The 288,358-nt window shown below is 41.2% G+C and overlaps 4 protein-coding genes and 1 pseudogene across 11 annotated transcripts in view; 3 read left to right on the top strand and 2 right to left on the bottom strand.

The window, feature by feature from the left end:
- MOB3B (MOB kinase activator 3B) overlaps positions 1-79,100 on the top strand; it is a 198,540-nt gene extending 119,440 nt beyond the window's left edge. Inside the window, exons 6-7 of one of the 3 annotated variants that reach the window (XM_042964047.1) lie at positions 46,386-46,588; positions 77,630-79,100. In XM_042964047.1, the coding sequence (XP_042819981.1) occupies positions 46,386-46,588; positions 77,630-77,659 (233 nt within the window). In that variant the 3' untranslated portion in view covers positions 77,660-79,100. Of the gene's footprint in view, positions 1-46,385; positions 46,589-48,769; positions 48,868-77,629 lie in introns of those variants that run through there. The other 2 variants (XM_042964046.1, XM_042964048.1) reach the window with 2 other exon arrangements.
- Positions 79,101-96,450: 17,350 nt separating this feature from the next.
- On the top strand, positions 96,451-120,881 carry EQTN (equatorin). Of its 4 annotated transcripts, none has more exons than XM_042963554.1 (9): positions 96,451-96,527; positions 99,741-99,890; positions 107,139-107,420; positions 111,858-111,944; positions 113,917-114,003; positions 115,563-115,613; positions 116,942-117,007; positions 119,783-119,936; positions 120,411-120,881. In XM_042963554.1, the coding sequence occupies exons 1-9, from the start codon at positions 96,470-96,472 to the stop codon at positions 120,688-120,690; spliced, it is 1,215 nt and encodes a 404-aa protein (XP_042819488.1). In that variant the 5' UTR covers positions 96,451-96,469; the 3' UTR covers positions 120,691-120,881. The 4 variants fall into 4 exon arrangements, with proteins under 4 accessions (XP_042819488.1, XP_042819492.1, XP_042819491.1 ...); XM_042963558.1 differs by having other exon boundaries at positions 96,451-96,615; XM_042963557.1 differs by lacking the exons at positions 96,451-96,527; positions 99,741-99,890 and adding an exon at positions 106,752-106,914.
- A 962-nt stretch (positions 120,882-121,843) lies between these two features.
- LOC102954162 (putative exonuclease GOR) lies at positions 121,844-163,093 on the top strand. Its single transcript, XM_007098565.3, has 16 exons — positions 121,844-121,893; positions 124,843-126,011; positions 126,447-126,536; positions 128,913-129,120; positions 129,576-129,694; positions 131,159-131,311; positions 141,583-141,679; positions 145,713-145,775; positions 147,168-147,317; positions 148,819-148,932; positions 151,575-151,648; positions 151,821-151,928; positions 153,200-153,315; positions 158,932-159,070; positions 161,221-161,341; positions 162,905-163,093. Exons 2-16 carry the CDS (start codon positions 124,851-124,853, stop codon positions 162,985-162,987), a joined length of 2,796 nt encoding a protein of 931 aa, XP_007098627.1. The 5' UTR covers positions 121,844-121,893; positions 124,843-124,850; the 3' UTR covers positions 162,988-163,093.
- Positions 136,865-140,409, bottom strand: LOC102954646 (annotated as a pseudogene).
- A 620-nt stretch (positions 163,094-163,713) lies between the features above and the next one.
- TEK (TEK receptor tyrosine kinase) lies at positions 163,714-269,226 on the bottom strand. Of its 3 annotated transcripts, none has more exons than XM_007098501.3 (23): positions 268,850-269,225; positions 224,560-224,871; positions 214,569-214,679; positions 213,544-213,696; positions 209,805-209,936; positions 209,344-209,484; positions 208,233-208,361; positions 204,643-204,794; positions 202,884-203,028; positions 197,064-197,225; positions 195,167-195,301; positions 190,485-190,772; positions 184,337-184,636; positions 182,289-182,443; positions 180,573-180,783; positions 178,066-178,176; positions 175,624-175,814; positions 174,966-175,079; positions 170,289-170,359; positions 169,201-169,241; positions 168,174-168,270; positions 166,254-166,353; positions 163,714-165,454 (listed from the first exon to the last, which is right to left on the bottom strand). In XM_007098501.3, exons 1-23 carry the CDS (start codon positions 268,899-268,901, stop codon positions 165,380-165,382), a joined length of 3,378 nt encoding a protein of 1,125 aa, XP_007098563.2. In that variant the 5' UTR covers positions 268,902-269,225; the 3' UTR covers positions 163,714-165,379. The 3 variants fall into 3 exon arrangements, with proteins under 3 accessions (XP_007098563.2, XP_015400387.2, XP_007098564.2); XM_015544901.2 differs by having other exon boundaries at positions 182,292-182,443; XM_007098502.3 differs by lacking the exon at positions 195,167-195,301 and having other exon boundaries at positions 268,850-269,226.
- Positions 269,227-288,358: the final 19,132 nt, after the last annotated feature.

Below are 288,358 nucleotides of genomic sequence, written 5' to 3'. Positions count from 1 at the left end.
GAGTTTATGAACAAAAATCAATTCAAATCAGGCAGCACCAAACTGGAGGTGGTTAGAAGCTCTCCACTGTCTGGTGCAAGGGGAAAGATTTTCATGGAGAAAAGGTGGAAACAAAGCAAGAAAATTTTTTGATTGGTTATAGCTTAAGCATTTGCCTTATTTAGGAAAGCTTAGTTGGCTACACGTGATTGTTTGTCCTTACGTTTGATTTCCTAACCTTCAGGCATTTCAGACTTAGGTTTTGGTTTGCTTGCATAGGCTTCTGAGGAATTAGAGGCACCTCAGTCTAATAGCCTCCTTGTTGAACTGATTTAATAGTACTAAGGCCCAGAGGGAAATTGTTAGAGCCCTTGAGTTGAAAAGTCTTGGGGGCCAGGCTGAGGCTGCCATTTGGGGCTTACACATGTGTCAGATGAAGAAAGAGTAAAGTCTCGGCAGAGATTAAAAAGAAGAGAGTGACTCCAGGTGGTAGTGCCAGCCAAAGAAATGAGGCCACAAGGCCCATGAGAGAGGAGGGGCATCAGTCCCCAGGCTTCTGTTTCCTCATCCAGTTCCCCTGTTGTGCTCCATTGCCTGCTCTTGGGGGCCATGTTTAACACAGCAAATCTCTCACTATTTAAATAGCTTCAGGAGGCTTCTGTTCTTTGCAATGGATAGATAAAAACACAAGTTCTCAAAGCAGATGAAGCAATTTGAAAGGGAACAGCTATTTGAAAAGGAACAGAGGAACCCTCGATGTCCTGCTTCTGGGTCTCAGATACTTCTGCCCTCTCCACAGAAGGCTAAGCTAGATACTTCATATCATTTTCTCCTAAAAGAAACACTAAAAGAAAGAGAGCATATAAGCAAACTGCCCTATTTAAGTAATTATCTTTTTTTTTTAATTAATTTATTTATTTTGAGGAAGAGAGTGAGTGGGGAGGGGCAGAGAGAGAGAAAATCCCAAGCAGGCTCCATGCCATCAGCACAGAGCCCAGTGTGGAGCTCGAGCTCATGAACCGTGAGATCATGACGTGAGCCGAAATCAAGAGTTGGATACTTAAGTGACCGAGCCACCCAGGCACCCCTAAGTAATTATCTTTGTACATTTAATGTAACACCAGAACCATTATTGTACTCCAGCCACTGGCCACCCCTTTCACCCCCCGTTACACAGGCCTTCTCTAATTCAGGCTCTGAGCTAGGTACTGAGTAGATGAAAGTAAGTGACAGAGTACCTGTTCTTGAGGTGTTCACAGGGAAACATGGAGAGAACAGCAAACAAATAAATCACCATAAAATATGGGTGCTACAATAGCAGAGATATAAAAGTGTTCCTTTGAGAAGGGAATGACTATTTTCACCTGAGTATATTGGAGAAGGTTTCACCCAGGAGGCGATTTTTGGCCAAAATCTGCCTGGCAGTTGGGGAATGAAGGTACTCCAGGCAGAGGGAACAGAGTATGCAAAGGCAGGGGATTCTAAAATGTCCTGAGGAGTTCAGGGAGCCAGGAGAAAGCACAGTTGAAAAAAGCGGGTGTTTTGGGTGAGCAGTAGGAATAAGGTTAGGTTGGGGCCACATTTTGAAGAGCTGAATATACAATTAACAATGCAATTAATAATTTCAGTAAGTATTATTCATTATTCTCTGCCAGGGCCAAAGTAATCCATTCATATATATGTTCTCATTTAGTTAAATGCCAAAGAAATGTGTTGTGGGCAATGTTCAACCAACGGAAAGGTTTTAAAGCTAGTTTTTCAGGATGAGGGCTCTGGAGGCAGTTTGGAGGAGAGACTGCTCTGAGGGAAGATGAGGAACAAGGGAAGGCGGGCGGGCGGCAGCTCTAAGTCCAAGTGAGAAGCAAGTACCTGATCCAGGGCAACAGCTGCAGCCTCCCTAGGAGAAGTTGGGCCCGAGACCCACTTCTGAAGCAAAATTATTTAAATACGTGGAAGGAGAATGAAAAAGAACCTTGAACCTTGCATTTGAAGGATTTCCTTTTCAGAGGGGGGGTCAATAGTGATTGCACTAACTGAGAGAGATGACTGAGGAACAGGAACGGGCAGAAGGACATGATTTCATTTAGGGAGCATATGAAGTTTAAGATCTAAGAAGAGATCAAGGTGGAGATCTGTTGGCAGTCAGTGGGGAGTCTGAGCTTGGGAAAGGAATTAAGAATGAATAGACAAATTTGGGAGTTTTGATCCCTCTGTCCTTGTGACCAGTGGAAGGGTTCAGAGGGGTGTGCAAGACCGTTTTCAAGATTTGTGTTAATGGGAGGGTGTCTAGGCCACAGCAGTCACGTCCAGTTGGTGTGTGTAGTACTCTCTAAAACATCCATCCAGGGGCTTGTCTCTCTCAGCCAAGTCCCTGGAGCTCTGCCTCTCTACTGCTTAGTGCTTGCTCCCTAGGGATGAGCCGGGAGTGGGATGCTCCTAGGCCAGAGTGAGCTAGGGGTGGGATGCCCAAATCTATAATAGCCTCAACTGCTTTTCCATCTGCCATTTTGTGCTGTAGGGTCCTTTTTCCTTGTCCTGCCCCCATGTGACATACATATGCCTCTCTCTTAGTTAATAACCTATGAGCAGTTTCAGATAGATAGTTCCCTTTCCCTGCTATTATTAATTCAGAGCTCTGTTGGGATTTAGGATCAAGCACCTGCCTCTTTTGCTAGAGTCTTTTGGGAGCATTGTAAATTTGCTTCTTGAGTTGATGAAAAAAAGATGAGAAAGAATAGAATTTTCACCCACACTGAGTATACCTCACCTGGGCTTAGCTTCCTCAGAATTTTCCACATGTAACCAAGAATAATTTATTTGATCTCTACTTGAGAACCTAACATTTTAGATATTTGAAAGAGTCTGTTTTCCCCCAAAGGTGAAATTGACCCCCAAGAAATTGCCATTTCACAGATGAAAAATAGTCACATATCAGCAGTTTCATGTGGTTCAGCCTACTAGCAGCAGGGGATGTGGATGGTGGGGTGAAAGCAAGGGAAATGTTATGTATTGTGTGCATAATGTGTCACAACAGCTACGGGTGTTTCTTTTCATTAGTTCAGATCACACGTGACTTTAAAAAGTCATCAAGGCATTTAATTATATGTAACCATGTATTTGTAGATAGACTTGGCAGTATTACAGAGTGAATATTTCTGTTTCAAAGGTGTTTTCTGCCTCTCAGATATGTTGACCTTCCTTGTTCATCCAGATCATGGTAGGGGTACATGTGTGCTTGCTTTTCCCCGTGGCTCTTCTGGTCTCCATCGTGACTTGCAAATTAGACTGTGAGGTGGCCCTGGTTTGGGGGTCATTGTAGAGGGACTGAAAGACTCATAATTCTCATTATGTACATCTGCTGTATACTAAACTCTGTGCTAAATGCTTTATATATATACTCTTTTCTTCAGTTCCAACCAACAACTTTTTTTTTTTTTTAATTTACATCCAAGTTAGTTAGCATATAGTGCAACAATGATTTCAGGAGTAGATTCCTTAGTGCCCCTTACCCATTTAGCCCATCTCCCCTCCCACAACCCCTTCAGTAACCCTCTGTCTGTTCTCCATATTTAAGAGTCTCTTACGTTTCGTCCCCCTGCCTGTTTTTATATTATTTTTCCTTCCCTTCCCTTGTGTTCATCTGTTCTGTGTCTTAAAGTCCTCATGTGAGTGAGTGAAGTCATATGATATTTGTCTTTGACTAATTTCGCTTAGCATAATACCCTTTAGTTCCATCCACATAGTTGCAAATGGCAAGATTTCATTCTTTTGATTGCCAAGTAATACTCCATTGCGTGTGTATGTGTATATATATGTATATATATGTATATATACATATATATACACACATACATGTGTGTGTGTATATGTATGTGTGTATATATATACATATATATACACACACACACACCACATCTTTATCCATTCATCCATCAATGGACATTTGCGCTCTTTCCATAGTTTGGCTATTGTTGATAGTGCTGCTATAAACATTGGGGGTCATGTGCCCCTTCAAAACAGCATACCTGTATCCCTTGGATAAATACCTAGTAGTGCAATTTCTGGGTCGTAGACCAACCAACAACTTTAAGAAGTGGGAATTATCTTGGTTTTCATGAAGAGGAAAACTGAGGCTCTAAGAGATGAGATAACTTGCACAGAATTACCTAGGAGATGGTTGCTGTTGGTTAGTTCTTGCTCTGAGCTCTGAAACCCTCTAGTGCTAAGTTGATCTCCCGGAGGGAAGAAAGCAAGAGGTGAAGTGATATCTATATCTCTGCCCAGATTGGGAGGGGGGGATGAGAAGGAGATATCTCTCAGGAGACACACTGTATCTCTGTTTACTCTGTGGTATTGGATTCTGTTTCTCAACAATGAATTGGAGCTCCTTGCAGGGATGCTATGTGATTAAAGGTAAAATTGCTTTAATTTCTACTCAGCTTAGAAGGGTGACCTTCTCAGTAGGGAGGAAGTATGCCACAAACTTTATCTTTGCTTCATTTGTCAGTAGAGGGGAGTGGCTAGTAAGCAGGAAATGAGTGACCTGAAGTAGGAGCTGTCACATGAGAGTGATACTGTACACAGGTGACTCTAGACATGCGGCAGTGTCTACAGACATTTTTTAGTTGTCACATGTGGGAAGGTGCTCCTAGAATCTATCAGGTAGATACTTCCAAATATCCTACAATGCACAGGACAGCCTCTCACTACAAGTACCCAGCCCCAAATGTGAATGGTGTTGAGGCTGAGAAACTCTGGTCTAAAATGCACTTGCTGGGGGGCTCCTGGGGGGCTCAGTCCATTGAGCATCTGACTTCAGCTCATTTCATGATCTCGCAGCTCGTGAGTTCGAGCCCTGTGTCGGGCTCTGTGCTAACAGCTCGGAGCCTGGAGCCTCCTTCGGATTCTGTGTCTCCCTCTCTCTCTGCCCCTAACTCACTCACATTCTGTCTCTGTCCCTCTCAAAAATAAATAAACATTAAAAATAATAATAATAATAAATAAAATGCATTTGCTGGGAAAACAGTCCAACTGCTCTAAATGAGCAAGTTAACTTCATGAAATCCCAAGTATTTTGGAAGTACTTATTCGCACATGAAAAGTTATTGTAATTATAAATTACAAAATGTCTAGCCATAAAAGCAATTCTTAGGAGGGAATTCAATTATTATTGTTAATTATCAATTCCTGAGTATTCTATGAAGTTTTTTGTTTTATTTTTTAAAGAGAGTATGAACAGGAGAGGGGAAAAGAGAGAGGGAGAGAGAGAGGATCCCAAGCAGGCCCACACTGCCGATGCAGAGCCTCGTGTCTCATGAACCATGAGATCATGACGTGAGCCAAAATCTAGAGTCAGATGCTCAATTGACTGAGTCCACTCAGGCACCCCACTATGAACTTTTTAAAAAGAATATTGTAATAAGGAAAGAGACAATAGTCCATTTTCACAGACTTACACTCATCAGAGCAAGGAGAGGAAGTAATCACTCAGAATTAGTGATAACTTCAAAATACTGAGTCACTATTTGGTTTATTCCCTTGTAATGTATTGCTTTTCATGTTAATCAGTGGAGACACTATTGATTTGCATTTATTTGGTCATTACTTTCTAATGTAAGTATTAGCTCTAAAAAGGCTGTGGTTCGATGGAAGAAAAGCCTTGAATTAAATGAGATGCTTAATACAGTTGACTCTTGAACAATGTGGGGGCTAAGTGTGCTGTTCCTGCCCCCTTACCACACACAGTAGAAAATCCTCATGTAACTTTTAACTCCCCCAAAACTTAACTACTAATGGCCTACTGTTGACCAGAAGCCTTACTGAAAACATAAACAGCCAATTAACATGTATTTTATATGTGTATTATATACTGTATTCTTGTAATAAAATAAGCCAGAGAAAAGAAAATGTTATTTAAAAAACCATAAGGAAGGGAAAATACATTTACAGTACTGTATTTATCGAAAAAAATCCACATGTAAGTAGACTTCTAGAGTTCAAATCTGTTATTCAAGGGTTAACTGTATTATCAGTCTTGACCTTTTTTGCAGTGGTGAGGTTGGGAGGCACTTCTGTAAAACCAGGTCTCATCCTAGGCCTGCCTATGTGTTTTATTTCTACTTTGGGGAGGATATGAAATTGAAGAGGCCAGGGCCTGTGTCTTGAATGGAAGAAAAGAAATCCATTTTTGATCTGGAAAATGTGAAAAAAAAATACTCCTCTGTCATAGTTGAGGATATTTTTACTTCAGTTACAGAGGTGGAGTTGAGTGAGATGTTATGGAAAGTGCTACAGTAGATCATTGAAGTGTACAGGGACACTCGGCGCCCATCTATATGTTCTTGAGAGCCAGGGGAAGTGAATGACCCATGCATTCTGCACATTTTTAGACCAATTTGTAACTGATAACTGATTTTTCATTATGGAAGACCACATAATTAATCAACTTGCCAACTCACAGAACTCTGGAAATTCCAGTCATTGAATAAGTAGCATGAGTACCAGGATAGTTTAATAGAGGAATGGTAAGCGGGTTTCTTTATGTTGATCTGTTGGTTATGGCTGTTTGTTGTACTGTGTTGAGAAGATTCTGAGACTCTTCGGCCCAAGTTAAAAAGAGCACTTGTGGTGAATTAGCAACATCTGCTTTGGAAGTATGGTAAGGAGCATGGTGACATGTAACCCGTATATTTGACCACCCTGCTTTATGTGTTTAACAGTTAAGCAGTATCTCTTAAAGCCCTTCATTTAAAAGTTCTCTGAGTTAGAGAATCTGTTAAAAAAAAATCAGAAAGCTGTATCTGCCCACCTTGTGTCAATTACAACTGCCTTACATAGACATTTAATTACGTGGTTAAAGTCAAGTGTGCAGATCTAATTTCATTCATTTTTAAAGCTAATGTAATATGCCAGATGGTATGACAACCAACACCTCTGTCTAGAAAATATCTGCTGTAAAACAGATTTTTAGATCAGAGAATTTTAAAGATACATATCATTGCCATATGCCTTTGGTGTTCATACTTGGAGATACGATTATTTATATAGTGTTATCTAACAAAAAATTTTGGAGAACTATACATGTATTATGCAATGCATTTCCAAAACCTACATATCCCCCTTCCCATTGCCTTCATTCAATCACTCAGGGAGTTTTAAGAGACTATGATGTTTTGTTCCTTGGGGACAAAAGAAAATTAAATATTTTTATATGAATTTAAAATAAAGAACTCTTTTATTGGTTCATTGCTTTGGGTCAGTTATCCAATGCTTATTTTTTGTGGGGAACCCTCAAATTTAAAACAGTTCACTGCACATTTTTATGTGCAGTATGTGTTATGTTCAATATGTGTTATGTTCAGTATGTGTTGGCTAGCAAAGGACTTGGAATGGTTTCATTTTGGAGGATCCCTGCACCTCCCTGTAGAAGAAATATCAGGCATTTTTCCTTAACACCTCTCTCCCTTCTTGGTGCATTTCTTTCTTCCCTGACTTCTTTTTTGATTTTGAACAATTATTAGATCTCTTTATTATGAGACTGTCTTGTAGATGTTAGCATCCTATGACAAAGACTTTTCTACCTCACAAAGAAAATTTACTTGGATTGGGTCCAAAATAGTATTTCCTTGTAAGTTGCCCAATCAGATAGCAAAAGCACTTTACCCAAGTGTAAGGAGACTGCATTTTAATCTGTCCTCTGTCTACCCGTTTGGACTTACACAAGTCATTAAAAGTCTCTCCTCCTTTTTCCACACTGTCAATGAATAGAGTTAAAGCAGATGGTATCTACTTCTCCTCATGCATTACCACTTTAAGACTGTGATAGCCAAGTCTCAGGGCACGTAGGATGCTGACATTAACATTTTGTTCAGCAGAATATCAGGTTGCCTTGAAGGTAACTGAATTTCATGGAGCCACTGTGCTAGTTTAAGAGGAGGGCTGACCTGTGAGTAGAGTGGTGGCTCATCTTTACTCACAGAACAAAATCTGCCGTGTTTGGTGAAGAAGGAGATTGGTGGTGGCTAGTCAAGGAGACATATGGGAAAACCACCCACAAAGTAGGAAGGAAGCATCACTAGAAAGGAAGCAAAAATCAGTAGGTATCAGCTATCGCTCTTTGGTCTCAAACAACAGAAACAGACTCTGACTAACCTGAGTGGTAAAAATGATTTCTTACAGAGTAGGTGATCTGAGAGTCAAATGAGAATTCTGGGTATATGTGAATTGGGGTGGTTAGGGATAAGGTGGCAAGGATAACAGACTGACAAACTCACCAGAACCTCAGTAACTAAAAGGAAAGCAGTTTTCCTAGGGAGGAAAGCTATGAAAGAAGAAGGTAGAAAGAAAAACTGACTATCAAGAATAATACAAGAAAGATAAATATTTCTAGAACAAGTAAAAAAAAAAAAAAAAGAAAAGAAGAAGAAGAAGAGGATTGGATAGCCTTAACCTGCTAACGATGATACATCTGTTTGAAGCAAGAAAAAATGTGGTTCACTATTTTGGAGAAGAAACAAAAAATAGGGAGAATGTACCAAGAAAGGAAAGTGAAATAAATTAAGCCAAATTCCTTTATTCTTGAGCATATTTAGAGATCCCCACCTCCCTGGGTTGTTCCCAGGCTCATCTCGCTCAGTACCTGAAGGAGACACAACCCAGTCCTCAAAGAGCCTCCAGTCTTGCAAGCAACACATTGTTGTGAATTCCTCACGTACCGTATGCCCACTAGGTGCCAAGCTTTCTGCTGAGAGCTTTAGGAGCTCATTTGGTCCTCCTAGTGTTCTTTGAGGCTGGTCCTATTGTTATCTTCAGTGTTGAGCTGCTGTGGGAGCCGGAGAACTAGCCTGAAATTAGAAGCAAGCAGGGCAGAGCAGGGACTCAGAGCCCTGCTCACTTCAGCTCCAAAGTCTAGGGCTCTCGTTGCCACTTTATGTTGACTGTCTTAGCAAATAGAGGAGGAAAAATAAAACAGTAAGACCAAAGGAATTCATCTGACTCAGTTCAACCCTACTGTATCTCCAGTTAGTGACTAGTTCACTGGGCATTACAGCCCTCAGGAATTGAATCACGTTCACCCCCTACGGCAGCCTGTGATAAATTTTAAGGACAGACATGCACAGTCTGTGCACTAGAGCTACCTGGCAGCTGTTCCAGGGCAGGACCAAACTTGCCTCTCTCAGTCTGGAGCGCACCAATTTGTCAATGGTCTTTTCTCACTGAGCTCCTACAACATGACATCCTGACTGACTGACTCTGTGGATGACCTTTTTTCCCTTAAAGTTCAGATTTCAAATCTAAAATTTTTATCCTAAGCCAGGATTGTTGTTACTCTGTCTATCAGTGGTGAATGGAAATCCCAGTGATTATTAATATTTTCAAGCTAGTAGAACCACGCACCCTAGTCACCTGTCATAAGACAGCCCAAATGTTAAAGTATGGCTCCTGAAACACAAAGCGTGAAACTCTGTTTCCTGCTTTTAAGGTGACATGAATACTTCTTTTTCATGTTTTACTACTATTTATTAAAAAGTGTGCTTACTTTTGTAATAGAAAAAAAAGTGCTATATTAAGAAAAATGCCTCATGCAGTAGGTAATCTAAAATTAATCACTTCTCTGCCACCCACACCGTTGTTTATAAAGGAGTCTGTTGTAAATAAGTGTGACCGTTCGATGCCCCACACACCAAATTTAAATAACCAAGAGAAATAAAGTATCCTCATATGAGATCAAACCTCGGATGTCCTGCTTTTCTTCCTCGTCACCATCCCCACCACCCTTTTGTGGCTTTTGGACCTTTTCTTCAAGACATCCTCTAGACAGAGTTTATTCAATGGCTGGTGTAATATGGAGTTGCCGCCCTTTACAACCCATTTGGGGCCACTGCTTTTGGTAGTTCTGTCTTTTGAAACTCTGGGCCTCTGCCTCTGTTTTCTTTTCCTTTAAAAACTCATTGAAGTCCGGAGTGTCGGCAGTGACCTTTGGAAATGTTTTTACAGCTTACAGAGACTTCCTGACATGTTTTATTAGCTCTTGGTGGTAGCTAATAAAGTGAGTCTTAGCAAAGCTGCATAACGTGACAGATTAGAGCCACTTCCAAAATAACCACTCACCAGAGTTGCCTTGGAGGAGGCTTAACGACAGGATATTTGGCTACCGCTTTCTGTCCAGTTCAGCAGGGCATGAGTGATTACTGCTTGAAGAAAGGGAGGTCATCCCTTTAGGAAATACAACCACCAACTTATTCTGCGAGAGCCCCAAATATGAGAGCCTCCTATCCCCAGGAAAACAGAAATATCATTGTTCTAGGGATTGAGGAGTAAGTTATTCCAAAAAGTTTTTGTTTTCTGCCTTCACAGAGGTGAAACATAAGCCAGAGCTGGTCAGCTGCCTTTTTTCAGAGGAAAGAAGAGAAACGAACCCTCCTTAAAAGTTCATGTGTTAAACAAGATCTCTGTTCTCTACTTTCTTCTACGTGGAGGGGTGGTTTAGCCAACAGGTATAGAGTTTAGGCTGTGCATTTCCACAGATCTAGATTCAGATTCTGCCTCTTCCTGTTGACCAGCTGGGCAATCTTGAGCAAGTGACCACTTAATTCTTGGTTTCTTCATATCAAAAGTGGGGATAATTATTGCAGGGTTATTGTGAGAGATAAAATATGACAATGCATATAAAGTGCTTAGCATAATGCTTGACACAGAAGACTGAAAAAATACTAGCTACAAAATTATCTTAAGTTGTTTGGAGGCCCATGCATAGGCTCTGTTTGTGGAACAGTATTCATCTGTGTGCCTCCCTCCACCCAGGTCCATCATTTTGTATGACTCGTTGAGGCACAGTTGGTGATGGGACCCCAATCACATAGACTGCTGTGTGCATGGTGCTCTGGAGCTGTGCCAGCAGCTCTGTTCCCTCCATTCTGCTCTCTCTCTGTCTCTCTCTCTCTGTCTCTCTCTGTCTGTCTCTCTCTCTCTCTCTCTCTCTCTCACACACACACACACACACACACACACACACACACACAAATAATCACCTGGCCCACTCTTACTTTGCGGAAATAAGTTACTCATGAATAGTTATAATAGAAAAAGCAAACAAGACCTAGACAGCATTTTAAACATGTATGGCAGGAATTTACTCATACCAATTCTTTTATGACAAACTAGGCAGGGAAGTGCTATTTCAGATAGTTGGTAACAACCAAGTACCCAGGATCTGCCTCATGTGAAATTCCATCAGAATCTAAAGAAAGAGGAAAGAAGCTTAAAAAAAAAAAAAAAAAAAAAAAGCTGGGAGCAATTAGTTAAGCAGAGTCTTTTCCTCCTCTTGGTTGGAAGCAAGTCTTTATCTCACATCCAACAAGGTTCTTAGTAGATTGTAGAGCCCTAAGAAGAGAAAACCAGGGAAGGAGGACATCTTTTGAGTGTATTCAGTGTGGCAACTGACCAATCCATGGTTACAATGACAATTATCCTTATTTTATAGATGAGGAAGCCAAGGTGCATCAGTCTTGCAGGTGATGCACAAGTCATACAGCCAGCAAGGGGCAAAGCTTAGCATAGACTTTGGACTTTCTAAAAACCCTGGTCTCTCCACTGCATGAAAGGTTCCCAAACATCAGTGCTGGAGTCAGCACTCCCTGGGACAAAATGAAAATGAGGAAAATACAGACATTGTATCAAATGCTTTGTACTTTTCAGTGTATTCTGGATAAGGTCTGTTTTTTTATTCTGAGATTCTTTCCTGCTTATTTTTTTTGGCATTAAAAATATCATTTCTTTAAAAAAAATGCTATTTCTTTTATGAAATGGTAGAGCTGGTGAGGCATTTTTATGTGCCTTAGTTGGCAAAGTAAAGGAGAGAACTTGTGTTGATCCCTTTACCCAGTTTTTAAAATTGTGCTGAATTTTGAAACCCGGAAGTCTAGTATTGTTATATGCCACTATTTTGCTTCCCTCAAAATACCTGCAAATGTCTTAATTGCCCATGTTTGCACTCTATGATACCCCTCATAACCGGTGGGCCTAGTATGTGTTTATGGTCTATATTTTTCATTAAGCTGTAATGATGTTCGAGAATTGCCAGATATAATAAAGGAACATTTCCTTGTTACTTTGTTCACATTCTACAAAAAAAATGGTTTCAATTAAAAATTCTCTGGGAAACACTAAAACTTCAGATTCCAGAGCCCTGCCCTCAGAGACTGATTCAGTAGTTCTGGGCAAGTCCTCAGATTTGAGTTTTTAGGACCCCGTGGAGGGGATGCTGGGCACTGCTCATCTGGGGATGATACTCCCAGAGACTCTCATATAAAGGCATTGGATCTCACATGAAATGATCTTCCTTCCCCGCATTGAGAATTCTTTGTCCTTTCCATGGAGGCATGGCATCACATCAAGCTCAATTTTCTGAATTATATGAGATTTCTAAATCCATTTCTGGTTAAAGTATTGGAAAACGACCCCTTGATTTGCTGTAAGTGCTTCCTTCCAAAATCAATTTAAGTAAAATTAAATATTAAAAAAAATTTCCTAAATTTGGTATCAGTTTTACACTGACTAAACATGTAATTAATACCTCCATGCGAAATCCTGGCCCCATCAGGAAATTCTCCATCCCCTATGTGACATCAGTCCATTGCCATGGAAGTGAAGGCTGTGCTATAATTCCCATCTCTCTGCAGATCTCCATTTATTGCAAATCAAGTGAGAAACACTTTTTTTTTTCTTTTGGATCACACTCAGAGAGGATATTTAGTATAAACACTTATTTTTATTAAAATACTTTAATAGTTTATGGTTTCCAAACATTTTCTGCCATCACATTTTTCACACGACAGTACGCTTCCAACAATAACCTAACTCATCACAGGCAGGGATTACTGGCCCAGGAGACACGAATCAGATTAGCTGGGGCCTGCGTATAACTTGGAAGTCCTTTCTCCGGAGATCTTTTAAGCACTGCCATGACACTCCAGCATTCATTTATACTAATAAACTTCACAGAGATCAGTTATGCTGCCAATATTCAAAAAGAAGATTACCATTGAAGAATTGGCGGAGACAAGAGCAGCCAGCAGTATAACCTCTGAATAGAATAATGCTCGGCCAAAAGTCATTTTACCAAAGCTTTCCTCTTCCCAAATAAGACCTCTCTTGAGAAAGTAGGTGTGAGTAAAGGGTTCATGCCTCTGCTTCCCTGTTTCTTTGGTTTTTGTGCTTTTGATTCACCCATTCCTCAAAACTCCTCCAGGATTCCCTCTGGCACCTCCACCTGGGCTAGAGAATAGTTATTGCTTCTTCCACATGACTGTTAAATAAGATAATTCTTGTGAAATATAAGCACACTGTTGGGCACATAAATAATACTAGCATTTCAGTTATTGAGTGTATTTCTTTCATCTCCACTGCAAGTAACAACTTTGATTCCTTCCTTCCTTCTTTCCTTCCTTCCTTCCTTCCTTGCATCCTTCCTTCTTTCCTTCCTTCCTTCCTTCCTTCCTTCCTTCCTTCCTTCCTTCCCCCCAACTGTGTCTCTCTCTCACTCACCCTCCCTCCCTCTTCCTTCCTTCCTTCTTTCCTTCCTCCCTCTCCTTCCTCCCTCTGCTTCCTCTCCTTCTTCTCCTTCCTTCCTTTGTTCCTCTCCTTCCTTCGCTCCTCTCCTTCCTTCCTCTCCTTCCTTCCTTCCTTCCTTCCTTCCTTCCTTTCCTTCCTCTCCTTCCTTCCTTTCTTCTTTCCTCTCCTTCCTTCCCCCCAACTCTGTCTCTCTCTCTCCCTCCTTCCCTCTTCCTTCCTTTCCTTCCTCTCTTCCTTCCCTCTCTCCCTTCCTTCCTTTTCTTCCTTCATTCCTTCTTTCCTTTCCTTTCCTTTCCTTTCCTTTCCTTTCCTTTCCTTTCCTTTCCTTCCCTTTCCTCCCTTTCCTTCCCTTCCCTTCCCTTCCCTTCCCTTCCCTTCCCTTCCCTTCCCTTCCCTTCTCTTCCCCTTCCCCTTCCCCTTCCTCTTCCCCTTCCCCTTCCCCTTTACCATTCCCTTTTCCCTTTACCCTTCCCTTCCCTTCCCCCTCTTCCCCCTTGCTTCCCCCTTCCCCTTTCTCCCTTCCCCCTTCCCTGGAATGAAGTGTCATGACAAATTCTGAAGCAGAGCTAGGTACAAGGAGGAGGGACTGTGGGTGTCAAATAGCTATGTCTGCCTAATTCAGATGTGGAGTGGCTGCAGATGCCACACATTTTGTCTCCCTGTGCTCTACTAGAAGTACCATAGAGTGATAATACATCCAGGCCCTCTGTATTGATCATCTGCTACATACCAAGCACTGTAATATTCATTGTACATACATTAACAAACAAGACATGGCCGGGCCTAGTGGAGGTTATGGAATAGTGGAGGAGCCAGATAGTAACAAGTAAACCAGAAAAAAAAAAGAAGAAGAAGAAGATAGAAAAGAACTAGTGATAGGAAGTGCTGTGAAGAAAACTAAGAATTTCAGGTGTCGGCAGAAGTCTGCATGAGGAGTGGTCAGAGGAAGTATCTAGGAAGGGAGAGGAGAAGAGAGATGGGAAGTGTGTTACAGGCAGCAAGAGCAGACCATGTAAGGACCTGAAGTAGAAGAGACCTTGGGATGGTCAAGGAATTGCAAGGAAGCCCCTTTGACTTGAGTGTACTGGGAAGAGAGGAGAATCAGATCACATAAAGCAGTGGTTCTCCAAGTGCATGCATCACCATTACCCCAAGAGCTTGTTAACATCCAGATTCCTGGCCCTCACCCCTGATGTTTCTGATCCAGTAGGTCTGGGGCAGGGGTGGTGGGCGATGCTGGGAATTTGCACACAAGTTCCTGGTGACACAGCCATGACACTGATGCTGCAGGTCTGGGACCACTCTTTGAGACCCCCTGATATAAGACTTTTTCAGGCCATAGGAAAGGGTTTGAATTTTAGTTGAAGCATTAGTGAGAAGCCAACAAAGGATGTAAAAAGCCATAGCCTTTAATTATTTTTTTTTAATGATGACTTAGATCACTGTGTGGAGAATTAATTAGAAATTATCAAGAATAACAATGGGGAGGCAATTTAGGATGTTAGTCACAGTGGTCAGGCCAGGGCAGTGGCAGTAGAGAAGGAAGGAAGGAAGCATTCAAGATGTACTCAGGAGGCAGGAGCAAAAAGAATCTGCCTGAGGACTGAATGTGAGCATGAGGGAAAAAGGGAGGGGAGGATGTTGCCTGGCTCTCAGGCTTGAGAAACAGGGAAGATGGTCAAAGCGTTTATTGAGATAGGAAAGGTGGGCATGTTCAGGAAGAAGAGGAAAGGAATTGGCTGGGCATGTTTTAGACACGTTAGATTTGAAGAACCATCTCAAGGCTCAGAACTAGCATGTACAGATGTTCAATGCACGAATTGAAAATATGGAAGGCAGCCTCTTCAGTGCTAAAATGAAAACTATATGGGTGCTGGAGGACCAGCTCCTTGGTTTCCTTTCTCGGGAACCGGGAATGCCCCGGAATAAATGAATACTGCTACTAGTGTAGTAGCACCCCCCCCCCCGCCCCCCGCATGTCACCTTAAAGTAGGCCAGCACCTTTGGAAACTAGATTAACTCTTGGATTGCTGGGAGTTAACACTATAATCCATCCTAGGGGCACCTGAGTGCCTCAGTCAGTTAAGTGTCCGATTCTTGATTTCTGCTCAGGTCACAATCTCATGGTTCATGAGATCAAGCCTCGTGTCAGGCTCTGCAACAACAGTGCAGAGCCTGCTTGGGATTCTCTCTCTCTCTCTCTCTCTCTCTCTCTCTCTCTCTCTCTCTGCCCGTCATCCACTCGAGGGTGCATATACAAGCACGTGCATGCGCACACACGCACAAACACACGCTCTCTCTCTTTCAAAAATAAACATTTAAAAAAAACCTATTGTATCCATTCTAAAGTGGAAGATCCTGTGGGGCCAGCATGCTTTTCTTTCCAAGGTCTATTCTAACAAGGTTTCTAACCTTTGGCACTGTTGACATTTGGTTTGGATGATTCTCTGCTGGGGGCAGGCAGGGACGCTGTCCTGAACCTTATAAAATGTTTAGCAGCATTTCTGGCCTCTACCTATCAGATGCCAGTAGCCCTTCTGCCTCCTAACTGTGACACCCCAAGATACCTTCTGACATTGCCACACGTACCCCGGGAAGCAAAATAGCATAGCATGTGAATCCCCCATGGTACCCCTTGCCACAAGACAAACTATTCCTCATTTAATATTCCTTCTTTCTATCCCAGCCTCTCAGGACTCCCTTTCAAGGAGACTTTCAGGGGCGCCTCAGTGGCTCAGTCAGTTAAGCATCCACCTTTGGCTCAGGTCATGATCTTGCAGTTCATGAGTTCAAGCCCCACATCGGGCTCTGTGCTGACAGCTCAAAGCCTGGAGCCTGCTTCAGATTCTGTGTCTCCCTGTCTCTCTGCCCCTCCCAGCTTGTGCTATCCCTCTCTCTATCAAAACTAAATAAACATTAAAAAAAATCAAGGAGACTTTCAATCAGGCTGAAATGTAAATACAGGTCAGTGGTTAAGGAGATGCTATAATGATTTTGTAGAGAGCATCTCTGGCCTTAAAATGTTTCTGTTAAATTTGCTCAAGTAAGGAACTTTAGGGCAGCCTGTAGGAGGAAAAATGGGAGAATCTGATGAGAATCACTATAATGATAATGGTAGTAATAGTAACAACAATAGCAGCTGCTAATATTTATATAGAAATGTGTGATAACACAGATTTAAATATTTCAAAAATATTAACTCAGTCCTCACAGCAGCACCATGACTTTGATGGTATTATCATCCTCATTTTACGGATGGGGAAATGGAGTTGTAGATTCTTATCCAAGGTCACACCATTTAGTAACAACTGGGTTCAGACCCAGGCAGTCTGCCCCTCGACTTCCATCCTCCTAACTTTACTGGGTTTGCAAAGGAGGGTAGAACGATCTGCCTGCTAAGATGTATCACCTTTAATCCTCAGCCATGGTTCTAAGTCTGCCAAGTCTCTTCAGTAACAAATTCCCAGCATTGAAAGTATTTTATAAATTGTGAATCCCATTGATGACACCTATTTTCAGTAAACAGTCATTCATTTATTCATCCACTTCCTCCCTTTCATTCTGTTTAAAGGAGGCATCTAAGTTTAATTTTCTAAGCAAACACTATTAAGACCACAGGTTTCATTAAGTCATAGGTATTCATTTTCAGAGGTTTGTAACATTATTTTTGGTACCCAGAAGCAACTCTGCCACATTTTGCTGCTATTTCCAGATTGCATGGAGAAGCCAATGCAAACAGAATGTCTATTACTGTGGCAACGGCAGACAGCTGTGGAATTAGAGGTGTGCTGAGTTCACGTGATTTAATAGGGATGAATGCTCACACCTTCCCCAAAATTCCCCCGACAGCAAGGAGATGGCAGAGGGAAGTGTGCTTGCATGAGGGATATAACATGAGTCATGAGCTGATTCCTTGATTGTTGCCTTGGCCCTTGGAAAGATAAGCTCATGACATTTTCCTTCAAACCATGTTCTGAAATGCAATTCCTGTAGCTTAATAAAATATCACTGGATCTCAGGCTGATGGGGCCTTGAGGGCCGTCAAGAATGTGATGACAACTGATACAGGGTTACACCTGACCCTGTTTGTGCTACATTTATAGATTTTGAAATTCCTTCGAAAAGAGCTTCCATCTGGTGTATTTCTCTAAGGAGAGAGGTTTCTTGCACTTAGACGTTCCAGCATCTGAAAAAAAAAAAAAAATTCTTCATGCTGTTCTTGAAAAAATAAAAAATTGCCATCAACATAGCAGTTCCTTCGACCTGCTTTAGTGGTTTTGTTTTTGTTTTGTTATTGTTGTGGGGTTGTTTGTTTTGTGTTTTGTGATTTTTTTTTTTTTTTTGACTAGCCTTACTTCCAGATCTAGACCATCACATGCTGTGACAGGACATGTCCTTGGACTTTCCTTGGTGCTTGTTCCTCTCAGATGTGTCAGTAATAATGTTAATCATACTAAAAATGGCTGAGACATATTGGGTACGTACCTAATGTGCTCATCACTCCATGTGACTGATTTAACCCCTCAAGCCAATGAGATAGGAACAGTACTGCCCCCTGATCCACAGATGAGAAAATGCAGGCTTAAAGACAAGGGTGACTTGCCTGCCCCAGGTCATGAGTGAGGCAGCAGTGGGGTCAAGACTTGAACTTTGCACACATTCCTGGACACCCAGTGAGTGTCTTTTACGTACTGCCTCCCGCCTGTGAAGAATATATCCCCAAGGAGACACAGTCACAGATGTTCCTCTTGCATATCTCTGTGCAGCTGTCTAGGTGTCCGGAACTTACAAGGTTGGAAACCTCCCCAAACATGTCTGTGGGGAAAGTGTCTGAGAACCTTCTTCATTCCTGTGCATGAGGCATGGAGACACCATTCACCATGATGGTTGGCACCAGAAGCATCCAGAGCTCAGGGTGCCCTGGGGCTTAATTCAGCAGCTGCCTCAGCCAACTGTCAAAGGGAGCAAGTCGATGCTTGCGGCCATGCTGCCTGGCCAGTGCTGGAGCACGCTCTAAAGCCCTCAGCAAGCAATTCACTGTGAGGGTGTTTCCTCTGCCAGAACCCATTAGGGCAGTCAATATCAGCACATGTCTTTGCATGCTCAGTAAGAATTCTGTTCCTGGGCCAGGCCTGCAGAAAGTACCTTCAGATATTGTTGAGGGATTTATAAATATCAAGAAATTAAGTCTCTCAACAGCTGTCCCTGCGAAGAGACAGAGCAGGTCATAGTGGAGCTGTGGAGGTTGCTGGAGAGAAGGTGGATGAGGAAGAGTGCAGTGAGCAGGAGAAATCCCGGTGCTTTCAGCCTGTCAAACCCCCCCCCCCCATTGCACCCCCTCAGACACCGACTTAATACCTGCACAATACAATTTCAAAGCCACTGGTCGGTCCTGCCCTACCTTCTTTATCTCCTTGTCACTCTGTCATGGTCTCACGGTGCCTAGCATAGGGTCTGACCCTCTGGGAGTGCTGAATACATTTTTTTTACTGAGTTGACATGAATTGGGAAAAAAATAGTCACTGTTCTTTTTGTATGCCCTGCTTTGTTTTAAAATTTATTGTTAGTAGTGGGGTGCCTGGGTGGCTCAGTCGGTTGAGTGTCTGACTTCGGCCCAGGTCATGATCTCATGGTTCTTGAGTTCAAGCCCCACAATGGACTCTGTGCTGACAGCTCAGAGCCTGGAGCCTGCTTCAGATTCTTTGTCTCCCTCTCTTCTCTCTCTGCCCCTCTCCTGCTTGTGCTCTGTCTCTCTCGCTCTCAAAAATAAATACAAAAAACATTTTAAAAAATAAAAAAATAGAAGTTATTGTTAGTATAAGAATTCAGAGGAGCATGTTAAACCTCACAGAGGAAAGTCAACTAAAAAACATGTTCAGGGAAAACATACTCTACAGACTTTTCTTTTCCTCCCTTCTCCTCTTCTGGTGGTCCTGCTTCCTGCCCTGTAGCAGGCTGTGTGGCAGTAATTACACAGTTGTGGCTTGATGTTGATTTGTAGGGCAAGAAGACTTTCTCCATCCCTTAATGGTCTCTAGATGCTCATCCCACTTCTCTTTGACAGGGACTCACTGAGCAACCTCTGTAATTGGTGAGACACATCTGGGCTCCTGGGACGGGGGCTGTGGGCTGCTGGCTGGGAAGCAGGCACACCTTCCCAGGTACTGGCTGTGCCATGTCGCCTCCCTATCAGATGCTACTTACTGGCAGAACAGCAGGGTGGGCTGCACTGGGAGGCACTTGGCAAGCCTTTGGGGTGCTTCTGTCCACTCACATGTGCCAGAGAAATGCTGGAGGGGACTCCTGATGGAGACAACATTGAAGTGGGTGTGTCCCGATCCTAAAGCACATTCTCCTCCACTGCTGTTTCCTCTGGAAGAACAGGAGTTGCTGCAAAACATATGTTTTTAATTTTTTTCAAGTTTTTTTTTTTTTTCTGAAAGAGATAGCAAATGGTGGGGTGGGGCAGAGAGAGAGAGAGAGAGAGAGAGAGAGAGAGAATCCCAAGCAGGCTCTGCACTGGCAGTGCAGGGCCCAACGCAGGGCTCAAACTCACGAACTGTGAGATCATGACCTGAGCTGAAACCAGGAGTCTGATCATGCTTAACCGACTGAGCCACCCAGGCGCCCCTGAGAACATGTGTTTTAAATAAGAGTGATTATCATCTCCAAGTGGCCAGATTTCTGTTTTCATCAGTTCACTGAGGGGTGTGCCAGCTAGTTGCCAGTGGGAACAGACTGAGGTTGTTTGAGCTATTGAGCTCTAAAATAATAGGAGCTCCCCAGTTGCGTTCCTGCAACTCACCCCCAGTGCCATCAGAAGTCAGCTGTTGGGCAGGCTCTTGGCTCAGGCCGCTGTGCACTCAGACCATTCATGACAAACGATGGTAGTTTATTTCTTCATTTACAGATTTTGAAAGCCTAGTGAACTTCAGCCTAGTCCTCTCTCCAGTCTTAAGGAGCTCTGTGATTTTGTTCAAGCCATTTAATTCTACTAACATTTAGTTTTACCTAAAATTTTACATTGAAAAGCAAACGATGTGATGCCTGTGATGGTGGCTTTTATAGCTCAGTGCTTTGGAAATGTGAGCATTGTTATTTTGGAGGCAGAGCCTGGGCATCTCGCGGTGGCTCCACCACCTACTGGATGAGTTTCTCTTTTCTTACCTCAAAAATGGGGATAATTATACCTTGCTCGCAGGGAAGTCAAAATTTAATCAGGTAATTTCAACATTCCCCTAAGTTTCTATTATATAAAAAAGCACTCTGTGGCTAAGGAGGCTTAGGAAATCCTGCATTAAAAGTAAGCAGGTTTCTTTACTGTAGAATTTCTCTGAATCTTTATGAGGCTTATGTATACCAGGAAATTTCCAGGAAAGAGCTAGTAAAAAGCGTTTTATCTAACTCTGATATTTTTTAATTAAAAAAATTTTTTTAATGTTTATTCATTTTTTGAGAGAGAAAGAGACTGAATGTGAATGGGGGAGGGGTGGAGAGAAAGAGGGAGACAGAGGATCTAAGGTGGGCTCCAGGGTCTGAGCTGTCAGCACAGAGCCCCATGTGGGGCTCAAACTCAAGAACTGCAACATTAGGACCTGAGCCGAAGTCTGACGCTTAACAGACTGATCCACGCAGGCTCCCCTTTTAATTTCTTTTTAAAGGAACATCTAGCCATGAGAACAAACTTTGAGGACTGCTAGATAATGCATGTAAATTTAACTTCATGCCAACATATAATAGTAATTAAGGGTAATCACAACCCTTTACTAGATGCCCACTATGTTTTGGGTAGAGGACAGTATAAATCACAAATTAAGAATGCAGTCTGCCGGCACCTTACCAGGAAATGTATGTACGTACGTAATTCCCAAACACTCTTTAAAGGCACTGGCTTACTGGGTTCACAGAGTTTCTCTGTCCTGATTTAAAACGAAAATAATATGTTTCTACAGATAGGTATCCTTCTACACCCACACCCACATATAAACAGCTTGCCTGCCCTTCTAGACTTGACTCAGGATCCACCCCACAACCTATTCTGTCAGCTCCTTTGACAAGTCTTCTGGCCCTCTCTCATGGGACCTTCATGAATCAGTGTTTATTTATCTAACAGACTTGGAGTCATTTGAGGCGGAGTCTGAATTCCCAAACTTCCACTTATTATCCATGTGACCCTAGATAAATTGTGTCCAGGTTCCTTCAACTGTAAAACTTGGACCCTGCCTGCCTTACCAAGATCAAAATAAGTTGGAGAGATTAAATGAGAAACCTTGTGAGTAAGAGCAAGTTCTGTAGCATTTCCTATGGACCAGGCTGTGTTGTACAAGCACCAACACATAGGAATTTGTGTCATCCTAATGGAGTGCTGTGAGTGAGCACTTCAAGACGCAGAGAGACGATGTAACTTGTCCAAGTGCCCATGTGCCAGGATGTGAATGCTGGAAGGCCGGGTTCCAAATCCACGCTCTTGCTACTTCACCTTTCTATCTTTCTTATAAAGAACTTGAATAGTGCATGGCATGGAGTAGGTCTATATTGATGAACATTTCCTTCTCCCTCCGCATCTGTTCTCTCTTCTTTTCTAAAAATTATTTTTTAAGTTTATTTATTTTGAGAGAGAGAGAGTGTGTGTGTGTGTGAGCAGGGTAAAAGCAGAATGAGAGGAGAGAGAGAATCCCAAACAGGCTCTCCTCTGTCAGCATGGAGCCCGATGCAGGGCTCGAACTCATGAACCGTGAGATCATGACCTAAGCCAAAACCAAGAGTCAGACATTTAACCGACAGAGCCACCCAGGCGCCCGTATTCCGTTCTCAATCAGTTTGTTCTCCCCTTCCCCAGTACCTTCTTGCTTACTGAGATTTTACTTGTTTAATTGTTTACATGTTTAGTACATAAAGGTCACATAGCACCAAGCCCTGGAAGTTCGTGATATTGCTGTGGGGCTTTCAGCAGGACTGGAGAGGGAAACTGCTACTTTCACACCCGTGGGAGAGCTGCCAGAACCTGTTTCTGCCAGTCCCGCTCTGTAGTGAGTAACATTCTGAGTGGCCCCTGAGTGTCCCTTCATCTCTCATGGTGTCCTGGAGTACCATATATCTCTACAAGTTCACACGTACCAGGTTTTTATTAAGTCCTGAGAAGGCACAGTCCCTAGAATTCTTGGTCTTGCCTTTTCTCAGCCCAGGTAGGAGCTGAGGAGCTATTTGCGTGAATCAACATGAAGGAACTCATCATGTACCTTGATTTATGAGGTGGTTTTCTCCACCCCAAGCCATGAGAGTGGGGGTGGTGGGGTGTGGAGGAGCTAGGGGACAGTTGGCCTTGATCTTCTGAACAGTGCTCACACTTGCCAGCTTCTAGGCACAAAGGATGACTCAGAGCTTGGCAATAACTAGGAACACTCGAATATGGGGAGCCTGAGACTTCAGGCAGAGGAGCCCTTGTAGAAAGAGAACTGCTTTGCTATCTAAAGCAATGGGTATCCGTACAGCTGGGTAACTTTGAGCCCCTTCATTTGGGGAGCTCCTTTTATTACTCATCACGTTTTAAGGCAGTCCAGGTGTTCACTGAGTACAAAGTGGCAGCAATAACAGATAATAACATGTACAGTTCCAGACGCTGTGCCAACCTGTCAACACACACATTGTCACTTCCTCACCTGTTTGACCTATGAAAAAGCTGAGGCTCAGAAAGATGAAATAAGCCAGAATGAAGGGAAGTCAGAATTATGAATCCAGGGTTTTTTGGCACCAAGACTTCAGATTGGGAACACCTACTCCTATCAGGTTATGCCTACCCCTCGCCAATTTAATGTTACCTTCTCACAGACTTGGAAATTCTAGGGTGACACCTGAAAGGAAACGGTCTTTAATTCCATCACAAAGCAGGCAGTGCCATGAGCGGCCTGGCCTGGGGTGTCCAAAGTGGCCATTCATCCCAGACCCCTGCTGCCTGCAGCCGGCTTGGTTTGCATAGGCACTTGGCAGATTTCCAGGGACACTGAGGGAATCCTGTCTGATCAGAGGATGTGCAGAAAATGGAGGCAGCTTCCCAGTAGTTTGGCAGAGACAGGTTTGTAGCCCTGAGAATTCCAGGGAAGAGGTATTAACCCTCAAACAATCTCCAATCAGCATGGGTTGAGGTGGTAACACCAAGAGAAGACAGCATTGTTTCTGTGGATAATTGCATCTCAGAACCATAGAATGTTAGGTCTGGAAGGAACCTTAGAAATCACCTAGGCCAGGAATTTTCAAACTTTAATTTTGTCAAGTGAAATCCTACACAGAACACGAATGTCACAATGGATTGGCAGGTGGAAGAAGAGATCCCCTTGTTCCTCCCGCCAGCCTGGAAGTGCCTCAGTGCCCTAGGTAAAGAGTTTGAGACAGGCTGAGCTCAGTCAAACCTCTTGTCATGTGAAGTGTTTTATCTAACTCTAGAGCCGAGAGCCTGAAACCCTACAGAGATTAGTTGAGTTCCTCCAGAGGCCACCCGGATCTTCATCTGGTGAGAGGTGTTGTGAATCAGGATTCCCCGGATGATTTCTAGGTTTAAAACGGTGACATTGGCTTTACCTCCTGCCAGCCACAGCTTCAACTGAACTTCTCTCAGCTGCGGGAAAAAGCTCAGACATCCCATTCAGGCTAATCCAACTCTCTCCTGCGAATTTTAGCCAATCTCACAGGGGGTTAACAACTTTGGGAGAGAGGATTATTAAACAGCAAGAATAGTTTAAGAGCCCTGGGCCAGAACCAAGAACAAGGGTGATTCGCAATGCCAGAGGGAAGAAGGAGTGACAGTAAGAAGATGGACCAACTTCACTCCTCCAACCATCTTGCCCAGAATCCACTTTCCAAGAGGATTAGTTTAATAGGGCATGTACCTGGAAAGTCCCCAGTGAGTTCAGGAATCGGAGTATAAAAATCCCACCTATTTTTGTACTCAGCCCTCCTGAGACCTTGAGATTGGCCCAGAAAGAAGAAATAAGAACATACTTGGTTGAGAAAGGCTCAGAAATAAAGCTTCACTCCTGGTGGTGGTCTCTAGACCTGTAGTGGGTGAGGATTTGTACACACCCTGCAAGCAGAGGTGACCCAACTCTTCCCAGAAAGGCATGGGCAGGTTCTGTTGAATTAGCACATCAGGAATTTCACTGGGATTAATGTTTTAACCATTGTGCCAGTACATTTATACCATTTTGTCTGAACATTCTCTGACAGACTAAAACCACTTTTAAGTAAGCAAGCTTTGTTTTGTGTTTATTTATATATATATATATATATATATATATATATATATATATATATATATAAATTTATATATATATATATAAATTATTTTTTTAACATTTATTTTTGAGAGAGAGAGAGAGAGAGAGAGAACATGAGCAAGGGAGGGGAAGAGAGAGGGGAGACACAGAATCTGAAGCAGACTCCAGGCTCCAAGCTGTCAGCACAGAACCCTATGCGAGGCTCAAACTCACAAACTGCGAGATCATGACCTGAGCCGAAGTCAGACGCTTAACTGACTGAGCCACCCAGGTGCCCCTATGTATTTTTTTTAAATGTTTAATTATTTTTGAGAGAGAGAGAATATGTGCACACAAGTGGGGGAGGGGCAGAGAGAGGGGGACAAAGAATCTGAAGCTGTTAGCACAGAGCCCAATTTGGGGCTCAAACTCACCAACCATGAGTCATGGCTTGAGCCAAAGTCAGAGAGGCTCAACCAATGGAGCCGTCCAAGTAGCTTAAGTATTGTTTTGTTTTTAAGTGAAAGAATGGCAGTATGAATTACTTGGATGCCCTTTGTGCTATGTTTAAAAGTTTAAAATTTTAAGAACCCAGTATGATATATTTAGAATAAAGCAATGTCTAGACTTTACCTTGTGAGCTTTGCAACTCAGTTCTTATACTTATTTCAAGGTCTGAGTCTGTTTCACTCCTGGTGCTTCCTTTACTGTGCAGTTTTTGTTAATTGGGAGGTTAACCACTGGTAGGTTTCATTTAGAACCTTCCCTGGACTGGATGGCTTTGGATCAGGTCCTACAGTTAGGAGTAAAAATCTAGAGCCTGCTTGGACTCACAGTCTGGCTCCTCCAACTCCTTGTGGTGTGACTTTGGGCAGAGAACTCAATCTACCTCTGCCCAGTTCCTCATCTGGGAAGTAGACGACAGTGGTGTCTGTCCAGTGAGATGATTGTGTGGACTTAGTGATGTAATGCACAGAACTGGAGGTCAGCTCAGCTGAACGACCATAGGGATGAGGGCTGGGGACTTTTATGGCAGTCTTTTCATGCCTCTGGCTCACTCTTTGGTTTCTGGTCCACTCACCCAGCCCCTGCCAGCTCTGCATCATTCCCTGACCCAGAACCACACCTGGGGAACTATATGCATCTTTGGGTATAAAATGACTGACTGGGCATGTGATTGAAGTGATAAGAGAAATTGAGGTCTTACTCTGACCCAGGGTAAACACTCAGCAGTTAACTGGTGTTGTTACTGTTAACATCAGCACTGACACCCCATAGCTGGCCTTCTCTTACACCAGAATCTCTATACCCATAAGATCTCAGAGGTAAAAGACACCCTAACAGTTACCAAAGGTTGCTTTAGAATCCCTGAAGGTGCTTTGAAAAATTCCCTGTTCTTGGGGAAGATCAGAAGAGGGGTTGGGAATCTGTCCTGTAAACAAATGTAGGTGATTGTCATGTATAGCCAGTAATGGAAACCACCTTCTCTTACCTGAATTGCCTCCCCAACAACACTAGCACGTAACCTCTGTTTGAACACCTCCTTGCACAGGAGGCTTGTACCATCACCTGAAGCAGTGCATCCCCACTTTTGGGCACTTCTGGTGATACGAAGTTATGTCTTTGCATTGACCTGAAGAAGGGAGGGACTGCCTCTGGCTTTAAGGAGGTGGAATATAATAGTGAAAAGAGAACAGACTTTGAAGTCAGAAAGAAATGGGCTTGAATTCCACTCCAGTGCTTATTAGCTCTGTGGCCCTGGGAAAATTTTCTTTTCCCATTTGTCTTTCCAGTGACAATCTTCCAGTATTTGAATCCTATCTTTCCAGTCTTCTCTTAGCCTCCCTATATGATAAGACCTCAGTTTCTCTTATCACTTCAATCACATGCCCAGGCTCTGCCTTTGCCTAGTCAGTCATTTTATACCCAAAGATGCATATAGTTCCCCAGGTGTGGTTCTGGGTCAGGAAATGATGCAGAGCTGGCAGGGGCTGGGTGAGTGGACCATAAACCAAAGAGTGAGCCAGAGACATGAATAGACAGCCACAGAAATCCCCAGCCCTCATCCCTATGGTCATTCAGCAGAGCTGACCTCCAGGTCAAATGCTTCTGAGTCTACACCTTGACCATGTCCCTTTGGAGCTGGGACTGGGGATAGATGTCATCATACTGGCCACATCCTTGAAGTTGGTTATCAAGGAACTGGATGGGGTGAGGCCAACTCTGCCTCCTGTTCAGTTGGTCCAAATGGTGAGACCAGAGCTTCCTGGAGCGCAGGAAAACAGGAATATGGGCTGTGACCCTACTACTTACACCCAAATGCTGAGTCCCTTCCATTCTCTTAGCCCCATGATGGCTCAGATACAGGGTGTCCATATACCAACAATGCCTGGTTCGTCCTCAGCCATGCACATGGTCTTTTCAGTCTACAAACTAGGACTCCTCTACCCATTGTGTGGGTCAGAAAGAGAAAGGAATATTTTGAGGTCTGATTTCTGAAGATCTTTATTACTAGTCACATGTCTTCAGAAAACTTGTTTAACCTCTTTGAGCTCAGTTCCTTCATCTGTAAAATTGGGATACAAGTACTACCAACCTCATAAGATCACAAGAAGGATTAAATGACATTGTGTATACAGATGCTTAGTACAGGGGCACCTGGGTGGCTCAGTTAGTTGGTTAAGCATCCAACTTCAGCTCAGGTAATGATCTCGAGATTCGTGAGTTCAAGCCCCACGTTGGGCTCTGTGCAGTCAGCTTGGAGCCTGGATCCTGCTTCGGATTGTTTCCCTCTTTCTCTGCCCCTCCCCCCTTGCGTGTGCGCTCTCTCTCTCTCTCTCTCTCTCTCTCTCTCTCTCTCTCAAAAATAAGTAACATTAAACAATTTTTTAAAAAGCAAATGCTTAGGACATACTAAGTGATTGGTGTGGGTTGGCTTCTTGGGAGGAAGAGGTGCAGCTGGGAATGGCTGGTATCCCACCCCACCACCACCACCTGTGAAAGCAGCCTGGGGGCTGCAACCACCCATCGCTCCATCTCTCCCAGCACAGGACCTGGGCTTCAAATGAAAATGTGACTATCAGCACATCTGTCCAGTTGGCCAGTCCTGTTTGAGGCAAATCTAAGTAGCACATCAAAAGGAATTTGAATTTTACAGAGGAAATGTCAATGTCTTGGAGAATATTTCTTCCTTTCTTAAGCTTTTATAGGTCACCATTCATTGTGGCCTTTCAGTTTCATGAAGTTTCAATTTAGCATGGAAAATGTGGTCTGACCAGCTACGTGAGCATCACCTGGGAGCTTGATGGAAGTATAAAGCCTGGACCCCACCCCGAACATGCAGAAACTCTGGGGTGCAGCCTAGCAATCTGTGTTTTAGTGAGCCCTCCAAGTGCTTCTTAAGGCCCCCATTTGAGAACATTGTTCTAGATAATATGGGGTCCTTCCTTCTCCCCCTCCTCCCACCCCTGGCAGTTTTCACATCCAGGTGACCAAGCCTGTGACCAAGCCTGTGTCTTTAGCCATATATTTTCAGTGCTTCCACAATTTTTTAATTTTTTTTTAACATTTATTTATTTTCAAGAGGCAGAGAGAGACAGAGTGTGAGTGGGTGAGTGACAGAGAGAGAGGGAGACACAGAATCCGAAGCAGGCTCCAGGCTCTGAGCTGTCAGCACAGAGTCCGATGAGGGGCTCGAACCCACTAACTGTGATATCATGACCTGAGTTGAAGTCGCATGCTTAACCAACCGAGCCACCCAGGCGCCCCTCAGTGCTTCCACAATTTGAAGATAGCTCCTGAGAGAATGATTGATGTCTTATCCTGGGAGACTCATCTGTTCTTGCCACTGGGAGGTGTAATCTAAATCCAAGCCTGTGCTAGACAACAGTCAGGGAACAAGCATTTGTTTGGGATGTTAAAACCATCAGATCAGTTGGTTTCTTCCACCTTTGAAGCTTCCTTCCAGCCTCCTGACCACTAATAATGGTATCTTGGATGGGTAATGATAATAGCAAATATTTTTCGAGCTCTTCCCATGTTGCAAAATACCTTTCATTATTTTTTTTCCATTTAATTCTCATAATAACCAAATGAGGTAGGTGTATTGTTAATATTATCCCCATATCCTGTATGGTGAAACTGAGCCTTAGAGGAGCTAATTCACTTGCCTGAAGTCATTTGGCTAGTCAGTGGCAGACAAGAGACTTGAACTCAATCTGTCTGGTAGCAGATTCTATGAATCTTCAGTAAACTCCCTTGCTTGGTTAGGTATGCTATATCTCTGGACCAGGAACATGGACAAGGAATACCCTAGGCCAGTGGTCTTAAATTTTAGCATGGATCAGGATTATCTGGAAAGCATCTTAAAATGCACTGATTGCTGTGCCCTGGTCCCAAAGAGTCAGATTCAGTGCCTCTAGCTTGGAGTCTGGGAATTTGCATTTCTAGTGAGTTCCACATATTGCTGGTGCTGCTGTTTGAAGGACCACACTTTAAGATCACGGCTCTAGGCCAGTGTTTCTCAACCAGTGCTACACACTAGAATCATCTGGAGAATTTCAGATTCAATTTTTTTAGTGTGGGACATTGCCATTCTTTTGTGTGTGTGTGTGTGTCTGTGTGTGTGTGCGTGTGTGTGAGTGCGTGTGTGTAATATGCTTCCCAAATGATTCTAATGTGCAGCCAGGGTTGAGAGAACCACTGCTATACTCAAAGGAAGACTATTAACTGCTTTCTACAGCCTTAGTTCTTCAGTCCTACGTCAGGGCTTCTCTTGCAAAGGTGTTCACAATGACAGGGAACCCACTGGTATGCCAGGGAATACCAATACTATCCTGCAGGATAAATAGAGCCCATTCATTTTATTTCAAGGTTTACAGAAAAGTTAATAATTTCTATAAGACAAATGGATCTACTGTGGAGTAAAGTGCAAAATGTGCATGAACTACTAATACAATCTATGAGATTCAACCCATTCCTAAGAATCTAACCAAGGAACATTGTCAGAGACTAATTGCTGAAGATATACTCAAGGAGAGTCACTCAAACATATTATTTTGTCCTCGTCATTGCTGAATCTGTGACAATCCATTGCTCAAAGAATATTTATATGTACTCATGATATAATATTAAGTGTAAAAAAGAGGATACAATGTATTATATGATTTTAATCTTATTTTTAAAAACAATATACCATTTACATACATATATATACATATATATACATGTATATGTATATATATATATTCAAAGATAAAAGATTGGAAGTTAACACACCAAAATACTATCAGTGGTTATTTCATGGTAGGATTATGGGTGATAATAATATTTATACTTGACCAGCATTTTCTGATTTTTTAACAATATTACTTTTGTGATTAGACCAAAAGAATTTAGGCAATGACTTATCTTTATAAGTACATATTCCGAAATACCTGTCTGAAAATATAAACCATGGATTTATAAGTCAGAAGTTTTTTCACCAAACTAGAAAACATTTAAAATTGCTAATTACTATTTCAAAGGGTGCTAATGCATTTCAGCCCAGGAAAGTAAGAACTTCATGAGAACTTAGGAGAGGTAGTACTGGGCAAGGAGACACGTGCCCTGCAAGGTGGTTTCCTTGGGACTCCTAGGAGGCTCTCAAGGTGCACAGTCCTCTCCAGTGAGTAAGCTGGCTGACGGTGCTTCTGTGTGACATCACCAAAGCATCACCGTAGTTAGTTAGTGTAGAACAGACCAAATATGCCAGAAGGGGAGTTTAGCAATGTCTATGTGTATCATGCAAATATGCAGGCAGTAAGAAAATCAAGTCTATGTAAATGTTAACAAAGAAAAGGCATAGGGAGGACACTCCTGTGTTGCAAAACACCAAGCCCATTGCCTTCATTAATCCAGATGCCTGTCTGTTGATGCTCCTCTTGGAGTTGCCTTCAAACAAGCAAATGGTGCCCTCTGCACATTTGTGTCAGAGGACTAGAAAGAGGATGGTGCCAGTCAGTGCTCAGAGAGGCCTGGGAAGAAGGAATCTGAAAATATTACATACTCGGGGGCAGTGTCACTAGGGTAATAATTTTCCAGTATAGCCAGTAGACATTTTCTCTGCAACCAAGCCTCACCTGGCCACACAAAACAAAACCACCTGCTTCTACAACAGCTGGGACTGGTGACCCAAGTTAGAGTAGCAGGTGGCAGGCAGTGGGCACCATTCTGGGGTGGCCCCTTGGTGGAAAGAGCCCCTTCTGCCTGAAGGGCAGAAGACTCATCCCAAGGAAGGGCATCCAGCCAGAAGTGCCTACCGTTTACTGCAGTCACATTTGCAACCATGTGCAGTGTTTTCTTTAAAGGGTCCAAGCTGACAAAGTGAATGAATGAATTGAATGGGGCTGCCCAGGGGAATGGAGCATCTCCCAATTACAGGAAGCAGGTATCACTTAGCTGTTGCCATGAGGGAATTTCAGGCCAGCTGTGACAGGTCTTCTGAGTTTTTCCAAAAGAAGCCAGAATTCTTGATCTTTGTACTATAGTTCCCAATTTCTAAATGTTGGCAGCATTGCAAAATACTGTGTGGTCCAAAGAAAACATGCCTGCTGGCTGGTTTTGGCCTGCAGCATCAGCCTCTTCCCTCTGCTTTAGAATCTCAGATGCTAAAGAGGCAGTTGCTGGAGTCCCCTTGTCTTCTTACCTCTCTTCCCACCTACCCCCACCAAATTCCAAGTGACGAATTCCTGAACTGTCCTCCTCAAATGTCATGCTTTATTAAGGACCTTAAAACTGGCTAATGGCCTCACAGTAATTTATTTCAGTTGAGGATTTTTAAAACGAGCTATACAGAGGTATTTTCTGGAAAATGAAGTTAATTTAAAAAATAATTTTAAAGGAACTGCCCTGGATTTTGAGGGGTAAATCGTGTTTTATTTGAGAAATGTGTGCTTCCGAGTGAGGCCGGTTTGGGTTGAAATTCCAGCTTTACCACCTGTCATTTGTATCTCTCGGGCAAGTGACTCAGCCTCTCAAGCTTCTCATTATCTCATCTGCAAAAGGGGGGGGGGCGGGGTGGGAAACAACTCATGGGTTTATTGGTTTGTTTAGGGTAATCAGTATTAACGAATGTTAATATCTGATGCCATTAGGTGCTCAGGAAGTATAAAGTTTCTCTTAGGAGCCAAAGTAACTGAAACTTTCAATTGCAAATGTTACAAAATAGCCTCATAAAGCATTTACATATTTAATATTAGAATTTTTAAAATCCACTTTCTTCAGGTATCCCATTGTAGGAGTGCCTGGGTGGCTCAGTCATTTAAGCAACTGACTCTTGATTTCGGCTCAGGTCGTGATCTCTCAGTTCATGAGTCTGAGCCCCACATTGGGCTCTGTGCTGACAGGCTGACAGCATGGAGCCTGCTTGGGATTCCATCTCTCTCCCCCTCTCTCTGCCCCTCCCTGTGGGTGCCCTCTCTCTCTCTCTCTCTCTCTCTCTCTCTCTCTCTCTCTCTCTCTCTCAAAATAAGTAAAATAAACTTAAATACATACACATACAAGAAATCCCATTGTAGGAAGTAGTGTTGCAGTTGAGATGGGAGAAAAGGGGAAAATCAAGAGGTTGAGGGGATGAACCTGAGGGGTGTCTGCCTGGGGGAGGTCCTAGGGTCAGTGCCCAAATTCAGTTACATATAAGGTGACCTTATGATTTATCAGTCCATTTTAACTCTTGCTCACTGCTGAATCTCTAGTATCTAGCACACCACCAAATAAATAAATGTTTGTTAGTTATGTAAATTGGTTAGTGAACAAATAAAGAGCGTAGGTGGGAGTTTTATCTGGCAAGAATAACTAGGAGCTCTGTTCAGACCATGCTATGTATCAGAGACTGTCTGCTTCCCAATAACTGGACAGCTCTGTTCAGACCATGCTATGTATCAGAGACTGTCTGCTTCCCAGCCACGGGTCATGTACAGTCACATGCAGCCTGCCCTCAGGAGAGCCCTGTGCTCGGTTGAATACTCTGCTGTCATCATCTTGAAATTCTTAATAATTTGTGAACTAGGGGCTCTGCAAATTATGTAGCCATCCTGATCAGAGTTTCACCAGTAAACATAGAAATGTCAGTGCATGAACCAAAGGGAAAAAATTATGGTTCCAGGGCCTAATCAAATATTTGTGATCCACAGAGTGGTATTTTTTATCTAAATAAAATTTTTAGTTAGAATAGTTTTAGATTTATCCAAAAGTTTAAAGGTAGTACAGAGAGAACCCATATATCCCTCACACAGTTTCTCATGTTGGTAACATCTTACATTACATTTATATCTATAATACATGTGTCATAACTAAGGAACTAACAACAGTACTATAAACTCCACACAGTATTCACATTTTATGAATCTTTCCCTAATGCCCCTTTCCTGTTCCTGGATTCCATCCAGGACACTGCATTACATTTAGCCATCAAATCTGTTTAGGCTCCTCTGGGCTATGATGTTTTTCTCAGACATTTCTTGTTTTTGATGACTTTGACAATTTTGAGCACTACTTGTCAAATATTTTATAGAATGTCCCCTCAGTTTGGGTTTCCCTGATGTTTTTCTCATGGTTAGACAGGGGCTATAAGTTCTTGAGAGGAAGACTACAGATATGAAGTGACATTTTCATCACATCATATCAAAGATCTATGCCATGCACATGACTTGTCATTGATATTAATCTTGATCACCTGGCCAATGTAGTGCTTGCCAGGTTTCTCCATTAACTCTTTCCATACTTACTCTTTGGAAGAAAGTCACCTAGTGTACCCCACAATCAGTGGCGGGGAGGGGGCCTCCACCTCCTTCAGGGGGAAGTATCTACATAAGTTACCTGGAATTCCCCTCCATGGGACATTTGTCAATTTTCCATTCATTTATTCAACCGTCTATCAGTCGGGACTTGTGGATATTTATTTTATACTTTGGGTTACAATCCAGTACTCTTCCATTTATTTTGTTGCTCCCATTCCAGCTTTGGTGGTTCACGAGCTCTTTCAGGTTGCCTCCAGTGTCCCTTGGACATGCCCCTAAGGTTGTGATTTTATTGAAGACATCCTTTCTTTCTGGCACTACAAGGTGCCAGGCTGTCTTTTACATTTCCTTCTGCAGCCCTAGAATCAGCCGTTTCTCCAAGGAGTCCTGATTCCTTTTATTCAAGAATGGTATTAGAAGCTAAGATCTGGAGGGCACCTGGGTGGCTCAGTTGGATGGGCATCCGACTTTGGCTTGGGTTATGATCTCATGGCTCATGAGTTCAAGCCCCACATCAGGCTCTGAGCTGATAGTGCAGAGCCTGCCTTGGATTCTCTCTCTCCCTTTCTCTACCCCTCCCCAACCTGTGTGCACACACTCTCTCTCTCAAAAATAAATAAACTTAAAAAAAAAGAAGCTAAGATATGGGTGTTGTGTGCTCATTGCTGTAGCTCATTACTACCAGAGCATTTTACATTTTTTAGTGTAAATCTTTAAAAATTAAGCTGTCATCTTATAGAAAGTCAGCTTTTCCAAGCTAACTATTTAAGTTAACTATTCCAAGTTAACTATGTTAACTATAAATAACATTAATAAATTAAATGTTAACATTTTTAATGTTTCTGAATTAACCACCAACATTTAACTATAAACAGATTCCACATTGGAATCTAGGTTCCTAGAAGATCTGGCAGTCCTAGACCCATATACCCCCTCAACAGCAGTCAGCTGAGGCAGAAGGGCTCTTGTCCTTTCCTGCCTAAAGCCCTCTCGGGTTGTCACTGTACACACTGCTCACTATCTTATTACACCCAGCCGACTATACTCTTCTTTTTTTTCTTTCTGACCCTTGAAGGCATTCGATTTTGTGATTCCTGGTTCAGACTGTATTCAAGTAGGTAATTTACAGATACACAGCTTAGTCCGTGATTTTAGCTGAACTTGGATCCCAGATATCAAGTATCAGAGCTCTATTTCTGGTTTGACCCCTCTATTACTGGTTCACCCTCATTGGCTCTTACATGCAAATACAGTGACTCACCATTTCTTGCTCAGTCCCTGCCTTCACCCCTCCAGCTCAGGTGTAAAGAGTCGTCTGCGTCCACTTGGCATTTTCCCCTCAGCTTCAGGCTTCAAGGGTCTTTGCAGGCAGGGTCTGCCCTGAATGTCTTTGGCCAAGTGTCCTTTTCTTAGACTCTTTCTGTCTGGAGAAGATCCCCCAACAGTCACACCCCTACCTCAGATTAATTTCTTCCTGGTCACTGTTGCCTTGTGGCTCTGCAAAGCACTCCTTAAATTGGGTTCCAGTCATCATTCTTTCTGGATCTGCCCACCCTTTGCAAAAAGGATCTGTTGCTTTGCTGTCTTCTCCCTGTCCCCTGCTTACCCCCGTCATGTATCAGGAGTATTTGTCAGTCAATCCTGGCTTATTTCTGACTTTGCTAAATTTGGAAAACTACCTGTCTGGCACTTTTCTATTTATATGAAAATACGCACTTCAGTACAAATATACAATACGGTTTGAGGGGTTGCTTCTTTCTCTTTATGAGTGAAAACCTGATAGAAAAATGCATTTCTCTCTGTGATCTGCCAAGTATGAAGAGATACAAGTATCAACTTTCACTGAAGCCTTATAACTTCAGACATGACAAGGTTAAACATGGGCCTGTTTTTCAATTCCCCCGGGGAAACTTTCCACAGAGCAAGAGTTTTCAGGCAGTAACTCAAGGCCACTGCTTGGGGATGGGAAAAGCAAAGGCAACCCAAGCAGAAGTTTTCACCACCCACACTTTACATGGTCATTTGTTCATGTATTCACTCTACAGATACTCACTGAGACCACCATGTTCTGGTATGCATTTGATGCCAGGGATAACTGTGAACAAGAAAGGTAAAAGTACATTCCCTGACAGTACAAAATTTTCAGTCCAGGGGGAGACTTAAAAAATGGACAATTATAATGTAGCAAGTATTGTCATAGGAGAAGTACAGGGCGTCATGATATGCCTGACTTGACTGGGTTAGGTGGACAAGGAGGATATCCTAGAGGAAGTGATGATGGAGTTGAGCTTTGAATAACAAATGGGAGTTAGCCAGATGAGAAGGGGAAGTTGAAGAAGAGGGTTTCCAGCTGCCAACTCTTCAGTATGAGGCAACTCCCAGAGTGAGCAGAATAGGATCTTAGCTCCAGAAGACTGGAGTATTATATACAAATTAGGAGGCTCCGGAAGTGATGATGGAGAGATAAACAAAGTTGAAACCGTAGAGGGTCTTGCTTGCTGTGTTAAATAGCTCTGATGTTACCTTAAAGCAGTAGGAAGCTGCTTTAGAGTTTAATGCAAAAAGGTGGATGGCTTGGTTAGATTTGCATAGTAGGAAGATTATCTGCCTGCCCAGTGGGAGATTAGAAAAAATCCAAGAGTAGAGAGGAGAAGCTCCAGCAAACCAGGCAGGAAATGATGGTGGCTTGAGCTAGAGAAGTGGTGGTAGAGGTGGAGGGAGAACTCTTCAGACAAGATTTGGGATTAATTGCCCTTCATCACATCATGGAAAAATGAGTCTGCTGGTGAATAAAGGAAAGTGTTATTTGTGATGATGCTCATAGTACATCATCCATGACAAGAAGGCAGAGTCATTTTCAGATTCCAACTGGCGCTCATGATCAAAGTGCAGGTACTTCTGTCTGACTTTCTAGTACTAATGAAGTTGATTATCATCTTGTTCTCACTCCACCCCATTTGGCCCCATTTGATTTTCAGCAAATTCAGCACATCTGAACTAGCTACAGTTTGTTTTTTACGGCTTTTATTGCCTTTCTGCAGTGAATGAGCATCTTCCTCAGGATTTCCTGGGTCTTTCTCAGTCTACTTCCACCTCCATGCTGCGATGGCAGAGGGTGAAGGCAGACATCCTGGAGATGAATGGGCAGATAAGGAACAGCCTCTGGCAGTAGGGAAGTGACATGGAGAGAAGAGGGAAGTGTGGGAGGCAGGCACATTGTATTTACAGTCGCTCCTTTGGGTGGCTGAAACAGCACTTCCTCTGCCTGGCAAAATGGCATGTCTGAAAGAATTAACGATCTGTTTAGAACATATAATCACATGCTAGTCTATTTTCCTTTGGTCCAACCACTGTGGTGGTAGGTCAGAGGGCAACACAGGGGGCACTGGGGAAGGGCAAAGGGAGTTGGGGAACAGGGTAGTAGCCAGTTTATTTCTAACCATTTGCAGCTGTCAGCTTGTTTGGGGACTTTATTTTTTTTAAGGCAGAGGAACAAAGTCTTGCTACACGGGATTGTTTTGCTTGGCATGACGAACAGACACTTTCTTGAGGAACGCACAGAGATAACACAAAACATCTGCTTCAAGGAGTCAGTCCTCTGCAGCTGACTTTTCATCAGCCTGAGCCCGAGCACATGGGGCTTCTTTAGATCAATATGTAGATACATTTAGGAGGCGGGAGAACGGTGATGCAATGGGCAGGCAGCGGGGCGGAAGCTAAGAGGAGGAGGATGTGTATTTGTAAGAAACAGATCTGTGTTATGAGGTTTTTTTCGCTGTTTGTTTTCCTCGTGATCCAATTGCATTTTGTTTTGCAAGTGTTTGGGAAATGGTATGTTCTCGGCCACGCTGCCAGAGGAGGTCTGTTTTCTTTTCCCACGTGTGTGGGATGTTGTTTTTCTTCAGGAACTATTGAGAATGAGGGAATTCTATGGCTTGTGCAGGGATTTTCATCCATGCACTCTTCGGTTACTGGACCCCAAAGACAAAAAGGACAGCACAAATGCCCTCAGACGTGAGTGACGGTTTTAAGGGGAGTTGTGGGCATTTCTGGTTGTTGTCATTCGTGTGCTATCAGGGGTCCCAAAAGGATGGGCCAGAACATTAGGTTTCATCTTGTGCCATGTGGAAACTCCTTAGACAACTCACAGGATGTTCCCCAGATCCACTTTCCAGGAGAGTTTGCCCTTTGAAGAAAAGGTAACTTCGTCTGTCCTGTTTCATTTGTCCTTCCCCGGCACCCTGGGCTTTGATGAGGAAGAGCCAAAGTTTCCTAACAGCTGTTAACGCCGGCTGTTAGTTCTGTTAGTTACTGGGTGCTCCTGAGTGCCTGCTGGCACTGTGCTCCCTGTTTAACCCTCACAATCTCACAGACACCTAGGTCTAATTATCCCCGTTTCTCGGATGAGGAAATGAGCCTTTTCATTCGCAAACTTGCTCAAGAGCAAGCAGCCCGGAAGTTTCCCAGCTAGAATGTGAACCCAAGTCTGATGGGCACCAGAACCAGATACCTTAGCCACTGTTCTTAATGCTGGACGACACATGCATTTGGAGAAGTAAGAGCCAAACCTCCGCCTTCCACCTTCGTCTTTTAACAAGCTTTGCCTCTCCAGTTTCTCCAGTTGGATGAAAGAGATGAAAGGAGCTGTGAGAACACCCCATTGAGTGTCCTGGCCGAGTGGAAAGAGCACAGGCTCCAGAATCAGAGGCTGGACTTCAGACCCCTTTTCATCACAGCCTAGTTTGAAATCCCAACCAGTCAGTCCCCTCGCCTTTCTGAGCTTTGATTTCAGGGTCAGCATGTGGCTTGAGAGCTCAGCTCTGGGTCCAGCACTTGGCAATTATTGGTTACATGGTGAGCCCACTCCAGGCTCCCTGCCAGGCACCGAGGATCGGCTGCAAGGACCCTCAGGGAGGGTACGGTCTAGGAGAGAAGGCAGACCTGAGTCAGGGTCCACAGAGAAGTATGAAATTACCATGTGGGATCTGTGCTCAGGAAGGTTCAGCAGATGGCAGACAACCTGAGGCTGGAGATGATGGAAGTCTTTGAGCAGAGCTCTTAGGAAGTAGAGGCATTAACAAAATAAATGACAGGCTGGAATATCTGCCAATTACTTATGGAACCTGGGATGTTTGAGGAAAGTTCTCTGCTGTCCCTGGAGACAACCTCTTAGCCCTTACTTGCTACATCTCCATAGTCCGGGTCCAACCCCGTGTGATCATGGACCAGAGTCTCCTCCCCAAGCATTGGACATTCTCTTAAAAGATAAAAAACAGGGGCGTTTGGGTAGCTCAGTCGGTTAAGCGTCTGACTTCGGCTCAGGTCGTGATCTCGCGGTCCGTGAGTTCAAGCCCCGCGTCAGGCTCTGTGCTGACTGCTCAGAGCCTGGAGCCTGTTTCAGATTCTGTGTCTTCCTCTCTCTCTGACCCTCCCCCATTCATGCTCTGTCTCTCTCTGTCTCAAAAATAAATAAACCTTAAAAAAAAAAAAAAAGATAGAAAACAGAACAGGAATGTGCTATAGCTAGCACAGAAGCTTTCACCTGGGTCTTGAGTTTGGGACCTTTGTCTTCAATCTGTGGCTCTGTTATCCAAAGCATTTCTGCATTCTCTGAGGGACTCTTCTTTTGCAGCTTCCATAACAGAACAAAAGAGAAAACATAGGCCATTTAATTTAGATAGTTTATTTTCTTTCAGGGGTTTTCTAAAAGGAAGGATTGAATGGGGCATCTGCTTAACAGTGCAAGGGAAGGGAGAGGAGGGGGGAGGAAGGAAGAAAATGGATTGAAGCTCAGAAATTACTGGAATTTTTTATTAAATTTTGTTTGGGAGAAAGGAGATTTACTAAGTCCGAGATAAAAGGCAAATCCACATGGGGCCCCAGAGAAATTATTATATTCCATGCTCGATTTAGCTCTCATACTGACTGTGGTTTGGAGATCAGAAAGTTGTGGTTAGGCACATTCATAAACTCTGCAGGACTCTGTCAGATGCTGGTTCCCTGCCGAGCACCACATCTTCCTGAGCAGCAGAGGCAGGGCTGGGGGCTGCCTGTCAGGCCTTCAGGAGAGTCCAGGCCCCCCAGTCTCACCTTACCCTCTGCCTTCATCCCTCCTGTCTGGCTCAGCCTCCTCCTTGGCCTGATCATCCAGCAAACTCCAGTCTTGCTTTGAGTCTAATTGTTGAGCAAATTCCTGAGGGAAGCACATACAAGTGATTGGCTTGGGATTCTGACCTCTGCCCAGGCATTTTGCCTCAGCTCCCTCTGGAATCTGGGCTCAGCCTGGCCCTGTTTTAGGTTCACCAACTTCGTTTCAGTACTGACCCATTTGCAGAGACCCAACTCCATCACATGACCCAAGATCATCCAGGTCCAAGGTTGTGTGTGTGCATGTGTGTGTATCACCTCTGTAGAGAACACTCTTCTGAACACATCTTCTCATTTGGGGATAACTTCTTAGAGTCTGAAATTCCCCAGCTTGAATCTGAGAGTCCTGGGATGTGGCTCAAGGTGGGGTGGTGAAAGAGATTGCCCTGAGACTCAATCACTGATTGCAAATCATTTAGAGACCTTCTGATCAAAGGTTGTTTTCTTTATCAATTAGTACATATCTGTCTGGGATTATGGTCACATGGCTTATCTGGTTTATAATAAGACTAGTCAAAGTTTAACTCCAAACCCTTCAGACATGCAATCTACTTAAGACTACTGGTTAATATTGTCTAGCATTAACTTTCTAATTGAGTACAGTAACTGAAAATTAACTATCAGCACCTGAAAAAATACATTGAAAGGCAAATAAGGGAGGTTTTAATGATAAGAAAAGAGGAGTTTCAGATTTTTTTCTTCCCACCTCCTTGTTGAAATCAAAATGTTCTTATCACAGAGTTCTCCTCCCTTTTCACCAAAGGCAGTGTGAAGCTTCCCATGTCAGGACCTTGTCAAGACCCTGGCAAAACACTGTTGTTCTGCTGTAGGCTTTTTTCCTCCCCCAAATAGGAAATGATAGAGTCACATCTTGACTAAATAAAATCACTGCTCTTTTATGATTCACTTTTGATTGATAAGTATTCCCTACCTAGGTCTGTGCCAGGTACTTTTAAAAGCAGACTCAGAATTTAAAACAATCCCTTTGTTCAGGGAGCTTACAATAATATGAGACATAAATATGAGAAATTTGCAGAAGATAATATAAGGCAGAATGTAACCCAGTGCTTAATTGAGTACTTGCCACTGTGAGTTCTTTGTAAGTTCAGAACTGATGTGTTAATGCCCAAACTGCCCTCATGAAAATAAATATGCAGGAGGAATTTAATGCCAAAGTGTCTTCCAAAGAACTTTGGGTCTATGGGATACTAAAAATAACAGTTCACAAGAGGGTGCTTACTATCTGCAACGCATTAGGCAAAACCTTTTTTATGTGTGTGTGTTTAACCTTCACAACAACCTCATGAGCTACAGACAACATTAACATCCCTGTTTCTTTCTGGATGGGGAAACTGAGGCTTAGAGGGACTAACTTTGCACATGACTACCTTGTGAATAGAAGGTAGAGTGACATAGAAATGAAAGCTGGGGAGTATGATTACAGACTGTGTTTTAAACCAGTAGATATTATGGGGCGGGGGGAGGAGTTTAGAGTAAAATAGGACTTTTTCCTACAGGAATTCTCAGATCCTTTATTTTGCGGAGATACATTGTAAACCTCTATGAAAACAGCATTTAAAATTTCTTTTAATATTTATTTTAAAGAGAGCGTGGGGGAGGGGCAGAGAGAGAGGGAGACACAGAATCCAGAGGGCTCCAAGCTCTGAGCTATCAGCACAGAGCCCAACGTGGCGCTCGAATTCATGAACCATGAGATAAGTCAGACATTTAACCAACTGAGCCACCCAGGCACCCCAAAAGCATCATTTTTGCGAATACATTTGATCTCATGATCCTCTTTTTTTAACCAAGGATCTCCCAAGATGAGTGATTTTCAAAACATGGCTTGGGAAATACTAAAGTGAAGGGTGCATAATATCTCACACACGCAAGAGAAGCAGAGGGACAGAAGGTTGGATGTGGTCCTGAGCTGGATCAGTGGTGCCACATGTCCACATAGCCCTTTGCCCAGACCCAGCCAGTGTACAGCCCCCTCAGCTGCCAGCCATCATTATAACAAGCCCAGCATCCGTTTGTGATGATTCATTAGCCTTTCATTCTTCCTATTGCTGGACTGTATGCATTTAAAGCAAGCAAACACACATTTTCCAAGCTCCTTCCATAAGCCAGGTACTGAGCTAAGTGCAGGTCATAAAATGGTGATCTGTTCCCTGCTACCAAGGAGCCTGCAGTAACAGGATGCAGAAGAAAAGACCTGAGTTTTAGAGCCAAATCATTATCTCCTTTTAGCTATGAGGCTAGGAGCAAATACTTTCACTGAGCTAAGCCTCAGTTAAAAACAAAGCTGCAACAATAATATCACTGCTCAGGATGTCCCTGAGACTAAAGGACTTCACACACATATGTATCAGGCATCACCCAAGGATCCCTTTCCTTTGGCTCCTTGGCCAAGGAGCCCTTTCCTTGGCTCCTTTGGAAATTGGATATGTCTTAGCAGCCCCATGAAGACAAAAACCCTCAGATGGATCACTTTTCATGATCTGGCCCATCTGGGGCCTGTCAAGGAAGGGAGTGGATCAGCAGGGCTGAGTCTTGCCCTATCTTGCTGCCATGAAGCCAGTTACACAGGGTGAGATAGTTGCAGAGTCCACCAAAGGGTTAGACATCCAGTTCTCTACATCAAAGGGAGTGGTCTCTTCTACCTCCCACCTTCTGAAGGCTTATTTAAAACACACAGACATACATGCTACACAGACATATGCATACATGTACGTACACACATATAAACACACAGATTCGTACATGTAACACACATACACTCACACATATACACACATACATACATATACGCATGCACACATATATCCACAAATATACACACATACGTACATATGCACACACACACAAATCTGAACACCTGGAAGGCTGAAGAGAAGAGGGGGAAAGAGCTAAAATATTACACAAACTATAGGAGTGGCCCCTGAACCATAGATATTATGGAATGAATTTCCCAACTGCTGTGTAGCTTTCTTACTCTTAATCCCATGCTCTGTGAACTGAAATTTTATCTCTGGTGCAGCAGAGAACTCACTGGGGTTTCTGGGCTCCCTAGAACTCTCAGTCCAGGACTTGTCAGCTTCCAGAGTTGGCCTGAGGTGACTGGTACATGCTGAGCACGTCCTGACTTGAACCATTTGCAGCGTTCACTTTTGAAGAATGAATTGCGTGTAAGGGAGGGAATGGTGGAAGGGTCAGATCCAACTAAGCCGCTAGAGTCCCGAGGAATTCAGGTGAGAAATTAAAAAATAGAACTTAGTGTAAAAGTTCCCACTACATACCCATTATAGTACAGATACTAGTACAAGGACACTGCAAAGCAAATGTTTTTATTTAATAATCCAGAAAAGTGAAGTAACCTGCCTATACAGCTAGTAAATTGTAGGGCCAGGACTTTAAAAGTAGACCTTGCAGATTCTCAAAGCAACTCAGCTATTCTCAAGATAATTTCCAGCCATATCCCAAAAGGGAGAGATAGAGGCAAACCAACTTTGAGAACAAAAGCAAGGCCAGAGACCAGGTATGGAATGGAAGGTAGCACCAGGAATTCAGAACTAAGCAGAATAGGAATGGGGGGAATATGGCAAACTGGGGACCATCTAGAGACACCTAGCAATTGCCATGAACATCCTCAGTATGCCCAATAGTTGGCTTTACCTCTGAGTCAGTGTGTGGGGCCTGGGGCTAGTCAAGCAGATGCACTGACACAGCTAAGACTCCCCATGTTCTCTAGCAGCTGGTTAGCCTCCACAGAGACTGGAGGCAGGGATGTGAAAGGTAAACCCACTGGAGGGGGTTCAGGCCACCCAGAAAGGAAGGGCCACAGAGCTGCAGGTGTGTGTTGGAGCCCCAGAGCAGGATCTCAGGTTTTCAGGGTGGTCCTGGGCTTTAGGATTGGACAAACCTGGGTCCAGACCCCTCCTCTACTGTTTGCCAGCTGAGTGACCTTGGGCAGCTACTTAATTTTCTGAGTCTGTTTTCTCATCTTTGAGATGGAAACAATAATAATAGTACCTGTCTTCAAGTCTTGTTCTGCAAACTTAATCAACTAATCTGTGTAAATCTCTTGGCTCAGTTCCTACAACACAGTAAGTGCTCAGTTGATGTTGGCTTTTACTGTTAGTCCCAGATCCCCAGTCCCAAGGCATGGGCAGAGAAAACACATTTCTCCTTGAAGGCAGTAGAGTGTATTAATTAGCCTTCCTCTTATCCCCTTCAATCTGTGGCTGCCAGCGATGTGGACTTCTTTCAAACTTCTCTCTCTCTCTCTCTCTCCACTCCTTTTCTTTTTTTAAGTCATATTTCTATACCACCAAAGAGTAACCTTTGGATGCCTTGTTTCACTTAGCAGTCGAGCTATACCTCTATCCTTGGTAGAGAGTTATACTCCAAACTTAACCAGATCTTTTGGTGTTTAGAATCAAGCGGTCTTGGTCCAAATCCCAGCCCTGCCACTTTTTAGCTAAATAGCCTGGGGCAAGTCAATCTGTGCTTCAGAGCTTCAGTGTTAGCCATCCATGACATATAGGTAGTAAAGCCTACTTTGCAGATAGGTTGTAAAGGAAAAATATGTCAGCCGTTGGTATTGTCACTGTGTGGGCTACAGGGCTCCCCTTCTCATGGGAACACACTTGGAGGGGATTCCATCATCTCTGGGACTTGAGCTTCTTTGAAGACTCCAGAACCTTCCACAGCCTGGCAGCAGTGCTTTCTGCTGGCCTCTCCTCAGCCTAGAAAACCACCCATAATTTCTGCGAGGGTCTGCCCACCACCTCCTTCCCAGCTGTACCTCACCTCCATCCCTAAATCCCAGCATCTGTTGCCCAGACAGCTGCCACGCTATGCCTGAGTCTCTCCCTGGGTTCATTTGATAGGTCCCACTTTGTTTTTGAAGAAAAGCAGGTAAGAGTGCCGGGCCCCAGGGAGACAGATCTTGCCTCTGCCAGCTGCCAGTCATGTTCTGTCTCTCCCATCGTGTCCTGGGCGTCCCAGGTGATCCCATTACAGAGTATCTCACCAGACAGCTGCCACTGGGACCCTGTGGAGGAACAGAGAACAAAATTCCAGGCTTCCTAGGGACCAGGGCCACGTCCTGAGCACACTCTCCAATTCTGATGAAAGGCTGGTTGCCATGTCTACCTTTTCTTGAGAAAGGTAATGTATTCCTTATAACAACAGCGAGGTGCTCCAGACCCTCACTGTAGTGCAGAGAGAAGGGGGCCATTCCCATTTGGTGAGCTCTTACTCTGTTCTAGGCACTGTCGAAGGATTTTACTCATGTTAGCACCCTCCAACGCATGCAAGGAAGGCTTTATTATGATCCTTCTTTTATAGATGAGAAACCAAAATTGCATGAGTACCACTTCTCATTCTTGACAGCCACTGGAAATTTTACCTGTATCGAATCCTCACAACTGTTGCAACTTTTACTTACATATGGCCAAACTGAAGCTCAGAGAGGTTATGTATCTTGCCTATGGTGATACAGATAGAAAAGTTGCAGAGCAGGAAATCAAAGTCTTTTGGACTTACAACAGACTTGTCACCATTTTAGGACAGTGTAAATAACAAGAGTTTAAACAGTGTTTAAGAGGGGGAAAGGAAGTGGGTTTGTGGATCCTGCTGTGTGTTGCTCTGACCAGACAGCAGTAGTGGTCATCAAACAGGAAATCTGGGTGTCTCCTCTGGCCACATAACCCACTCTTACCTTCCACAAGGGGATGAAGTGGTAATAAGTAATGCAAAGTGTCTATGGAGTTTGCTGCATTTGCCCACCTCAGAAACAGTGAATCTCAGGAGAAATTTGGATCAGAATTTGCACACTGGTAGCCTGTAGGTGAAATTAAGCTAGAAAGATGTCTTGTGTTGACCGTTGGTATTTCTGTAAAACTTTAACTGCTGATGTTTTAAAAATGCAGCAAATTCACATAGCACTCCAAATTTCTGAATTATCTTGAAAACTCAGGAGTTCTCACATGGCCACCCTTGGCGGGAGTTTTGGCACAGCAGCTCCCTCTGAGGAGAAGGTGTTTTCAATTTACTTCAGTGCTCAAGGCCCCGCCCCCATCACGATGTGTCAGGGAGCGCTTGTCTCCTTGGAGCATTCCCCTCCTCCTGCTGGTTTTCTTTATGTTAATGTAAGAGGAAGATGAACTTTCTTGTGCTCTATCAAGTGGGGGAAAAACACAAGAAGGGAGAGCACACATTTGTATGTAAAAATGAATATTTTTATATAAATATAACCAATGTATATGCACACATTATATATACAGATATATACTGATATATGATAGATATATACAGATAGCTATAGATATAGATATATAGATATATACAGATATATACAGATATAGACACACATACACACCCATACATTTAGGTAAAGAAACCAACCTGGCCCTTTTCGTTCATTTTTTGGTCTCTTCCTGGTCATTGTTGGCATTTAAATACAACAGCATTTCAGCCACTTTTTTTAGGCAGGATCCGACACAGCCACCCGCAGAGAGCAGGCATCTGTAGGCTGGCCAGGGAGCTCAGGGCCAGGATGCTCTCCAGCCTCACACATGTGCTCCTGGGCTATGAGAGCTTTCCCATCATGGCTTTGTTCTCCTTTTTTTTTTTCTTTTTTTTTTAACTTCTCTAGGTGTTCCCTTCCCAAAGAACTTCCTTCAGATCTGCAAGAAGATCCTGTGCCGCCTTTTCCGAGTCTTTGTCCACGTCTACATCCACCACTTTGACCGGGTCATTGTGATGGGCGCGGAGGCCCATGTCAACACCTGCTACAAGCACTTCTATTACTTCGTCACAGAGATGAACCTCATAGACCGCAAGGAGCTAGAGCCTTTGGTAAGTGTCACCATGCTACTTCTAGGAGCTCAGCCTTTTGTCCCAGCACACTGACAAACCCATGCAAAATGCTCATTCATGATGAGCCGTCAGCCAGAGGCCTACAGCATTAGACAGGAGTTAGAGGTCAGCTTCAGGAGCAGGAGATGCCAAGATGTCCACAGCACCCAGTGTAGTAAACCACATAGTGGTTTGTAGTGGGATTATACTGGCAGAATGTAGTAGGATTGTAGTAGTTTGGGCTCGAGGGAGTAGCTTTAATTCTCAGCTCCCAAACCAGCCACCTATCTACTTACTCCCTTAAATGAGCATCTTTGATCTCTCATGTTATCCATTATACCTCCATTCAAAGATAACCAGAAACATTCCTTTAATCAGTGAACACATATTTAGCACCTACTGTTTGCTGCTAGGCATGCCAAGTCAAGCAAAACTACCTGCGAGTGGCTTTGACTCCAGAGAGTGAGACAGAAGTAAGCGCTTTGACTCCAAAGAGTAAGACAGAAAAGTAAGCACTTTGACTCCAGAGTTAGAGACAGAACTAAGCGCTTTGACTCCAGAGACAGAGACAGAAGTCAGCGCTTTGACTGCAGAGTCAGAGACAGAAGTCAGTGCTTGGACACCAGAGACAGAGATAGAACTAAGTGCTTTGACTCCAGAGATAGAGACAGAAGTCAGTGCTTGGACTCCAGAGACAGAGACAGAAGTCAGTGCTTGGATGCCAGAGATAGAGACAGAAGTAAGCACTTTGACTCCAGAGACAGAGACAGAAGTAAGCCCTTGGACTCCAGAAATGGCGACAGAAGTAAGCTCCAGATGAGAATACGGTGTCTGAAGGGCTTTGCTTTTCGTACTGAATCTCCTGTGATGCATTTTAATGGAATATATTAAAATCCAGAACATCTGATTTAAGAAACTTAACAGTTATTGTTTAGGTGAATGAGAATTCCTTGTGTTTTCTTCATAAGGTGTTTTTATAGTTGGACTCAGTCTGTGCTTTAGAAGTCAAGGACCCTTGAAATCCTCAACATCTTTTGTAACACGTAGTATCTTAATGTGGATGCCCTCATCGCAGCTATTTCTAGTTGGCTCTACTGAGTACTTATCCCGTATAATACAGAGCTCTATACTAAAATCACACTTTCTTCTTAAAACATTAAAAATGGCAGTTTTGCAACTAACTTTCTTCCAAGTCCATTTGAATAATGACCAACACAGGGCCCAGACTATGGTCTTTTGCTAGTCCATCTTCCTTTCTCTTTATGTACATGTTTTTTAAGTATAGGTTTTGTTGTTATTTATGTATGGTGAGGCCAACAGATCAGGAAACAACTGCCATTGGAAAGATAGAGTGTTACACTCACAGATCGAAGGCAAGGGGCACACACCATGTCAAGGTGGGGGGCAGGGCAAGGCACGGTGGGGGAGCCACCAGGGTTGGTTAGAGGCAGTGGAAACAGAGAAAATGGGGGCAAAAGCCTTTATTGGGGTTTCTCTGGGAAAGAACAGGTGAGCCAAGCTAAGCAAGATTAGAATTGACTAATCTGAATAATTTCAGGAGGCCCTGGGGATTAGGGGCTGCCTTAGTTGTGTGGTACCTGGATCTGGGGTGATTTATGGAAGGCAGTAGTAGCCCTAAGGGTGAGAGGCATAGGGGAGGTGGTTGGGGCTGTGGGCTCTGGATTGATTGGTTTGTATTGGTTGGGGAGTAAACAGCTGGAAGGTGAGTTGTTTACTACATATAGGAATTGGCTAGCCCTGGGAGGGGCAGTCCCTCCGGGGTCAACAAGGCTCTGTTGTTAAAGAATCAAAAATACAAAAAGAGAGAGAGAGAGAGAGAGATGTTTAATATGGTACTATATCTGTATCTGGAAAAGAAATTGATATATCACATTTAGAGTTTCTCAACTTGAAATCTATTATCATGCTATGAAAGTACATGGGGAAAAAATATTTTTGTTTGCATCACTGGGAGTTCTGGAAAAAAACAGGACTTTCTGGACACAAATAAGATATATCGTTGGCTACAGAAGTGCTCATCTTCTTCATTTTCTTTTACAACAGTTTTCTAGAAAGTTCTTGGGGGCAGGAACTAGGTTGTCTCTGAATTCAGTTGGGCAAGTAGTGTGGAAAGAAGCTGAAATGCTTCACGATTGAACTTCTCCTACTTTGTCCTTTAAGGCAGCTGTGGGTAAACAGTACAAGAAGAAAAGGTGTGCAAACAGCTCAAGGGAGTTAAAAGGCTGGAAAGAGTTGACAAAGCTAATTTAGAAAATGTCAAGGACAAAGGAAAGAGGGACTCCAGGCCACGGAAACCAAGAGGGTGGAGAAACCGTCAGGGGAAATACCTTCCCCCAAAGGTCCACCAGAAGGAAGAGTCTCCCCAAAGCACTCACTGTGTCGGTTTCACTGCCTCAAAGGAGCAGAAACAGCTGGATAGAAGCAACAGTCAGTTTCCTCTTTACGTACAAAAGCATAAAGGCCGTTGTAAGACTAAGCTGAGCTCCAGCCATCCTTTCTTAGCCATCAAAAAACTATCAGTCATTTTCAGTAACTGAGGAAGAGCCCCAGGGATTCTAACACCTGGCAGTACTAGGAGCTGACTGAAGTGAGAGTCACAGAAAGGCTCTGAACAGCTCAGTGTTCCAGACGAGAGCCTCTTTGGAGGCATAGGGAAGACTGACTCAGGGTTAGCCAGGAATTGTTAACAGTGGAACTGAGGAAGAAGGGTTATCAGTTTTTCCCATAGAACCTTTTATTTCTTTAAATCTTGCTTGAAACAGAATCCTTCCTACCTTTATGCTTTCTTAATTATAATTGCAGGGTAATTAACTTTAATGCTTTTACATATTAACAAATGTTTTTCATGCCTAATTGTCTGAAATTATGTGTTCATTTTACACAAACCAAAGCCTATAAAGTTAACAGAAAAAGATACTGAGAACATTTCTAAGGACAGTAATTATAGGGGCACCTGGGTGGGTCAGTGGGTTGAGCGTCTGACTCTTGAATTCTGGGTCATGGAATTGAGCTCTGCATCAGGCTCTGCACTGACAGCACGGAGCCTGCTTAAGATAGTCTCTCTCTCTCTCTCTCTCTCTCTCCCTCTCCCTCTCTCCCTCTCTCCCTCTCTCCCAATCCCTCTCTCTCCTTCCCTCCCTCCTTCTGCCCCCCCCCACTCCCATGATCTCTGTCTCAAAATAAGTAAATAAACTTTAAAAAAATAATTATAATTATATAATATCGGGCTCTGGATACTTAACATAGTCCAGTATCCACTAAGAATACTGTACTTTTGGACTGTTTTTACTGATAGGAACACTTTCAGTAGTTGATAATGCTAGAACACCTAACTTCTAAGTTGACTGTAGCAATGAACATATTAAAATCAGTCATAGTATGTCAGATCAACACATTTTTATTTAATTTGCATATATCAGGTACCCTGTATGTGCAACACAAGTTACTCAGATGTTCATAAGAAGGGTATGCTTTGAAGAACTTATAGCTACAAACTAAAAAATGTAAAATAATGACACACTCATCTTCAGCCCTTGCAAAATGATAAGCAAGTCAGGCATTTTGGCTTCACATTCTAGTGTGCATTCTTTAGGATCTAATGCAGCAAAAGGCCAGAAGGGCAACATTTGAGCAGCCAGCTTCCTTTAGAACACCAGCATTCTGAGTTCCCACATCTCCAGTGGGATATTTCCGATATCATGCCTTGGGATTGCATGAGTGTAGAACTCAGAGACCCCACCTCAGGTTCCTCTCTGCCATGAGTCCACCATGGACAGCTGTACTCGTCTGTTCCCAGAGACTACCCTGTAGCTTTCATCTGATGTTTACGGAGTGTCCAGCACCCCACAGGGGAGGAGATTCAACTTCAGTGCCTAACACCAGACTCAGTCTCTCTGGGTTCAAACTCTTCATTTACTAACTTGCAATCTTCAGCAAGTAGTTGATTTCTCAAAGCCTCATTTTCCTCACTCCTAGAATGGGTATAATAATTGAATTGTTGTAGACATTAAATGGATTAGTCGCATGGTAAGGGCTTAAGGAATGTTGGCTGTTAAATGAGATAATGAATATAAAGTCCCTGGCATATAGTGAGCAAGGATACCCCATTTCTCCCTTCCCAGCTCCCATGGCCTTTTGCCATCTTAGTGATCCCCTAGGTATCCTTGTAACAGATGCAGTTTATCATCTTTGTATTGGTGTCTCCCATAGAATGGTCAACTCTTTGAGAATTGGGGGTCTACAGGATATATGCTCGCATGCCTCTATTGCCAAGTACACACCAAGTACATAATATGTTTTGAATTAGGAAGAGTACTTTGAGGGTGTTGCACCTCCATCCACAGAGATTGTATACCAATCATTCCTCCCTTGGTGCCACCTTTATCTCAGAACATGCCAGCAGACTTCCACTTCTTCATTGTTGGAAATAAAGCTTCATCCTGTTGGATTAGCAATAGAACTTAAAAGCAAAATTAGGCACAGAGCAGTGAAAGGATGTATCATCAGTCTTAGTATCATCTATACCCCAACTTTCAGTTAGTTTTCTGTTTTAGATTCCAGCTAGGTCACCTGGGCAGCGTTGAATGCTCTCATACTACTGCGTCCAGGTGACTAACCCTCCCAGATTTGGCACTAAAAGTCTCATGTCCTGGGAAAACTCTCGATCCCTGGCAAACTGGGACGGTTGGTGACCCTCTCTGGCCTCAGAGTGGGAGTGAAATTTGGAATTCAGAAGCTGGGAAGAGGTCACTCTGGCCAGCCCAGTGAGGAAGGCCAGTGTGTGCATCCCCCCACAGGGCTTGCCTCATGGCTCCCATTGGGACCTGCTGGTCAGCGGCAGCCTGGGAACCCATTGCATCTGGTCTCCAACAGGGAGAGGGAGGCGAACAGAGACACAGACTTGACAGATGAGCCATTTCTCATGTAAATGCAACAGCTGAAGAAGACTTGAACTCAAGCAAGTTCACAGTTGGAGAAAACGAGCCCAAATGATGCTGGTAATTAGAAAATGGGCCAGTCCCTGATTGAATAAGCAGGCTGCTGTGGGCCCCTGGCAGCCGGGGAGTCAGCTGACAGAATTGAGCTGATCAGAATTATCATTAGCAAGCACAAATAACCAGCAGTGTTTTGTGGGCCTTTCACTAAAAACAAAAGCAGACTCCGAAAGCGCTGTTAGCATTGCAGTAGCTGGTGAATAAAAAGCTGATTAGGGAGGAGGAGGAAGGTTGTGGAGGTGGGGAGGAAGGAGGGTGCTTGCTCACCCTTGTGCACCTGCTGACCCCTGGGTGACCTTGGTCCAGGGCCTTCTCCATCTCCCTCTAGGGTTTCATTTCCTTATTTCTAACAATGAAGGTGATTGTTAAGAACCTACCTTGCAGAGGTGCAGCTGTGAGGCCAAATACTGTCGCAAGGCTGTTCTTTTACCTTACGGCAGGGCACTTGGGCCATAGAAGCTCTTAAATTAAATCAGTGTTTCTTAATAGGGGTCCATATGCCAGCGCATCAGAATCTTCTGGAGGTTATGTTTTAAAATGCACATACCTGGGCCTTGCCACAGATACAGCAAATCAGAATTATTGAGCTCAGGGCCTACTACCAAGCTCCCTCGGTCTGCATCTCAGACTTTACTCTGCATGTGAATCACATGGGCAAGCTGCCAAACTGTAGATTCCAATTCAGTACACCTGGAAGGGGACTTGAACGTGCACATTGTGCTCCCAGGTGATGTCCGTGCTGTTGGTTCCCAGACCACATTCTGGCGGCAAGGCTGTGCATGACAATTACTCTCAGATGTGAGATTTACTATTTTTAGCACTTCAGGTCTTCTCTAGGATTGGAGGTTAGCTCAATGAGGTGGGAAAGTAAAGCAAAGAAGAAAAATCTAAGGATCAGTATTGGCCAAGAATATTCCTCAAAATGTCAGTCCTGTAATGAAGAAGTCATGGGAATAAAAGGCATGGCATAGGGAATATACTCAATGACACTGTAATAGCTCTGTATGGTGACGGATGGTGAGTGAGCATAGCATAACAAAGAAGCATGGCAATCCCTGTGTTGTATACCTGAAATAATGTGACATTGTGTGCCAACTATATTTAAAAAAAAAAGTTGATCTTGAGTAATGCTCAGTGAAAACAGACTTCTTTCCTTTGATCAAGTAAGTTTACAAAATGCTATATCATCTCCAGCCCTGAAGACCCACAATGTAGAATTGCAGATTAAAGACCTTGAGACGTCCTGCAGCGAAGAAGCTGGTTCAGTTTTGTGTAACCCACTCAGTTTAACTACATTTGACTCCCGCAAAATTTTTTTCATTTGTTATCACTCGTTAACATAAAGATCATGGTCCATGCAGCAAACTTTGGGTAATACTGTTCCATCTTTGTGGTATGTCTCTAGATTTTGAGGTTTCCCTCCCTGCCTCCACCTGGGCCCCTACCACACCCACCACTGCTGCATGGGGTGAGGAGGGAGAGAAGATGAAAAGAGGAAGATGAGAAGGAAATGAAACTCATCCTAGGGGAGGGCTTCAGAGAAAGAAAATAAGCCCAGCCCTGTTCATTCTCACCCCTCAGTCCTTCTGCATCATTGTATCACACCTGCCATTGAGTTCTTAGTATGTACAAGGCACACAAGCATTTTCAAGAAATAGACAGTAGCTCCATTTCTTGAATTCCAGATATTCCATTAAGCTCTTTACGTATATTATTTTATCTACTTCTCACACTTGTTACCTTTACTTCAGACAAGTGTGGTCATCTGTTTCTCCGTATCTAAACTACATTCCTCTCCGTCTCTCACTGCCATTACTACCATTTTGTCACACCAAGTCTCCCACTCCTCCTCCAGTTGGCTAATTATTGAGGTCCTTGCACCTAGTGATTTTAGGCTTTAGCTCCAAAACCACCCATTTAACAATGGATAATTTAGGACCAGGGCACTTTGGAGACCAAAGATTTGGAAAGCCTTGTTCTATAAGTCCTCGCCACAACCCATGTAGGCCCAAGTATATGCTGACCTTATATTCCCCTAAGGGGTGGCCAGGTCATGCCTAAACTCCCCTTGGAGATGCCTGGGTGAGTGCGGTAGCCAAGGTTGGCCTGTCATGGCAAGATGAGATCAGGTCTGTAAAAAGAAGCAGAACCTCTCACATGAGCCAGAGCTGCTCCCCAAAAGAGCCATTGTGGGCTTTTGAAAGGAACTTTTCTTTGGAAACGTCATCTCTGCAAAGTCCTCTGTGGTGTTTCTTGTCATGCAGTTTCCTTGACTTGAGGCCAAATGGCTTGGACATGGGCACAGGCGTTGAAGAAGAAAGAGAGAGCTTCAGCCTGTGAGTCTGGCAGTTCGGCCTTCCCTACAATGATGCTTCCACTATTAATGCTACGCCAGTAGTTGTCCGCCCCTGAGCAAGGCATGTGATCTCTGTGGGCCTCAGTTTTCCCAGATGTAAAAGACACCGTATCAAGAGTCTCCCCCAGCTTGAGTACGGTGATTATGATCTTTGACATGGCATGTCCCAGCCTTGTCATCTTTGGTCCAGGCTGGCATCTTCTTGCTTAGTGGGGCATTCATGAGTTAAAGCCCATCATGCCAGCAGAGGGGGGTACACCCGGCCCAAAGAACAGCTGGAGTTTGCATTCCTGAGACTTTGTCATTTTAGATGACATGCTGTGTGTATGTGTGTGTGTCCATTGTGGCATCAGCTGGTGGTGGTAGTACAGGGCAACCTTAATGCCCAGAGCTGAGTGGATGTGCCAGGCTGAGAACATTTTAAGAGCCTTGGCAAACATACTGTAAAGTGGCAGTTTGAAAAACAGCAAAGAAATGTGGGACTAATTTCAATGAACTACATTGTACTGAGTTACTGGGAATGTGGCAAAATCAGCTACATGTCTTTGTCAGTTCTATTTATTCATCCTTTGCTGATATCCAGAGAGTTTTGCTTCTGGTCTGTGGGCTGATGACTGGTTTTAGTTTTTTGGGTTTTTTTTTTTTTTTTCTTTTTTTGGTTGGGTCAGGGGAGATGTGCTCTGGTTTATTTCAGGGCCTAAAATGTGATCAATTATAGCTGAAGATGATGCCCATGGGAAAATTGTCAGCATGTAATACTGAGTAATAAAAACAAGATTCAAAATGTATTGGAAAATCACTCTAATCCTGTATCTATTAGTATGTCCTTTAGAAGCATCTAATCATAGATGAGGAAGGAAATATGGCAAAAAGTGTCCAGGGTAGTTCTCTCTTGGTGGAAATATGGGTAATGCTTCATATATATATATGTGTGTGTGGATTTTATATATATATATATATATATATATATATATATATATATAATTATTCATATATATATATATATGGATTATATATAGATAATTATTTGGTCTTTTCAAGTTTTCTATCACAAACATGTATCACTTTTATGAGAAGCAGAAAAATCAAATCTTTTGCTTTCAAAGGCCTTACCAACAAAGACCAAAGCTGCATATGGTGGCCTGTGTGCCCAGGACCAGGGGTTCTGAATGTCCTCTCTGCTCTCTCTGGCCATACCCTCTGCTCCCCCCTCACAGAACTGCCATGGCAGTGATGCTTGAAGGAGCAAGCTGGTGATGGTGCAGGTCACTTTGTGATTATAGTTGAAGGTGGACTACATACAGTCTCCTTGAACTAAACAATTAAGCTTTCCCTGGAGATGGAGTGGTCCCTCCTGGAGTAGGGAGTTAAGCATCTTTGTAAACATTGAGGTAATGTTTATCTTTACACTATGTACACATTTTCCTTTTGAAGCCCCAGTTTGAAGGGGAAAGATCTCGGTGAATCTAAAGCACATGGTGAAGGCTGCAGATATACCCACATATAACACGCCTGCGGTGAAGGCTGCAGATATACTCACATATAACACGCCCAGCCCTGCGGGCACCTCATGGCACAGAGTTCTGTGATCTTGATGAAAGGTTTTGGTTGGAGTTTTCTCCATCCAGATTCCTCTACTCAACTAGATCTGAAAAGACTTTTGAGGTTTTTTTTTTTAATTTCAAGTTTTAAGAGAACAAAAGCGGGGGGCACCTGGGTGGCTCAGTCAGTTGAGTGTCCAACGTCAGCTCAGGTCATGATCTCACAGTTCCTGAGTTTGAGCCCCACAACGGGTTCTCTGCTGTCAGTGCAGGGCCCACTTGAGATCCTCTGTCTCCCTCTCTCTGCCCCTTCCCTGCTTGCTCTCTCTCCAAAATAAAATAAAAATAAACAAAAATAAAAGATAACAAAAGGGATTCATTGAAAAGAGATTAATCTAGACCATGGAATGGTCTATATGCACGTTATTAAACTTAAGCATATGTGTATGTACAATAACTACAAATAATTTTTAGCTGAAATTATCATGTGGACTTAGAGTTAATTCCAAACCCTTCTTACTAAAATATTAGCAAAGCCTAGAATCAGAAGTAACTAGGGAAGTAACTAAATAACTAAGACCACCCTGGTCTCAATCAGACTCTTGTATTATCTTCCCCCGCCCCCCTCAGATAGGACCATTCTCTTCTCCTATCCCCAGGAACCCATGCCCCATCTTGTTTTACACCACCCTGTATCTCTGGTGTGATTCTTTTTTATGGAAGTTGATATTCCAATCACAATGAATTAGTCTTAAAATGCTATTAGTATATTTCCAGGGGTACCTGGCTGGCTTAGTTAGTAGAACATACAACTCTTGATCTCTGATGAGTTTGAACCCCATGTTGGGCATAGAGATTACTAAAAAGTTTTTAAATATATGTATTTCCATAGCTGTTGTTATTCCTGTTCCAGTTTTCCATTACATACTTCTGTGTCATGCTTACATGTCAGATTATCTTCCAGTTCTGTAAGTATGCCCACTACAGCAGCCTAAGAATGCCTAGGTTTACAGAGCACACACTGGCTCATCTCTTTACTTGGCTGAGTAGGCATGGTTACAGACTGCCTCTGAGTTTTAATGGAAGAGAGTCATTTCTAGACCATTCAGTAAACACTTATTACCTGCTGAATATGTGCTGAAAATCAGGGTCCCTGCTTTGAAGGGGTTCACTGGAAGATTCCCTCCTACTCTGTCATTAGTGTAACATATCCCAAAGTATTCTTCCCCAAATCTGCTAGTTCTAAGGGATGTCAGAAGGTGTTATGTGAAAGGGAGTTCCATGGTCACATAACTTGGGAAACAGTGAGTTAATAAAGCTGTTCTGGGGCGGGGGGCACCTGGGTAGCTCAGTCGGTTGAGCGTCCGACTTCGGCTCAGGTCATGGTCTCATGGTTCGTGGGTTCGAGCCCCACGTCAGCTCTGTGCTAACAAACAGTTCAGAGCCTGAAGCCTGCTTCAGATTCTGTGTCTCCCTCTCTCTCTCTCTCTCTCTCTCTCTCTCTCTCTCCACCTCTCCTGCTCATGCTCTCTGTGTCTCTCAAGAATAAATAAATGTGAAAGGAAGGAAGGAAGCTAGCTAGCTAGCTGTTCTGGGGTCCTTAATACCCTAACATGAATCCTAACCTTCCAGCTAAAGCACACAATGTGCAGATTTATTTGATCAGGGAATCCTCTCGCTACAGAGAGTTTTGTGTTTCTAAAGCTTTGAGATACCCTTTGGGAAATACTAACTACTCAGTCTTCTGTAATCTACTTTCTGTATTATGAGCTCAGTTCTCTTCTGGCTGCTGAGTGTCTGTTAATAGACATTTTTTGAAAACCTATATCGCAGACACTGTGCTGAGTACCAGTCATATAAGATGCATCTCCATTTTAAAGAATGATTTTATTTTTCTAAAGTTTATTTTTTTGAGAGAGAGAGTGTCAAGGGGAGGGGGAATGGGGCAGAGAGAGAGAACAAGAGAGGGAATCCCAAGCAGGCTCCACACTGTCAGCATAGAGCCTGACTCAGGGCTTGATCTCACAAATGGTGAGATCATGACCTGAGCTGAAATCAGGAGTCAGATGCTTAACTGACTGAGCCACCCAGGGGCCCCAAGAAACTCATGCTTTTAAAGAATCCTACCCTTTAATCCATTACTTAGAGCCGTACCATCCAATACAGAAGCCACTAACTACTTGTGGCTACTAAAAGTTAAATTAATTAAAATTGAACTAAAATGAAAATTAGTTTCTTAATCTTACTAGCCACGTTTCAAGTGCTCAAAAGCCACATGTGTCTAGTGGCTATTGTATAGTGCAGATAGTAAATCTTTCCATCATCATGGAACATTCTGTTGGACACCGCTGAGGTAGAGGGTTTATCTTCAAGAATTCCTTCCTACAATACACTGTTAATACCCTGTCCCGCCACCAGTGGCTGCCAAATATGTTTAAAATTGTCCCTAGGATGCCTCAGTAAGACATTGGCATTTAGCTCCTTGCATGGTCTGTCTCTTTTTGCTACGCCACTCCTCTCCTACCTAGTTTACAGATGAAAGATAGATAAAACTCGAAATCATATGTTTAGTGTTTCTCCCTCGGTGCAATGTCAGATCCTCCACCTCAGAGAGCAGCTCCATACCTCGGGACTGCTGTTGGTCTCTGGGGCACCAAATCATAATTATACTTCATTGTGTCTGCGGTATTGGAAATTGCTACAGAATGTCAGTCACAGTAGGAATTAATTCATCTCCATGAGCGTTTATATGAAGATGTGAATAGTCAGTATGGCTTGATGCCCATAGATAAGCCTGCCAAATTTTGGCTGCTCTGTGTGGTCTAGACTAGTTCAAATTTCCCAGCCAGATAAGACTAGATTCTTTGGCTCCAAAAGATGTCAAATGAGTATTGGTATTTGAATGCGGGAAGGTTTTATTTATTGAAATATAACAGTATGTCTTCTCTCACCACCCACCTGCTCCATCCACCCCATAAAAGCATGAGGATAAGAGTATGGCAGTCCCTATCCTAGGGGCTTGTGTGGTCTTAGGAACACCTCTTCCCATGAAATAATTTTATGCATAAAGTTCAGATATATATAGGCCACCAACAAAGCCAGTTAGGCCATAGTGTAGTACTATAACATACTATGAATCAATATTAGTTCCATGATGTTAGTGGTAACAGATTCCTATGACATTGTGAATGTGAGTGTACCTGGACCAATAAATAAAAAATAAATGCATACAGGTAGGTCTGGATTGAAAAAAAAAAAGAGAGAAATACAGACTACTCAAAAGGGAACTTCCTAGAGTTCCTTGAACGGGCCTTGGCTTCTCACCACCAGGCCAGAGATCCATGTGAGCCCTTGATCACCATGTCCTTTTGAGTCCTGATCAAGAGTTTGCAGTTTAAAGCTGCAGTTTTATTGTCCCTTCCTCAGAGGGATCTCCCCTCATGCTATACCACATTGGGTCCGTGCTAACTGCTCGCTGAGCCCAAAGAGGGCAAACAAGATGGAAGCCACCATATTGTTAAGGACTAGTATCAGAAGTGATAAACGACCCCCCTTCCACCATTTTCTTTTCCTTAGAAGTGAGTCATTCAGTCCAGCCCACACTTAAGGGGAGGGCAATTAAGCTCTATTTATTGAAGAGAGAAATATCAAAGAATTTTCTAGTATGTTTTTATTTTATTTTAATATTCTTTTGAGAGAAAGAGAACGAGAGACAGAGCGCACACGCATGTGTATGCAAGGGGCAGAGGGAGAGAGAGGATCTTAAGCAGGCTCCACGACCTGAGCCCAAATAGAGAATCAAACGTTCACCCAGATGAGCCACCCAGGCGCCTCCTCTAATATATTTTTAAACCAGAGACCAAATTTACTTCACAGGTGATGTTTGCCTTTGGTCCATGCATTGCCCTTTCTTCTTTCATTCCCCACGTCCTGCAGCTCAGGTCTGCTGCCTCCCCCAGTGCGCTCGTTCCTCCAGAAACCACCTGCTTCAGTGAAAACACTTGTTACCTCAGAGTGGTAGCAAACTCCTCCCCTTCCTAGCCAAGCTCCTTATATAAGACAGTCAAGCCTGTTGTGTCAGTAATCGCCTTCCGTCACTCCAGAAACTTGCCCTTGAAGTAGTGCCCTGCAGCCCTGTGCGCTTGCCTTTGAAACAGAAGAAACAGCAAGTAGTATAATTCATGTTACAGACAGATCTCAAAAACGTTGTGCTGAGCAAAAGAAAACAGACATAAAAAGTACATACTGTTTGATCCCATTTGTATCAAATTCTAAAGCAGTCTAAACTAAGCCACGGTGTTAGAAAGCAGGTTGGTCGTTGTCTGGCACCAAGGGTGTGGGTAGAGGCTTGACTGCAAAGGGGCAAGAGGGAGGTTTCAGAGGTAATAGAAATGTTCCATATCTTAATGTGGTGGTTACCTGGGAGCATATCCATATCAAAATTCATCAAACTGTACGTTTAAATAGAAGCACTTTAGAAGACCACGTCTACCTCGATACACTTTATTTTTAAAGTTTGCTTGGTGAATGCATTCAATTTATTTTTTAAACAACGTCAGGATTCACCAAAACAGTGTTTTGACAGGTCTTTGTTGAAAACTTTTGTCTCCCTGCTGCCTGGGTGGTTAACAAGACAAACTGAAAGGAAAAGTAGCAACTTATCCCTAAGGGCCAATTAGAATATAGTTATAAGAACAGAAGTAATTCCTGTCACAGAGACAGTAGCTCTCCCTTCCCTCTGGCAACCAGTTAAGAATGGTTGTTTCCATAATTTGGCTATTGTTGAAAGCACTGCTATAAACACAGGGGTACATGTGTCCCTGTGCATCAGCACTCCTTTATCCCTTGGGTAAATTCCTAGCAGGCTATTGTTGGGTCGTAGGGTAGTTAATTCTTTGAGGAACCTCCACACTGTTTTCCAGAGCGGCTGCACCAGTCTGCATTCCTGTAAACTGTTGTGCTGTATATCACCTGGGGAGGTTTCAGAAGGCTTTTCGGTTCTCAGTCTCCATCCCAGGCCTATTAAATTAGAATCTCCAAGGGTGGGGCTCGAGCAAAGTAAAGCTCTCTAGATGGCTCTCATGTGCCACCAGGTGAGCCCCAGGGAGATGGAGTATGGTGCTTCTCAGACTTTTGCCACACAAGAACACCTGGGAGCTTGTGGAGGATATATACATGGGTTCTACTACTGGAAATTTTGATTCAGTAGTTCCAGAATAGGACTCATGAAATCTTCATCTTTAATAAAGCTTCCAAGTAATTTTGATGCAGGTGGGCCAGGCATCACACTTTGAAACTAATACCATCAAGGAGCACCTGGGTAGCTCAGTCGGTTAAGCTTCAGACTTGGCTCAGGTCATGATCTAATGGTGTGTGAGTTCAAGCCCCATGTGGGGCTCAAGCTTGACAGCTCAGAGCCTGAAACCTGCTTCAAATTCTGTGTCTCCCTCTCTCTCTGCCCCTGCCCTGCTCATGCTTTGTCTCTCTCACTCTCTCAATCATAAAAAAAGAAAAAAAATTAAATAAATAAAAATAAGAAACTAATACCATCAATTCCCAAATTTCTGGGCAGAAATGGAATCCAACAAGATGCCTAGGCTGAAGAATGGTCCCCTCATCTTGATTTCTTAGATGGCACCCAGACCCACTACTTTTGTTTGCTTAAGTTCAGGCTCACGTTCCTCCACCCCATCCCTTCCCCCAGAATCACTCCATACCTACACTCCATACCCTGTCTAAACCATAATGGTGTTTTTGTCGCCCCCCCCCCCACCAATGGCACTAGTCATCACCACACCCTAGAAGCCCATCCCTTCCAGACCTCACCATTTCAGCATAGCACCTCATGTGTTGAACCCCCATCACACAAACCATAGTACCTCCAGGACCCTGTGCTCCAGGCATATGGCTAGGCTTTGGGGATACGGTGACAGGTCAGTCTTGGTCCTTAACTTGAGTCTTCCTACCTGTGGAGAGGTCTGAAGGGTCTTAGTTTTCCCACGGGTAAAATGAGGGGGCATAGCCCAAATCAGTGATCCTTAGCAACAGGTTCTGTGACCATGCAGGGTGAAGCCAGAGCTGGGATCTGGGACCCTTCCTCCTCTTCAACTAGATTTGCTATATTTTTTCCTTAATGGCTTCTGTGTAAGATTGCATTAGAAGAAATGGTTTCTACAACTAAAATAAGCTGTAAATCCACTGGATTAGGGGAGATTTCTATATACTTCCAGTTCTGGCACAGTGTAGATCCAGAATGAATAAAATGTCCACTGGCTTTTTTTTTTACTTCATTTATTCATAATAGTATAATTATTTTGAAACAGGTTTATAGTAGAGATTTATGTCTATGTCTTATTAAAGTATTTCAGCATATAAGAACTTTAAGTGGCCGGTAATAACTATATATTTTTAAAATTTGATATGCTCAGCATCTGAGGATATAATAATAGGGAAATTTTTTAAATAAAGCTATGGACCAAGTGCTGTGGGATATGTGTTTATGTATTTATGTATTATGTGTTTATGTATTATGTATTATGTATGTATTTATTTGTTTTTTAATGTTTATTTATTTTTGAAAGACAGAGAGCTAGGGGGCTCTCTGTCAGGGAGGGGCAGAGAGAGGGAGACAAAGGATCTGAAGAGGGCTCTGCACTGACAGCAGAGAGACTGATGTGGGGCTCGAATTCACAAGCTGTGAGTGAGATCATGACCTGAGCTGAAGTCAGACGCTTAACTGACTCAGCCACCCAGGTGCCCCTGTATTACCTTATATAATCTGCACACAATTCTGTGAGATAAATACTGTTTTTATCTCCATTTTAAAGAAGAGGAAAATCGGACAAGATGCGAAGTCACTTGTCCCATGTCACATAGCCCTGTGGAGTCAGGAGTTCAACATATGCATTCTGACCCAGAAACCCAGACACGGCCTTCACTGAGGCAGAGTTTTGCTCAGAAGCACACTAACCCAAACGGTTTCTGATAATCTGCAGCAGCCAGGTGATTTCCTAAGGTTCTGACCCTTGGATAGAACATCATCTGGCTGTGAGGCCACGGTCAAGTCACGTCAACTCTCTGGGCACGTGGAATGTGCATTGTTTAATGATTCCAAGGAGATGACAGTGTGTAAAGAGCTGGCGCTGAGTGCTGGAGCAACTAAAAAGAATGGCACCTGCCTCCAGAAGTGTAATGTGTATAGACCAGATGACCCAAACCCAAAGCCTACAGAGTCCAGGCAGGTAGCAAATGCGAATTAACAGGCAGGCCATAAAAAAAAGGAAGCTCTGGGAGCAACCACCATGTACCTCCAGCTCATGGTTTCATTGGAGGGAGTAGGGACCCAGAGTTTGCAAATCAGAAGAAATTGAAGCTCCAACATTTTAGGTGAACTCTTCAGAATTTTAAATGGTGGCAACTTATTAGAGCAGTTCTTGTATTTTATTTTATTTTATTTTATTTTATTTTATTTTATTTTATTTTTTTGTTTCGTTTCATTTCATTTCGTTTCATTGCACTCCATCCCATCCCATTCCATTCCATTCCATTCCATTCCATTCCATTCCATTCCATTCCATTCCATTCTCCATTCCATTCATAACGCTAGAGGCCTAATAAATTCTTTCTAGGAGTGCACTTTACCTAGGAGCCATCATTTTGCCCTCCTGCCTTTTATAGAGCCTCTGGACAGGGCAGAGCAGGGTCTGACCTATTACAGTCTGGCAACACATTCACACTTGCCTGCACTTAAGTGTTACATTTAGAGTTTTCTCATATCTTGGAAGCCCAGAACTTCCAAACCTATGAAGTGAGCATCGGTGTGTGTGCGTGTGTGTGGGGGGGGGGGGGGGGGCGGAGTGTGCACGGTTTGGATGAAGCAGATAAGAGAGTGGCCATTTGATTGAGTTGGTGTTAGTTTCACACCATGCTGCTCTGTGCTCGTCACCGTTGCCGGTCTGCAGTGACTGTATTGCTGGAGGCACTGAGAGACACAGAGCACATCTGTTCCTTTGTCGTTGGCTTCACTTGACACGACCAGTGTCATCGCCAGTTGGCACTGAGATTGTTGACCCCGTCGCTGCCAGGCCCAGGGCCGCAAAGCAGCTGTTGTTATTGTATACATTCGCTCCAAACAGTGGAGCCTTCAGAAGCCCCGCCATGTACCATCTCTGCTCGGGGAAACTGGCAGAAAGTACCAGAGTCCTCACAGCACACACTCAAGGGATTTTATCTTATTAATCTTTGAAAAACATTGGCAAATGGACAGGAGTCAAATAAGATATTTGACCACATCCAACGTATGTTGGTTTTAATTTTATGGCCTGCTGATGGAAGAGGTAGATTTTTCATGAAGTTGGCACTCCTATCCATATCTAAATCCCACTTTTAATAGAAGGTTTCTATTGTGGTTTTCTCTTATTTGGAACTCTCTCCTTCTTTGACAGGGGCAGCAGCCTTTGTGCATACTCTACCACAGAGGAATCTTGATAGGTACTCGCGCGTGTGGTTCTTTCCTCTGTCACTGGCATAAGATGTTAGAGTTGTGAGAGCTTCTCAGACAGTTACCCTTTATTTTGGTTTCTGTTGCTGCTGCAAGGGTGCTTGGCATTTTGTATTAATAGATCATTCTAAATGGAAAAATTCTGGTGAACATTTGTTTCCAATATGAACAGCAATAATAGAAGGCATTTAATTAGCTGGACACAAGTGTGCACTTGGGTACACACACACACAGACACACGCATTTTTTCTGAGAAAGCTTCAGATCTTTCAAAACCCCTTCTCTGTGGATTTTTTTTCCGTTTTGTTACTGAAATTGCACATAAAAATCCTCTTCCTGGAAGCTTTTAAAATCCTTTTTCCAAAATTGATACCTATGGGGGTGTTTGTTATTGGTATTGTTTTGTTTTGTTTTTTTAAATTGTGGTAAAATACACATAGCATAAAATTTACCATCTGAACTGTTTTAAGTGTACAGTTTACTAGCATTCAGTACACTCACATTGTTGTGCAATCCACACCACCATCCATCTTCAGAACTCTTTTCATCTTGATACATGTGGGTTTTGTTTTGTTTTTTGTTTTGTTTTGTTTTGTTTTGTTTTGTTTTGTTTTGTTTTGTTTTGTTTTGTTTTCACATACGAGCCAGAAGTCTAGGCTGTGCAAATGAGGCCAGGAAAGGGAACAAAAAAGTATGCAAAGAAAAAGCATATCTGCTTCTATTTCTCTTTAACTGAGACCGAACAGCTACCCACCTTCAATACATTAGACAGTTTCCCTCCTGAGAGCAACACAGTGTGGCCACGTAGGCACAGAATCGCCCCGATTGCTACAATGTCTAAAATTGCAGCTTCATACTAAAATGTCAGCAGAACAAGTGAGGAAGGAGCCCTAACAAGTAAAACTTGCTTTCGCTCTCTGAAGCACATCCCCTTTAAGTAAAATCCATGTTGTTTTCATGGTTCATTAATTAGGACTCAGAGGCTAAGAAAAGAAAGGGGCTTGCCTCCTCCCAGACTCTGAAAGCTATACAAGTATGGTTCTAAGGGGCTGCAGGCACATGCAGAGTTTATTCTTGTTTTACGTGTGTTTTCTTCCTGATGCACCGTCACTGCCCTCCCATAGCAGGAGCAATATTGAACTGTTTGTGGCCAGGTAAACTTTACAAGCTTGATAGCGTGAGGATCCATTTATAATCCCATGGTCTTTAAAACTGTAGTCACACTGGCCATGGTATCAGGGTACAGCAAACTTTCTCTGAAAAGGTCCAGACACTCCCATGTTTTAGCTTGTGGCCCCTAAATGGTCTGTGTCACTGCTGCTCGACTCCGCCTTTCAGGTGGGAAAGCAGCCAGAGACAATGCATAAACAAATGGGCATGACTGTGTCCCAGGACCACTTTATTGGTGGACATTGAAATTTGAACTTCATAGCATGTGTGTCATGGAATATTCTTCTTGTTTTGTTTCCAATGATTTGAAAGTGTAAAAACTATCTTTAGTTTATGGGCCATACAAAACAGGTGTGGACTGGATCTGGCCTGTGGGCTGTGGTTTCCAGTTCTCTGATATAAAGGAAAGATGTGATTCTGAGGCCCTTTGACCCAAATGACAGATCTCGGGTCAAATTCTCGCTCTGCCAAGTATTAACCGCGTAACCATGGGCAAGCCACCAACCTCTGTAACTTTCAGCTTCTCTGTAGGGGAATCGTAATGGCCACCCCATAGAGATGAGGGTCAGTGACAAAGTGGGCCACCAAGAGGGACACCAAGATCGGCCCCTAACCTAAACCTCTGAGGGCTCCTGAGAACATGTTTCATTTCTGTAGTCTAACCCTGAGCAAGCAATCTTATTTTGTTAAAATGAAGATTCCGTTTGTTTCATGTCTATGTATTTCATTAACCTAACACTCTGTTCCTTCCAAAGGAATGGGACTGCTGAGAAGCTACTATCCTCCTAAATTATAGGCTCTCTGAGGAAGCAAATCTCCATGTGTTTTCATCAGACACACAATAGAGGTCTTATTAAGTGATGGCAGGCTCTGTCCTGTGGTGCAGTCAGCTCGGCTGAACAACTTCTATGAACTCTTTGTTTTCCTGGGGGAGGTAAATTCTTCCTCCGGGGACCCATGCCCTGAAAGTTCAGGGCACACCCAAAATGACAAGTCGTGTTTCTTCAGCGTTTCTTGAATGTCATTAAGAGTTGGGTCCATTAAGCTTCTCTAGGAATAAGAAAGTCTGTGCCTGCAGCTGCCTGGCCTAGACTGAGAACTGCTTCACCAGCCAGTGCCTCCCCTCCCCCACCCCCTCATGGAAAGGCCAAGTGACAGAAGCCAGAGAATTCCTTACCCTGCCCTCCCACATCCAGCCTTCAAAGAGCAGCAACCTGATAAGTGGCCACTGGGCCACTTTGAAACCTGCCACCTCCCTCTAGGGGAGTGAGTGCACTCAGCCACCCTTTGCTCATCCCCAAACGAGGGGTCTGACGAGCATGTGCCAGAAAGCAGTCCGGCTGTGCTGACACATGCAGGGTATGGGAGGGAGGGAGTCAGACACTTTATAGCTGTGTGGAGCTCAAGGCTCCAGGCTGTGGAGGAGGGAGGCAGGCAGAGATGGGAAGGAGGAGGGAGGGGCGGCTGCCAGCCAGAGAGGCCAAGACTGTGCCTCGTTGGGTTATAGGTCGCATCACTTTGAGCAGGAATCCGGTTGGGTGCATGCACTTTAATGGTCAGGAGCTAATAGTGCACCAGCGGAAGGATGGCATGGGGAGGACAGGGTAGCTCCATTGCAGAGTAAGTCGGAACGTTACAATGCCTGGAGTGTCAGAACGGGCCCTGCAGGGCTTCGAGAGAAGATCTTGAGAAATGCGGTGATGGAACGTTGTGAATCACACTCTTGCTTTCATGATGCCTGGTAAGGCAGCCTGTCTCCATCTGGAGGGTGTCCATAACCCATCTCCTGTGGTTAAGTGAGAGAGTTTTCAAAAATGTGCAGCTCTGCCTTTATGAGAACCAGTGTAAATCAAGAGACTGAATATGTTTACATAAAGTGACTTATTTTTAATGCTTGCAGGATTGGGGAAAAGAAGAGCAGTTTGATTCTTGTATCATATGAATAAATATTCTCTGTGGGTGGCAGGTCTGTGTGTTTATCTATCCATACATATGTATACATGTACTTGGGGGCGTACACATATGCACACACATTCACACACACACACACACACACACACACACAGACACACACACACACACACACCCCTCTGTTGGGGAACGCCCTCTGTGTCAGTAATGTGGGCTGCTGTTTAGGAACAGAATTAATCAAATAAATATTGTTCTTTCCTGTTTAGGGAGGTCTGGCCTGCCATGTTTCTATTTTTATTTCTTTTGGCTTATTTGCCACCCACATTCCTAAAAGAAAACAGAAAGAACGTTCTTAATTCCTGTGTGCTGGTTGGATCCCATGTATACTTTGAACCGGGAGAAATCTTAATTCTGTAGTCTGGCTGCCCTGCCTGCCTTACAAGAATTCAGACTTTGGGATGCTGACCGTGGGCTTCCCATGAATGATTCCACTGGCCACGTCCCTGTTCCCAAGGCCAGTGCTGGCTGTGTGTGCCCGCAGACTCAGATCAATGCAGCTGAAGGAAGATCTATTCAGCACAAGGCCTTGGGACATGGTGGACTGGTTGGAAAGACAGGTTTTCAAGTTCCCACATTGTCTACCCTCACTAATAGCTGTGTTACTTTGACCAAGGTTCTTAACCTCAGTTCCCTCATCTGTAAAATGAGGATAACACCACTCCCTATAGAAGACGGCTGTAAGGACTGAATGAAATAACGAATGTCCAGCATTGAGCACAGCATCTGGCATAGAAAAAGTGCAGGAAGTGATAGGTTCTATTCTGTTAGGAACACAATAGACTTTTATTGATTCACAAAGGCTCTTAACACCGTTGCCCCAACTTGTCCACTCCATCTTTTGTGACCTGACACTACTTCATTCATTCATTCACTCATTCATTCATCAAGTTAGTTATAATGTATAAAGCCTTGTTCCAAAAATAATTTTAGGTGTCTGGTGTCAGTCTCCCACTGGAATGCTTTCTCTCAGGTCCCGTTAAAGAGACACAACTATGTAAAAAAGATAGTTTTAAGAAAACATTTAAGCCCAATGCCTGATCCTTGCACAAAGTACCTGCTCTCTATTCCCTGGTCAGTTTGCCCTCCTGAACAGAAGCTCCCTGCCTACAGGACCCTGGAGAGAAACTGCATCCTCCTGGCTTCAAAAGCCCTGAGGATGAAACAAGTCCCTGGAGCAGGAGAGGTCAGGGGGAGGGTGCCACAGAGATTCTGCAAGGTGGGCTCAAGGGCTGTGGTCCTGAGACATAGCAGCTTCTCTGGGGCCTGAGGGCAGGTGGAAGCTGCCCCCCCCCCACCGCCCCTCGCCCCCCCCCTCCCCCCGCTAACCCTGTTGTTTCCACTGTCAACTCTCCAGCTTTCCCACAGGGACTGGGCTGGAAAGTAGATGGGGCATTTTGTATTTGCTTGTTTGTTTTTCTTTCCATCTTTTCTTGTTCTGGGGATTTCCCTGCAGCAGGCAGCCTCCTGGTTTTCCTGGGCTCCCCCTGGAAGAGAGACACTGCCCTCCAGAGCAGAATTGTTCTGCACCCCTGTCTGAGGGAGAGCTAGCTGCCAGGCTACATTCTTAGCAACCAGCTTTAGGGACACTGGGACCCTCCTTCTCTCTTTCCTTTCCCCGAGTCCTGGTCCCTTTCTCTGAATCTCTCTGTGTCCCATGGAGGCAGCTTGTAACCCTCACAGACCTGTAAGCAGAGCACGAAAGGGTGAACAGGAGTGTTCTGGGCAGGAGAAGGGAATGGGCTCTCCAGGTAGAAGAAGAAAGCACACAAAGATACAGAAGCAGACAGAAGCAAGGTGTGTGCAAGGCTGGAGAGAAGAACGGGGCAGATCCTGAGATATCTGGATTTATCAGGTAGGAGATGGAGATGAGTGGAAGCAAGTTTTATGCCCCTGTGGATTTTCAAGGGCACCTTTCCAGCCAGCCCCATTGATGATACCAGCAGGGATTAGAGCGCCTGCTTCTCTGGAATCATAAGGCAGCGTGGGATCGCAGGAAATTCTGAGTCCTTCAAACTGGATGATTAGGAGACAACAGCTGATGTTGATTCTTACCATGTAATGCCTTATCACCATACATACCACTTTCCTCTTCTGAATCCACAGCCCCTAGGGCCACACCTGCCCATTCCTGGAATTCTTACTCTTAGTGTCCTGGTGCCCAAGAAACTTCACTGAGTCCTTGTCCCTTGACCTCAGCCTGACCCACACAGTTTAGCTGACTTTGGTTCTCACTCTCCTCGCCCCTGGGACTTGCTTTTGCTACCAGTGGGTCAGATCTCGAGATAAAGAAATAAATAATCTGCTTGACCTCTAGTGTAGCAACATGACCTGAGAGAAATGGGTGTTGGCAGGAGCCGAGGACCCTGGAGAGGCAGGTGGACTGCAGTGGTTCTGGTGAAATCTTGGCATGGACACCAGCAGTATAGTCGTTTGGAATGGAGGAAGGAAGGGGGCAAGACCCATGACAGAAAGAATTTTCAAGATGGTTAACATTTTCAAAGCACCCACTTTTAGGGGGAAAAACATCCAATAACAAAAGAAACAAATGGATAATGTGGATACAACTTGGAGGTTTTCAAGTGTCTAAAAAATGGAATTTGTAGGATGAAAGGCACCACTGAAAGCTTTCTCTCTAACCTGACCACCACCCCTAAAAGGCCCAACTCGCTGCTGGGAATGAAATTTCTCCCCGTTAGAGGGCTCTGGTGTCAGCCACACCCTCACCCTGGAGCCAGAAATGTTGCCCCTGTACTTCAGGCTGCAGTTCAAACCCACGTTCCCAAGTCTCTCTGAGGGGAGCCTGGGGGCTGATGAGAGGCGGGGCTGGCTCTGCTCTTGGGGGAGCCTGTGAGGGGAGGGTGCGTCACTGCGGGGGCTGAGGCCGTGCTGCAGGTCGGTGGGCAAGGAGACAATTTATAAAAAGATCACCACACCTGATTGCTTTTCCTGGTGGACTCACCGTTTTTCTTTGGTGTTTTTCAGCAACCATTACCTTAACATACTGTCTTTTAAATGTGTCAGATGATGCTCCACTCCTGGAGAAGGTGAGGGCGTGTGTGTGCACACACACTCTGTTGACTGAGAAGCAATTTACTGCCCTCTTAGGGCCAAATCTAACAGTAGGTTGTCTATTCAAACTACCCCATTTTAAGCCACTGGGTTTTTAATGGTGGCTGATGGGGGGAGGGGCCGTTTATTTACATAAAGGTCATTTTCACAGTTTTCAGCCCTGTGTTCTCTCCTTACCGTGCTTCCAGCCTTCTGCACCCACCTTCCTTTCATCTCTCTGTGCTCCCCTTCTTCCTCGGACACGTCTTCATTTCCAATATTTCTTTCTCCTTCTCCTCTTATTTCTCAGAATTAGCAGAGTTGGTGAAGTGAAAACAGTAGACTTCAGAATGCTGTTGTTATGCCCTCGTATCCGAATATACTAGAAAACACTAGAAAAACCAAAGGCCCCACTGCTCTTCTTTTATTTCTCATGGCAGCGCAGTAATGGAGACAGTATGTTTGGTGTTTGTTGGCTTATTTTTGTTCTTGAGTCACACCAAACCCGGATGCAAATCCTTATTCTTCCCCTCGCTTGCTCTGTGAACTTGAGCAAGTTACCTCCATTCTCTGAGCCTCTGTCTCCTCATCTGTATGTTAGAAAACAATGTGTACTCTACAGTTTTGAAAATAAGTCCATAAAATAAATATAAATGTCTCTACCAAAGTAGGTTCTCAACACATATTTCCTACCACCACTCACTTTACGGGCCTGTAGACCTAATCATTGTTTTTCTTCATTGGATTTTAGTCTAATTAACACATATTTTTTCAGCACCTGATATGTGTCAGGCCTTGGGCACCAGGGTCCAAACAGACACAAGATACGGTTCATCTCCTCAGTGGCAACCCCGTGCAGGAACCAGGAAAGTAATAAACTATCACAGAACAATGTGAAGAGTGCTGTGGGCGCTAAGGGAAACCAGAAGAGGAGCACCGAACACTTCTTGGGGACAGGGTGAGGGAGGAGGCAAGAGAAGGTGTCCCTGAAGAGGCCACCCTGATCAAGAGCCTTGAAGGATGTTGGAGTTGGGAGAAGGGTGTTGTGGAAGAAGAGGAACAAGGGAAAGCCTATATTCAGGAAGAGTTGCTGTGAGTTCAAAAGGAGAGAAGGAGAGCTGAGGAGTGGCAGGGTGGCAGAGAGGTTGGGAGTCCAGATGAAAAAGAGCATTGAACACGAGGGTTGGGACTTACTAGTGTGAAAACCAGGGACAGCTGTTACAGCGTAGGTTAGGGGAAGCCAATAACGTGGGAGGGACTTTACCTGAAGTGCACTGAGCTAACTCTAAGACATCCTCGTTTACACAGATTCCTTCTCTCAGATAAACACCAAGCACCCAGAGCCCGCAGCCAGGGGTGCTAACCCTGCTGCTAATTATCTGTGCCACCTCAGGCAAGTCTCCACTCTCCCACCATCTGGGTTTTCAGTCTCTGAAGTGAAGGTCTGAGACAATACCCAAGAGTCCTCCTGGCTTTAACAGTAGGCTATGATTCTGTGATCATGCCACCATTTTGTAGAGCTTGTTGGTGGTGTGTTTTTGTTTGTTTGTTTTGTTTTGTTTTTTAGTGTTTACTTATTTTGAGAGGGAAACAGTGAGAAAGAGAATGCTAGCCGGAGAGGGGCAAAGAGAAAAGGAGAGAGAACCTCAAGCAGACTCTGCAGTGCTATCAGTATAGAACCATATTCCGGGCTCCATATCACAAACCTTGAGACCATGACCTGAGCCAAAATCAAGTTAGATACTTAACCGACTGATTCACTCAGGCATCCCTCAGAGCTTGTTTTAGGTTTTCTAATGCTAACTTAGTAAAATCACTATGTGAACATGACTGACACCCAGTAGATGTGAATATTTTCCCTTTATGTGAAAAATTGCTGAAATGTATGATGGTAAGTACGGTAAGCAAAGAGTCAGTTGGGCTCTGGTAGTCACAGCTGGATCAGCAATTATTTGTGTGGCCTCAATTAACTTATTTCACTTCTCTTTGCAACCATGTACTCTCTGCCCTCCACTGCCCGTTCTAAAAATGGCTACCCTGGGAGATAAGAGTAAGTTTTGACTTTTAGAGTTCATGCAAGTTTGTTCTACAGATATCAAACTCTTGTTCCAATGGCCAGGAAAGATCTCTATTTCAGTTTAAAAGTGTTTAGAACAGAAGAGCTTGAATTTCTTATGCAGAAGATATGCTGATTTCATCCACCACCCCCATTCCACACAAAAACTAGCCAAAAGTCATTTTAACTTTATTTCTAAAAGCAAATATGATTTCAATTTGGAGGTTTGGTCCACTTCTATTTTTGTTGTTGTTTTAAATTATTGGAGCTTATTTTCTTAGAAAAAAATTACATGTGTATTAAAAATATCTAAAAAATCCAGAAGATATGCAAAGGGAAAATATCAGAAATAGAAAACATGCATCATTTCCTTCACCCAGAGATAAGCTTACTCATCATGTTGGACTCCTATTTTGTTTATACTTTTCCCCAAAATAATTATATCAAACCATATATCAAAATATTTCTGATCATACATTAATATATAACAAAGTTTTAAGGGTCTTTTCAGACTCTGGCAAAAAATGAAATGATGAGTTCCAATGCTGGTAGAAAGTGACAGGTGTGTGCAAAGTGATGGGGAACCAAAGAAACCGAAGAAACTAAGGAATGCTTTCTGGGAGCTAACAGTTGAATCCTGAAGGATGTCAGTGTTTGCCAGGCACAGAAGAGCAGAAGGTATTTCTCAGATGGAAGAAAGAGCTAGAAAAACTACTAGAAACCTTGATAGATGGTGCCCTGTTGGAAATGGGAGGAGTTTGGGTTGCCTGGTGGGCGTGGTGTGTGACTGGGTCGGGGGTTCAACAGGAGGTGAACAGAGGGGGTGAGTCTGTTATAAACAGATTTGTTTGCCAAGCCATAGAGTATGGAATTTGTTCTGTTGACAGTGGGGAACCAGGGACTTTACAAAATCAAGTACTGCCTTACATTAAAGCAAATAATACTGAGTGAGCACAACCAAAACCCAGCTTTACTCTTTCCTCAAGGATGGATTTTTAAAAATCCAGGTACTTAAAAACATCTTCCTATACAAGTCAAATACAGTCTTCATGAAAATTTCTCAGGAAATTCTCATCACCTCTGCAGAAGTTTTTAAAGTACCTTTTGGAGTTCTTGAGTGGTCTGCCTTAATACACATTGCATATAGATGACTCCTACAATGGCAAATTCATTCCTAAAGAAGTCTGGGCAAATGTTGTTTAGGCCACTCTCTGTGATAGCAGGGAATGTGTTTGGTTCTGCTAGATGACTTCAGGAGGGCTTTGATGGTGACGAAAGCTATGGAACCCAATATTTGGCTGGTTTTTGGTTGGGGGGTGGTTTCCGGCAAGAACCAGTTGTTTCTTAACCAGCTCATTTGCTCCACCCAGTGGGGAAGTGCTAGAATACAGCTTTGAAGGGTGGATCTAACTGAGATAGATGTTCTTTCTCAGGGATGGATCTGGAACTTCCTGGTCTGTTATTTCAATCATTCTTTCCCTATAAAAATGTTAGGAGACATCCCCATAAACAGTTTTTCGCCTTCATTTTGGGGTCAAGAAAGCATTTGCAGTAAGGAAAGTCCTGGCTTTTCATAGACTAATGGCTTTAGATAAGTCCCATATCCTCTATCAAAGCGTTCCCGTGTGTGTGTGTGTGTGTGTATGTGTGTATGTGTGTAATTCTTCCATATTTCTAGTGTGTATGGCATTTTAGTGGCATCATTGTTTTTTATTATTTAGCCAGTGCACCTGTAATTGGCATCAGTCCAGGTAATGAAAAAAATATCTTTGACCTTTTGAAAATCCAAGAATGACTGCAACCATTTGCAATTAATATCTATCAATTAGTATATGTCAGTATCATCTGAATGCATCTTCATAAGGAATTCTCAGATGCTTTAAACCACAAATCACATGGTGTAGTGCAAAGAGCTGGCCTTTCCACTCAAGTAGACCTGAGTTTAAGTCCTACCCCTGCCACTTTCTGTGTGACTTTGAGAAGTTACTGTCTGTCTCTGAGCCTGTGTCAATGAGCATGGCAAATCTTATTTCACAGGGCTAGTGTAAGAGTTATGGGATGTAATGACTGCAGGGTCAGTGGGACGAGGGGATTGCTGACCTTTGTTTGATGGAAGGCTCTGCGCTTACTTGTTCGGCTTGAGTGAATCACTTCTGCTTAGAGGCCTGGATTCCTCATCTGTCAAATGGGCCAGAGTTCCTTCTCTTAGGGTTTTACAGATGCAATGACATAACACCTCCTCCATCCCCACCAAGCATCTGGCACCTCACAGGTGCTTAACAAATGCTAGTTCCTTTCTTTCCAAAAATATTAACCCACTGAAGATACCTGCAGAATTAGTTATAAGGCCAAATTGTGTTCATCCCATGATCTCTCCCCCGCCACCTGTCTCTCTTGCTAGCTCAGATACTCACACAGGTGCACACTGTGCATTCCCACCTTATTTTTTCCATCTTTGTCATCGGAAGTTAACCAAAAGTCCAAGAACTTTTGGAGGCTTAACAAAGGAGCAGCAAATTCATTTTAAGATTGTTGTCATTTATTACCATTCCTCACACCAAGTACATGAGTCCTTATTTGAGCAGTTGTGCATTTTTCTGTGTCCCCACCCCACTGTCCCATCCTGGCCCGACCCCTCTGCTCCAGCCACGGTACCACCAGACCATAGAGGTCATCACCTCGGCCACTCTTCCCACCCCCCTTCAGATCTCCAGCCCCTTCTCCCTGCCTCACTCATCAGACTCCTTTAAATTGTGGGGTCCACCCACTGCACCTGGGTGGCTCAGTCAGTCAAGTGTCTGACTTCGGCTCAGGTCATGATCTCGCAGTTTGTGGGTTCGAGCCCTGCGTCGGGCTCTGTGCTGACAGCTCGGAGCCTGGAGCCTGCTTCAGATTCTGTGTCTCCCTCTCTCTCTGCCCCTCCACCACTCACGCTCTGTCTCTCAAAAATAAATAAACATTAAAATAAATAAATAAATTTGAGGGCCCACCTAAATGGGTATATTATCAGAGAAGTTTCTTCAAGCCTCTTCTTGCCCTGACAGGAAGTGATTGTTGCTATGTGTGTATTTCTGAAGAGAAGGGAATTAATGTATATTGAGTCTGGTCATATCTTAATACTTTTACCCTTCCCAGTCACCTTGTCAGGTAGGTATCACTGTTCCATTTTATAGCTGAGGAGACTGAGGGCCCATCCATTGCTTCATTAAACAAATACGTATTGAATATCAGTTGCCAACACAGGGAATAGAGCAGCCCCTTCCTTTGTGGATCTTCCAGGATCTGACAGGGGATGAATCCAAGAGGCAGGAGAGAAACAAATGATAGACTATTCCAGTTGTGAAGAGGGTGCCATGAAAAGCAGAGAATGGGGAAATGCCCTATCTCAGAGCTTAGGGAGGGTGTCCCTAAAGAAAAGGTATTTCTGCTAAGACCTAAAGACTCAGGGAGATCACACAGGTAGATAGTAAGGACAGAAGTGAGCTCTAATGTGGGTGGAATTTGGTGCCACCATGCCTCATGGCCTTTCCTCCTCTAAATATTTGCATTCATGTCATTGTATTTTAGCTTGTGATCTATATTTCTTTCTCTCTGAAAGATCATAGCTCCTTGCGAACAACAACCTCATCTCCCAGGCACATGGTGCATAACACAAGTCATGAGCATAAGGAATTGGTCATTTAGTGTTTTAATACATGTATCTGTATGTGATTGCTTGTCTTTAATAATATTACAAGGATGCAAAAGTACCTAGAATATGCCATGTATATCCCGTCATTTCTTTAACCAACACATTGGTGTGGTTTTCTAATAGAATCTCTAAGCCCCTGGGCACTCCTGGTCCCAAACTCCTTTTACTCAGATGTTTTCTGTTTTATAAGCTGGGGTGATCCGGGGTCAGCACGTGAGAGAGGTAGCAGCTGGCATCAGCTGTGCAATAGGTGAAACTTGAAAGCAGCTCATTCATTTACATAAAGTGGTGTAAAATGTGTCCTCCCAAATGCTGCAGGGTGTAAGGTTCATTACCAGCCTGTCCAGGCCATTCTTGGAGATGAAAGTGAAGTGACTGCCCTGTGCCAGGCACTGTGTTAGGGCAGGGGATACAAGATGCATAGACGTTGGTGATGCCATGAATGTTTCTTTTCTTGACACACAGTGGCTCACAGTGGAGTAGGGCCCACAGAATGCCCACAGCACATGCATACACACTGATGTGCAGACCAGCTCATTGCATGCAAGACTCCAGGCTGGCACAGGTGAAGGAGTGGTTAACGCCACAGAGGCTGGGGCAGAAGTCTCAGAAGGTCTCCCAGGCATCTTGAAACTCATCATGCCTGAGTTGGGAAAATGAGTGGCCGTTAGCGAGGTACAGAGGGCAGGCTGTGGTAGGAGCAGGGCACAGGCAAGGGTCTCTCCGATGCAGAGGCGAGATGCAGCAGCCCGGAGACAGAGAGCAGATGGCACATTAGGGATGTGCAAATGCTCACAAGAACCAGCAGGTGATGGAGATGAGTGAAAGGCCAGGTGGTTGCATGTCAGACACATTGGTATATTCTTCATGCCCATTAAAAAAAAATCCTCCCTCCCACTTTTCTTCCTTCACTTATACCCTCTTATGCTATCCTTCATTTTTCCATCTTTGACTGAAACTTAGGTAAAAAGAAATTGTTCTCTCCTATTAGAAAAGTAGCAGCCTAAATCCAATGATCAAATCAATCAGGAATGATACTTGGCTCCTCCTGGGGAGACAACTGGGAGTGGTGGGGACTGGGGCCAACTGGAGACCATATTCTCCATCTGAGGAGGACAGCCCTTCTTCAACCTCAACTGTCCAGTGGCTCCAGATATTGCAGTTAAAAAAAAAAAGTGAGCTACCTAGAGTTTTGGCAAGTTAGCCTATATATATATATATACATATATATATATATATATATATATATATATATATATATATATATATACTTTGATTAAAACAAGGACAGGGGCGCCTGGATGGGTCACTTGGTTGAGCTCAGGTCATTATCTCATAGCTCATGAATTTGGGCCCCGCGTCAGGCTCTGTGCTGACAGCTCAGAGCCTGGAGCCTGCTTCGGATTCTGTGTCTCCCTCTCTCTCTGCCCCTAACCCACTTGCATTCTGTCTTTCTCTCAAAAATAAATAAACATTAAAAAAAATTAAAAAAAAAAAACAAAGACAAAAAACAAAACCCAAACCTGCAGGCCAAATGGAACACATTCATTCACATGCTGAGCCTTGTCCATGGGCCATGTTTGCAATTTCTTGTTTAAAGACTCCGGAGATAGTGAGGGCTTTCTTTTTAGAATCCTTCAACATGTCACTGCTTCTAGTCACTCCTAACCATCCTTCTCTCCCTGCTTTCCAGAAAGAGATGACGAGCAGGATGTGTCACTAACGCCCCATCTCCCCTTTGGAAGACTGAGGAAAGCTCTTCCCTCCTGGAGCCCTGCACCAGCAGGAGGGAGACCTCCCCTGGCCGAACAGGCACCTGCTTCCAGGAGCAGGCAAGGTGGAGACAAGCAGTGATTCCTGAGAGACGTTCCCTACTCACCCCGTGTGCTCTTAACCCTCTGAGTGCTGCTAGCCACGACCTGTGGACCTGTCTGACCACAGTGTGCAGGAAGGACTGCCCCCTCTCCCTTCTGGCTCTCAAGTGCCCCGAGGAAGCCTCTGCACTTACGTGCGCGTCGCAGTCTGCCTGTGACCTGCCGCCTAAGCTTTACTGGAATTCAGGTTTTGAGACTGAGACACTTACTTGTACTTCCCCACTCCTGTCTTGTCAACTGGCCGACTTTTCTGTACCGTGTCTTCTAAATCCCGGGTGAATTTTGGAACTCTGGATGAGCAGCAAGTTTGTCTATAACAAGTCTTCCTTTCAGGTCTTTGAAAGCTTCCACCCTGATCTGATTCTGTGGTTTAACTTCATGCAGGACCACGGAGCCTTGAAGACGTCTGAGACCCCCACCCTTCAGCCTCAGCGAGAATTCCCTACTCGGCAGTTTTATCAGGGACCACCCATGACCCCAGACAAACCTTAACTATGGGGAAGAGTCTGGCTGTTAGGATAAAGCTGACTGGTTACCAGTTAACTCTGAATAGAATGTGTTTTTTTTTTATAGCCACACCATTCCTTGTCTCTTCTATTCAAAATTTTTTTCCTGTTTCCAAGAAGAGAGGAATAAAAGGAAGTTATAAATGACCAAGAATGACCAGCAAAAGCTCTGAGCCAGATTAGTGCAGTGTTTGTTCTTGAGCAAAGGGTAGGGAGTTCTGGCTGTCTCTACATAATACTGAAGTTTCGGTGGAAAAAAACAAAACAAAACAAAATAAAACAAGTGCCATTGGCTATTTGGTACACATAGCTCAAACACCCAGCTCATTGGTTTGTCGCCTTCCCAGCTGGCCCTCTGAGCTCCTACATCCAGCCCGTGTTTTCTTTCTCTTCCTCTGCACTCCCCCTCCTTGGCCATATTATATTATGGCAAGAATTAATTTCTGCCCCTATGATTGTGCCACAGTTGCCAAGGCAACTGTGTAACTGGAGCTAACTTCCTTCTTCCATTCCTTCCCAGTTTTCCTATTCCAGTAAACAGAATAACGCATTCTGTGCTACGTCCTGCCTTTTGAAACCCAAGTGAGTCTTAGCTGAAGAAATGTTGCCTTCTCTGCTTCATTCATGAAACTGGTGGTAGTCCTGAGAGCCTGTGATTGGAGGGTGATAATAATCTGGCGATCCTTGGAATCTGACAAAATAGCAGTTGGTGGAGGGAAGTAGATAAGAATGTATTAGTATATTTTAATGTAACACCAATTAAAGAATAACTAAAAAACTCTGATTTCGTTTCATTGGATGTAATGTGTTAAAGCCGTTTGTGGCTGCCACAGGAGCCTAGAGAGCATGAAATCTTTCTTTGTCCAGAGAAAGGGCTGACTGTCTGGACCCTGTGGCACTCTGCCCTCACCCAGCAAACTGACCTTTGCTTCCGATCTTGTCAGAGTTATCTCATGGAATCCAAATGCTGCTACCTCTTTCCATATTGTTGTGCTCTGGTCAACAACAAACAGACCCCCTCCCCTTTTTTTGGCTTCCTAAGTAATTCTGAGAGGACAAGATCGGCAAAGATTCTTCTGGGCATTTTTGGCTGAAAGAATATGACTGTCCTAAGGATCCAGAAAACAGAGAAATAAGAACCCCCATTCCCAACCTATGCAATACACTGTAAAGTACTTCATGGGAGTGTTCTGGCAGAGAGACAAGAGAAATGACAACGAAGCCCACGCCCTAGGAGGAACCCCGAAGGTCTGCCATCATGGAAAACCACAGGATTTTTGCATTAAGAAGTTGACTATGTTCCTGCATTTCAGCAACGCCTAATCAAGCAGGATACTGGACTCTGAAGACATTTATTATTAATTCTTTTTAAAGCTACTTCCTATTAACTGTGTGTGCATATGAAATTTCCATTCCATTTTTAAAAAGTATTTTTTAAACTTCTTGGCACAATTTCCTCCTGGTTATGTTTCTAATTGCATTAATCAACTCCTCTAGGATAAGTTCTGGCAAACCACTCCTATTTTTTAATTACTGAGTATTCCTTACTCCTGCAGAACTTTGGCCAATTCTAAAGAAAATTATCACAACAGTTTTTATCTCTTTGACCTGACTACATCCTAAGTACATCTTATTGCAACCAGGGGATCTGAGCCTCACATTCTGCTTCTGCCTCCTAACTTGATGGGCTCTCTTTCATTTCACACCATTTTTTTTTAGTTGGATACATGTATCCACTGCCTTTTTTTATTTTGAGAAATTTTAAAGTGGAAATTTCAAAGAGTCAAGATTACAGTGAATATCCACACCCCTTCATGTATGCACATCAGTTGTTAACATTCTTTAATTGTTGACAGTTTCCATACATTTTCTTTCTTTCTCTGTAAATACACATTCTGATTGCCGAACCATTTCAAAATATGTTGCAGACATCATAAAACTTTAAATACGTTATCATTTGTCCCCAAAATGTTTATAGCTTCTTTTGTTTATTTATCCAGGATCCATTTACAAATCACATGTGGCATTTGTTGTTGTTCTCTTTCGTTAGTGGGTTAGAGTTCTTGTCTTGTGTGTGTGTGTGTGTGTGTGTGTGTGTGTGTGTGTGTGGTATGGTGGTGGTGGTTGTGGTGTGTGTGTGTCATGACACTGACATTTTTTTGTAGAATGTTCCACAATCTGGAATTTTTTTTCTGATTATTTCCTCTTATTAGACTCAGTTAAACATTTTTTTATTTTAGCAAGAACATTACACAAGTGATGTTTTGTTCCTGTTGCATTTATCAGGAAACATATGACCAGTTGTCTCTTCATGATATTAAACTTGACCAATGGGTTCAGGCGTTGTCTGCCTGATCCATTCATTATAAAGGTACTTAATCCATTAAGAAGCTCTGAAATTCAACACGCACCCATTTTATAGTTTGAGACTGGGCAAATGTGGCTTCCTTTCTTAATTTTCTCAAAGAGGTCCACGATCTCCAAAAGATTATAACCCTTGCAGTTCAATGATACAGCAATGACAAAGGCTTCATAACTTCCCCCTTAACAGAGGGAAGGGGAAGTAATAACAGCACTAGATTGGTATGCTGGCTAATGAGAATCTGTATGGTCCCTGTAGCCAGAGTTGAAATATATAACTTTTTTTTTTTTTTTTTTGCTCCCATCCTCAATGACTTCCCATTCAGACCCATGGTTTATTTTAGAGAGTGTGTGTTCTCATTAAAGGTGATTTCTCTCAAAATTGTGAGGAGTGTTTTAGGGGTGGGGGAGAAATCTTAGATATTACAGTGCGTTGTGGCCCTTCAAAGGGCCATAGTACATAAACAGATATAAAGCGTATATGTGGTATTAAACTTTCATGGGCATGATTAAGAATAAACTGTCCTAAAAGGCTCCTTAAGAGGATGATAATGAAAAAAAAAAAATACATGAAGAAATACTCATCTAGAGTCATATCCTGCTTCTTAGGTTGTTAACTCTCTCTTAGAGTGTTTTCCCATTTCTGAGGGCTAGGATCAGTGGAAGCAACTTCAAGAGATTTCTTCATCCATCCCTTCTACCCTCCCAAATGCTATCAGTAACCTTCCCGGTGAAAACCCCATTCTCCTCTCGAAGACCTTCAAGCATAGACGTTCTACAACATCCTTTGGTGTGTCCCCACTGAACACTTCACAACACCTGAAATCCTTCCATCTGACCTGAACCAAACTATTATCTTTGGGTTTCAGCACACCTTTCCTAGTGTCTCACATTAAGGAAAACACAAAGATTAGGATAAGAAGAAGCATAAGCAATGAGAGCCTTATTTGCATATCCACGAAGTATTTGAAGACTGTTACCAATGGCCTTCGGCTTCCTTTCCCTTCAGCTCTCTCAGGGGCAGAATTCTCACGGAAACCCTGGTGCCCAGTTGCTAACATTTCTGCACCTCAACTTGAACCCTTCCCCAAGCTTTCCATGTCACTGTGCATTATGGATATAGCCAGCAGTGAACGTGTAAGAAATTACCACATGCTTCCTCCAAACTCTATTGTCTCTTTGCTAAGTCCTGACTTGCTTGTTAATCCATTTGTGAGCATATCTCCATTATAGTCAACCATTTTGGTTTATCTTCCTGAGTTTCCTTCCTTTCTACCTTTGATATTCCTCAGCAGATGACAGTTTTGTTTTAACCGCTTCTTTAATTGGCAAAGCACTGAGACTTGGATGGAGGGCCTCTTGTATTTTTGTGGTGAATTAGGCCAAGTCATCATCTGGTCGTTGATGGAAGCACATCATTCCCTGTGGTCTCTGACCTTCCATCGCTCCTGTATCCCACGGGTATCACACTGTGAGTGAAAGAAATATCATGGGACAAGAACAGCCATATCTTCAAGGAATATGTACAAAGGCAAAATCATGAAAAGGAGTCAGTCGTGACACCTGGATACACCAGGTGTTGTTGTTTGTGCTTGGAGCATTTTGGTCCATGATAAAATCGGTGATTCTCTCCTAGAAGTAGCCAAACAGTGTTTTGGAAATAGAAAGGTCCCCCCACCCCCGCTTTAAAAAATATTTCAACAACAACAAAAACTTAGGTTATTTCCCTCTGGGCAGTTATTCTGGGTGAGAAGTTTCTGATGACTAAATAAGGATTTTTATAACTTTTAGAGGGAAGCGTCCATTTCTAATCTGAAAGTTAAGCTATTTTACTAGCTTTTAGTGTTCTAATGTCAAGGTTTTCCAGTATCTTTTCTAATTGTATCAGAAAAAAAAAATGTTTACTATATTTTAGTTCCATTTGAGATTAAATTAAGGGTTTGACTCTAAGAACAAACTAACACAATTATATCAATTAGGAAAGCAAGAGGAAATGAAAGGGTATTTATGGAATCAGTTCATGTGAGCTTAGGAATTCAAATGTCACAAATAAAAGACATGTAACCATCATCTAGTCTGTCTTTTTTGTGTGTGCTTAATTAATTTCTTTAACCAAAAATGTTTTTCATTTTGCAGCAATCCTGGAACAGGTAAATGAAATGGAACCTTAACTCTACAAAAAGTAATTCAAAGTGTATTTATTTTAGAACACACATACATGTATTTGTATTTTAGCAGAAGTTCCTTTATACTCTTCAGATTTTCCCAGGAGGGTATGTCATGCATATGGTTTAGATTCATGTCGTGCATCTTTTTTCTTGTGGTAGAATTCAATATTAAATTTGATGACAATATGGCATATAAATATAATAAACCTTGACTATAGAAATAGCTCATCAATCAGATTAAATAAACCTGAGTTTTAACCTCAGGTTTGCCACTGCCTTCCTTGTGTGACCTTGAATATTATATTCAACTGTTCTTTGTCTCAGGTTTTAGAACTGCAACTGCTCATGGATTTGTTCCTATTTAACTTACAATTGTTTTGCAAAGTAATATAATATAAAAATATTAACATATTTGGAAAACAAATACATAAATTCTGTGTATTTTTATAGTATTAGTACATTTACAGCCACTTTAGAATAATTGTAAATGCCTCGTGTAATAGCCACCGTAGCTAATAGCAACAATCAAATACTATGTCTGACAAAAGCTATTTGTGATGAGGTAATTTCTAGTGAGGAATGAGACTTCTGGTACCCCAGCACAAATACAAAGGGTTCCTCTACTTCACTTCCACTGTTTGAAATGTACACCGAGATGTGACAGAGAGGCAGACTGTAGACTGAATTTAGTCTGCAGGCATGTTTTGTTAGACTAACACAGTTTTGTTTTTCTTTCTTTTTTTAATGCTTATTTATTTTTGAGAGAGAGAAAGAGAGTGCGTGTGCACATACAAGTGGAGAAGGGGCAGAGAGAGAGGGAGAGACACAGAATCTAAAGCAGGCTTCAGGCTCCGAGCTGTCAGGCCAGAGCCCAATGCAGGGCTCGAACTCATGAACTGCGAGATCATGACCTGAGCCGAAGTCAGATGCTTAACCAACTGAGCCACCCAGGTGCCCCTGTTTTCCTTTTTCTAACTAGCTGCCAACAGTTTAAAGTTGAGAAATTTGACACCTAAAAATCAGAATGCCTGTCTCCTCTTACAAAATCAGATCTGGCAACACCAGACTTTTGTTTTTGTGTGGCAGGACTGGCTGGGAAGTGGCTCACCCATTGTAATGGGGTACGTTCTCTTTGATTCACGCATGTCCTCACCACTCACAGTGGTGTCCCAGACACGTGGCTGGCTGTCAGTTACCATCGTCCTCTTCCTCTGGTAGGCTTCCCTTGCTCATTTTTCCTGCCGTTCCCCTGAAGGCATTTCAGGTCATAGCTCCTGCTCCACCATGTCTGGAGAGGCCACTGAGGAAACCGCGATTCTAATCTTCAAGCTGTCCCTACGCACACTATCTGCTATATCATTATGTTCTTTCTTGTAACCTACATTGTATTGATGATAATGAATGGAAAACTCTTCTAGAACATAATACATTCAGATGAGATGCCTTCAGTCCCTCCACCCAACAACAGCAAAAATTGATACTCCCGTGAACTGTAAGCCAATCACTGAATCTATCCAACCTTTCAATGATTGTACATTCTTAAACTTCAACTGTGCTCCCAAGCAAACGTCATTGCTACTTTGACCATAATGATAAAGAAGTGTCCTTGAAAACAATGGTAGTGTCATTTATCACAACTCTATATTTTATCCCATTTTTCTGTTTCATTGTGAGGTAGATTTCATCAGAACTCCATGTGTTAACAGAAACTTCTCATTGTTTTAATGCAGCTTTCATCATCTGAGTTTTCATGAACACAGAAACCAAGCACAAATTGCCAGTACTTAATAAATTAAAAACTAAATGAGGAAATGCAGTTCAAACTAAATAAACTTTGATTGAGTTTGTAACTATTAGTGCACACTAGATTAAGGGGAATATCTGCTCCAGAGGAAATCATATCATACAATTGAGACATGACCTCATATATTATCAGATCAGCAAAGGGTAAGAGTCTAAGCATTTTCAAGAAATATGTAGAACATAGAGGGGAAAAGGTATCAACAATCCTGCGTTTATTCACTTAGAAAAAGTGTTACAAATAACTGTGCTCCACTACTGTGCATATGTCTCTACAATGATGTGTTTGATGTTGCTACAAACTGCATGCCGACTGATAGCCACAAGAGGCAGCAGCATTTAGAAAATTCATAAACTGTGATTTGAGGAAGTATGCTACCCACCCCTGCCCTGTCTGTGGATGAGAACATAGCCCCTTCTCTGCTCAAAACCCTTCAATGCTCCCCTGTGCCCTCAGCTCAAAATCTTCGGCTCCCCCTTTCTCCCTCCACGCCAGCACCCCGGGCCTCCTTGCTGGCCTCACACATGCTGGGCACACTCACACTCGCGACACGTGTCCTGGCTGTTCCCTGCCTGGATGTTCTTCCCCCACAAAGCCTTATGGTCAAATCCTTCTCCTCCAAGTTTTTGCTGAGCATCACCTTCTCCTTGAGGCCTCTGCTGATCACACCTAATCCCCAGGACTCATGAGGCCCTTTCTCTGCTCAAATTTTCCTTCTCCTATAGCATTTGCATTATATAAATATTACATAATATTTATTTATTAGGTTTATTGTCCATCCCCCACCCCACTGGAATATAAATTTCACAACATCAAGGATCTCTGTTTTGTTTATTGATATTTCCCTAGCACCTAGAAGAGTGTCTGACACACATTAGATGCTGAATAAGCCTTTGGTTCATGAATGAATGAACGATCGAATGAATGAATGAATGAATGAATGAATGGATGGATTTACATGGCAGATAGTGTCTAATTAAAGTATTCTATCAAACATAAATAAAAAATATATATAATAATATTAATTTGATGATACACCAGAAGTAGGCATACTATAGACTAAAAACACGCGAGCATTTTGCATGGATAACCTCATTTAATGCCCGTGACAACCCTGTGAGGTTGGCTACCTACATTTATCTCTATAGTAAAGGTCACCTAAGTAATTTGCCCAAGGTTACAAGCAATGTGATGGAGCTAGGATGAATGCCCCTCAGGTGTGCTTCAGAGCCCGCACCCTTAACCTCAGGAGACACCTTCACCCACTGGACACTGAGCTCTTCTTCAGATTGTCTTCTCTGTGGACACAGGCTCCATGTGGTGGAGCAATTTAGCTTTCACTTTCTTTCCTGGTCATTTGTCAGTGTGATTGCCTTAGTGCTTCTGTGACCAGTCTAACCGAGATCATAAAGTATTTCCATTCACAAGATGTGCAGCATTCACAGATACAGAGTGGATCCTGAGTTAGGGATGAGGCAGGACAATGGATCTAACAGGGGGACACCAAGAAGGTCAGAATGGCTAGTCCACAAAGTGCTGAGTGTTGTGAGGGTAAGACCAGAGGCCAGGATGGGGTCTCTGGGTGGCCGAAGACAGGAAAACAATCCAGAAGTCCAGGAGGAATCACTCACAGTGGGAGCAGAGTGTTCCTGTGACGGATTAAAAAGTACCTAAGAAATTTCTAGGTCTTGCTACTTGCTGTGAAATGAAAAAAAAAAAAAAAAAAAAAAAAAGCATGCATTTCATTCATTCTTAGAGGAAAACAAGCAGACTTTTAAGAATTTAGAAACACCCAGGGACACCTGGGTGGCTCAGTTGGTTAAGCATCTAACTTTGAAGCAGGTCATGATCTCATACAGTTGTGGGTTCCAGCCCTGTGTCAGGCTCTGTGCTGACAGCTCAGAACCTGGAGCCTGCTTTGGATTCTGTGTCTCCCTCTCTCTCTGCCCCTCTTCCACTCACACTCTGTCTCACTCTATCTCTCAAAAATAAAATAAAATAAAATAAAATAAAATAAAATAAAATAAAATAATTTTAAAAAAGAATTTAGAAACACCCAAAGCTGGAGATCTTAGCTTTGACCATAAGAAGTTTACAGAACTTGGGGTGCCTGGGTGGCTCAGTCAGTTAAGCGTCCGACTTTGGCTCAGGTCATGATCTCACAGTTCGTGGTTCAAGCCCTGTGTCGGGCTCTATGCTGACAGCTCAGAGCCTGGAGCCTGCTTCAGATTCTGTGTCTCCCTCTCTCTCTGCCCCTCCCCTGCTCATGCTCTGTCTCTGTCTGTCTCAAAAATAAACAAAGACATTATAAAATTTAAAAAATAAAAATAAGAAGTTTGCAGAATTAAAAAAAATCTTTTATTAAGACATTTGAAATCAAATTAAAAAATAAACAAATTTAAAAAGTTTGCAGAACCATCGCCATTAATTTTTGATGATTTTCCTTCTCTGCTAAAGACATTAACTGGCATTAATTCTGCGCCACAATGTAAAATATGTGGTTATGTCAACAATTAGAAATATGCAACCAAGAGGGGAGAGCACTATGTGGCTGTGAGATTGATTAATGCCTGTATTCTGTGGGCTGATTTAGAAATGAACAGGAATCACATTACATTTGAAAAGCAGCGTTCATTCCATGTGCAGCTTCCTTTGAGGTCACCAGGAGTTATGCAGACCTTAATGTGTTCTCTAGTTCCTGGTTCCACCGAGAGATCTTAAATATGTCAGGACATAATCCCAGCCTATGTTTCAAGGCTGGATGAAATAAAGATGCTGTGATGAAATGAAGCCCATTCCTAGGGCTTCATGGATATTGGCCACGAAATGATTCCACTACAAAACATAGAGGGAGGCAGCATTTGTCAAGAGAGGAGCAGGCAAGGAAGGAGTTTTTTGGGTTTTGTTTTTATTTTTTTAATGTTTTATTTATTTTTGAGAGCAAGAGCGAGAGAAAAAGAGAGGGAGAGAAGGAGCAGGGAAAGGGCAGAGAAGGGGGGGAGACACAGAATCTGAAGCAGGCTCCAGGCTCTGAGCTGTCAGCACAGATGAGGGGCTCGAACTTATGAAATGTGAGATCATGACCCAAGCTGAAGTTGGAGGCTCAGCAGACTGACCCACCCAGGTGCCCCTGGAGTTTTGTTTTTAAATAGTAAATCATTAGATGCAGTAACTGTTGAACTATGGAAGTTAAAGAAAAGTCATTCAAAAGGTGAGCCTTGTTTCACATTCCCAGGAACAATTTTTAGCACATTTCCAGCCTTAGGATGAGATTCCTGAGGTTGTGCAGATAACATAAGGTATAGTTTTGTTATTACAAACTGGCAGAGCATTATCTGGACTGTGAATTTAGCACAAACCTATAAGTTAATGGGTTTGAAGTAAAAGAGGTAAGAAATTGCATGTCCAGAAAGTCCCTAAGAGCCATAAGCCAGTAATCACCATGTCACCTGTTTGCATTCAGAAAAAAGACTGTGATGCTGTGGGCTCATGCCATTTCATTGGAATGTGCATTATCTCTTCTAAGTGACTGCAAGGAGACTTCTGGAGAAACGTGAAAAGGAAAACACTAGGGCAAAGAAGAAGGAGAATAAATGAGACGGTTTTTATGTGAACCTCCTCTGCTGCTCCCAGATTCCCGAGGCGCTGTGTTGGAAAGAACTGGGAGCAGAGCAAGTGCTGAGTGCTTTCAGGGGAATCAGGAAGGCATTTTTGGGGAAAGAAGGATTAGGAATTGATTTACTGAAAATCTACTTTGTGCCACTCACAGTGCTTGGTACTTGATGTATATTCTCCACCCCATTCTCACAACCGTTCATCCAGGGAACTATTGGTGACAACAACTGTTCCAGATGTGAGACGGAGGGCCGGCTGCATGCAGGGGAGCATAATGAGCCCGCACAGGGGCGGTCGTTGCTCTCATTCAGTGCTGGGCACCGTGCCAAGAGTTTTAGTTGAAATATCTGAATTAATCCTGTAAGGTAGGTACCATTGTTATTATTCCCATTTTACAGATGAAGAAACTGAGGTTGAGGAGTAACTCTCTTATTCAAGGTCATGCAGCTGGTTAATGGTGGAGCTGGGATTTGAACTCAGGCAGTCTGTCTCCAGAGCTCCTGCTGATAATCACTATGTTATTTTATTTGGTACACACATTTATTTATTAAAAAGTTATTCCTCCTTTTAAAAGTTTTTATTTTCTTTTAATGTTTATTATTTTAGAGAGAGAGCATGCATGCAAGTGGGGGAGGGGCAGAGAGAGAGAAAGAGAGAGAGAATCTTAAGCAGGCTCCACACTCAGCACAGAGCCCAACATGGGGCTCAATCCCATGACCCTGAGCTGAAATCAAAAGTCGGACACTCAACTGACTGAGCCACCCAAGTATCCAGTTATTCTTCCTTTTAGATTGCTTACTTGCTATCCTGGTGACAAAGCTTCTTTCACCTCAAGGATCACAAAATCAGCGGCCTCTGAAAAGCCCAAAGGAACCTTGGGAAGCCATGACAAGGAAGTTACACAAGGTGAGACGGATGCTTCTTTCACAGTATAGAAAGTACAAGTCTGCTGAAAATGCCACTGAAGGTTAAGATCCTCAACTTGATGGGTCGATGGAGAGAAACATGTGGGTTTGTTGTCCCCATGCTGGTGTTGTTAACCAGGGTCCCACCTGGGGAAGAAGGACTCACTAGGGAAGGTCGGTCTCCACCAGCTTGACAAGACCAGTCGGGGGTACAGGAAAGCCCTTTGATTCAGAGGAGCTCACACCTTCCAATTGGCCCACAAGACAGTTTTGTTCCTCACCAGACGTAGCCTTCCAGGAAAGACTAGTAGATACCAAGGAAAGGAAAGGAAAGGAAATATTTTCTCTTCAAGTTTGGCAACAGGAACACACAAGACTGGAAAACACATAGGGAAGTTCCATCTGATTCAGTAGATGGCTATGTACTATGGCTAAATACTCAGCCATAGTAGGGAAGCAAACTACCTGTACTTGTAGGTACTCACAGATGCTGTCATGATGTGGATTTCGTAGGGGCAGGAGTATGAAAGCCTCAACTCCCTTGCTTTGGCAAGGTGCATCTGTCTTTGTTTTTTCTCATCCCTAAGTTTAGAAGCCCTTTGAGAAGAATACTTTTTCCCACTTACGTACAAATCCTTAGCATTTATTCTTTAAAAAAAATTTTTTAACATGTATTCATTTTTGAGAGTGAGAGAGACAGAGCATGAGCAGGGGAGGGGTAGAGAGAGAGGGAGACACAGAATCTGAAGCTCTCTCCAGGCTCTGAGCTGTCAGCACAGAGCTTGATGCTGGGCTTGAACTCATGGACTGTGAGATCATGACCTGAGCTGAAGTTGGACGCTTAACCAACTGAGCTGCCCAGGCGCCCCTAGCATTTATTCTTATACTAGTCATGTCAACCAGCTACTAAGATGTGGTGTGCATTAGGGCCAGATTTGGGGGAGGGGTTACTACTCTAAGGATACAAACAAGGCACCTGATAATGACTGGAGTTCAAATACAACTGATACATGAATAGAGAATGGAGAAAGCAGCTATTACCAGTGGAAGGCTTGCCAAAACAGACTAGTCTGGCTAACAGCAGAAGAAGAAAGCTTTTGTTTAGGAAAACAAAATAAATTGTACCCTTTTCTCTACCAGTCTTAGAAAGATTGTTCTGAAGGGCAGACTCCTTATTTTAATGACATTATGGGGAAAAACAAAATAGCAAGTATGTTCCCCCAATTTAGAAAAAGATGTGCTCAAGCTCTTCTTAGAAAATGAGCCTCGGGGCACCTAGGTGGCTCAGTTGGTTAAGCGTCCAACTCTTGATTTTGGTTCAGGTCAGGATCTCAACAGTTTCATGAGTTTGAGCCCTACGTCCGTCTCTGCTCCAGTGCAGAGCCTGCTTGAGCGTCTCTGTCTCTCTCTGCCCCTCCCCTGCTTGCACTCTCTCTGCCTTTCTCAAAACTAAATAATAAATTAAAAACTTAAAAAAAAGAAAGAAAGAAAATCAGCCTCAAAGCCAAAGAGGCTCCTCTTCCTGCGTTTCCATTTTCTTTGGCCTTTGTGTTTCTTCAGGCTGTCCTTCCCTGTGCCCATTACTCTGCAAAAGTGAGGGTAGGGCTTTCTCTGTCTCCACGATCTTCTCTCGCCATCCGCTTTTCACAAACTGAAGCCAGACTACTCTTTCTGAATCCCAGACCTGAATCCCTTTCCCCCCACAGTGTCCTTCAGAGATAGCCCACTCCCACCAGAATGGGCTCATCTCCTCTCCTCAGCAGGGCCCAAAGCAGGCCTGTCACAGGTTAGGGGTGATTTATGGATGGTACCATCTATCATCACCCTTATTTCATAGAATAAAGGACATTTTAACACCAAAAGAATAAAAAAAGTAGATCTAAGCATAAGAACCAGTCTGCTAATTTCCGCTAAGTACTTAAAATGTTCCTTCTGTAGAACGCTGGCCGATGCAACCTGGTTGTAATGCAGTTGTTTGAAATCGTTATATGCTGTGTTGTTTGTCTGGTGGTGGTGCCGATCCTTTTGCCTGGGGAGTCCTGAATGCCCAGAGGCACTTGCTGTGCTTGGCCAGTGCAGCCCTTCCATACTGGTCACTCTCAAAATGATCCTGCTTGCCCGACCGCCTGTAAGAGAATTTCACCTGGAGGGCAGGCAGACTCTTTAGGACAGCACAGGGAACAAGCCCACACCACCTCCCCGCTGCTGCCACAGCCTCCACTGTAACTGGAAGACAGAACCGTTGAGACACCCCCCCCCCACCATGAGACCCTTTTCTCTTTTCTTGAGACCCTTAAGACTGTTGAGGCTTGCCCACCCTCCCTTCTCTTCCTTCTCTGTCATTAGCCCAAGCCAGCCTAGAACACCGAGAACTAGAACCATCAGGTCCACTTTTTTGGTGAAGGATCCTTCCCTTCTCCCCCAGTAGGTGGTTTCGGGGGGAAGGCAGACAAGAGTAAAGATAGTTTGTGTGCTAGCCATAGTCTGAGTCTGGGTTTCTGTCTAAACATATTTAAAGGAATGATTATTTGCTCTCATCCTTAATCAGAATACTTTTCACAGAATCTAAGCTGGAATATAGAAGCAGTAAAGAGAGGAGGGGGCTGCTGGATGGGGATGGACTAGAGAGGACAGGAAATGAGAGACTCTCATGAGGTGGAAAACAAGATGGTGGGAGTATCCGAATTAGAGAGCTACCAGGAGAGAAAGTTGTGCCAAAGAGTGGTGTTTGAATTTAAGATTCCAATTTTATTTTATGCTATCCGTTGCTGCATAATTAAACATGCCAAAATGTAGTGGCTTGAAAGAACACCCATTTTATCATATCTCATGATTTTGTTGGTCATGAATTCAGGTGGAGCTCGCCTGGGCAATCTTTCTGCTCCACATGTCAGAGGTCACTTGGCGAGGTTCAGCTGGTGGCTGGGCTTGAGGCTGAAGCCAAGATGGTGTCACTCACACGCCTGGTGCTTTAACAGAGATGCTCAGACTGTGTTCAGCTGGGCCCCTCTCCTTCTCCATGTAGTCAAGGGCCCTCTCCATGGGGTGTCTCCAATAAGGGGCCCTTACACAGCCACTCGGAGCTCCACAGCTAGTATTGTAGAAGACAGGAGTAGAAGTTGTGAGTCCCTAAAGTCTGAGCTACATTTTCATATTAGTTCTGATACTTAGAAGACTCTTGAATTTTCTGTGTAGACCATCATGTCATCTGTAAATGACAGTTTTGATTCTTCTTCTCCAATTCTTCTATTTTCTATTACATTTTGTTGCCTTATTGCACTAAATAGCAAGTACAAGTCTTAATAAAAGCACTGAAATATTTGAAGGGGTGCCTGGATGGCTCAGTCGGTTGAGCCTCCAACTTCGGCTCAGGTCATGATCTCGCATTCCGTGAGTTCGAGCTCCGCATCGGGCTCTGTGCTGACAGCTCAGAGCCTGGAGCCTGCTTCGGATTCTGTGTCTCCCTCTATCTCTGCCCCTCCCCTGCTCATGCTCTGTCTCTCTCTCTGTCAAAAATAAATAAACATTAAAAAAAATTTTTTTAAAAGCACTGAAATATTTATAATTTTGTCCTTACTGAATATTTACCAGTCTGTGCTTTAGATCATAAATTTAAAAGTAAAGAAATATGAAATCATAAAAGAACTCAGACAAAATATTGATTAAAAAAATTTTTAAGTGTATTTATTTACTTTGAGAGAGACAGGAGAGCAGGGGAGGGGCAGAAGCAGAGAGAGAGAGAGAGAGAGAGAGAGCTGGGGGGGGATCCCAAGCAGGCTCCATGCTGTCAGTGCAGAGCCCAATGCGGGGCTCTAACTCAGAAACCATGAGGCCATGACCTGAGCCGAAATCAAGAGTCAAACGCAGGGGTATCTGCATGGCTCAGTCAGTTAAGCCTCTGACTTCGGCTCAGGTCCTGATCTCACAGCTTGTGGATTCGAGCTCCACGCTGGGCTCCGTACTGACAACTCAGAGCCTGGAGCCTGCTTTGGATTCTGTGTGTCCCTCTCTCTCTCTCTGCCCCTCCCCCACTCACACTCTGTCTGTCTGTCTCTCTCTCAAAAAATAAATAAACATTAAAAAAAAAGTCAAATGCTTAAGCAACTGAGCCACCCAGGTGCCCCCAAAAGGTTGATTTTTTAAACTAATCTTCGAGTTGGCGGGGGGAGTAAACTATTTTAAACGAGAAACAACATGGAACTACTGGCAAAACAAATAAATAGATACAAATTGAGGAGAGGAAGCAAAGGTGGAAGGGGAAGAAAACTAAAGAGGAGCTAGTGGAATGACAAAGAAGAGAGTTATTTTAGGAGATAATAAAAGGGGTGTGGGAAAGATTTTGGATGAAGAGGCCTTTAAGGAAATTTTGTAGCATATACTGTATGATGCATCCACTCTTTGTGGCCTGTTCGTTTTTACAAAAGGCACAACCTGGGGCACCTGGCTGGCTCAGTTGGTTAAGCGTCCGACTTCAGCTCAGGTCACGATCTCATGGTTCTTGAGTTCAAGCCCCGCGTCGTGTTCTGTGCTGACAGGTCGGAGCCTGGAGCCTGCTATGTTTGGATTCTGTGTCTCTCTCTCCCTCTCTCTTCCCCTCCCTTGCTTGTGCTACCTCTCTCTGTGTCTCTCTCTGTCTCTCTCTCCAAATTAAGAAAAAATAAACATTTAAAAATAAATAAAGGCACCTCTTGCTTTACAGACTTCTATTAAGACATTATAACTATGGTGTGTTTACTGTGTGCCAGGCGCTGTGCCAACTGATTTACATGTGTTACCTCACTGAATTACCATATCGACTCCACGAGGTAGTTACCATAATTTCCCCCATTTTATAGATGAGAAAACTGGTCTCGAAGAGATTAAGCAACTTGCTCAAGGTCAAACCAATAGTTAGTCAGAGAGTGGAGATGTAAACTCAGATCATCAGACTCAACTCAAAGCCAGGACTCTTAATCACCACACCCCTCTCCTGCGGCGGCCCTTTCGGGCACCTGGGAAGGAGTAGAGCAGCTTGTGAGGAGCTAGATGCCCATTCAGAGCAGCGGGAATGGAACCAGGACAAGGTAAGGACCCACCAGGCTTTCCTGGGTGTCGCTGGCGCAACTACTTTGCAGAATTAATCTGGAGGGGCACTTCTGACGCTGAAGAACAGAATGCGTTCATTTTAGTTAGTAGGCATTTACAAAGTGGATTACGTCAGAGGCAGGAATAGTTGTCATCAGGGCATGGGCGAATAGAACAGAAAGCTACAGAGTATTAATCTACTTGCATCTACACAAGTGAGGTGAGTCAAGAGCCAAGCAGGAGTCTGATGTCTCAGTAGAGGCTGAACTGAGCAAGGGTCTCCCTTAGTTGCCCTGACAAAGGAAACGCTTCTCATTAATATGATATCCTCATATGGAAAAGCACATGCCTTCAAAGTAAATGGTGAGTCAGTGCAGAGCAAGAGTGTCAGGGAGGAGGCTGGGAGGGAGCTGGGTAGCAAATAAAAGATCAGACCATAAGGGAAAGAGTCTCACTTATGTACTGAAGAGGTGATGTCTTCAGGGCTTCTTAGGTTCTGAGACCTGTCGCATAGGGTGATGTCAGTACAAATAATAAACTTTGCACCTGTGGCTTGTGTTGCCTCACCTCACCTGCCTGATGCCCTCGCTGCATGAAAGAACAACCCTAGGGACCAGAGTGGGCAGGTCTGTAAGAGTCACGTGCAAGTGGCCACTGCCAGGCTCTCTTTGTTCCATTAGTGGAACAGGAACAGGACAGCACAATCCTACTAGGCCTGTAGCACATTCCCCACGAGTTTTCATGCAGATGGCCTTTTGCCAACATTCCCAACTTAGTCCCCAAACTACTTAGACCTTCAGCTTGTAAAATGGGTTGTTACAAGACATTGTACCTATAAAATTCATTAAGGAGCCTCTCACAAATATTTTTTGCAACATTTATTTTTGCACCTCCTATGTGCTAGGGTCTGGGGATCCAGCAGTAAACGAGATACACAGAGTCTCACAGAGCTTATACTCTAGCAAAGAAAGACTTTCAGGAAGCAAATACACAGGCAAAGGTTTCTTTAGGATTGTGACAAGTTCTCTAAGGATAGGCTCAAGGCACTGTAAGAACAGACTAGGCTCAAGGTACCGTAAGAACAGGAAAACCTGACCTGGTCTTGGGTCTGAAAAGGCTTCCCTGGGGGAAGTACATTTAGGCTTATACCATCAAGTTTGTCTGGAGTTAGCCACGCAGGTAGAAGGGAAAGAGACCTCCAGGCAAAGAGGGCAGCATGAAGAAAGACCCTTGGGCAAGAACAGGCTTGGCACATTTGAGGGGCTGAAAGAGCATCTCCGTAGCTATGGCCCCATGAAGGAGGCAGCATGGAGCACGCATGCAGCTGAATCGGGAAGTAGATCACACAGAAAATAAGCCTGTCCGATTCCAACACCCAGAATAGATGTCCGTCCTCTGAGAAGTAGTTCCTTGTTTCTCTCAACACCGTGGGTCATGTAACGAAAAGATTGTTTTTTTGTATTGCTTGCTATGAAGAATAGCAATTGTATGCCAACCTTGAACATGATCATGGGACATTACAGTTGCATTTTAAGCTGTTTCCTGCTTAACTGGGTCCCTGTTGTTGCTTTTCTCTTCCCAACCCTCACCCCCATATTTTACTTATGCTCTCCAGTTATATCCTATGCCTCTTATACACTTCCTAAAATCCTTTCTGGGATAAGATGGGCCAAAGATCACATAAAATCAGTGTAAATGTTAAAATGACTTGTTCAGTCAGCCTTGGTCACTGCCCAGGTTCCCAGTTACATTCGGACACACCCACTTCACATTCCCACTTGGAGGGCACAAATCATTTAACTTCAATCTATATCTAGAGGCCTCTAGTTTTCATTAAAAGACTAGTTAGTATCTTTGGTCTTTTGACTGTGTGAATTCCCCTTTAGAAGATGTGAACATGGATAATCACTCCAAGTTGAATGAGAAGATATGAGCTAGGGGCAAAAGGAATTAGAACAGGATTTGGGATGAAGGTGATCACTGAGAAGAAAGTAAGAGAGGATAGTGTTCAGCAATACAGAATATTTCTGAACCCACTAAATCTCAAGGTGACTACATTGTTACTTCCCTCTTCGTCTTCCTGAAAATACCCATCCTTAAAGCCTTAGGTCAAACACAGTAGGCATCTGTGCCAGGGTGGGGTGGAGGGAGTCACAATGGCCCAGAGCTCAAGCAAGGTGAAGAGGGCATTGGATGGAGTAAGAGGAGTGGAAACCAAATCAGAGTCAGGAGGGAATCCATGGTGGGAGAGGATGTCCTGGCATGGGCTGTTGGAGCCTGGAATTCTTGGAGAAATGGTTGGTTCTAGGGCTAGGGCAGAGAAAATCCAAAATGACTATGGAATAATGAGCATCAAGAACCTGGAAAATGTTCATATGCTTTAAGGTAGAAATCCCACTTTTAGGAATTTCTAAAGGAAATAATCATAAATGCTGAAAAAATTTTAGTCATAACTATGCTTATTACTTCATTGTTTATAATAAGGAAAACTGGAAACAACCCAAATTATAAACAATAGGGCAAATGACCCAAAAAAGTTACGAATATTCACTAAGTTGGATGTCTTCTAGATGTTGAGTTTATGGGAATGAGTTTACTATAATTTATAATGTTAAATTATAAATTCAACATCTAGATCTAGTTTGAGCACAAGCTCTGAGGTCTGGCTCTTCACTGCAGCCTTCTAGAAGCCCTTCTGATATATCTTCTGTATGCCAGCATATATCAGTACCTTGAGGTGGGGTTGGCCTTCTAGCTGCTTCAAGACCTTGACTCCTGCTCTCAAATACCATCTGTCCTTCAGGGTTTACACCATTTAGCCCTCCATTTACCACCCATCCACCATCATCACCTTTTGTCATCCTCCAAACCTGCCCTAATTCACCCATTGGCACCCATTTCCCACTTCCTCTTGTTCCTCTTGTAGGGAACTTCCTTGGCCACATGGGCAGTGCATGCAACAGCTTGGTCTCTCAGTTTATGTGACATCCCAATGCCAATGCTCTTCCCCTCTAATCTAATTTAGCAATCTGAAACCATGCCCTTGGACCTCATTACCACACTGCCCTGTTCCAGCTTTGAAATGTTAAACTCCCAGACCCCACTGTAAATCTCTTCTTCCACTCTTTTCTTAGTAACCTCAATGTTCTGGCCCTTCTGTTCTAATACACCCACTCTGTTTCTCTGGATCATTGGATAGCTGTTAATTAGCAATGTCCTTATGACATAGGTTAACTGGAAGTTTTAAAATAGCAACCTAATTAAACAATTTAAGCATGTCCACATTACATGCAATCTTTCCTTGCATCTTCTATTATGCCATGAATGAAAGATCTAATTTTAAATCCAAGTGTTTAACATCAACAAATACTTTCTTTTATGCAGTGGGTGAATTTACTATTCAGATTTAAGTATTCAAATTAATGTTTTAAGGAAGGTTTTGGTGGTTATGTTCATGGATGGCAACAACTGATTTGTGCTTTATGGAACTTACTGGTGTTTAATAGAGTCTGTCAAAGATTAGGGGGCACCTGGGTGGCTCAGCCAGTTAAGCATCAGACTGTTGACGTCAGCTCAGGTCATAATCTCATGGTTGATTGTGAGATTAAGCCCCGCATTGCATCGGGCTCTGCGCTGATAGCGTGGAGCCTGCTTGGGATTCTCTTTCTTCCTCCCTACCCCTCCCCTGCTCATGTTCATTCTCTCACTCAAAATAAATAAACATTTTTTTAAAAGATCAGGATGAGTTGACAGTCTCCAAAAATATATGTTGGGTCATTTCTTAATATTTGTGTATCTTCTACTTTATTACCTAGTCTACTTATATTAAGTTTCTGAGTAGGAAACTGATATGTTTTGCCTCTTAAAAAACTGGATATATGAAAATATTACCACCTCTAATCCTTTTAGGCATGAAGAAAAATGATCTGTATAGAAATTTTTGAAGTAAATATATTCAGGAATAAAATTCAACCCAGTAAATGACTCAAATACCTACTTGGTGCAATATTTAATTTACCCATTTTCCAGATGAGCAAATTCAGGGTCAGAAGGAGCTGACTTGTCCAGGATCACACAGGTAGGAAGGGATGGAGCTAAGACCCAAACATATGTCCTCTTACTCTGGGTTCAGTGCTCTTGTAGGAGAAAACACCAAAATAGGAGAGGAGCTTGTAATCTAGACACAGTCAACAAACATGAAAACATTTAGGAACTAGAACATAATCAGAGGTTATGAATTATATCTAATGACATTCTTGGTATTAGAAATGGTTCCTTTTCAGGGCAACCTTTAAAAGTCAATGTACACTCGCGGGGTTTTGTTTTGTTTTGTTTTGTTTTGTTTTAAGAAAAGGCTGTATTTTGGGTAATAGAGTATTTACATTTGTGGAAAGGTTAACTACAGCCTAAAATGATGATGACATCTAAAGAGGGCATATTCAGTTTTAGTTTTCCTAATATCTTCCCAAGAACCCAAAGGAGTTTATCTAGTATTAATGTGCTAGGGTTGACGTAACAGGGAACACTGAGCAGCTTTAACACCAAAAATGTGTTGACTACAAGTCCTCAAGTCTCGAAGTCCAAGATCAGAGTGCCGGCAGGACTGATTCCTTCTGAGGGCTGGGAGGAAGAATCTGATCTACGCCTCTCTCCTAGCTTTGGGTGGTTTGCTGACAATCTTCAGCATTCCTTGATTTCTACTGCATCACCTAATCTCTGCCTTCTACTTCACATGGCATTCTCCTTGCATGTGTCTGTGTCCAGCTCTCCCTTTATTATGAGCATTCCAGTCGTATCGCATTAGGAGCCCACACTCCTTCAGTATGACTTCCTCTTAATGGATCACATAGATGGTGACCCCATCTCCAAGCATGGTCACATTCCAAGGTACTAGGGGGTTAGGACTTCAACATATGAATGCGGGGGAGGAGGCGTGTTTCAACCTGTAACACCTACCAATATGTTCTAAAAAGAGTACTGGTCATGGGACAAAGGACAATTGGAATTTGTTTTTTAAATTAGTTTCACCAAACACAATGTTTTTTAAAAAAATCTGCCATAGCTGCACTCTGCCAGTTCCACTACCTGTAGAGAGGGTTTGTCACATCAGAAAATAAACATAACCGTCCTGGGAATGCACAAGGATTTAGAAGAGAGAAAGATAGATGACAAAAACACAATTTTGTTTGTGTCATTAGGAAATGCTTTGTTGACTTGTGGCAGGTAAGTGATTCCTGAACTCATTTCCAAGCACTTGATGTGCTATGCAATGTGTCATACTCTGGGCATACCGTAGTCAGCCTGTTTCTCCAGCTGGTTCCTTCTCTCTGCCACACCAGCTACAACTGGTAATTCCACTGGATGCCATCTCTCCCCCACCCCAGGAACCTCTGTCTCCTGCTGAGTTTCATCACGGCTGGGCTCCATCATGCAAAACTGTGATGGTCTACAGCAACCTGGTGCGTGCCCACTTCAGCTGTGTCTCCTTTTCTATGTTTGCACCTTGTTAGATACCAAAGTAAAGAACTGCAGAGGCCTTCGAGCCCTTTATGCACATCTCTTCTCCCCCTCCCATCGCTCAGAAGAATGGGCCAGAGAGCCTAAAGAAAACAGTGCTGTAAACAGGACCAACTTTGATCTTGACCATCTTTTCTTTCAGGGTAAGTCCTCTCTGCTTCCCTTCATCCACTTAGGCAATTACATTCCTGGTCAGGTGCCCCTCTAGTTTGTCAGGTATGCCCAGTAGAGACAACAGGTTGGAATTAATTTGTGAGCCTTCATTTTGCTGAAAAAACTTTCAAGTCTTTTGAAATTTGTTTAGTTTTTTCCTGATGCTTCTGTAATTTTAATTAGGAATATTCTCTAATGCTGAGAGGCTATTTATCAATAATAATTAAAATTGAGAGAGGAGGAGTTAAGTGAGCATTTAATATCACGAAGAACAATATTGTTGATACTGTCCATTTTATTTAGGCTCTACTTCTTATTATATGAGAAAAATATGGATAATATTATTAATTTTATTAATATAAGTATAACATAATTAAGCCCTTTTCTGACTACCTAAATATTAGATTATTTTTTCTTTTTTTTCAATATATGGAATTTATTGTCCAATTGGCTTCCATACAACATCCAGTGCTCATCCCAAAAGGTGCCCTCCTCAATACCCATCACCCACCATCCCCTCCCTCCCACCCCCATCAACCCTCAGTTTGTTCTCAGTTTTTAACAGTCTCTTATGCTTTGGCTCTCTCCCATTCTAACCTCTTTTTTTTCCTTCCCCTCCCCCATGGGTTTCTGTTAAGTTTCTCAGGATCCACATAAGAGTGAAAACATATGGGATCTGTCTTTCTCTGTATGGCTTATTTCACTTAGCATCACACTCTCCAGTTCCATCCACGTTGCTACAAAGGGCCATATTTCGTTCTTTCTCATTGCCACATAGTATTCCATTGTGTATATAAACCACAATTTCTTTATCCATTCATCAGTTGATGGACATTTAGGCTCTTTCCATAATTTGGCTATTGTTGAGAGTGCTGCTATAAACATTGGGGTACAAGTGCCCCTATGCATCAGTACTCCTGTGTCCCTTGGGTAAATTCCTAGCAGTGCTATTGCTGGGTCATAGGGTAGGTCTATTTTTAATTTTCTGAGGAACCTCCACACTGCTTTCCAGAGCGGCTGCACCAATTTGCATTCCCACCAACAGTGCAAGAGTGTTCCCGTTTCTCCACATCCTCTCCAGCATCTATAGTCTCCTGATTTCTTCATTTTGGCCACTCTGACCGGCGTGAGGTGATATCTGAGTGTGGTTTTGATTTGTATTTCCCTGATGAGGAGCGACGTTGAGCATCTTTTCATGTGCCTGTTGGCCATCCAGATGTCTTCTTTAGAGAAGTGTCTATTCATGTTTTCTGCCCATTTCTTCACTGGGTTATTTGTTTTTCGAGTGTGGAGTTTGGTGAACTCTTTATAGATTTTGGATACTAGCCCTTTGTCCGATATGTCATTTGCAAATATCTTTTCCCATTCCTTTGGCTGCCTTTTAGTTTTGTTGGTTGTTTCCTTTGCTGTGCAGAAGCTTTTTATCTTCATAAGGTCCCAGTAGTTCATTTTTGCTTTTAATTCCCTTGCCTTTGGGGATGTGTCAAGTAAGAGATTGTTACGACTGAGGTCAGAGAGGTCTTTTCCTGCTTTCTCCTCTAGGGTTTTGATGGTTTCCTGTCTCACAGTCAGGTCCTTTATCCATTTTGAGTTTATTTTTGTGAACGGTGTGAAAAAGTGGTCTAGTTTAAATCTTCTGCATGTTGCTGTCCAGTTCTCCCAGCACCATTTGTTAAAGAGACTGTCTTTTTTCCATTGGATGTTTTTCCTGCTTTGTCAAAGATGAGTTGGCCATACGTTTGTGGGTCTAGTTCTGGGGTTTCTATTCTATTCCATTGGTGTGTCTGTTTTTGTGCCAATACTATGCTGTCTTGATGATGACAGCTTTGTAGTAGAGGCTAAAGTCTGGGATTGTGATGCCTCCTGCTTTGGTCTTCTTCAAAATTACTTTGGCTATTCTGGGCCTTTTGTGGTTCCATATGAATTTTAGGATTCCTTGTTCTAGTTTCGAGAAGAATGCTGGTGCAATTTTGATTGGGATTGCATTGAACATGTAGATAACTTTGGGTAATATTGACATTTTGACAATATTTATTCTTCCAACCCATGAGCACGGAATGTTTTTCCATTTCTTTATATCTTCTTCAATTTCCTTCATAAGCTTTCTATAGTTTTCAGCATACAGATCTTTTACATCTTTGTTTAGATTTATTCCTAAGTATTTTATGCTTCTTGGTGCAATTGTGAATGGGACCAGTTTCTTTATTTGTCTTTCTGTTGCTTCATTATTAGTGTATGAGAATGCAGCTGATTTCTGTACATTGATTTTGTATCCTGTGACTTTGCTGAATTCATGTATCAGTTCTAGCAGACTTTTGGTGGAATCTATCGGGTTTTCCATGTATAATACCATGTCATCTGCAAAAAGTGAAAGCTTAACTTCATCTTTGCCAATTTTGATGCCTTTGATTTCCTTTTGTCGTCTGATTGCTGTTGCTAGAACTTCCAACACTATGTTAAACAACAGTGGTGAAGAGTGGACATCCCTGTCATGTTCCTGATCTCAGGGAAAAAGCTCTCAGTTTTTCCCCATTGAGGATGATGTTAGCTGTGGGCTTTTTATAAATGGCTTTTATGATGTTTAAGTATGTTCCTTCTATCCTGATTTTCTTGAAAGTTTTTATTAAGAAAGATGCTGAATTTTGTCAAAGGCCTTTTCTGCATCGATTGACAGGATCATATGGTTCTTATCTTTTCTTTTCTTAATGTGATGTATCACGTTGATTGATTTGTGAATGTTGAACCAGCCCTGCATCCCAGGAATGAATCCCACTTGATCATGGTGAATAATTCTTTTTATATGCTGTTGAATTTGATTTGCTAGTATCTTATTGAGAATTTTTGCATCCATATTCATCAGGGATATTGGCCTGTAGTTCTCTTTTTTTACTGGGTCTCTGTCTGGTTTAGGAATCAAAGTAATGCTGGCTTCATAGAATGAGTCTGGAAGTTTTCCTTCCCTTTCTATTTCTTGGAATAGCTTGAGAAGGATAGGTATTATCTCTGCTTTAAACGTCTGGTAGAACTCCCCTGGGAAGCCATCTGGTCCTGGTCTCTTATTTGTTGGGAGATTTTTGATGACTGATTCAATTTCTTCGCTGGTTATGGGTCTGTTCAAGCTTTCTATTTCCTTTTGATTGAATTTTGGAAGCGTGTGGGTGTTTAGGAATTTGTCCATTTCTTCTAGGTTGTCCAGTTTGTTGGCATATAATTTTTCATAGTATTCCCTGATAATTGTTTGTATCTCTGAGGGATTGGTTGTAATCATTCCATTTTCATTCATGATTTTATCTATTTGGGTCATCTCCCTTTTCTTTTTGAGAAGCCTGGCTAGAGGTTTGTCAATTTTGTTTATTTTTTCAAAAAACCAACTCTTGGTTTTGTTGATCTGCTCTACAGTTTTTTTAGATTCTATATTGTTTATTTCTGCTCTGATCTTTATGATTTCTCTTCTTCTGCTGGGTTTAGGCTGCCTTTGCTGTTCTGCTTCTATTTCCTTTAGGTGTGCTGTTAGATTTTGTATTTGGGATTTTTCTTGTTTCTTGAGATAGGCCTGGATTGCAATGTATTTTCCTCTCAGGACTGCCTTCGCTGCATCCCAAAGCGTTTGGATTGTTGTATTTTCATTTTCGTTTGTTTCCATATATTTTTTAATTTCTTCTCTAATTGCCTGGTTGACCCACTCATTCGTTAGTAGGGTGTTCTTTAACCTCCATGCTTTTGGAGGTTTTCCAGACTTTTTCCTGTGGTTGATTTCAAGCTTCATAGCATTGTGGTCTGAAAGTATGCATGGTATAATTTCAATTCTTGTAAACTTATGAAGGGCTGTTTTGTGACCCAGTATATGATCTATCTTGGAGAATGTTCCATGTGCACTCGAGAAGAAAGTATATTCTGTTGGTTTGAGATGCAGAGTTCTAAATATATCTGTCAAGTCCATCTGATCCAATGTATCATTCAGGGCCCTTGTTTCTTTATTGACTGTGTGTCTAGATGATCTATCCATTTCTGTAAGTGGGGTGTTAAAGTCCCCTGCAATTACCACATTCTTATCAATAATGTTGCTTATGTTTATGAGTAATTGTTTTATATATCTGGGGGCTCCGGTATTCGGCGCATAGACATTTATAATTGTTAGCTCTTCCTGATGGATAGACCCTGTAATTATTATATAATGCCCTTCTTCATCTCTTGTTACAGCCTTTAATTTAAAGTCTAGTTTGTCTGGTATAAGTATGGCTACTCCAGCTTTATTTTGACTTCCAGTAGCATGATAAATAGTTCTCCATCCCCTCACTTTCAATCTGAAGGTTTCCTCAGGTCTAAAATGAGTCTCTTGTAGACAGCAAATAGATGTTTGTTTTTTTTTAATCCATTCTGATACCCTATGTCTTTTGGTTCGAGCATTTAGTCCATTTACATTCAGCGTTATTATTGAAAGATATGGGTTTAGAGTCATTGTGATGTCTGTAGGTTTCATGCTTGTAGCAATGTCTCTGGTACGTTGTCTCACAGGATCCCCCTTAGGATCTCTTGTAGGGCTGGTTTAATGGTGATGAATTCCTTCAGTTTTTGTTTGTTTGGGAAGACCTTTATCTCTCCTTCTATTCTAAATGACAGACTTGCTGGATAAAGGATTCTCGGCTGCATATTTTTTTCTGTTCATCACATTGAAGATCTCCTGCCATTCCTTTCTGGCCTGCCGAGTTTCAGTGGAGAGATTGGTCACAAGTCTTATAGGTCTCCCTTTATATGTTAGAGCATGTTTATCTCTAGCTGCTTTCAGAATTTTTTCTTTATCCTTGTATTTTGCCAGTTTCACTATGATATGTCATGCAGAAGATCGATTCAAGTTACGTCTGAAGGGAGTTCTCTGTGCCTCTTGGATTTCAATGCCTTTTTCCTTCCCCAGATCAGGGAAGTTCTCAGCTATGATTTCTTCAAGTACACCTTCAGCACCTTTCCCTCTCTCTTCCTCCTCTGGAATACCAATTATGCGTAGATTATTTCTCTTTAGTGCATCACTTAGTTCTCTAATTTTCCCCCTCATACTCCTGGATTTTTTTATCTCTCTTTTTCTCAGCTTCTTTTTCCATAATTTTATCTTCTAGTTCACCTATTCTCTCCTCTGCCTCTTCAATCCGAGCCGTGGTTGTCTCCATTTTATTTTGCAGGTCATTAATAGCATTTTTTAGCTCCTCCTGGCTATTCCTTAGTCCCTTGATCTCTGTAGCAAGAGATTCTCTGCTGTTCTTTATACTGTTTTCAAGCCCAGCGATTAATTTTATGACTATTATTCTAAATTCACTTTCTGTTATATTGTTTAAATCATTTTTGATCAGTTCATTAGCAGTTGTTATTTCCTGGACGTTTTTTTGAGGGGAATTCTTCCGTTTCGTCATTTTGGATAGTCCCTGGAGTAGTGCGGGACTGTGGGGCACTTCCCCTGTGCTGTCTTGAATAACTTGCGTTGGTGGGTGGGACCGCAGTCAGACCTGATATCTGCCCCCAGCCCATCGCTGGGGCCACAGTCAGACTGGTGTGTGCCTTCTCTTCCCCTCTCCTAGGGGTGGGGTTCACTGTGGGGTGGCGTGGCCCGTCTGGGCTACTTGCACACTGCCAGGCTTGTGGTGCTGGGGATCTGGCGTATTAGCTGGGGTGGATCGGCAAGGTGCACAGGGGCAGAGGGGCAGGCTCAGCTCACTTATCCTTCAGAGGTCTGCTTCAGGAGGTCCCTGCGGCACCAGGAGGGAGTCAGACCCGCCGCGGGAGGGATGGATCCGCAGAAGCACAGCTTTGGGTGTTTGCGCAGTGCAAGCAAGTTCCCTGGCCGGAACTGGTTCCCTTTGGGATTTTGGCTGGGGGATGGGCGAGGGAGATGGTGCTGGTGAGCGCCTTTGTTCCCCGCCAAGCTGAGCTCTGTCCTCCGGGGCTCAACAACTCTCCCTCCTGTTGTCCTCCAGCCCTCCCATTCTCTGAGCAGAGCTGTTAGCTTATAACCTTCCTGATGTCAAGTCCCGCTTGCTGTCGGAACACACTCTGTCCGGCTCCTCCGCTTTTGCAAGCCAAACTCGGGGGCTCTGCTTGGCCGGCGGGCCACCCCTCCACCCCGGCTCCCTCCCGCCAGTCCGTGGAGCACGCACGGCCTCACCGCCCTTCCTGCCCTCTTCCGTGGGCCTCTCGTCTGCGCTTGGCTCCGGAGACTCCATTCTGCTAATCTCATGGCGTTTTTCTGGGTTATTTAGGCAGGTGTAGGTGGAATCTAAGTGATCAGCAGGACGCGGTGAGCCCAGCGTCCTCCTACGCAGCCATCTTCCCCAGGTCCTAGATTATTTTTTCAATCAGTATGTAAGGTAAAGGTGGGTTTCATTGATAAAAATGTTTTAAGCAAAACAAATATTTTATATTTCATGAAGGATACAGGTCTTATTAAAAAAAAAAAAGATGAGTTTCAAAACACTTTTCCTAAAGAGTTATAGTTAAGATAGTCCATGAACCAGAACTGGCAGGGCATAATGCTTGAATCTTGATATCTCTAATTGGTTTTTAACAGATACTTTGCTGCAGCTATCCAAAAGAACACATAATATTGTAATGCTCTGAAAACCAAAGCATGTTCTCATTTTGTTAGCAACAATATTCATGGTTCTTTAAAATCCAGGGACTAACAATTCACATTATTTCATGAAAATATATTTCTTAATTTTCAAAGAAAGTCTGATAATGGTTTCTTTTTAAAAAACTAGAGACTACCGGAGTACCAAAGATAAAATAGATGTCAGATTGAGTCACAAAGCTTTTGGAAACTCCTACCCGACATTCTGACCTCCACTTGGCAGTGACATCATAATGACCTAGCTAGTTGTCGGATCTTCTGGGCAACAGAAGGGAAACCCTGAGGAGACACAGAAGATAACTGGATAAATCATATTTTCCCAATGAATTTTATATTGTTTATTTTTGTATCTGGGGTTTTTTCCTCACAGCTCCCCAATATGACTTCCCATAATGATGGTGAGAGTAAGTATTTAAAGATTTTACAGAAATAGATAAGATGACCCATTACCCTAGAAAATTGGTATGTGACAGTTTTCTAGAGGTCGATATAAAGTTTATCATTGGAAATATGGCATAATGTACATTCTAAGTCTCGGCCTCAAATCCTTTGTGAAAAAATGCAGCTGAAAAGGGGAAAGTAGTAAAAGAACTCAACATATTTCTGATCATGCTTTTTACAGAGTCTGGGGACACGATGTTATCTGAAATGATGCTACCTGAAAAACAAGGTAAACAGGCACTGGAAAATAAGGAACCGCCGGAAAACAAGGAACTGATGGAAAATAAGGAACCGCTGGAAAACAAGGAACCACCAGAAAATAAGGAACCGCCAGAAAATAAGGAACCTCCAGAATATAAACCACCGGAAAATAAGGACCCACCAGAAAATAAGCCACTGGAAAATAAGGTGGATACTCCTGCTAATGAGAAGAGTGGCAATTATTATAAAGATATAAAACAATGTAAGTCTTTAAAGTTAACAGCAATACATATGCAAAATCTAGTTATTCTGGTTTGATTTATTTTAACTTTTTAAAACTCTATCATTTTATTTCCTACATCTTAAATTCCTATTTACCTTCTAAATGTTTCCATGTGTAAAATGAAATTTTTATTTTCTATCACTTTGTTTTCATGAGACGCTATGAAGTTTAACAAGATTCTTTCAATAATGGTCTGTAATTAACAGGGCACGTGGCATTCTGGTGACTTGCAATTGATCTAATTCTATGGTTTTTTGTTAACCAAACTTTCTTTGGAGGTGTGTATCCATTTTCTAGGGCTGCTAAAACAAAGTACCACAGACTGGGTAGCTCAGAGCAACAGAAATTTATTCTCTCACAGTTCTGGAAGCGAGAAATCCAAAACCAAATTTTTGGTCATGCCATACTCTCCCCAAAGCCTCTAGGGAAGGATTGTTCCTTGCCTCTTCCAGCTTCTGGTAGCCCCAGGCATTCCTCAGCTTGTCACGAATTCCCATCTCTGCCTCCACCTTCACATGGCACTCTTGCTCTGTCTCTCTGTCCATTTCCATCTTCTTGTAAGGACACCATATCAGATGAGGATCCCAACCTACTCCAGGGTGACTCCCATCTTTTTTTCCCTGCCCTACCCTACCCTACCCCACCTTACCCTGCCCAGCCCTGTCCAAGGCGGCCAGACTAAGAAGCTGACTTCATCTTGATTAATTTTATCTTCAACAACCCTATTTTGAATTAGGTTTCATTCTGAGGTGCTGGGGGTTCAGACTTTTGGAGGGGGGCAAAATTCAATTCATGTCAAGATGACTTTAAGATGTTTGGAAGGTCCATCAAACTTCAGTTTATTCATCATTACTCATACGGGCTTTCTTTCCATCTCCTTGTAAGGTCCACCATTCTAAAAAGTGAAAAGTTCGTAAGAAACACTTGTTAAGAATAAAAACAGGGGTGCCTGGGTGGCTCAGTCGATTAACCGTCCAACTTTTGCTCTCGGCTCAGATCATGATCTTGAGCTTTGTGGGTTCAAGCCCCATGTGGGGCTCTGTGCTAACAGCATGGAGCCTGCTTGGGATTTTCTCTCTCTCTCTGTCCCTCCCCTGCTCCCTCTCAAAATAAATAAACTTTTTAAAATTGAAAAATAAAAAAATTAAGATTAAATCTAATTATCTTGGGATTCTTATTAACATTAATCAAATTAAAAATAGAAATACAATCAAGATATAGACATATATATACATGTACAAATATATACACTCAAGTACTTTGATAACAATAATGCGTAAGTTGTATTTCTATTTTCTCTTTGATGAATCAATATCTGTCTTTTGTAGGTGCAAAAAACACCTGATGCTCAGAGAGGTCAATTGCCAGGTTTCATAGCTACCAAAAGCAGAGTCAGGAGGAGTGGGATCTAATCTGTCCAGCATCAGACCGCCACTATGGTGTGCACATGGTTCAACCATTCCCCTTTCAGGATGTACCTCTGGAATTAACCAGAGGGTATAAATCAAGAGCTTGATGATAACTTTGATTAAAGAAAAAAATCATTCTTACACACACAAATACATACAAAACATAAATGAAATCTTACCAAAAATGTGTCAAGATTTACTTTTCTCATTTAACACCTCGAGCTCATTTCACATCTATCCACTAGGTGGATACCTAGTACTCCAGAAAATGATGTCCCATAATTGAGCCACTATCTTTTTTAAAGAATTAGATTATGTGCAGTTTTTCCCTTGGACATTCTTCTCATATATGCTTAAGTGTATCTCCCTTTAGATAGATACCAAGTACTGGACATTGCTGAATAAAAAAATGAATCTTTAAAAATATTGATAGATACCACCAAATTGCCCTCCAAAAAGCATCTACCAACTTATTTATTTGTTAATGTTTTATTTTTATTTTTCACAGAGAGAGAGAAAGAGAGAGAGTGAACAGGGGAGGAGCAGATAGATAGGGAGACACAGAATCCAAAGCAGGCTCCAGGCTCTGAGCTGTCAGCAGAGAGCCCGAGGCGGGGCTCGAACTCACAAACCGTGAGATCATGACATGAGCTGAAGTCGGAAGCTTAACCGACTGAGCCACCCAGACACTGCCAAAAAGCATCTACCAATTTATAGCCTCCAAGAATGCTCCACAATCTTACCTACAATGAAAATTGTTAACCATATTTTGTGAATATAAATGAGAATTTTCCATGACTATTTTCATTTGCATTCTGATTACTTATGAAGTTGAGCATTTTTCTCCGTATTTTTGGGATATTTTTATTCCTACTTCTATGATTTGCCTATTCATATCCATGGCCCATTTTTCTATCAGGTTGTATTTTGATGTATTTGTAGGGGCTCTTTTATGTTTAGCAAATTGTTTTTGCTATAGTAATAGTTAACAGGTATTTCCCCCTCAGGCTATTGCTTATCTTTAAAACGTGTTTAGGTATCTTAATCACAGAGAAAAATTTTAATTTTATGAAATCAATGTTGATTATTTTTTTTAAAAATTTGTATTTTGGTTAGATAGGTCTTATTCAATCCAAGATAAATTATTTTCCTATTTTTTCAAATGATTTCATATTTTTGTCTTTAACTTTTAGTTCTTAAATCAGTTATCTTTGTATATGGCATAAAATAGGCATGAAACTTTGTGTTTTTCAAGGAGGATTGCCAAATATTGAACACCAATTCCCTACTTATGTGAAACCCATTTAATATATACTCTCATTTGAACTTGGGTCAGTTGCTACCTTTTTTATTGTTTCTTTGATCTGTCTTTCCCTGTAAAAATACCACTGTGTCTTAGTTTCTATACTTTCATAACTTACAACATACGTGTTGGGCTTTTGCTTCCTTTTGCTACATTTTTCCGTAGATCTAGCTCAGAAATTCCTCAAAAATCATGATACATTAATGGGACTGTGTGTGTGTGTGCATGTGTGTGTATGTGTAAGCATGAGTGTAAGCCTGAGTGGTATGACGAATGAATAGATGTGTATGTACTAAACACACATATGTATTCACGTACATATAAGATTTTCTGTCATTTCATGAGATTTTGGAAAAAAGAGACATGTATATATATTCATATGTCAATGATTCAGTCAAGCCATCTTGATCCAATCTACTCTTACTCTGGGTGGATATATCCATTGGTTTTGAATTATAACCAACCCCACTGACAACTTTTAAGAGCAAGATTCTTTATGTACATATGTAAATGTGAACATGTATGGGAGACTGTGATTGTTATTGTTATTGAAATATATACTGTTTAAGCTGTTCTATAATCTAACAGAAGGTTCAGGGGCAAACTAATGCTTCTTACTTGGCTTTTGATTATATCAATACAGTGATAATAATATACACCTACAAATCTACTTTAGCACTTGTTATAATTTCCTCAATAATTTCTCCTTGGAATGTTATTTAATATCAGGATACCAATTTGGCTTTTTCCCCCATGAATTTTATTTTTAAACCTTGCCCCATTTCCTCACTTTGTAGATGAAGACTATCTCAAATACTTTATCATTCTTTTCTTGGAATTAGTACCTTTGTTTTAAGAAAAAAAAAATCAGATGAGGAAAAATTTTTATTTTATTTTATTTATTTATTTTTTTTTTTACAACACCCAGTGCTCATCCCAAAAGGTGCCCTCCTCAATATCCATCACCCACCCTGCCCTCCCTCCCACCCCCCATCAACCCTCAGTTTGTTCTCAGTTTTTAACAGTCTCTTATGCTTTGGCTCTCTCCCACTCTAACCTCTTTTTTTTTTTTTTCTTCCCCTCCCCCATGGGTTTCTGTTATGTTTCTCAGGATCCACATAAGAGTGAAACCATATGGTATCTGTCTTTCTCTGTATGGCTTATTTCACTTAGCATCACACTCTCCAGTTCCATCCACGTTGCTACAAAAGGCCATATTTCATTTTTTCTCATTGCCACGTAGTATTCCATTGTGTATATAAACCACAATTTCTTTATCCATTCATCAGTTGATGGACATTTAGGCTCTTTCCATAATTTGGCTATTGTTGAGAGTGCTGCTATAAACATTGGGGTACAAGTGCCCCTATGCATCAGTACTCCTGTGTCCCTTGGGTAAATTCCTAGCAGTGCTATTGCTGGGTCATAGGGTAGGTCTATTTTTAATTTTCTGAGGAACCTCCACACTGCTTTCCAGAGCGGCTGCACCAATTTGCATTCCCACCAGCAGTGCAAGAGTGTTCCCGTTTCTCCACATCCTCTCCAGCATCTATAGTCTCCTGATTTGTTCATTTTGGCCACTCTGACTGGCGTGAGGTGATATCTGAGTGTGGTTTTGATTTGTATTTCCCAGATGAGGAAAAATTTAAAGGAACAAGAAGTAACTTAGCTAGTTGCTGAAAATATTTGATCTTGTGTTTTTAGATGTGTTCACAACGCAAAATGTAAATGGCAGCCAGTCTGAAATATCTGTGAGAGCAACAACTGATTTGCAATTTGCTCTAAGAAACTGTAAGTACTGAAAGTAGTGAAAACCACCACTGCAAATAGAAAGAGCCCTTAAAGCAAGATTTCAAAATAGCTCTAGAGAGTATCAAGTAGGAAAAAGGTCTTAGTGGAGCTAGTGTCAGAGAATCCTACCTCCAAAATAAGGAGACTCCACACCCCTTGCACTAATAAAGTTAGAAGTCAAGGAGGTTCTTGCATTTCTTAGCCTCATGTTTTTGGTTTTCATGGAAAGATAAATGACTAAATGTATAGCTCTATAAAACTGTATGTCTTTCTTAAGCCCACATTTTTACTCCTTTCTGCTTATACTGTATGTCTTTCTTAAGCCCACATTTTTACTCCTTTCTGCTTATACCTCCAACTTCAAATGTTCTTATTTCTTTTTTGTGTCTTTCCACCAAGCATAATGAATTTGCTAAATAAAGCTGTTGCCAGCATGTGAGTTTGGAGGCCATTAACAGTCTCCAAAGTACATATACATATCTATATGTATATGTTTAAAGATATACATATCTTTCACCATGAAGTGTTGGCAGCTCAAAACTATAAAACCCCCAAGCATAAAACAGAAGACAAGGAAAAGAGGATAAAATTAAATAGAGAAGAGAGAATGTGTCTGGCTCTGGAAACTTTAATATTGGGAAAAGCCAGACTCAGTAATACCTAATTGTTAATAAAAGCTATTTGATAATAATGGAATATTTTGAACAATTCCAAACCTTGGGAAATAAATTAGGGACATTTCAAGGGCATGTGTTAATTAAACAAATCACTCACGGGAATTTTGTTTGTGTACACCAAACATCACCTTAAGTTGTTTGGGACAAGAGACAGAGAGGCAGGTCTTACACCAAGTAGCTCAAATTCCTTAAGAGATGGATTTTTGAGGACCATAGGACCCATGAAAGAAATTGCAAAACCTAATTGCTATTCCCACAATTCAAGTCTCCAGAGAATTGTCAAAGAAAGTTGGATAGGGATAAGAAATTGTTGCCATTTAAAATGGGGATCTGACAGAAGGAGATATGCTAACATGGTAGGGACATTCTAGAGGAGCAAGCCCCTCAAGGAGTTGGAACTCTGCAGAAAATTTTTGACTAACAATTGGAACTAGAACCGTGAGGGCAAGGGGGCAATCCACACGATTTTTTGACAAAATAGAGTATGAGGGTTCTATAGCAGACCTCGAGGATTACTTACCAATTTTGTTGGAGTCCTGCCTGAATCATGTCAAGTCTGGAAACAGATTCTCTTTTCCATAGCTTTCTTGCCAACAAGGTACCTGTCATGGTGCTGTTGGTAGCCTCAGTCCGAATTAACTCTGCCTCTATGTAGAACTTCTTCTATAGCGAGATTGCCTGTACTTCGTGTGGAACTTCATTAGCGCCTGCATTAAACAAAATTGACTGAAATGGCCACCATGGGGGGTGGAGAGGGGTGGAAAACGTCTCGGGTCACAATTGTTGCCAAATACACTCTTAGTGACATTCCTCCAGAAGAGGGGCACATTATAGACTGAAATATATAGTAAATCAGGCCTGAAAACCCTTGAATTTGTTTTGAATAGTAAAGGAAACGTTTCCCATTTACAAGGATACTGATGTACCTTCCTCTTCCACGTCCTGACACTGACCAGCAATCAAGCTGTTCTGGGCTGATAGTATCACTTCAAGTTCTGCTCAGAATACCATCTGGTATTTCCCTCTTTTACCTCTAAAAGAAGCTTCTGGCCCCACAGTACCAGCTTTTCCTCTTTCCCACAAATTATAGGCATATTAATCCCCTCTCGGGCAACCCATTTTCCCAAAACTTTATTCTTCAATGCCTTCGTCTTTCCCCTCATTTAGGATATCTCAGGAAAATGTCAACATCTTTCTTTTTCTTCTATGTTCCATTTTTTAGCTTAAAAAAAATGCCTAATCACAGACGTTGTCAATATTTGTATGTGCTGATAATTTATTATCCCTTTTCCTAGATAAACTCAATGAAACAACTACGTCATTTCCTGGGAAAGCCACCAGTGAAGAACATGCTACTGAACCCCCTCAAAAACAATATCGAAGTATTAAAGTTTCTACACATTAGTCATACCTGGAGCATATCATTATATGATTTAATTTAAGTCTCATTACTCTGGGTGTCTCATAAAGTAATAGCATGCTATAAAGAATTTACACAGCTGCAATTTAAAGTCACTTGAAAATCTTTGAAACCATAGAAGTCTGAGTCCATTTTTAGATTTACCTGATGAAGGGAGAGGATGTGAGCTCTTTTTAAAATAAAATCTATTTTGGGGCGCCTGGGTGGCGCAGTCGGTTAAGCGTCCGACTTCAGCCAGGTCACGATCTCACGGTCCGTGAGTTCGAGCCCCGCGTCAGGCTCTGGGCTGATGGCTCAGAGCCTGGAGCCTGTTTCCGATTCTGTGTCTCCCTCTCTCTCTGTCCCTCCCCCGTTCATGCTCTATCTCTCTCTGTCCCAAAAATAAATAAACGTTGAAAAAAAAAATTTAAAAAAAATAAAATAAAATAAAATCTATTTTAACAAAATGTATTACACTTATATTTATATTCAACATAAATATATTTAATACATTTTAATATTATTTTAAAAATAATAATGTACAAGTGTGTATCTGCTTGAGGAATAAATTTATTTCTAATTAGAGTCAATTATTAGTGTTTCCCAAAATTATTGGTGGGGGGGGGCGGCTGGTAGTGAGAGGTTTCAAAATCAAAATCATCATTTATCTCTCCTGCTGATAATATTGTTCCTTATGAAATATTTGTGAAAACATAACCCCCAGATGGCTCTCCTCTAAGGTCTTGAACGAGTGGTCTAATTGAAGACAATGGACCTGTCATTACATGAAACCCTATTTTCTCCAGTTCATGCAATCCAAGTATGTTTCTCACGTGACTGTTGTGAATTAGTTTGCATCTCTAACACTACTAAAACAAACAACTTAGTCATCTTTTTTATATATTTAGAACTAGAAAATCATCCTAGTGATATCCTTTCTTAAATATCTTTAGTAATTTACTACTAGGTTTGGGATCATGTTCTAATTACTAAACCAGGCATTTAAATCTGGAACAATCTGACCCCTGGGAAAGGTTCAAGTTTCTTCTGTGGTCCCATTTCCCACCCACATTCTTCACTTCAGACTACCTGAGGCTCTTAGAACTTACCAAATCTGCTCATGACTCTGACTTTGTTCACAGTGAAATAACCTCACTCTTCCCTTGTTTGCCTAGCAAACAATTTCTAGTCCTCTAAGACTACATTGGAGCATCATCTCCCTTTCGAAGAGTTTCCGGCCTTTGCAGCTGGTCTCTATGTGCACACCACTAGTGTGTTTCTATTGAAGCCCCCGTTATCCTGCAACATAATGAATAGTGATTTTTGTCTGTCTCCCAAACAGAGGGTGTGTTCCTTCAGCATAAGGTCCATGTCTTGTCACTTTTGTAACTTTAGTGCTGACCACAGGGTCTGGAACATGGTAGGAGCTCAAAGTATAACTGTTACATGACCAACAGAAAAGTGAATAAATGTTCTATCCTAAATTTACTAAAGCGAACTCACCTTACCTAGTTATCCTGTTCTATTTTGTTTTTTAAACAGGACGAACCAACCGTCCAAATGAGCCTGCATTTTGGACAATGTTAGCTAAAGGTAAACTGACAGTCGTTAGGTAGCTGAGAAAATGTTTTGGTTTTCTAAAGACTTATGCAAGAAAGCCAAGACCAGTGTAATTTTGTTCTAATGAGTCAGTTCTAATATTAAGGATTAATATTAGATTAATTAAGAATTAATAAGTCAACATTTTGCTGCCATTATCATACATAATAGCAAATGCAAATCAAAACCACAAAGTTGACCGTGTCCTGCATTTTCTGATTCCCTCTCCTAAATGTTTATTCTCCTATAAATATTGCAGCCTTGTCATTCAATTTATTTATGATTAAAAATTTTAAGTAAGGCTCTTGCTCAATATAGTCCCTCTCTGTGTTTGAAGCAATTTGCCCATAAGCACATGGAAATGTGTGAATAAATGCAAAATATATATCAAAATATATGCAAACATCTGTCAAAATGCATATGTAATATGTATTGCGTATGTCAAAAGCATATAGGCATACGTGAATAAATGTAATGTGCATTGATATATATGCATGTATAAATGTATATATCATATGTAGATGCACACATGAGTAAATGTAATTCATGTGGCATACACATATATGCACATTGTAGACATGAAATATATACATACCCAGTTGATCCTCATTATTTGCAGATTTTGTATTTGTGAATTTACCTACATCTAAAGAGTATTTGTAACCCCCCAAATTACTTTCGTGGTCGCTTGTGGACATGCCCAGAGCAGCAAAAATTTTAATTGCCTGACACTCAATGTTCCCAACTGAGGTAAAACAAGGAAGGCAACGCTCTGCCTTCCTTTTTTTAGCTTTTACACTGGCAAAAGTGGTTACCACTTTACACTGGTAAAAGTTGGTGGTTTACTTAGTGCTGCGTGTTTTGCTTGTTTGTGCATTTTGTTGGTGGTTTTGCTAATTAAAATGGCCCCTAAGTGTAGTATTAAGATACTGGTTAGTATTCCTAAGCACAAGAAGGCTGTGATATACCTTATGGAGAAAATATGTGTCAGATAACAGGCATATTTATGATGCTGTTAATCATGAATTCACTGTTAATGAATCAACAATATATATTAAATAAAATATCATTAAACAGAAACACAGAGAAAACAAAGTTATGTATTGGTTGGTTGATGAAAATGTGACCAGAGGTTCACAGCAACCTAACCTTGTATTTCCCCTAGGGGCAGCAACTTGGTATTCACTAATTCAGTGTTTACATGACTTTATGGAACATAAGTGTCATGAATAATGAGAATAAATTCTATATATTAAACGCACGCACAGTAATTTTAGGAAGTTAATTTTGTTTACCTTAACACCAATTTATTGTTTTAACAGCTTTAAATGCAACACCAACAGCTGAGGAGCTTGAGGAAAAAGATCAATTATTTCACCCAATTCCACGTAAGCACAAAACACTTCAATTAAATGGATGCATCAATGCCAGCACACATTTTAGTGTGTGACTTCACTGTGTGGCAATAGTGTTTTCCCCAGTAATGTGAAGTGTATGTGAAAGGGTAGCACGGTGGCTAACACTATATCAGAGAGGACAGTTGCTGTTTTAGAGAAGCAACTGTCCCTAAGCATTATTCTCCAGGTACCATGTTGGAGAGGGCTATTTTTATTTTCCCGTTTTATAACTTCTATTCCTAAAACAAACCAAATGGGGGAGTAGGCAAGTGAATCATATATAGAACACAGTTTTTTTTTTTTTTTTAATTGATAGACTCTAATTTCAGAGCAGTTTGGGGCTTACAGAAAAAAAATGAGCAGAAAGTACAGATTTCTCCTATATTTCCTCTACTCAGTTTTTCCTATCATTATCAACTTGCATTGGTTTAGTACGTTTTATAATTTACAAGCCAATGTTGATACATTATTATTAGCTGAAGTCCATAGTTTACATTAGGGTCCACACTCTGTGTTGTACAGTTCTGTGGGTTTTGACAGATGTATGATGTCATGTGTCTACCATTACAATCATACAGAGTAGTTTCACTGCCCTAAAAATCCCCTGTGGTGCACCAATCCATCCCCTCTGTCACTAATCCCCGGCTACCAACTGCTCTTTTCACCATCTCCATATTTTTGCCTTTTCCAGAATGTTCTATAGTTGGAAACTATAGTATATTGACTTTCACAAGGCTTTTTGCACTTGCTAATATGCATTTAAAATTCCTCCATGTATTTTTGTGGCTTGATGGTTCATTTCTTTTTATCACTAGATAACATTTCATTGTCCACACAATTGGACAATGTACAATAAATTGTACCAATATATTTATCCTTTCACCCACTAAAGGACATCTTGATTACTTCCAATTTTTGGCAATAATGAATAAAGCTGCTATAAACATTCATATGTAGGTCTTTGTGTGGACATAAGTTTTCAGCTCATTTGGGTCAATACCAACAACCGTGATTGCTGGATTGTATGGTAAAACTGTTTAGCTTTGTAGGAAATTACCAAACTGAATTCCAAAGTGGCTATACTGTTTTGTATTCCCACCAGCAAGAAATGAGAAAATTCCTGCTGCTGAATGCAGTCTTGTAGTTTTCATTAATGGATTAGTCATATTTATATGAGTAAAAGAACTGATTTCAATAGAAAATGTCACAATAAGGCAATACATTAATTTACCCCCAAAACCTCTGTCCTACAAATAAACTACGGGGAAAAAATTGCACCTGGTAATACATCTAAGTCCTGACAACTCTCTTCTGCATTGGATTATTTGTAATAAATACAGCTGTTCGCCTTGCAGTGTTTAAAGAAAATGAAGAGACTTCTTTGTTTAGAAAAATTGTATATAGAAATGACAAAGGCTGCATTACCTTAGAAATACTTTGTCTTTCCAACTAATTAGATTGGGCATGACTTATTTTCTGTCATGTATTGAGTACATATTACATGCCAGGTGCTTTACATACATTATTATGTCGGTTTTCACAGCAACTCCATGAAGTTGGTATTATCGCCATTTCACAGACGAGAGAACTGAGGCTGAGAGAGAAAACCTGTCCATACTTGTAATTAGCTTTGTCATAATGTCCAGTGGTTGAGAATTCCAAACCCTTCTCTAGTTTTGACCATCACCTCAAAAAACAAAATGTACTACAAGTACACCTCTTTATAAAAAACCTTTTAAGGAGTAGCAAAGCAATTCAGGAGCACAGCCCATTTCAACATCATTTGTTTGATTATTCCCGAAGTAATCTGCCTTGAAGTCAAGATAATCAATGATAGTTGTACATTTCACTCTACTTGGTCTAAGATCATACTCTGACAGTTAACAGAATGAGAGAATACAGACATGGGAGCTTGTCACTGCTTATCCAAAACATCATTACCTAACAAATAATGAAAACCTTTGTAAGTTTTGGGTGGGAGAAAGCTGGGGGAAGAAAGCTGGGAGAAGAGAGAAATAACAACATGGTCATTTAAAGTCGCATTAAATAAATGGCTATTAAGTGAGGCATAAATTCAGGAAAATATAAAATTTGGCAGTAAAGTTATATTTTCATCAATAGATTTGGTATCTTTGATAGCTCTGGGTCTGGACATGATTTTTATCACATAACTTATTTTAGAAAGCAGTAAGTTTTCATTTCTTTTTTTAACATCATATACATTAGGTTTGATCTCAGTAATAAAATGGCAAATTCATTTCTTAAACCTCAGTACACCATCCTTTTGGCATTAGAGAAAAATCAATGCAGTTCCCAACAGTAAAATTCTATCTTTCTCTGCTGAAGGACTAACCCCTGTTGTGTGAGTCCATCATATTTTCAATAGTCATCTTTCCGGTGGTTTTTATTAGGGAGGAAGATTCCTATATACACACTTTAGCACCTGGTAATGTGGGTTTGAAACCAGATTTTGCCACTTAATAGCTAGGTGCCACGGGCAAATTCATAAACTTCTGTGATCCTGTAAAATGGAGCTAAGAACAGCTCTTCCAGGACTGTAGTGAAGGTTTAAAAAAAAGTGAAGGGCACTTAGCCATAGGATGGAGCCTACAGTCTTCTCTGCATGGTATATGAGTAGTGGGCGTGAGTAGTGACTACTCTGGATGGCAAACGCTTTTCTGCAGTTGCTCTGCTATCCTTACTTCTCCAGGAAACATGCTGGACTCGGTTACTCTTTCCCATTGCCTTTTCTTTCTTTCTTCTCAGAATCTGATTTGAATGCCATAAATGAAGATAACATGACACAGCTACAGGAAATCAAGTTGAAATTAATGCTGGGCATCTCGCTGATGACCCTCCTCCTTTTTGTCATCATCTTGGCCATCAGCAGTGCCTTGCTGTACAAGGTGAAGACAATGAGGTAAGTCTGCAGACCTCTGGAGTCTTTGTAACAGGTGTGATATGAAGCTCACACCCTCCTTTCTTTAGTAGGCTGTTAGGAAATGCAGCTCCCAAATTTATCTGTAAGATACAAGGTTAGGCTCCATTTCCTCTATTCAGAAAGGAGCATGGGGCTGTCTCTCAGGGAGAATTTTTCCCCAGAATTTTAGTCATCTAGAGATAAAAATAACACTAGTCAATCGAAAAGGATATAGAGAATTTAGATATGCATTCTTTCTTCTAGCTTGGGAACAAAAGAACTATGACCTCTGTTCTCAACAGCACATCTGCTTAGGGTCTAACATTTTTTACTTATTTATATGGCATTATACCAAGTAATTGGACAAAATTCCAATTCCATATTGTTTCAATTTTTGTGATGCCTTTCTGAATTGAGTTGAGCTGCAAATGTATGTAATTAGGAACAATTCTTGATACCTGTTTTCTTTTTCAGTTATAAAAGTCCAGTTCTAACCGAATACTCCGTCAACCCAGAGCTGGCAACTCTGTCTTACTTCCACCCGTCAGAAGGTGTATCAGACACATCTTTTTCTAAGAGTGCTGACAGCAGCACATTTTGGGGTACTACATCTTCAGAATTGAAAAAAGAAGACACATGGTTAAAATCTAGAACAACGGACATGATTTCCACAGCCTCAGATGATACAGGCATGAATGATGAGTCAGATTTAATTCAGAGTGAGGAACCAAGTGAAGAAACTCCCACAGATTGAATAGACATTAAGTTCGAGTCGGAAAGCAATTTCTTTGGGACTCTCATTAAGGTCATGACTTGGAAACTCTGCTGAGGAATTTAAGTTTTCTGATGTCTGAAAAGGAGGACGTATTCAATAAAATTATCTCAGCCATGAAAGTTTTATAATGGAAAAAATACAAGAAAATAAATTAAGGTGTGGAAAACTCATCCGGTAAAAATAATTCTGGACAGTGACTTATGAAAAGTATTCACTTTAGGCTGGTTCTCTTTAAAATGAAGACATTTAGATATTTATCTTATCTGCATTCTGAGGACTTTCAGGGTAATCACCATTACCTACGCCCCACCCCAAAGGAAAAAGAACACACCTGTTTGTGTTTTACTGGTGAAACAGTTGTGCCCTATCAAGAAATGAAACTAAATTAGTACTAGAGCCTCCTAGCATTCTTGTTTAAAAGTCGTCAACTTCTCAGTGACTTAGGAGGCTGTCCATCCCAGGAGTATTTCAGTTTACAAAGAAGACCCATGGAATATGGATATTGTTTCACTTTGAGGAATTAGTTTCAACAGGGAAGATTTTAGGAACATGCATCTGGTCTTTTGTGGATGTGTGTAGAGCTGGGGGTTGGAGGGGAACTTAGGTTTCATTGCCTTCCTAAATTCTCACCTACTTTATGTTAGGCAGTTTGGTATATTATATCACACTGAATCCTATTACCCTATGAAAAGCACATTTATTTCACAGATCAACAAATGAAAACTCAGGTAAGTCAGATGCCTTGTCTAAGATCACCTGAGGGAGAAGGGCAAAGCTAAGATGTTCTTCCAAAGCATGGTTCTCTCTGTGATCCGTGAAGGCTAACAGTCAAATATAACAAAAACCAAAGGACGCTGTTTAGGAGCAAGGTCAGCCCCACATAAATATGGTGGAAGGCTCCTTAACTGAGGGTCCTTTAAGTTCTTGGAAAACTGTTCTCCCCACCCCTAGCTTATGTCTCTATGAACCTTCCCCATGGAGGATAGACACACTCTTTCCACTCACCTGCCACTTCCCCTACTGTGGATTCTCAATCATTTGCTCACTCCCTATTTTCTCCCTTGACTCCAGCCCCAGTCTCACCATTGGTTGGGAAAGCTAGGAAGCTCCGCCTTTGAGTAGCTTGGGACTATATAAGACCTACCCCTGAGCGAAAAGACGTGGCAAGGCAGCTCATCTCAGGTAGGCTCAGAGAGTGTACAAATCGTGACTCAGGGGTGGCCTTGAGCAGTAGCCCATGCTACCTTTTGCCGGGTCCTTTTGCCATTTTCTGTGCCCTTAGGACCGTCCCGGGGGGGTCAGTGCCAGCATTTGTTTTGTCAGTTCAGACACCAGGAAATGCAGTGGGAAATGAGTGAGGCAGATGATTGCAGCTGCTTGAAAGTCCTCCAGGTGTGGAGGAGCCATGGGAGCCATGTTGAATCCAGGGATGAGAAAGGGCTTGTGGAAAAAAATGTCAGGTGGGCGTGAGGGGTTGACTACCATTCACTCCCACCTCTTTTCTTCACCTACCCTTGAAAATGTCCTTGATAGAAATAGGTGTAAGTCGCATTTTAATGACCCAACTTCTCTCCAGGACTCAAAAGTATTAGAGAATTAATCGATATTGCATTACTATGGTTTAAATGGCCAAAAGAGATGTAAACCATATTTTTAAAAATTGGTTTCTCATCCTCAGTTGGCATAGCTTGTGGAGACCACTGCAGATACCATTGTAAAGTTCAGTCAAGTTATAGTGGGGGTGGGGCATGAAGCATATCAGGTAACCTTACTAGTATCCACCTCTGGCCTCTTGCTTGGTCTAGAAGTAAGGAGAGGTCCGTGTAGCCCGGGCTGGTGTGTGCGTGTGTCTGTCTGTGTGTTGGGGGTGGGGGTGCCTCATTTGTCCTCTACTAACCAAACCTACATTTCCTCAGCAGGTTCTCTAGATCTCTGTTTGCCCTGAAAGGTCATGAAAAAATCGCTTTTTAATTTCTGTCTCCCAGGCATTCTGTCTCGACTCTTATTTCCTTTCTCTGATGCCCATAATCTGCCTCTTCCCCAGCCCTCAAAGAGGTACTTTGATCTATTTTCCTACTGGCTACTTAAGGGCAATTCCTACAGGGTGGCTGTTAAAAGAGAAAAACTCTTGCTTTAGGAGGAAGAACCAAGTTGTCCCCGAGTCTCTAAGAGCAAAATCTCCCCAGCATCACACCCAGGATCAGGAGCCTTAAGTGCCAACCTCTATTCCCTTTTTCTTTATCCCTCCCGTGAAAAGTATGTTTTGAGATATGTTGGAACAGTAATGGTGCTATGGGGATCCTAAGTGGGAGAATTTTTCTCAGGCCTTTTGGGTGGTCCCATGATTCCTGAAACCTGGGCGTGGAGGGGCAGTAATGTTCGGGAAGATGGAGTGGGCTGGTTGTCTCAAGAGCCCCTCTTTCCTGGGTCCAAAGGACAGGACACATGGGGTGCAGTGACTGAGAGCCCCGCGCACACGCCCCCTTCTACGTGGGTTTGCCTGCCCACGTCGTCACGTGATCAGGGAGGCGGGGCGAGCGGCGCTCGCTGGGCTGTGGTAGCCTTGCTACCGACCAGGAGATGCCTGCTCCCGCCGCGCTGGATCCTAGAAAGGCATGCACAGGTTTGCTGGCTGTAAGATGGATGTGCGTGGACTTGTGTCACCCATACCCATCATGGAATTACTCTAAGGGGTTTCCTATGCTCTGGTGCAAGGAGGTGCGGTGGGACCCTGGTTGCAGCAAGAAGTGTTTATAATCCAAAGGAGATTTTCTCAGTCACCTGTAGCCTGACCAAAGGTTCTTAAGTGTGCCTTCAAACTTCAAAATTAACCCTTCAAATATAGCTTCTGGTGGGGGAAAAAAGTTTTGTTTGTTTTTTTTTTTTAACTTGTGAGATGGAGAGAAAGTATAAACACATTTTTTTTTCAATAGTGCCCCCAAAGCACTGCTTGAACAGTCCTTCCTCAATCAAGGCAACCAAATGAAACCCAGCTGATGCCAGAATGCAGTTCCGGCTGGTTATCCTGAGTTTAGACCCCTGTCCGCGTTTATTTAAAGAGAAATTAGATCCAGGCGTTTATGTTTGGATCCTAGGATAGTTCTCCTTTTGTGGTTTGCTCTTGGCCTTCTCCTTCCTCCCCCCAAATGTCATTCACCTTTGTAACCCATTCTTGTACATTTCAGCAGTGTTAATTTAACAGGAAAAGAGGTTGCTGAGCCAGGAGAGAGCTCCTTGTGTAAAAAAGCAGCATGTGTGTTATCAAAACATGTGGATTATCGAAAATAAATTCACAGGTTAAAAGTTGGACCACATGTTCTATCTGAAATCTCTTGTTTGAGAGAAGAGAGAAGTGTATAAATTATCCCATAAATGATATAGGAAAATGTATCTTGAAAAGAGGGAAGAAACTTCTGATTTCCTTAGTTAAAAGTCAGAAAGGAGCTGCCAGGTATTGGGAACAGCTGTTACTGTGAGCCTTTTCTCTTGTTACTATCCTGGTTTTTTCTCAGGAGTGTGAATCCACCTGCTCTAGAGTTTTGTTTTATTGATTGATTTTTTTTTTTTTTTAAAGATTTTTTATGTTGGTGGGCAGGGGAAGGGGGCAGTTTATGTTTGAGACAATCAGTAGACTACCAGGGACCTTAATGAAAATTTTGAATCCCACTGAATTAAGGAAAGACTAGTGCTTTAAATAATGTTTTCTTAGAGAAGATATATTGGTGTATGAAACGATGTACAATTCGGTGTAAGTGGCATTCGGGTATTTGAACTGGTTCCAAATTGTCATTGGTTGGTAAATAATCTCAATAGGCTATATCCAAACTATATCATGTTTGACAGAGTTTAAAAATTATGTATAAACCTGGCCCCACATCGGTGGGGCACTTTAGTAATAAGGCACGAATGTACTTTAATCAGTCATGGATATGAGCTCGACATTTCAAAGACTTAAACAGAGCTAGTTCTTGACCTCTTCTGCTTCTAAGAACCGATCAGTTAGTAGATGGCTGGGTTTGGAAGAGCTAATGTCCTTTTGATAGTAAACTCCTTGTCCAGGATATTCTGGAGTCTGCATTTCATCTGAAGTGATTTTTAAAGATAAAACTTCTCTTGCATTGACAAAACTAGGCACAACCATGGAAGAACTGGAAAGGCTCAGCAAAGAAATTGAATCCGTCAAGACTGAGGTTGAAGAAAAGCAGAAGAGCCTCTCCAAGCTTGCTTTAACACATGAAGAGCCATGGCAAAGTCACATGACCTCCTTCAGGAATACAAATATGAGGCAAGATTTTCTTGAAAATCTCCCGCTTCCAAAGGAAGAGTGGCACGAGCCATCAAAGAATGAAGAGAGTCAGGCCAGAAAGTATGTACTGGACCACAAATGTCCAGCAACTGATCTTGAATATGATCCCTTGCTGAATTATTCTGCAGAGCTGCTTGGGGCATCGAAAGTGACACAGTCTGAGCCTGACGAACAGCAAGTCTGCCGCTTGAAAAAATCTGTGGATGAGAATCACCACATGTCCCAGGAGAGCCAAAGGCCTCATGTTTCACCAATAAGAATTACAATAAATCTTCAAGAATCTGATGAAGATGACCTTGTAATAGATGTACCTCCAATCATGCCTACTTCTAAGAAACCTAAGCCATTGAGAGGCTTCAAATATCAGAATATGGATGAAAGGGTACCTATAATGTCCCCAGAGGAGAGGAGTCTTCAAATTACTGGCACAGAAGAGGAAAAAATCGATAAAACCCAACTAACCACACAAGTAGATGATGACGGTAACAAATCAGAACCACCAGAATCGCTCACGCATAGCTCACTAGATATTAAAAGTAACGTAAACTTGAATCGTGCTAAAAACCACCTCCCTAAGATGGGAAGCTGTGGTGGTGGGAAAAACTATGTCTGTATTTCCAGAGAGAGCATACCTCATGCACCTCTCAGTGACAAAGAAAAACAGAACAGAATGCATAATGAAAGGTATCCACATCACAAAAAATATGTAAAAACAAGTGACAGTCCTCACAGTGAAGAAACTGAAGGTTGGTATTCAAGCCGGCCCCAGGTCTCTCCCGCAGGTGAGCGTGCAGAAGGCGAAGTGTTGGAAAGACCAGACAATAGTCAGGAACTCACTACTTTTGAGGACTGCAAGGTAGTCGAATTTGATTTTGGTAAGGAACCTACTGAGGAGGACACTCCCTCTCATTCCGGTGACACTAGGAAGGAATGCCTTCGAATTTTCACAGAGTTCACAGAAAGTGAAGCTTGTAAGGGAGAGACTACTAAACAGGTCAGTCCGTTTTTTCTTTTAAATCCTTTTCCTAAATTTGAAGGCATTTCCCTTAAACGCATACTCTATTCTGCCCTCTGTAGAAATAGAAATTATATAATGGGCGTATCTAATATATACGCTCTAATACTTGGGGCTAATAATCTATTAGAGCAACAAGGTGAAAACCTTGACAATTGGCTGGCTATAGTGTTGTGTAGACTCAACAGCCTGCAGAAGCCACGGTATTACATGGTTACGGTTGATTTCCCAGCTTAGAGGAATCCTCTGTAGTCGTGTATGCATGTCAAATTATTCAAGTTACGTTTTGTGTGAATTAGTGCTTAATAAGTTGCCTAGTATTTTATAGCTTGGATTCCTGTGGCTCTTCAGGAAACGTGCTAAATATGCCTGTACTCTGCTGAAATTGGGTAATTCTTATCTTTTTCCCACTAGGCTTCAGGAAAGCAAACGGGATTAGATAAGTTGTATTATCAAAACCTTTCTGGACCCAAAAAGAGAATTGCACACATTGCCAAGTTCAATGTGAGTTCCTTAGCTCCTGTCTTATGGGGCACGTTATTTTATAAAATGCATGCCTTGTCATTTTGAGCCTTAAGTATATTCCAATACTTAGTGTCTTGTTAGCACCTGGGGGCACAAGTGTACACTCAGTAACTTGATCTCTGTTTGTAAGCGTTTTCCACATTATTCACTTTTTCCCCCATTATCTAACATTTTCATGAAAAGCAGGGATGTTGTTATCGCATAGACTTCTAACCAAAATTACTATGGTTGATCTTCAGTATTTCCAGATTCTGCATTTGCAAATTTTCCTCTTCACTGAAGTTAATTTGTAACCTTAAAATCAAGACTCGTGTTTTGGGGGACCTTTGCAGGCCTGTGTCATGGCAAAAAAATTACCTCCCACACACATTCCCAGCTAAGGCTGAACAAGGCAATACTGCCTTCTTGTTTTAGCTCTCATACTGTTAACATATGTCCTTTTCTCAATCTATTTAGTGCTGCGTTCTTTGCATGTTTGTGTTGTTTGTTGGTAATTTTGCTATTTAAAATGGCCCCCAAATATAGGGTCATCCAGTGTTCCTAAGAGCAAGAAGGCTGCCTTACAGAGATGTGTTACATAAGCTTTTTATAGGCATAAGTTACAGTGCTATTGACTATGAATTCAATGCTCATGAACCAGCAATATGTACTAACTAAGGTGTCTTTAAACAGAAACACACAGAAAGCAAGGTTAGGTTATTGATTGGTTGGCAAAAGTGTGATCAGAGACTCACCTGAACCTGACTCTGTATATGCCCTAGGAGCAACGGTTCAGTATTCACTAACTCATTGTTTGTGGGACTCTATAGAACAGAAGTGTGGTGAATAAGGGGAATCGACTGTAGATTCTCAAAATCATGTAAATCTCTTGTAACATGGTAAATGCTGGCATGTAAAGAAGTTAAAAGGCACTGGTGTAAGTAGTACTCCTTTAACACTTCTGTGTTAAAAAGTGCCATTTAACAAGCTTTATTTCTCTGCTCAATTCTCTATATTATTTGCACTTGGCAGACACTGACAACAGAATGTTCTGCATGACATCAAAAGAGTTTATGCTCCCAAGTCACAAATAAGAACTTGGATTCTAGTTCTTTGTTGACGTTAGATGTCCTTGGGCAAGTCATTTAATTTATCAGAGCTTTATTTTCTTTATCTGTGAAATGGTGATATTGAGTATCCAAGGGTCAGATATATAGGTACTTACGAAAATCATTTCTTTCCCCTTCTCTTAGGAAAAAATTTTTGGAAACATTATTTTCCTTTATTGGCAAATGATGTTTATAGTTTTATAAACATATACTTTTATTGGCAAAAGTGTTTATAGTTTTCATTTTACTTTGCTATGTAACTCCCCCCCCCATTCTTCTATTTAAGTATTTGTTGGTTTTATCAGTGATTCCCCCCCCTTAAAATAAATTCTCAAAAATAGTAAGCAACAGGACAAAAGAAGATAGTTTTAACATTTTAAAAGTATATCGCCATAGTGCCTTCCAGAAGGATTGTGACAGCGTACAGTCCTATGTGGTGTCTGAGTTCCCTTCCCACAAACCTTGACCAAAAATGGGTATTAAATATTTTTAAAAACCTTGTCAATCTGGGTGAAATTTTATTTCCTTGTTTTGTAGGACATTTCCTACAAATGTAGGACATTTTATAGGACATTTGTTACTAATCAAGCTAAACTTTCTGGTGTTCCATTCTCTTCTTTTTTTATTATTTTTTTTAATGCTTATTTTTGAGAAAGAGCGTGAGCAGAGAGAGGGGCAGAGAGAGAGGGAGACACAGAATCTGAAGCAGGCTCCAGGCTCTGAGCTGTCAGTGCAGAGCAGGATGCAGGGCTCGAACTTAAGAACTGTGAGATCATGACCTGAGCCAAAGTCAGACACTTAACTGACTGAGCCACCCAGGCACGCCTTCATTCTCTTATTGTAATGAATGTTGCTGTAGAGAAGTCTGATGCTAGCCTGCTGTTTCTCCCTTTATGCGTCACCTGATACTTAAGCCTGGTTACCTAAAGAATTCTTTCCTTAACTTCAAATTCTAGTCACTTTGGTCAGATATGTCTTGTTAGCAGTTTGATTAACACTTTTACCTTCATACAAAGTGAAGTGTCATTTTCATATGAGAATTAATGTCTCTCAGTTCACAAAAGTTTTACTAAATTAAATGCTTCAAAGGTTCAGTTTTATCTCTGCATATTTCTGGGGATACTCCACTTATGTGTGTGTTGTATCACATGGGGTATTATAAATGTAGTCCATTCCACAAGCCTTTGTGCAAAAAGAGATAGTGAAATGATCAGTCTTTTTAAAACTTCTTAAAATCATTCTTCCGTTTTGTGTTGATGCTGTATAGGTTCCAACCAGTAAAGACATCCTTAGCCCATTCAGGGAGCCAGTGGCACCACTGATGAGTCGCCCTGGCATCCTTCGTGCCCAGCAACAGGCAGCACAGATCACGGCTGACATAAAGAGTGGGCAGGCTTTTGTTGCTGCCACTTCAGAACAAAAGAAAACTACATTTGCATGTCCAGTCTCTCAGACCCAAAGGAGAGTCTCAGGAGGTATGAGAAAATCACTTAGTCAAGAAATGGGATTTTACCTTATTTTAAAAAGCATTTCCTATGAAATCCATATATTACCAATTATAGCTGAGTCACTCACATGGAACTTTATGTGAAAAATATGATTAGCATGATATTTATATAATGTATGCTGTTTGTCCCTAAATGCTAAGCTATAGATGGTAATACCTTATAAGCATTTCTACATAAAGTGAATTGCTTTATAAATTATCTAAATTTGTTCTTATAGATGATACTGGGGTTAGCTATTGGGGATTTTTTGTGTTTACATTTTGTTTCAAGAAAAAAAATAGAGTCTGTAAAGGAAGTATTATGAAACCTTGAATTGATAATTAAACTCTAATCATCTGAGGCTAATGTCATTAACTCTTACCTTTTTTTTTCTTTCTTTCTTTTTCTTTTTTTTTTTTTTTTTTGTCATTGAAACATCTCAGAAAATTCACTTACATCAAACAAGCTTCATCAGGATGTATTTGTATCAAGGGAAAAGCCAAATGCAAAACCAAGCAGATCACACATTCCTGTGAAAAGTGTTGCTGCTTTTCCTGTAAAGGTATTATAAACTAGGTCTGAAGGCCAGAATTTTAGTGCTAATAATCAACTTATCTGTCTACATATAGAGGTCCTGGGAGATTGAATATATATATATATATATATATATATATATATATATATATATATATATATATAGAATATATATATATAATTATATTTTATATAAAAATATTTTTATATAAAAATATATTTTATATTAACAAAATATACATATTTTTTTTTCCTGGAGATCCCTCCTTCAGATACATGGAAGACACCAGAGAGAAATTTCAGCCTTTTCTAGTTACTGTCAGATAGTTATTGTCATTTTATGATGGGATTTGTGTCTGTGTGTCCACATTGAGCTATGTTGTTCATCCTGTTCCTGGAAATATTAGGCATATTTTAGACGTAAAACTTCAGTGGCTCTGATTAAGACTCCTCAACTTTTTTTCAAAGGAAAGTTTCACGTTGGACTATACCTTTCAAGAGACATCCAGTGAGGGGTGTATATGTGTGTGTGTATGTGAAAGAGAGAGAGGCAGGTGGACCTTTCATAAATTATGCCATCAGTGATGGCAGTCCCTCCTTAGTAATTTTTCTCCTATTTGTGGCAATTACTTTTTTTTTTCTGTTTACTAAGTATTCTTCAGCAGAAAACTGCCTGTCACTTTTAAGGATTTCTCCCTCCTGAAACATCTTTGTGCTTCAAGGGAACAACTACAGGAAAGTGTAACTTTTTTTTTTACCACCCCCCCCCAAAAGTGAGACAGATTTACTGATTTTACAGTTCTCAAAGTATCAATAAGTTCTTCTAAAGGAATGCTAACATTATTTATAGCTGGGATATTACTGACAATATTGAGTATGTATAAATCTTTGATAACTTTTATTTAAGTCTGAGCATTTTTCTTTGTGAAATGGTAACTGATGTTGGGACATAAATTCTTCTTAAGAATGGTACGTGACAAACTTTCCTATTTGCTGAGAAGAGCACACCAGAGCTCTAAGATTCTGGCTGTGGAGAGTAGAGAGATGATTTGAGTAATCAGGTCAGCTAGAATGGGGTACTCACAGGTAGCTTCACTGTTTCCGCATCCTCATGGCTCCCTTTTGTGAGTGTAGGTAACGTTATGCCTTATATTTATTCTATTTTTTAAATGTTTCTTTTTGAGAGAGAGAGAGAGAGAGAGCACATGTGTGCAAGCAGGAGAGGGACAGAGAGTGTGAGGGAATGAGAGAATCCCAAGCAGGCTCCTCACTGTGCAGATCCCGATGCAGGACTTGATCTCAGGAACCACGAGACTGAGTCACCCAGGCGCCTTCCTATTTACTTTATTTTTAATGAATTTATAACTTTAAATTAGTTTTGAATTTAATTGATAGAGAACTTACCTGAGATAGTTGTTTCCTACACGTAGTAGGAATTTTAAACAGAAACATGTGTTTTTCTTTTCGCTAATCAACAACTCTGTTTAACAAGATGCCGAAATACAAAGTGGCTCACCGGAAGCGGGCTTTAGTCACATCAGAATCCTCTGTCAAAGTCCCTGAGGAAGTAAGACAACGCTATGTCAACCTCTTCGTTGAGAAGTACTTGACAGTTTATAAAACAGAGGATGAGGCTGTTAACAAGGTCAGTATATCTGAAGACACACACTTCAAGAGTATTATATTGAAAAAAAAAAACAAACCTCAAGAAACAACTTTATTATTTTTCTCTTCCCCTTTTTCGAAACCAGGCTGTGGGACTGGTTCCTGGAGGATCTTTTTGCTATCCTTAAGTTGTAAAGAGTACCCTGGTTACTCTAGTGACAAAAACTGTCTTAGTCCTATAATTTTCTTTTTTTTTAATTTTAATTTTTTATTTCTGGGGGGGCGGGGCTCAAGTGAGTGAGGGGCAGAAAGACAGGAAGAGAGAGAATCCCACAAGGGGCAGAGAGAGAGGGTGAGAGAGAGAAGCAGGGTTCACCTGAAGTGGACCTTGAACTCATGAACCCTGAGATCCTGACCTGAGCCTAAGTTGGTGCTTAACCGACTGAGCCACTCAGGCGCCCACTTGTCAAGGCCAATAGTATATTAATCTGAGCAGTGTCTCCCCTCCTTTATATGAAGCATATACTGTCAAGTGAGCCATAGTCCCCACTACTCCCTATTACATACCACTATTTATGCTCATTTATGGGCCAGATCTGGTCTATTGGAGGCACTTGTCTTTGCAAATCTACTCAAAGCCTTTTTTTTTTTCCAAAATGAAACCTTACAAATCAGGAGCAATAACCATAGCTCCTGTCCCCATGCATATCTTCAAAAGCCTTTGTGGACTCTGGGAGTAATAAGGAGTCAGGGAATTATGGCTCATACACACAATAAGTGCAATCTAAAGGGGAAAGACACTACTCAGCTCCATCTGATAATTGCAGTTTGGCAATTCAAGGTCAATATTTACAGATTTCTAGTCCTCGAAGACTTTTTATGTTAAAGTATTTTAATATTTTAAATATTAAAATTTTTAATATTTTAAATACTGTTAGACAAACACACATCTGAACACTAGATTTGGGCTTGGTTGAGGCTAATTCCCACTTCTCTGGGAGGTTATGAAAAGGACCATGAGTGAAAGCAATGAGAGGCAAATCTTACCCCAATTGTGAGGAAGATCTTTATAACTGACACCTCTGCCCATAAAATTGCTGTTTCTTAGTAGTGAGCTGCCAGTTGCTAGAAACATTGGGGATATAAGTGAAGTTGTCATCATAACAGATTCTTGTATTAAGAGCGAGGAAGGACTCAGAAGATTCTCTTTATTAACAGTTTTATTGAGATATACTTCACATACCCTATTAATTCACCCATTTTTGTGTACACTGGAGTGACTTTGAGTATATATACTCAAATCAACCACTTGTGCAATCACTACAATTAATCTTAACACAATTCCATCACCCCAAAGAGATCGTCTGTTACCGTTCATCTGTCACTCCCCTAGCCCTCCATATCTCCTAGCCTTGGGCAGCCACTCACTTAACTTCTCTGTAATTTGCTCTTCTGGACATTTCTAGAATAAGGAATCTGATAATAAGGGATTTTGTTGTGACCAGCTTAATGTTTTCACTTAGAATACTGTTTTCAAGGGTCATCCATACTGTAGTATGCATCATTACTTAATTTCCTCTTGCCAAATAAGACTGGTTTATGGATATGCACACCTGTTCATCAGTTGATGGACATTTGGGCGATTTCCATTTATTGGTTATTAATGAACATTTGTACATAAATGGACATTGTAAGATTTTGTGTCAACAGATGATGATGTTTCTCTTGAGCATATAATTGGGTTGAATGACAATTCTATATTTAACTTTTTGAGGAAATACCAAACCGTTTTCCAGAGGAGCTACACTGTTGTATATGCCCATCAGTGATGTGAACAGTTCTAGTTTCTTCACATCCACGCTAGTGCTTGTTACCTGTATTTTGTGGAGCCAAGTTATTGGGCATGAAATGGTATCTGATTGTGATTTTGATTTTGATTTCCCTAATGCCTAATGATGTTGAACATATTTTTCTGTGCTTTTTGGCCATTTGTATGTCTTCTTGGATATGTCTGTACACATGTGTTCAGTTCCTTTGCATATATTTTTAGTTGTCTTTTTATCAAGTTTTGAGAGTTCTATATATATTTTGGATACAAGTGTCTTAGTAGATACAGTATTTACAAATATTTTTTCTTTGAGTTGTATTCTTACTTTCTTGACTGGATCATTTGCATTACAAAAAGTTCTTCATTTTGATATATTCCAATTCATCTGTTTTTCTTTGTCACGTGTGATTTTGGTATCCTATATAAGAAACAAAGATTTATTACTACTTTATTTTTCTCAGAATTTTACAGTTTTAGTTACTACATTTAGGCATAGGATTCACTTTTTTAAATGATTTTTACATAAGGTATGAGGGAGGGGGTCCAAACATTCATTTGAATGTGGATATCCAATTGTCACAGCACCATTTGTTGAAAAGATTATTTTTTCGCCATTTAATTGTCTTGTCACCTTTGTCAAAAGTCAGTTGATCATAAATACTAGATATAAATGAACATAAATTCTGGACTCATTTTATTACATTGATCTCTATTTCTATCCTATACCAGTATTACACAATCTTAATTACTATTGCTTTGTAGTAAGTATTGAAGTTGGAAACATGACTCCTCCATATTTGTTAAATTTTTAAAACTGTTTTGGGTCCCTGGCATTTCCATATAACTTTTAGGTTCAGCTTGTATTTCCTACAGAAATACTGGATTATAATTTTGATAGCAGTTGCTTTGAATCTCTAGATCAATTTGTGGAGGATTATCATTTAACAATATTAAGTCTTGTGAACCATGAACATGGAATGTCTTGTGGGGTTTTTTTATCTTTTAATTCCTTTCAACAGTGTTTTGTAATTTTCAGACTATAAGTCTTTAACTTTTTTGTTAAATTTATTCCTAGATACTGTATTAACACTATTATAAATGGAATTATTTTTGTAATTTTATTTTCAGATTGTTCATAGCCAGTGTACAAAAATACAATTAATACTTTTTATCTTGTGTCTTGAACCCTTATATGCCTATTCTTTTTTTTTTTTTTTTTTTAGTTTATTTATTTGAGACAGAGAGAGAGAGAGAGAGAGAAAGAGAACATGCACAAGTGGGAAAGGGACAGAGTGGGAGGGAGGGAGGGAGGGAGAGAGAGAGAGAGAGAGAGAGAGAGAAAGAGAGAAAGAGAGAAAGAATCCCAAACAGGCTACACACAGCGCAGAGCCCAATGAGGGGCTTGAACTCAAAAACCTTGATCATGACTTGAGCCAAAGTCAAGAGCCAGACACTTAACTGACTGAGCCACCCAGGCACGCCCCTATTTATTAACTCTAATAGTTTTCAGTGAATTCCTTGGGATTTTCTTCAAAGAAGATGATATCAACTGCAGATAGACACAGTCTTACTCTTTCCTTTCCAATCTGTATATATTTCATTTTCTTGCTTGATTTCTGTAGCATAAATTTCCAGTAGAATATTGCGTGGAGGTGGTAAGAGGGGCATCCTTGTCTTGTTCCTTTCCCTAAGAGGAAAGCTTTCAGTCTTTCAGTGGTTACTGTAGGTGGATTTTTAGTTGTTGTTTTTTTTACATGTCCTTTATCAAGTTGAGGAAGTTCCCTTCTATTCCTAGTTTAAGTGTCTTATCATCTTGACTTTTCTTAAATACTTTTTTCTTATCTCTTGATGTCATATAGTTTTTGTCTATATTCAATTAATGTAGTATATTACATTGTTGTAGGTTTGTTTTTTTATTAATCTTAAACTCATGCATTTCTTGGATAAACACCCTTGGTCATGGTGTATAGTCTTTTTATGTTGCTGGACTCAGTGTGCTAGAATTTTTGTGTCAACGTTAATTAGGTCTACAGACACCAGTCTGTAATTTTTTTCTTAAATATTACTTTTCTCAGCATGAAGCCCAACATGGGGCTCGATCCCACAACCCTGGGATTATGACCTGAGCTGAAACCAAGACTTGGATGCTCAAGCAACTGAGCCACCCGGGTACCTCATTACTGTTATATTTATTGTGATAAAATATGCCTGACATAAAATTTCTCATTTTAACCATTTTGGGTGCACAATTCAGTGTTACTAAGTACCTTCACAATGTTGTTTAACCATCACTACTATCCATTTCCAGAGCTTTTTCTTCATCCCAAATAGAAACTCTGTACCTATTAAGGTAATGAATAACTTTTCATTCTTCTCTCCCCGCCCCCCCCCCAGCCCCAGGTAACCTCTATTTTAATTTCTGTCTCTGTGAATTTGCTTACTACAGGTACCTCATCTAAGTAGAGTCATGCAATATTTGTCCTTTTGTTTCTGGCTTCATTGACTTAGTGTAATGTTTCCATAGTTCATTCATGTTGTAGCACATATCAGAATTTCATTCTTTTTGGCAGCTGAATAATACTTTATTACTTGTGGTACCACATTTTCTTTATTCTAGTGATGGACATTGTAGCTTTCTTTGCTTGTAGTAACTTACTCTTTTTTTGGAGTCTCAGGGTTATATTGGCCTAATAGAATGAGATGTAAAATGTTCCCTTTTTTAATTTTTGGAAGATCTTATGAATGGTTACTATTCTTTTTTTTTAAAATCTTCTTTAAATGTTTAGGGGAATTCATCAATGAGGTCTGGGCTTGTGGATATTTTTTTAATTACCAATTCATCTCATAGGTCTACTCTTGAGTCAATTTCATGAGGTTTTATCTTTCTAAAATTTCACATGTCATCTAAATTTTATAATACATTGGTATATATTTGTTCATAGTATTTCTTTATCATTCTTTTTATTTGTGTGAATTGTGTGGTGATGCCTTCTCTTCCATTACTGATTTTAGTAATTTGAGTCTTATTTCTTTTTTCTTAACCTAGCCAAAGTTTTGTCAATGTTGTTGACCTTTTCAAAGAACCAACTTTTGCTTTTTTAGTTATCTCCATTTTAGAAAATTCTTCATTTCATTTATTTCTACTCATTATCATTTCTTTCCTGCTTTCTTTGGGTTTGGTTTACTATTAAAATTACAGTTTCTTAAGATGGAAGGCAAAGTTTTTAATTTCCATTTTATTTTTAGTAAAGCCATTTACAATAGGAATTATTCTCTAATCAAAAGGTTTGGTATGTTGTGTTTCCACTTAAATGCATCTCAATTTTTAAATCTCGTTTGTGATTTCTTCTTTGCCCCACTGTGTAATTTCCACACATTTGTGAATTTCCCAAATTTCCTGTTGTTGACTTATAATCTAATACCATTGTGATCAGAGAACATACTTTCTGTGATTTAAATCCTTTTAAATTTATTGAGCATTATTTTATGGCCTAACACATGATCTGTTCTGGAAAATGTTCTGTATCTGCTTGAGAGGCATTATATATTCTGCTATTTTTGCATAGAGTGTTCTATAGATGTCTTCTAGGTATAGTTGATTCATAGTGTTGTTGAAATATTTTATTTTCTTCACCATTTGACTTGTTTCCATTATTGAAGTATGGTATAGAGGTCTCCATTCTTCTTTTTTTTTTTTTTTTTTATTTTGACACTGGCTGAAAGAGAACTTTTTATTGCTTTATGTACAGAAAATTCAGCATCCATTTAGCCCAGTTGGGTGGCCATTTGTTTAACCTTTGCCTTTTCCAACTTGGCAATGCAAGCCAGACTTTGGACCCAGGACATTGCCTCCCCAGTGGGGGTGGATCTCATCATATCTGTCTTTTCAATTGGTCCTGATGGGTTCCACCTGCTTAACCAGACCTCCTTTGTCTTCTGACTTAACCTGTGTGAAGGTGACAGGGGTACAAGTCTTCCTGTGAACCAGACAACCCAGCCTGGCCTTCCCCTTGATAATGCACTAGTGTCCCATCTTAGGACACATGTCAGGCAGGAAGACAACCAGCTCAATGGGATCCACATCATGTGCAATCACTACCAGCTGAGCCTTCTTTGTTCCACTAAGGTGGTAACAGTATTAACCCCAGTTCACAGGATGGGCAGCCTCTTAGTGGGGACATCCCCTTTGCCAGCAGCTTTCTTCTCAGCCTGGGCCAACAATCTCTGCTTCTTCTCTTGCTTTATCTCTAGTCTGTATTTGTGGGCCAGTTTAAGCAGTTGAGTAGCTTTTTGGTGGTCCAAGCCCTGGGTGAACTGGTTAATCACAGGTGGCACTTTTAAGCATTCATAGAGAATAACCCTTTGCTGCTGCAGCTAGATGTAGCAAGGCCATTTGACAAAGTGGGTGAGTCCCTTTTAGGCTGAATGTCCCGTCTGATGCCAAAATTCTTGGGCCTTTTCTCAAATGGGATTGACTAAATTCTTGGCCTCCTGCTTCTTCACAACAGCAGGCACCAGGCCACCTTCCTCTCCTTGACATTCTTTCCTTTCAGCATCTTGGATGGTTGGAGAAGAGAGAAACTTTAGGTATCCATTCTTAATGTTGAATTGTTATTTGTCACTTGAGTTCTGTCAGCTGCTGCTTTCTGTATTTTGCTGCTCTGTTATTAAATGCATATTTGTTAATAATTGTTATGTCTCCCTGATGGATTGGCTCTTATCATTATGTCTTTGTCTCTAGTAACAACTTTTGTTTTAAAAATCTACTTTGTCTGATAGTAGCATAGCCACTTCACATATATTTTACTATTTACAAAGTACATCTTTTTTTCTCCTTTACTTTGAACCTGTTTGGTCTTTGACTGTAAAGTGTCTATCTAGAGGTGCCTGGCTGGCTCAGTTGGTAGAGCATGCAACTCTTGATCTTGGGGTTGTAAGTTTGAGCCCTGTGTGGGGTGCAGATATTAAAGATCTAAAGTGTCTACCTTGTATACAGTGTAGAGTTACATATTTTTCATGATTCTTCCAGTCTCTTCCCTCAGTTGGAGTATTTAATCAATTAACATTTAATAAGTACTGACCAATAAAAGGATTTACATCATGTGTTTTGCTATTTTTCTATATGTCTTGTGTCTTTTTATTTTCTCTATAATTAGTGCTTTCTTTTGTGTTATATAGATATTTTCTAGTGTATCATTTAAATGCCCATGTCATTTCTTTGGCTATATTTTTTTAGTTACTGTCTTACTTTTTGCCTTTAGGATTACACTTACCATTTTAATTTAAAACAATCTAATTCAGATTAAAACTACCTTTATTTCAATAGCCTATAAAAATTTTGTTCCAGTATATGTTTCCTACCCTCTTCTTTATACCATTATTATTATATGGATTATAACATTATATAAGCCTATCAACACAATTTTGTAATTACTGCTCTATGCCATTGTTAAAACAGGAGAAAATGATTACATACGAACACATATATTCTTCAATATTTTCCTATAAAGTTATATTTACCAATATCAATTCTCATGTGAATTCAAATAACCATCTAGTGTATCTGTTGTGGACCCCCTAGAGTACTGATAAAAATTTTTACACTTTTCAGCTCCAGAATTCCTAAAAACTTTTTATTTTTAAAATTTCTCTTTACTCATGTTGTCCATGTGGTAAGACCCCATTTTCTTTGCTTCTTTAAACATAGTTTCTTTCATTTTTAAAACATATTTACAAAGTCTTTGTACTTAAAGTCCAAAATGTGGACTTTCTCAGGGACATTTTCTCTTGGCTGGTTTTTATTCTGTATGAGGTACACTTTTTTGTTTCTTTACATAACTCATAATTTTTTTGTTACAGACTGTATGATTAAATAATAACTGGTTTCAGGTACATTTTTGTTGCTAGGTTTTGGTTTTTCTTGTTGCTACTTATTTGTTTAGTGACTTTACTGAACTAATTTTGTAGATTCTGTATTCCTTTCAATGTACGGCCACTAAGTTCTCCAGTAGCATTGTTTTTTAAGTTCTTGCCTTTAATTTTTATTTTAAGGCCTTCTTCAAAAGGATCACCCTCTGTCAGCATAATCTACTTGTTAGCCAATGACTGGTTAGAAAATTTTCTTAAATGCCTTGTCTGTATGTTTTCCTCCCTTTGCCAGGGGGAATCTATGTGAGAAGAAGTGCCTTAAAACTTAAGTTGACAGCCAGCCTTAGCTTTCACGTCCTTGTTCCAGGGCTTCAAGAACAGCCACTAGTGACTGAGTAGGGCCTTATCTTTTCCCAGGTTTTTCCCGGGCCACCTTTTAAGCTCCAGGAATATGTCAGGACCTTTCAAAATTTTTTGTGGTCACCTAGGTCTCCAAAATGTTTTTTAGATTCCTGGCCAGGTTTGGGGCCCTTGGGTGGCTTAGTTGAGCTTCCGACTTCAGCTCAGGTCATGATCTCACAGTTGGTAAGTTCGAGCCCCACATTGCAGGCTCTGTGCTGACAGCTCAGAGCCTGGAGCCTGCTTTGGATTCTGGGTCTCCCCGTCTCTCTGCCCTTCCCCTGCTCTCTCTCTCTCTCTCTGTCAAAAAAATAAACGTTAAAAACATTAAAAAATTAAAATTCCTGGCCAGGTCCCTGTTTGCCCAACAAGAAATCATAACCTTAGGTGGCTGTCATCTTGCCACCCAGTTGCTATTGTTTTAGTAGCACCCAGGCAATAGGGTCCCCCCGCCCGCACCATGAGCTGAGTTCTGACTCAAATACCTACAACACCTTGAGAATAGATTTTCCAGGGAGCTGCTTATTCAGACAAAATATTGTCTGTGTTCTGGGGATGATGTTTTTAGTGTAGCTGTAAAAGAAGTCCGTCCTCTCTGTTGGCTACGAGGCTGCCAACTTTTTATCACTATGGCATTAAGCTGGCAGGTGGGAAGTGGGTAATGGGAAAACCCTCAAGCTAAAATGGACTCCATTGTCTTACCGAGGTTCAGTAGTTTCTCTTAGGTAATTCTCAGTTTGTTCTGTGGCTTTGGTTAATTTTCAGAGTTTTGAAATGGTTACTTTAGTTGTTTTGCCAGTATTTTAATTATTTTTATGGGAAGGTGAGTTCATGAACGTTCTTGTTCAGCCATTCCGGAAGTCTGTCTCCTCCAGGATTCTATACTGGTTGAAGAATAATGGCAACGCAAAGACAGACAAAAAAAGCAGCCTGTTACAGAGACATGTTATCCTTTATTATTTCAATTTGCTTTTCTTCTCTCCTCTCTCCAACCCCCCATGGCTTTCTCTCTGTGAAGTTTAGTGTAGTGAGAAGAATCTTGGCTTTGGCGTTTGGTCACTCCTGGATTCATTTACTAGCTCTGCAACAGTAAGATATCTACTTTGTCTTGAGCCTCATACAGGTTAGTCATGATGGCACCCATTCTCACTGATTCACAATGAAGACTGAGAAAACATTTAATGACTATTCTACCAAACCTGCACATACTAGGTGCCCGATAAAGCATTAATACAATGTTATCATTATATTACCCTTACTGGTTTCTGTCATTTTTTATCCATTGTTTTCTTTTACTGACCTTTAGGATTTTCATGAATCCTAGCATAAAAATATTGATTACTGGGGCACCTGGGTGTCTCATTCTTGATTTCAGCTCGGGTCATGATCTCACGGTTCATGAGATTGAGACCTGCATCAGACTCTGCACTGGCCATGGAGCCTGCTTGGGATTCTCTCTCTTCTCTCTGTCCTCTTTATCCTCTCTCTCCCCCTCCCCCCTTCTCCCTCCCCTCTTTCTCTTTCTCTCTCTTTCTCTCTCTCTCTCTTTCTCTCTCTCTCTCTCTCTCTCTCTCTCTCTCTCTCTCTCTCTCTCTCTCTCTCTCTCTCTCTCTCTCTCTCTCTCTTTCTCTCTCTCTCTTTCTCTCTCTCTCTCTCTCTCTCTCTCTCTCTCTCTTTCTCTCTCTCTCTCTCTCTCTCTCTCTTTCTCTCTCTCTCTCTCTCTTTCTCTCTCTCTCTCTCTCTCTCAAATTAACTTAAATAGTGATTACTTAATGGTTTTAGAAAAATAACCTATAAACTAAAGATAATGAAAAGAGGATTATGTCTTTCCTTTGCTGTGTGATCTTAAGCAAAGTATTTAGCCACCTTGAGCCTTTGTTACCTCAAACGAGAATAATAATAAGCATCTTTGATACATTAGGGGCTTGCTTTGAGAATCAAATGAATATGCATTGTAGGCTTTTTGTACTCTGAGATACTGTGGTTTTAGTTTGTGAAGAGAAGTATCTAGTTCCTCGATTTGATTCATGGGATAATTTTTTTCTTTCCTCTCAAAAGCCATAAACAGAAAAATGTAAAATAAGTTGCTTTTTATTTGTGCCATTTTTCGCCATCCCTTGAATTATATTTTGCCATATTTATTCCATTATATTGTAAACATTTATTATTCATCATCTTGAGATTTAATATCTTTTATTATTCACTTCATGGTCTAGGCTAAAATAGAAGAAAAGGCCATTTATGAACGCTGTGGCAGTAGAAATATGTATGTGAACATAGCGATAAATACTCTTAAGAAACTGAGACATCAAGGTAATTTCTTTATAATTAATCAAGTGATAAGATAAAAACTTGTCATCAACACCTGACATTAAACATGTTTTTTTTCATTAGCAGGGTGGTTTTTAGGTATTCTATGAAACATAGTTTAAAAATGTTCTCTTGAGTAGAACATGCAAGTAGGATTTTTGGTTGAAAATAACAAATTAGATTTGAAATTAGACATATGAATATAACTCCTTGTGAGCAGTTATCATGGAGATAATTAAATTTGGTTTCTAGTTATAAAAGTAACTCACTCCATGTGAAATAGTATTTCTCAGCTCTTTTTTTTTCATTACTGCCCCCCTAAGATCTTTTTTAGACATTGTTTTTTCTACCACCCCCACCCCCAACCTCCAGTAGTATTAAGTACTTAAGGAATAATATTTTGTTGGGTAAGGCTGAGTTTTGGAAAGCCACATACCATTGTAATATCTATGATTTTTTTTTTCTTTATTCCTCAAGAGCCAGTTTTGTTTGCTTGGGGGTAATCCTACCCCCAATTTTGTTTCCTTGGGGGTATTCGAGAATACATAGCATGGATTCAAATAATACAGAAAAACATTAAAAAAAACAGAACAGCCAAAGACAACTTTATTCCAAATTTTTGATATAGACCCTTCCATAATGACTACAGAAATATATGTAATTTTAATAATTGAGATGAATGCAGTCATTTGATGTATGCTCTAACTTTTTTCACAAAATAAAGTATCCTAGAAATCTTTCATCAGTTAATCTAGAATGTGTGTTAACATCCAGATCTGTATTGTACATTTTAATGACTACATGATACTCTGTTGTACAGACCTGTAGTATTGATACTCCATTGTGTAGAGTGTAGAATACAGAAGAAACACACGCACTGAGTATCTAAGTGGCTTACATATTTTTTCTACCTTACGTTCTGTGATTAATGGAGTGTGAACTCAAACATTTCCTCATACTAGAGCGTATGTATCCTTAACATAAATCCCTGTGCACAGAGTAGCTAGCAGAAACGGTCTGCATGTTTAAGATGGGTAAATATTGCTAACTGCCTCCAGAAAACATTTGCTCTTTACATTCCCCACTAATAGGGTAGGAGTATAAGCTTTTTCCTCACATCTTGGAAAAGTTCCTCATTTATCCCGTTCTGGAGTGTGAAAGTATAGACCAGAAATGAAATTATTTTAGCTTTTTATTATTATTATGAGGTTGAAGACCTTCCTTTTTTCTATCTCAATTTAAATTGCCTTTTTGCATCTTTTTGTCCCCTTTTATTGTCAGCCTATTCATCTGCAACAACCTTTTGCATATCCCCTTTTAATGGGCTTCAAATGTTTTCCTCAGTTTGTCACTCACTGGTACTTCAGCCTTATTTGTGAAGTTTGTAATAATAAAGCTTTTCACTTTTACTTTTTTCTATTTTTTTTTTTTAATTTTTTAACGTTTTTATTTTTGAGACAGAGAGAGACAAAGCATGAACGGGGGAGGGTCAGAGAGAGGGAAACACAGAATCCGAAACAGGCTCAAGGCTCTGAGCTGTCAGCATAGAGCCCGACGTGGGGCTTGAACTCACAGACCGCGAGATCATGACCTGAGCCGAAGTCGGACGCTTAACCGACTGAGCCACCCAGGCGCCCCTACTTTTTTCTCTTTTTTAATGTTTGTTTTGAGAGAGAGAGAGAGAGCACGTGTGCATGTGCATGCAAGCAGGGGAGGAGCAGAGAGAGGAAGACAGAATCCTGGTGCAGGGCTCTATCCCATGAACCGCGAGATCATGTCCTAAGGCAAATCAAGGGTCAGACATTTAACCATCTGAGCCACGTAGGTACCCCTAGAAGCTATTTTAGAAGTGCAGTTAGGGGCACCTGCATGGCTCAGTCGGTTAAGCATCTGACTTCGGCTCAGGTCATGATCTCAGATTTGTGGGTTTGAGCCCCACATCATCCTCTGTGCTGACAGCTCAGAACCTGGAACCTGCTTTGGATTCTGTGTTTCCTCTCTCTGCCCTTCCCCTGCTCATGCTTTGTCTCTGTCTCTCTCTCTCTCTCTCTCTCTGTCAAAAATAAATAAACATTTAAAAATATATATATAAATAAAGTGTAATTAATGTCTTGCTTTTTGGTTTCTGGGTTTTGTGTCATGCTTAGAAATGCTATTTTAATTTCAAGAATATAAAAACTTGATAATTTCTTTATGGCATTTAAACCATTTTTTTAATGTTAAATTTTATAGTAAAGAGCATGAGCAGGGGAGAGAGGCAGAGGGGGAGAGAGAGAATCTTAAGCATGTTCCACACTCAGTGTGGAGCCTGACACGGGGCTTGATCCCATAACCCTGGGATCATGACCTGAGCCAGAATCAAGAGTCAGATGTTCAACTAAATGAGCCACCCAGGCGCTCCTATGGCATTTTTATATGTACAGCACTTGAAATAGACTTGAATACCTGTGTTACAATATACAAGGTCTCAAGAACAGACATTTCTTGAAAGGAGACCTATAGATGGCCAATAGACACATGAAAAGATGTTCAACATCACTCATCTTCAGGGAAATAAAATCAAAACCACAATGAGATATCACCTCACACCTGACAGAGTGGTTACAATCAACAACACAAGAAACAAGTGTTGGTGAGGATGTGGTGTGTGAACTGGTACAGCCTCTGTGGACAGCAGTGTGGACGGTCCTCAAAAACTTAAAAATAGAACTACCATGTGACCCAGTAATCCCACTACTGGGTATTTATTTACCCAAAGAATATGAAAACACTAATTCAGAAGGCTGTATGCACACCTGTGTTTATTGCAGCATTATTTACAACAGCCAAATTATGGAGGCAGCCCAAGTGTCCATCAGTAGATGATGGATAAAGAAGATGTATATAGATAGAGGTGTGTCTATACATATATATACACATACATATACACACAATGGAATATTACTCAGCCATATAAAAGAATGAAATCTTGCTTGCCATTTGCAACAAAGATGGATCTAGAGTATATAATGCCAAGCACAGTAAGTCAAAGAAAGACACCATATGATCTCACTCATGGGTAAATTAAGAAACAGAACAAATGAGGGACACCTGGGTGGCTTAGTTGGTTAAGCGTCCAACTTCTGCTTAGGTCATGATCTTGCAGTTCATCTCTGTGCTGACAGCTCAGAGCCTGGAGCCTGCTTCAGATTCTGTGTCTCCCTCTCTCTGTGCCCCTCCCCCGCTCATGTTCTCTTCTCTCTCTCTCTCTCCCTCTCTCTCCCTCTCTCTCCCTCTCCCTCTCTCTCCCTCTCAAGAATAAACATTAAAAGAAACATGGAAAAAAAGAACAAAGAAAAAAAAGACAAATCAAAAAACAGACTTTTAACTATAGAGAACAAACTGATGGATACCAGAGGGGAAGAGAGTGGGGGATGGGATAAACTGGCGAGGGGGATTAAGAATACACTTATCGCAATGAGCACTGGGAGATGTATGGAATTGTTGAATCACTATATTGTACACCTGAAACTAATAAAACACTATGCTAACTACACTGGAAGTAGAACAAAAAAAACTAATAAAAATTGAAATAATAACAAAATAAAATATACAGGGTCTCTTGTTTTAGTATTTTCATGGTATTCTCACTACCCCCCCTTCTCTTCGTATTAAATACAGCATAAAGATATTGAACATAGAAGTCTAAGTACACATTTGGATATTTGCAATGAAATGGAAATGGTTTGCAAATTGTGAGAGTTATAGTCAGTAATGATGTAAAACTCATTGGCTCTTATTTAAACATACTCTAACCAATACACAGAATATAGTAGCTTTAGAAAATACGAAGTCCTGATCTAATTATTTCATAAATTACCATTTTTCCCAACTTAGCATTGGTTATGAAGTAGTTTGGTCTCCCATGTTGGGTGCCTATTTTAAGGTAAAAATAAAGACTTCACTGTGCTCTAGACCTTTCTCATGTTTTATACTTTTTTATAAAGCAGACAAAAATAATTCATTGTCTCAGAAGAAGAGTTCTTGTATGTTTTAGGTGTCCCTGGAAGCAATAACAACGATAAAACAACTGGATTGAAAAAGAATGAAAAGAAAAGTGGTAAGTTTGGTGCAATGTTGACAGACCTGTCCTTGTTACCTTAAAGGAGAAGTAAATGTGGTGTGATGCAATTAGTAAACTATTGTGTTGGGGCGCCTGGGTGGCTCAGTCACTTAAGCGTCCAATTTCAGCTCAGGTCATGATCTCACAGTTTGTGAGTTCAAGTCCTATGTCAGGCTCTGTGCTGACAACTCAGAGCCTGGAGCCTGCTTCAGATTCTGTGTCTCTCCCCTCCCCCACTCGTTCTCTCTTTCAGAGAATGGGCATGAAAATAAATGAATAAATAAACTATTGTGTTTATGAAGGATCATCTGCAGACTGAATATTTAATAGCCTTTTTAAAAATTAGTATAAATAGATGAAAAAATGGGCTCTACTTAGGCAGTATTTGAATTCTCAGCCTCCTTTTTGAAGAGTGGTGGGAGGGGATACTTAATATCTATCCAGTCAGTGAGAGTAGTGCTTCTCAAACTTAACATGCATGGAATGACCTGGAAATCTTGTTAAAGTGCAGATTCTGATTCAGGATGTCTGGGAACAGCCTCCAAGTCTGCATTTGTAACAAACTCCCAGGATCAAAAAGCTAAAGAAAAAGTGTTACTTGATTTTGGTCGTATTTTGAATAAAACCAGATGGTAGCACCTGTCTTGTCCTCTAAGTACTTGTCTGAAACAAAGCAGGTGCTTCTAGAATCTCCTAATATTTCTCACACAGAAGAATTCTTTTTTGTACAAAAGGGTTTGCCAAAGATAGTGTAGCAAATTCTGCCAGAATTTTAAATAACACCTTAGGAGAAATTTTAGGAATCCATTCATGTGAGGGGTTAGGGTTAGTGATGTTGGAAAGAGATCCTTGAACTTGAGCATTTTGACCTTGTGAGAGTTACCATGTTTCCTGCTTGTAAGCTTCTGTACTCTGCTTATCTCAGTGTTTATTAAGAATCAATAAGCATGATTTGGAGTCAGAAGACCTGAGTTTTTGTATTAAATGTGCTGTGTAACCTTGGTCATGTGCCCTCATTTCTCTGAGCCTCATTTTCTTTGTCTGTAAAAATGAGGTCAATAGGTTTTCACTTCTGGGTTAATATAAAGTTCAAAGTCCTGACGATAGTTTTTGGCATGCTTAATATGCACTGGCTATTACTGATGGGATTCTTACTTCCCCTTCTCTTAGCCAAAGTATAGGACCTCAGATGATGCAGAGAGCAATCAGTATCTACATATCTATAGGTCAAAAGATATGAAGACTTTGGTTTTTTTAGACTACTTCCTTACTTAATGTTAATCAGCATTTGAGCTTTTCATATCTGAAAGGGTTAGTAGACTCTAACCTTACCACTACCTTAAAACATGTTATTTAAATTTTATTGAACCACATTTCTTTTTTTCTTAGCACTCACAGGAATTGTTCTCTACAGACATCTGCAAGACTACCTTCTAACGGAAGAACAGTTACATGAAAATGACTATCCACAACCCAGCCCTGAAAAACCAGGAAGTATTCTTTTAAACCCGGGCATGACCAAAGCTCTTCTAAATGACAGTAAGTGTATGGGACTGAAAATGATCCTTGCTACATGCTAAGGCTGGAACACTAAAAGGATTATTTCCCTTTCCACTTCATTTCCATTGTCTTAGAAGTTTATTTTCTTTATTTATTAAATATTAATAATCATTTCAGGTAAGTACTAGCATTACCTCCATTCACACAAATGAGGAAATTGAAGCTCACAAAGGTCAAATGACTTGTCAAAGGTCACTCTGAAAATAAGTAGGAGAGCCAGGATTTGAACCCAAGGAGTCTGATTCTGGAGTCCCTACTCCTACCAACTATTCATATGCAGTGTCAGTTTTAAATACTTCCTATCCTTTAATTAGAAATTCTTACTAAAAAGATTTACAATTAGTGTTACTATTTTACATTTTCTCTAAATACTAGGCATAGTTAAAATTCATTCCTTCCACCAAGAAGAAAGAGAGAATATTTAATATCCCAGCTGTCAAACCTTAAGTCCATTGGAGTTGGAAATGGAATTTTAGAAATATTTTTCTGGGTGCCTGGGTGGCTCAGTGAGTTAAGCATCTGACTCTTGGTTTCAGCTCAGGTTATAGTTTCATGGTTCATGGGATCGAGCCCTCCCATCGGGCTCCTCACTGACAGTGCAGACCCTGCTTGGGATTCACTCTCTCCCTCTCTCTGCTCCTCCCCTGCTCGTGCTCTCTCACTTGCTGTCTCAAAATAAATAAACATTTAAAAATATTTTTTTCAATGACTAGAAAATATTTATCTTTTGTATCTTTAGAATTTTTCTCATTATTGTCTTTGCCATTTGAGTTACCTTTTTTTTTTTTTTTCAACCCTTGACCCAGTTAAGGACAGAGGCTCTGAAGGAGGAAGGGAAACCTGCATTTGGTTGTTGGTTTTCCCTCCAGCCTTGGTTTTCCCAAATCTGGATCATACAGCTACTCCCTCAGGTCGTTGTGAGAATCAGTTACAGGAATGCATGCGAAGTGCTCGGCACAGTACCTGCCTCAGAGGCTCATAATAGACTGCAACTAAGAGTTGCCATCATCATCAGAACCAATTTGAGGATTATCACTGAAATCAATGTTCACAAATGGGTCTAGTGAAAAGCCCAGATCTACTCTCAATGACTTAATAAGCATGCAGGCCCCTCTATGTTTAAAGGGGATAATAAGGTAGACGTATGTCCTATTTCAGGAGTTACTATGTACTAAAAGTAGATAATTAATCAAGTTGGCTACAGTCAAATTATGGCTCTAAAACCACAATTATCTGGCATTAGGCTGAATCTGGAGGCAGACAGGATGCCTGTTGGAAGACGGGCACCCCTGGTGCTGGGAGCCGGTCACCTACAAGTATTGCTTTGGGTAATCCTGCTAAGTTCCCTGTTACGTCACAGTCAACCCTGGGCATGTAATCCATGCGTGATCAAGAATGCAAAGGCAGTTAATTCCCTGCATTTCGGTTCATTTGTCTTTTCTCCCCAAGTATTCATGAATAATTTCATATTTTGTTTCAGCTTCTAGGAAGATCTGTTGTCGTTGTGGGAAAATATATGGTGTGACTCCCGCAGGCAAACACAGTAGGGTAGAAGAATGCTACTACCACTTTGGCCGAGTGCTGACTCAGAAAGGCAAGTATTTGGTAGTTCTGCTTCATTTATTTGACAAGCCAGTGCCAGAGCTGTTCAGAGAAAAGTGCGATAAAGTATTCAGTTCACTGTATTTGTCAGGTGCAGTCCAGTCGAGAGAAACTACCAAATCTGAAGTTTGAATTACAAGCACCTACTTCTGACCACCACTCGCTACCCTTATGGCCCACTGGTGCGGGGAGTCCCAGGCTGCGACAGGAGTGCGGGAAGACCTCACAGCAGTCAACTGCCTCCTGATGTCACCTGCTTTGCACCTGCCAGCATTAGAATCATTTCTTTGTTAATAGCTTCCATTCCTTGCCGCCCCCACCCCCACCCCTGCCCTGAATGAAGATGAACTGTTGATTCCTTTCCCCACCAGCCCCCATCTTGCCTGCAACACCATAAATTTGCTACAATCCACTCAGCTGGGTTTTTTTTCCTATTCAAACCAAATACCTGGGTGCTGTCATTCGTCTTCTCACCTTTTCGTCTTAGCAGTGTGTATGTCTTAGGTGTTATCCCTCAGTAATGTAGTCTGAGCCTGTCCCTTCTCTACCTCTACTGCCACTGTCTGGGTCCAAATCACCCCTATCTCAGTCCCCCAATTGCTGCGGTGTCCTGCCCAGTCTCGCTGCTTCTACTGTACCCTTTTCTGTCTCTACCCACGCCCCCCCAGTCTATTTTTCACCCCAGAAACTCGAGAGTAATTTTTTACATCACATATCTGGTCCTGTCTCTGCCCTGCTTCGATTAAAACCCTTTGGTTACCTTGCTGACCCTGCCTGACTTGGTCTCTGCCCCCATTTTCTCCCCTGTCCATTGTTAATTTCACACCACACTGACCCCCTGTCCAGAGCCTTCTTACCCATTATTCTCTCTGCTTTTGCCATGGCTGTTTCCTTTTTATCCTTTGTATCTCTGCTTCAGTAGTACCTCCACAAGGTCCTTTCTCAACCCCACCGTCTGAAATAGGTCTGCCTTCTTCTATCCTGCCTCTTCCTTTCATAGCACTTAACTACATTTTGTAAGGATCTACTAGTTTATCTGCCATCTCCAAAAGACTGTGAGCTTTTGGAAGGACCACCATCTATTCTTTTTTTTTTTTCTCCCTATGTTCTCCCCAGCACTTAGCCTAGTACCTAATACATATAGACTGTCAATAAACATTTGGAGAGATGGGTGGACAGATGACCTATTGATGCAGAGATGGATATGAATGTGAATGATATTGTAATAAATAGTATGAAAAAGATAAAGCCGGGAGAAAATAGAAGAGAACAATGGGTGTGATTGAATGACAGAATCAATACATGGATAAATAATCAGGTAACTTTGGCCTGAGTGTTGAGAGCACGGAGGGCTTAGTTTTGGAAGGTGGAGGGACTATGAATTCCAGAAGGAGTAGAACAAAGAAGGGAAGGTACTGAAGAGGAGTAAGTGTAGCAGATAGACCAGCGGGGCTAACCAGACCATACAGCATAATGAACAGAACAAGGACATTGGAACTGTCAGACCTGAGATTTGGGGCTCTTTTGACATCAACTTTCCCTGAGACCTTGGGCAAGTCACTTAAGCTCTCTGAGCATTTGTGTCCACCTTCATAGAATGAGCTTTATGTGGCGATTGAGTGAGCTGACATGTCAAAGTCCTGGCTTATAACAGATGTTCTGTTAATACTGGTTCTCTGCTTTCTTTACTTATCACAGGAGAAGGTAAGAGAAAGCTGTGGGATGTCAAGATTGGATGAGTAATGTAAGACTGATTAAGCATGAGCCTTCAGCACCAGCCTGAGAAAATTTGCATTTGATCAGTAATAAACAAGGGAATGACTTGAGGAAAGTGATATAATGAATATGTGTGCTTTAAGGAGATCATTCTAGCCCATTTTATAGGAAAACTGATGCAGAACCCACTACAGACAGAAGGAAGTAATAGGAAGAGTTGGGAGAACATTACCTTGGGCCAGAGTGAAGAAGGGCTAAGGTGGATACAGGAACAGATGAGCTGGATTATGGGATTGGGGTAAGAGATAGGAAGATTTGGGATTATAGCTGTGAAAATGTACATAGTACTTGGGCAAAGATACAGAAGAAGAGGGCATCAGGATTTGGTAGGTCCAGCCAAGGCTGGAGGTGACATCTGCGTCGTGGTCTCAGTCTACATAACTGGGTGATGTTTCTTGGATCAGATCAACAACTCAGACATAGGAAGGGAGAATGTGGTACTTGGAGCCCCTCAGCCAGAGTAAAAAGGTCAGAGAGTGGGGAAAAAAAGGTCAGGGAGTGGGGAAGATGTTGAAAACATACTTGAGGTTAAGTCCAAGCAGAATAAGGGGGTGATGCCAGAGGAGAGCTGAGGGATCAGGGCGAAATAAGAGAAGTAAGGGGGTGGAAGGTGTTCAGGACATTGGTAACTGTAATTCACCTTCAAAGTGCAACCCACAAGAACTCTGTTCCAGGAGTTGGTTTTTCCTGTTCATTATGAATATCCAAAAACATGACTACGGGGAGGAGTAACATCAAGTACTTGCACAGTGTCCTTACAGGTCTTGGAGGGTAAGATAAGACACATGCTCTGGGAGTGAGCCACTCTGCCTTATAAAGTTTGCCTGATTTGATTTTTATTTTTTGATTGGTTTGCAGTCCTCGGTGGCTCAGAAACACGGTACAGCTGTTGCGAAGGTGTCCTTGGCTCTGCCGGGTGTCAGGTCGCCAAGGTAGGGCTTGTCACCCAGACCGCTGCTTGTTTCAGAACCACAGCTGCTGCCTCCAGAGATGTGAAAGAATTTGAAAGGGTTAATTAAGCTAATTTTTAGTTGGTGAAATTTTTATGAGCTTAACGGTGCTTGCAGAAATAGCCGGTAATTTATTTGGCAATGTTTATTTCAGCTTCACGTTCATGACCAAAAGGAAAACCTAGAGGGCTTTGTGAAGACCTTTGTCAAGTCTCCGCCCCCCGATGGCAATCATGGTGTATTTGCTGTGAACTGTGAGGTGGTACGTCCGTGTTTTCTCTCTTACTGCAGTAATTACAACCGAATCCTTGTGGAGCACTTGGCACGGTGTGTGTAACATCACTTGGCTGGGCTTCCTCTTGAGGCCACATAATTCTGCGTGTAATTCACCGATCTTCAGAAGCAACTGAAGTGCAGGAGAGGTGACTTGGGGGAATTCCTGTACTTAGTAAGAAATGAGGCCAGGAACTGGTCCGTGGGTCTCTTTTTATTTATTAATTTTTCTTAATCTGTCACCAGTGGTGCTTCTCCTGCTCAAATTGCTGAAATTACGCAGGTGGAAAATGTTACAAATAATACTGTTATCCCCAGCATCAGCATAAAAACTTGAACGAATTTTCAGAAACTATTGTTTATAGAGGCAGCAAAATATTTATGGCGATTTTTCTTTGTCTGAGAATCAATACGAGAAAGTAGGGAACAAACAGAACTGAATCGTATGACCTGGGAAGCTTCACTGCTTCCCTCCTGTCACCCTGGAGCAGGTATAGTGGATGTTTTACTCTGTCAAGTATGGGGTTAATAATCGTTCCACGGTAACAGTAAGAATCAGATACACTAAAATAAGGGAATGTACGTGGGACGTGTCAAACATCACATGAACGGTTGTCTCTACCAAGACATAAAGTTTTTATTCCCTCTATTCTATTTGGAGAGCGGATTTTAGAGTGAATTACAATAAATAGAGAAGGACATTGTTCAGTTTCCAGCTTAGGTCTTCAACTGGAAACAATTCAGGCTGCTTCAGGCTTTGAAATCAAATATTAGCATGTTGTCCTCTCCAGTGCCACATTGATATTTATGGTAAAGTTTTCCTTTTTTTCATTCAACAAGATCTATAACTGCATTAGCCAATATAATAACACTCAAGTTCTCAGTCACACTAGTCATATTTCGCATACTGAGTAGCCACCTGTGGCTAGTAGCTGCCATATTAGCACAGCAGTAGAACATTTCATCATCACAGAAGGCTCTCCTGGATAGCACTGATCTCTAATGAAAGCAATTGTAAAGACTAAGCCCAGAAAATGAAATTATGTTCCTAGCAGAAATATTACTAACATTAAGGAAAAAAATTAAAGCTTGGAACATCTTTTACAAGACTGTCAGATCCACTGACTGGCTTTTGTTAGTAAATCTGAATAATATGATTAAATTGTATGTTCTAGTTAGAAATACTCCTTTAAGATATCTTAGATGTTAAAATATGTTTACTCAATATGATATATGAGTTTAATATTTCCCCCTTGATAGTGCTACACAGCCAAAGGTTTGGAACTTACACAAGTGACGGTGGTTGATTCCAGCCTTCAGGTGGTCTATGCTACATTTGTGAAACCAGATGAAGAAGTAATTGACTATAACACTAGGTACGGGTCATATAAAAGGGTTGGGTTTTTTTTTAATATGAAATTTATTGCCAAATTGGTTTCCATACAACACCTAGTGCTCATCCCAAAAGGTGCCCTCCTCAATGCCCATCACCCACTTTCCCCTCTCCCACCCCCCTTCAACCCTCAGTTTATTCTCAGTTTTTAAGAGTCTGTTATGGTTTGGCTCCCTCCCTCTCTAACTTTTTTTTTTTTCCTTCTCCTCCCCCATGGTCTTCTGTTAAGTTTCTCAGGATCCACATAAAAGTGTTGGTTTTTGAGACTGTAGAATATTCAACATGTAGTTTATGTGCATTTTAGCTTTGTACTTGTATTCATTTAGTGTTAGAGCATGAGTTATGCTATTTTCCTTTAATTCATTGATTTGTTCAAGAACATTCATATTTTATTAAGTACTTGATAAAATTGTACGGATACTGTGTTAGATCCCAGGTTACAACCCTAAATAAGAGACAAAGCTTCAGCCCTGTTGAATGTTGACATGTTGGAGTGGTAGTTAGGAGGTGAGAGAAGCACAAATAGTGAATAGATTTTCTTATTCATTCATTTGTTAAATCATTAATCAGTTCCTTTTGAAAATACCATGTTATCTTCTTCCATTAGGTAAAAATTGTCATTAGATAAAATATCTGCAATCTTATAGACATGTCCCTGAGTATACATGGCTTTGATATGGTTTGCAAAGTAATAGTTCAGGGCAGATTCTCCTAATAATCATTATTATTAAAGTATGACCTATTTCTGACCCAAACTCAATGCTAACTTGAAATTGTACAATATAGATGCATCTTTAATTTTTATAAACCTCAGATGAAACACCAGTGATATGATTGATCAGTTAAATTTAGGTTTCCTTAAGGCTTATAAGCCATATAAAATGACATATTTGTATATTTAAAAATAAAATAGAAGGCACTGATCTGAATTCACTTTAGAATAAGAAGTGTTTATTATTGGTGGGATTATATTTATTCAATTTTAACAAATTCTCCAATACTACTTAAAATTACTTATTTATATGTGTGAGTATATATATGATTTGTTTAGATATCTAAACAAATAGGACTTATCTATACACAGAGTATATATATCATATATATATATACTATATAGAATTTATATAGTATACATAATATAATTGTAATAGTGTATATAGTAAAAAATCTTATATATATTATATATAAAGTATGTGTGTCATATAATGTGTATATGTCCATCATTTTAGAACACAAGCAAAGTGGTCATGTAAGTTAAAAGTTGTTTTGATGAATTTTGAGAATATTTATAGATAATTCTAATAAACATTTTTTAATATAAAGTCCCTCACAGTTCATAAAAATGGTTGTATGCACAAAACTCAGGAAAAGTTATGATCAGAAAATATATTTTGTATACTAATCTTTCTCCTGACCTCATTGGATTTTTTTTCCTACTCATTTTGGCCATATCCTAATAGCCCTATTTTACTGTTGTTGTTGTTGTTTCCAGCTGTATTGGGGTATATTGGCAAACAGAATTGTAAAATACTTACAGTTATCGTACTTTTATTGGTACTTATTCTTCCATGGCCTTAATGGAATCTTTCCTACCTGCTTTTTGGAACAGGTCAGGAAGTACTTGGGTAGTTATTGGTATTCATAGTGACAAAATGGTAACTGAAGGGTCTGCATTATAAATAATTATGGAGTCTCAAAACAACTTCAAATGCATTCAATGCCTTGCATTTTTTAAAAACGTTTTTAAAATAAACCCAAGTACCCCTTGATAACTTCCTCTTAGTCCAAATATTTGATTAATTATCACATTCCCTAAGCTTGATGACTTGATGATGGATTCAGGTATCTTTTTTTTTTTTTAACTCTGAAAGTATAATTAGCACACATTATCAGTTTAAGGTGTACGGCATAATGATTTGTCATTTGTATACATGTGAAATGTTCACCACAATAAGACTAGTTACCATCTGTCACTGTACAGAGTTTAAAACTCTTGTCAGAACTTTTAAGATTTACTTTGTTAGCAGCTTTGAAATTTACAACACAGTATTGATGATTGTAGTCCCAATGCTGTACATGACATCCCTTTGATTTATAAGTGGAAATGTGTACCTCTTGATCTGCGTAATCTGTTTCTTCTACTTCCTACCACCTTCCCCTCTGGAAACCACAATTCTGTTCTCTATGAGTTTTGTTTGTTCATTTGTTTAGCCTTTAAGAGTCCATTTATAAGTGAAATCATATGGTGTTTGTCTTTCTCTGACTTATTTCACTTAGCCTAATACCATCTAGGTTCATCCATGTTGTCACACATGGCAAGATTCCATTCATTTTAATTTTTAATTTTTTTGAACATTTATTTATCCTTGAGAGACAAAGCATGAGTGGGGGAGGGGCAGAGAGAGAGGGAGACACAGAATCCGAAGCAGGCTCCAGGTTCTGAGCTGTCAGCACAGAGTCCAATGAGGGGCTTGAACTTGTCAACTGCAAGATCATGACCCAAGCCGAAGTCGGATGCTCAACTGACTGAGCCCCCCAGGTGCCCCAATTTCATTCATTTTTAGAGCAAAGTGGTATCCCATTGCATATACCACATCATCTTATCAGTTAATCCATCAACGAATACTTAGGTTGTTTCCGTATCTTGGCTATTGAAAATAATGCTGCAATAAACATTGGAGTATGTACATCTTTTCTTATTCTTCAGATAAATACCCAGAAGTGTAATTAGTTGCACTAATTGTATGGTATGGTAGTTTTATTTTTAATTTTTTGAGGATGCTCCATATTTTTCATAGTGGCCACACAATTTATATTCCCACCAACAGTGAATGAATGTTCCCTTTTCTCCATATCTTCACCAATACCTGTTATCTTTTTGACAATAGCCATTCTAATAACTCTGAGGCAATATCTCATGGTGGTTTTGATTTGCATTTCCCTGATGATTAGTGATATTGAACATCCTTTCATGTGCCTATTGGTCATCTGTATATCTTTGCAGAAATGTCTATTCAGATCCTATGCCTAATTTTAATTGGATTGTTTGGGATTTTTTGTTGAGTTGTATGAATTCTATCTATTTCTTGGTTAGCTATTAACTCCTTACTGGATAAATGATGTGCAAATACCTTTTCCCATTCAGTATGTTATTTTGTTGATGGTATCTTCTACTGTGCAGAAGCCTTTTAGTTTCATATAGTCCCATTTGTTTATTTTTGCTATTGTTGCCATTGCTTTGGAGTCAGAGCCAAAAAAAAAAATTCTGAAGCCAATGTCATGGAGCTTTTTGCCTGTTCTCTTCTAGGAGTTTTGTGGTTGCTGGACTTATAGTTGATAACTTTTTAATTTTTGAGTATGGTACAAGATAATAATACACTTTAATTCTTTTGCATGTGGCTGTCCAGTTTTCTCAGCACCATATATTGAAGAAACTAACTTTTCTCCATTGGATATTCATTCCTTTTTTGTTATGTATTATTTAACCGTATGTACATGGGTTTATTTCTGGGCTTTATTCTGTTCCATTGATCTCTGCCTTTGTCTCTTGATCAGTACTAAACTGCTTTGATTACTATAACTTTGTAATACTCTTTGAAATCAGGAAGTGTGTTGCCTCTAACTTTGTTGTTCTTTTTCAAGATTGCTTTAGCTATTCAGGATTTTTTGTGGTTCCATAAAAATTTTAAAATTGTTCTATTTCTGTGAAAAATGCCATTGGAATTTTGATAGGGATTGCATTGAATCTGTAGACTGCTTTGGGTGGTATGGAAATATGAACGATATTCTTCCAATCCATGAGCATGGAATACCTTTCCATATACTGTTGTCCTCTTCAATTTCTTTCATCAGTGTCTTAGTTTTCAGTGTACAGGTCTTTTACCTCCTTTATTAAAGTTATTCCTAGGTATTTTATTCTTTGTGATGCTTATAAATGGGATTTTATTTATGAAATTTCATTGTTAGTGTAAAAAATGCAGATTTTTGTATATTGATTTTTGTACCCAGGAAATTTACTGAACTCATTTAGTCTATCAGTTTTTTGTTGAGTCTTTATATTTTCTATATAGAAAATCATGTCATCTGCAAATAGTGACAGTTTGACTTTACTTTCCAATTTGGATGCCTTTGATTTCTTTTTCCTGCCTCATTGCTCTAAAACTTCCAATACTATATTAAATAAAAGTGGAGCCAGGTATGTTTTGTTTTTGACAGGAGACCATAATGTCAATATAAAGTTTAAGTTCAAAATACCTTCCCAGTATTTTTATCATTTGCTTTTCTCCTAAATTGCAGTACAGCATAGCAGTAGCCATGTTTCTGGACAGTTATCTAGAAAATGCTTCATGAAAGCCACTAGGGTAGGTTTTTTTGTTTTTTGGTTTTTTTATTTTTTAATATTTTTTATGTATTTCATTGGGTCCTTATAAGCCATTAAGATTGGTAAGTGACTCTACAGATAAGACTGAGCCCAGAAGGTTAAGTAATTTTCTGAGAATCTGTGGAGGAAGTAAATAGCAGAGTCATAGACTAATTCAAGCATAGGTTATCTAGACTCTACCTAGGACTCCATTTGCTCTCCTATGCTACCCATATTTCATTTATAGGCTTTATGTTTTTATTATTTGAGTATATTTGACATGCAGTGTTACATTAGCTTCTGGTGTAAAACATTGTGATTCAACATCTCTGTACGTGATACTATGCTCACAAGTGTAGCTAGCATCTATCACCATACAATGCTATTACAATATCATTGACTCTATTCCCTATGATATACTTTTCATCTCCATGACTTAGTCATTCCATAACTACAAGTCTGTTTCTCCCATTCCCCTCTGACATTTTTCCCATCTTCCTATCCCCGTTCCCTCTGGCAACCATCAATTTGGTCTGATTCTGCTTTTCGATTGTTCTTTAGTTTCCACATGTGAGTGAAATCTCAGACTGACTTATTTCATTTAGCATAATACCCTCTAGGTCCATCCATGTTGCCACATATGGCAAGATCTCATTCTTTTTTAATGCTGCATACTATTCCTGTGTGTAGGGTGAGCGGTATCACATCTTTATCCATTTAGCTATCAATGGACACTTAGATTACTTCCATGTCTTGGCTATTGTAGATAATGCTTTAATAAACATAGCAGTGTATATAGCTTTTTAAATTAGTGTTGTTGGTTTCTTTGGGTAAATAACCAGTAGTGGAATTATTGGATCATATGGTATTTCTACTTTTAATTTTTTGAGGACCCTCCATATTGCTTTCCACAGCAGCTTTTTTAGGCTTACTTTAATGGGAGATAGGTTACTTAACTAAATTGTAATGGATGAAACTGAGCTTCTACAAAGAGGAGCGTTCAAAGGAACCCTGTGAACTTGGAATGCCTCCTGCCTTCCCAGCCTTACATAAATTAATCCGTATTATAAATTTTACTAGGTTACAAATATAACCTAGTGAAGGGGCAGCTGATGGTCATAAGTCAGATCTTTGTTTTGTTCAGTGAATGTTTCTCACATTGGGTCAGTAATGTGTTCTAACCATACCTGATGAAATCCAGTAAGTTACTTCTATGCATTATGTGTCTTATTGGGGCAGGTTTTCTGGTGTGGTCGAAGAGGACCTGAAGAACATCAAAACTTCAATCCGTGATGTCCAAGCCATCCTGTTGAACCTGTTCAGTGCTGACACTGTCTTAATTGGACACAGCTTTGAAAACAGTCTTTATGCTCTTAAGGTAAAGAAATACAGGCTTATACTTTTACAAAACAGTATGTGTTAAGATGATAGTCATTATCATTGTTATCAGTGATTGTTGATTTGCCCCATTAACTAAGAAGAAAATAACTGCTGTCCATGTTGATAACATAGTCCAACTATTATAAACCAGAAGCTACAATATAAGACAGCTAAAGTCATTTGGTTCATCCAGATCAGAAAGTCCATTAATTATGATAAAACCAAAATCATTGTTTAACATCCTCTTTAATAATTGTCTTTAATACTCAAATGGGGAAGACTAAGTTTATCTAACAGTTTATTTTATTCACATCCTTAGAGACACTTTTTCATATTAATTCAGGTAGGTTTATAGGTACACTCAAAATCAAATGTCATGTTCATTTTTTTTGGCATGATCTACTTGAAAATCTCCCCTGTAATATACTTCAGGTTAAAATTATCTGTTCTTTGCTGTGTGTTCTAGAACAGGAGTCAGAACACTATGGCCCATGCTGGCCACCTAGTTTTTGCAAATATTGTTGTTAGACCCACTGCTCCCATTCACTTCTGTATCTTCTGTAGCTGCTTTCATGCTACAGTAGCACTGCTAAATAGTTGTAGCAGAGACCGTGTGGTCTCCAAGCTGAAAACATTCACAACTGGGCACTTAAAGACAGAGTTTGGTGGCCACCCCTGTTCTAGAACACTGGCATCCAATCGGCCTTTCTATATGTTCACTATCTACTATGGTAGATGGTAGCCACGTTTGGTTATTGAACATTTACAATATGTCTAATGTGACTGAGAAAATGATTTTTGAATTTTTTAGATAGCCACATGTGGCTGGTGGCTTATCAGAGGGCACAGCACAGCTTTAGAACTTTGGAGACTCTAGAACTTTGAGCCACCCTAGGACTTACCTTCAGGCAAAGAAGGGCTAGTTCTTTTTTAGTGCAAGAATACCAGTAAGGCCATTTACATTTCATAGGTGAATGTCAGCCTTTTTCTATGTAAAGCTGGGATTCAAAGAATAGATATTTGTCTCAAATAGCATTGTTGTCTCTGCATGTGACAGATAATACTGGAATGTGCTTCCACTCAGACCCTGCCAAGCTGTGTGGAAAGAGAGGTGGGGACATAAATTTTCTGTAAGAACGCTCTTTCCAGGGATGTCCTTCCATCACCTCAGTGACCTCACCTCTCAAACTGTTCAGGAGCCATCCTATTGCACCTGTCTCCCAGACCACACAATTTCCAGCCATCGTGATTCCTCATTGTGTTCAGTCTGTTTCTTCTGTCCAAATAACTCCTGGATTTTCCTGTTTGTCTCTGTTTCCACCACCACCTTCTTTTATTTACTCAATACTCTGCAGCCAGGAACTGGTGTCTCGTTGGTAGTTGACACATTAAAGGAGAATTTAAGTGCTTCTAGGCATGCTGAATGTTAAATTTCCAATTCCTCAGTTTTCAGTGGGTCTTTAAATTACTCTTGAGGCTAATCTTCTTGCATGCACCTTTCAAAAAATGCAACTCTCCTAATGAATCCAAACTGTTTCTAGGCTCTGTTGTCTGACTGCTCTTTATCTATCCTATTTTCTGCTTTCTGAAACTTCTGTAAAAATTTCTTCACCATCTTACATGTATAAGCACAGGAAATTTGGAGCTAGACGGAACACAGTCCTTGTCCATGCCCCCTCCCCGGACACAGACAAGTAAACCACTAATCTGCGGTGGGACATGTGCTAGGTTGAGGTGTGCCCCCCTCAGCCGAGTCCCAAGGTGGTAGGGGCATGGCTTTGCATCTCCCCCCAGTCTTTGATTGACCCTCTCTGCCCTCATGCTGCCCCCTGGTGGTGCTCTCACAGTAGGAAAGTGGTTCCCAAAGTCTTAGATTTGATTTCTGGGTTCTCTACTAACTCCCTTCTTAATCTCTCAGAGCTTCAGTTTTCTTGACTGTAAACAAGGGACAAAAGGTCTACCTCATTGAGTTACTCTGCAAGTTGTAATGGATATTCCATGTAGCATGCTTAGTCACTGTTACATCATAACTGCTTCATGTTACTTGCTTTTGTAGCATAACTCTGCTGCTACCATTATTGTTGCTGCTATCTATATGGTTACTCATTGGGAAAAATCTCTGATAGGATTTTCTCTTTCTTTTGACAGTTAATTCACACTTCAGTTGTGGACACAACAGTTCTGTTTCCTCATCGACTAGGCTTGCCTCACAAAAGATCCCTTAAGAGTCTGGTGGCTGACTACCTACAGAGGATTATTCAGGATGATGGTAAGAGCCTGTTTGCTAATGATAAATACCAGGACCCTACATCTGACTTAAGTAAACAAACCATGTGATTGATGGTAAAAGTTCTGCCCTCTGAAATGCTTAAGGTAGGTTCTTATTCATGGATTCTCTCTTATAGTGGAAAGACTTGTACCTGCTTATGTGAAAGCATGTAAAAAGCCAATGCCCACTGCCAGGTATAGTCCTGGATCTTCCACAGGCATCAAAACAGCAGCTATACAGAAAATGATGGCCAGATAATTGTTGGGCAAATTGCCTGGCCTTTGAATTCATGTATAAAACTTCTTTTGGTGTGGAGATCGAATTGCATTCTAAATTTTGCTGTGTACCCCTTTTCATATAGGCTTTTCATTAAATGAGGTTATGAAATTCACTGGGTTCAGGTTATCTCACCCAGAGTAAATGGTGTGTTGTTAGAAGAAGTATAGCTCAAATTCAATACATGCATTATATATGCACTTGACTTCTACTCAATTAGTGTATCTTGCTCCCAGAACATTTTCTGGGTTTGCTGATGATTAACTTGTCTAATGTTGGGTGTACAAGTGTAGCTACCACCTCCCTTGTTAGTGGCATTGCTGTATGCACAGTTGAGCAGTGCATGCCTTGGAATAGATGTCAGTTACTCGACACCTTCATGCCCATATAGTTTCCTCTTATGTACAATACAGAAGTGTAAGAAAATTAATTCTGAGCATGTTAAAATTTGTTACAATGCTGTTTCTAAAGATACCTAAGATACAGGAAGCCCTTCTGATCATGTCATGAATTGTACAAAATACATATTGTACCCCTATGGTCTTTTTCTTTCATTCTTTGTGAGACACTAATACAATCTCAAAGTGGATCTTTACCTGCTTTGCTAAAAATACATCTCAAAGAGCTCCTACAAAATTCTATTATAAAATGTGTTCTATTGCAATCCATCTTAAGCCTTACACATGAAAATATTTCACTTAAAAAATAGCTTATATAAAAATACAGATACTTTGTTTTGTTTTTTCAGAATTTTTCAGAATAACACAAATGAAAAATACACCCACTATTTTAGAAGTGCTAGTATGATTTTTCTCATTTAATCTCATACATTTATTATCCTCATCAGAACTATAGACTTTATATTTTGGGTAAATTTCATCCACTCTTTTAAATCATGTACTCTTGTATCTGAGGTCATTCTTTGTGTAGACAGTTCTACTTCTCCTCACAGACTGTTTTTTACTCCTTGCTGGATCTCTTTTTGTAATACCTGCCCCTTTGTTACCTTCCCTCTGGACCTTCTTTCCAGAGAGAGCACCCATGAGCTATCTAGTCACAGCAAAGCAGTCACCATGCGAGGACAGGCTACATAGGAAAAGGGAGATGTTTGCTAATCTAGACTTATGTACAGCATTTACAAAGCAAACAAAATACCATTTTGCTAAGTGACCAGTGTTAATTTTTTATAAACATTAACTCCAGGCTTTGTTTTGAGAACAGCTGTGGGTGATATCATGGGTACAGTCATTGTCTAACACATTGTTTTATATTCTGTACTACTTGGAGGTCACAATTCAATTGACAATGCAACTGCCTGCATGGAACTGGTCCTCTGGAAGGTAAAAGAAGACCTGAAAGGAAGGAAGTAATCATTTTGTCTGACAAGATCTGCAGTCCCTGCCTTGTTGTGTCAGTGACCCCTCTGGCCTCTACTGCTGCCAGTAGAGTTTGGTCTATGATGGCATGAAGTTTCTTGACCTTTTTCTTCAAAGAGGAGAAAGGAAAGCGCTGTTGAGGTTTATTTATTACATTTTAAAGGCTAAATTTCCATAGTTTATTTCTTAAGTTATGATTGCTGAGGGGAGAATGGTTAATGGGTAAATTAAAGTTGGTTTGTTTTGAATTTTCGGTTCCTCTTCATTGATAGTAACAATGGTTTCAAGTTGAAGCAATGAGTCCGTGACTTCCATCAAGGTCATGTCTGAAGTTGCATACATTTCTTTTTCTCTCTCAATACCTAAAACCATGTTTACCTAATACACAGACCTTTTTTTAGGTCTCATATATATGTAGAATAGGTTTTCCTCACAAAGTAAACGTAAATTTTCAGTGTCTGTTAACAAAAAGATTTAGGTCTTTGGCTAATGCATTATGTGTTTTTATTCTAACTGCTGTAATGTTACCTGATTTTAATTCATAACCACTCCTTTTTCTAAGGCAGTGTCCTGTGGGTCCCCCAAACGTACCATGCTCTAACCTGTGTTCCTTTTATCGGAATTGTCTGAATTCCTTTGAGGAGTTAGCTCCTCCTTGCTTAATTGCTTTTTGATGATGTGGAAACTACACGACATAACTCAGTTTGATTACCCTTAAGGATGAACCTTCAATATTAATGTTGCTAAAATGCTGCAAAATGACAAAGGTTTCTTTGCCGATGATACAGGTGCATCTGAGTAATCAGTAGTGAGACCTGAGTGCCAGAAGGACCTCAGTGCCTGCGACGACAGGCCCTCAAACATACTTCAGGTTTGCTGCCTTGGCATTTTGAGTTACAAATAATTATCATTGAACATCTTTTTCTTACTATCGCAAGTACTTCTTCGCCATGTCTCTTTTCATGTACTTGACATGAAATAATTCAAATTTTGGATACTATGAATTTAAGTAATACATAATTAAGAAGGTCAAACTATTACAGGGGGGAAAAAACCTTAACGTTTGTTCCAAAGCCATATGAAAAATGTGAAGATCTTATTTACATTTTCAGATCATCCTTGTTGTGGTTCATTTCCACATACTATACATTCAAGCTAGCAGTTGTCAGGAGTCTCTCTACAGCATTTGGGTAAAAAGCAAAAGAAACTATTGGGACTCATTATCAAGGGCTCTTCATTTAAGTTCTCAGTTGGAGGTATATGGCCCTGGCAAGAAAATGAACTAGACACAACACTTCTCGATGTTTCCAATCCTGGGAGCTTGCGACCCCCTGTCTGGCCGAGTACCCACCTGCTGCTCTACATGGATCTTACTGACAAGTTCAAGGAGGATAACTTTAAAGTATAATAAAGATGTTTGTCAATACCTATGAGAAACATTCCCGGACGAAAAGTGGGTAGGCAAGACATTTATTCACTTACTGTATGACCTCAGTGCAACATGTGCCTACGGTATAAACTGTAAACTCACAACTGATCAACACTGAAACTTAACAACGTGCAATACATGTAGGGATGTTCAGTTGATACAAATGTCGCATGTCTCCCAAGTGGAACTCCAGGCTTCCTACTTCAGTTTCTTAAAATGCACAAATCCATGTTACCAGAGAAACTAAAACCAAATCTCATTAATTTATCAAACTTGTACTTCTCTAAAGATTCTTAGACTTGTATGCAATGAGATTGAAGCTTACTTTTAGGTGTTAGCATTCTGGATTGACTGGTGGGGTCTGGAAACACATGACGAAGTTGACAAATGACCAAGTGAAAGTGGGATGGCTTCTATACACGAGGGAGAAAGTTAAGAGATGGACAGCAGGATCTCTTTTAGATGTTAACCTCTACCCTGATAGAACTAACCTATTTCCCCCACTTTTCTTACCCGGACTATCAGGGCCGGTCTTAGGTTTACTAACAAGATCTTTCTTCTACAGAGCCAAAGATTTTATAGCATTCACTATGAAGGTAAATATCAAAAATACCTAGGATGATAATGAGTTATGCATTATAGTAATTGTACTCACACACCTTCCTGTAAAGTCCATATTTTTAGAAAAATATATTATTGCATATGAAACCACAAACAGGCATTCTGATTTCAGCACATTCTTACTCAAAACAGTATATACAGTCCTATGAGAGTCAAAGTGTACTATAGATTCACACACACGGGTTTTTGTGGTAAAGTCCCAGACACACAGCGATATATGTACATGTTTATGTTCTAGGTCACCTCTCTTGGCACAGTCTTGCTGGCTTGCTTGGCATCAAGGGTCTGTCATGCCAGTGGAGGGGAGACAGAACATATAGGTGGGTGGGCTTGGTCCTAGGCTGCCTCCTCAGCCGAGCAGTCGATCCCTGCGTAGGCAAACTTCTCATAAAGCGTGGTGTTCACGTAAGTCTACAAGAGCAAGAGTGGGTCAGAGACACCGGCTCCCCCGGTACTGCCTCTGCACGTGGCACTTACAGTCATACCCCAGCTCCCTTCATGTGGTTCAAGGACTAGGTACCTGGGGGTCATTTTTCTGTCTTAAGTTCCCATGTTGTATTTGACAACTTTCTTCCTGAAATGCATCCCTCGACCTCGGTAGGTAAGATTTCACCCTGTCTCTCTCTCCAGGCCACTCTCTGCTGTCCCTCCGGAGATGTCCCATTCTCTACAGATACTTTCTTTGTCCCCATCCCTGTGGGTAACCGCCCTCCCCCCCCCCCCCACATCTCTGGTTTAATTACCACTTGCATTGTGGTAACCTGCCATCCCTTTCCTTAACCTAGACTTGCCTTTTCAACCTCAGATCAGTATAGCCGACCACCTGCTGGACATTTTGATAGACTTCCTGCCCCTCCCGACAGAAACTGGACACCAGGCTCCACTACTACTGGCTGTGTGTCCTTGGACACATCACGTTCACCTCTTTGTGTATATTTCTTCTACAAAATTGAAGGATCAGGCCACATTACTCATGAGGCTCACAAGCTAATTCTATCTGTTCTACCACATGTGACTCTCTTTTACAGAAATCTTACCACCTCTGAAATTGTAACTTCCTCAAAGTTAGCGGCCACATCTTTTATGTCCCTCTAATACCAAGGGCTATGCCCAGAAGTACTTGGTGACTTGTATCAGCCATTTTTTTTTTAACCATACAGGGCACATGAGGAATTCTGACTCAAGACCCTGTCCTGAGCCCCACGCTCACCTTGCGTTCTTCTAACATCCTGTTTAAGGACACCAGTATCTGGGCAAATGACGGTCTCTCATAAGGCTTCTCCCGCCAGCACTGTCTCATTAGATCATACCTTTGGAAACAAAGAGCCAGTTAACTCTGTGCTTCAGTCCTGGGCATGGCCCGGTGTGGGGTATGGAAAACAGAGAAAGTAGCCATTCAACACATGGTCATTACACTTGACTGGCAGCACAGGGTACAGCACTGAGTTTCAATCCAGCCTCCCACCTCCCTCAAGACCCCCTTTCTTCTGCCAGCAAATCTAGTGCCTCTCTTGAGTACCATTCCCGCAGGATCTTGGTCTCACCTCTTCTGATTATCTGGAAAGAACTGAGTCATGTGTCTAGGGCAGCATGTCCCTTGGAATACTGTGTCTCTCAAAATGTTATTTAAAAAAAAATGGCTCCATACTCTAATAAATTTGCCAACTTCCACACTGCATCTCCCTCTTAGGGATTAGCAGAGCAAACTCTTGAGAAGTCTTGCCATTTAAACAAAAAACCTGTTTAACCTGACTTAACATGGAATTTCCCAAGGTGACCACAGAACTCCTTCCCCCTTCTATCACTTCTTTACCTCTTGCTCGTGCATGAACACAGTCTGGGAAGCACTGGTCTAAGACAGTACTCTCCCAAATGTGGTCAGAACCACTTGCGTTATTAAAATGCAGATTCCTGGCAGTGCCCTCCCCCCTCCCCCCAGGGCTACAGAACCAATGTCTGACTGGGCTCAAATTTTCACACTGGGAACAAATGCCTCAGAGGAACCTTATGTGCACAGAAGGCTATCAACCTAGCATGGTCTAGGTTTATGGCCTCTTGTATCAGTACCATAATTAATAGCACTCTTTCTTAGAAATGGCTCAGTTTGGACAATTAATTCTTTGCTGAACCTAAAGCCTTGTGCTTTCACATCATGCCAGTTAGGCAGCAGCTAACTCAGACAGTTTTGAGAATGGTGGTTTCACAAAAGCTAATCATTCTTCCCCTGGGTATAATTCTTACTCCTAGAAAACAATCCTTGCAGAAGCAAGATTCTATGACCCAAAACAAAAAAAAAGAAAACAAAAAAAAACTTCCTACTGTCACAGCCTAAAATCTCCATCCCCAAAGTTAGTCTCAAGGTTTCATGCATTTACTCATGAAGAGTCTCATGAATTGATTTCAGATCTTTTCTGCATTTTTTCCTTTCATTTCAACCTTCCTGATAATCATCACCTTAAATTCCTCCTGGATTTCTGTGCCTAGAAAGCTCTCAATTCCCTGCCCATTACAGAATGGTATTAGTTTAAGGAACTCCCCTTCTTTTTTGGAGGGGGGGCAGTATGTAGGATCTCAATGTGTGTGCATGTACAGGTATACATATACGCATGTGTGTATGAATCAGGTACCCCCTTCATTAGTGGCAGTCTGTCCAAGAAACACACAGGGGAAGGTTAAGATAAAATGGCCCTAAGGTGCAGGGCGCATGGGTGGCTCATTTGGTTAAGTGTCTGACTCAATTTCAGCTCAGGTTATCATGTTTCAGTTTGTGAGATTAAGCCCCATGTCAGGCTCTGTGCTAACAGTGTGGAACCTGCTTGGGATTCTCTCTCCCTCTCTCTCTGCACCCCCTCCACTCACTCTCTCTCTCAAAGTAGACTTTTTAATTTTTTTTGTAATGTTTATTTCTTTTTGAGAGGAAGAGACAGAGTGCAAGCGGGGGAGGGGCAGAGAGAGAGAGGGAGACACAAAATCTGAAGCAGGCTCTGAGCTGTCAGCACAGATCCCAATGCAGGGCTCGAACCCACAAGCCGTGAGATCACGACCTGAGCCACAGTCGGATGCTTAACCAACTGAGCCACCCAGGCACCCCTGAATAGACATTTGTTTAAATGGCCCCAGGCTGACTTACACCTCATCATCACAGTTTAGAGGCTTCTCCAGTCTGTAGCCCTGGGGCAGCTTCTCGTACAGCTCTGCACATGTCATCCCGCAGTAAGGAGTGCCACCTGCAAGACAGGAAACCGGGTTGCCCTGAGCCCCTCTGGGTGGAGCACAGCGTCTCCTGCCCCAGGCCCCTCAAGCCCAGAGACTGGGATAGAGACAGGGTGTGTCAAGAGAAGACACAAAATCAGCATGATCTTCCTGTCTGAGCAAACCCACCACACATCGCAGCTGGACATAAGCCCCAAACTGCATGACAGTGTGGCCATTCCATCGGCAGACAGATCCAGAATGTGGCTCCTTGTTACCCACACTGTTTCTCTTTCCTGAGTTCACCTGCACACGAGTCCTCTACTGTACTAATGGGATGTATCTTTGTCCTATTTGGAAGTCCTTGGTCGGGTTTATACAATTCCGATTTTATCTATAATCGGTACTGCCCAATTTTAATTCTAAAACATACATATTTAATATAGAAAACTTGGAAAATACAAAAACACATGAAGCAAGCAAGCAATATTTGTAGTGCTCTCCTACAGACTCCTTCCAGGTTTTTCATGTGTAACATGTATAACATTTATAAAATGGGATCACAGTGTAAGGAAGTTTCTGGGTTTTGGCATGCATGTTTTCACATGCTATTAAATGGTCTTCAAAAATGACTTTTCATGGCTGTGTAACATATCATTTTAAAGTTGTAGAAGTGAACTTATAACAGTTCTGTGACATCTCTGTACAAACAAAGACAACCTATGATGAAGTTCACAGCCACCAGGTTGTTAGTACTAAATATGACATTAGACACAGGGCTCTCAAAAAGAGAAACATGGGACTAAACACACTCATACATGGAAACCCATCAAGTTCTATGTCCCAGTCCCATCTAGTGGTGCCCCAGAAAGATGGCACCCGTGGGATCCCACAGTGAGTGAGAATGGGAGGGGTCCACTCCCATTGCCTGGAGTCTCGCCTAGTAGATAAACATAGATACTCACCTAAGCTAACGATCTCCCATAGGAGCACTCCATAGGACCATCTGCAGGAGACACAGTAGGGAAACCAACAATCAACAAACAGGTTGACCCGTCAATCTCCTGCCTCAAAAGTCAGGGTGACTGATGCTTTGCCAGAAAAGGAAATGTTAAATGTGTGCTCCTCAGGACAGGGTCTTGTACGTGGCCTGTGCTGACCTCCTCTTAGGCCAAGGGAAGGATCCTAACGGGGAAACGGTGTGAGAACGCCCACTCACTTTAGGTGGAGAACATGAGCTGGTACTGGGGAAAGCAGGTGCAATTCTAAGCCAACAGACTGGACTTAAATCCAGGCTCGGCCGCCTGATACTCGTGTCACCTGGGACAAGTTACTGAACCTCTGGAGGCCTCTTCGTGTCTTCTGCAAGTGGGAACACCAATTGCCGCCTCAAAATTATGCAGAGACAATGGAAGAGAACATACAAAAGGCACCTTGCACGCAGTGAGGAAGCAGTGCTTGCCAGCCCCCTGCCCTTCCCCTGGCATAAGCTAAACTCCCTGGACAAGTCATCTCAAGCCTCAGGGCCTCAGTGTTTCCTCCCGTCAATGGGGGGGTGGGGGTGGGGGAGCGGAGATGGCCTAAGTTTCACTCCCAGCCCTTCCTTCACCACCAGCCTGAGACTTGTCTCTCTTGGCTGTGAGCAGACATGGGCCCTTGATCTGGCCTGCCTTTTTCCCGGGCCACATGTGACCCCCAGCAGCTATTGTGAACTGCCCCTCACTGTTCTGGGTCCTGTATGCTGAGGTCAGTCTGGGAAGTGGAGCGGCAGGAATGCTCCATATGCCTCTTGCTCCTCTGGAGATGGAGAATTCACCACTTCTCCTTGACGGGCAGAAGGACACCCACAGCCTGTCACCAGGGATCTTACATTACACCCTGAATACTGTCTACTCTGAGGCTTATTTCATAGACTCCAAATTCATTTCTCGGGCTTACTGACTACTTTTGTTCCACAGACAGACATAACAGTCCTACTTTGCTTTAAGACTCTGTCAGATGCTTATTTTTCTGGGAGAAAAAAAAATCCCTCCACAATAAAAGGCTTACTCACACATCACTGTTGGTTGTATACACACTGTAATTTAGCGACTCGATTGCCATCCAGCGCACCGGGAGCCTTCCCTGGAGAGAACAAAGTGAGATGCCACTTAGGCACAACAGGGACCCTTCCCCAGGCACACAGCTTGCACGGAGCTGTGGTTCACTCAAGCCCACAGGGAAGTGTGTTTGGGATTCCCCACATGTAAGATACAGCACAGTCAGGAGCTGTTGTTTATGTCCCATGTACAAGAGTGTTCTCAAATCCAAAGATGTGCAAGGAGTATAAACCCTGCTGACCTCAAGGAGTCCCTACCACAGTTTTGTATAAAGAAAAATAACATGTGTGGGTATGTGTGTGTGGATGGGCATGTGCATTTTTGGTAGGCATTTCATTGATTCACTTTGTGGCTCTCAGAGGCACTCAGAGCTTTGAAAAGGGAGAGAGGCAGCAGGGAAACGGAGAATCAAAGTGTAGTGTGGGAAAGGCTCAGGTGATATGAGGTGGCCGACCACGCCTGGAAGAGACAGGGAGGACTTTCAGACAAGGGGACACGTGAGCTCGGTTCTGTATGTGTAGGTGTCCTCAGGTGGGTCGGGGAGAGAAGAGCCTTTCCGACCAAAGGGAACAGTGTGTGTCCACATTAGTGGGGGAGGAGGATATAACCTCCCATCAATGCAGTTTACACTGGGTTTGAAGATGGGATGACACACAATCATTTGCCCTTTGGGGGCCAAGTGCTGACTCCACCCAGGTTGTCCCTTTTTTTTTTTTTTTTTTTGCGTTGATTCATTTTTGAGAGACAGAAACAGAGTGTGGGTGGGGGAGGGGCAGAGAGAGGGAGAGACCGAATCCAAAGCAGGCTCTAGGCTCCGAGCTGTCTGCACAGAGCCGGATGCAGGGCTCAAACCTACAGACCACAAGATCATGACCTGAGCTGAAGTCAGACGCTCAACTGACTGAGCCACCCAGGCACCCCAAAGTTGTCCCCATTTCTTTAAGTCCAGCCTGGGGAAAATGACTGGACATTGGGAAGTTTGGCTTCTAAGTTTTATTGCTAGAATAAAACTGTGATTTTGGGCTCCCTTCCCATCAACCCACTCCAGGAATCATATAAGCCCTACTGAGAGGGCCTTCTCCCCCAGGGATTTGTCAAGCTCTAACAGCAGCGTTTCAGCTGTGGCAAGCCAGGAAGTAAGACAACATCAAGAGTATTTGGGGGTCTTCTCAGCTCCCCTGAAATAGGAGAAGGCATTCTCCCAGACCCATCTTGAGATCATCTTGAGATCAGCCATGCCCTGGGCCCCAACTCTAGTCCTGAAGGTGCCACTGTCTCCTAGGTCTTTGTGAAGTAGAGATATTCTGAAGCCCGTTCTGACCCTAAGTCCCGATTGGTACTTTAAGATTCAGTTATAAAACTACCGCTTTGCAAACCTACCTCTTGTGCTCCCCAATATTCACTCCATGCCCACCTCACCTCCGGGCACACCTGTTATTCTAGCCTTTTCCCCCCCTCCACAGGAATGGAAAGAGTCATTGACATTTTCTGTCTTGTCTTTGCTTTTATGTACCTGCTAGCTTCTGACCTCATGCCTCCAAATTACTAATTTCCACGTGCACTTTATTATTCTTGTTTGATTTCTTTTGGGTCTGTCCATTTCCATCTGTCACTCTTGCTCTCCCACCTGGGTTCAGGCCACCATCATCTGTTACCTGATGACAACCTCTTAATTGATCTTCTTGCTTTAGAGGTTCAGTCCCTAAGGATCAGTTCTCTGCACCACAGCCAGATTAATGGCTCAAAATGGCAAATCCAAACACGTGGTTCCTTTTTTAAAAAGTTCTTCAATGTCCTTATTGTCCCAAGATCTTAATTCCTTAGCTGAGTCCAAAATTTTTAGCTGGAATTCAAAAATCTTCAATAAAACTATATCCCTGTGGGGCATGTGGTTGGCTCAATTGGTTAAGAGTCTGACTTCAGCTCAGGTCATGATCTTGTGGGTTCTGGCTCCACATAGGGCTCGCTGATCTCAGTGTAGAGCCTGCTTCAGATCCTCTTCCTTTCTCTCTCTTTTCCCCTCCACCCCTGCCCCTCTCTCTCTCAAAAATAAACTTAAAAAAAAAAAAAAAGACCTTATCCTTGATTCCTCCTCCCACCTTGAATTTTAACTCTCCCTCTTTTTTGCATTATGCTCCAGCCATATTGAATTACTTGTCCCCCAAATGTTTCCTACCTTCCTTTGTCTCTAGGCTTTTACATGTACTGCACCCTCCAATTCATTCTCATATCTCCCATATCTATTTAACATTTGTAAAACACAAGAGTTAGCCTCCTCCACGGAGCCCTTCTTGATTGCCCACAGGCTCAGTTCAGTGTGCTTCCTCTGTGTCCCCATGTGCATTTCTCCTCTGTGCTTTCTTTGCCGTCAGCACTTACCAACTGCTTTTCATTATTAATCAACTGTTTTTCATTATTAATGAAATGTTATTTATTATGCATCTGAGCTACTTAAAGGTGGAGACTGTCCCAATTTATGTCACCCCCAAACCTAGCACAGACATGAAACACTATAGTCATAAAGACATTGATGAGAGGGGATGCATCTATCAATGGTAATAAAGCCCCAAATCCCTTAGTATGTTAGCTTGCAACACTTCCAATATTAGCATCGCCTGGGGGACTTAAACAAAACAAAACAAAAAAAAAAAAAAACAACCACAAACTGATAACAGAATCAGAGTATGTAAGTATGTATATAGTATTTAAGCAGTAGGACTCAGCGTCAGTATTTTTTGAAAGCTCCCCAGATGATTCGGAGGGGCAACTGGAGTGCAAAATCTCAGATTTGTATAGTACAGAGACGGTAGCCACTCTGCCCTCTGGTGGTAACTTGCCACACTGCACCCCTCTTGCAGGGAGCTGGCTTCCCTCCATTCCCTCTCCTTTCCTGTGCCTGAGGGCTAATGTCTTTCCTCCCAGACCCCATGCTGCTGCAGGACACTTCTCCCAGCCACTTCCAGCAGACACAGTTACGTTCTGACCCATCTAAGTGCTCTGCCCCCCTAAGCATTCCTCTTGAGCTCTCCAAGACTGCAGAAATCACTGCCCTTTATGAAACGCCAAGCAAACCAGCATTCTCCCCCGGCATCTGAGGACAGCATCCAAATAAAATATGTATGTTGTGGGGCTAAATTGTGGCAGTGGCTCCACCCCCTCACTCAGGGCACCACAGCCCCCAAACACCAAAGAGAAAGGTTCTCTGTGAGGGAGATAGCAAGCTTCAGGTGGCCCAGGAGAAGGAGTAAATGGGTGAGTGGTGGGTCCTGCTTCTTTAAGATAAGCCCCGCCCCTCTGCAGAGAAACATCTGCTTTGAGCGAGGCAAATTCAGAAAAGCTTAGAGAAAAAAGTATTGTGTGCATGGGAGTCAACCCTCAGGGAGGCGCCCAAGGCTTCTGGAAGTGTTGATGTTGATAAGCATCCAAGACCCCACTGGATGTGTGTGAGGTCTCTAAGAGCCAAAGAGGCCCCACCTCAAACCCTTATCAGAAAGGGAACTGGAAAGATCCAAAATAGTTATGCTCACTGTGATAGTAGCTATATAAAAATACGTATGTTCGTGCAAGGCAAGAAGTAAAAAATGAAAAATAAAATGTGTTAAGGTAGTGGACTGTGGGTCATTTCCTTTTCAAAACATTCTTGAATATTGTTTCTGTTATCTTGTCAGTCAGTAAAATAAGCATTTTTTTTTTAAAGAACCTAAAAAAGAGGGTAACTACAGAAGCCTGAGCCTTGCCGAGGCAATTGTTACCACAAAAGCAAAGGGACCGTGTGAAAACCGCAGGATTCCCAGGAAAGCTTAGCCAGAGTAATGTCCACCAGACCTGGGAAAGGGGGAGCCATATCACTGGGGCAGAGCCACCAAACACATGTGATGATGCAGGATTTGTTAGCTCCAAGGCCCTGAACATGCCAGCCCACCCTGGGAAAGCAGAGGGTGGCGCCATGTTGCTGTCACATCCCCGGAAGGAAGGGGCATTTCCAGGGAGCTATGACAGGCAACGAAAGCTGACTGAGTCCAGCTTCTCTCCTTCCATGGTGAGGTTCTCCTGGGATCTTTACTTGAAGATTAAATGTTACTGTTTGGGAGAGGAGGTGTCATCAGCAGAATGTGGATTCGACGTGGGCTTGGAGAGGGAGTGGAGAACTTTTGGCAAAGAGGGAAATCTTCTGTGGCCTTAGAAGTTAGGGATTTCTCTATAGAGCCTCTTTGTGAGGTAGGAACCTTATTAATTTCTTTCCTTTAGATTTGGAAAGTATGTTAAATGTCTTTTTTGTCCCTCCTATGCTTGCTGTGCATGAAAGGGATTTGAGGGAGCTCCTCAGAGGTTTCTGAGTGAGACAGTTAGGGGTCCTGCCTGGATGTAGACTGACCCCTGTACCACGAGGCTTGCATGTTCAATCACTTGGCCACATGTGACAGTAGCTTCTTCAGTGGCAAAGACGGAGCCTTCAGTCATTTTAGCAATCAAACCTCAGAAAGGATGTTTGCCCGGCCAGGACACTACCTACTGGGGTACCCAGCCAGATGCCTGAGTCACCAAAGAACAATGGCATCCAAGAGAAGGGCCATTGGGAGAAGGAGGGTGTCCTGGGGAGGATGTCCTCAGTGTCTGTGTTCTGAACTTACCATTGTCTTCTTCACATATACTTCTTGACCTCGGGACAATCCAAAATCTGCTATTTTGGCTACATAGTTTTCACCAACTAAAATGTTCCTGGCAGCCAGATCCCTGTGGATAAACTGAATTTAAAGAAAAAAAACATCATTTGCTTTTTTCACTTCATTCTGCTGGCACAAGGCCACTGCGGTCAGACCTTTGGGAAATAAAGAAGAGAGGAACCCAATTCCCTTAAAGTTCCTCTCTAATATCCTCAGTGGATTTGGCCAAATGACCCATCATGTTTTGGGAGAAGCATTTCAGGGAAAAAAAAAAAAGAAAAAAGGAAAAAAAGAAAGAAAAGAAAAAAAAAACCCAGGTCATTAAATCTTCCTGCTGCCGTCCAAGTCCTCCGCTATCATGCATCATTTGGATCCAAATGAAGCTAAGATCAGTTCAGCCTCCTCATCAAATACACATGCTCAGATTCACTAAATACAGTTATTGTCAGTGTCTGGCATTAACTTCTATATAAACAGAATAGTAACAAAGAGATTAAAATTAGGACAATCATAAGAGGAATTAAAGGGGGGAAGTTGACTAGAAAAATGTATAAATTTAGCTCAACTCTGAGTCCAGAGAGAATTTCAAAGGAAAGATGTCCAAAGCAAGGTCCTCACCACACACCTGTTTTTGGCTCAAGTAGTCCATGCCACGGGCCACATCTGCTGCAAAATGGAGAAGCTGCTGGGAGGACAGCGTGGAGGCGGTGCTGTTGGCAATGGCAAAGGCGGGATCGGTCTCCAGCACTCGGCTCTTGCGCAGGAAGTCCAGGAGGTTTCCGTGGGGAGCGTATTCGATGGCCAGGTACAGGTAGCCTGTGGGGAAACGGAGAGACACCACCTTCTCAGTGGCCCTCAACAGCTCTGAGATTTCAAAGGTGTGCTAGGGTCTTGGGAATGGCTTGTAAAATTTAGTATCTAAAAGCAACACGTTGGGGCACCTGGGTGGCTCAGTCAGTTAAGTGTCCAATTCTTGATTTGGGCTCAGGTCATGCTCTCACTGTTCATGAGTTCGAGCCCTGTGTCAGGCTCTGCACGATGAGCACAGAGCCTGCTTGGGATTCTCTCTCCTTCTCTCTGTTCCTCCTCTGCTTGTGCTCTCTCTCAAAATAAATAAATAAACATTAACAAGGAAAAAAAAAAAAGCAATACATCTAGCGGTACCAACCTTGAGAACACTGACAACAGGACCGAGAGAAGTTCCACATTCCTGCCATGCTTACAGGGCACCATGCTCGAACTCAGGGTCCCCTCTTTCCCACCCCCTCCCGCCTACTACACATGGACTAGCATGGAGGAAGGCCTGCACCTACTCAGTAAGATTTGCCTCCAGAAGATCTAGGACAGCTAGTCTGCATCACCTATTATTTTTTTTATTCAGTATTGATGGAGAACTAACGTGAGCCAGGCATGTTATTCCAGTCTGTCTCTAACTTTTCTTGAGGTTATTTTAAAAAAAGAAAAAAAGAGTAAGTGTACATGGCAGAAGGACCCGTACCAGGCAACTCTCTGCCTCCTCCTTCTACTGCTCCCCTAAAACTCCCGCTACGTCACTGTCTTGCTCATTAGGTTCGCAGAGTCTGAGGTCAGAGACTGCATTTTGCTTAGAGAAATCAGAAAACTCAAACTTAGACAAATAAAACAATAGGTCCTAGAAGAAATTATGGTCCATTTTCTTGGCCTATTCCCAAATTGTTTTCCTTTTTTCTTTTTTTTTTTTTTGATAAAATTAATCTTCTTTCACAAAAACATTGATCTTTTGAGTCAATGAAAAGTAGAGTGGTTTTACTGTCTTTTAAAGGTAAATTTTTTGGCATACCATTTTTTACATTTAAAATGTCGAATGAATTTTAACTTCAGAGACATTCTAAGAAATTGAAATTCTGGTGTAAAAAAAAAAAAAGCCTAGTACTGTAGCATGTAGCACTGTAAGACAAGATACGCCTCAATGCTTTCTCATTTCCTCACTGAACTATAAATTTTAAGAGCCAACCAATTATGTGCTAAGGTGATGACAGAGCAAAAATTTAAAAGATACACATTTTTCTGTTGGCGGTGGTTACTTTTTTTAAACTTTCATTTACTGCTGTCCCATGCTGACCACTGTTTTCAGGAAATAGCTCAAAAATAAATGTCATTACTTCATTATTGAACCTAAGGGACATGATCTAGCTTTCAGAATTACACCCTATTGGATCACAGAATGATATATTGTTTGAAGCCCCAGTATTTTTAGTTTAATAAATTGAGGAAAAGGAAGTAGTCTCTCTTCTATTGTTGGTGTTTGTGCCTCAGAGTCAACAAGAGGTTGTCAAGTTTGGAAATAATTACTGTGTGGAGCTTTTTTGTGGGATCAAACTTTTCCATGAGGAATTAATCATAATTAAGCATAAATTTAAGCACAGATTCAGAATTATAAACCCAGGTAGGATGCTGAAGTAAACCCATAGAAGTACTCAGCTATATCTAAATAATATAAATTGACCTTTAAGAGTATGTACAACATAGGATAGTTGTAGAGCTCCACCATAATTGTACCCATAATTGTTTGGGAAAAAAAATGAAGTTCTATCAGATATAAGTTTATTACTATTATTTTATCCTAGCCATTACCAATGCTTTTCTATTACAATAGGTTGTTGACATTCATGGATTTAACATTCAGAGTATCAGTGTCTTGGGTTTGGAGGAAATAAGATAGGCAACTCAGAAGAGCCAATGCACTTCACTCTTCCTGATGCTGAAGGCTCCCCCAAACCCTAGCAATAGTAGCTGAGGCAATCCCTGAATCAGCAAGGATGGCAGTGTGCAGCAACCACGGGTACCTTTGAGCACTAATGGGTGAACCACACTAGAAGGCAAAAGATCCAGCCTGGGACCTACCTCCAAAAAAGATCCCAAGTCTCATTACAATCTATAAATAGGACCAGACATTCAGAATGAAACTGCAACTTTAAAAAAAAAATGGGTAGCATTCTTAAGATTGTTATATTTACTAATTTCAATATGGAATGTGCCTGTTTTAAACAAAAATTCTGGCAGGAAAGACAGGAAAAGAGCATCTTACCACGATGTTCACACGCTCCCAAGAGATTGATGATGTTTGGGTGGTGGCCAAGTTTACAGAGAACCTCCAGTTCCCCAGCAAAGTCCCTGTGGTCATCTTTGGAGGCATATTCTGGGAATGAAGTCAAGAGTTGTGATCCCTCGCTGTTAGACCTCTTTAGAAACAACTATCCCCTCCCACTCCCCAGGACCTTCAGAGGCACTTAGTCACCATCAGGTCTGGAAAACTGTATAGAAATCAGACATTACTCTAGGAAGAGTACTTGGTACCATTGATACTTTGGGCAGAAACCTCTGTTGTTGGGGGGCTGTCCTCTGCATAGTAGGATGTTCAGCAGCATCTCTGGCCTCTACCCCCCCAGATACCAGCGGCCCAACCAAAAGTGTATCCAGACATTGCTGAACGTCCCCCAAGGGGCAAACCACCCCTGGTTGAGAACCACTGTTCTCAAGTTTTCTTGTTTAAGCTCTCAAATGCCCAGTGAGATGATTTGGTAGAGATGGAGCAGCCTCTATTTAGACTCCAGCTATTCTAGCTGAAGCCGCTGTCCAGCAACGCATATGCTGAGGAGCAGACCCAAAGTTTCAGTACAACAAGACTGGGAATGTACACACCTTCCTTTACCATAATACTTTTAACCTGCTTCCCCACAAACCAGTCCTGCTAAACAAACAAACAAACAAACAAAAACAAAAAACACCTCAAATCCAACGGCATTTCTATGGAAGTTGCTTGATGGTCAGGAAACAGAACTACATCTGTTTCTATTCTTTTCATCCTGTCTCTTGGTTACCACTTGGATCAGAGGAAGAACCGCCAGGTACCAGCCAGGCTGAAGGGAAAGCTCTCTCTGGCTGATGCACAAACTGATCAGCCTTGATTGGTGACAGAGCGCTATTATGATTTTTTGAAAAATAATGTTGGGTAGGAAAGGGAGGAAGGGGGGGCCAGTTGGTGCTGGTGGCCCTGTGCCTACCTGAACATGCTTGGAAATTACAGGAATGTTTCATATGGGGTAAGGGTACACACAAAACTAGCTAGTAGGCAATCCCAAATCAGATACCCTGAACCAGGGTTCAGAAACCCTGTCCGAGGTTTAATGCCTTGGAAGCATATTTAAAATGAAGTTCTTTAAAATGACCTTGTCCCCTATTTCAGTATCTGTCTTCCTTTGGATGCATCATTCTCCCTGCAGACATTTTCTGCCCTGGTGCCCCATTAAGCTATTTTACCTCTTCACACGGGCATGGGACCATCAGGCTCAGATCAGACTTTAAAAGCCCTGATTTTACAAAATTCTATATCCTTTCTTCTCGTACTATCCTTACTATTCCCCAAAACTCCCTGTAACTAAAGTATCAAAACAGAAAAGACATTTCTGGATGCTAAGCAAGATTGTGTGTGTACATGTGTACGTGTGTATTTGAAACATACTACTATCTCTAGGCATTGACAGTATTTTGTTTTATTTTATTTGTTTTCTATTAACCTGCTGCAAAGAGCAAGTTAATTCCCCTCTTGCACTCAATTTTGCTGTCAGAAAGGAAAACCCAGCAGCAACCTTAGAGAGCCCACACGGTGAAGGTGGCCCACAGAAGTAATTAATTACATTCCCTGTTCTGACACACAGCTTTCCAAGCCCAGATGCTCTAGAAGCCACAATGCAGCTTCTCAATCAAGCCATGTGCATTACCTGCCACTTCACACAGAAGAGAATACAGCTAGTACAGACAGTGAGCTAGACATTCAGCTTTCTCAGAAGATGTGTATTAGCCATCTTGTTAGATGGGTAGGCACCAAGCAGTCTTGAGACGAAGACAACTGGAAAATACCTCATTCTTGTGACCCTAGATCAATGGTTTTCAAACTTGAGGGTACAGAAGAAGCAAGGAGCATGCTTGTTGAGAACACAGATTCTCACATGTTGCCCCAGAAACTCAAATACTGGAGATCCAACAGTGGGAGAAGCCAAGTAGATGCATTGCTAACGTCTCCAGGAATTTTGATGCAGATAATCCATGAAGACGGTGGTTTGCAAAATGTGGCCTCCAAACCCTCAGCGTCAGCATCACTGTGATCTAATTAGAAATACAAATCTTCTGGCCCTGCTCCAGACTTACTGAGTCAGAAACCAAGGTGGACCCCAACAGTCTGCTTCTAACAAGGCTTTCAGACGACTGTGATGCATACTCAATTTTGAGAACCACTGCAGTAAGAGAAACAACAGTCCTCCGCCACAATGAGCAGTGTGTGACAGGGAATCTGTATTCTCACATCGCAACAAGACAGTGGCATTTAAACATCTCATGCCTTCATGTTTATGTCCTGACCCTGTCACCAGCTGACCTCAAAGGAAATATCACCTGCAGTTGCACTGAACAGCTATATCTGACACCATGCCAATTTTCTGTTTAAATAATGTAAGAGAATAGAGGAAAGATTCAACAGGAAGTCAAGTTGTCTCCCCGCCCGAGTGAAATGCTGACTTGATGTGGCCAAGCACTGACCTTTCATTCTCTTGATGGCAGCGTCCATCCGTAAGCCATCCTTCTTGATGCGCGCCTTAAGAACCTGGCCAAAGTTACCCTCCCCGATCACATCTTGAAATTTGATGTCATTCCAGTCAAGCACTGGATAAATTGTAGGATCTGGGTTGTTTTTGGCCTTCCTGTTCAGGGCCAAAGTTCCTGAGTTGAACTGCACAACTGGCTCTTCCCTCTGGAGAAATAATTTTTTAAAGGTTTTATGTCAGGATTTTTCATAATTCTGACATGCATAAATACTCCTGGTTTGTATCCATACCAAGTGAAACAAGAAACTAATTTAGGGATGGAGATGGAAATAGGTTTCATCTAACAGACTGTCTACAGCTTCATGGGACACTTCCAGGCATTGGGGGAAGGTATTCCGCAATCAATTAGCAATGTCTGCAGACAGCAAGGCAGGGGAGAATTAGAGCAGGGATGCCACAGGATGGCACATCCCTGAGTTAGTCACACTGAGTTTCTACTGAGCTTTGAAATAAGCAGGTACTTAGTTCTGGTTTGGAAAAGAACACAGAGATCCTATCTGGGACAGTAAGAGGCCATGCCTCCATGAGAGCTTTTCTTACATAGTCTTGGTCTATTCTGGACTCTAACTCACTTGCTCTGGCTTATCCTAAACCTGAGAACTTCTTGAGCCCACTCTGGAGCAGATTCAGACCCCAGGATGACAGAGGCTTACAGCAAAGCCCAACACAGCATCACCTTTTCTCCTGAGTTTGAGAGGCTGGCATGTATAATGACAAGGCACCAATATCATAGGAGCTCCCGTGCTCCTGGCCCCCTTGCTGGCCCTTTCTCTCCAGGAGAAGCTTGAGTTGAGCCACCTCTGGCATGGAGCAGGTAACAAAGCTCCCCTTGTCCTCCATAGAGGGGAAGCTCAGGGATCTGTGGACATGAAGGTATGCCTTATCTAGAATGTGTAGCTGTACTCAATGTTTTATACATGGCATTGATAAAGCTGGGTGCAAGTTCATTTTACAGAGCTTAAAACCACACACTAGAAAAACATTCGGGCTCTAGTAAAACCAAAGGAATCAAACAGGGTACATATTGGTCAAGTATGATTTTGTAAACTCTGGTTACTGATCAAAATGTCTAGGCGAAAGAATGATGCAGTGCCAGGTATTATGAACTATGACTGCAGACTGAAGGGTACAAAGGAATGGAGATACACATGTACATACAATTCACATATATTACAGACACAATGTATATGGGATAATAAGATTGTGGGAGATACTAAAAGTCGAAAATGGGAACTGGAAATAGGAAATGTCTAGCACAATACATCATTACCCATGACATTGAGGTCTGGTTACACTCATGTCCTTCCTTACCAACAGTGTTCAGTTCTTCATACTGCAAGATTAGTCTCCCCGGTGACTTATCATTAGGATGACCATACAGCTCACTTTGTTAGGGCCTGTTTTAGCCCTGGCTTCCTGAATAATTACTGAGAGCAACCTTTTCACTCTCATAATTGTTCCAGGTTGGATAACAAATTATATAGTCATGCTGTTTATCTCCCATTTCATAACAGAAGTCAAAGAGAAGATGAGGCCTGCCTAAGGAAAATACTGGCTTTAGAAGTAAATTTCCTGGTCCACATCTTTCAAGTGAAGGTTCTGCATACATGCAGACTTGTACTTATTAGTTAGTAGGAAGATGAGACACTACCACGTTTTGGAAAGCTTGGGCCATTCTCCTTTGGACATTTGCCCTCTTCAATTGCAACATGATCAGGAAGGCCAACAGCACCGTCAGGCAGGTCATTCCTGCCGAGCCAAGGATGGCTATAAGCAGCATTTTCCCGCCTCCAAGGTCCGCTGGTGCTGCGCAGAACACAGGAGAAGCAGCAGGGTTAGTTTTGGAGAGATAGGGCAAGACCATCTATGGTAGACATCACAGGGAAACAGAAATGTCATGGTAGCCCTGACTCTGCCACCTAATTGCTATGGGACCTTGGGCTACTCATTCATATGTTCTGAAACTCAATGGAGAAGAATGACTCACAGTCTGACTTTTTATAAGACTTAAAAAAAAAAAACAAAAACAAAAGCAACAACAAAACAAACAAAAAAACACCAAAAAACACAAAAGTGCTGATTATTATTATTAATTATTAATCTCATCATTTATCCAACTTTTACTTCCAAGTAGAGGCCCAAGCAACTGCACATTGTCAAGCAATAGTGAGAATGACTAACTAGATGTAGGACTTTGGGAAAGTAGCTAAAGTTCCCCTGAATAATTTCCCCACCTAGAAAAGTTCTCTTGTTCTAAGATGCTGAGTTTAGAGTCTGTAAGGTTTTTTGCTTTTTTTTTTTTTCTTATATAAAAAACTGATAGAGAAAATCTGAGAATACCAATGGGAGAGTGAAGGAAAGGAGGAGGGGAAGGAGAGAGAGACAGAAGAGAAAAACCATTAAATTCAGGGCCAGGTCAAAATGAACTTAAAGATTATGGTCTAATCTTTCCATCTCTTTCCCTTATCTAAACTCAAATAAAATTAAATGCAATATATTTTTACGAAAAACAGTATGTAGAGCATCACCCCATCTTCTTACAAGTATTCTTTTGTGATTATCTCTTTCCTTCCTTCTATCTCTACTCATGGGTGCATAAAAACAAGTCTGGAATAGAATAGTGAGAATTTTGTTGTTTTGTTATGTCTTTTTTTTTATTTTTTTGCTTGTATTTTTGTAGAGCTTGGATTTAGGACCTGTACACATTTTACCAAAACACAAAAAATTATAAAAGTAATGCATTTATTAAGAGTGTCATCTGAAAACTCCAATTCTCTATAATTGGTAGACTCATAATTCCTTTAACATTTCAAAAATATTCCAAAGAATCAGCACTGAAAATATCCATGTTTCATTTGATTTCTTAAGCCCTAGGTAGCCCTTGAAACCAAGAATTTTTTACTACTATAAGATTTTCTGTAAAAAAAAAAAAAAAAAAAAAAAACACCTTAGTCCAGGTTATATAAATCTTCCAAAATTTCCATCTAACATCACTCTATGTTCCCTCACACTTGTGGTACAGGGCAGAGGGCTGGGAGGTACGGTTGCAGACAGAATTCAAAGGGAGGATGCTCCAGGAGCTGCAGCCCCCAATCCCCATCCTGAGTCCCTTTTGTTCACTTAACTACGTTCAACAGGTGTTATCAATCACAAACCCTGGGCATCCTGTGCTTGGCACTCTGAGGGACCTCCATTTGTCTCGAAGAGCTTACTGTCACTAGAGTGGGGGTTAGTGGTGTATGTGGAGACATTATAACTTGGATCCAAACAGTGAAAGAAAAAAAAAAACACCTCAGAATAGAATAGTGTCATCCAAGCTAAAAGAGGAGTTCATTTGAGAAAGAATGGTGTTGGTTCTTGGAGCCTCCCACTGAAGCACCAGCGTAGGCCTGCCTCCACTAAGCAGGTTCCACATTCTTTTTCCATGGAATCAAATTCATATTCTTCAGAGCTTCAACTGCTGGATAGGGAGTGTGATGGGATAATTTAGTCTAAGGCTTAATAAAAGAAAATGGATCAACAAGGATTCCTTCCCAGGGGCATTTTCATTTTAAGAACCTATCTAGAGATGGTGAAACCTATTTTGACAAATGAGTTATGTCACATGATGTACATATCAGGTAAATATCTTAAGATAATGGGGCTTTCCCAATCATCTCCAGAAATAATCCTATGTAAATACCTGTCCACTCTACCAACCTTGAGATTTAGAAAGGGTCATCAGTTCATGAGAAAAGGTTGGGTTGCTTGACCCTATGTTGTTCTCTGCAAAAATGTCCACCTGGTAAGCTGTTTCAGGCTCTAGGCCCTTGAGGTGATACTGGGTAATGGTGGCATTCTTGATCTTCACATCGATGTGCTGGTCTTCATTCTTGCCCTGAACCTTGTAACGGATGATAATAGAAGAAATAGAATAGCCATCCAAGATTGTCCAAGAGATCATGGCTGAGGAGTCTGTGATGTTAGAAATCTTAATGTTTTCTGGTTGAGGAGGGAGAACTAGAAATTAAAACAAAAATTTAATTCACTTAGGATACACTATCATCACTTAGATTATTATGTTCTTAAGAGATACTTAATGTCAGCTCATAAACCATGAATGGCAGAAAGCAGGAAAGAACCTCTTTGACCCTGCCTGCAGCAACTTCTTATTCAACACGTCTCTGGAGGCAAGGGAAGCAAAAGCAAAAATGAACTACTGGGACCTCATCAAAATAAAAAGCTTCTGCACAGCGAAGGAAACAATAATCAAAACTAAAAGGCAACTGACGGAATGGGAGAAGATATTTGCAAACGACATATCAGATAAAGGGATAGTATCCAAAATCTATAAAGAACTGATCAAACCCAACACCCAAAAAACAAATAATCCAGTGAAGAAATGGGCAAAATACATGAGTAGACACTTCTCCAAAGACACCCAGATGGCCAACTGACACATGAAAAAATGCTCAACATCGTTCATCATCAGGGAAAAACAAATCACAATGAGATACCACCTCACACCTGTCAGAATGGCTAACATTAACAACTCAGGCAACAACAGATGTTGGCGAGGATGCGGAGAAAAAGGATCTCTTTTGCATTGTTGGTGGGAATGCAAGCTGGTGCAGCCACTCTGGAAAACAGTATGGAGGTTCCTCAAAAAATTAAAAATAGAACTACCCTACAACCCAGCAAATGCACTACTAGGTATTTATCCAAGGGGTACAGGTATGCTGTTTCAAAGGGGCACATGCACCCCAATGTTTACAGCAGCACTATCAACAATAGCAAATGTATGGAAAGAGCCCAAACGTCCATTGATGGATGAATGGATAAAGAAGAGGTGGTGTATATACATACAATGGAGTATTACTGGGCAAACAAAAAGAATGAAATCTTGCCATTTGCAAATATGTGGATGGAACTGGAGGGTATTATGCTAAGCGAAATTAGAGAAAGACAAAATTCATATGACTTCCCTCATATGAGGACTTTAAGATACAAAACAAATGAACATAAGGGAAGGGAAGCAAAAATAATATAAAAACAGGGAGGGAGGGGGACAAAACATAAAAGCCTCTTAAATATAGAGAACAAACAGGATTGTCAGAGGGGTTGGGGGAGGGGGGATGGGCTAAATGGGTAAGAGACATTAAGGAATCTATTCCTGAAATCACTGTTGCACCATATGCTAACTAACTTGGATGTAAATTAAACAAGAAATAAATTTTTTAAAAAACATGAATGGCAAATAGATGTTTTCTCAGATGGTAATTCCAATCAATTGGAAGTGGACTCCAGAAGACATGACAAAATAGCATAAGCCAGGAAAAACGTCAACACATATATCACATATTTGCTCATGCTTGCATTAAAATAAGACTTCAGATTCTGTTACCCACAAACATATATTATACTGTTTTTGATGCTGGGAAGAACAGAAAGATTATGAGAGTTGACATTTATATAGGCTCTTCCATATAGTAACTCATCTCCTCTTCCTAACAATCTTATAAAAATTCAGTCCCAGAGAGGTAAAGTGACTTGACCAAGGTCATATAGATATTGTGTAGAAGAAGTAGGATTCAACTCCTGGCAGTCTGACTCCACAGTCCATCATCTTAGCCACTTTCCCAAAAAGCCTATCCTTGCCCGAAATGTATTTATGGAGCAGTAACAAGTCAGTGTATACATAAGAAAATGTGTCAAGGACTTAACAGACAAAATGCTACTGGGATTTAGGGAAAATAGAGATCACATTCTACTCGGGGGGAGGATGAGAAAGAGAGGTTCTGAGGTTTTCCAGAGGTGAAGATGATAGGCACAGAATTGTCCCTACATTTTCACTCAACCTGCTGTCTGATAAAGGACTCCTGCAAGAGGTTAAGTCGCTGACTCTATACAATAGAGTGACTCTGTATGACCCCAGGGAAGAAGGAATCCAAGGTCTTGCCCCTGATGTCAATTATACCTTCCATCTGTGAGGCTGTTGACAAGGTGTTTCCATATGCAGGTTCCCTCTTGACCCTTATAACCACATAGGTGGCTATGAGTAGTGCTGAGATTTTTATTATCCAGTTTTAGAGATGGACTTTGAAAATGAAAGGACTTGTACTGGTCCCAGTAAGTAAAAGACCCAGGCGACTTCACCCCATATATTACTGTCTTTCCCCATACACTGCTTAGAAGCAAAACAGAACCTTCAAGAAATGTCTTCAGGTATATTCTTTCTATCCTAAATTCTCAGAGATCCTTCTGCATTCTAAATTTCCTCTTTCCATGACGTTGATCATACTCCTTTGGTAACTGTGGCAATTTATGAGGATTAAATATTGGATTTTGGGCCTTCCAAATCTGATGGTCATTTTCTATGTCCCAAACCACAGTTGATTCATCAACAATATGTCTTAACTTCCTTTGCCTCCACTACCAAGATTTTGTATATTTTTATAAAAATATAGAATAATCTTCCTTCCCATAAGGAGATGACAGAATATTTGGATTCTTACCATTTTCAGACTACTATTAACACATGATTAACTTTTATATAGTGGTGCCTCAAAAAAAATATTCAACTTGATAAACCAGTGGTAGATCTAAACCTGTCACAAAAAGAAGCAGTGCCTTGCAGACACCTGCTAATTTTAATGCCAACTAAAAAGCACAAATTTACATCTACCAATTTATCCACATTATGCCTGAAAGAAGTCACCCTTTGAACTAGCTTAGTGGATCTGTGGTTTAGATGCAGTGAGTCTGAATCCAGCCATCTACATTTTTGCAGTTTCACCAGGTAGGTTCTAAAGTAGATTTTAAAACACTTTAGGAAAAGCTAACCAAACAATTTACAAATGGGATATGACTGCAAAATGAACTTCTCCAAGAAGCGATCTCTTTTTGCAATTGTTCATTGCCCATCCAAAGAGACTAATGGGTATCCTGGTTTCGTAAAAACAAACAAAACATAGAATTAAAATATGCAATTTCGAGTCCTAACCCCACGATTTACTTGCTTAATAACTTTGGTCAAGTTGCTTACCTTCCTTTGCTTCAGGTTCCTCATTTGTTAAATGTGATGACAATTCCTATTCTAATTTCCTTACAAAGTAATTGTTAAGTGTCAAATGATATACTCTGCATATACGTATGCAAAAAAAATTACACACATGTATTATTTTTACATACGTTTGGGGCCATAGGCCAAATTTAATTCATTCCACCCCTTACACTTGGACCAGATGAAATTGCTAGGCTGTGACTACTCAAAGTATGGCATTGTGACCATTAGCTTGCTATATGTGAATAAATAAGACTAAAACTAAAAAGATTAAAATACACCAAAATAGGGGCATCTGGGTGGCTCAGTCAGTTAGATGTCTGACTTTGGCTCAGGTCATGATCTCACCATTTGTGGGTTTCAGCCCCGTGTCAGGCTCTGTGCTGACAACTCAGAGCCAGGAGCCTGCTTTGGATTCTATGTCTCCCTTTCTGCCCTTCCCCTGCTTGTTCCCTCCCTCCCTCTCTCTCTTTTTCAAAACTAAAATAAAACATTTTTTAAAAACACACCAAAATAACATCCCTAAATTTTAAAGACCCAAATATACAAAACAACTAGAACTACTAGAAAAAATACAGAGAATATGTTCATGACCTTGGGATAGAGAATAATTCTGAAACAAAAGTACAAACCATAAAGGCAAATATTGAAAGGTCTCATTACTTCAAAATTTAAAGTATCTCTGGAGAAGTCACCACAGACGAGGCGAAAATAAAGAAATTATGAGAATAATATTTGCAATGTGTGTAATAAGAATAAGTATCCAAATTATATAAACAGCTTTTTACAAATCAGTAAGAAAAGGCAACCAATAGAAAATGGGCAAAGTGTATCAACAAATACATCAAAAAAAGGAGGAAATCCAAATGCCCATGAAAAGATGCTCAACATCGCTAGTTACCCAGAAAAAGAAAATTGAAATTAACAGTGGGGTACCATTTTTTACCTTTGAGATTATGAAAAATAAAAAGGTCTTCAACATCAAGTGTTATAGAGAAAGGATATATATACAGGACTGGATGTGGGGAAGATGGTGCTCTCACATATTCCTGGACATCATCCACTTGGAATAGCCACTTCAGAGAAAAATAGCCTCAGTTCTACTTCTGGACATACTCCCTGGAAAAGCTCTCACACCTATGCACCTGGAGACATGTATAAAGGATGATCGTTGCATTTTTCTTTGGGATAGTTAAAAAAAAAAAAAAGGAAGGAAGTTAGGAAGGAAGTTGGGAAGGAAGAAAACAGACAACCTAAACGCCCACCTCAAAGGGAATGGATAAATAAGACGACACAGTCATAACAAAGAATATTATGCAGAAGTTAAAAAGGGATATATCAGATCTAAACAAAGGAACATGGATAAGATGAAATCATGTTTATTCCAAAGAGCAAGATGAAGAGTGATTTGTATGCATATGTGCACTTATGGATGAAATTAACATACTGAGTTGATTCAACCTTGAATGGAAAGATACACAGCAAACTCCTAATTGGGTTGTCTCTGGGGAGCAGAGAATAGAATGAGAGTAGGGATGATGCTCCAAGGGGCTTGTGATCTGTCTGTATGGTGTTATTGCTTCCATAAATCAACAAAAAGACTGAAAGTAAATATGACAAAATATTAACAGTTGTTAATTCTGGGTGGTAGGAATGTAAGTGTTTGAAGTACTATTCTCTGTACTATGTTGTAACTTTAAATTTCACAGAATTTTTTACAAACTGATGAAGAATTCCTGAACACTGACAAAGCAGTTGACTTCACATGTCACTCACAGAAGACAGTGGCTGGAGAAACAGAGCCCGTGTCTACACTTGGTACTGAGGAAGTGAGGACATAGCTGAAGAGAGCCTCAGACATCGGGTATTGGCAAGGGACCACAAGATCCTAACATAAGTGGCAGTCGGTGTGGCCAAGAAATATTTAATCTTTCCAAGGACTCCAAAACACACAGATATAGTTCTAATGCAATGAATCAAAAGAGAACTCTTTGCCTAATGATGAAAAATTTTCAATACTACCAGGAAACCCAAGAAGTCCCAACTAATTTTAAATGATCAATCTGAAATACAGAAATTCCTGGGCTGCAGAATATTTTGAAAGAAAAGCGATTTTATCACTCTCAAATATACTTTGGAACCCTAAAAATGATCTATTATGAATATTTTTCAAGTCAAGTATTTGGCTTGTAAGATTAGGAAAGACCTAAGTAACCAGCATTTATGTGTCTAAAGAAATAGGACAATCCTAGTTTGTTTGTTTGTTTGTTTGTTTGTTTGTTTGTTTGTTTTCTAGAGAGAGACAGAGCAAAGCTGGGGAGGATCAGAAAAAGAGACAGAGGATCTGGAGCAGGCTCTGTGCTGACAACAGACAGCCCAATGTGAGGGTTGAACTCATGAACTGAGAAATCATGACCTGAGCCAAAGTCAGTTACTTAACTGACTGAGCCACCCAGGCGCCCCAAGAAAGAGGACAATCCTGAAAACTGTCCTGTAACAAATTAAACCCTAGAAAAGCTTATTCATGTTATTAACTTACTTAATACATAACTCCATACCAAGGAAAGGTAAATTTTAGCACAGTCCTGCCTGAATTATTGCAAATCCAAAAACATGGAGATTTCTTATGCATTACAGGTTATTCAAATGATTTGGTATGCTGGGGCAGGGTATTAATTAGCCTCCATTCACAATTAACTGCCTTTTACGATTTCCAGCAAACAGTCTTGACTTGATGGTAGCTAAGTCCAAGTAGCGTTAGCCAAATGTCATTCAGGCAAGGTTGGGGGCACATGAGTTACTTACTGTCACTAAGGGTCCAAGCAATGAGATCTTCACTCCATTCCCCCTGGGCCTTGGTGTTGACTCTGGCTCGGACTATGTACTGCTCCCTGGGGTGTAAATTGTTAAGTAGCACTGAAGTCAAGTTGCCTGGGACTTTGATATTCTGCTGGTCACTATTCATTTGCACAGATCTCCTCTCCACTTCAACATAAAAGTCATCTTCTGAGCTTGGAAATATTGGTTGCCAGGTCAAATTTAGAGTAGTCTGACTTTTTGGTAGGAGAATGAGACCTCTTGGAGGAGGGAGACCTGGGAGAAACCAGAAAGATTATGATTTTTTTAAAGATTTTATTTTCAAGTAAGCTCTATACCCAACGTGGGGCTCAAACTTAAAACCCCAAGATCAGCAGTCACATGCTCTACCAACTGAACCAGCCAGGTGCCCCTAGACCATGATTTTTACATAGGGTGAAGCACACACAGCCCCAAAGGGCAGCTTTACATAACAACCTTGGCTTCTAGAATAATATACAACTTCACAAGCCATCAAAGAAACACAAGCTAGCAACCATGCAAGTCTTTTTTTCTACCAAAACTGCAAATCTTTGTAACAATTCTAATTTGTAGTTTGAATACTTATAATACAGGAAGACCTTTAGAGAACAACTTGGGAATATTTTCCAATAGCCCTAGAAATGACCATATGCTTTGGCCCTATAATCTAACCATACCGGGGATTTATATTGAAGAAATAATTCAAAGAAAGGGAAAAACCTATGTACATGAAGATGTTCATTATAGCATTATTTAAATAGCAAACAGTCCTAAATACTCAAAATAGGAAAATGCTTTAATAAATTATGATATAGCCATCCAATGGATTAAAATAGATCATGGGGAAAAGTATGGGAGGCCAATAAAATATTTATAATACTTGAGAAAAACCTCTGCAACTTGGTAAAAGTCATGTCTACAAATGGTGAAGGACAGGGAGGAAAGTGATAAAAATTAAAAATATGGAGGGGCGCCTGGGTGGCTCAGTCGGCTGAGAGTCCAACTTCAGCTCAGGTCAGGATCTCATGGCTCGTGAGCTTGAGCCCCACATCGGCCTCTGTGCTGACAGATGGTAGCTAAGTTGGAGCCTGGAGCCTGTTTCAAATTCTGTGTCTTCCTCTCTCTCTGCCCCTCCCTCCCTCCCTCTCTCTCTCTCAAAAATAAACAAACATTAAAATTTTTTTTAAAAAATTAAAACAGATTTCCCAAGATTGTGGGATAGTAGGTAACTATTCAGTGTTTCTGTCATGCTTTTGAGCAACATATTTTAAAGCAATTTTAGGGTTACTTCTTCTTAGCAAGAATTTCAAACATTATAATAGCTGTGGTGGCAGGGCCTGGAGCAGCCCTGCTCTGATTACATCAAAGTATCAGCTACAACCACATGCTGCCCCTGCCAAGACCCTGGGCTACCAGACAGGTACCTGAATGGAAACAATATGAGTTCTGAAATGAATCAGATAATGCTTTGTGGCTAGGGAAAATTCGTAAGTTCTCCAAGTTTACATGTAACACAGGATGAAAAAAGCAATCTTGCAGACTCAGGAGGAGTAAATGGGATAATGGATGTGAAAATGCTTAGAAGGTGTCAGGGACTCTATTAATACAACCTACTTTCCTTCCTTCCTTTCTTCCTTCCTTCCTCCCTTCCTTTCTTTCTTCCTTCCTTCCTCTCTTCCTGTCTTGTGTCAATGGACACAGAAGGAATCTGTGTATTTTCAGTTAATAATAGTAAATTGATTTTTAAATTCCAGATATTAAGTGTTTGCAAAACACAGAATAGGGATCCTCTAACTTGTGCTTTCTCAGTGGGGACATTATTGCCCCTAAGGGGGCAAAAACCAGTTCCTGGGATATGAGAACATTTTATACATTACAATGGCTTAGACATTTTGTCTTAAGGACACAGATATCTAAAAAGGGGGCAATAATTGAAGAAGGAGGAGGGGGAGGGGGAAGGAAAGGGAGAGAAGGTTGAGAAACACTGTTCTAACTCTTCTTGGTGAGAAGACGGGTCTATTTCCATACATCAGGACAGTGACTCCCACCAGCCAGTCTGACTGCTGTTATACTAGGGAGAACCAGCAGTCAGGTCCCACAATTTACTTGGCATTATGCTAAAGCAATAGTTACTCTCTATAGCCTTTGCAAATTAAATCATTATTATAACTATTTAACATGAATACATTTATTACTCTACATAGTTATTATTCCCTATAACCTTTACAAACTCAAAGAGGTAATGTCAACGCCTTTGGCTCATCTCTGAGGTTTAAGGTCCATGAAGCTGCCCAGAGGGGCTAGGCAAGCTTGTAACGACAAAGCAGAATAGAGGGTTGATGTCTTGGAGCATACATCTAAACCTTCTAAGCCTATGCCTGGTACAGGGGAGTAACTGGGACCAACTTCCCTTTGCCTTTCCTTCGGGAACATGACTTACCCTTCACCCCTCCCTACCTGCCCTGTATGTGCCATGTGTTCAGAGTGTGATCTCTTCCCTCCTCTCCTGGCCTTCTGGCCTTCCCCATTTAGTCAACACACTTATAAATAGTGCAACTGCCAGATAAATTAAAAACCAAACATCAGCAAGATTCAAATGATGGGAAAAGAAGAACCATCAAGAATTCCCTCCCCACCTACCCCTGAGAACTCCTTTGAAATATTCCAAGAGACTTCTAAATACATCCTGGCTGGAACATGTTCTGAGCACTGAAGACAGTCCAGTGTGGGTCTGTGAAGTGTTTTATGATCTGTTCCATAAATACTTTCCATCTGAGTCAGATTATGTATGACCTTCCCCTTTGATTCATCAGTACTGGCAGAGAGAGAATTAACTACCATTTGCCTTCGAGCAGCAACCTGACCACAGCCAGAAGCCCCTTTGATGTCTTTATCTTCTACTTTATATAGTTTCTGGTATGATTTTTGGTATTTGCTATCTGCTGAGTTCCCAGGAAACCGTTCCTCATTTGCACAATGCTTCTACAAGCACCAGAGTTGCTTTGGAGTTTCCCTTTGGTTTTCTAAGGGTGGCACTAGTGAGGTGAAACAGGTAGGGTGAGTGAAGTTGGGCAGTCTCTGTTAAGGGAAGCAATACCCCTGCAGGAGACTTAGATGTTCTTTCGTGTTTCACACTCATTAATCCAGATCCTTCTGGACTAAAAATAGGAAAACTGACCAAGTGGGATAAAGAAATGGTGTCTTTGGGCTCCTAGCTAAAATAATAATAATAATAATAATAACAACAACAACAACAACAACAACCAAAGAAGTAAAAGGATGTTAAGTCTCAAGATCAACTTAGTAACCACTCAATAAAATGGGGAAGATGATTCTTACCCTTTAAGGTAATATAAATTAAATATATGTGAACTACAAACTATAAAGCGCTGACCAGGAGACAGCAACAAATGCTTATACCCAATGACCACTAGAAAGGCAAACTTTACAAGGGATCACTCCCCTGTTTCTGACAGGGGTACCTGGGTAGCAGAAAGATGGAGCCTAGGTGAGCATCAAGGAAGCTTCACAGATTCAAAGGATTCTCAATTAACACAATAGAAGGCCAATAGATACTAACATTGATCAACCAAAAAAATATCACTATATTACTCAGAACGTATGGACCGAGGATATGCAAAATCCAGTACAACTCACCAACTTTTTAGAGCTGCAAAATCTTGAGCCTGACTCCCACCCCAAACCTACTGAATTGGAAACTCTGGGGGGGTGGGGCTCAGATACCTGTTTTAACAGGCTCTCCAGGTAATTCTTATGGACAGTAATGTTTGAGAACCACTGAGGTATATATAATAAGAAATAGCTTGGGCACCTGGGTGGCTCAGGTGTTAAGCATCTGGCTTCCGCTCAGGTCATGATCTCACCGTTGGTGAGTTCAAATCTCATATCAGGTGAGCTCAGGTCCCACTTTGGGTAAATACGAGCCCCACTTGGGGTGAGTCCCACTTCTTTTTCTTTCTCTCTCTCCCTCTCTCTCTCTCTCTCTCTCTCTCTCTCTCTGCCCTTCACTCACTTGCACTGTCTTTCTCAAAAAAAAAAAAAAAAGGAAGTAGCTTAAGGAGGCGAAACTGACTGCCTATAGGGAGGAGCACTTGGAGGTGGGGAGGTGACACAGGGGTCTGATCTTTAGATAACAGCCTTTCATTCTATTTGACGTTTCAACTACGGGCATGAATTAGTTTGAAACATTAGAAATTAGTTTTAAAAAATAAGTCAACTGGGATTTCTGAAGTATACATGTGGCAAGAGTCTGGCCTAGGCCCTGAAGATGGAAACGGGAAGCTGTTGGTGAAACTCAGGAACCAAGCAGTTGCTGCTAAGTAAATCCCAACTCCTAAGGGATGTCCCTGCCTTCCTGAAGGCTCATCTGCTTCCTCCTCTGTCCCGGACTGCTACAGACACCCTCCCCCAGGGAGACAGACCAGGAGTGCAGCCCAAATAAAAGAACGATTTGGCTCCAAGCTGTCAACCTTCCTGTCACTTTCCCACCCATTCAAAAGCAAACTCCTTCCCCCTGCACCCCCACCCATCCACTCGCCCACCACCACCCTTCCTGGTCTTCCTTCCTCTTTCCCCTTCCTCCCCGCTCCCACCCAGCGCAGGAATAAATGCCGTTTGCTTCCACTGACCGATAGAAGCAGTGGTGAAGCGTCTCACGGGTCCCGGATGCCCTTCCCCGCCCTCTCCACGCCGGACCAGCTGCACGCAGAGCTCGTATTCTGTGCGAGGTTCCAAATAGTTGAGTGTAACAATCTCATTTGTCACTGAGAAGAGGGAAAGTCCAGGAAACTTAAGTTGGCATTCTCATACCTTGCTTAAATCGGAATGTTGTTATTGTGATGTGAACTAGTGTTTGGTTCTCAAAAATAATGTGTAAGTGAAACAGGCAAGCCATTCCTAACATAAGGGAAAAAAGGCTTTTTAAAGGAAGTTTCCAGGTGACGATGTATACATTTCATGTAGGTCTCTGAGCCAGTTAATCACTTCCACATTTGTCTTTTCATTTGTAGAGTAAAACCACACAAATCCTCAACTATATGAAATAAAAATTAGATTTAAGGGAGGGAAAATCCCAATTACAATAATATAAAATAATTTAATTGCCACTGTTTTTAAATACATAGTGATTGCAGTCAGGCTCTCAACAGAAGAGATTCTTTGGGAGTTTGTTTACAAAGACCGGATAACAGATTTGTAATGGTTACACTACTTGCACAGGAAGGGCTCTGAAGTACTTGAAAACAGAGCCCATAAACAAATAGTTTATGCATGTTTAGCTATTAGCTTTAGCCAGCCTCTGTCCTCCATAGCTATTGCAAACTATTGCCTTATTGTAGGATAAACTCCCAGTTGGTAAGAAAAAAAGAATTGGGCTGTGTATAAGAGTTCTTAGAACACTTTGTGAATGTCCACTTGTAGAAAGTGATGACGGACTAGTACCACCGTATTGAAAAAAAAAAAAAAAAAGCTGATTTTTAATAAGACCTAGCCATTGATATCGTAAACAGCAACATAGCAAATCAGCCTTATGTCACTGGGATTCTGAATTTCGGCTGAGTCTAGAATAGAATGAAGTGCTCAGTAACAATGCCATGACTTAATTTAACATAGGCCAGCTAGCATTAAGCTCAAACCTCCTTTTGTTCTCCTTGAAACTTCGTAAATTACCTACAGAGAGTATGTGGAGGGCCCTTTTTAGGAACTGACAGGCATAATGATACTAAAGGATGCCTGTTGTCGACAAGTGTGGTAGTGAGAGCTCTAACAAGTTGGTGCTACCATAGCCAGTTGACAATGTTCAGCTTTAAAAAAAAAACAACCTGTGATTTCCACATCAGGGAACAAAAAGAACTGCAATTTGTGTTTCAAAATAAATGTAACTGTTTCCGTGAACTGTTGACGGAATTTTATCACATTTTGGGATTTTTTTTCCTTCAGGGAGTTGGGGGAGGGGCAACTCTTTGTCCACATACCGCACCCCCAACCCCAGTTTAGTCTGCCACAGCCCAAACTTTTCAGGTCCAAATTCCTTTCAAAATCTCTGTGTGTTGGGAGCCTGCAGGACAGGGCAAGTCTCAAAAGAGAAAAAGAATGAACAACTCAACACATCAGCAACAATCACCCCTCAGATTTTATACTCTCTCTGCCTTTCCAGCAGGCCCTGGACTTTCCTATTACCGTATTCATGGCATAAGCATGTATCTTCCACCATGACCCAGCCAGATAGAGTAGCTAAACAGAGGACTGATGAGCCAGAGAAGTGTGGGAAAGACGTACTGATATAAATAATAACGCTGGACACAGCCTGGTTCTGTGTCCTGCAGTATACCACAATTTGCAGAAAGTTAGCCCAAGAACTCAGGACCCATGCCCTCTGTCCTGAATACTCTCAAGTGGAACCCTCTGGTATAGCCACTACCCAGGGGCAGAGGAATGGGAGTGGGAGAGAGGATTTCTGTATTTGAGGAATTTTTTTTTCTACCCCTGCCACTTTTTTAGCTGGAGTCTTTCCTGTTCACACCTTACCTTGAATATGCCGCCAAGCCTCATAATGATTAACAGGTTTGTATAGGAGCTTCTTGGATTTGATTGGTCCATCCCCAAAGTAAGGCTCAGAGCTGATGTTGATGACAGCAAAATTATGTCCAGTGTCAATCACGTTTGGGGCATTCAGGGGCTTTGGAAGAACTAAAGAAAATTTCAACAATCAGATTAGTCCTGAACACTTTGGAGCTTGATTATCATTTTTTGGTGGAGGTAGAGGAAGAGTGCCCTTACATTTCCAACAAAACCCTCTTGAGGCAGGTGCAATAGGGAAACACTGGGTAACCGCAGGAGGAACAAAAGACAGGGAACTGAGTCTGAGACCTGACGGAATGTGACATCTGAGTAACCCCTGTGATAGCTCTGTGGTTTCTCACGGCCATAAGAATCCTATTGTTGCTCAGGCTCAAGCACACGTGTACACAGACCCAGTTAGCCTCCAAATTGCCAAGAATGACTCCTGCACTGGAGGCGCTAGAGTACTCCTAGTACTCTTGACTGTGGAGAAGCCACAAGAGAAAAATCAGACTGCGCCTGCATATAGTAGCTGACATGGAGAATGCGTAATAATATGCAGAGTTTTTAGAAGTCCCCGCCTATTCCCACAACCCTACAAGAACATACCATCCCCCAGTTATGACTACCCATAAAAAAGCAGAACCCTACCTCCACCCAAGCGACTCAGATCCTGTATCTGACTGTACCTGCACCCCACCCATCCCCTTTCAGTGTGTACTTGTGCTTTGCAATAAAGCGTCTTCTGCTCCACTTTGTCTCCTTCTTGAATTCTTTCTCACAATGAAGTCAATAACCTGGCACTAGGCTGGTGGTTGAGGTCTCAAGGCTGGAGAACTCCCCCACATTTGCCATATCACCCTTAGAGTTCTCTGTTCAGATTCAATGCATTTGCCAGGGGTGTGGTCTCCTGGCTTTCCTCTTGCCCCTCCAAACCATTATCCACAAAGTACTCCTTAAAATATGCTCACTTCCCTGCTCAAGACCTAACTATGGATCCCCCATCATGTCTAGAGTAAAATCTAAGATTCATACCATGACCTGCCAGGCCTTGCACAATTGAGCCCCTGCCTCCTCTTGCCCTCACCCAGTACCCTCCAGTGCCATTGACCTTTCAGTTCATCCAACTGACAGTGTACCAAGCTCCCTTCTGTCTCAGGTTCTTTGTACATGTTGTTCTTCCAGCAGTGCTCCAGACCTCCCACTACTCTCTGGTACCTCTTAACTCATCATTCAGCAATCAGCTCTGATGTGACTTCTTCACAGGGGCCATCCCCAAACCCCAGTTAGGCTTGTGTGTCATACACCTTCACACAACTTACACTTTTCCTTTGTTGCAATTTTCAGAATTTATTATTCTTAGAGATTTTGTGTGATCATTTGACATTGGTCTTCCATATTAGACTATGCATGGTCTCTCTCTCTCTCTCTCTCTCTCTCTCTCTCAAGCTTAGAGCAATGCAAATTTATTCTTATAGTTCTGGAGGTCAGAAGTCAGACACGGGTCTCACTGGACTAGGATCAAGGTGTTAGCATGGCAGTAAGGGAGCTCTAGGGGAGACTCTGTTTCCTTGTTCTTTCCAACTTCTAGAAACCACCTACATTCCTTGACTCATGGCTCCTTTCTCCATCTTCAAAGACAACAATATCATGTCTCCTCAACTCTTTTTTCCATTGTGATATCTCTGACTATAACTAAGAAAAATTCTCTGCTTTTAAGGACTCATGTGATTACAGTAGGTCCACCCAGACCATCCAGAATAATCTCCCCATCTCAAAGACCAAGTATTCTCAATGGGGTGAAATAGCAACCCCAAGGTGGTTAAAATTGGTTCTTGCATGATTGGAAAAGCCTCAGATAATACAATGGTTTGTGGCCCTCGAAAGAGCCTAAGTTCATAAACAGATATGCAGTACATTCATGATACTAACATTTTATGGTGTTGGGAGGAGAGTTTGGGAATAAATTTCTAAAGGGGCTCCTTGGTGAAGTGATAATGATAAAAAGGTTGTAAAACACTGCACTGGACTCTAAACCCCGAAAGGACAAAGACCATGGAAGTTTACCAGGTGCTGCGTAATGTTTGTCAATTGAATTTCTAGTGAGTTCTGTAGCTCCACTAACCTATCCTTCTTAAAAATGCACACCTGTTTTTTTCCTCCCCAAGAATGTATGCTAGGTATGTAGAATCTTTCAGATTCTGCCAGTGTTTTTAGTTAGGGCAGTTTCTGAGAAGAGGGCACTACTGTGAGTAAATTCATTCATTAAGTCATGCTTCCCTTGTATGATCAAATAAGACCACCTATTTGCTTAAACCATCGAATGCTTATTTTATTATAGCTATTAATACCAGTATCTTATAAAAGGGATACTTTTACAAGCATGAAACAAACTGCCCCAAAGCTTCCTCTTAGTAATTTATCATTTTATTTTTTGTCTTTTAATAATTTTTATGGAGGAACGCCTGGGTGGCTCAGTCGGTTAAGCATTTGACTTCGGCTCAGGACATCTCACAGTCCGTGAGTTAGAGCCCCGCATTGGGCTCTGTGCTGACAGCTCGGAGCCTGGAGCCTGCTTCAGATTCTGTGTCTCCCTCTCTCTGACCCTCCCCTGCTCATGCTCTGTCTCTCTCTGTCTCAAAAATAACCATTAAAAAAATTTAATAATTTTTATTGAGATATGCATAATGTAAAGTGCAAAAATCTTAAGTGTGTTTAGCTCAAGGGACTTTACCTGGGTACACACCCATGTAACCATGACCCAGACTGAAACACAGTACATTTCCAGCGCCTCCTCGCCCCCCGAAAGGGAACTCTTGTGCCCCTGCCCTGTCAATAGGGAATTATTTTCCTGGCTTCTGTCATTACCAATTAGGTTTGTCTGTTTTTTAGCTTTATATAAATGGAATCATAAAGCATATATTTTTGTTGCTCAATATTATGTCTATGTATTGTTGCAGGAATTAATTTTTTTGCTATTTAATATTGCATTGTAGGATGTTATGAGCTGAATTGTGTTCCCCCAAACACAATTATTATGTGTATGCATATGTGTATGCATATCTGTTATGTACTTAAACAGATCCTACACTGAATTCTTAACCCCTAGTACCTTGGAATATATTTGAAGATAGGGTCTTTAAAGAGGTCATTAAGTTAAAATGGCATTAGGTCTGTTCCTAATCCAATATAACCGTCGTCCTTTTTAGAAGATTAAATCAGGACACACACAAAGGGAAGACCATATGAAAAATACAGGGAAAAGAGAGCCATTCATAAGCCAAGGAGTGAGGCCTTAGGAGAAAAATCAGCTCTGCTGAAACCTTAATCACTCACCTGGCCTCCAGCACTTGAGAAAACAAATTTCCATTGTTTAAGCCACCTAGTCTGTGGAACTTTGTACGGCAACCCTGGCAAACCGTTGTATATGAATATACTACAATTTAATGTATCCTTTATGATGTTGATTGATGTTTGCGTTAATTTCAATTTGGGGCTATTATGAATAAAACTGCTCTGAACATTACTGAAGATGCCTTTTTGAACATACACCCTCACTTCTTTTGAGCATGTATCTAGGAGAACTGCCAGGTCATAGGTATGTGAATGATTAGTATATATTTTCAGTTTTCCAAAGTGGTTGTACCAACTTGTATTCTGGTAGCAAAAAGCCTTGCATCTTTTTTTTTTTTTTATGTATAAACTATGATTAAAGACACTGATTAAATTACCTAATGGCTATTTCCATTTTATGGATATCAGTAATTATGACATGAAGAGGCATCGGTAACCTAGTAAAACAGATGCTTCTATGCACTGATGCTGTGTGCTGTGACTTCCACCAAAAAACAAAAATGAGAACTACTGACTCTTCTGAATCTTAGCAACATGGTTTATTTTTGACTTATTTATTTTCCATGGGCAGCAAACATTCCAACAAGCTTAAAAATAAGGTAATTTGTCTTGTCTGTATATCATTTCCTTCCTTTCAAGAACACGCAAGATATAAGAAATTATTTTGATCGTGTGAATGTTCTACTGAATAAAACAGATCAGGGCTTTTTTCCAGTAACCCAAAAAATATTAAAGATTCTTTGGCATTTTACACGGATCCTCAGGGTACAGAATTCAAATGTATAAGGCTGTATTCAGGCTAATGTTGTTATTGGTCTTTCAAAAAAAGATTAGGTTCTGGGCATTTACATTTATTTCACTTATGGGAATTAGCTCTGGGATAGCCCAAAGATTCCTAATCAAGTAGCAAAATGGGTCAAATACAAGTCAGCATTGGTTATCTTGCTTCTTAATCTTTAACACAACAGACTCAGAAAATAAAATGGTCTAGAAAAGATGGTGGAGTATTTGGAGTCAGGAGACCCAGGTTCAAAACTCAGATTTACTTCTTAAGAGATACGCTACCTTACACAAGTTAACTAACCCCTCTGAATTTGTTTTCTGACTGGTGAAGTGGTCATAACAACATCTATCACCCACAGTTCTTATAAAAATTAAATAAGATGAGGTATGTGAGGCACTTAGCTTGGTGCCTTTTCTTTGTACAACACATATCAGAGAGCTGTTTGCTGTTTTTGTCTAAATGAGTTCATAAGAAACTGACAAATTTAGGGACGCCTGGATGGCCCAGGTATTTAAGCATCCGACTTTGGCTCAGGTCATGGTCTCGCGGTTTGTGAGTTCGAGCCCTGTGTCGGGCTCTGTGCTGACAGCTCGGAGCCTGGAGTCTGCTTCAGATTCTGTGTCTCCCTCACCCTCTGCCCCTCCCCCCACTCATGCTCTGTCTCTCTCTGTCAAAAATAAATCAACATTTAAAAAAAATTTTTTTAATAAAAAATAAACATTAAAAAAAAAATACTGGGGCACCTGGGTGGCTCAGTCAGATAAGCATCCGACTTCGTCTCAGGTCATGATCTCGTGGTTTGTGAGTTCGAGCCCTGCATCGGGCTCTGTGCTGACAGCTCGGAGCCTGGAGTCTGCTTCAGATTCTGTGTCTCCCTCACCCTCTGCCCCTCCCCCCACTCATGCTCTGTCTCTCTCTCTCTCAAAAATGAATAAACGTTTTTAAAACACGTTTTAATAAATGAAGCTGACATTTAAAATTCCTTGTGGTATCCATGTATACCAGCCAAGCTAACTTGGATTTACCTCCACGTTGCTTCTTCCGCTCAAGCCAAGAATGTACATACACCCACTTAGATTAATTTGAATTTTGAATACTAATTCAGAGCAGGAAGAATACTCACAATGCTGAATATGTGAAAGAAATCATTCATGTTCATTATATAGTATAGTCTGGATTTCATAATAAATGAGTAAGCCTCAAAGTATTTGCCAAATTATCCTGTGCAATAATGAATAGAATGAAGTCAAACTTTTCATGAAATATTAACACTATAAGACATGATGTTCCAGACACAACTCCAAGTGTTTTTACATATTTAACAAATTTTCACAGTAACCCTGAGAGATAGATAAACTAAGCTTTATTTTCAAATAAAGATAGGCTCACAGAGGTTAAATTCAATTGCTCAGGGCTATAGACAGGTGTCTGGCTACTAGGGACAAAAATTAAACCCAGGGCTGTGTGACTCCACAGGTTGTATACTTAATTCCTCCCTTCCATTTTCATGCATATAAAAAGTTGTTAAGATTTCCTATCCTGGAAAATATCCTAACGTCATCTTAGTGCTCAGATAACATTTCTATCTTGGAGCAGCACCCAATGATACATAAAGGATACAAGCTCTACTTCTATAAAACAGAGCTTACCTTTAACAGAAATGTTGAAAGGCTTTTCCACCATCCCAGCCACTGTGTTCACACTGCAGACCCAGACCCCTGAGTCAGGGGGGAGGACCCGGTGGATGGTGAATGTGGCCACTGACAGATGACCCGTATGGTTGAAGTCTTTTGGCTGGAAGGGATGAATACAAATAAAAGCTTCTAGGGAGGCAAAACACACGAAAGGTCCATAACACTGACCCCACCTCATTGTTTGATAAGAAGTTTTCTAGGAGAGATTAAGAAACCAAATGCAATGCTAGTATAATCATTGGCTTATTTCCAAAGCTATTGTAGTAGCCCTGAAAGTTTATATTGGATAGATGCCCTCTCAGATCCTGCTGTTGTGTTTGTATGTTTGGGAGTGTGGGGTAAACACTTACAAGCTAGGAATCTAATTATTTTAAACAGCTTCTGGTAACATTTGTTCCTTCCCGGTTTAATACGGAGATGGCTGGTGAGAGGACAAAATGGCTTCCTAAAATGATTGAGGAGCTGTCAAGTGTGGTGTTGTGGGAAAAATCAGGGCTCTGAGGACAAATGAACCTCAAGTCACATCCCTGCTCTGCCACTTTTCACCAATTTCTTAATTACTCAACTTCACCCAGCCAATTTCCACTTCTACAAAAAGGGAACAGGTAATGTTTAGCAACAGTTATACAGTATACAGTATGGTTGACCCTCACTAGATGGTAGCTCTTACTTCCAATAACTCGTGAAAAGGCCAACAAGATTTTAAGAAGCTGTCAGTTTGTTTCACTACCCAATGAATTCTTTGAGTGGAATCAAGAACATCTGATGTGTAGACACCAGTGATGGCACATTTTCTACCTATCCTGCCCTCAAGAGGTCACTTGCATCTACCCTATTGTCAAGGTGATGTTCAATCATCTTTGAGAGAAAAAAAGGTAACCATTTCAAAATCTTTGGATAAGAAAATACATCAACTTTCTCATCACTTGTGCCACAGAGAAATTTGGGGAAGTCCTGTCTGTGCTGCATTTGGGATTGTTGGGAGAAAAAAGGCAAACATATTGGAGAAGTTGTTTAGTCCTTTCCAGCAGAGAAGAACTGCTATGACAGCACACTAACCAGAGCTGAGCGCCAGCAAGGGCAGAGTGAAGTAGTAGGAGGGCCAAGGAATGTCCTCAGATCCAAGGGATTCCATGGATCACGGTTTCTGAACAGGAAACGTGGGAGCAGATTCATCTAGAGTCAAAAGGACTGTGCTGAACTCCCCTCTTTTACACTCTGCTAATTTTTGCTCCCAAAAGCGTTGTAGAAGTAGACCAGTCATCAAAGCACCATTTCCTGATAGCACTGGGGGGTAACACGTGAATCTCCTGCTGATTCATGGGGCCACACCTACCTTACCACACACTTTGGTGGCCACAAGACCGCCTCATTCTTCCTGATAGGAGAAGTTAGAACATGGGGATAGTTCGGGGGGCCGAGTCTTGCACAGGCTGATACATACTTCTCAACACACACAGTTGGAAAGTTCTGCAGGATGAGTGCCAGCCTTGGTGGATAGACTGTGGTGGTCTATTTCCAACCTTGCACCATAGCTCTGACCAGGCTGTGTTGAATCTGCTCTACCTCCCCAGAGACATGGCATTTTGTCAAAGCTAACAGTACACTGGCTTAGGAGGACACAAGCCTTGTGTGGAATCTAGCCTTTAGTGAGGGGATTACTGCATAGAAAGCATCTAGTGGTGTCAGGAGACAGGTTAAGAATGACTCTTACATGGAGCACTGTTCCATCCGGCTTCACGAGAGTCATTTCTTCATTAGCAGGCAGTGGCCAACCAGACGCCTTGCAGATGGGATTAAATTTACCACTGTTTACTTCTATGTGATCCGGCAAATCCTCTATCTTTGGGACCATCCTTGGCATGCCTGCATGAAGAAAACAGCATTGTGGCATCTAATCTTTAACACAGCGCCAAGAGTAATACAAGCAGCTACCATTTAGCAAGTTACACCCCAGGTAAGAACTCTGCAGATGTTATATCATTTTATCATCACATAATACACTTTTAGGGGGTATGCTCTTGTAGTCCCCATTTTACAGATGAGGAGACTGAGGCTCTGAGTCCAGAATCAAGCTCAGATCTGTATGAATCCAGAGTCCACACTCTGCCATAATGCCCTGCTCTCCTCCATGGATCTGGGATGGACAGTCTCTATATTAAAATGATTATCATGGCCACATCCCCCTGGCCTTACTTTTCAGCTCCTTTTACTTTTTAAGAAAATGTTAACAAAAACAAAAGCAAAGAAAAAAAAACCTCAAAACTAGGTTCTCATTGACTCAGCCAATGACCCCACCTATTTGCTGATCCTCCGTTCTGATATACAAGACATGTCTCATTGATTGGGAATCTCCAAGTAGCAGGCTATTAAAAACATTCACATTTACATGCCCGAAGTAGACTATAACTGCCCCAGATTGGTTTCTAGGCAACAGCCAATCAAAAGTGTTGCTGCCAATACTGAAAGTAAAGGTCTCTGGTAGCAACAAGGGTATCATGACTCCTTGCTGAATACCTATGTAGTAGAATGGATAATCCTGAAATAGAACAATTTTATTCTCAATCGTAAGGTATTTGAGAACCTCAGACCCTTCGTAAGTAAACGTGAAATAAGGCAGAAAGCAGTCCATCACTTAGTGAGGAATGTGGATGATGTAAGTGCCCCCAGAGCGGCAGTGACTTACATGCTGTTTTATGGAGGGGCAGGGGGAGGCCACAGTAAACACAATGTTGATATTTTATATTGATATCTTGTTTCTCGGGCCCAGATTATGATGAGGAAAGGGTATGGAGCAGGAGGGAAAGAAGTCTAATAACGGCAGAGGTAATTCCTTGATATATCTGTAGACTTGAAGGGATTATGATTAGAATCTACCAGATTTTGGGGGCACCTGTGTGGCTCAGTCAGTTAAATGGCTGACTTCGGCTCAGGTCATGATCTCACGGTGTGTGGGTTCGAGCCCTGCATCGGGCTCTGTGCTGACAGCTCAGAGCGTGGAGCCTGCTTCAGATTCTGTGTCTCCCTCTCTCTCTGCCCCTCCCCCATGCTCAAGCGCTCTCTCTATCTTTGTCTCTCTCTCAAAAAATAAATATTAAAAAAAAATTTAAAAAGAAAGAATCTACCAGATTTTTCAGCATCAGAAGGTACTCGAGTAGGAATTTTAAAAAGTGCTTTGATATTTTTTTTAATTTTAATTTTTTATAAAGTGTATTTATTTTGAGAGAGAGACAGAGAGAGTGAGTTGGGGAGGGGCTGACAGAGAGGGAAAGAGAGAATCCCAAGCAAGCTCCACACTGTCAGACTGGAGCCCAATGCAGGGCTCAACCTTGAGAACCGTGAGATCATGACCTGAGCCGAAACCAAGAGTCAGATGTTTAACTGACTGAGCCACCCAGGTGTCCCAAAAGTGCTTCCATACTTTTAATCCAGTGAAGTCTTTCCTTCATCGTTGCCTTGTGTTTCCTGCTGTCAGAGGTGCAGGGGGAGGGAGAGCAGAACTGGGGGGAAGGAGACTGCTCTCTGAAAGCCAGGGGGGCAGGGTCTGGGCCTGAGGTTCTCACGCCTCTTGCAACATCAGACTTAGAACAGAAAAGCAGGTATAAAATTGAAAATCCAGATCCTTCAGCTTCTCAGTTGCCTATTTTCAACACGATCCTCCGGCAGCCCCAAGACCTTTCCCTCCCTTCCTAGACTCTCCCAGGTTCCTACTCTGCAGTAGAGTCCGAACATGGCGGAAAGAAGTGAACATGTAAAGCTCAGCCAAAGCCTTTGGGAAAACAGTCATTGGTATTTTCCTCCCATATCTGTTCTGATTCTAAAAACGAACAGAGAAAAAGCTGTGAAGCTCTCAGTTTTGCTGTTCTGAGTGTAGATTTTTTTCTGTAACAGTGACATTTATAGGATTGAAAAGGTGCTATGTGTTTATTATTTGTAAATAATAATATTATTTAGTATTAATACTATTAATATTAATATTTTGAAAATATGCAAAAATATGCTTCTTTTAATTTTAAAAAGTATATTCTAGGGCAGGAGTTGGCAAACATTTTCTGTACAGGACTAGACAGTACATATTTTCGGCTTTGCAAGCTAAAAGTTCTCTAGTAACTAACTACTCAACTCTGCTATGGTGTGAAAGCAGCCATACATTATATGTTCTAAAGGAACCAGCGTGGCTGTGTTCCAGTAAAATTTTCTTTATAACAACAGATGGTAGGGAAATAAAAAGGAATGAAGCACTGATATATGCTACAATACAATTAAACCTCAAAATAGTATAGTCAATGAACAAAGCCAGCCACAAAAGACCACATAATCTATAATTCCACTTACAGTTTATGAAATGTCAAGAATAAGTACATCTACAGAAACAAAGTAAATTAATGGTTGCCAGGGGCTGGGAGGAGCAGAAAACGGGAGTTACAGCCAGTAGGTACAAGATTTCTTTTGGTATGGCAGAAACATTCTAAAATTAGATTATGGTGATGGTTGCACAACCCTAAATATACCAAAAAAATTATTGAACTGTACATTTAAAAGGGATGAACTTCATGGTATAAAAATTCTGCTTCAATAAAGCTGTAAAAATTGTGGATTGGGGGGCACCTGGGTGGTTCAGTTGGTTAAGCAGCTGACTTTGGCTCAGGTCATGATCACACAATTCATGAGTTCAAGCCCCACATCGAGCTCTCTGCTGTCAGCACAGAACCTGCTTCGGATCCTCTGACCCCCACTCTCTCTCTCTGCCCCTTCCCCGCTGGTTCTCTCTATATATATCTCAAAATAAATAAATAAACATTAAAAAAAAAAAAAGAGCGGGCTGGAGTTGGTCTGTGGGTCAGGTTTTGCTCTAGGGTAATTTCTGAACTAGAATTATTAAAATTTCATCTTGAGGGTAATCTTTTTGTTTTTCTTTCTTTTTTGTATCTTGCTTTTCAAAAATAGCCTGTGTCCAAATCCCTCCAAAGCAGTTCTTCCCTGTTGTGCATATCCAGGGAAAAGACTGGTCCCAGAGAAGGCACAAGAGGTAGGCAGAGCACTCAGCTAGCCAGTCATCATTGAATGTGCCACAAAGTGCCTATGGTTTACTCCTAGTGGAAGGAGAAACAAAGGCCACTATGAGGGCATGCATAAGAGAACTAGAATGGTGTCCTTTAGGACTCGGGATATATTCTTCCCACCTTCTGGATGGAAATAGAAGTGGCTTGAGGAATGTGGGCTGCTGGGGCAAGAATTATAACCAGCAAAGCTCAGCTCAGACATGCTGAACATGGCCCGAACTACAGTGTTACCTTGCTTTACCTTTTTTCTCACACTGGAGCCCTTGGCGTTCTGGAGAGCAGAGACATCCTTGGAACCGATCACACGTCTCCCCGTGGCTGCACCTGCATGTAAGCTTACAGTCTGGCCCATAATAACCAGGCTGGCACGCTGCAGACAAAGACACCAGAACCACCGTTAACACGGGGGAAGGGAGAAAACTAAGGCTGTGGGTGGCTAGTTTTGTCTAAGCTATTTATCGGGTGAGATAAAATCCTAAAAATTATATCCACTGTTACTTTTAACTTTTTTTAAAGAGGACTACTAGAAAGTTATCAGTTACATATGTGGCTTGGTTCTATTTCTACTGAACTGCTCTGCCCCAGAACATTGTTACCAAATCACCAGGACTCCATCATAGTTCTCAATATGGCAGATGTGGAAGCAGCTGATTTTGTGAGGTAAATACTGACAACCCTTGGAGCTATGGTGAATTCGCCACATTAGCATTCATGAGAGAGGGTCTGGCAACCTTGACTGCATGTTCGTGGCAAGCTACTGTATCACAGGATGTGTGAAACTGTACTTGAAAGTTGTGAAACACATAACACTCAGTCTCACTGAACAGGAAGGTATATTTTAGAAAGGGCAGAGGGACTCTTTGAGTAGGTGAAGTTAGTACTGCCTAAGTAAGGTCCACAGAAGAAAAGATCTTCCTCTATGTTCATATCCCAAATCCTGTCTGGATCGGGCCTAAGAGTCCTGATATTTATATCCCACTGAAAAAACAAATCCTCTATGGCCTTCCAACTCCAAGTGTGGTCTGAAAACCAACAGCATGAGCACCATCTGGGAGCTTGTTAGAAACAGAGATGCCCAGGTGCCAGTCCAGGCCTATGGAATCAGCACCTGTGTTTCAATAAGAACCCCAGGTGATATGCATGAGAAGTACATTCTATAAAGTCCAGAGTCTTAATTATGAAAACATAATTAACTTCAGATGAAAACATCTGTGATTCAAAACCCTGTAGCCCAGCATTGGGCCGCTGACTGGACAGCCCGGGTATATCCCACACTATTATTTCCAGCAAGCTGGACCTCCTTGGTATACCTGCTAGAACTTTCTCTGTTCAGGGGTGTGAATGGTACGTACCTTCATTGCACTGCAGACCCTGCCACCCTGTGGCACAGGAACACCCGTAGGGGTCTGGGAGACAGAACACATACGACTTGCATCCCTCCGGTCCACTACACCTTTCTTTACAAGTTCTGCCGAATGTGTGCAGTTCGCAAGCTTGGAGGGGAAGAAAAAGAGGACTCACAGTCAAACAGTCAACCCCTTGGAATGTAGGAGTCTTCTTTTAAAGGGTCTCTCCTAGACTTGTGGATATGGAAAATAAGCCAATCTCAGCTGTGGCACGGACAGCTTTTCAGTGGCCGGTAATCAAGCACCTCTAGGAAAGGATACCTTTTTCCAATTCACACCAAGTTACCATATGGCCTAACACAAGCCATTTAGTTTCTGTTCCCAATTGTGCCCAGGGTTCGAATTCTAAATCCAGCAATGACGGCTTTTGAAATCTATAACTTACTCAGCAAGTACTCTTGACTTACCCTTCTCACATGTCCTCCCCATAAACCCAGGTGGGCAAATGCATTCTCCTGTATCCTCATGGCAGATACCGTTGTTCATACAAACAGTGCAGATGCGGTTGCATTCAGGTCCCCACTTCTGAGCTTCACATCCTTTCAAGGAAAACAAGGCTCTGGTGAGTAGAGCACATTAACTCAGCAAACATTTACTGGGCACCCACGACCCGTCAGTCATTTTAGTGGACACTGGTAAATGAAGATAATCTTTGCTCTCTAAAAGTTAATGGTCTTATATGAAAAACAGACATGGAAACAGGAAATAAGGATCGAAATAAAGACAAGGAGTATCTAATCCTGTCTTGGGGATGGAAGAGGATACACAGGAAGGCTTCCCAGAGGAGGTGTGTGTGAGTTGAATCTGCAGGACCATGTAATTAGCAAACAAGACAGGCTGCAGAGTGTGTTCTGAGCAAAAGCGAGATAGGGGAGGAAAGCCTGGCGTGTTCAAGAGCTGTGGGAATGGTTAGAGATAGAGCAATGGTTTTCAAAGTGTGATCCCTGACCAGCAGCTTCTCCAGTACCTGGAAATCTGCTGGAAATGCCAACCTCTAACGTACTCCCCATCCATGACCTAATGAATGAGAACCCTGGAGGTGGTCTAGCAACCATGTTTACCAAGTCCGCCAGAGAATGCATGCCAGAGTGTGAAAATCTCCAGTCTAAAGTACGTAGAGCAAAGAGTCAGCTAAAAAAGCAAGCAGAAGCTAGTAGCATTCACCTAGTTTTTCAAGAACATACAAGAAGTGAAGCAAGACACACAGAACCCAAAATACAAGAATGGTAAAATGCTTCTAGATTCTTTTTCATGGAAATTCGCACCAGGTGATTTTCGGTGGTTAATTATATCCAAGGACACCTTCTGATGTAAGGGAAAAAACTCAGGGGGATTTGGATGATCCTTTGTGGTCAGGAATTTAATTTCTCATCTGAAAGCAACTAGTGTCTTTGTCCCCGAATATTAGTCTCACAGTGGTAAGCTTGGACCTGTGCCTACAGCTGATGTAACTTTATAACTGCTTTGGCAAGAACTCCTGGTTATCAGTATTTTCTCTGAAATAAGCAGGAAGACTGTCTACCCGGACCCTTTCTTACAGACTTCCACTTAATAGATAAAGCTACAAAATGTCTAAAAGCTAATATTTACATGCCTTAATATATAAAGGGAAAAATACTTCTGCACGATTAGTGATTTCTTGAGAGCCAGACCACACGTTATCTGCACATGTTGAAAACTAATGATGGCAGCCTATGGAGATGATAGTGGGCTTCCTCTTATATGAAACTATGTCTCTAACTATATACTTCTCTATAGACCTGTCCCAGCTTCTCCCCTAATCCTGGCAAGGGTGAAAGAATAAAGATTGGGGAAAGACTTGGGGTGACCTCTTGGGGATGAAGAAGCCAGGTAGAGTTTGTTGATGAGCAACAGGCTTCTATGCAATCATAGATGTTGTTGACGAGCAATCAGGCTTCTATGATTTTCTTCAAACACCCTGAGGTTTTATATTTCAGGAAACCAAATACTCATGCATACAGAGAGAAATCCTATAAACTCAATGGTTGTGAGAGATCTTTTATCAGAGAGAGAATTTATATTGGAGAGAAATCCTATAGATAAAACCAGTGTGATTTTTAACATGAAGTCTTTATGCACCGATTATTCCTAGGTTTCAATTCGTCCTAGAGAGACACCCTACAGTTATGAGAAATGGACAAATGCCTTTGGCTATACCTCATTTCTTTTCTTTTTTTTTTTAATTTTTTTTCATGTCTTCATTTATTTTTGAGACAGAGAGAGACAGAGCATGAGCAGGGGAGGGGCAGAGAGAGAGGAAGACACAGAATCCGAAGCAGGCTCCAGGCTCCGAGCTGTGAGCACAGAGCCCAACACAGGACTCAAACTCATGGAGTGTGAGATCATGACCTGAGCTGAGGCTGGACGCTCAACCAACTGAGGCGCCCCTGTACATCATTTCTTAAAATATCAAATAAATCATACTGGGGAAAAATACTCTTAAATGGGATGGGTTGTAGCCTAATTCAAACTTTCTTAGAACAATTTTAGATATTAGCCATGCTTCTCAAATACTTCCACCAAAATACTCCTAAAAACAGCAAAGGAATGAACATGTGTTCCTAGCAATCTCAAGGTATAAGCTAGAGATCAAAATGTGTTTGAAATCTTTCACTTTATCTTTAAAAATCAGGTGAGTTTCAAATTCTAGTCTACATTAAGTTATGTTTGTTTTCACATTAAAAAAAAATGTTAGGGGCACCTGGGTGACTCAGTCGATTAAGCGTCCGACTCCTGGTTTTCGGCTCAGGTCGTGATTTTGAGGTTTGTGATCAAGTCTCAGGTTGGGCTCTGCACTGACAAGCATGGAGCCTGCTTGGAATTCTGCCCGCCCCCCCCCCTTTCTCTCTCTCTCTCTTTCTCTCTCTCTCTCTCTCTCTGCCCCTCCCCCACTTGCACGTTCACTCTCTCTCTCAGAATAAATAAATTTTAAAAACATAAGAAAAAGAAAGCTAAGTCTTTTACCATAGGTCAACATCTGATGTTTCTGATATTGCTAGAAAATGTGCCTACATACTTCAGACTCTGAGTACTGCTGGTACATCTAAATGAAATGAAGATAAACTGTGCTTTTGCCATTTGGACTCTCCATGAGAGCAGTGGGATAAAAGGAGATTTCACTTGACCAAACCAGATGAACCACACTTTTCATACTTCTACTACCATTCCGAGGTGACAGGGATTCATCTTATTATCCTTGTATTTTCATACCAACACAATGCTGGACACAGAGTTATGATCAATACACATTTGTTGAACAAACGAATGAATAAATGAATATAATGCAAAGCAAAAGCAAAACTGTTGATGAGTTAGAGATTCCGATCATTAGAATGACAGAGTGGCCCAAATACTTAGGTCTGGGTATTTAAGAGCATGAAGGCTTGGCAGAGCCGGGAAAATTCAAGGCAAGTTTTTCTCTCTATAAATCAATCTCTTATAAAAACTAATGGTGGATGGTTACTCCCCACTTTGGTAGTTGTAAGAGGGTGGGGGAGCTTTTACTAGTTTTACTTCATGCACATTTTTCAAACATGAAAACAGAAATCCCATTTGAGTGTTACATGATCTGTAAAGTGTGGGATTTATAGGAGACTTAATGTTTACATATTAGACCTACCTAGAAGACCCAATTCCTCCCCATGTAGCAGATACCTTTCAGGGAGACTGCCCAATTCACTGTGATTCCCTCTTCCTATGGAATGATGCTGCTATTCAAGTGGGAGGTCCTAGGGCCCGCACTGTGGTATGTGGTTCTGCACTTGACTATAGCTCATTGGTCTAGGCCAGTAGACATCTAGCATATGTTAGGCCAGTCTGATTCATTACCCTGGGAATTCAAACTTTGGAAGTAAAAGAAACATTGCTGAAGCACAGTTAGGCTAAGAGAAGCATCCTAGAGAGAGAGTCCATCTGCCACCACCAATGCTGGGCCCCAGATCCTCCCTGGGGCCTATCTTTTCTGGAAACTTGCTTGTCAGCTGTTCCACCAATTTTTAAGAGTCCTTAATATACTTTCAACCAATCCCTGGTTTTTGCTTAAGTAGCCAGAGTCAGCTTCTGTTACTTGTAACTAAAAATCCTAACAACCAAATCATTACAGACTGTGGCCTCTCAATCACTTACTCCGGACTATCAGCCTGGTGAAGGCCGAGGTGAAGAGGTTTCCTCCTATGTACCTGGCTGAGTACACTCCAGCATCCTGGGGCTGAGCATGAGGCAGATGCACTTCTAAAATATCAGGTACTTCGTGCCGGGGCACTGAGTGGATGAAGGAACCTGGTGAAGGGAGAAAGGTGGAGAACAGTGGGTCACACGCAGACACTCCTGTCTCCCCATCTGGCCTCTCCATTTCGTCAGCTCTCCCTGACTGGATACAGAAAATGTGCTCTAGCATAGTGGATGTAGGAGAAGAATGAAAAGGCTGAGCTATTCAATGCTCTCCCAAAAAGTGAGAAAGGTACGGTGAGAGAGCAGGCAGTTTAGTCTACGCAATCTACCACCAAACATACGAAGACAGAGGTAAAGCTAAAGTGCTTATCTTCTGCAGGGAGAGATGAACGGGCAAAGGTACCCCTGCCAACTAACCAAGTAACCAGGAGATACCTAGAATCACTACACCAATCTGGAAGTCCCATCCATCCATAGGACTCAGAATAGTCCCCATCAATATTTCACCTGGGTCCGGCAACTGCCACCAGGTGGTGCCAAACCCATAGTTGGACCTGGACAGATTTGTACAGCACAGTTGGACTCCCAGAACCACTGCCAGTTGGCTTCCCAGTCTCAGCCTGGTCATCTCCTTAACCTCGCAATCAAACAACCTCACATTTTACATGGCTGGACTTGGGACCTCACTCATCACATCATGATGGGGTTTTATTGTACATTCACAATTCCGTATTACACATTCATAAACACAAAATGTACGTACATTCATATACATATATGAATCTGTACTTTGCTTGATGAAGCAACCAACCACACTGCCTATTAGAGCTTCTTTAATAAAATTCAATGGGCTTGCATCATAGCGCTTTACTTCAAACATCTGCCCACCAGACTGCACCAGGGTAATGATCCAACAACATGTTTTGCGTTATCTGATGTCTCACATCATGGTGCTGGAAGGAAACAAAACACATACTCACCATTTTTGTAAATCACTGCATCTTCTTCTCTAATCAACACCTTTTTGAAAGATATGTTCACGTTATCTCCCCTGTCCACAGTCATGGTTAAAGTAGCTGGTAGGAAGGAAGCTTTTAAAAGAGAGAAAACAAACAAGTGAGATGAGGGGACACACTTTCTCCAGGAGCAACTGAACTACGAATTCAGAAGATGAGGGCGAGCGTTTGCCAGGAGTCAGCTCAAGTGTAGGATCTAAAAGACAATGACAGCTAATGGGTTTCAAACTTCATTAAGGTTTTGAAGAATATGATGAAAGGAACAGTCATTTTCTCTGTAAAACTGTAAGAATGTACACACCGCCTACATATACACATTTTTTCCCATACAACTATTGGGGGAGAAAAGGACTTTATGCTGATTAATATGTGTTATCAAACTAAGACCTGAGATTAACCATAAACTAAAACGATGAATCAGCCATCCTTCTCCAATCCCTACCAAGTTTTCTCAGAGTGGAGAGGAATAGAAATGGTTAAACATTTGCCAAATGACTTGTCCCTTCTGGGTGGTGGTCCTTTTCCGTTGTGGGGATCCAGATAATTCTAATTGCTTTAGAATGCCCTAAGCATTTCTCAAATGGAATTAGCATCATGCTGGACTTATTACTAATGGTGTAAATAATGGAATATTGAACACTAGGGCAATGATGGGACCCAGTATACACACACATACACATACATATATATATAATTATATGTTTGTTACATAATTATAAATATATAATTAGATATACATTACTATATAAATATATAATTAAATACACACACACACACACACACACACACACACACACACACACATATACTGACACAGTTATGGGACTGGGCAGTACTGGAAGGACACTGGGGAAGCTACTGCACATTTGGCTTATAAAACCATTTTGGAAACATCTGTCTTTGTGTCAGCCTTAGAACATAACAGTGCCCGAGTCTCTTGGTTTGTTGGACAAGATGTGTGAATTACATGTTCTAACATTCTTCCAGCCACAACAGTTTCTGAATTTCCTTAATTTACACCATAATCTACAGAGAGCCACAATTACAAGAATGGAGGTGTGATTAATTTTAGCCTCTATTAAGGTAAGCCAATTTTAAAATTTTTCAGCTTTATTGAGCTATAACTGACATACAAGTTAAGCCAATTTTTAAAATTTAAGGATCACCACTAGGAGAAGATAATCAGAATATATAACTTTCTGGGGCACTTGCCTGGCTCAGTTGGTTGAGTGTCTGACTCTTGATTTTGGCTCAGGTCACGATTCCAGGGTTGTGGGATTGAGCTCCATGTGGGGCTCCACACTGAGTGTGGAACCTGCTTAAGATTCTCTTTCTCCCTCTGCCCCTCTCCCTGGCTTGTACAATCTCTCTCTCTCTCACTTTAAAATAAAAAGTAAATAAATAAAAATAATCTATAACTTTCCTAAACATGGAGAGCAGGAGAAAATGGAAATAAAAAGACCTTAAAGGAGAGGAATAAGTCCAAATAAAAATCACAGCATAAAGAAAATATAGATTATGCCAAATATACATCAAAAGCCAGAGAATCTCAGAATGAATTAAAATATCTATTTTTTTCATGAGCTACACATTAAATGTAATGACACATAAAATTGAGAATAAGGGTGAGAAAAATAGACACCAGACTTACACTATTTGAAAGAAGCTGGTATTGCAATATTTATATCAGAAAAACATCATTTACTTTCAAGGCAAAACAAAATTTTAGGGATAAATATGATCTTTACATAATGACTGAAAAATGGGAGGCACCCGGGTAGCTCAGTCAATTCAATGTCTTACTCTTATTTCAGCTCAGGTCATGATCTCATGGTTTGTAGGATCGAGCCCCAAGTCGGGCTCCACGCTGACAGCACAGAGCCTGCTTGGGATGCTCTCTCTCCCTCTCTCTCTCAAAATAAATAAATAAACTTCTAAAAAAATGAAAGAGCAATCCTGAACTTGTATAAGCATCTATAACAACAGTGCTTCAAAATCCATGAAACAGAAACTGACAGAATGAAAGAAACTGACAAATCCACAAGCATAGTAGAAACCTTTAGAAGCCGATTCAACAAACAGACCAAAAATTACTAAGGACAAAAAAAAAAAAAAAAATCTGAATAACACAATTAAAGATCTGTTTGCTATTCATGGATCCCCATACCCAGCTATGTGAGCGTATGTTCAGGCATATTGCCTCCCTTATTAAGCCACAAAGCACATCTCTATAAATAAAAAGACACAATATCCTATAGAACAAATTCTCTGACCAGGAGGCACCTAAATTAGAAATCAATAGCAAAACACCTTGTACCCTAAGGTTTGGAGAGCTATGGAGTTTCAGCCTAGGACCAAGCCTGCTGAGGACCACCGGGTGAATCAGCCTTCCTTCCTGCCGCTTCTGTGGCTTTCAGACAGGTGGCTTGAGAGAGGCTGATTCAGTACTATGCACACCATGGGCTTGGAGAGCTACCCTGTGAGGGCAGAAGATGCCTTGAACTATACTCAGAAGGTCTCAGCTTTTGGTTCAGCTGCCCATTCTCCTCTGTGCCTGCTGACCCAGGCCTGATGCCCTGCCAGGACATCCACATAAATGCCTTTGGTGCAGGCAATGACACAGTGACATGGGGCAACCTTAGAGGGAGAATGGTATAGATCAAAGGGCACCATGAGCTCTGTAAGAGGACAGTCCTGAGCTTGAGGCCACCCTCTGCCAGTTACTAGACCTCTTTGAATGAGTTACTTAACCTGTGAACATCTCTGCTTACTTGTCTGTAATTTGGAAGTAGAAGTATTTACTTTGTTTATTTTTTAATGTTTATCCACTTTTGAGAGAGAGAGAGACAGGGTGCAAACAGGGGAAGGGCAGAGAGAGATGGAGACACAGAATCCGAAGCAGGCTCCAGGCTCGGAGCTGTCAGCACAGAGCCCCACACGGGGCTCGAACTTGTGAACCACAAGATCATGACCTGAGCCGAAGTTGGACACTTAACCGACTGAGCCACCCACCCAGGCGCCCCAAAAGTATTTACTTTGAAAGGTTGTTAGGAATATTAAATAATGGATGCCAAACCTGTGGGTACTTAGAAGAGGCCAGTATCCTGCCCAAATATAAACCAACAGCAACACTGCCGTGCTGAGCTGTGCAGGATGGACATGAGTGGCAGCTTGCTCACTGGTACTGACGTGGATCAACCATGCAGGGACTGGCAGGGGGACTTCACTGGGCGCCCTCTCACTCTGACAAGATGCGTCCATGAGCAATCCTAACAGGAGCAGCTCCTGCTCTCTGAGACATGCTCCTGGGCGCCTGTGAGAATCTTTTTTGACCATTTCATGCTGTTGTTCCTTTCTAAGTGGTTTGTTTATATTTTCTGCCCCTTTGTGTGAAGACTGTTTAGCTAACCCCAGACTTCTCACTCAGCATTGTATTCTGAAAAGGAATAGAGATTCCCCGAGGCTCCACTCCAATGGGGCTTTTCTTCCCCACCCCATCCCCACTCTGTGGATTTTTATTATTACAGACCTTGTGCCTTTTAAGCTCCTGTTTCCTTAGGTAGAAACAATCATAGCAGAGTTCCACTGCTGTCCAACCTGCCACGTCCTGCATTCCTGGCTCGAGGTTGATTGTTCTCTGCCAGGTACTAACAAAGGGGTCTACAACCTTCCATGCTGTACTTTGATGATGCAGAAGCCCAGCTTGCACACAGTACACACAGACTAATGTCATGTGACTTGACTGTACCGTGAAAACCGTAAGCACCTTTCAACAGTTCCTACTAGCAGGCACTACATTTCCTTATATACACACACACTGGAATACTACTTGGCAATGAAAAAGAATGAAATCTTGCCATTTGCAACAATGTGGATGAAACTACAATGTATTATGCTAAGGGAAATAAGTCAGTCAGAGAAAGATAAATATATGATTTCACTCATATGTGGAACTTAAGAGACAAAATAGATGAACATAGGAGAAAGGGAGGAAAAACAAGATAAAAAGAGAAAGGGAAGCAAACCATAAGGGACTCTTAACTAAAAAGAACAAACCGAGGGTTGCTGGAGGGGAGGTGGGTAGGGGGATGGGCTAAATGGGTGATGGGCATTAAGGAGGGCACTTGTTGGCATGAGCACCGGGTATTATATGTAAGAGATGAATCACTAAATTCTACTCCTGAAACCATTATTACACTATATGTTAACTAACTTGGATTTAAAATAAATAAATAATAGTGCCTACTATCAGGCACTACTTTTTCTAAGCACTTCACACATAGTTAATTTTCATAATACCTCTATCAGATAGATACTACAATTATCCTAATTTTACAAATGAGGAAATTAAAGTACAGAGAGGCTAAGTAACTTGTCTAAAATCACACAGCAATTTCATGGGACAGTCAGGGTTTGAACTAGGTAACTCAGCTCTGGAAGCCTCTCCTAGGTTATATAACATTAGCACTCAAAAGGCTGTGAAGTCCTATTACCTCATTTAAAAATGAGATTGCTAGGGCCTGGGTTCAAAAATGACTTGAGTAACATGATCTAGATGGGCTAATTAACTGACAGAACTTAACTAAGAACATGATCCACTTTTTCCTTAAGGGCCGGAGAAGAGAATCGATGATAGTAACAGTTATAAACAAAGAGGCTTCTCAGGGATGTAAAATAATTGAGTTCAATTTTGGGTACCTCCGTTCATGTTAGACTAAGGGTAGTTTCATGTCCATTATTATTTTGTGCAATTTTGCGACAGTGCTGTGAAGATGTTGTATCCTGTGTCTACCCATGTGGGAGATGGCGTTAAGGGTGACTTAGTCCCTTACTCCAGGCCTCCTGACAGTAAGAGTTAAAGTTGAGACACAATCTCAAGATGCCCCCACTTATTGAACCACACCCGCTCTCCACACTCCTCTTATTCCAGTCCCACAGCCTTAGCTCTTAACTGCAGCCATTGTGAACTATGTTCAGTCTGCAGTGGACCACGTGACCACTCCCAGGCAAGTAATGAGCTTCCTCCCTCCTCTGCTCCTGCTTTTTCCCTGTGTCTGACCAAGTCCCACTCCTCTTCAGTCTCCATGTAGATGTCCCTTTCTCCAGGGGCCTTACTCACCCCCTGTGACCCAGGGTAAGTGCCCCAAGGCTCTTCTCCAAATGCCCTGCACTTTCCCCTTCCAGGCCCCAACAGCACAGCTGCCCTGCTAGACTGAACCCTCCTGGACACAAGGGCACGTCTGTTTTGGAAGGCAGCACAGGGTGTTGGTTAGGGCCTGGCTTCTGGGATCAGCCTGGGTTATCCTTCCTAGGTCCAACAGTGGATACTAGGTGTGTGAATGCATCTAAGTTACAATAGCCAAAGGCCTCATCTATTAATACAGGGTCATAATAATCAGCACCAGATACACGTTTGGTAAAGACTTAATTACACAGTAATGTATATAAAGCTGCTGGGGGAATGTCAGGCAGGTAAACACTCAGGACATGCTACCATCGCTGTACCTCCCATGTGTGACACAAAGAGATACCTAAGAATACTCGTGGAATGAAAGAATAAATGAATGGATCGGATTTCAAATTTTCCTATTTTCTTTAGGCTTTTAACACATTCATTTGTGTTATTTAGATACAAATGGCGGGGCGCCTGGGTGGCTCAGTCGGTTAAGCGGCCGACTTCGGCTCAGGTCACGATCTCGCGGTCTGTGAGTTCGAGCCCCGCGTCGGGCTCTGTGCTGACAGCTCAGAGCCTGGAGCCTGTTTCAGATTCTGTGTCTCCCTCTCTCTCTGCCCCTCCCCTGTTCATGCTCTCTCTCTGTCTCAAAAATAAATAAACATTAAAAAAAAAATTTTTGATACTAATGGCTCCTCTCTGTCAACTTCACAAATGGTGTTTGGAAGGTCTGATGTTCTTAAAGTTATTTCTAGAATGAAAATAGGAAAGAAATAACCTGTGTTTCCTCCTGATGGAAAACTCTGAGACAGCCGCTTGCATGTGAAAATATTTCAAACTTCATTTATACCTCCCGACCCCCAAATGAAATCACCAGGGAGGTTTGAACAAATTGCTTTTGATTTTTTTTTTGCATGATGCCATTGATAAAAAACAGTTTGGCCATGTGGAGTGTGCGAGCCAAATTAAGCATGTTTTGTTTTGGCACATCTCAAATGGATTTTCCACTTCCTCCCCAGATGCACGAGTCAGCAGCAAGCAGGGATACATGTTTATCCTATCCTGCTGTGTCCCTGGGCAGACACCTCTGAGATCCCATTATGTGTTACTAGGGAATTAATAGTACCATGAAGACACCGTTGTAGAGGTTTTCCTGATTCACATAAAGGATATCACTTTCCTCACACCGTATTTCAGCTACTGGATGGTCGGTAAAAGATACAGAATCCTTTCACCACCCTGAGATGTTGTTATTACAACATAGGAAAGGGGGCACCTGGGTGGCTCAGTCAGTTAGGCATCTGACTCATGATTTCAGCTCAGGTCATGATCTCACAGATCGTGGGGACGCAAACCCACAGCTTGGGACTCTTTCTCTCCTTCTCTCTGCCCCTCCCCCTCTTGTGCACACACCCTCTCTCTCTCTCTCTCTCAAAAATAAATAAATAAACATTTAAAAAAATGAATGCAGGAAAGAAAGTACTACCTATTTTTCTGTTTTGTATAAACTTTGTATACCGATTATGTTAATGAATGGTATTCAATTTTTTCCACAACTGAGTAGAAAATAGTCTCACTTAATTATTGCTTATTCCAGGACACTATGATAATTATTGAACGTTTACAATGAGCCAGATAGGTTGGTGGTCTTCTCATTTGATCCTCAAATGTACAGGGAAAAATCTCTATCCTGGTGATATTTTTCAAAGGAGGAAACATGATTTCAGTGAAGTAACTTGCCTTCATGGTACCATTTAGTTGCACAGCCAAGCTCAAACCCACCCAAACTACCTTCACTGTGCCCTGGGCTGCTTTGCAGGGTTTCCATTGGAGCTGTTCTGTTCCCAACAAGTGTTCAGAATCAGGGAGGGCAGTTCACAGTAAGCGGAAGGGATATACCGAGGGTTTGGGGTGGTCATCCACACAGGCTCTGCAGTCGGATCACTTGGCTTCAAATTCCATTCCCAACATTTACAAACTGCTATTGTTATTATGTAACTTATTCTACAATGTTTCATGTCACCCAAGCTTTTAGCAACACATCTGTGGTGTCAATCAAATCTTAATATGAATGCACTCATGGGAACTGGCTTTTGGTAGATACCTTATTTAAAACTGAATACAGTTTTGAAGGTATTGTTAGTGTGCTCGTTACACAAATGATGAAAAAAGAGACCAATAGGTGCTAAGTAACTTGCCCAAGGCCACAGAGCTGATAAATGGTGGAGATGGAACTGAAAGTCAGGGGAAAGGAGACTAAAAGGCATCATCTCCACATTATCAAGTCTGCTTTTACCTCATGTAACTGAATTTAAGTTCTCCTTTACCTGTGCTGGCCTTGACTGTCAGTTTGGAACAGTCATTGGTCTTTGACTCCCAACGTTCTGATTTAATACCCTCTACAGGTTCTTCTTTCTACACTGTCAAGTTGAGCCCCAAGCCAGCCCGGAAAGAGCACAGCAGCACTTCATATTTCATTCCTATGAAGTCACTGGGGACAAATCTCAGATTATCTTCATTCAGAATGGGGAATTATCAGCAAAGAGACATAACTCTTTACACAGGTCAAATCCCGAATGACACAGGCAAAAAATAATAGAGTTGACTTTTTAGCCATGATAGCTTTGGCACACCTCACATCCCTTTGTTCAGACTCTCTCCCCTCAGCGGAGAGCTGCCTTCCTGGGAATGTCTGCTGTGCACTTTTCCCACTCACCCTTGTGTCATCTAAAGGTGAACATTGCAGTTTTGCTAAGAAAACCTTTTCCTTCATTTGTCATGAATAGCAATTTTATCATTTTTGACTTGAAAATGAGCTTGCTGCCTTCAAATCTTCTAATTACCAATGTTAGCAAATTCAAAGAAATGTTTTCAGGTGGACCCCAGCTAGGGGCTGATTCTCCACCCTTGCTTCTGGAAGTGTGGTCCACAGCCCAGAGGCACCTGATCACCAGGGGCATTGTTAGGCATGTATGATCTCAGGACTCTCCTCAAGGACCTACTGAACCAGAGTCTGCATTTTACCAAGACCTATGGGAAATTTATAAGCACGTTCAGTGTTGAGAAACACTGGTCTAAAACAATGCAGACTCCTATATAAAAAAAAACAAACAAAAACAAAAAACAAAACAAAACAACAACAACAACCACCACCTGCCAATAAGAGAAATGTGTAGAAGTGTGTTATTTATCTGGATCAGTTTTATGATTACAAATCAAACCCCGAAGAGTTCACACAGTCATTATCTCATGAAATGACACATTCGCAGGCCACAGTCCCTGTGGTTATGATGACATCAATTTGGAAAGGACTGCTTCACTAAAGGTATGACCAGCCCAGTAAAAAGGGCTGATGACTGAGTGGCCAGATCATTTGAGTCAGAACAAGGAAAGGTCATCTCTGCTGGAATTCTGTACCATCTTCCCAGCAGGCAGCACCAAGATACCAGAAGTCTACCTGCCTGGCCAGGCCTGGGAGTCCTGGGGTAAAATAGAATCATTAAATAATGTTCACAACACTGTCTCCTCCAACTGCCATCAGGATCGGCCTAAAGATTTAGCTTAGAGCCACTTGTATCTTGGGAGAAAGTCTCTATTACATCACTGCCTTGGGGAGTGGTAGCAAAGAGTTATACACGACCCCCCTTCCCTCCTGGCCCCCAGCCCCCCTGAGCCCTTTGCAAAAGGCCCTCAACATCTCCCTTCAAAGCTCTGGTGTTCTGTGAGCTAAGTGTGGTTATTCAACTTTCAAAATGAAATCATGGTCTCTTTCCAAGAATAGTATACCGCCTGCAAAAAGGGCCTCAATTCTTCATCCCTCCCTGTCACCATAATCTTTGCCATTTGGTTGTGTGATGCCCATCCATTCTGACTTTAGGTTCATCTGTTTGACTTTCTTTGGGCAATAAAAAATGAGACGGAAGTGAGAGTATATACTACTGAGACTGGGTTTCAAGAAGCCTTGTGTGTTTCCCTTTCTTCTCTGGCTCTTGTGCCATCTCTGTGAGAATATACCTAGGTTAGCCTGCAAAAGGATAACAGACACATGGAAAAGAGCCAGGCTGGCTCAGCCAAGGCCAGCATAATAAGCCTACAGGCAGCCAACATCCATGTGTGGGAAAGCCCAGTCGACAGTGGTAGAGCCACCTATCAGCCCCGCTGACTTACACTCATAAGCTGTATGTGCTTGCTGTTGTATGTCACTGCGGTTTGAGGTCATGTGACACACAGCATTACTGTGGCACCAGAAAACTGATACATTAAGTCACCAATGAAGCTGAGTTATTGATAGATGCTTCCCCTTAAAATTTCTTATCTCTACCACACTTTCCCCTGAAAACATTCACTTCTGTTAAGAATACTCAGGGGCAAGCAAAACAAAGAATCAAATGAAAACTCAATGAGAAAGCTCAAAACGGCCAATATTTTGGCACGGACAGTTAGTTGTCTCCATAACTGTAATTTTCTATTACATACATGTAACCTGTTCAGATCTCCATAAGGGTCATGAAGCTCTTAGTACAAAATATAATACAGTTCATCTCATGACCTACGCACAGTGTCTAGTGGAGGGGCTGAATGTGCAAGAAGTGGACTGGCCAGTCTCTTTTATCTCTAGTGCTATACGTGTATCAAAGACAAGCAACGCCTGGAACGAGGCAGACAAGGTCTTCAAGCTCCACACTCACACAGCTCATGCCCAGTCTCTGAGTGAGCAACTGCCAAAACAAAAGTTGTGTGTCTCAGCACACCTCACCTGCCCACAACTAAGGGGCATGTTACCTTGCTGGCGCATCTTCATGGTCCGTATCCTTATTGCTTCTCCTCGAACTCGCCCTTCACAGAAATACGCACCATTGATTTCACTAGCCTTTTCTCTCTTCCAAACGACTTTTTTCGCCCATTCTCTGGTCACATCTTGAGTAACTTCCAGTGGATCCTGGTGCTGGTTCATTAAGGCTTCAAAGTCCCTTCCTATGGTGATGGGCTCATGGGGGCGCCATCCAGTGGCGATGCAGGTGAGGGATGTTTCCGCATCAGACACGAGAGGTAGGGAATTGATCAAGATCAGGTCCATGGCACTGTCCACTGTTCCTAAAAAGAAAGCACATAATCTATGAGGAAGGTTATTACCATGGCCCCACAGATGAACTGATTTTTACAAAGCCCTGTCTAAAAATAGCTAGGGAGCAGTCTTTCTAATGCTACTCTTCCATAGGACAAGATCCAAAACTCTTTACCGTGACCATCACTCAGACACTTCTAACCAGTCCTGCTCCACTGCACACCCTAACTACAATGAACTATCAGTTATTCTCCATCCCCAAGACAAAGCTGTGTGTTAAGAATCTCCACCCACTAAAGTGTCTGGGACATTAGTTAAGAATTCAGCAAATGCTCGTTGAGTTGAGATAAATTCATGATAATAGCATTATTGTCATTAATGATAATTAATAATTATCATTATTAAAAATTAATGATAGGGGCACCCGGGTGGCCCAGTTAAGCAGTCAACTCTTGATTTCATCTCAGGACATGATCTCATGGTCATTAGATCAAACCCCACAAGACTGTCTTTCTCCCTCTCTCCCTCTCCCTCTGCACCTGCCCTGCTCACACGGGTATCTGCTCTTCCTTTCAAAACAAATTAAATAAAGTAAAAAATTAATGATAATGTGGTACTGCCACAATAAAGCATTCTAAAAAATATATCAACTCTACACACAGCATGCTAACTTTATAGACTCTCGCTGTTACCAAAGACTTGTCCAATTCCATATTAAGTCCCACAAGACAGGGACTGAGCGAGGTCCACCTTTCTATCTGAGCTTCATTCACTTCATCTTTAAAACAAGGCTAATAAGACCCACCTTGCAGGATTCGTGTGAAGATTAAAGGAGATAAAGTACAAAACTTACTAAGTACTGTCTGTGTCTGCTACATACAATAACCACTATTTCAGCTCTCTTTATTGTTTTCTGAACACCTATGTCCAAACCTCAACCCTCTCCAAATGTAGTTAAGAAATCCTATCTGGTCTTTAATAGTTATTCCATAAATAATGAAGCACATTTGAGAAAATAAAATCCTTTCTTTTCACTTTCTGTCCCTCCTCTTCTTTCCCTCCCCCTACTTCTCTTTTGAGGTCCAAAGTTTTTAAGATGAACAAATGAAATCTGTGCCCATTCTCTCCTCTTGCTGAGTGTGAAAAAGTAGGGATGGAGGATGTTCTGGTCCACGTGATGGTTGGTCCCAAGTCTACATACAATGATCAGGAGGCTGGACAGGTCAATCACATTGGGTGCCAAGGACCAACTGGGGTCTCAGAGACCTTTGTGAAGATGTCAGGCGATTCAAGTAGACTACATGTTATTTCCTTGAATACCCGTTAAATTCTCCCAACAACCCCGTGAGGTGTGCACCATTATCTGACATTCCAATATGAGGAAATGAAGGCTCAAAGGATTGAGTGGCAATTCTGTCTTCCACAGCTACTGAAGTCCTAGCTAGAATTCAAACTCCCATAGATCTTTCAGTTCCTTAGATACACTATGCGCTCTCCTACCTCAAAGACTTTGCACATGCTGATCTCTGCACCTGGCTCCGCTCGTTGCATGGCTAACTTCTGCTCACCCTTGGAGCCTCTTCCTAAACACCTTTCTCACAGATGGCTTCCCTACCTACTTGATCTACACTATCTGTACACTCTCATCCTGTTACCCTCTAAACGGCCTCCTGTTTGTTTCCCGCATAACGGTTACCACACTCTGGGACTATTTTATTTACTTTCTCTTTTCTTAGATGGTAAGTTCCATGAATACAAGGATTGAAGCCATTTTGTTCACATTGACATGTATAGGAATACCCTGCCTAGGTCCCTTATGTAAAGGGTTACTAAGCATTTGCTGGATGAGTGGGTGGGTGGATGGATGGATGGATGGATAGATGGATGGATGGGCAGATTTTATTCCAGATCTGTCTGATTCAAGTTCACCATTCCCACTTCTAGAATAGTAAGGTTAAAAATGAAAGTACTCTTCTGAGTCTAAACTGACCTTCTTGCCCATACGTAAAAGGCTGTTTTGAGAATTAATGGAGTTTAAAAAGTAAATGCTACGATTTTTAGAAAATGCCACAGAGAGGTGATCAATGATTGCTGAGTAATGGGAGCTGACTGGTCTCCATTTATGAGAACTTTTTTAGCATCTGCTTATGGTAAGCATGACATCTGCCATGAAGTCCTCACACAACTTTTTCTAATGGCAACCGCCAATGTTGGGTGCATGTAGTGATGTTCTGAGAATAATTCGGTTAGGAGTTAGACTTTTATCTCATCAATTAGGAAGAATGCCAAAGTGAAGTCTTAATGTAAATGTTAACTCAGTACATGGGACTGAGGGAGAAAACCTCGCCTAGAATGAGTTTCCAAGCCTGACCCTGTAGCATCTATGTTGCGTCAAGCCTCAATGGTAACTTTAAGATCTCCAGAGAAGAGACAGTGGTTGGGATAAGGAAAATGTTGTAAGAGAGGATAAGCTAGGAAAACTAGCAGTGGAATTACAGCCTCCAAATGTAACACCGGAGCACAGCCCCCACTTCCACACGTACATCCAGCTGTGCCTCTGAGCGAACACCACCTCATCTCCTGCGCTCACTCATTCCAGGCATGTCCCCCGAGAGAGTCATCAGAGGAAGGAAACACTGTAATTCTTTCAGCTCCGGTTCAATCCAGCCCCATTTCTAGGACCAGTTGGGTGGCTTGCCAAGACCGAGGGATCTGCTCTGAACTCACTGAACTGCACTGGCACTGGCTGTGGTTTATTTAATGGCTTTAGGAAATAAGAGAGAAAGCAGTTGATTTGAAGAGACAGCCACACTTCATCTGTAGATGGTTTCTGGATATGGATCTGGTTTCTTTTCCCTTTTGTTCCTCCCAGCTGTCTCCCTCTACTTTGAGTGACAGAAAGGGAGATTGTGTACTACGAGCGTCCAGACTTGGCAATGCTTTCCTACCCTTACTCAGCATGCCAGGGACAGGAAGCCCTCTCCCACCAGTGAGCTCTCTGTCCTTTGTAATGGCATTTACAATAAAGTATCAGAAGGATTTTGTATATGAGCTTTGGAAATGAGTCGAAATAACTACCAGATTCCTGGGATGGATCTTAAAAATCTTTAGTTTTCCCAAAACAAGAGCACATATTTGTACTTGTCTGTGTACGCCTGAAGAAATTCTGGAAGGTGACACACGAAACTGAGAACAAGAGGGATCCATTAGAGGAGAGTGGGGTAGTTGGGGGACAGGGTAAGAGGGAGGTTTTTCACCATGTACTTATATATGCTGCTTTTGAACCATTGGAATAATACCAACACATAAAAATTAAATGTAAAAAGTAAGTTATTCCTCTACCCTTAAAAAGATGCATTTGGGAGGGATTCAAGAGCCACAGGAATATATATGTCTCTCATCAGTGGTCCCCACATCTACCCCAAATCTCCTTGGATTGCATCCAAATAATGCATTCTCTCTTTCTTCTTTGGACTAATAGGAAATGTGACATCATTCCACAATGCCGGAGGGAAAAACATGGGTTTAAAAAAATTTAAGAACAGAGAGAAGAACAATAGCCACACTTAACCTTTCTTTTTGTTTCAAATTATTGCTTTTTGGGGGGTTTTAATTTATTTTGAGGGGGCGAGGCGTGCATGCACGCACACGCAAACAAGTGAGACAGAGGCAGAGAGAGAGAGAGGGAGAGAGAGAGAATCCCAAGCAGACTCCACACCGTCAGCACAGAGACCGATGTGGGGCTCAATCCTATGAACTGAACCGTGAGATCACGACCTGAGCCAAAACCAAGTCAGACGCTTAACCAACGGAGCCACGAAGGCGCCCCCCACACTTTGCCTCTCAAAGAGAATAATGGAGCAGGGGCCCGAATGCAATGGGTACAGCTGTGGCCTGTGGCTTCTTGAAAGAGTTCAGCCAGTGACATTGAAAGGTGTGACTACAGTCTCATAGCTGGTGCCACAGAGGAATCTGCTACTAGGGACATTTTCCTCAGAAAAATGGCCAAAAGACAGACCCCCATCTGAGCTCACAACAATATCAGCAACCGTGCCTCACATCTTTTCCTCCATCACAGCACGGTGTTCTCTAAGTCCTGCTGGGGACCACTGTGGAGCTATTTTGCCACGAGCCTAGTCTGAAGGGCTCTGCTCAAATTTAGTACTTAGTTCATTACACTTCTTTCATCAAAGCTAAGTTTGCTGTAACTAAGTCTGCATGTTGAATTTCACACAGCTTTTATATTCTGGGGATTGGTACTATTTTTCCTTAGCAAAGACCTTGCAAACACTTCTCAATATTTGCCTAAAATGTGTCTTATTTACCTGCCATCATGACATGGCATCCGCCAAGTTCACAAATGATCGTCCATCACAGTGGAGACATGACAACATCCTAAAATGTCATTTTGCTCATTCTATTTTTGGTGTGCTATACAGCCCATCATCTAATCTTTCACAGTAACATTTGCTTATTAAATTGCATGTGGTACACTGAAAATTGCACTTCGATTTTCTCATTCAACATTGCTCTGAATAATACCTCAAAAACCAAGAAAGAGAAATATTTTTCTTTAAAAACGGTCACAGAAAAATAGACGCATAGATCAATGGAACAGAATAGAAAGCCCAGAAATAAACCCCAATTATGTGGTCAATTAATCTTCAACAAAGAAGGCAAGAATATGCCATGGGTAAAAGACAGTCTGACAGTCTCTTCAACAAATGGTGCTGGGAAAACTGGACAGCAACGTGCATGAATGAAACTGGACCACTTTCTTATACCACACACAAAAATAAATTCAAAATGCATTAAGGACCTGAATGTGAGACCTGAAACCATAAAAATCCAGTAAGAGAGCATAAGCAGTAATTCTTCTGATACTGGCCATAATAGCCTCTTTTTAGGTATGTCTCCTGATGCTAGTGAAACAGAAGCAAAAATAAACTGCTAGATTACACCAAAATAAAAAAGCTCTGCACAGCAAAGCCAACAACTAACAATATTAAAAGATGGAATAGGAGAAGATATTTGCGAATAACCTATCAGATAAAGGGTTAGTATCCAAAACATATAAAGAATTTATACAACTCAACACCAAGAAATCATAATAACCCAATTAAAAAATGAGCAGAAGACATGAACAGATGTTTCTCCAAAGACATACAGGTGGCCAACAGACACATGACAAGATGTGCAACATCACTTATCCTCAGAGAAATACAAATCAAAACCACAATGAGATATCACCTCACACCTGTCACAGGGGCTAATATAAAAATCTCAAGAAATAACAAGTATTGGTGAGAATGTGGGAAAAAGAAACACTTGTGCACTGTTGCTGGGAATACAAACTGGTGCAGCTACTGTGGAAGACAATACAGAGTTTCCTCAAAACATTTTAAAAAAGAACTACTCTATGATTTAGTAGTCACACTACTGGGTATTTACCCTAAGAATACAAAAACACTAATTCAAAGGAATACAGGCACCCTGATGTTTATAGCAGCATTATCTACAACAGCCAAATCACAGAAACAGCCCAAGGGCCCATAGACTGATGAATGGGTAAAGAAGATGTGGTGTATACAGTAAAACCTTGGATTGTGAGTAACTTGCTCTGTAAGTGTTCTGCAAGATGAGCAAACATTTCTAATAAATTTTAACTTGATAACCAAGCGATGCTTTGCAATATGAATAGCACATGATGCCAAACATAACATGATCACAACTGAGCCAATGGTTATTCTCTCTCTCTCTCTCTCTCTCTCTCTCTCTGAGGGCTTGTTGGTGATCATCTCCCTTGCTCAGATGCTCAATCTCAGGCCACGGTGTTTGGCAGAAATTTGGGATTTTTCAAAATGTTGGAAGGTGTCCACAACTGGCTCTTGTGTATTTTTTGTCATTTCTAAGCACCTGTGGACAGTCCTTTGCTTTTCCATACAAGAGGAAGCTTAGGAATGCTTTGCTTCATTCTAGGTCAGGCTGCCTGCAGATATAGACTCTTTCTTCTGCTGCCTTATTGCCAGTTACATTAAATGCAGTATATGACAAGAGTTTATTAATTCTTTACTGTAGTCAACATTGTGCGAGCGTATACAATGGCCCCCATTGTATGCAGAAAAAAATTCCATTGAGCCAGCAGTGATTCCATTAGTGATAGTGAAATTCTTCCTACACAATAACCCTCCTCTCTCTTGTCTCCCTCACACCAGCCATGAAGGTTTTCAAAGGTAGTGCAGGTTAACTTATTTTTTGTCATATTTTGTATTTGCTTTATTATTTTGTATTATATTACAGTATTGTAATCATTTTTATGTGAATATTTTTTGGGTTATGGAATTTGCTTTGATATACAAGTGCTTTGGATTACAGGCATGTTTTTGGAACAAATTATGCTCACAAACCAAGGTTTTACTGTATATACAATGGAATATTACTCGACCATCAAAAAGAGTGAAATCTTGCCATTTGCAACAACAGGGATCCAACTAGAGAGTATAATGCTCAGTGAAGTAAGCCAGTCAGAGAAAGACAAATACCATATAATTTCACTTATGTGTGGAATTTAAGAAACAAATGATTGAAGGGGGAAAAAAGACACAAAACAAAAAACAGGCTCTTCATTATAGGGAATAAACAGGTGGTTACCAGAGGGGAGATGGGTGGGACCATGGGTGAAATAGGTGAAGGGAATCAAGAGTACACTTACCTTGATGACAGCACTGAGTCATATGTGGAATTGCTGAATCGCTATATTGTACGCCTGAAACTAATACAACACAGCACGCTGACTACACTGGAATTAAAATTTAAAAATAATAACAAAAAAGTAAAAAATGGTCATAAAAAGGATTATGGACCTAAATCAACATCCATATGATAGAACTTAATTTTTTTTAATTTTTTTTAACGTTTATTCATTTTTTTGAGAGACAAAGAGAGATAGAGCATGAGCAGGGAAGGGGCAGAGAGAGGGAGACACAGAATGTGAAGCAGGCTCCAGGTTCAGAGCTGTCAGCACAGAGCCCAACGCAGGGCTCGAACTCACGAACTACGAGATCATGACCTGAGCCGAAGTCGGACACTCAACAGACTGAGCCACCCAGGCTCCCCAGAACTTAAATGAATTAGAAAGTAGAGACCGAGCTATTTTTCAAACTGTATTTCAAGGAGTTCTCATTCTCTAAAATGTTCCAGAAGTTTCTGAGACCAGTGGAGGAGAAATTAACACACATACACACTCTCAAAGAGACGTTCAACTTTTACCTGTTTTTTACATTTACACTTCACATAAGCTTTCATTTGGGAGAAAAATGGTTTTGCTAAAATAAAAACATAAAACCTCCAAGGCTATCACTTTTAACTACTTCTCCTCTTACAATCAAATGAAACATTAAATATGATTATCAATGCAAATACATCCCAATGCAGCACAACATGCTTATTCTAATTAGCCTCTCTTCCCACATTCAAGTTAGTACTGCTGCAGACAGTGAAGTTCTAATTAACCCAGCTCCCTGCTGACAGGCTAAGCGTACAAACTAGGTTAAATTACTGCATACTGAAGTCATTTTCTTGTGCTTATCACCTTAAAATTGTGGTATTGGTAGTTTCACTGATATGTGTTTGGAATAAGATAACATGTCTTCAGAAAAACTATCTGTATGATTTCCTGGAAGTTTGATATTGACTACATTTAAAACCTTTCTGAAGTGTTCTTGAATGTCTCACCTTTGTAATAGCAGTAGATATCTTAAACTTTCAAATATTTAAAATGTCAATGAGTACTACCTTAGCCAAAAGCATTTCTGGTATCAAGGGGATTAGCTAACAGCCAAAGAAGCTGAGACAACCCACAGACTATCCAAGATATTTGGTGGAATCATTTGGATTTTACTTTACTTCTGTTTTTTTTTTTTTTTTAATGCTGTCCAAAAAAGGAAAATTCTCTATAGTTTAAAAACTTCTCATTATTTCTTTGTCCACCCATCTACTAAACAAACTTACCGAGCACCTCCCTTGTGCTGTACTTGGAGATACAACAATGAATAAAACAGATAATCTCAATCCTCATGTAGTTTACAGGCAAATGTGAAAGACAGATGTGAGAAACTAAGCACATACAAAAATATAACACTGGAACCATGATAAATACTGTGAGAGAGAATTACAAGGTGCTATGGGATAGCATAATGGTGAACTTAATCAGACTTGGCTGGAGTAGGGGAAGGGTTTGAGGACCAGGCAAAGCTCCCTCAGGAAGTGACATTTGGCCAGAAGGAGAGTTCCACTTACCCAGGCAAAGCAAAAGGGATATGAGAAGACAGAAAAGTTTTCCCCAAAAGGGAAACTATGGAGCAGGGTTTTAAGAATGAATAAATGTTTAATAAGACTCGCTTCTAGAATGTTCTGTCTTAAGTCTACCCTAAAGTTAGCATTAGTTTCTTTTTATTGGATCCTAAGAACTACTAGGGCCATTTCTAGATGTCTATGTTAAAGTATTTTCAGTATCCTGCTTTCTTGTCTCCTCTGAAGAAATCCAATTCCCAGGCATACTTCCAACACTTCAATCTCTTTTTGGTCTCCATGATCTTTTTATGTATGTAGTAACTGTCTGAGCAATAACTTCATCCTCAAGTTTCCTTAAGAAGGTATTGGATAATTAACGAGAAGATACCAAAATGCACAAGACTGGAAATAACTAAAGGAAGTTATTTTATTGTGTAATTGGGAGTTTGGAGTTAGACAAGGACATTCCTGATGTGAATAGGCTGTGTCTAACAACAAACTGTTCTCACCCATGAGCTGTGCCAAGCCAGTTTACCCAAAGGGCATGGCTGTTTCCCATCCCTGCTTCCCAGCCAAATAGAGTCCTTGTCTGTCTCCTGGAGGAAATGGCATCCTTTCCCCACCTTAGAACACCAGAAATTTTCTATCCAGGATAAATAACACATGTTCTAGCTAGAATTAGCATTAGTCAAAAAAAGGTGGGGGGGGTGCCTGTGTGGCTCAGTCAGTTAAGTATCCGACTTCAGCTCAGGTCACGATCTCACTGTTGGATTGGAGCCCCATGTTGAGCTCTATGCTGACAGCTCAGAGCCTGGAGCCTGCTTCGGATTCTGTGTCTCCCTCTCTCTTTGCACCTCCCCCCTCGCACTGTGTCTCTGTCTCTTGAAAATAGATAAATGTTAAAAAAAAAAATAGAAAAAATTTTTTTTAAAGATTGAGCATCATTCAGTTGGCAGGAAACTTTTTATTTTCAGGGAATAGGCAGAACGTCTGCACAGTGAGACTTCACTAATTATCAAGCACATATGTGCACTTAAATGCAAACTCTATTCTGTAAGGCAGTGGTTGAGGAAGCATCATACCACCAAATCAAGGCTTGTTTAAACTGGAAGGGACTTCTGAGATTCCCTGGTTCAAGCCTCACAATGTATACAGAGTAAACTGAGACCCAAGGAAAAGAGAGTGTTCAAGGGTCACATCAAAGACAGCAGAAAAGCCAGGCTGCAAGTGCTGATTTCTCTCCAGCGCCCTTTCTGTCACTGGGGGTAGCTGTCAGTGTAAATGGACACATCTTTGATGTGAGGTATTTTGAAATGTTTACAAATCTGGCAGGATGGTACCTGGAAAATCCTGGAGCTTGGTAGAAACTGGGGCAAGGGAGGAAAGACACTGAGGAGAGGCAGCCAAAAATCTGGAAAGGATACAGGACAGAGAGATTGGGAATATCCGGAAATGAAATTTGATCACCTCACAAATGCCCCCTGCCCCCACCTTACAGTGCTGTCTTACCATCTTTCCTGTCCACTTCACCCCAAGAGAAGAGTGCTCTCTAATTTGACCATGTTCATCCAGTGCCAGGAAATGAGTCTGGTGTGACAGGAATCCACATTTGGTGCCAGACCACCTTTTCTCTCTGGCTCTCATCCAGATTCAATCATCTGCCAAGTTCCCTTCCACCCTTATGCTGCCCAAAGGTGGGTGTATCTACTTCTACAACCAAATAGCTATATCTTCCAAGACAGAATTAAACAAAACTCTTTAACTCCCCCGTGCCCTGATCTCCATCTCCCAATTGAGAAGCCAATTTGACTGATTTGCTTACACAAAAAAGAGAATAATCAAGAAGAGCCTAAAGTGACAACCCACTGAGAATTATTAGAAGAGCAAACCAAAGAAATGAGTCTGTAATGGAAAAAGTCCAGGATTGTGATGGTCTCTACAAGAAGACCGACAAAGGAAGAGGGTTAGCCTCGCCAGCAGGCCTCAGATTATACCACACAGGGACAAAAGCTAGTACTCTTTACCACACACTACTTAATAGGTACTAATGCTAGGTAATTTATAAACTTTGTACACCTGACTTCTTATAATACTAGTGAAGAAAGGTATTTATATTCCATTTATAGGTCTATTGACACCAACCCTTTTTGGGTTCCTGGACCCAATTCCAAAGTTGGGGGGAGGGGTTCCCCAACATACCACACCAAGCAATTCTTGGACACCAGCAAGGTGTCTGAGATTCAATCCAATTCTGACATTATGCACCTGGAGACAGCATCGGATTCCACAGAGTAAGGGCTCAGTCCTGTAAAACTGCCCACTACCCATCCCCCTCCGCATTTGGGAGAATAGTCACAAGTCCAGGCTGTCATCTGCACATCTCCACTGGGCTACAGACTGGAGGCTCCACAACCCTCCTCCTTGGACTTGAGGTGCCAGCTGTTGTACTCCTGACTGACTCACTAGAAATCAGAGGTTCCCGGGACCTCCTTAGGTTCTTTTAATTTGCTAGAGTGGCTCACAGAACTCAGAAAAACACATTTACCAGCTTATTAAAGGATACGATAAAAGACATGATGATATAAATCAACAGCCAGATGAAGAGGTACCTAGGGAAAGGTATGGAGAAAGGGCCAGGAGCTTCCATGCTCTCTTCAGGATCCAGACACTTTCTGAACTCAGTCCTTTTGGGTTTTTATAGAGGCTTCATCACATATGCATGATTGCCAAAGTCATTGACCATTAGCTGATTCAACCTCCAGCGCCTCCCCCCTCCCCAGAGGTTAGGGAGTAAAACTTAAAGTTCCAACACTCTAACAGAAAAAGACATTGTTATATGTAAAACCTGAAGAGTTAATATGCATGATATATAAGTAAATTTTATAAAAAGTAAAATTAGTGGCGATTCACAGACGAAGAAATACAAATAGCCAACTTGTAGCTAACAAGTTGTTAGTTGTGTAGTTAACACAAAATACAAATAGCCAACTTGTAGCTAACAAGTTGTTAGTTGTGTAGTTAACACAAAAGCTAACCCTCATTCATCACTTATTATATGACAGGCCCTGCTTTAAGTGTATTCTTCATAATAATCACCATAGCAATCTTATGGGGTAGGTACTATATCTTTGTTTTCCAGAAAAGGAGATGAAGGCAGAGGAAGGTTAAGTACTTGGTCATTGTCACACAGGTAATTAGTGGTAAAACTGAGATTCAGATTTAAGCAGACCGGCCTCAAAACCCATTAACAATTAAACTATACTCATATGACACCATTTCACATCAAAAATGTATCTTTCAACAATTCAGAGACAAGAGGTTGGTCTTTTCAACAAATAGGGTTGCAACAATTGGGCATCAATATGCAAAATAACTGAGCCCTGAACTAAAACCTCCAACCTTAAAACAAAAACTGATTGAAAATAAATTGCATAAAATGTAAAAATATGAAAATTTTAAGACATGGGAGAAAAATCTTCATGATGTTGGTCTTAGGTCGTGAGTTGTTAGCTATGACACCAAAAGTGTGATCCATAAAGAAAAAATGGACAAATTAGATTTTACAAAATTTTTAAACTTTGGTCCATAAATGATAATGTTAAAATAAGAAGACAAACTACAGCTGGGAGAAGATATTTGCAAATCACTTATCTGACAAACAACTTGTATCCAGAATGCATAAAAAAAAAACTTTCAAAACTCATCAGTAAGAAAACAACTCATTTTTTTGTTTTAATGGGCACAGGATTTGAGACACTACACCAAAGAAGACATATGGATGGCAAAAAAGCATGCAGAATTAGGGAAATTCTAATTCAAATCACAATGAGATACTGCTACATACCTATTAGAATGGCTAAAGACAAAACAAACAAAAAAAACCTGGTAATACGGAGTGCTAGCTAGAATGCGTGGCTGGTGGTAATGTAAAATGGATGGTCCAATCACTGGGGAAAATGTTTCAACATTTTTTTATAAAGTGAAACTTAACATTTATCGTATCACCCAACAATGCTACTCCTAGGTATTTACCCTAGAGAAACGAAAATTTATGGTCATACAATGAATGTTGATGATAGCAGCTCTATTTATCTACCATCACTCAAAGCTAGAAATATCCAAATGTCCTTCAACAGATGAATGCATTAACTAGCTGTGGTACATCCACACAATAGAATACTACTCCACAACAGTAAGGAACAAACTTTAGAAACTTACAACAACATGGCATTAAGCCAAGTAAAATAAGGTACTATCAGAAAGCTACATATTGTATGATTGCATTTATATGACATTCTGGAAAAGGAAAGCATTTTGAGGATGAAGAGAAGGGATTAGAGCCGGGGAATAGGAGTGGGAGAGAGGTGTGTGTACACTGGGGCAGTACAATAAGATTTCTGGGGTGATGGAATGGTTCTGTATTCTGATTGTGGTAATAGCAGTTGCACGAATCTATACATACATTAAAACTCATAGGGCTGACTCTTAAATACTGAGAACAAACTGAGGGCTGATGAGGGGTGGGGGGAGGGGAAGGTGGGTGATGGACACTGAGGAGGGCAGCCGTTGGGATGAGCACTGGATGTTGCACGGAAACCAATTTGACAATAAATTTCATACAAAAATAAATAAAAATAATAAAACAATAAAATGAACATTAAAAAATAAAAGATATATAAAAAATTTAAAAAAACTCATAGGGCTAAACACAAAGTCAATTATACTATATATTAATTTTTAAAATTATACTCAAAATGTATCGTACATAATGACCCGTAAAAATACGCAAAGACATGGCAAGGATATTCATCACAGCCTACAGCCACAAACTGGAAACAACACAAAGTTCATGAAAGGAACATGGCTGAATTAATGATGGCCCTTATGTATAACAGAATATTGTAAGTTGCATGGAGTTATGTCCCTGATATATTAAGAAAACAAGTTGTAAAAAAAATAATAAAAAAATAAAGAAAAGTAAAGACGTCACAAGACAACATCCATGATCCCATTTTTGCCAAAATACAGAGAAAAGACTAGAAGCCATATGCCAATGTAGTAACAGTGGTACCTCTGGATAATTAAATTGCTAGGCTTAGAAATGAAGAGTGGGGTGAGGAAGAAGGTAAATGTTTGCTTACTCTTTCACATACTTAATGTTGTATTTCTTTTATAATTTTAAAATAAGTATTTTTATTTATAGAAAAGCATATACAATAAATCAATCTAGTGGCAGGGTTCTAATTAATAATTGACTTGTCTGTCTCCATGAACTTCCTGAAGAAAAGAACTGTTTTGTTCATCCTCAACTCTCCAGCATCAAGCACTATGTTTGACCGACTGCTCATACTCTCAATATATATAAGTCGAAATGGAAGAATTCCAGTCATGGAAAGTAATACATCTTAAACCCAGGTGACTCTTTTGTGAATTACCAATTGCCTGGCAGCATCAATAGGATAGTGGAGTAGTTAAAAACTCTGGTATTGAAATTTTGTCTCATTGTACTCAACTGTAAAATGGGAGAACATCTAAATCATTGGCTTCTGTGTCAAGGACTATTTCTATGAGCATGGCACGAAGCTAGTTTGACCACGTGAATCTGTATCAAACTAGGGTCTGTCTTAGCCTCAGGGAAAGGTCTTCTGTTTCTGTTTTCTTTTTTTTTTTTTTCTTCCTAAGTCCCCTTGGAGCACAAGCACCCACCCACAAAAGGAAGAAGTGCTAATGGCTTTGTGTCCTGCTGTGCGCCTGCCCTCCCACACACTTCAAACCCATATGGGCAGGAAACAGGCCGATCCTGAGCTAATGAAGATTCCCTTTGTTTCCTTCAAAAGTACTTTGATTCTTGTCCCCTTTCTTACAGAACTGACCTTAACAGGAAACAAATTCTCTTCACATGCAAGAAAAGCAGTTTCACAACCAGCTTGGTGGCAAGGTGGTGTCCTTGGAGGAGCACGGGGACTATTTGGAGATAACATAAGCCTTGGCTCCAGTGGCCTTCGCCAGCTGACCCCTCAGGGAAACCACTCACCTAAACAAATGCTCCCCACCCCCACCCCGTATGTCTCCGGGCCGGAGAATCCACTTTTACATTTTCTTCATTGTCTTTAATTTTTTTTTTTAATGTTTTTTCTTTAGTTTTCAGAGAGACAGAGACAGAGACAGAGTATAAGCAGAGGAGGGGCAGAGAGTGAAGGAGACACAGAAACCAAAGCAGGCTCCAGGCTCTGAGCTGTTAGCACAGCTCACTTCTCTTTACTCTTCAACAGGACAGTGGCTCTGCCTTTGGAAGCATCAAATGCTCTGGCTCAGTAGCCCCTCATTATAGAAGAGGGCTCAGGGGCCTCTAGCCTTGTATCGTTTCATTTAGAAATTCCTTCATTGCAATTCTGGAATCTGTTGTCCTCTGGGCCTTACATAAATTACTTCTGTAATTGGAAGACTTACTTCTGCAAACAAAGCAGCTTGTCTGGTCCTATTCTCTCCCCTCCATTAAAAAAAAAAAAAGAAAAAATCCTGGGACGCCTGGGTAGCTCAGTTGAGCATCCAACTCTTGATTTCAGCTCAGGTTATGATCCCAGGGCTGTGGATCGAACCCTGCATCTGGCTCTGCGCTGAATATGAAGCCTGCTTAAGATTCTCTCTCTCTCTCTCTCTCTCTCTCTCTCTCTCTCTTTCTTTCCCTTTGCTCATCTCCCCAGCTCACATTCTCCCTCATTCTCTAAAAAAAATTTTTTTAATATTTCTTAAAATCCTTTGTACTTCCAAACTACAGACACATTTGCTAGGTGAAATACCAACTAAACTTTATGTTGGCTTTTCCCCTATCAAACTGCAGGCCTGAATGACTCAAGAGGTGCTAGTCTGTGTGTCTTCCTTAAAAGAGGATTCTTGAGAAACCCTGGGTGTCACAGTTAATGGATCACTTTGGGCCCCTGCCAGGCCCATTTATTCCAGTGACAATGACATCATTTCAAACATGTCGGCAACTCTTCTTAAAGGCCCATCTTTGGACTCTCTTTGCATGAGCTATACTCCATGCCTGCACTGCCCTCCTCCAGAGCTTCTATGCCCACACTCAACTGGCTAACTCTTACTTAGTCTACACACACCCTGGCTTATGCTCTCACATATCCTGGGAAGCCTCCTAGATGCCACAGGGCAGGGGCTGTGTCTCATGGGTGGCACAGATGTGGCACCTAATAGGTATGGCAGTGTGACAGACTGTGATTCTATTTATAGCAGCTGCCGGGAATTTTATCACTGTAACGGTTTAGGAGAAGGATTCCTTTATCTTCCCAATTAGACAATGTGGGATGTACTTAGATTTTTCTGGCAGCCTGGAGACAGAGCCTGTCTGTGCAGTCACTTGAGGGAAAGCAGTCCAAAAACACAAAAGGCAGAGAAGCAATTGCATTAAATACTCAAGTCGGATACTCTGGGCATAGATAAGCTGGGTGCATTTTTCAATCAAATTTAGAACACGAGTTTAAAAGTCATAGTGTAAGAGTCTCACCTGCTAAGGCCAGGCTGTTCCTCAGGTCTGTTTTGACAGGGTGTGGCCCTCACCAGCCGGGCTCCTACCTTCTCCACCCTGTTCTGGGTCCATGGAGGCCACCTGGGTTCCACTGGGTGCAGCTAGTAGGAAGCCCCAGAAGGAGAGAGAAGGGTGGAAGGAACCAGTTTGTTCCCCCCACGCTGGGGCTCAGCCATCTACAGAAACCACAGCTCTGGTGGACAGTCCTCCTTTGCCATTTCTCTACCTGGATTCAATAAGTGTTCCCTCCCCTGTGCCTTCAAGTCCACACTCATTTCAAACAACTCTCATTTTTCAGTCAAGGCCTTTATGTAAATGCAATTTTGTGCTGATGTCTGATAACTAAAACAGATAAAACCATGCTTCCTGTGGCTTGGCCCCGAGACTGGAGCCCAGCTTTGTACCTCCTCTCCCACCCTGGAAGCAGGCCCTCAGGCCCCTCCCTAGAGCTGCTATATTTCTTTAAGCAGCAACATTTGCAAATCGGTATCATCAAGTATTTGCTAGTTTGGTGTTTCAATAGCAGTGTGTCAAGTACACACAAGTAATTACTTAGAGTTTTAGTAATATAATAGCTACAGCTTATCAAGTACGTACTATCATTCAGAACTTTAAATGCATTGTTTTACACAATTCTCCCAGCAACTATATCAATTAGTCATTTATATCTCCATATCATGGGCAAGGAAACTGACGTAGACAAGCCAAGTAAACGAGTGACTACATGAGATCTTAAATGTAAGCCATCTGGAACAGAATGAAATTTCGTAGCTCTTCCTTTTCCCTGACGGAGAGCTTGGCACAGGAGGCTCACCATATGCATTGTTTTAGGAGCCATATGCCTTGGTACTTGGTCATCCCAGTAGAGGTACAGGAGCACTCCATGAATAACACCATGAATCTAAAATAGCAGGTTTCCCTTGCATCTAATTTCCCATTCACCTTTCTTGCCAAAACTCAGCAAGTGGCCGTGACCTTAGCCCAGAGATTATGGCCTGACCAGGGCTACGGAAGACCCCATTTCCATGTTCACAGTGAGCTCACCAACTCCCAAGGCTTCAGTTATCACTTATTCCAAAACTAGGTCTCCAGCTGTAACCTCTTCCCAGCTACAAACACAGGTGATGAAAATGCCTGCAGACACCCAGACAGGCATCTCGAGTGTAATATGACTACAGTGGACCTCAGCATCTTCTCCTGTTTTAAGCTTCTCTCATAATCTCTTAAGCTTTCACCTTTCCAATCACAGATGCCGGAAAACTCTTGAGTTACTGACAACTGCCTTTCCCCTCACTGTTCATAGCCAATCATCACATTCTATCCATTCCAGCTCTACTTTTTCTCACACATTCAGGCCCTCATTCTTTCTCACTTGAACTACTGCAGAATTATAGTGCCATTGGTCTCAGTAGCCCCAGACTCTGCAGACTTTCCTTCCTGGCCACTGGTGATGCTGTTGCTTCTGCCAAGGACTCCCTTCCCCTACCTACGTTTTTCTGTTCAAGTCCAGTCTTTTCCAAGACTCAGCTCAAATTTCAGTGGTAGTAGGAATTTGTCTTCCATTATTTTGCACAGCTCAAGAAATAAAGTTCAGATCTGCAGACTGCCATAAGTGAACATTCAAACCCACTACAACTGTTTTTTTGAATTAAAGAATAGAGAAGACTTTAAGATATACCAAATGGAGGGGAGCCTGGATGGCTCAGTCAGTTAAGCATCCAACTCTTGACTTCAGCTCAGGTCTTGATCTCACAGTTCACCAGGTTGAGCCCCAGGTCAGGCTCCATGGTGACAGTGCGAGGTCTGCTTGGGATTCTCTCTCTTTCCCTTTCTCTCTGCCTTTCCCTTACTTGCACACACATGTGCGCTCTCTCCCTCAAAATAAATAAACTTTAAAAAAAGATACACCAAATGTGAAGTCATATTTAATTAACAACATCACGAAAGAGAAATAGATCTCTGGATCTCAGATTTTTTGTTTTAATTATTTTATTGTTTTTAACCATATTAAGTATACTCTTTAATCCCCATCTCACCCACCCCTCCACCCACCCCCCCCCCCCCCCGCCCCGGTACCATCAATTTGTTCTCTATAGTTAAGAGTCTATTTCTTGGATTCTCTCTCTCTCTCAATCCCCCTCTTTTTCTTCCTAAACTCATTCATTTTGTTTCTTAACTTCCACACATGAGTGAAATCATATGGTATTGGTCTTTCTGACTGGCTTATTTCACTTAGCATTATACTCTCTGGACCTATCCATGTTGTTGCCAATGGCGAGACTTCAGGGTTTTTTTGTTATGGCTGAATAATATTCCATGGTGTGTGTGTGTGTGTGTGTGTGTGAACACACCAGTTCTTCTTTATCCATTCATCTATTCATATACACCTGGGCTGCTTCCATAGTTTGGAGGATCTCAGATTTAAGGTGTCATCTGAGTAGCACCTTTGGTATGGACTCTCCTCACTTTCCACTAAAGACAAGAAAACAAATGAGGAATTGTAGCTACAGTGATAACCAAGACTGCCAATCAACCTTTTATCAGCATTTAGTAACCCCAAAGTCCAATAAAATTGGGCTGAAAAATATGTTTCTTTTTACTATTAAAATATTTTTTAATGTAAAAGATGAATCACTGGCTTTTACTCCTGAACCAAGACTATACTGTATGTTAATTCACTTGAATTTAAATAAAAAAAAAAAATAGACAAAAAAAATTTTTAATATCACAAGTACCTCTTAAAATTGAAAATGTGTAACTGGGATCTCAAATTCCATATTAAGCAAGCAAAGATTTAGAAGGGAAAAGGAAGAATCAGAGAAAGTTTAAGTGTGCTGAGTTCCCCATTGGTACCCAAGTATCCAGATATGGTTTCACTATTTACTGTTATAAATACAGAAGCATAGGTTAAAGAATGTTTCTGAAAAAACTAAGGGTAACCACTAATAAAATAAAAAACAGGATATATACACTAAAAATGACTAGAGAAGATAAATGTCAACAAAATAAAGCCAAATAAGCAAAGGATAGAAAAAAAACACTAAAAGGAAACATCAGAGAAGTGTAAAAAAGCGAAGCATAAAAAAGTATTCAGAAATTAAGATTAAACACATTACCTGTGATTTAAATATAAATGTTTAAAATCACCTAGAGCAAGTACTCTCAGAAAAAATTAAATCTTCCTGGATGATGCTTATAGGAGACTCGCTGAAAATCACACAAGCTTAAAAGCAAGAGATGGACAAAGAATTTATCAAGAAATGAAAAGAGAAAAGAAAATAAAGAAATTAAAAATAAAGAAAAAAAAGGGTAATTGTATTAGTTTCAGACGAAGTGGAATGCAAGATGGAAATGGAACAAAATGTGTTATATTATGTTGATGGAAAGTCAAGTCCATGATGAAAACACAGTGTTACAGATTGTTGTGCTCCAAATCATGAAGAATCAAATATATAAAGAAAAAAACAGATAAAAGCAAAAAGAGTGGGAAGAAAGCAGAATAGTTTTGGCAGATAGCATCACATCTCTCTCAAATTTTCACTGATGAAGTAGATGAAAATGAAACATGCAATTTGATAATTATTATAAAATATATATACATATATACATGTGTGCATAAACACATACATGTATCTTTCAGGTATATCTAACTATATCTTAAATGAAAGAATTCAACTTCTTTTTTTCCCCAATCATCCAAAGAATATGTACCAAAATTGAGTATATACCCAATGGAGCAACACATTTCAAAAGATCAGCGTGTAAAAGGTAAAACCATACAGCCAGAATTACTCTTAACAATCCTTAAAACCCCAAAAGAGAACATGCAAGTGCATCATTAGTCCACAAATGTAACATGTAGGTTTTCCTCCAGCACTGGATCAGATCACCGCTGCCTTCAGTGAGAACCAGATGGAGGAGCTGGCTGGTATTCGGGAACCAGGTAGCACAAAAAGAATGCACCTCCACACACACTGGTCACAACTGGAGCATGAGAAACCTGGAACAGGGACCGAGCTCAGTGCCAGGGAAAGCCCAAGTGAAATTATCTGCACCTTTATATACTTTGAGACCAAGTATATACAGTTGGATTTGCCTCATTTAAATTTGGTTTGGCTCCAAGGTAAATATTCAAAATATTTAACAACCTGGGCCAGCCAGATTAAAATGCATGCTGATCTGAGTGCCAGAAAAGGTTCTGAATGACTCTGATAGGCCGGATATTAACCCTCTAGTTGCCGGGTGGTTGGAAAGTCTAGAGGGATCTAGGCAGCCGAGGTGGCAGGACAGGGGGCATTCAGGAGGAGCAAGCAGCAATTATTTACTAGATGGCACAGAATTATTTCACTCTTTTCACAATCAGTACAAATGAACCAGTACAAAACAGTGGAATAGCAGCCCTGTTGTAATCCGTGCACGCATGTATACACACACACACACACACACACTCACACGAACACACTCAACTCAGTGAAGTCAAAGAGAAACAACCCATGCAATACTCCCAAACCACAACAATCCCTTACACAACATATTAAATCAAGTTTAACAATCCATCACTAAACAAAGAAAGACAACCAAACTCTTAAAAATCATAAGCAGTCTTCTAAATAATTACTAATTCTGAGAAAAGATCATAACTAAAAAGACAAGACTTCTAGAAAATATAAGATAAGAATCTTACTTTCAAAACCACACAAATGAGTTGAAAACTGCTTTCACAGACAAATACATAGCTTTAAATACTTGGCTTATTAATGAATATAAATAAATCGAGAACTCTCCTAAGGAAACCTTTGTAAAAAGAACTAATAAGACTCAAGAAACGCAGGGAGAAAGAAAAATAAAGCTAAATACAGATATTAAGAAACTTAAAAAGAGAAAAATGAGAATTCCAAGAGCTAGTTCTTGGTGTGGGTAGAATTCACAATAGCCAGTCTCTGAAGTCTATTTATGAAACTAAAATTGTCAATAAAACAAGAGGTAAAATAGGTCTTGTGAAAAGATGCTTTAAATCACAAGAAAATCCCATGTATAATTCTCAACTAATAAATTTGAAAAAAATATATTCATTGATTTTATTAGGGAATATAAATTCCTAAAGTTAACTGAAAAAATACAAAGCCTGAATGATCTCATCAAAAATTCACAGGGCTGGGGCACCTGAGTGGTTCAGTTGGTTAAGCAACCATCCAACTCTTGATTTCAACTCAGGTCATGATCCCAGCATTGTGGGATCAAGCCCCACATCAGGATCCATGCTGGGTGTGGAGCCCACTTAAGATATTCTCTCTCTCTCTCTCTCTCTCTCTCTCTCTCTCTCCCCCACCACCCTTCCCTCATTCATACTGTCTTTCTCTTTCTCTCTCAAAAAAAAAAAAAAAAAATCACAGGGCCAACTGATTTTGCTGGAGAGTTTATGTAATAGAAAAACATTTGTTGTTGTTGTTTTTTTAATGTTTATTTAGTTTTGAGAGAGAGCATGAGTGGGGAAGGGGCAGAGACAGAGGGAGACACAGAATCTGAAGTAGGTTCCAGGCTCTGAGCTGTTAGCACAGAGCCCAACATGGGGCTCGAACCCACAAATGGTGAGATCATAATCTGAGTTGAAGTTGGATGCTTAACCAACAGAGCCACCCAGGTGCCCTGAAAAACTTTTTTTTTTTTTTAAATAGAAATCTACCAATTCTTTTAAGGCAGAATAATCTTGTTATCTAACCTCAAATAAATAGCTGAAAAATGAAGACTACTCCTTATCTCACTTATGGAAAAGCAAAAAAATCCCAAATAAAATATTAGCAAATCAGTTCAGCACTTTATTAAATGATTCATCTTCTGTAAATATTCTCTGGATTCCCAGCAGGCAAGAATGGTATAGTAGATCACAAGTGTATTAATAATGTATCACTTAATTGCCCAACATGAAATGCATTGGACCTTTATGAAAATATCTATGAAATTTCCAACATGAGATGCATTGGATCTTTATGAAAACATCTATGAAATTTTACCAAAAGATACAAAAGATTTCAAGACTTGGAGAAATGTACAGGGTTCTTAAGTGGAAAGATAACTCTTCCTAAATTAATTCATAAATTTAAGATAATCCCAATGGGTGTCACAAAGGAAAGAGTCACTACGATAGGTGCGGAAGGGCTTCAAGAAACAGGTATGTCCGATACTCCATGGGAAGCTGTTTGCATTACCACATCTCTATTTGAACTCATTGGTCAAGTGCATTATACTCAGAAACGTACTATCCGTCTATGTGTCTCTTTGTTTATATCTATCTGTAGCTCTGTGTGTGTCGAAAAATTGTTGCCTTTCTTATTTTTGAGATAAAAGGCTGAGCTGCACATCTGGCCGGGCACCAAGGTGAACAGAGAATGTAGCAGCAGGAGAGAGCAAGGGAGGAGTGCATAAATTAAATTAAAACTGAAGCCCAGTTCCGTGTGGGAGATAACCATGAGAACATACGCACCCTGGGAATTCACAGGGGAAACCTGGTAGAGGGCATGTGAATTCCACAGGGAGGGATATAAAATTCAATCTTATCTGGAAAATGTGAACAGTGGCTATCTCTGGATAGTAGTACTGTACACAGAGCATAAAAAGATAAACACGTTTAAATGAGTTCATTGGAAGGGAGGGAAATGGCTTGTGTTGTGCATCCTAAGCCTTGGATTTAGTCATGGCTCTCACTGTGGTGCTGTGTCTAAACTATTTCAGTCTCCAGGTGCCCTGCATCAAACACAGATCACATCACAGTGAAAGGTCAGGCAGGTTAGCCTTGCTGAACAGCAGAGCCAAGCAGTATGCGGTTCGAAGCAAGGGAATCAAGCCATCCTGGGTTTGAATCCCAGATCTGCCACATATTACTAATGTAACCCAGGACTATACACAAATAACTCAGCCTTCTATGCCTCTGCTTGGTCCTCCGTAAAGTGGAGGTGATGATACTGACCTTTTAGCATTTCATCATATGAAAAAATCTTTTGTAAATTCTATGAAAGATGTGTTAAGAATGTGCACCAATAGCAATGGTCAATAAACAGTGATGTTGCTGCTGCTGCTAATGATGATGATGTAACGGTGAGGATTTAGGATTCCCTAAAGGGGTGAGACCAGTGAAGAGAAGAGAGACTTCTCATGCAAAATAGGCACAACCTGCCCCCCCTGAGGGTGATCCTCCCTGCAGGACCAATCCGAGGCAAAAGCTAGTTTGTGGTAGTTTTTTATCCTACATCCAGAGAAAACAGGGTCCACAGAGTGAGCTATTGAACACCACCCAGCACGATAATGGTACACTACGACAAAACTTATCTCACATCCTTGTTTCTCTTTTTCCCATGTAGTAAAGGACTTAACTTCCGGTAGGGGGCATGCAGTTTTAATCTGCGGTTTCTTTAATGACAAAGTCTGACTCCGTATTAAGGATGACGCACATTATTTATAGTCTAAGGTCACCCCTGGAAAACAAGATTTACCATGTGCTCTAGGAACTAAAGTCCACAATCCCTGGACTTTAATCCTAGATTTTAAAATCAGAATTTTAAAATATGACTAATCAGCCAAAGACCTAGGTTTCTTTTAATTTTTTTAATGTTTATTTTTTTTTGAGAGGTGTGGTGAGGAGAGGCAGAGAGAGAAAGACCCATAGAACCGAAGCAGGCTCCAGGCTCTGAGCTGTCAGCACAGAGCCTGATGCGGGGCTCTAGAAGAACCGTGAGATCATGACCTGAGCCAGAGTCGGTTGCCCAACTGACTGAGCCACCCAGGCGCCCCAAGACCTAGGTTTCAAATAGAATTTTTGATACTCCTAAGTTTGGTTTCTAAACGAGTTAGAAACTAGATCAAACTGACTTTAGTTCTTAGACTGTGTAATGTAAAATGTATTCAAAAGAAGCCAAAATTTTTGCTGTAGTGTGTATGCTTGAAATTAAAACTTGATTGCTGAGGTCTGTGCGGCTAATTTCAAATTTTTAATGTCTGAAAGGAATCAACACTCAAATGTCAACTTAGAAGGAAATACTTGCACATATGCAATAGATTCCCCCAAGGACCTATGCAATTTCTGGTTTGTTGGCAGTAAATCTCACAGAATAAATGAGATGATGTTCACTTCTAAATCAAGTATACAAAATATTAGTATCAATATAGTAACAGTTCATTCACCTCAAACTCTGCTTTTTTGTGAACAATCCTTCCCATAGCACTGACAAAAAAGTCAGCATTATCAACCTCATGACTTAAAACATATCGCCTCAAGGCACCTGGATGGCTCAGTTGGTTCGGCGTCTGACTTCAGCTCAGGTCATGATCTCGTGGTTTGTGGGTTCAAGCCCCCTGTCAGGCTCTGTGCCGACAGGTCAGAGCCTGAAGCCTGCTTCGGATTCTGTGTCTCCCTCTCTCTCTGCCCCTCCCCGACTCGTGTTCTCTCTCTCAAAAATAAACATTAAGAAAAAAAAAAAAAAAAAAAAAAAAAAAAAAAAAAATATATATATATATATATATATATATATATATATATATATATCCCCTTTATTCTGGAAGAGTCTTTCAAACCTTCAACACTTTATCAGCCTTTATATACAGGTGTGATTACTCAGTTTCCGGTCTACAGTAAATGGAAGAAACAGATCAGCTTTCATATTTCAGTTTCAAAACCTGTACTTCTAACCAGTATTGGCTTAGCCAATAATTCCTCATACGGGATACACATCTATCACACCCAGCTCAGGGCTGTCTTTGCCAGAGCGTATCTTATAACTATATCAGCAGTTCCTCGATGAGCTTTTGTTGAAGCAAAGGCATCCTTCTACCAAGTGGAATATTTTATAGAAGCTAATATGTTAACCAAATTAAGGTTACCCTGATTAAGTTGGTAAAGTAGGGGCATGGGGCCCAAGACCAGCAAGCCCAGGCCTCACCTTCACCCGCTGTGCAAGCCACACAGGTGTCCCTTTGGAACCCCAGAGCTCCATGAAGCAAATATGAGAGCCACTGGCTTACAGTCTAATGGGAGATTTATAGAAGATCAAACACGTTCAGGTAATTAGTATGGATACAAATACTAAAGGGCAGCAGTAAACTGAGGACTCTGGCTTTCAGGTTTGGACGTGTCACACGGCCACTGTAATCACAAAGGAGGCCATGGTGCAAGACTGCAGAGGGCGCTGGTGGGCTGTCCTCCTCATCTTTCTCAAACTCAGCTAACTGTGGCTCCTAAGGTTTACAAGGAAGATGGTGAGATGGAGGGCAAAAGACACAGAGCCAGAAGGACACGGCATTGTGAAAGATGCCCTTTGACACCAGGGGTTCTCGGGCATTCTCAACTGTTTCATCACCCGAAAACAAGCCAAGACTCTCTTCTTCATTAATAATAACACCTTTTTTAAATTAACAAATAATGCGTATATGACATTCTCACCCCATTTCTGGTATTTACTCTCATCCATCACACTTCCCTGAATCTTCACTTCATCCCTCAGGGTTAAGTTCTAAGTGATGAGAGGAGATCCAGGGAAAAGAGGAAAGGATTTGTTTCAGGTCTTACTTGATTATTATATGGCAGCATCAGAAGACCTGGCTTAGTGCTATGACTTCACTTCCTATGGCCCTTCTGGTTTATGGTCAATGATCCTGTGGTTGAGACCATTTTTTTCCCCTCTCACAGTTCCCATCCTAAAAGGGAGCCTGTACAACTGGGTTTATGTTTCAAGACAATAGTTAACAGATGTTTAAAGCCAAACAATCAAACCTAGCTATTTCTCTGCTTCTCAATCTATCTCTTAATCTTTCTTTCTCTCTTGAGCTCTCTCTGTATAATTTATATATTTTATTTATTATTATTTTATGTTACTCATGTATTAAAATGTATTTAATATACTTACACATTAAAAGAGTATATAACTAATTTTTGTATTATAATGTTTCTCTGCATGTCCAAATTTTTCAACAGGAACATGTATTATTTTTGTCTTTTTTTAACTTTTTAAAAAAAATTTTAATGTTTATTTATTTTTGAAAGAGACAGAGAGAGACAGACTGTGAGCAGGGGAGGGGCAGAGAGGGGGAGACACAGAATCCAAAGCAGGCTCCAGGCTCTGAGCTGACAGCACAGAGCCCTATGTGGGGCTCAAACCCATGAACCATGGGATCATGACCTGAGCAAAGTTGGATGCTTAACCAACTGAGCCACCCAGGCCCCCCTATTTTTGCCATCTTTAAAATTTATTTTTATTATTTTAGAGAGAAAGTGTGCATGAGCTGGGCAAAGGAGCAGAGGGAAAGAGAGAGAGACACAGAGAGAGAGAATTCTAAGCCGGCTGTATGCTCAGCATGGAACCTGATGTGGGGCTCCATCCCACAGCCCTGGGATCATGATCCAAGCAGAAATAAAAGGTGTGATGCTCAACCGACTGAGCCACCCAGGGGCCCCTTTTTGTCATCGTTTTTGTAATCAAATTATTTCTGTAGAAAAATACACATTTTAAGGAAGCTAAAGTATACAAATGCTGTATTTTGAAGTAACTACCCAGAGTTCCAATTTGCATAGTATTTTCATTCCCAAACATCAAACATCAACTGAATCCTGTGAAAGAAACATTTCTCAGCAGCTCTCCTGGTCTTATTTCAATAGGTCATCTGAATGTCCCAATAAAAATATCCAAGGAAGAGAGTGTTCCTAGAATCTCTTTTTTTTCCTGTAATTATACCATATTAATAAATATCTTGATAGTCATAAACATTATATGCAGAATAGATGGCAGTACTGATAAATGTGGGTCCTTTTAGATTTATTTTTATCTTTTAGGAAATAGCAATTTAAACATGAAACTGATCATCACAAAGTATCTCTACAACTATGAAAGTATTATATTTGATGTTCTTTCTAGAACAGTCAAAATATACATTTTTAAAAGATATGTCTTATTATGAAATCTCTGTCTTTCAACACCTATCCAAACACAGTAAGACAAAATGATTAGAAAGAAACGCTTTTACTCTCGCTAACATTTTGATGTATATTCTTTGTTTTTTGCCCAGGGTATACAAAGAGAAACTGCAGAAACCAACATACATACTTTTTTTTCTTAGGTTAAAACAGAACAGTTTCATATCCTGAATTTTTACTTAATCTTGTTACATTTAAAATCTTACGGTAACATTTTGCTTTACAGTGCTAAATTTCTATCTAAAAAGCTACAGTGTTGGGGCACCTGGGTGGCTCAGTCAGTTAAGCATCTGACTCTTGACCTTGGCTCTGGTCATGATCTCCCAGTTTCGTGAGTTCAAGCCCTGCATCAGGCTCTGCAAGGGCAGCGTGGAGCCTGCTTGGGATCCTGTCTACGCCCCCTCCTCCACTCACGCTGTCTCTGTCTCTCTCAAAATAAATAAATAAACTTAAAAAAATAATTAAAAAAATAAAAAGGTGCAGTGTATTTTCATATACACTTATCTCATGTGTATTATTGAATATTCTCACTTGCTTTTTAATCTTTGCCAGTTTGATATAGAAAAATAGTCTCTTATTTTGATTTGATTTTAATTCAGAGGGTGAATTTTTTCACAAGTCTATTAGCCATTTGTATTTCCTCCTCTGTGAATTATTTCTTCTTCTTTTTCTGTTGTTTTCCTTTTTCTATCAGCTTCAAATGAGCATCTTTTATGAAAATACTTTAGTCTCTTATATGCCATATTTGTTGCAAGTATTTTTCTCATTTTTCCTTTGCCTTTTTATTTTGCTTATTAAATTAACAGTTTAAATACTTATGTAGCTACATATACTGAATTTTATTTTTGTGGTTTCTTGCACTGTTTTTAAGCCTAAGAAGTCTTTCTCCCTATGAAAAATCAATAAATATTCGCTTCCATGTTCTTTTGGTGGCTTGATTTTTTACATTTACTCTTTAATCCCTTTGGCATTTACTTCAGTGTGTGGTAACAGATGGATTTTTTAAACAGTTCTTTTTTCAAAACAGAAAACTAATTTTCCCATAACTGTTATTCTTTTCTCCACTGATTTATATCCTTTATAGATAATAAAAATTTTATGTAAACTCAGCTCTGGTTCTGACTTTTCTAAATCTGTTAATCTGTGTCCCCATACTCTTATAGGGTACTCCACTACTAGAGTATTATACTCTGCCTTGAGAGTTATCAGAGCCATTATCTGGGCCCCTGGGTGGCTCAGTTGGTTGAGCATCCAATTCTTGATTTCGGCTCAGGTCACGATCTCATGGTCGTAGGATAGAGTCCCATGTCAGGCTCAGTACTGAGCATGGAAACTGTTTGCAATTCTCTCTCTCTCTCTCTCTCTCTCTGTCCCTCCTCTGCTCACATGCTTGCTTGCTCGCTCGCTCTCTCTAAAATAAGCATTTAAAATAATAATAAAAAAATAAAAAATAAAATAAAATAATAATAAAAAGATAATAGAGCTATTGCCAAGAATTACCTTTTTCTCCCCAGAATTTTCTCAGCAGCTCCTTCTGCTTATTCTTTAAGATAAAATTCACAATTATTTTAAGTTTCAAAAATAGGATCATTGGCAATTTTGATGAAAATTATTAGAAAGAAGTGTTTAGCACTTGTGATGAGGGTTATAAAACCTTGCTGCAAAATATGTAAGGAAATTATAGTAATTAAAAGTACCAATCAGTTTTGTGGAGGAAAACATTACAAAAGTGTCTCCTTTCCCCAAATCATCTGTTTAATGGAAATCTATTCACTTATCAAATATCTAGTGTGGCTAGGGCCTGCACTAGGCTCTTTAAAAACTGTAGAAACTGGGGCACCTGGGTGGCTCAATCGGTTGAGTGTCTGACCCTTGGTTTTGGCTCAGGTCATGATCCCAGGGTCTTGGGATCGAGCCCCGTGTTGGGCTCTACACTAAATGTGGAGCCTGCTTAAGATTTTCAATCTCTCTCTCTCCTACTGCCCCCCCTCCCTTACTTGCTTCCTCTCTCTAAAATAAAAAATAATAAAAACAAATTAACTGTAGAAACCACGGATCATGTGTCCAAGATGAAAAAATATTCTGTTGGGAAAAACTGGCAGCACGAGGGAGTGGTAACTCATCCGGGACCTTGTACTTCTTTCTTGCCTATTCCAAAATATGGAAAAAATATTTTACCGAGTGACTATTTGGATAAGTGGGGAGTGAAGCATGGAGTAAAAACTCCCCAGAGCCATCCCAGTAATACAGACCTCCTGCAAAGAGTCCACAGGAGAGGGAGCCAGATAACTAGCTGACCTTTGGTGTGCTGAGTGCTATGTGCACGCAGGGGTGAAGTGCAATAGCCTGGAACAGAACAGGTGGAAGGGAGGGAGGGGGAGAAATCAGGAAGCTGGGAACTGGAGATGAACTTTGCCAGAGAAACAGAGAGATGTCTACTTGGGAACTTCATTCATTTTGCACACTGTACAACACAAATCATCTTCCCCTTCGACCTACTGAGAACTCTATTATTCACCAACACTACAGAGGTGGGTCCTTCCTCATGTGTTTGGTGTCTCAGAGGGCTGGGTCTCTCTTTGACATGAATGTGGGTGAGAAGAAGTCTGCTTAAGGGCATCCAGTCAAATCCAGGCCGCATGGTACGGCACTGGAGGCAGAACCCCCTCCACCCTGAGCCCCAATCTGGCAGCCATACCGTCATCCCTTCAGGCATCCATGTCCGCAGTCTGCTCGGTCACAAATGCCTCTCGGAAAGCCTGATTTCCATCAGTGGAGCTGAGTGTCCCAGAATGAACTCACTTCTCTCTTTCCTGTGCCTGCCTGTACATCTGTGGAAACCTCATTACCGCCCGAGTAGAGTCATTTGTATCAACGGTCTATCCTCATTATTGGTTGATTCCGTATACTTGAATTTGCCTACAATTTATTTATTGCCTCAAAATCAGCACTCATGATGCCTTCCCAGCCATTAGAACGCACAGTAGAGCAGGAAAAACCCCGAGTCCTCAGATGCACATGTTCCCAACTGTAAACCAGTATCCTCTCCACAGTATAGGTAGTGCTATTTTTTCACATTTTTGTGCTTTTAGTTGGCAGTTTCACCATTTAAATTGCCTCCAAATAACTAAAAGGCACATCATAAGGAATACAGTCAAATGTTACAGTAATATAACAGGACAGGTGGTTGCTACACTTGTGGTAAACATACATAATGTATCAACATGTCAAATCACTACGTTGTACGCCTAAAACTAATGTTACACGGTGTGTCAACTATACTAACATTAAAAAAATTTTTTTAAGACAAATCCAAAAGATAAAAAGAATAAGATAGCTCCCAGGCATAGTGTTGAAGTGCTGTTTAGTGTTCTTAAGCATGAGAAAGCTACGATGTACCTCAGGAGAAAACACATGTTAGATAAGCTCCTTTTGGGCTGCAGTTCATGCTGTTGACCACGAGTCCCATGCTAATGAGTCAGTCCTATGCATTAAATGATTTTCCTTTAAATGGAAACACACACAAAACTAGGTATGTATCGATTCGTTGACAAAAAAAGTTGCGACTTGCAGGGATCTAACGCTGTGTCCATGATTTATAGAACGGAACTACTAGGAATGATGAGAATGTACTGAATGTCCACGGGCAACTCACACCCCAACAGCAACCTCCTTAGCAGCACGGACTTTATTTTATTCATCTTTACATCTGCTGACCCAGGGTGGGGCACAGAGTAGAAGGTCAAGAAATATTCATAGAATAGAATAGGCTGGGAAGGAAGGAGATGTTGAAATGGGATGGAATGGAATAGAATAACATTTATACAGGTTCTTAGCAACATGGTGCTCTTAGGAACATAGGGAAACATAAGAAATAATAATGACAGTTAATATTTACTGAGCTTTTTTTTATGAGCCTGCACTTGCCAGGCATTTGACCAACTTATATCATGGAATCCTTACCACTCTGCAGTGTGGGTGACACGATCCCCATTCTACAGGAAGGTGAAATAAATTGTTCAATGTCACACCATTTTCACCCTGGGTAGGGCTCCAACCAAGATCCATCTGGCCCCAGAGCCTGTGCTCATAACCACCTGGGGAAGGTGAAAATGTGGGCTTGGCAGGGGTGATAAACCATGAATTCCATCAGAGAGTGATCTCTAGGAGAGGAAGAGAGGTTCTCTAACAGAAGTCAGTCTGAACCACAGGCTCTCCCCAGCCTTAATGGGAAGACAGTGATGCAATCAAAGGTGATTCTTTCCCTGCTGGCTGGCAACAGTACTAGTTTTTGTTTGATTCCAGAAGCAGCTGGCAGAATGAGTGTATTACTCACTTTGCTGATGGCTTATGGACTCCGGAGTCATCAGTGGTCAGGGCTGTGTCCAGGCCTGCAGATTACCCCAGGCCTCTACATGTGGCTGACCCTTCTGCAGCTGTTGTGTGTTTCTGGCTCCAGTTCCACACCTCTTGGCAGACTATTTGTGTGAAAAGCCCTGCTGAATCTGGGTGTGAGATACACAGGGGGAAGGGGGCTGGGAGGCACAAAGCAAGCCAGCACTGCCAGGGGCCTTGCAGCTGTATCCATTAAGCACTTAAAAGAGAAGGAAAGGAATTTATAAGTGAATGATCTGGAGGCTCAAACCTAAACAGAAGAGGCAATTTGACGGTACATGGATTCTGCCCGAATTTATAGATTGCCTCCCACATTCTCCACTGAAATGAAGAAACTTAGCCTCTAATGCACTGAGTTTAAACAAAGTACTGAACCACAGTGCTGGCATCTGTATAATGAGAAAGTTGAATCAAACCGGTATTTCTTAAGGTAACAAATATTAGCTCCATATGATACTCAAAAGACAAAAAATAAAGGATTCTACGATTCTCCAAGGAGTTAGTCTTCAGAAATACTGGACCAGATAATCTTCTAAGACTTTGACAGTTCCACTATTCTGTTACTCTATGTAACAGTTAGTCTGTGGCCTGCCATAAAGACTTCTACCTCTGTTATCATGTTCTTGAAACTAAAATAATTCCCTAATTCAGGTAATTGGGGACCACATCCAGGGGCAAGAGAGAGTATCTGTCATCTAAGAGTTCTTTCCCTATCTCCAGACCTCTGTGTATCCTCTGCCAGTGTTAGCAGAGAGGACCTCACGCCTCCTCCTACCAGATCACGCCGCATCAAGTTTACAGAAAGGCACGTGGTCAAAGGAATCTTCCAGAATAAGGGACATCTCCCAGAAAGGAATTTATGCTTACCAACCCCACTTCCACACCTCCCACTTACTCCTCAACCCCAGCCCAGCGCCGTTCACCAAGAATGCTTTGCAACACACAGCACCTAAGTGCCACATTCTCTAGTCCCTCCCTTCACCCTACTCCTGCCTCTGCACTTTTTGACGCAGCTAAAACTCCCTCCACCCTTGGCTTCTCTCATTGAATGCCTCCAGTTTCCTCTTCCTCTACCCACTTACCCCGTTGATACAGGTGTTCCCAGAACGAGTCTGCTGTCCTCTTCTTGGACAATCTCATTCCCTCACACAGCTTCACTCTACATCCTAATGACTCCAGGAAGCGTCTCTGGTCTGTCCCTGCCCACTCAGCCTAACTCAAACCAAATTATCGCCTTCCCAACTCATCTTCCTGGCTCTACCCCCTGCTACCTCCTTCAGTGGGCCCTGGAGCATAGCCACATAAAACTGCCACACAACATATTCCCCATTTTCATGCTTTTTCCTCTGCCTGGAATGCCCTACTTCTCACTTCCACTCCTGATTTTCCACAAAGTGTAATCCTATCCATCCATCTCAGATGTCACCCTCGTGATGAGACCCCTGTTCTCTTCCAGGATTACTCCCTCCATTTTCCATGCTCCCAACATCTGCCTCCCATAAAGCAGAACTTTTCACCAAGCATATCACAAGCCAGTTGACGTCACGTGCCTCTCTTAGCCATCTTTCTAACTGCAATGCCTAGCAGATTCCCAGGACACAGAAAGGGCTCCGTAAATGTTAGCTTGAATGAGTGAATATAACGGACTTACCCGGTCTTCTACTGGCTCACTATGCCTGCTGGTCTGCTGGCTGACTTGTGGGCCTATTTTGAGGGATGCCCCAGTTATGTCCAAGGGGTAAACTAGATCTTGTCTATGATTTAATAACAAATGCCCATTTTCCAGGTTTACTGGAAAAAGCAAGATTAGAGTCCTAGATAATCCTTTGACACAGACTGATCACTGTAAGACTCTTTCACTTGGTTCATCTCACTGGGATAGTATTCATTACATGCCAAATCACTTTTCTATTTTCTTTTTGGACACAGAGTTCTAAAGAGGATTAGCTAACTGATTCAGTTAGAGCAGTATCTTCCAAAGTGCATTAATTTATGTACCACAGGCATGATCCTTGCTGAATCTACATGCTGCTTGTACAATTATTCTATTAACCATTCTCTTTAGCTCATTTTTTTCTGAGCCTCGTATTAAGAATATTCATTAAATCACCTGATTGATATGACAGTTATATACACACATATATTTACACTTAGATACAAAAATAGATAATTTAAAATATGCTTCCAGGAAGCACATACAATCATCTTTTTCAGGCCAGCAGTAATATATAGAGCACACGTAGGGAAGCACTAGGTTGGAACATTTAATCCAACGCAAACCCATTTATTAAAGCATTTCTTGGGGCACCTGGGTGGCTCAGTCGGTTGAACATCTGACTTCGGCTTATGTCATGACGTCACAGTTCATGAGTCGAAGTCCCACACTGAGCTTGCTGCTGTCAGCACAAAGCCCACTTTGGATCCTCTGTTCCCCCCCCCCCGCCCCTCCCCAACTTGTGCTCTCTCAAAAATAAACACACAAATAAATAAAGCCTTTCTCTGCCAGCCACAATACTACGTCTGGTGCTGGGAATATTGAAATGCCAACCACAGCTCACTAGTGGGTGGCACCAACAAGCAAACTGTTCATTGTCATCTGCTGTTCCAAGTATGAGGACAGAGGCAAGCATAGGGGTGGCCGTATGTGACACTTCTTGGGCACCAATGCAAATCCACCCCACTCCCACCTGCAGCAGCCACTTTAGGCAGGTGTCAAAGTAGCTCACCCAGTGCCCAGGCAAGTACATGTCTTTTCCTTTCCTGGGACTTTCCCCGGCACAACAGTACAAGATACCAGCAGTAACCCACTAGTTTCTTTTATCTACATAACCCTGAACAGAGGAGGAGAATAGCAATGGATGAATGCCTCTCCTTTTTCTTTGTGGGTAAACAGTTCTGAGTCTCATTGTATAAGGCTCCTCAGGATATCTGGGGTACCAGGCATCCATAGCAGTGACCAGCATATAACACTGCCTAGTACTGTTCTACTTCCCTAGTCCCTCATTCCTGCTCCCGAGATCACTTCCCGAATAATCTACCTACGCATATGCCTTTACTTCAGGCCACGTTTTTAGTGGAAGCCCAGGTGAAGGCAGGGCGCAAACCCACGCAAGAAGTTTAAGGAAGACTTCTCGGAAGAGCTGGAACCTGAGATAAACCTTGAAGCATGAATAAGTCACATGAAAAAGGGGATGGGAAGAGAGCATTCCGGGCAGAAGACACAACATACACAAAGGCACACGGAGGCTTCAAGAGTGTATGTTTAGAAACCGCAGAGCCTGGTATGGCTGAAATATCCCTCCAATGTGACATAAGGGACTGAGAATCGCAAGAGCCTTGAGAAGCAGGTAAAGACTGGTTTCTGAAACAGTGCCGACCACAACCAACGGCTACGACACCGTGCCCTTTGGTTCTGAAGTGGTAGCAATGAGTAGTAACGCAGGTGGGTGTTTGAATCAACCCCCGCCGATTAGAAAGTGCTTTCCGGATGTGAGAGGTACTGGACATAAAGAGGAATTCAGAGTAAGAACAGGAGTAATTGGGGCAAAGATGGTGGTGAAATGAGAGGAGAGCTGCTGCCACACACACATACTCTCTCTTTCGCTCCAGGATGGGTCCAAAAATCCGATAATGAGCTTAGTCAAAAATGAGGCAACTTCTATTTGGAACTAACAATTCCACAGTAAATTGTCAAGAACTAGGAATTAGGCTTGGGATCAGTGCGGTGGGGACCTATAAATGACAAATCATCCTAGAGCCTCTGTTCAGTCGAGACAAGAGAAAAGGAGGAATCGGGAGCTGGCAGGAGAAAAGCAGGAAGAACTGTCTTGCTACCTATGAGATCCACTGGAAGGAATTCTCCTACCTGACACTCCAGATATTTAGCAAAAAAAAAAAAAAAAAAAAAAAATCAAGAAACCACTCCTTTCACTCCTTTCTCTGTCTGAGACAAGGCCAAGCTACGAAGGGTACTAATGCTGAGTTTCACCAAGTGAAGCAGAGACCTCCATCTGGCATAGAATACGGGTTGCCTGCCCTCAAGGGTGAAGATGTGCCTTGCAAAGACCAGCATAAAGCAACCTAAGAGTCTCCAGCTTTGTTTATAAGCAAACAATTAACAGCGTTTGATTTTTTTGAGTGCTTGTCATGTACCAACACTGTACTAAGTACTTTGAAGTAATGTTTCTTTTAAAATCTTTCCTAAAACCACACGACTAAGTACTGTCATCAGCCTCCTTTTCCAGGAACCAGCCTGCGGTGACCATGAAACACTAGTTAGAAGACCACACAGTGAAGAGTTTAAAAGAACTCATAACTGGGCTTCAGGTCATTCTCAGTTTAACTCTTGCCTCTATCACTTCCTACTGAAACCATGGCATCACTCAGGACGATTCACTTTCAAGAGACAGAAACCAACTGAAAATTGTGGAAGCAAATAAAGGTAACTGGATCCCATACTTGGAAGGTACAGGAGTGGATTTCTAAAAACCACTGCACTCAGCGCTCCAATAATATGGAGAGCCTGTCATGGTTCCAGGTTCTCTGTGCTACTGTCCTCATTCTCTCCTTCCAAAGACTAGCTTCCTTCAAGTGCCGAGGGCAGCTGGTAGCTCTGGGTGCCCAGTGTCCTCACCAAAGAGAGAAAATGTTTTCTCATCAATTCCCCGAGCCAGAGTCTACCTGGCCCTGTTGGGTCATGCATCCTCCATCTGAACCAATGGTTGTGGTCAGATGAATGGCACACTCTGCCATGACTGGCAGTCCCATCAGGGTCACATGGAGGGAAATCATAGCAGCTCTTAACACATAGGGATGCTAGGCAGTCCAAAATAATGGATGTCTACTACGTTTTAACCTTGGGCAAGTCACTTTTGGAGCCTCAGTTCCACCATCTATTTAAAAAAAACGAATGATAATATCTATTGTGCACAGTTGTCATGAGTTATTAAAAATCATATGAAACACTTGGCACAAAGAAACATTCAAGCTACGGTAGTCATTTTTGTTATCTGGTACTATTATTGTTTTGTGGTTGTTTTTGACACAGGGATCAGAATTTGAAGCCCATCCCAGATTCCCAGATGTCTAAAGTAGCTCTGTCCCCAGGGCGGAGTCCCCTTTGGCTCTGCAGCCAGACGCCTTGCACAACCCAGGCCCTGTGTGCCAAGGTTAAGCTGGTTCACCATCTGACGGCCGCAGAGCAGTGAGTGCCTCCCCAGCCCCAGCAATGTCAATACTGCCTTCCTGACTCCGCCTATTGTATCTGGAGAAAAGTGGCCGAGCATTGTCTTCCAGCACTCCCCCCAGGAAGCATGATATCACCCTCTAACAAAAGCGGGAAAGCTGACAGATCTGCTGAGATGGGTGTGACCACCACATACACCTCACTGGTCAAGCCCCAAGCAAGGGCTGTGGCAAGCAGAAAGTGAACAGCAGCCGCCCACAATGTCCCTCATCTGGCTGCCTGACAGGCTCCCTGTCATCCATACCATGTTAGACAGGGAACCAACCAGGCAGAAGGAATGCGCTCCCTCCCATCAACGGATGTGTTGAAAAGAGTCAGGACTCTTTCCATCTGGCAGACCCACGTCCCCACACCTGCCCCTGCAGCCGGGGGAAACGAACATGAAGAGAAGGACAGTCCAATTCCCGAAGGGACAAGAGTGGGAGGCGGGGTGCAGAAGAAAGCAGGCATGGCTCAATCTAAAAAACATTCCGCACGTGTGCTGTGAGTTAAGGAATAGTCTGGCCAGACCGGTGGGAATTGGGTTATCAGTTTGAAATTCCAGAAATAAGGGAGGCAACTTTAGACATCCCCTTTCCTGAAGGCTGGAAGTGATGCCAAATGATCCTCTGACATCCCTTCCAGTCCTGGTCCACACTGTTAGGAGTGCGGCTGGCTCCCTGTAAAACCACACACCTGTAACCTGGTGCCACCACGCCAAACCCAGAGGCTGTCAGTCTGCTGCCCCAATCCTTCTCTCCTCTTTTTATTTTTTTAACAGCAACTGTTTTATTATCTCTTTTTTTTTTTTTTTTTTTTTTGAGAGACAGAGCGCAAGTGAGCAAGGGGTAGAAAAAGAGAGCGAGAGAGAGAAGCAGGGCTCACTTGAAGCGGGGCTCAAACCCCCAAACCATGAGATCATGACCTGAGCTTAAATCAGATGCTTAACTGACTGAGCCACCTAGTCGCCCTTCCTCTCCTCTTTTTAAAACTTTCTTCTTCCTTAGCTACCACAACACCAATTCTCTAAAATTCCAGGAAAGAAATCTAATTGGATTTGCTTTTCCTACCAATTCCCTGATTGCTGCCCCCACTTGGCTACTTTCTCTTTTTTGTCCCTTCACTTTATCTTCATATACGTCCATGCCCATGGCTTCACTTCCCATGAATCAAGGGTGTTTGTCTCAAGCCCTTGCCCAGTCTCCTTCATCTGAGCTTCACACTCAGAGACCCAAATTTTGCTAAATATTTTCCCTTTACATGGAACTTCAAAATCAACACATACAAAATCATTATTTGCTCCATCTCAGCTCATCTCCAATCAGTTCCTCCTGCCATGTTTCCCAGCACAGTTAATGGCACCACCACTACCCCAAACCAGAACAGTGGAACTATACTTATTCTCCCCCATTTCTCTCAATCTCCCAAATGCAATCAATCACCAACCCTTACAGTTTCATCTCCTCAATACTCTCAACCCCCCTGTCCATCCAGGCCTTTCTTCCTGGAGTGTTGAAAAGCTGCACTATTTCAGGCCTACAGGCTCTGCCAGGTCAACCCATCTTCCATACTATTATCACAGTAATTTTTCCAAGATAGACATCAACTATGATAGAACAAACACCATACTAAATTTCAACATGTACAGAATGAGGTACAAGTTACTTAAAATGCCCTACAAGGCCCTTCCTCATCTGACCCCAAACTTAATTCTCCATTTCCACCCTACATTCCAGCCTTACTCAACTTTCTTGACCTTTACCTGCTATTTCAGACCCCCTGCTCTCTCTAATGGGAAGTTCTTTCTTCCCTTTTCTTTTTATCTTCTTAGTTTTCAAATCATTTGATAACGAGCAATTCCTAATTACAAGTGGCAATAATTGGCAATAGTCACAACTATTTAGGGAGTTCTTGCAAAGTGAGGAACATCTAAGCTACAGATTCATTTCAAATATTATTAAGTTTATTTATACTAAATTTAATAACTAATGAAATCGATATTCTATGTTTTTAGACATTTATGCATAACTTAGATTTTAAAGTTTCATTTTTTATTATTGGAGCCAAAAACAGTTTTTATAGCTCTTGAAAAGCTAGATTTTATACATATCCCTACGATAACATTTATCATATCATCATATAATTCATGTGCCTATATTCTTCTTTCCTTCTAAACCGTGAATTTAGCAAGGGGGAAAAATGACTCATCCTTTTTTGCATTCCTGGAATCCAGTACAGGACTTGGCTTTGTGAGTAAATCCTCAATAGGTCTTCATTGACTGAAATGATAGCTGAGTAAAGGAATGAAAAAATGAATAAACAAAAGGCAGCCAACAATTCAAATGTCTATTGAAAAAAGTATACATACCTTTTGGGTAATATTCAACAATCAAACAATACCTTGTATAAGGTAAAGGCCTAGTTAAAGCCACTTTCATGAGTGTATTTTTATGTTTCACACACATTAAATGTGTGAACATTAAATGCAACACACTATAGAGAATAAAAAAGAAGTATTATCTGTTGTTAAAGATGTTAAAGGCTAATGGAGCTAAATCTATGTGCCCAAAGCTCAAGACACAGCCTCTATGAGAAGGGAACTCAGAATAAAGGGAAGGAGATCATGAGGAAGAGCTGACCCAGGCAAGTTGAGTTCAATTTTGTTTGCAGAGAAGGCATGGAGGGTGTCATTCCCAAATGGATGGAACAGCATGAACAAGAGCCATGAGGGAAAAAATATGTAGACTGTAAATATGGGCCTGATGGAAGGAGAAGGGCCAAGAGCAGGGATGAAGGAGTAGTAGCACTGGGATAGTAGCCCAAGTGGGGAGAGACAAGCATAAAATTTGAGGAATTAAGTTATTTAAAAAAAGAAACTTTTTAATGTTTACTCATTTTTGAGAGAGACAGAGAGAAAGAGAGACAGAGAGCAAGTAGGAAAGGGGCAGAGAGAGAGGGAGACGCAGAATCCCAAGCAGGCTCCAGGCTCTGAGCTGTCAACACAGAGCCCAACATGGGGCTCAAACTCAAGAATTGCAAGATCATGACCTGAGCTGAAGTCGGCACTTAACCGACTGAGCCATCCAGGTGACCCTATGTTGAGTTATTTCAGAAAGAGACTGCTTACATGAGCAGTAACTCCCCTACATGCTAGAAAAGAATAAACCAGTCTGGAACTAGCACAGAGGTCCTCAGAGAAATACTCCCCTTTTTTATTACACTAGCTTCATTTATTTAGAAAGTTCTTACCGGCTAAGCTCTCTTCTTGCATTATCACACTTGATCCTCGTAACTACTCTGGGAAATACGTATTCTCATCCATAAGAGATGAGAAAATGGTGTCTTCGAGAAATCAAGTAACTTTCCCACTGTCATCCAATTTGAGCTTAAGCCCAGGTCTGTGGCTTCACAATTCATACTCTTAACTCTTTCTCCTGCCTTCTTGATTAGATCCACCTCAGTCCCATAAAGGAGTGTCTTCAGAAGAGCCATGATTGCACATGTGCAGGTACACTTTTTTCTCTCACAAGTCATGTGGATTGAGTTGAAATTCGGGAAACACACTGTTTGGTTTCAAAGGTGTTGGTGGCTTTTCTGAACTCACAGAGAAATAGTAAAATGGAAGAGATGTGAAAGACAAGTATAGTAACCATCAGACTCCACATCCTTATGATGTTCCTGATAGATATCACACAACCTATGCCTGAACACTCTCCAGTGTGGGAGTTCACTCTTCATGGGGATGGTGATCCAATTTTTAGAAGGTTTCCATCAATAAAGCCTAACTCTCTTCACCCCTCTATCCTAGATCTGGCAAAATACACTATCTGTGGGGTCTTGTACATGGAAACCCTTAAAAATGCTGATCTTGGTCTCTTTTCCCTGGCTAAATAGTCCCATATAAAATGGTTTCTAAAGCACTCACCTTCCTGCTTGTCCACTATGTTTACTGCCAAATTTCTCAATGTCTTCAGTGTTTAATGGGTATTCTTTGAGCAGTACAGTGATTACCATTTCTAATTTGGACCTTAGATATCTACTAAAGTGAACTGTTGCAGCTTATAAATTACCTTTTCAGCAAGCAGAGCACATGTTGGCATCTATGAATTTTGCGTATCACCAAAACGTGTTAATCACTAAGAATTTGAATAAACAGGGGCGCCTAGGTGGCTCAGCTGGTTAAGCATCTGACTCAGTATCAGCTTAAGTCATGATATCAAGGTACTTGAGTCTGAGCCCCACACCAGACTCCGTGCTGACAGGGCAGAGCCTGCTTGGAATTCTCTCTCTGCCTCTCTCTCTCTCTCTCTGCCCCTCCCCCACTCGCTTTCTCTGTCTCAAAATAATTAACTTAAAAAATTTTTTTAATTAAAAAAAAAAAGAAAACTCAACAAACCAAGTCTCTCTCACACTGAACATACATACATCCATTTATTGAAACCAAACTCATGACTTCACATTCATCTATTTTAAAGGGCTGTCTTTTGGATTTGGTCCACTCATCCAGCCTAGAGAAATCATTTGAATCCAGGTTCTATGCTCTGACCGATAAGCCATCTACAGGGAATAAGCAGGTTACACAATTACATACCTATCTTTTTAGGAGTAGTCAAATAGATAACGTCAGAAAAATTTGGAGCCCACCCATATGAATCTCCCAGAGGACATAGCATAGTCCTCTGAAATGGCCTTGGAAGAGTTCTTCCCTCCTGGAGGGATGTCTTAGAAGAGTTGGAGCTCTTGCAGGAAGCTCTCCCAGCATAGAGCTGAAAGGGAAATGCTGACATTTCCAACAGAGACAATGCTTAGGAGGGAGCATCTGTGAAGAACGCAAAACTCCTCCCTGTGCGAATAATTCCCAGGTGTGTCTCTGGTCCCAGCTACTAGACCTCCACCCTTGATTACTCAGACTTGATATAGCCTTCCAAGACCAGCCCTAATGAGAAGGTTCCCTCTGGGACCACTTCCCTGACCTTATAACCGAATTTCCACTGTCATTCCAGATAAGATATCCACTATCTCTGAACCCAGGTTGTTACTTAAAATGTCAAATCAAACAACAAAGAGATATGAAGGCATACTACTAGAGACTTCCCAGTGGGTCAGCGTTGATCATATAGGACATACTATGATAAAGCAGAAAGAGTAATTTGTTGTATTTTGTATTGCTATATACACAACTCTTTAGAGAGAACAGCCTAGTTTGGTGAGGACGGGAGAGTGGGGGAAAGCTAGTATGTTTATTATAACTTGTTTGTAAGCTGAAATTGGCCATGATTCTCAATGGGGAGGGGAATGTACCAGAATCTAGGTAGGTTGGGGAAGTCTTCTGAAAATTACATACCTCTTCCAAACCTCTTACGGATATTTGCCACCCAGAGCCACCTTCACTGAGGCAAATGTGACATATTTTTTCAGTCTTACTTGTTACAAAAAAAAAAAAAAAAAATCAGAAACAACCCATTGGAATAGAGAGAACCATAAACCATAAGTCCCTTTTTCCACTACTATGGTCTACCAGGGGAGTTGGGTGCAAAGAATGGGCTCCTATGCTTGTAGATATAATCATGCTGGATTCTTGTTGCAATTACCAAGCCTTGTGTGTTCATGTCCATGGAGAGTTATACTGGGAAGGGAACTTAGGATTCCAATACAACAGACCTACCCCAGAAACCAATCTTGCTAGTGTCACCTTTCCTTTTCAATAGGAGGATGAAATCCCTCTCCTTGGGCCTCTCCCTGTTGAAGTCAGGGCTATGTTTCCAGGGAACTAAGGTCTAGACAGGGAGCAACTGTTTCAATCACATAATTTTTTGGTCTGATTTTATGACAGCTCTTCTAAGCCTAGACTACAAAGTGCCATGACACAGTCACTTTGAGGGGCAAATAGTGAATTAAAACTGTGTGTGTGTTGGCATGTGTGCACACGTAGGTGATTTAACTTATAAAATAGCTCAGACCAATGATAGACTCTGGGCTTTGCGTTACTAGAATCCCTGGTGTAGAATTAGTTCCAGATTTCATGTTACTCATAAGTATGTCACACAGAAAAAAAGCCAAACAAAAATGGAATCATAATTCTTTGATTTAAAGGTGCATATAACATGAGAAATTAACATTTCTATGTTAATATAATTTCTACATAGTGAAATCATCTCAGCAACTGACATTACACGTTCTTAGTCTCAAAATATGATTAAATCCTCAATATAACTAGGTGTTGAAAGTGATCTGAAATGCTATAAACAAGTTACATGCAATTCGTTTCTCTTGTTGGATTAATTTTTTGAATATTTAATAATTTCCAAACATATAGAAAAGTATGAAAATAATGTAACACAAACTTATGTGTATGTTCAGATCAAATTCTAATAATAGAGTCTGCAACATTCAATTCAGTACGTTTGCGCAATTCCATTTCCAGTATCATTTCTATCTTCATTACAATAATTAGAATGTTTTCAAACTAAAAGGGAGAGACCTAAGGCAGAGTTGTGATTTGTACTTCATGTTTGGATACCACTTTCAGACAGCGTCCCTCAGGATGGGTAAGCATCAGAGGCATGCCACTGTGTGGAGAATCTGGGCAACACACACACCAGATCTAAAAACATGCAAGCCAACCATTCCTTAGCCCTCCAACAGGCTGTGATCTTCTCCTGTGCCCGGTAATCTGGATAAGTGCCCCAACTTTCATTTCACTGGGCCAATAAAGACTTTATAAATTACTACATGCCAAGTATTTTTTTTTAAAGAAACAGAAAATAATTATACAGCCATGGCCCAAGGTCTAATAAAAACCCAAAAAGCCTAGAATTTGATTGCTTTAACTAAAATAGGATGTGGCTAGGGCCCCTGGGTGGCTCAGTCAGTTAAGCGTCTGACTTTGGCTCAGGTCATGATCTCGTGGTTCAAGGGTTCAAGCCCACATAGGGCTTTGTACTGAAAGCTCAGGGCCTGGAGCCTGATTCAGATTCTGTGACTCCCTCTCCTCTGTCCCTCCCCTACTAGTGCATGCTCTCGTGTGTGCTCTCTCTCTCTCAAAAATAAGTAAATATTTTTTAAAAATTTGTAATAGGATGTGGATATGACATCTTTATAGAAAAGCATCTTTGTTCTCCTTTAAAAATGACAATCTGTACATTGCTTTAAGTGGGTCCCCATAATTGTCTGCATGAACTTCATTTTTTAAAAATTATGCAAGATTTTTTTTGAAGCAGGTAAAACTGGGTTTGTTTGTTTTTTTTAAATAAGGCAACAATCCCAAGATTGTTGAGGAAGAGTAAAATAACTTGCCATAGTAAGTGATTCTCCACAAATAAAGTGACCTAATCAGTTCTCATAGGGTCTGTGGCAACATAGGGGGCAAATAAGCGGAAGGGAAACTCTCAAAAAACTCAGTTCCAAGCCACAAAGACATTGCATTTTAATCCTCACATCTATTAAATGGAAAGTCCTAGAGAAACAGTGCCTATAACACAGCTGCCCTTTGTTAACCAGAACTAAATACTGGTGAGAAAGCCCAGTATCATTAACTGTTGAAAAAAGAAAAAAACCTAAAAAATTAAATTAAAAAAAGGCAACAAAGCCAAACCTTACCAGAAAGGAGCAAGCTGACTCCATAGAGAACTAAGCCAGCTAAAGAGTCCATGCTTCCCCAAATCTCTCCATCCAGTTTCCGCAGATGTGCATGAGGTCCCAAGGATCCTTTCAGACACCAAGAGGTTTGTGACTTTCCATTCGCATGTTCTACTGGGTCCTGTTTACAAGTCAGAGGCAAGAAGGAACAGCACAGAAGCAGGCTGTAACAGTCTCATTTCTGTCTGAGCACAGGGAGTTTTAAGTTCCTTTTTCCTGTTTCCTTTGTAGATTAGGATGGGAAAGGCTGTATCTTAAAGGCGTTTGGTATCAGCCGGGCTGGGGGCACTGAAAGCCCTATCCATCTTGCAATTCATCAAAACACTTCTCTATTACTGTTGCTTCTGCCGCTGCTTTTGCTGCTGTTGCGGGGATAGAGGAATTTTTGTTGGAAGTGTGGGTCCTGGTCAGCGTTTTCAGAAACAATAGGGGTATCCTCTCTTAGGCGGGAAACAGAATAACAGCCCTCCACCTATGTGTGGTATGCGATGATCACCAGCCCTTCTCAGCCTCCAACAGCTCTCCCGGGTCCACCTGGGATCCCTGACAGAAGGGGCTTCTGGGTGTGGGGCGGAATTTTTGCTTTTGTTTTCTCATTTTAACCCACATGGGTTGAATTGGGAAAGGAAGGTTTCCGTGATGAGAGAACACAACCCGAAAGGCAATTAATTTGGATAATTACCGGTGAGGTCAATGTGCAATGCAGCCACGGAGACCAGAGTCCAGAATTGTTAGCCTGTTTTCTTTCACACACATGGTTTATTTCTTGGCCAAGAGCCCAAACATATCCATGCTACTGGCTATAGCTTTAATTTTTGCTAACAATTCATCTGAAGGTGATCTCATTTCTTAAAGAACTTGGCCTAGAAGGATTTTGGTAATGAAACGGATTTCATGGTTCTTGGCCAACAGTGTTTCAGAAGCAAATTATATACAAAACCTTAAAAATAACCGGTGTCAAAACCAAATGTAAGGGATTTGATTTGGGATCAAAAGAGCATTCCTAAGAGCAGAGAGAATACATAGGCCAAAAGAAAAAGAGCTTTTGGAGTAACCGTATCTAAAATGAGATCAGAGATCCTAAATTTATCCAGAAGATAGTTTCTCCATAACACAAACTATGACTTCAGAATCGGGTGTCATTGTTTTTGTTCACCCTGCCTTCATGCCCTAGGAAAGAGCCGTCCGCTCCTGCTTTCACTGCTCACCATAGGAAAACAGAGACGCTGCTGGCTTTGCCTCATTTCTCTCCCAGGTTTTACCACATCAGTGACAACTCCAGGACCAATGGATGTTTCCAGCTGGGGCAGTAAAGTGCAGGCTTTTTTTTTTTTTTTTTTTTTTTTAGGTTTATTTATTTTGACAGAGAGAGCAGGGGAGGGGCACAGAAAGAGAGAGAGAGAGAGAGAGAGAGAGAGAGAGAGAGAGAGAGAGAGAATTCTAAGCAGGCTCCATGCTCTCAACTCAGAGCCCGATATGAAGCTCGAACCCACAAACCATGACATCACGACCTGAGCCGAAATCAAGAGCCAGAAGCCTAATCAACGGAGCCACCCATGCACCCTGCACAGGCAGTTTTCAAGCAGACCTGGGTTCAGATACTTACTCCACCGCATGTTTACTTCATCTCTTTAATTGTCAGTTTCAACAGCTGTTACAGCAGCACTAATATCTCCAACCTGGGGATTTTAGAGAGGATTAAATGAGGCTGGCATGATGCCTATTCATCGAAGGCTTTCATTAAATGTTAATATATTCATTTCCTTAGTCTTTCCCTTCAGGCTCTGATTTTGGTCCCAAGGGATTCCTCCCAAAAGCCATTCTCTCATCTTATGAAATGGCTTTGAGTTTGGTTTTGCAAGGAACCAGGCTGGGAGTGGGGGATTCTGAGCTCTACTCCCAGCTCTGTTCTTCCTGTGAGGCCTTGGACTAGTCATTTCCCATCTGTAGGCCTCAGTTTCCTCAACTGTAAAATAAAGGGTTTATACTGGATGTGACTAACTTCCCTCCAATTGTAACAGCTTGTAAGTCCAAATGACTAAGCTGTCCCTGACAACATGTCCTCCTAGGTTCCCAGGTCCTCTCCTCTGGGCTGTTCAGAGAAGATGCTAGCTTTGTGTCTGTGTCACTGCAGAACCTGAGAGGGTCACAAACGTGCTCTATTTTGAGAATGTGGTGGCTGAAACTTTGTGAGGTCCTATGGCCCCGGGCCATATGGAACAGACTTGGAAAGCCTTGGAAATAAACAAATTCCAGGGCACCTGTCTCCTCAGCCACAGCTTCCTTTGTTTGTGCTTGATGGCCACACAAGGAAGTCATTGCTCACATTCCCTCCTGTTGGCTACTTCGTGTGGGACAAAGATGCTTCTACCTTCCTTTTCTGGGCTGCTTCCCTCTGTTATGCAGAAAAGCACCTCACTTTCATTCGTCCCCCATTCTCCAGAAAGATCTACTCTTCCCATGAATTGTTAATCAAGTTCTCTGTCCTTCCTTTCTTCAGAATGGGTGACTCGGTTTCATCCTGTGCTCTGTAACCCAGAAATGTTGTTCATGTTAGAAAAGGCAGTGTTGCTCCATTATGCAAAAAGAGCTATGTAGTTTAATCTCATCTTCCATGCAGTCCTTTCTCGTGCTATCCAGAGTATTGAGTCCATTTAATAAATAACTGCTAAATTTCCCTAGCCTATGATTGTATAGCTAGGCAAAAGGCTGAGCAACTTCTCTCTGGGATATCTGAATCATTAGCATGTAAATTCCAGGTGTAAAGTGAAGATTACTGTGGACAAACCTGGCCAAACATTCTCTGCTCCAACTTTCTGCCCTGTGGATATTAGAACATGAAGAACCAATCAAGGAACAATAATACGAGGTTCACCACATACTGTGGGGCCGATAGGTCAGCAGAGCTGACTGGCAACACGTTGGGAAGTTGCAAAACTGGATGGCATGCCAGAATTTCCAAGGGAAGGGAGAGGCCACTTCCACGTCTGGACAGGACTCTCCCCAGTACATAACGTATTAAGGAAATACCACATATTTGGACAAGCCACAACCCTTCTCTAGAAAGCTGGCTATGGCCATCATAATGGCATCTCCATTCCCTGAAGAGCCTCGTTGGGGGCCAGCTGGATCAGCTCTCCACCCGTAGCAGCTTAGCTGGACAGGTTGAAATCATCTTCCCACCCTTGCCTGACAAGCTCCTAGCTATCCCCTTAGTCTCCGAAAAGTGTTCTTTAACTGCTCAATCCACATTAGGTCTCCCCCATTCTTCTCTCATAACACTGTGTCTTTTTGTCCATGGTAGTGATCACAACTGGTAATCATACATTTGTGTCGTTGTCTCTTTAATGTCTCTTTCCTCCCACAAAGTCTAAGTAATGTGCTCAGCTGTGGGTAGCCCAGAGAGTATTAGAATCCTGGTCTTGACTTCCAATTTTTGCAAGTTTAATATATGACTCTTTTTTTGCATAGTTCATCTTTAGACCACAACGTGCAAAAAAGTAGATAAATAGAAATATAGGAAATATCATAAACACCAACATGGTATACTCAGACCTTAGGAAAGTATGTGAAATGAAACTTGGACAGATAATGGGAAAAGTCTGATAACACTGAGAGATGTAGTCACTTCTCATTGTGCTTCCAAAATAGTAATAGCTAATATCAGGACCTCTGTGCACTCCATAGCCTTGCTCCAGGGAAATGAAAAGGGGCTTCCTCATGAGTCAAGCACACTCAGTTTAATTTTATTTTTCCAGACATTACTTAAAGCAGAACAAAAAAGAAAAGCAAACCAGCAACGAGGAAACAAAATAAGCAAACGAGGCATTTGGCTGTTTTGTTGTTTTCTATTCTCTGGTTTTTGCACTTACTATATGAAAAACATCTTTAGAAAACATTAAAAATCTTTGAAACAGATTAACAAAAATATCAATTGACAATCAAAAAATGTGAAGAGGTATGGAAAGCATACAATGTTACTAACATACTGGTATCCCACATCTAGAGGTCAATATCACAAATATGTAGCAAAAGCCACAGATGCATATCCTTTTGCTGAGAAATCCACTTTTATGATATACCCCAAGCCAAAGTCAAAGATGTTACCCAAAATGTAGGTATAAAGGCATTGTAAATTTTTTCTAGAGTTTATTTATTTTTGAGAGAGAGAGGGAGACCAAGTGCAAGCAGGGTAGAGGCAGAGAGGTAGAGGACAGAGGATCCAATGTGGGGCTTGAACTCACAAACCATGAGATCATGACCTGAGCTGAAGTCGAACACTTAACTGATTGAGCCATCCATGTGCCCTTATAAAGGCATTATAGAAGCACTGCTGATAATAATCAAAACATGGAAACAATATAAATGGCCAACAAAAATGGATTATTTATATAAGTCATGGTACACAATGAAATAGACAAATGTCAAAATATAGTGGAAGCTTATTGACAATGAAAGATGTAAAGATATATATAGTATATTGTTTATGGGGAATCAACATTTGATGTTGTATATTATATTTGATGTATACAACATTTGATGTTGTATAGTTTTTTGTTGATTGGGAATCAAAGTTTGAACAATATGAAATGTATACACATATGCATACGTGCACACATATACCTACACGATACAATATATATGACAAATAAATGCCAAAACGTTATACTCATTGAACATAGGCACACATGCACCCATATAACCATATGCTATAGTGTATATGACAAATATATGCCAAAATGTTATACTCACTGAACAAATGTTATTATTTCTAGGTTGTTGAAACACTGATAATTTTTATTTTCCTCTTTATAATTTTCTATAATTTCAACATTTTAAAAGGGACACCTGGGTGGCTCAGTTGAGCCTTTGACTCTTGATTTCAGCTCAGGTCATGTTCCCAGGGTCATGGGTTGAGCCCTGTGTCTGTCTCAGCACTAAGTGTGGAGCCTGCTTGGGATTCTCTCTCCCTCTCTCTGCCCCTCTCCTCCACTTGTGCACGCTCTCTCTCTCTCTCTCTCCGTCTAAAATAAAAGGAAAAGAAAAATATATATTTTTTAATAATGAGCATATATGTACAAATGAAGAAGATTGGGGGAAATCCTTGAGATAGTTGACCCAGGACAATAGGATGAACATTAAAACACCCATTGGCAAAGATGAAACAGAATTCAAGTGTAGCTCAGTGTCCAGGAGGTGAGCAAACAGATTTTGGTGTTGGCTTCCTGCAAGGTAGCCTTACCATCCTGCCTTGTGCAGGGGTATAAGCACTGAACCTCCAGCCCCATCACATCTGGCTTCTTAAGGCCTTTCATGAACTTCTTTGTGAACCCGCTATACTTAACGGTGGCTAGCAGAAAAGGAAGGGTCATCAACAATTAAGTCCTGGCTGAAGGCCAGGACACCACAATGAAAGTGGCAACACCCATTCTGGGAGCTGATGGCTATGGAAAATATGGAAAATACCTGACCCTCCACGAACCCCATTTACTCTAAATCTTTTTTTTTCTTTTATCATCTAAATGACAAGGACTATGCTTATTACTGTAGGAAGAGACACAGATATAGAAGATGTAGTTTCTACTTTTGAACCTCACAATTACACAATCCTAGCATGACAACAATGCATCAAAACAGGAAGAGTAAAGTAACAAAATCAGGCATTGTGTGGCTAAATACCAACGGGTGGTACTGGCAGTAAAATTTTTAGTAGTCTCTGCTTTAGCCCATGAGGCACCAATTCTCCTGCCTCTTTTCATTTCTCCTGCTCTTTCCTTGGTACACAAAGCATCTTTCCATTAAGGCAGGGACTCTGTACTTCATTTCAGATGATCCTATGCTATTTTCTCAATGGCTTAGGGGAAAGACTAACCAGAATGCCTCACAACCACTATGAGACCAATTTGCCACAGACAGAATAGACTGGGAGTATTTTTCATGATACCCCTTCCACCCACCCCCCAAAAAAAACCTTCATAAAAGATAAAAATAGTAAGAAAAAAGAAAAAGAAATTCCTATTTATCCTTCAAAAAACAATTCAAATATCACTTCAACTGTGAAAACCTCTTTGAATATGTAGCTAACGATGTCTAATAAATCATCCCATGACTTAGTGGCTTAAAACAACAAATATTTACATAGCTCAAGATTTTGTAGGTCAATAGTTCAGGCTCACCTAGACAGTTCTGATCCTACCTGGCCTCCCTCATTTGTCTGTAGTCAGGGATACAAGTTTTCTTGAGGCTGTTAAATTAATTAAACAAGGAAGCTGTTAGACTGAGGTGGTTCTAAAGCTCTGTAGGTCTATGTAAGTAAACCAAAATCTTAGCCTGTAAATGCCTGAAGATTATGAAATCAAAACACTAAGGACAACCAATCGTAGTCAAGTAGGCCTTAAGCTACAGCCAATCAACAATGTTCTTACTTTGCTTCCTCCTCTTCTCTATAAAAGCGTCTGCCTAACTGGCTCCCCAGTACTCCTGACACTGGGTTATTCCTAACCACTTCTGATTTGGTGCTGCCTGATTAAAAAAAATTTTTGCTCAAATAAACTCAAAATTTTTAATTTGCCTCAATTTGTCCTTTAACGAGGTCTAGGCACATCATTACTTATGCCACATTTTATTACCAAGCAAAAGCACATAACTAAGACTAGATCCAAGAGGTAGAAACACAGACTTCATCTTTTGGTATGAAGAGTTAGAAAGTTACAATGCAAAGGGCAAGAATTTTTAAAATGAGCATTTTTTGTCATTCTTTAGGTTTGTTAGGATATAATGTATATACAGTAAGATTCACCCCCATTTTAAAAAATTATGGTATAAAAATATAACAAAAATTTTTAAATTTTTTTGATGTTTATTTATGTTTGAGAGAGAGAGAGAGAGAGAGAGAGAGAGAGAGAGAGGGGGAGGTGCAGAGAGAAAGACACACACACACAGAATCCGAAGCAGGCTCCAGGCTCTGAGCTGTCAGCACAGAGCTCGATGCGGAGCTCGAACTCATGGAGGGAGAGATCATGACCTGAGCCAAAGTCGAACACTCAACTGACTGAGTCACCTAGGCACCCCAATATAACATAAAATTTTAATTTTAACCATTAAGTATACATTCCAGTAGACTTAACTCTATTCACATTGTCATGCAACAGATCTCTAGAATTTTTTTCATCTTGCAAAACTGAAATTCTATACTCACTGAACAACTCCACATCTACCCCTCTCCTCAGCCTCTGGCAACCATAATTCTACTTTCTGTTTCTAGGAGTTTAACTACTTGAGATGTCTCATAAAAAAGGAATCACTCATTATTTGTCTTTTTATGACCGGCTTATTTCACTTAGCATAACATCCAATGTTTGTCCATGTTGTGTCAGATGACAGGATTTTCTTCTTTTTAAAGGCTGAATAATATTTCACTGTATGCATATACTGTATTTTCTTTATACATTCATCAGTAGTTGGGCACTTGGGTGGCTTCCACCTCTTGGCTATTGTGAGAAATGCTCCAATGAATATGGGTATGCAAATATCTTCTTGAGATTTTGCTTTCAATTCTTTTGGATATATATACCCAGAAGTGGGATTACTGGATGATATGAGAGTTCTATTTTCAATGTTTTGAGGAACCTCTATATTATTTTCCACAGCAGCTGCAGCATCTTCTGTTTCCACCAGTAGTGCACGAGGGCTTTAATTTATCCATATCCTTGTCAACTCTTAATATTTTCCGGTTTTTTAATGGTGGCTATTTTAATGTGTGAAGGGAAAAGTTATTCCTTTTTAAGTGCACAGTCCTAGGAGTTTTGACACATGCATGCATACCTTCGTATAATCACCACGCCAAACACCCTAATTTCCAGTACCCAAGAAGTTCCTTTGGGCTCCAATGCAATAAGTCCTTTTGCCTACCCCAGAGCCCCAGGCAATCACAGATATGTTTTCTGTCTCTATTATTTTGATGTTTCCAGAATATCATGTAAAGGAATCACAGTGTATAGTTTTTTGAATCTTGCTTCTTTCATTTGGCATGATTTATTTAATTCATGCATGTATTTGCATTTATGAGTAGTCTGTTCCTTTTTGTTTCTGAATAGTATGACACTGTATGGACATACCAAAGTTTGTTTATTCACTATTTGGAATGTTTCCAGTTTTAATTGATAAAGTCCCTATAACGTTGTTCATCTGTGTAGCTTAAACTATTTATTATTTGCATGCATATATTTTGTGTAAACATATGTTTTTCATTTCTCAGGTAAATACTGGAGACTGGGATTAGTGGATTCTATGGATTCTATGCTTAATTTTATAGGGAACTTCTAAGCTTTTCCCGTTGTGGTTGTGACATTTTGCATTCCCATTACCAACATACATGAGTTCTTGTTGCCCTATATCCTAGCACTTAGTATTATTAGGTTTTTAAAAATTTGTTTTCGGGGGCTCCTGGGTGGCTCAGTAGGTTAAGCATTGGACTTTGGCTCAGGTTATGATCTCATGATTCATGAGTTTGAGCCCTGCATTGGGCTCGCTGCTGTCAGCACAGAGCCCGCTTCAGATCCTCTATTCCCCTCTCTCTACCCCTTCCCTGCTTGTGCGTGTGCTCTCTCTCTCTCCAAAATAAACATTAAGATATATATATATATATATGCTATTTATTTAAATATTTAAATATTATATATAGTTGTGATTTTAATACTTATTTCCTTAATAACTAACAATGCTGAGAATCTTTTCATATGTTTCTTTGCTATTCACTTTTCTTCTTTGGTAAAGTGTTAAAATTGCCCATTTTTTAATTGAGTTGTTTCTTTTTGTTAAGTCTTGGGAGTCTTTTATATAGTCCTGTCAAATATGTGATTTGCAAATATCTTCTCCCAATCTGTGGATTGTCTTTCATTATCTTAACATTGTATTTTTCAGAGGAAAACTTTTCATTTTGAAAAAAAGATGCCATTTATATCTTTCTTTTATAAATATTGCTTTTGTGTTGTATCTTCTTTTATAAATATTACTTCTGTGCCTAACACATGGTCACAAAGATTATTTTCTATGTTTTCTTCTAAAAGTCTTGTGATTTTTTATTTAGTTCAATAATCCATTTTAAGTTTTGTATAACATGTCATGTAAAAGTTGAGAGCTATTTTCTTGCATGTGGATGCCCAACCGTTCCAGCACCATTTGATGAAAAGACCATCCTTTGTCCGTTGAATTTGCTTTGCACCTTTGCCGAAAATCAATTAACCACAAATGTCTGAGTGTATTTCTAGACTCTCCATTCTATGCCATTAATCTATGAATCTATTCTTTTGTGAATACTATACTATTTTGTTTCTAGAGCTTTATAGTAAATCTTGATATCAAGTAGTGAGTCCTCAAACTTTGTTCTATTTCAAAATTATTTTACTTGTTCTAGTTCCTCTGTATCCTTCTACTTACTGTGAGCTTAATTTGCCCTTTATATTCTAGTTTTTTAAGGTAGAAATTTATATCACTAAATTGAGACCTTTCTCTTTTGATATAATCATGTTATGCTATAAGTTTCCCTTTAAGCACTGCTTTAGTTGTGTCCTACAAATTTTGGTAAATTGAATTTTCATTTTCATTTTGTTCAAAATATTCTCTAGTTTCCATTTAACTCATGAGCTGCTTACTTCCGAATATTTAGGGGATTTTACAGGTATCTTTCTTTAAATGATTTATAGTTTAATTCTGTTATGATCAGAAAACATGCTTTATATGATTTCAGTTCTTTTAAATTTGTTTAGGTTTATTTTATGGTCCAGAATAAGGTGTATGCTGGTGAATGTTCCATGTGCACTTGAAAAGAATATGTATTCTGCTGTTAGTGGCTGGAGTGTTCCAAAAATCAGAGTCAGGTCCAGCTGGAGTATAATGTTATTTAGGTCTTCTAAATCCCTACTTGGTCCTACTTTCTCCCTGTTGTATCAGTTTCTGAAAGCAGAGTGATAAATGTTCCAACTAGAATTATGGATTTGTATTTATCCTTTCAATTCTATCCATTTTTCTTCATGTATTTTGAAGGTTATTTGTTAGGTTTGTTATATTTAGGATTGTTATGTGTCTTCGTAAATTGACTCACTTGTCTTTATTTAATTAACATGAATCTTCACTTCTGATAATACTTCTTGTTCTGAACTCAACTTTGATATTTTTGAAATCTGTCATAGCAGACTTACCTTCTCTTCTTTAGAGTTATGTATTTATTCATCCCTCCACCCTAGAAAGGGCCATGCCGCTCAAAGGAATCTTGATCTAGGTACTGAAAGCTGAGCTGTTTACCAGGTGAACCATGACAAGGACAGGAGGGAGGTCAGACAGGAATTTCAACAAATGGACCAGTAGCCTGAGCCTAAATATGGTGGTGTGAAATAATATTCCATGTTAGGGGAAATGTAAGTGTTTGAGCAAGATGAAATAAGGGTGACAAAGGGCTTGGCAAGAGAGAAGGTGCTTTAATCAAACTGTTTTCAGATTTGGTATACCCTACTGAGGTCTATAACAATGGGAAATAAAAAGTTTTAAATCAAGGAATGTCATGACCAAACTTTCATTTTAGGAAGATTACCCTGGGAGCAATGGATATGTTACATTTGTAGAGATTAAAGCTAGGAAAACTAATAATAGATGAATATTGCAATGTGGCATTTAGAGACCATGAAAGTCTGAACTAAGGCTATAGTAGCATCAGAGATAGAAGGACAAGTGTTAAAGTGATAGAAGTATTAATATAATGACTCTTGGGGGTTGACATGGAGGAAGGAGATTAAGGTAAATCCAAGGTTGCTATTTTGTTTAACAATATGGACGTGGTAATACTCACTGTGAAAAGGCCATAGGACATGAAGCTCATTTGTGGGGAAATATTAAAAATTCATAAAATTCTATTATGGATACATAGGTTTAGGTTAGATATTGGCTAGTCAAGTATGGATAGATACTTAGTTTAAAGTGGATACATCGGTATGAAGCTCAAGAAAGAAATCTGAGCATTGCTGTGGGGATGAGTGAGATCACTCAGATGGCCTGCAAAGGGAGGGACCCCAGAGAAGCCTGGACCATAAGGAGCAGATACAGGGGAAGAGTCAGTGGAGGAGTGTGAGAGACATGACTCTGAGAAGCAGGAAGAGAGCTTTTTGAAATGACTAACAGTATTTGTCACTCTGCATTCCTTGTTTCCCTTCTGGACTTTGAGTTCTTCAGTCAAGGGCAATGTCGTAGTCATCTGTGTAGATCCATTAGCACAGTGCTTCACTCGCAGACACTCAGTGAAGTTTTGGTAAATGAATACAGAAGTGTCCATGTTTTATTTTATTTTTTAATGTTTATTTATTTTTTAGATAGAGAGAGAGAGAGGGGCAGCGTGAGTGGGGGAGGGGCAGAGAGAGAGGGAGACACAGAATCCGCAGCAGGCTCCAGGCTCTGAGCTGTCAGTCCAGAGCCTGATGCAGGGCTCAAACTCACAAATCGTGAGATCATAACCTGAGCTGAAGTCGGACGCTTAACCGACTGAGCCACCTAGGCATTCCGAAGGGCCCACCTTTTAGAGATTAATTTGACCACTGGAAACAAAACCAGTGCAAATGTCTTTAAAGAGTTGGTGGTAAAGTGGTTATCAATCCACATATACATCATAGAAATCAGTTTTCAAGGAGTTGGTGTGTAGAAAAACAAAAAGTGCAGGGCTCCAGAATCACTGATGGGCAAATCATAGGTACTCCGCTCACTAGCTCTTTTCCCTTGGGCTTACTCAGTTCTCTAAAGCTTAGTTTCCTCAGCTGCTAAATGAAGGAAGGGGGAGGAGGACATCTACTTTGAAATAACATGTAATTTGTGTAAAGCATCTGGCATAATGCCTGATAATGATGATAACTATCATCATCATCATCATCATCATCAAACACAATCCAAACATTTCACAGGTAAAAAGCATCAACATCCACCCGTGACAACCATAGAAAAAAATGGAATCAGGTCTCCACTGGGGAATCTACCATGCTTAATGGCAGAAAAATGATGTCTCCATCTTTCTTTCATACTAGATCATAGGCTCCCTGGAGGAGGAATCGTGTCATATGTATCTCCAGCAGCTATTCCTATAAAGGTGCATAGAGTTGAAACATGAAATACGGAGCCTTTAAATGCTATCTAGGAGACATTTCAGTTTGGAGAACTTTATTTTAATGTCTTGGAAAACCAAAGAAAAAGAGTTGAACTAGTTCTCACATGAGCAGGAGTTTGTCCAGTTCAGTGCCATTAGTGCCGATGGATTAAATGTCCAGGAAAAGCTCTCTGAATAGGGGCTGCTTTTGGCACATGAGATTTATAATGTCCATGCACATGTCCATAGATGAAGTTGAAGCTACCCCTGCCAGTCCAGGCAGGGGTATAGGCATCTCACTGTAAAATAACTCAACAGTAAGTCTTTGACTTCTAAAACAGCCTGCAAAACTTCTAGACACTCAAACCCAAACCTCCGCCTTTTGATTTCTTGAGGGTAAAACAGTAGGGGCCGTGAGGTACACTGTAGCACCTGGCATTGGCCACATGAAAGGCCCTGCCCTTGGTGACTCATGGCTACTCATCAGCTCTGTATTGTGAATTCTTGGCGTGGCCTGCACTGCCATCCTGCCAACCTCTCCAGCTTTACCAGGAGCTGCCTTCCCCTTGCCCTCTGCAATTAGGCACAATGGCCTCCTCACTATTCCTGGAACTTCTAAGCTCATAGCCCCATAATCCATTCCCCCGTCAAGGCCTTCGTAATAAGGTTTCCCGTTATCTTGTAAACTCTGTTAGTCACTCTAGGCAAGAGAGATGGAGAAAGAGAGCAAGTTAACCTGGAAAGAATGTTAGATTGTGTATCATCTCTTCAGTCACACCCACCCTGAGAAAGCAATCTGCAATCCTTATCAGACACAAAAACAAACAAACCAACAAACATAATTGTAATGAGGAACTGAACAAAACAACTCAAAATAGAAACTAATTTTTTTTAAGTAAGAAGGTTTTGTTTTGTTTTGTTTTCCTCCTGCATTTGGCAAAATACAGGCAAAATTAAGGCAGGAACGTGGAGTCTCTTAGTGCTACAACTTTTTGACACCAGAAAGCCATATTTAAGTTGACTTCTGAAATTGGCATTTTAGCATCACACATTAAATTAATGTTAGTTGATTATAATTATCTGTACTTTGACCTGGATTAAAGGTCAAAAACCTATAAGCAAGAAAAACTTATTTAATCAATTATATATGTTTAATTTAAAATGTAGATACATACTAGTAATACCCACAGACCCAAATACAATGTTTAAACACACAGATCCACAATTCATGTTAAGGCAGATTTAACCAACCTGGTCTGTCTATAAATTGAACAAGCAAAGGTCTCCCCCAGTACAATACAGCATATTATAAAGACACCAGGCCTCAGAATCAGAAAAGCAAAGAAAAATGCCTACGCCCATCATCTCCTAGCATGTTACACTAGATATGAAAGCCACAGCTTCCTTCACTGTAATAGCAGTTTGAAAGTACTTACCTCACAAAATTGTTAGAAAAATTATGTGAGATAATGTGTGAACAGTGCTTATTAGCACAGTGTCTGGGATATACTAAGTACAATATATTACTATTGTTAAAGGTTTAAAAAGGAAGTTAATAGCCATCATTTGTTCGAAGCTTAAAATAATGTATCTCAGTGATTAATTTAAAAGGTGAAAAAATTAATACAAGTAATTATTTGTATTTGTATAACTCATTTAACTTTTTAATGATCACAAGAAAAAAGAACCATTATAAATAATCCAAGTATGCTTGGGTTTTCATCTATTCCCAAAAGTGGGTTATGCCTTGATTAGCTCTTTTAGAAACAAGAAACATTTTGATAAACCTTGTTCTCCTTAAAATAAGCAAACAAACAAAAAACTCCAAAATGCAAATAGAACTGAATAAACTTCCAGTTTATCATATGCATTAACTACTCTTCCCTCTCAAAGACATTAAAATAAAGCGAATTACTGTTTGCGGATATTAAGGCAACCAGAAAATGGGAAAGAAGATGTTTAAACCACAAAATTTTAGAATCTAGAAAACTGATGGGCCAGAGTTATCAGATATAAGACACCAAAATGCTACTGCTAAGTGATTGGTAGAGGGTAGAACAATATACACTATAGAACCTCTAAAAGATGATATATTAGTGGCCACTTGTACTGCTGGAAGTGAGGATAAAGTGGAATTAAAATCAGGAGTGCGAAGGGCAGCTGGGTGACTCAGTTAAACATCCGACTTCAGCTCAGGTCATGATCTTGTAGTTCGCGGGTTCGAGCCCCACCACAGATTCTGTGCTGACAGCTCAGAGCCTGGAGCCTGCTTCAGATTCTGTGTTTCCCTCTCTCTCTGCCCCTCCTTCACTCACACTCTGTCTCTCTGTCTCTCTCTAAAAAATAAATAAACATTAAAAAAATTAAGAGGAGTAGTTGAAAGTATGTTTCAAAATCAGACAAAATGAGATACCACTTCCAAGAGTGGTATAATAAGAAAGTCAGATAATAACAAGTGTTGTCTAGGTTGTGGAGAATTGAAGCACTCATACATTGTTGGTGGTAATATAAATGGTGCAGCTACTTTGGAAAACAGACTAACAGTTCTTCAAAAGGTTAAACACAGAGTTACCAGCAATTCTACTCCTAGGCATATACCCAAGAGAAATAAAAACATGGCCATACAAAAGCCTGTACACAATTATTCATAGAAGTATTATTTATAATAGCCCCAAAGTAGAAACAACCCCAAACCATCAATTGACAAATGAATAAATAAAATATGGTATACCCACATGATGGGATATTATTTGGTCAAAAAAAAAAGGGGGGGGGGATGATACATGCTACAACATGGATGGATCTTGAAAACATTACAGAAAGTGAAAGAATCCAGTCAGAAAAGACCACATATTCTAAGAATTCATTTACATGAAATGTCCCAAGTTGGCAAATCCATAGACACATAAAGTAGATTAGTGGTTGCTCAGGACTAGGGTCAGGGGCAGTGGAGGATGATAGGAAGGGTGGGCAGGTGACAGCTAGGGACTCAGGGCTTCTTCATGAGGTGATCAGAATGTTCTAAAATTGATGTGGTGTGAGTTGCACAACTCTGAATATATTGAAAACATTGAATTATGTACTTTAGAGGGTGAATTGTATGACATGTGGATTATATCCCAGTAAAACTATTCCAATAAAAATACAACAGGAAGACCCTCAAGGCATTTTTCTTGCGCTGCACATAGTGGAGCAACCATACATTTTCTACCAGATGGAACACTGGTGTGGAGGCGGGGAGTCCTTTTCCCTGAAGGAAGTAGAAGATAGAGGTTCTTTGGACCATACAGTTATAGGCAGTAAGAATAGGTTGAAGTTCTGAACTGAATTTAAGCCTTGGGCTTTCTCCCCACTTTCACTTGCAGAAAGCTGGCTAAAGGATCAGCAGATCTCTGGGTGTTCTGATCAGGCTAGTGAATAAGCCTGAAAATGTTCATATTTCTTCAACAGATAGGTCAGTGGGGCACCTCCAACAAAACCAACCCATTAATTTTGCTACAGAGAAGCTCATACTCAATAAACTGACCTCATGCTCAGAGCTTCCAGTCAGCTTTTTGATCCTCTGTTCTTAAACAAACAGCCCAAAAATTAACAACTCGGGAAACAACAGATGTTGGTGAGGATGCACAGAAAGGGGAACCCTCTTGCAATGTTGGTGGGAATGCAAACTGGTGCAGCCATTCTGGAAAACAGTGTAGAGGTTTCTCAAAAAGTTAAAAATAAAACTACCCTAGGACCCAGCAATTGTTCTATTAGGTCTTTATCCAAACTATACAAAAATACTTATTGGAAGGGGCTCATGCACCCCAATGTTTATAGCAGCACTATCAACAATAACCAAATCATGGAAAGAGCCCAAGTGTTCATCAACTGATGAATCGATAAAGATGCGGGGTGTGTATACACACACACACACATGCACACAATGGAATATTAGCCATCAGAGAATTTAATGCATGCAAATTAAAAAAAAATATTTAGAAGGCTAAGGGATCTCAGGATGTAGTACAAAATGTGACAAAAGTGTCTATCTGCCTTACAAATGTATGAAACAACCCTTCAGGGGTGAGGAAAAAGAAGAAATTGCCTTACGTTTTTTATCCCAGTATCCTAAGCATTTGATTATAGAATTCTATCATGTTAGCAAAGATAGAAAACTTTTTCAAGTGACAACTCCAAATGGATACTGAAATACTCTAATAAAGAGGACAGGTCTAGTTATAATGTTTCTTGTGACAAAGAAATAAACCTACTTTCCTTCTTTCTTTTTTTTTTTTTTTTTTAATGTTTATTTTGAGAGAGAGGGAGAGAGAGAGAGAGAGCAGGGGAGGAGCAGAGAGAGAGGGAGACACAGAATCCGAAGCAGGCTCCAGGCTCTGAGCTGTCAGCACAGAGCCTGACGTGGGGCTCAAACCCATGAACTGTGTGATCATGACCTGAGCTGAAGTTGGATGCTTAACCGACTGAGCCACCCACGTGCCCCAAAACCTGCTTTCTTGATAGGGTATCATTAATTTTTGAGAATAAGTAAAGCTGTCCTTTTTAATTTTCAGAAAATATCTGTTTACAAAAGAAAGAAAAACAGATATTTACGCCGTAACACAGGCCAGGCACTTTACATAAACATTAACATTTAATTTTCCAAAACCTTGAAAGATAGGAATTTTCATTTCCATTTTACAAAAAAAGAAAAGCAAAAAAAAACCAAAAAAAAAACCAAAAAAACCCCCAAAAAAAACCATTACATAAAGTCCTAGATCACAGAGTATGTGGTAGATTTTTGATGAGTATTTAAAGAAGGTAAATAAGAGGATGAATAATTTAAGCATATCGTGTATGTAAAACAAATAGTGTATTATTATACATTGCTAAGGGTGGAAACACATAATGGGCTTAAGTACTGTTTAATTAGAAAGTTCAATTATTATTCAATATTTACTGAAATTTTCAGAAAAAAAGATGTTTCAGAAAGGGATGCCAAGTTAAAGAAGACACTTGTTAGGATGAGTACTGGGTGTTATACATAGGGGGTGGATCACTGTTATCTACTCCTGAAATCATTATTGCACTATATACTAACTTGGATATAAATTTAAAAAATTTTTTAAAAAAGGAAATGGATGCTTCAGTAAGAGAATGAGAATTGAGTTGGGCTTTGAATTGTGGTTAGAGTGCAAATGGATGAAGGGAGAAAGACATCTCAGGTGGCTAGAGGCGGTCACTCAGGCAGGCAAGAACATGGTTGTGTAGAGTCAACTGGATTGAATCACTTTTCTGGGAGTCTCCAACTGTAATTTTTTAACTGCAATAGAACTGCAATCTGAAGTCTATATCTACTAATTCTATGGCTCTCTTAAAGCTAATAGTTCATTTTCTTCAATAGGAGATGGAAATATGGAAACATCATCAAATCACTAAGTCAAAGAATGTAAGAATGAGGAGTCTTTGATGCAGATGAGTTGTTAAAATTTCCCAGGACAACATACATGGGAAGTGGCAGAGTTGGGATATGAACAGACATCTCTGGTTTCTGAGTCTATCATCTTTCTACCTACATGGTTTGATTCCTCATTTACAAACAAGGAACTCTGGTCTGGAGAAGTCATATTACATAGTATTTATTAAAGAGTAAATTTGGGGTGCCTGGGTGGCTCAGTTGGTTAAGCGTCCAACTTTGGCTCAGGTCATGATCTCACGCTCTGTGAGTTCCAGCCCCGTGTTGGGCTCTGTGCTGACAGCTCAGAGCCTGGAGCCTGATTCGGATTCTGTGTCTCCCTCTCTCTCTGGCCCTCCCCCGTTCATGCTCTGTCTCTCTCTGTCTCAAAAATAAATAAACGTTAAAAAAATTTTTTTTAAAGAGTAAATTCAGTGGGGTTTTCCTGTTGTGATTTCTCTAAAAATGAATATAGAAGAATAGAATACAAAATATAAATAGAATACAGCTAACAAGCTCAGTCATTTAGAAAAGGAGTCACTAGCAAAAGGGAGACTAGGGAGAAAGATGGTTTTGTCTGGTTTGTGTTGAATTTGAGTTGCTGCTAGATAAGCTTTGGATTTCCAGGGCACCCTTGTCAAAAAATTCTCCAAATTATGGTAAGAACCACTTGGGAGTTTCAGCAGATCTTGTACAACTGTTTGAGTATATGTTCATTTATTCTAATTCCAAAGCTTCTTTTTTTCTTCCAGTTATGCAACCAAGTTGTGAAATTATCCCTTTGACAGTTAGGTATGAGGTGTGTGCATTTCTTCGGCTTAATAGCTTAAACTGCCCTCTATCATCGCTCTCTTTGAAGATTTAGACTTAAAAGAAAAGATACAGTACTTCTTGGTCACTCCCACACTGGAGATATGCCTGGTCCGTACCTTCACCCCCTTCTCTTCAGTTCTGTGAAAACCTGATAAAGACCAGGCCTAGAGCTTGTCCAAACCTAGAGCTGTTCCTGTAAAAGAATGTTATATATCCTACCTGACTTTTTCTAGGAGTTGAGGAAGAAATTATCTTTTTGGAACATATTACCCACTTAATTTGAGTTAAAGTTATATTAAAAAAAACCAATAAAATTGAGACTGTTTCAGCTTTTTAAAAATGACAAATTTCTCAGTAAAAAAAATACATATTTTTTTTCAGAATGCTGTTATCTGAAGCATAATAATTGTGATTCAAGAAGAAAATGAAACTTTAATATGGTATTCCCATTACCTAAGTTTCTCAATATTCTCTTGTTTAATGAAACATATTTGTAGGGGAATTTGATTTATTCTAGAAATAATGTAAAATTTTATATCTACTTTGTCTCAAATGTCATCTTTGTGTTTTGTTTTGTTGTTTTTTTTTAAATTAGCTCACTTGGCCATGAATTAATCAGACTCTTTTCTGGTTCTTCTGCAGGAGAAAGGTCATACAGTTATAAGCTTTTTACCATTACGAACAGTTTCTTTGTAGCCAATTTTCATCTTTCTATCATATTTTTGAAGTAAATGTACAAATTAAGTACGTCAATCTTTCTTACTGGTTTTATATCTACCTTGCACAAAACTCATATTTCTTAACAGAAATTACTAATGAAGAAATATTTAAAATGCATACTCGTCTCTGTTTAGTATTCTTCCTATTAACAGAAAAAGCCTGATAACTTTGTTTTATGAAGATTTTTTTTCATTCCAACTTGTAAATCATGTATTTTATTCTGCTCCCTACAAAGATGCACTGTAAACTTAGTGAAATGAGCAATTAAGTCTGCTAAGACTTCACTTGCACTTGCTGAAGGACTTGATAACGTCTGTACTTTCATAAGACAGCCTTTGTTCATGGAATTCTCTCCCCTTCCTCCACTCCTTACTACAGCAAA

The sequence above is a fragment of the Panthera tigris genome, chromosome D4, assembly GCF_018350195.1.
Source record: "Panthera tigris isolate Pti1 chromosome D4, P.tigris_Pti1_mat1.1, whole genome shotgun sequence".
NCBI classification, from domain to species: Eukaryota; Metazoa; Chordata; class Mammalia; order Carnivora; family Felidae; genus Panthera; species Panthera tigris.
Note: the sequence above shows the minus strand (reverse complement) of the source record. Positions and strands in the feature narration are given on the sequence as shown.

Coding starts and splice junctions, on each gene's coding strand:
- EQTN (XM_042963554.1), top strand. CDS start 96,470: ATGGTGGGAGAGGATGTCCTGGCATGGGCTGTTGGAGCCTGGAATTCT. Junction 115,614..116,941: donor TTGGACAATGTTAGCTAAAG/GTAAACTGACAG, acceptor TTGTTTTAACAG/CTTTAAATGCAACACCAACA. Junction 119,937..120,410: donor TACAAGGTGAAGACAATGAG/GTAAGTCTGCAG, acceptor TTTCTTTTTCAG/TTATAAAAGTCCAGTTCTAA.
- LOC102954162 (XM_007098565.3), top strand. CDS start 124,851: ATGGAAGAACTGGAAAGGCTCAGCAAAGAAATTGAATCCGTCAAGACT. Junction 151,649..151,820: donor CCGGGTGTCAGGTCGCCAAG/GTAGGGCTTGTC, acceptor TGTTTATTTCAG/CTTCACGTTCATGACCAAAA. Junction 161,342..162,904: donor GAGGATTATTCAGGATGATG/GTAAGAGCCTGT, acceptor TACTACTTGGAG/GTCACAATTCAATTGACAAT.
- TEK (XM_007098501.3), bottom strand. CDS start 268,901: ATGGACTCTTTAGCTGGCTTAGTTCTCTATGGAGTCAGCTTGCTCCTT. Junction 209,485..209,804: donor GGGGAGGACATGTGAGAAGG/GTAAGTCAAGAG, acceptor TTCCCCTCCAAG/CTTGCGAACTGCACACATTC. Junction 175,815..178,065: donor GGGAGCGTGTGAACATCGTG/GTAAGATGCTCT, acceptor GTTTCCCCACAG/GCTACCTGTACCTGGCCATC.